Source organism: Emydura macquarii, unplaced genomic scaffold (assembly GCF_026122565.2).
Source record: "Emydura macquarii macquarii isolate MOO-44397 ecotype Brisbane River unplaced genomic scaffold, CSIRO-AGI_Emac_v2 contig_1451, whole genome shotgun sequence".
Lineage (NCBI taxonomy): Eukaryota > Metazoa > Chordata > Testudines > Chelidae > Emydura > Emydura macquarii.
Genome location: NW_027131588.1, coordinates 24336680 through 24585414, shown reverse-complemented (window position 1 = coordinate 24585414; position 248735 = coordinate 24336680). Strand labels below are relative to the sequence as shown.

At 43.8% G+C, this 248735-nt stretch overlaps 5 protein-coding genes across 12 annotated transcripts; 4 read left to right on the top strand and 1 right to left on the bottom strand.

Moving 5' to 3' along the window:
- The first annotated feature begins 19129 nt into the window (after positions 1-19129).
- LOC137156500 (purpurin) lies at positions 19130-30435 on the top strand. The gene is made up of 5 exons (XM_067553392.1): positions 19130-19530; positions 21837-21973; positions 24200-24312; positions 27648-27860; positions 29771-30435. The coding sequence occupies exons 1-5, from the start codon at positions 19414-19416 to the stop codon at positions 29779-29781; spliced, it is 591 nt and encodes a 196-aa protein (XP_067409493.1). The 5' UTR covers positions 19130-19413; the 3' UTR covers positions 29782-30435.
- IDUA (alpha-L-iduronidase) lies at positions 29752-92312 on the bottom strand. Of its 5 annotated transcripts, none has more exons than XM_067553388.1 (14): positions 92065-92312; positions 88717-88857; positions 56573-56655; positions 55822-55929; positions 54531-54626; positions 53697-53899; positions 52170-52349; positions 48122-48338; positions 47135-47347; positions 46342-46463; positions 43010-43135; positions 41799-41875; positions 40811-40911; positions 29752-29884 (listed from the first exon to the last, which is right to left on the bottom strand). In XM_067553388.1, exons 1-14 carry the CDS (start codon positions 92217-92219, stop codon positions 29850-29852), a joined length of 1857 nt encoding a protein of 618 aa, XP_067409489.1. In that variant the 5' UTR covers positions 92220-92312; the 3' UTR covers positions 29752-29849. The 5 variants fall into 5 exon arrangements, with proteins under 5 accessions (XP_067409489.1, XP_067409488.1, XP_067409492.1 ...); XM_067553387.1 differs by lacking the exon at positions 29752-29884 and adding an exon at positions 34846-36745; XM_067553391.1 differs by lacking the exons at positions 29752-29884; positions 92065-92312 and adding exons at positions 34846-36745; positions 91765-91859.
- SLC26A1 (solute carrier family 26 member 1) lies at positions 74015-85573 on the top strand. 2 transcript variants are annotated; one of them, XM_067553385.1, is made up of 3 exons: positions 74015-74180; positions 78848-79494; positions 82338-85573. In XM_067553385.1, the coding sequence occupies exons 2-3, from the start codon at positions 78877-78879 to the stop codon at positions 83862-83864; spliced, it is 2145 nt and encodes a 714-aa protein (XP_067409486.1). In that variant the 5' UTR covers positions 74015-74180; positions 78848-78876; the 3' UTR covers positions 83865-85573. The 2 variants fall into 2 exon arrangements, with proteins under 2 accessions (XP_067409486.1, XP_067409487.1); XM_067553386.1 differs by lacking the exon at positions 74015-74180 and having other exon boundaries at positions 78574-79494.
- Positions 92313-103266: 10954 nt separating the features above from the next.
- On the top strand, positions 103267-127732 carry LOC137156592 (protein regulator of cytokinesis 1-like). 3 transcript variants are annotated; one of them, XM_067553473.1, is made up of 6 exons: positions 103267-103367; positions 105935-106070; positions 112608-112721; positions 119896-119978; positions 120807-120904; positions 127428-127732. In XM_067553473.1, the coding sequence occupies exons 1-4, from the start codon at positions 103356-103358 to the stop codon at positions 119934-119936; spliced, it is 303 nt and encodes a 100-aa protein (XP_067409574.1). In that variant the 5' UTR covers positions 103267-103355; the 3' UTR covers positions 119937-119978; positions 120807-120904; positions 127428-127732. The 3 variants fall into 3 exon arrangements, 1 of the variants encoding a protein (XP_067409574.1); XR_010920834.1 differs by lacking the exons at positions 119896-119978; positions 120807-120904; positions 127428-127732 and adding an exon at positions 114355-114973; XR_010920835.1 differs by lacking the exons at positions 103267-103367; positions 119896-119978; positions 120807-120904; positions 127428-127732 and adding exons at positions 104753-104789; positions 114355-114973.
- Positions 127733-131466: 3734 nt separating this feature from the next.
- Positions 131467-243651, top strand: DGKQ (diacylglycerol kinase theta). Its single transcript, XM_067553384.1, has 23 exons — positions 131467-131709; positions 160847-160926; positions 172623-172722; positions 176881-176966; positions 178918-179043; positions 180593-180746; positions 187846-187914; positions 199116-199216; positions 200706-200929; positions 201765-201855; positions 205951-206005; positions 208031-208092; positions 208403-208553; positions 209513-209551; positions 211344-211459; positions 219700-219851; positions 221383-221531; positions 223587-223768; positions 225534-225634; positions 229983-230129; positions 231677-231788; positions 233284-233436; positions 234975-243651. Exons 1-23 carry the CDS (start codon positions 131499-131501, stop codon positions 235071-235073), a joined length of 2760 nt encoding a protein of 919 aa, XP_067409485.1. The 5' UTR covers positions 131467-131498; the 3' UTR covers positions 235074-243651.
- Positions 243652-248735: the final 5084 nt, after the last annotated feature.

The following is a 248735-nucleotide window of genomic DNA, read 5'->3' as shown; positions in this document are numbered from 1 at the left end:
AATATTTAAGAACACCCTCACCTTTCCCTGGATAGCACAAATGTATCCATCTTTCTGAAACGGTTATGTTGGTTTTTCTCTTTCTGGCGGACCTCTCTAACACTGAAATAAGCTCTTTAGATTCTAATTAAATAGACACTGCTCAGGTCTAATCCCTAGCTAACAAGAGGTACCTATCTTATTATTCCTGTGCTCTTAGGAGATCTCAGAAAAACAGACTTTCGTGAACATTAAATCTGTCAGTCAGTTTGTTTAGCTTGAATATAAAAGGCTTGGCATAACATGTCAGCAAGGCCCCACGTTTACTGCCCACTGTCTTTCTCTTTTTCTACTAAGGCTAGTGGTAGGTGAGCCTAGAAATGACTGGAGGTTTGGTTCTGATCAGAGAAGCACCCAAAGGGTCTGGCTGCCCTCGCAGATTGGATCCCAACTACGCCAGCCATTTGTCACTGAAAGGGGCTGGCAAATCGGGCCAACTCTCTTCGTAAGAAACGCAGACTATTCTGCTGCTGGCTGAGACGGAAATGACTCCATGGACCGCCTTTCTTGCAGTGCCCTGGCACTTGCCCTTCTATTCCTGGCCACACACAACTGACACTCTCCAACGTTCACAAGTGCTCCAGTCCAGTTTCGGCTCCAGTTCTATAGTGCCGTTCTGACACAGTTCAATTACGCAAACTTATGCTATGTCCATTCCTCGTTAGTACTCGGTCCAGGCAAAATGGGCATCTTTGCATATGTTTTATGGGGGCCGTAGCCAAACTTTCTGGGCACCATAATTGGGAATTTAGGGTTGCTTGCGGAGGGGAGGGGGGAATCACAAGGATCCTTTCTTTAGATCATAATATAAACTTTGTAGGGCTATACTTTTCTCAAAGAAATAGTCAATAAATTTCACAGCAGAGGTGTGGAGGGAAAAATCAGTAATGGAAAGGGGAGAGGTGGGGGGGCTGTGGGGTGGGGGGGCTGGAGAATGAGCTCACCCCACACTCACCCCGCAGCAGTGTCTCCTATCCCATGGGGCTGGGGCCAGCTTCCCTCTCCGGGTGCTGTGAGCTGGCAAATGGGGTTGCAGAGCCGCTCAGGTTTGGTGCCTCTGCCCTTACACAGATGGAGCTGGAGGGGCAGATGGGCCAAAGCTGAGTGGTCCTGTGGCCCCGAGTACCAGTCACAATGCCCCGAGAGGGGAACCAGCCACACAGGACTGGAGCTGCCGCTGCCGGGTCACATGCTCTATTTTCATTATTGCCATGAACACAGTGACCTCTGTGCGAGAATCGTGGCCTTAAATATGGGGACCAGGCTTTCCAGCGTAGAGCAGAGCTGTCTGAGACCAGGGGAACATTAGAGATGATGCAGAACTGTCGTCCTCCACCGAGAGAGAATGGGAGTACGACTTTACGCCAGTTACTGCTCAGTGCACAGGCAGTGGATTCAGCTTGTAAATCATGGATGCAGAATAGCAGGCAGCATCATTTCACCTCGCTAGCTGCTTCCAGGACCCCTCACGGTAGCAAGCGTTAAAGTGTCATTCTCTCCGCCTTCCCGTCCGGCTGGAGAACGACACCCGGCTGGAGGCATCTGAAGGGGTTTATAACAGCACGACCAATAAAGGAGTTCTGAACGGAGGTTAGAAAGGAGCAAGGCCTAGGATCCCTTGTCAAAGATCCACCGGCGAAGTCCAGCTCCTCTGAGAGTTTAGCGTCTGAGCCCAGGCTTGTCCCTATTGTTTGATAGTTTCACTGCTTCAAAAGGGTGCAGCTGTCAGGGGAAGTCAGGGTTTTGCACTAGGGCCCGTCCCCTGGGTTGCTTTCAACATCAGGACAGATCTTGAACTGGATCCGATATTAAATGGGGAGCCACTACAGAGAGCGGGGAACCAGTGTGACGTGTTCATGGTGACATCTGGCTGAACAGGAGTACCCCCATGATTTGGAGCAGATGGAGCATTTCAGGTTGCGCGGTATTGTTTTTGTAGGAGTTGAACTGTGCAAACCTGGATGCCATGACTGCATGGTCACTCCAGCTAGGTGTCGGTCAGATGGAGCCAAATCTTTCAGCCAATTAGAAAGGGAAACTGGCCCTTTTTTATTGGCTGCCCTGACTATTTGCATACAGTGGTACCAAGGAATCAAAAAGACCCAAAGGCTGCAGACCAGCTTAATCTGAGGTCAGATGCTCTCCTTAGTGGGGAATGTCACAGAGGGCCAGTTAACCACAGCACTCCTCTCTTCCTACCAACATCAACTCCGTTTTGCCTGGGTTCACCTTCAGCCAGATGCCAGTTTTCGCTGGACATTGAGAAGCTGTGAGACGCTAGCGCTGGTTTGGTGAAGTGGGCTGTTGTTTCACTACCCCTCCCAAGGGTTTCACTTAACTATTTGACCAGCTGTCTTTGGATGCCAGCGGGTAAATAAGGCGGTAGGCCGAGTGGTGAGTGTCAGCAAGACACGTGCACAAATGGAAATATTTTATCCAGCAAATCTCTGTTACTTACTAAACCAATTATATCGATCTTGACTCATTTAAGACTTCAGATTTTCTTCTCTTCAAAGATCATAAAATCAAACGCGAAGGAGAAACCCTTGCAGTAAATAACGGTTTTGATATTAGAATTGTCCGCTTGCATATACTGAGAACACATTTCGCAATGGAATTGATTCTGTTGTGTTTCCACAACGCCTGCTCCCTGACTGAGGCTTCTGGGTCTGACTGCAGTACCACTAATAAGAGGGAAGTAAGGGTACTGAAATTTCCACATAGTAACTTGATCCGCTTGGTATTCCAGTAGGTTTTCACTAAGGACTCCATGGCTTAGATGAGTCTGGGCCAGACACAATGTAAACTGTTTTGTCTTCTGTGTGGCTTCTCTAATACTTTATATTGGCTACCATGTGTTAAACTAGTGTATGTGGCTTGTTCTTAAAGAAAACAAACAAAAAACCTATGCTGTGTGAGGAGAGATGAAAGGAACCCCATTACAGAAATGGTGAAGTACAAGAACGTGCAGAAACAAGTGAATTAAGATGAGCGAGGCCTCTAGAAAGGAATTATTAACAGCCGCAAACACTCTGGAGCAGACATTGGTAGAACTGAGAGGCGGGGTGAGTGGACGGCTGGAGAGGAAGCAGAGAGGCTGCATGAGCAAACCCGTTGGTGGTAGCATGAGAAGGAATGAGAGATTCACACGCAAGACACTTTGGGCATGGAGTTCAGGTGGCAGACAGAGCTGCACATTCTGCAGCAAACAGCAAATTCACAAAAAATGCACTTTTCAGGCCACGGAAATTATGTGTGAATTTGGGTTAAATTTTGCTGGGGAAAAAAAACGTCAGGAGTCCATGTTTTGTTTTGGCCATCTCAAATTTTTTTTTAAGTTAAAAGGTTTTGGCAAAAAATGAAAAAACACAAACTAAACTGAATGTTTTTCAGATTTTTTTGGTTTGGCCCCTTAACCAAAAAATCAATCATTCACTCAGTTCTAGTTGCAAGTGCTTCTCATGCCCTTCCAGGAAATGAATGGCAGAAATTCTAACGTTAGAAACCAGGGTCCGGGGAACTGGATACATGCTAGAACACCCACATTCGCATCAGAAGTGTTACACTGAATTGCTACAAACCGATCTCTTGGAGAGTGGGCCTGTAGCCTGGGACCCTCTTAAACAAATGTCACATTTGTGTCACCAACTCTAGCCTGGGACCTCACCTAACACAGCAATATTTGAACAGATCCAATTCCACACATCTACTTTAAGTGCCTTGAAAATGAACTAAAATGCCTGGGAACTGTAGCCCCACTGGATCCGAGCACTGTGTCCCTCCGGTTCTAACATGTCAAAGACTGTCATTTTCCCCTGCCCCCAAGGCAAACCTGTAGCACTGCAAGGTGACAATGCAGATAATGCCACGGGGAGATGCATTTTCAGGTCACTCTGTTGGCCTTGGTCCCAAGAGAAGCTACAAATCCACCCCCCTTTCTACAGGAAGGGTTATGGCAGTGCAGGTACTTGCGCCAACCTCTGCCAGCTCTGAATTTGCTTTTGCTTCCCCTCTGTCACAGCAGCAGCGCCTTCCCAGTCCTTTTCTTAACCGATAGATTGAGGCAACCAACCTGATTAGCCAGAGTCTTCAAACTTCGCTGTACTGACTCCCACATTTGCACTCCTCCCGCTCAGACATACACTAGCTATTGACATGGCAGAGCTGCAGCTTATCCACCACTGAAAAGTTCCAGAGGGGTAGCCGTGTTATACAGCTTGCCTTATCCAAGCATAATACTGCTAGGTGCTCAAGTGTCATGTGGACCTGTAAGCCCTGCCAGTTTTATACCTCCTGACTCCAAGATCTCCTAATTACTGATAACTCAGTACATTCTTCTGTAGCCTTCTGCGTTGTTTGTTGTTGTTTTCAGTGGAGGATCAGTAATTACAAGTTAGGTTCTTCATTCAGCAGCCGCAGACAGTACTACACAGCCTGATGTTCACTCCATTTCTTCATGAAAACCTTTAGATGGCACTGTGACACAAATCTCTTCAGATCCTGTCAATCTCATTTGCTAAGGAACTTTCACTCTCAAAGTTCCTGAGCCCTGCAGCCTTAGGCTCTCCAGCATTGTTTTTGCAACTCACAAAGGCTGCAGCCATCCTGAATGCTACTCGCTGAAGGTGGCAGGGTGACACTCCCGATAACATCACAACTGCAGAGATCAGATGAGGATTCTTGGCTCTGACAGTCCCTGCTTGTGCACACTAAACACCTGGAAAGGGTAAATTTCCAGTGGAAAGTCCTTAGCTGTAGGAATTGATCGCTCAGGACTTCCAGACTCCAGGTTCACTGATGTTCAGAGTACAATGCAGAGAATAGCGCTTTTGGCAATCCATCTCCTCTCCCCTCCCCCCCCCCACACACACACACAAACACACACGCACTACAGATAATTGCTGGGGAGATTTATCTGCTGAGGGATTGGCTATATTAGATGACAGGTTGTCTACTGTGGGTGTTGTAATATAATATTTGTTATGCACCCAATTGCCAGAAACTTGTCATATTGTGGATCTCTTCCGAAGAGACCCTCCCAGACGAGTGCACCTCCGAATCCATGCTATACACCTTCCTCACAGCAACCAGCTTGTTAAGTTGTATGCAGGGCCCAATGTGTTTTGCCATGAGGCAGTCATGGAATTTGCTGAAACAAGCAGAATACTCCTTGGAGTTGATGATCAGGTCAGACGAGACCCCATGCTGAGGGTCTGCCTCAGGGTGAGGTTTTCCAAGTTAAAAACAACTCAATAAAAGGCCTTTATAATGGGAAGTGTCAGGCAACCCTAACCATAGGCATCGCTACCAGCTCTGCCTAGAATACAGGCTGCTGCCAACATCCTGCAGGGTACAATGGGTGCCAGAGTTGGGGCCTTTCACAGTTAAAATCAGGACGGCAAATGCTCAGGCTGAATGAATGCGAAGGGGTAGTTGGTGTCGGACCAAGCTCTAGGATGCTGCTGACCTCCCAGCAAACGGGTGTTGTCTGCCTGGTATTTTGAGGTGCTTGTCATAGTGCCCAGGGCCAAAACCAGCAACTAAAAATAGCAGCCACACGAGCTTTTAGTATGTGGAGAACAACTGCTGGCTTCTGGGAGCTGGGCAGGCTTTTGCCAAAAGCCATGCTCTGAACTCGCCCTGGGCCGGTCTTTTGCGTCTCTCCGAGGCATTCCTCCACTGAAGGTCTTCTGCTGAGAGTGCCTCATGTTTCCCTGCAGGGTGCTTTGCGCAGCGGAGCTTAACTGGTACAGTGGGTCATGAAAAAATGTCAGGCCTGTTTTGTGTTGTTCCCTCCCTTCCCCACACACACACACACTGCACTTTGTGTGGTCACTTGCACTTGTACAACGAGTGTAAAAACGCCACCCAGTCAAGGGGTGAGGCAGCGCCAAACCAGGTGCATGAGGTTTGAGGTCAGTGGAGAACCCTGAAGATTCAAAGGCAGCCCTGGCAGTGGAAGCCAATAGAAGGCAGGACACACTAGAACGATGCACCCTGGGCCTTCCTTCTCAGTGGGCATGTCGTCCCTGCTGCCTTTTGTCCAAGCAGTCATTTCTTTGTCACGTCCCACGGTGCAGCGCTACACCTCCCTTCACGGCAGACTTTAGGCTGCCCGGAGCTCCCGGCACGGCTTCGCCTAGAAGGAACCAACGAGAAGATACGGCTCATGAAACAGCCAGGCTTGTCTGAGTCAGACTGCTAATTGCTAGCTACGCTGACAGAATTTGGGAGCAGCTGCATGGGCTGAGTGTGCAGTCACTGTAAGTGAGGCAGCATTAATGGAAGCCCTATTGCTTTATGGCGACTGAGTCACTTAGAATGAAAGTCTGATAGCAGATTAGGTTACAGAGAATGAGACTATTTGCATGGCAGTTAACTGGAAATCAATACAAGATACTCACACATCTGGCATGTGAAGTGCTTACTGTAACGTGTACTTTAACACCAGCCCAGGGATGGACATGAGTTGCTGATGGGGGAGTGGTTGGGGCACCCCCCATCCCAGTTAGGAGAAGGCTAACCAACTCCTCTGGGCTCAGCTGCAGCCCAACAGCACACCTGCAGAGCTGTCGCCAGCAGGTTTAAAGGGAGATCTTGTCACAGGAAGGGGCTTTGAGAAGGACAAAATCTGCTGGGCCTCAACAGCAGCTGACTGGCGGCAGAGCAGGTGAGAGAGAAACAGCCACCAAGCCACGACCCATAAGGACTTACTAGACCCGGAGAAGCTGAGCACCATGGGGCAGAGGTTGAAGGTGACCCTGGCCCGGGGTCTGCCTGTGTCAGACCACCGTATACAAACCAGGCCCTTTAGAAGGAAACTCAGAGACTGAATGTCCGAAGCAGGAGACCCCACAGCAGAGAACCCAGAAAAGCTGGAGTAAAATTCTCACACAGGCTAAGAAGATGGAAGGAGAAGGAACGGTCTTCAGCTTCCCACTCCTCCCCGTGGGTCACCCTGCTTTATACCTGGTCCATGCCGGTCTGGGACAGCGAGGCCTGCAGCTGTCCCCCTCTTGGTGGCTCTGTCTCCGTGGCCTGCTCTCTCTGAGCTGCAGCAATCTTCTTCCTGTGCTGGCGCGTTCCTTTTTGAAGCTCCCTGCCTCCAAGCAGGGCAAGCCTTACTTGTGCTTGGTTAGCGCGGGCTGAGCCCCGAAGAGCTCGTGAGCCCCCTCTCTACCAGCGCGGAGGCGTGGCCCCTTCACACCGACCGACCCTCCCTGTGGAAAGTGCGGGCAGACGTGAAGCCAGTGTTAAAAAGAGGGGTAGGCGAAGAATCCAGGAGTGAGTGGAGGATCCCCACAGCACGGTTTGATTGGGTTGTGCCCTCATGTCCATGCAGTTAATGCCATTTTGAAGTGTCATGCTTATCTGATGCTCTGGGGACTGGTGCTGATGGGGGATATTTCAGCACCCTGGATCTCGCAAAGCGATACTGGCAAATCCTCTGGTTCCCCCGCCTCCCCGTTATGAGAGAAGACTGCCTTCTCAACCCCCTGTTGGGCACTTTCATTTCAAAGCCATGCCATTTGGACTGCCTGGGGCCGTAGCAACCTTTCAGCACCTCAGGAATAAAGTTCAGCTCCCATTACCCATACGCCGCTGCCTGCCCGGATGATCCCCTTATCTCTAGCCCCAAGCAGGGGGCCACCTACAGCGTAAGAGGGCAGTATGAGTTGATCTGCAGCAGGTGAAGGCTAAAGACTGACTGAAGACAAAATGGACGATGTGGTGCAGCTGCCTTTTACGTCCCTTGGCCTTTGCCATGCTGCAGTGTGCAGAGATGTACAGAAATTAGATGGAGTCCAGGGTCACGTGAGTGAGTCCTGGGGACTCGGAAGGGGCAGCCCTGGGGTTCTCTCCCAGGGCTTATTGTAACTTTGAGTTCCCTCAATGGCCACTGAGCAGCTAGTGCGGCAGACATCCTGTCTGGGGTGTCACCCAGAAACACAGCATAAGCTGAAATACGGATACAGCCAACACAGCCACAACTTCCAATAGAAATGTAACACATGCACATAAACTGTATCATCATCCTTAGCAAATTATAACCTTGCTAACGGTACCTGACGTGGCCTAGCTCTGATGAATTACTGTCATTCTGACATAGGGATGTTAAATAATATCATCAATGGTCCCCCCAAGCCAGCCAGCGTCACGGGGGGGCTGAAGCCTGCCCCCAGAGCCCCGTGGCTGAAGCCTTCCCGGGAGCCTCTGGTCTCTGCAGGGAGGGGCACTGCTTTTCCGCCTCGCCGATCTCTGCCCAGGAGGCTGTCATGGCTGCAGGAAAACCCCCTGGTGGCCGCGTTTGAGAAACGCTGCTGTAGAGTCATCTTCAGCAAGTAAATGTCCCAAGTGGGGAAAGGACGCTGGAAGGGGAAGAGACTCTGAAGCTGCTAGTGTGACCCTAGAGAGAGGCCCGGCCTGTCACAGGGTGGCCTAAAGGCGTCGCTGGATAGCAACAGCTGCTGAAAAACCCTCCAAGACCTTGGGAATAAATGAAGGGAGGAATGAGCGAGCTCTGTGTCAAGACACACTGAAGCAGATCTTTGGGAACACGCGCACACCACTGCATATCTCCAGGCCTGTCTTGCCGATGGAATCGCTATTGGCACACACAGGAATTCAGTCGTGTTGGCTCTCCCTAGACGCTTGCCATGGTCCTGCACTTGATCATTACCTGCTCAGGCCTGAACTACTCCTTTTATCCTGAAAGACTCGGGGTGTGAGGTCATATTAGTTACATATATCGAGTGAGAATTAAGGCTATGCCTGAACCTTTTTACCATTAAGACCAAGGGCCAATGGCTATTTTAAGGCCTATCATTCAGTGAACCAAACCCCTGGCAAGCCCCCAGAATAATAGGCTGTGTAACCTTTATTAAAAGTGGAAAACGAAGTTGCCTAATGTTTAGCATAATATTTGTCAGAACAAATGTCCTAAACTGTCAGAGCGTGTCTGAACTAGCAGCTAAGGAAAACAGGTGTTTGCGAAATATCAAATACCAGGAAGCTTGACAAGAACAAAGTGCCAAAATGTCAGGGACAAGAACAAGATACAGAAGTTGCATGTGATCTGCGTGTGATCGATATGAAGGAACCAATTAGCCAGCATGTACATAGCATGAAATGTACCGAGCATGGACCATGCGAATAAGTGATTACACATAGGCATGCACAAATATACGGGTTATGTATAAAGTTATGAAAGGTTTTGAACTATTAAGAATAATCGGAGCAACAGAGGATTCTTTCCTGCCCCCCGCCCCCAACATCAAACCAGGATAGACCTGGTGATGACAGAAACCGCCTCCCTGCACGCCAGGACTGGGTAACTGATTGCTCTCCTTTCCTTAAGATGATGATATACTGTCCTAAAATTGTCTTAATAAAGCTTTTAAATGGATTAAGCTTGCTAAATTGGTGTGGACGTCGTTTTTTCACCCTACAGGAATGCTAAAGAGACTTTGACATTAGAGACTTCCTCATTCAATCGACCAGGTCCTGGCAGCATGAAGTGAGTTTTAATCTAACTGTTGATGATCGCTAGAAGCGTATAGTGCTGTGAAGGATGTGGGGCTGCTCTGTGTTTTATGAATTCCATATAATTGCCCAGTTGCTATAGCAATGTTCTCTCTGTAAAGAATTAAGTCAAAAGGCATCTCTAGGGGAAAAAAAAACAAGTAAGAAACAAAACAATGACTAGAGAGAAGATGCCTCTGGGTAAAACACTTCAGAGTCATTAAGAGAATAATGATTGGGCTATTAACTGAGAAGAGTCTACCTGCCTTGCTTCCAGCAAGGTTAAGATTTAAGGTATGTCTCTGCTACTGTTGCACAGGTCCAGCACTGCAGCTGTGCTGCTGTAGCATAGATACTTCATCGATGCAAGGGCTTTTTCTGTCGCTGTAGTTAATCCACCTCTCAGAGACGCGGTATCTAGGTTGACAAAAGAATTCTTCTGTCATGTTTACAGTGGGCATTAGGTTGACTAATGACGTCTCACAGCGTGTGGAAATTTTTCACAGCCCTAACGCTGTAGCTAAGTCAACTTAGAGGTCTGAATGGGAGAATCTCGGGGTGGAATTTTGTGAGGGGTTAAAACTTGGTGCCTATGGCCTGTTGGGGTGCACTCAGACCCACGGAGGGGCAGCAGTTCAGCTAGCCCTGTGGTAATGCACATAACCAGCCTTTGCCTGTATACATCAATATTACCCTTCTCTGCCGCCTTGTATTCTGTGCTCTTCTTCTTCTGCCACTTCTTTGTTACATCCGCGTCACACAGGATGTCGTAAACTAAATGGAAAACTCTCTGGGTCACGAACACCCTTGCTGTGAGTTCGTACAGCATTTAGCACAGTGGGACTCACAGAAATGACAGTTGCCACAGGGCATTAATGTAACACCAATAAACTTGCAGGCTGAATTCTTGAACTTGGAGGAAAAGATGGCTTTGAAAAAGACCAGAGCTTTCCACCTCTTCACTGGAAGCCGAGGAAGGTTACTACCCACATCTCATGTCCAAGGTTAAAGAAAAAAAAAGATCTTTTATAGGGTAACAAGTACCTGCATCTAATCTGTCTTTTCAGGTACTCATCAAAATCAAAGCTATGCAGTAACCCCCTGAAATGCATTCATTTCAACATGCTCTCTGTTTGTGTGACTTGTTAATTAGTCAAATATCTCCTCATATTTAAAATTGCTGTCTGCTTGTAGTGCACTGAGACTGACCCAACGTGACTTGTTTGCTCCTGCCTTCCGCTGCAGGTTGAAGTGGAGTTCATTAACGCTTATCTGAATAAGATGCCTGGCTAAGGGCATTTAGATGATAGACGCGCATGAGGGTGTGGAATTCCTTTGCCTCTGACATGGTTTTAGCTCTTTAAATCCAACCTCAAGACATGTGTGTGCATCCTGGCTTATCCATAATTATGCAAGCTGCTAAAAATATCATTTTGTAAAGCACCTTGAGGTACAAGGAGCAATATAGGTCATACTGAAATAGCTCCGAGGAAGCAGTAAAGGTAGACCATGAGTTGATACCATCATATAGTGCAGACATTCCTCACTTTTCCAGCATGTTTCACAGTAATTTAAATGCCTGTGGCTTTATTCCTGCCTGTAAAATAATTAACAGAAAAGGAACTAACCACGAAATATATTAACAGAGCCTCAAGAGTACTGAACATATGGCCCACCCAGAATACCTTCTGGAGGCTTCATGTGGTAAATGCAGAGAATTTAACACTACCGTAGGCAGCGCTGTCCATCCCACACCAACAAAAACTCAGCCACACCTTAAGGCATCTGGAGATTGGCTTTAATAATGAAACTAAAAACATAAAAAATAAGTTGGTTCCCTCTTTATATTTGCCTTCAGGTTTTGTGGCTTTCAGGAGTCCTACTTTCCAGCTTCTCAGCAACTATGAGGGATAGAATCTTACTTTTTAAAATGAGATTCTCACATAATCATTGCCTCAGTTCACTTAAAAAAAAATACCCTGAAAGAAATTACTTCCTGCATGCTGTTTGACCACCCCTGTTCCCGGAGTGTTGTTTGTGTGGCTAAAACAAATTATATGTAATATACCCAGAACCTAATGACACTTGTCCTAGCAGTGTGGTCTCCAGTGTTTTGGAAATGTCTCCATCAACTTTTCCATCAAGGAGGTGCCTGACAATTTTTTTCTCATCTATTCTCAGTAAACTGGAAGTGTTAAGTTCTCCATTTTCTGCATATTAAAAATGTAGTATTGTAAACCCCAGAACAGAAGGCTTACAGAGATGGAGCTATCTGCTCCTGGTATAGGGGAGAAGGTGAAAAGCCAGCTCTGTCCAGCTAAATCTACATGAATTATGTTTCTTACCCATACTTCAAACTCCTGAGTTTGGGTTGCTTTTGTTGGAGTGTGTGTACGTTTGTGTAAAATGACAATATATTTTGATTCCTGTACGCAGGAAGGGCCATAAGAATTGTGTAGGACATGCCCTGAAGTCACCCTGAGTTCTCATGTAGTGGAAATTGACTTGGTGACGAAACTCAAGCTCATCAGGAGGTGGGGGGAAGGGCTTTGTTCTAGAGACCAAGGAGCTGGTTCCTAACAGTCCGGTTTTGCTCTGGGTTTTCTCCTTGGACTCTCTGTGCCCTGTGCAGGGCAAGTTTGCAGAACAGGACTACAGCAGCAGGAGCAGCAGAGTTGACTTTTCAGCAAGCCCTGACCAGGCCATTGGCAGAGGAGCGGTCTCTCTGGATTGGAGCAGACAGACCAGTGGATGAGAGCCAGCCCTTGACTTCCACAGACTTTGAGGGTCTGTCCACACTGCAGTTAGACACCCATGGCTGGCCCGTGCAGTCTCGCAGGGCTCAGGCTAAGGGGCTGTTTAAATGTGGTGTCGACGTTCGAGTTCGGGTAGCGACCTCGAGGACCCTCTGACCTCACAAGGTCCTAGAGCCTAGCCTCTAGCCCGAGACCAAATGTCTACCCTGCCATTAAACAGCCCCTTAGCCGGATCCCCGGGATCCTGAGTGAGCCAGCCGTGGGTTTTTAATTGCCGTGTAGACAGACCCTACGTGAACATGAGGGTGGAGTCTGTGGTGGGGGCTGCAAGATCTGGGTCAGCCTGAGTCTGACAACTCCTACTTGGAAGCATAGGTTTGATTTCTGCGAGTTGGTCGTTTTCTTATGTAAATATACATAGGAAGGAGTTTGATGTTTCCTTCTGATCACTTTTCATTTCCCCAAATAAGGGGAGCAGAGGGGTCAGGATGGAAACCACCTGCAGCAGTGGCTTGGTGGACTTTATTTCCCAAAACAGGGTGGAAAACAAAAAACATTTTTTTTTAGTTTAAATGAAATACATTTTTCTTCTTGATAAACCTATTTAAAATTGACAACTCATCTTACGGCCCAAATTTACTATTATGTTAATTTAATTTAAATGATTTTAAGCAGTACATGTTTGCCACTGCATTTTTAAAGAAAACCAACCCACTGAACTGTTGGAAGTCATTGATGTAGCAGCTGGAACCAGAAATAGTTGAAGGGCTACACCAGTTTTTGACAGTGCAGGGGGAATATTTTCTTCATTTCTGTTTGTTCAGCTAGCTCAGTTCAATGACTAGCTCATTGAAAGTTAAGGGACTGATTAGGAGCTGAAACATCAGGAAATGTTGTCGTCCTCTTCCAATCTATGAACTAACCTAAGTGTGAGAAGATGAGAGCTGCTAGTCCTAAAATCATGACCAGAAACTTTGATTCATTAACTACAAAAGAAAACTAAAAGAAATCAGTTCGTTTTAAATGCAAATCATGTTTTTAGCCACTTTCTGTATGATGGATGTATTTTTTATTGTCTTAACGGTGGGTTAACTTTAGCTTCTTCCAAGATTTTGAATCAGTTTTAATCCAGGTCATCATGAAATACTGAGTAGGCTCATAGAATCAACAAAGTGCCCTGCACTCTGCTCATTGCCAGCAGTTGAAATTCCTCTTCAAAATAAGGAACAAGTTGCAGTAGTTGCTTTGAAGTTTAGGAATGTGCTTTGGAAATCCTAAGTACATACCGGCCTGCAACAACAGTGGAGACAAAGCAGGAAAGGGAAGCTAAAATGAAGCACAGTGAGCAAGTATATTGTGCTCTCTGGCCTCTTCCTCACCTTGAAACCTATATCGCTTGGCTGAACATTGTTTACACTTCAATACACCTTTTACCAATCTAAACCCATTTGCCGGTTTCAAAAGCAGTAAAGCCTTCTCAGAAAAAGGAAATGAAAGACACTGGCACTCACCTGTATGGTGGCTTTGCAGTGTCTGACCCTGTCTTGAGTGAGGAGTACAAGGGGGCTTATTACCTGTGAGGGGACGAGGTACTGCAGAGGAGGGGTTATGGGCTGTAGAACCTTTCACTTCACTATCTCAAGTCGAGGGCAGGGCAGCCATGCTTGCAAGTCCTTCCTTAGCTGTTACAGGGCAGAGGGGTCCATAAATAGACAGCCACTGCACAAAAGGGAGCACAATAATTGGCAGTGTTGGCAGGGAAGCTGTAGATGAATGGAGGAGAGACAGAGACATTGTCTGCACACCAGCAGTGTCCCTCCAGACATGTAGGTAGGTTACAGCTGAGGAACTGGCACTGGCTGTATCTGTGTCTGTTCTTTGGGCCAGTGCAGGGATTTTGCCATCAGCACTGGCAATCAGCATACTTCACAAGAGTTGCATTAATGTACTGGGGACGGGAGAACATTTCAGTTCACGTAACTCAAGTTGTAATGTATTAAATGTCTCCTTCCGACTGACAGGGCAGCGCACTGCGCATGTCAGCTAAATGCCTAACGACTCCACGCATTCTACTCAGGAGCCAAATGTCAACAAATTTCTAACGACTTCCTGTGTTAATCGCATCACTTCTCTCACTGGGAAAACTGAGTAACCGAGCTGTACGCAAAATATTCAACACTCCTCCTCCCACGATCTCCACGCACTTCCCGGGGGGTGAGCAGTATTGTCCCCGTTTCATGGGGGAGTGGAGCACAGCACACACGTGTGCCAGACCTTGCCACAGAACCCAGGTCTCCTGGTGCCCACGCCTGATGTCTTATCTGCAGACTTTATTCCAGCCTCATTAAGAATATGAATTAGATCTAGGTAAACTCAAGCTGTGGTGGGAAATCCTCTCATCCCAATGTACGATAACCACCACAATATTTGTCAAGGGCAACTGACGGTGCTTTTCTCTTTAGTGGCTCTCACAGCCCCGTGCAGACAAGCGCACCGCTTGATGACGAGCTGGGTGACAGGGAGTTCAATGCCTGGTGGAGGAGACGGTTTAGGCATCCCATGCTGTGCCTCCCACTGCTGAGCTAGCACATGTTGCTAAATCTGAGCTGGCAGAACAATCCCCGTAAATCCTAGAGCAGTTTATCTCATACTTGTTCCCTTAAATAAAGGCATGTGCAGGGGTCTACTCGAAGTAGAAGCATTATCCCCCTCGCCCCCACATGCTCTGTGTTCTGCAGCCCTGTCCTTCATTCAGCTCCTTTCGCACATAATGCTTTTGCCAGGCCTATTTCGTCGTGCCCCTCTTCAAGCGTAAATGGAAGAGCAGTTGTCGGTGCAGTGGTGATTTAGAACCATTGAGCGTGACACTTTTCTGGATTCTTTTCTTTTTCTAAACCAAAGATGAACCAACTTGATGCTGTTGAAAGAAAATATGCTGCCGATACACACGTCCTTGCTACAAACAGTACGCAATGCAGTGACAGATGCTGCTGCAACAAACCAAAAATCTTGTGTTGTAATTAGCTATTAGTAGCATGTCTGTAATCCCAATGGGATTACATGTCATGTAAGTATGGCTTCACGTGTCACTTGTGTCTGGCAGGGACCTGCTAATCTGTTCAGTTAAAAACACAGACTAAAAAACACAGACTAAGTGGTAAATGTTTACTAATGTTTCTAATTTACAGAAACAGGCTACACTCCCTTGTCCTTAAATAGCCACTGTATTTGTAACAGGGAACACATCACTACTGGGTGTTACATTTGTTTCAGGTGACAGTCTTTTTACTGGTAAGTAACAGACGAGCTACCTATTAACGGCTTTTTGCAACACTGCGGTAACCAATTGACTAAAGCTTTTTTTTAAAAAAGGAAGCACCATGTTAAAAGATAAACATTGACATTAGTTGACTAAACGTTTCCTTTCCACTACCTACAAACGTGTCGCATCCCCCAGGAAGTTCACCAAATAGCTGGGAGCATGGACGTTCATGGTGTGGTAGATAACGTGTGGTGGCGGAATTAACAGAGCTTGTTATCTTGACACTCTGTGTGGGGTGGAAGAAGTAGCCCTGGGTGTTCTCTCTAGGGTCACTGCTGATCTCCAAGAGCTGGTACACAGGGTGACCTTTTATCCCTGAGAGTAATGGTGGAAGGATTAACGCTTGAGAACATTTAGTCTCTTTCTAGACAAACAGGCAAAGGTTTAGCACAGTGCTTGAATTAAAGTGGCGCTTTTAAGGGCCTGAGCGAGGTGAGGCCGGGACGTGTTTCACTGTGGGAGGTGCTGTACAAATAGCAAGGCTGTCCTTGCCCAACAGAGATTGCAAAGGGAAACGCAGGCACAGAAATGAAGTACCTTGTCCAAGGTCACCGAGCACCTCTGTGTCACGGCCAGCTCTCCTGACTCCTACTCTAGTGCACTGTCCGTTAGATCCCCCCGTCTACTGCCAACCAGGCCCGAGCGAAGATGCAGCATGTCACTGCTTAGATGCAAATGGGGATGGCGTGGCGGGCACAGGAATCTTACACAGCAGCTGGGCACGGCTAGTATCTATGCACCCCGGATTCAGGGGCTACTCCTCTGTAGTGCCCCAGGGGCAAAAGCCCTGCTGAAGAGTGAGGGGAAGCAGGACTGTAGAGCTAAGGGGCATTGCGAGGTGGAAGTAGGCATTTGTGAAGGTGTTGGAGACGTTGCACCTCCCCGAACTCTTCGACGTGGGCCAGTCTTTAAGTGCCACCATCCCTCCCAGGGCGACTTGTCACCAGTGCTTGCAGAGCTCCGTGGAAATGGAGGGAAAAGCGGTGGCCGTGGCGCTCCCACCTGCAGTGGCAGCTGCATTTCTGCACAGAGCTGTTCTGGGCTGAGCTGGACTGCCGCAAGGGCGGAGAAGAAGGCCCCAGCATGCAGCTCACTGAATCCTGGCTTAGGGTGTACGCTGGGCCCAGACCGTGAGGTGCCCTTGTTGCGCTCTGGTTCAGCACAGCATTAATGAGCCCAAGAAATATCTCATACAGATGACAGGGGTCACTTCCTGCTAAATACAGGGGTGTGAATAATGTGGGGAGGGAGGAACACATGAGGCAGTAGGATAAAAGGGCCTATTGCCCTCATTTTTCCTCAACGATCATCTCCTTTCATCCATAAAGCCCCTTTTGATCATTTGCATCACCTAGGTGCCCCTAACAAACGACACCAGCCAAAGCCCGCCACCCACAGAACACACAGCTCCCTCCCTCACAGCTCTGCGCACCCGGACAGCTCATCTCTGCAGCGGCCCATGAAAATGCGGAGTGGCCCACCACAGAGTTGACCCATGGGAGGGCTAATATCTTCCACATGGAATCAGCCTCTATAAGCAAGGTGGGTGGAAAACAGCAGGTCACCCAGGATCTGCAGATGGGCATTGTAAATGGCTACAAAAGAGAATAAGGAAGAGGAGGACACAGATCAGCACAAAACATTTTTTTAAGTGTCTTCTAACTTCATCTGAGTTTGAGTTGCTGTAAAGCATCACGCCAACAGGTGAAAGGTTTTACCAGGGACACTTGGAGAGGGGAGAAAAGAGACATGGAATTGGCTCTGTTGGAAATGAACTTGGGTCTTGGGGTGACAACCTGGCAATAGCGTGTGGCTGGGATGTTTCCATCTGGAGGAAAAGTGGGGGACTCCAGGGCTCTGACACAGACACGATGGGTCTCCTGGGACAAAGTCCTCTTTTTATACTCGTCATTTTGGATCTTAGCCGATGTATAATGTCTATTGGAAAAAACAGATGCTATTGTATTAGCCCCCAGGTGAGTGAGTGAGTATAATCAGGGGCATGTGCATATTCTCATGTCTGCTGATGCATGAGTTTCCATGTTTTCCCCCCAACACATGTTAAAGAGGCAGGCAGAGTTGAATGTGACAAAGGTGTCCTCCTGTTGTGTCACCAGATCTATGAGCCTGCTGGACTGCTTTTTCCATTTTGGAAAAGCTGTGTTTGTATAAGGATAGTGGGCAGACACACCACTGTGAGGATTACTGCTGGGTTTTTCATAATGGATTATCCAAGATTAAGTGTCTTATTCTGGCACACCAGCGAAAATAACCAATTAGTGACTCAGTATTTAAAGGCAGCCAGAGGGCAGTTCAGACAACACTCTCCAGCTGACCACGGAGTAGAGGACTGACTTGGAGTAAGCTTGAGGATCTCCAGCGACAACATACCAGCAGGTAGGTCTCTCATTAAAGAAGCAGGTTAGCATCTCAAGAAACAGCATCTCCTGCCACGCATTTCAGCCCACTGTACTTTGCATCTTATGTTAAATATTCCTCAGAAAACTGTAAGTAGCATTTGCTAAAATGGTAACTGTGCATGTCTTTGGGACCATCTGGATGGTAGCTCAGGCTCTGTATGGATAAGATCATGAAGTTTAAATTATCTAAATGACTCGCTATTGGATGTGATGACGGAATATAGGGTTGAATATCCTGCAAAAAGTTGTAATAGTAATAATAATAATAATAATAATAAAGGATAATCACTAAAGACATTTTTTTCCTGCAAGCTTTTCAGGTTAATGTGGTTGTGTGGATGAAATGGGATTTGCTAGGCAGTCAGTACAGATGGGGATTGCATGGCAGGTTTGTGGTAATATTCTAAAGGCAGGTCAATAATCCAACATGTGAATATTGTCTCTCAGACCTGAGATGGCGAGACTATGAGAGGGATTAATATAAAAGTTAAATGCATTTCATGTTTTTTGATTTTTTGATTAGGTCATGACAAACCTGATGTGAAAAGCAATAATCCTGCTGGATATAGAGAGGTCCCAGGGATCAATGCTGCTAAAAACTTAAAAACAATTCAATTCTGACAAACGAGGCTTCACTAGAGCTCCTTGGAACACGTTTATCAAAACAATATTGTCATGGAAAAACAGAAAATGTTATCAACGCTATCCATTTTCCAGCTAGATTTATATCAATACAACATAGGTGGCATAAATGCCAGTACTTGTGGCAAGCAAAATACTAATTTTGCAAACCAAAATTATTGTAGGTGCTCTGATGTGCTGCTCAGACTTGTTTTAGGTGTTTTAACTTGGCCAGGTTTCTTAAAGAAGGATTCATTCAATACTGTATTTAGAGTAACATGAAAGGAAACAAGTTACAAAATGTGAGGCCTGTAATCTATATTTATAGCACTAGCTATCCCAATTGCTACATGCAGATGCAGGCATTTTACTTTAAACTCGATCTTAGAATTAATAACGACCATTGTTTCTATCTTAGTGGATATCTTAACGCAAGCAGAGAACTTCCATGGTATGAGGATAAAAGTGAGATTGATTGTGTGTGTGTGTGTGTGTCCCCCATCCCCACACCAAATACAATGGACAAGAATGTGGTTGGTAGGACCATTAACCACACAAAGGTAGAAACTGGTCAGTTGCTGAAAGTAAAACAAACCGTTGACTAGGCTCCCCCCAAAAGTTGGTATATTTCAAAGGCTACCTGGATTATTTCTGGCCTTCCATCGAAAACCTTCTTCAGATTTGTGAATCTGCATCAGTATGAAACTCTTTGTGTTTGCATTTCTCTTACAGAATGAAATATGCACAGTACGTCTTCCTGGCAACACTCCTATCCAGTATTGAACACTGCCTGGCTCAAAGTTGTACAGTGGATTCTTTCTCCGTGAAAGACAACTTCGACCAAAAGAGGGTAACTATCACTACTTCATCTGCAGTACACAGCTACACAACTTACAGAAGCTCTTTAATTTACATAATGTGCTAATGTAAAGGGGCCCCTCAATGCAACATGAGCTGGGAAATTAACCTCTTCTGCTTTTCAGTTAAAGACATTCTCTCAAACACTGTTTCCATAGTTTGCTGTTAACTTGCCAGATTAATCCCCGGTTGCCTTCTGCTCAGTAAGAACTTCAGCCCAAAAAATCCAGTATGTCAGGAACCATGCTGGCTAATTTTCTCTCACAAGGAAACTTGTTTGACCTACTAACATCTGCTGAACTGCGGAAGAGCCAAAAGCCCTTCACAAATATGCTGTCATTAATGTCCCTGAATGTAATGCTGACTCTAACTACATGGGACAGTCATTCCCCAGAATGAATGAACTAACTGTATTGCCGTGCAAATCCTCACGCAGGAGTGGCCCTGGGGAGCCAGGTGCACCTCACGTTGTCTCAAAGGGAGATGAACTGGGCCTAGCAACTAGGTCTATCTCTGTATAACCATTAATTGTGACAGGAAACAAACAGAATATGGGATTGGAAGTGGCCAGGGCACCACAGGGCTCCCCCACAGACTTCCTGCGTGAACTCTGTGCCTCAGTTCCCCCTCTGTAAAATGGGGGATAATCGCAGGGGTGGCAGAGGTGAGAGCAGGCCATGGAGGGGTTGGGGAGTGGCTGCCGTGAGGCCTGGAACTGCTGGGACCCTCCTTCCCAGCCTGGTGCTGGCTCCTCCCCATTCCCTGCCAAATCTAAGTACCTCCCCTCATTGCCCTGCCTCACTCTGCCCCCACATTCGCAGGGAGCTTCCACCCCCCTGGGGAATGGCACTGCCCTGCCTCACACGGCGGAGAGAGAAGAGATGCCCTGAAGGGAGTGAGGTGCTATGAGAAGTGGGGCCAGAGAAGTACCCCAAACTGTGGGCTAGTACGGGGGATGATAATTCTGCGGCTCTGCTCCAGTTCGCATGGCTCTCGGTTCCAGTCAGTCTGAACTGCTGATGTTTGGGCTCCCTAGTGCAGTGAAGGATTAAGGCAGGATCAAAGAAACGGGCTAATCCGCCCTCCCCTACTCCAAAGCGTCTTTGCAGCCTTCCTAGGTAGGACCTCATCCAGAATGGGCTTTGGCTGGCCCAGGTAAGCTCAGGCAGGGCTGAGCAGAAGCGGCTCCCTCCCTGCTTCACTGCTAGACCCACACCCTGGCTGGGGGGGACCCGTGTTTTGGTTAAAGGCTGAGCATCCCCCTGATTTATCGGTTCATGAGCTACCGGCCCCATTTCTGTCCTGAAGAGGCATATGACTTCCTAGACTAGATCACCTTCTCTCTTAACTGAAAACCATACCTTTCTTTACAGCCAAAAATCCCCCAGACATGCCCCAGCTTTCCTGAACGCCACAGCAGGGGTGCAAGACGTTAAGGTGGAGGCAGATATTCGCTGTCTGCTTGTGCTCAGCCTCGTGCATCGCTCCTGTTAGTCCTCTCCGGTTAGCTCTCTGTCAGTCTGACCGTGCTGGGTTAGCTTCCGTGGGGCCCCTTTCCTTTTCAACACCGACAGTTCTAGGTCTTCGGTGATGCTTTTTCTGGGCATTTTCTTCTCTCTCAATCAAATGTACGCACACTCTGTTGCCATTACACCACCGGCCCCACCAAACTGGCTTCCTTTCCTCTGGTTCTGCTGCGTAGGCTTAATGTTTTCTGCTTCTCTGCATAGGAACTTTACTCCACCGAGGGTTGTGAACTCTGGCAAAGGATCAAATTCAGTCCCTGTCAGTAGAGACAGGTGTCACCATCTAATGGGTATTCAGTGAAAAGAGACGGCAGTTCCGGCCAATTGATGAATGGCAAAGTGGCCCCGAAAGTCCTCGTGCAATTTGCTCTCTCTGGTTCACTTGTTGTAAAGAGGCCAGGGACTGAAGGGGGGCAGAGAATGACCTGCTGTTTGATTGGCAGCCATGGTTCTCTTGGGATATGGTGGAGGCACGTAAGCAGGGCAGTGCAGGGAAGCTTACGTTGCTGCTAGCTGCACGGTAAATGACCGGGATTTCAGCATCCCGGGTTACCAAGCCAGTGCAAATGCTGGCGCAGATGCATAGCAGGACCATTCCTCCAGGCACCCAACCAATGAGCACGCCGGCCTTTCCCAGTGTTAATAGCAGAACCTGTGTAGCACCCACCTACCAAAACACAAGCTTGCTGCAGTTTAGGAAAGTCTAAGGCTGGGTGCATGATGCTCATGGCATGCAATGAAAATTAATTCAGATATTTTCCTTTCATTTCAGTATTCAGGGAAATGGTACGCCCTCGCCAAGAAGGACCCAGAAGGCCTCTTCCTTCAGGATAACATCTCTGCTGAGTACACCATTGAGGAGGACGGCACAATGATTGCATCTTCCAAAGGCAGAGTGAAGCTCTTTGGGTAAGTGCTTGGCGAAGACGCCACTCGAGTCTCTGATCGACTGCACCAGTTTGCGCTGTGACCAGTAACGTCTCTGAGGCAAACGGCGTGACATGGCTACCTGGCTCAAGAAGGAAAACCCAATCAAGCTCAGTATGTTAGTATGTCAAATCTTCTGCTTTGAGGGTCCTGGCTTTATTTTCTATTTTGGCCACCAGTGACAATGCGTTCAATGTCAGCCTGGCCTCTTTCGTGCCTGTCACGAAATCACCACGTACCTGACCGTCTGTGTTCAGAGGGCCCGGACTTGAAAAGCTCAGCTGTCAATAATAGGAACAAGTCAATAGGCCCAGATGGAGTGTCTGAGTTTTAAGGAATCTAAAGAACAAAATAGCTGAGCCATTAACAAAAAAACCTAAAAACAATTACTGTATTGAAGGTTTGACGTTGTTAGACCTGTCTGTACAGAAGGAGGTCCTAGGAATTATCCCTCAGAGTTAGCTTCTGTGCAGAGAAGCACGGCTAAGAAAATCATTAGATGTAGAGTGGCAAAGCAATCAGGAGAGGGTAAAGTCAAATAAAGGCAAACTGCTTCTCATTGGTTAGATTTCCCTGAGAGATTTGGTGGTTGAAAGGGCAAGTGGGTTTTACGTTAATGGATTTTTCCACCTGGCACGGGGTAGTCTTCTGTGGAAGACTCAAAAGGCCCTCGGATAATGTGGGTGGGCACTGGGTAGACAGATGGAAACACATCTAAAAAATGTGCCCCTCACCCATGGCTACTGTAAGGGATTACAGCTTGGTTGAGAGAGTAAACGGAGCAGGAATAGACAGCATTCTCAGTGTGGAAAGGAAAAACCCTGAGACCTCCCACAGATAAATACTAGCTGTAGTGCTGTTGAACATTAGCTAGCAATAGGGGAAAGGATAAAACTGGCTGACACAAACCTTAGGTTGTCAAGATAGAAGAATGTGCAGCAGTACAGGACATTTGAGAAGAAGGCCAGGTGAAGCTCAGCAGATATGTTCTGTGTAATGCATGTGGGAAGGAACAAGTTCAGCTACTCAGAGTGGTAAATTCTGGGTAGCTTCTCAAGAAAATGGGGAAATCATCATCCAATACCATGTAGGTATCTGCTTCACGTACAGCAGCAGTAGACCAGACCTTCCTAGAGGCTCTGCGGCTGGGCTATTCCCAAACGCTCATTCTACACGTGGCCAGTCCCTCCTCCGACCCCATATCCTGCTGCTTTTCTCTCTCACTTGCAGAATCTGACTGTCCTCACATCTAAAACTCAGATCCTCCCCTGATTAAAGCAGCTATCTGCTCCCCCCAGGCTCTGCGAAGCGTAGCTGACACGAGCTCTTCCTCTGGTCAGTTCTCCCCCCGCATCTGAGCTCAGGGTGGAAAATGGGATGCCAGTGGAGAAATTCAGCTTTCCATCTTCATCTTCAGTGCCCCTCTCTACCTATCAGATCACATTTCTAGTGCCTGCTCTGCCAGGCATGTCCAGTCATCCATTGCTCCTGCAGCTGACGGGGATCGTTTTCATGGTGTTCCTTATGTGGGGAATGCCTGCCTTAAACTAGCCCCTAGGGCTGCTACCCTCCCCACCTTCAAATTCCTCCTTGTGGAGGAACTGCTTATGACACTCAACAGAAATCAGCCAACTAGTGATATCCCCTTAAATGATTCAGAGCCTTTCAGAGTTACATGCAGTCTAAATAAATGGCATGGTACATTGCCATGCTCCCTTGTCTTCTCCCTGCTTGAATCCGGTGTGAACAACAGCAGTGCAGCATCTTGTCTAAAGTCAGATGTTAAGCTCTTTGAGCAGAGACACGTCCTCCTATTTTTCTGGGTGGCCCCTAGCACAGTGGGAGCCTGATCTTGTCTGAGCAAGACTCCAACACACTGACTACATTGACTGTCATTTCTGGATGCGCACAGCTTACTGTATGGGGTGGCGGTGGGATACCAGAAACATCATCTCTCTGCACTCACAAAATCTGTGCAGCCCACAACTCTTTCCCGCCGTGTGATTGTGAAAGGAGCTCCGCACCATGATGTGGTATGGCTTTGACTGAACGATGATCCGTTTTGAAATGGGAAGGGTGTCCAATGGCCCTGCTCCAGCAGTCAGAATTAAGTCAGGGACCTAGATGAGCCCTGAACACAACTGTTATTTTGTGCATTGAAACACGCGCTGTAGATTCTGACCCTCCGTATCTCTGCTCCTGTTTCAGATTCTGGGTGATCTGTGCTGATATGGCGGCTCAGTACACAGTCCCAGACCCCACCACTCCTGCAAAGATGTACATGACTTACCAAGGGCTGGCTAGCTACTTGTCCAGTGGAGGTGAGTGAATTTCCTCCCGTGTGGTTAGGTGTGTTGGTTTGCAGCTCGTGGGTGTAGAAGCAAACGTGTTTCCGTGTATGAGCTGCCAAGACAGTTGCGCTCACCTGGGACGCTGCAGATCACACAGGTTAGAGTGAAGTGTGTGAGAGCTGGGGTCCAAGCATTCTTGGCTGGGGGGGATCTGGCTGTGGAATCTACTTTGGGAGACAACGCCAGAGGCTCATCTTTGGAAAACACTGCTAAACCTTGCTCCCATAGCTTCTCTACCACAGCCAACCCCTCTTTCCCCAAAACGTAGCGGGGAAGCCTACTCCAAGAAAAACAGAGCTCTCTGCCTCCCAAAAAGGGACGAGCCAGAGACTCCCCTAAGGACCTAGCTATTACCAATCTATTTGACAGAGGTGGGTCGCGCACAAAACTTTAAAGTAGATGGATATCCACATAGGTCTGGGCTGTCTGAACTTGGGAAATGATGGCCTTCAGAAGCCTGAGGTGTGCTTGCTCATGTTAGCCTCAGCAGCTCTTCCCCATGCACAGCCTGATATCTTGAGCTATGCAGGGGGGAGGCATTCAACACTTACCCCCAGATCCTCATGCTAGTGGTTGGCCAAAGTGGCTGGGTGCATACACGTGTGGGTGGTGGTGGGAGGAAAATCCTATGGTTCTCCCTAGATGCCCTCAGTGTTGAAGCCGCGCTCGAGAGGAGTTCTGTGTGCCACCCAAGGTGTATAACCTCCCTCATTCCTGCATGCCCCTACCATATCCTTGCAGCTGCCAGAGGACTCTCTGCAGCTGTGGGGGCAGGACAGGATCCCCCTGTTAGCGAGTGCGGAAGGAATATCTTTCTAGTGCATTGGCCCATAAAGTACATTAAAATAGACTGGATTGAAGAACAAAGCTGTAAAAACATGTGCAGCGTCTTAGGAGAACTAAAAACATAGAAAGTGTAGGCAACATGAATATTATAGGCATTACTGCTGGTCTACCTGTGATATATTCCCAGACACACACACCATGATGAAATGGAGTGAAGGCCAGAGGATATATCACTAATTTAGGGTAAGCTAAATTGCAGGGAGATTGTAATTATCTCAAGACTAAATGTTGTCAACTTAGGAAATTCAGATAAGGTTGAGTTGATAAGAAATCCAGATGTGTATTTCCATATCTGTACTGCATGCGCACCCAGACAGCCTGTACTCTACCAACAGACCCTTCAACCTTCCCATAGAGTTAAAGCTGACTTCATTTCCTACCTTTTTCTTTTCTTTTTTTCTTGTCTTTTCTTGCTAGGATTAATTGTCCCTTTTCCCTCTGTTACTCTCCATAATGGAAAGTTTTTTCTTCAGCAGAAATGCTCATTCTGTGCTGTACTGACCCCAGGCCAAACTATTCTGCCTTAATTGGGTTGTGGGCTGAGATTAAACTGATTATTTTTTCGAGACAATTTACTCTTCTTCATTATTTCCCCCTCATGGTGTCACGATCAGGCAGGGATAAGGTTGTTTGAGTTTCCTAACAGTGCACTTACATACCCAAACGTGTTTGGGTTTCGATCTTGAGTGTTCATTTGTGGGCTGATAACACTTGGTTTGGGGATAAGAACAACCCTGCAATGCAGTTTTCCTAAACGGGTGATAAGTACTAAACCTTAACTCCATTTTTATATAGCTCATCTGGGAATTTCCTTCCTTTTTAAATTGAAAATGTCACCACTTGCACTTCACTCCTTGTATTATTCTATACACACAGTCTAGTCAGCCTCTCCCCCATGCATCTGTGGAGTTGATCTGGTGCAATGGGTAACTTTGGGGGAGATTTTTTTAGGCTTAATGGCAATATTTGCCATTTCTCATCACTGAATATTTGTCAAATTGCCCCTTTGAAAATAGCCACCATTTCCCATTGTTCTCAACATGACTGAAGCCATAGCTGCCCGAAGGGAAGATGGTGCCCCTATTCTGTAAGGGGGCAGAGACACTGTCTCATTGACATACAGAAAACTGATATTTTGCATTTGATTTTATGACTTCGTCTGAACTCATTGAAATCTTGTGCCATTTAAACTCCTCTTTTAGTCTTAAGGAAAGATGCTGGTTTGGTCTGAGATTAACGAGATTAGAGGCAAAGTCTGACACTGGGTGCAAAATTTCATAAAGGAACCATTTTTAATTTGAATTGCTAAACTAACAGATTTACTAGTACAAACATAATTTTTCTGGGTCATTGGTAAATGCTGTAATTTGAGAGGATACTAGATCAACCAGATCCGCACCACTATATTTTTCATACATAAATGAGTTTTGCATTTAACGCAGAGGTTCAACCTCTTAATTATAGAGTATCAACCAATGTCTCCATAACATATGGAAGAAACTCACTAATTTCAAGTGCATAGCCACAGTGAATTACTGGATTCACAAGTTATCAATTAAGGGCTCAATCCTGCATTCCTTGTACGCACAAAGTTCCTACTGAAGTCAGTTCTGTGTGTGCTAAACATGGAGAATCAGGACCGAAATAATTTAAAAAATACTAATTGTAAAAAAGCCCATTACTTAGACCATTATTTTTTGTTTTAAATACTTGATATCTAGCCAAGTCAATGAAAACATAGGCACAAAACTTCATTACAGCATACACTACTGTAATAAACCCCTTTCTTGGCATGAACAATAAAGTGAGTGGCTGAGGAAAGCTCAGTGGTGTTTCACCAAACAAAGCTACCGTTCAATTACCCCACAGTCCAGGAATCGGCCTGTGACTTATTAGTGCAAAAAAAAAAAAATAGTTTCATGAGGCTTCAGTGAATCTTCTACACACTAAGCCCAAGTTTTGCTCCCATTGGTGTTTTGGACAGTGGGGTTTGGAGCAGGTCCATAAAAGGACCAAGAAAAAGGGCTTGGTGGTGAAAGGTTGAAATTCTGCAGCTTCCAGATAGAAGTTAAAAAGGGATTTTGCAGTCGAAGGTCAGAAGGGATCATGATCATCTAGTCTGACCTGCTGTGCAACAGCTAATCAGGGGGTGGAACGCATCAAGCTCAACTCACAGCGGAATCGGAGTGTTTCTCACAGAAAGACATTATGTGCTGATGTCGGGACTCTGAGTGGTGTAGAACTTTTCATCCCTGGGGAATCTGTTCCAGCAGTTTCACTCGCACTCACACACGTGTGTGCGTGCACACACACACACCCACACCCACACACTTTGAAATTTGCTGACTTACCTTCCCACCATTGTTTCTTGTAAAGCCTGCGTCTGCTAGATTTCTGAGTCATCTTCACCTATGTAGCTACCTAAAGACCATGACTGACAAACTGTTCTAATATTTCAGGTGACAACTACTGGGTGATTGACACAGATTATGATAATTATGCCATTACTTATGCCTGCCGCAGCCTGAAAGAGGATGGCACTTGTGATGATGGATACTCCCTTATCTTCTCACGCAACCCTCGTGGTCTCCCACCAGCCATTCAGCGCGTTGTGCGACAGAAGCAGGAAGAGATTTGTATGTCTGGCCAATTCCAGCCAGTGCTGCAGACAGGTAAGTTAAGATACTCAACAGACTTAGCCTCTTACGGCAAGAGTCGGCTGCATATTTCCTAACAGAGGAGCTCTGATGGTAACTTTTTCGGAGGGCTGCACTCACTGTAAATACAACAGAGTCATTGCAAGCTAATGAACATTCTTTTGACGTAGTGCTTTTGTATGCAATATTAAGTCAGGGTGTGGCTGCAAAATAAAATACTTAGTGGTTCAAAATGCCAGATTTACGGTTGATGTGCAGCCTTAATTCTGCCCCTCATCTCTGTCCTATGCAGTAATGAGGCTGACATCATGTGGGAAAATAGGATGCCATGTAAGCAGACCATCCTAATAGATATATACAAAAGGGCAAATTTAAGGTTGCACGGGGCAATGGTAAGTCTGGCAATTCCTAACTTTCAAGTGCTTGACCTGGCAACCTAAATAAACTATCTGTGACTCCCTGCCTTTTCAAAGGAAAAAGGCAAAACCAGATTCCAGTACATCACAACCTCTCTTCATCCGGAGGTGCCAACAGGTCTGAAGCCTGAACCTTCAGCACAGACAGCTATAACCAGAGCTGCGCTTCTAACTGCATTAGCTGGCAGGAGAAGGATGTTTCTCCCGATGTGTTCTCTATCAGGCCATGTGCTGGATCTTGAGGGTGTCTGGACAGCAGCCTAGCCTAGTTCTCTATCCTTAGAGCTGGGGAAGTTTTAGCCCCACATAGTGCCATGGGGCAGGGGAACTGGCCCTCTGGTGCCATGTGCTGGAGGCAGGGGGGCTTCTTGGTAGGGAACCAGAGGTGTGGGACTCATTTACCAACCCATGTGTGGTAACTAGAGAGGGCTACGGAGGCAGTGTGCTGCGTCCAGGGTGCGGAGGAAGCCAGTTCTGTGCGTGTCCCTCCTCCCAACCCCCCCAAATCCTGCTCTTGCAGCTGTCAGGCCTCCCCAGCACCTGTGCTGCAGACCGGCTCTGCAGAATATCGTGTCGCGTTATTTCGGCTTGCTCTCAAACTCTTCCTGAAAGTGCAAATGAGAGGGAAGGGTGGCGAGCAGTTTCTCTCACCAAAAGCTGAATGGGATGAAGACAAGACACTTAAGTAGCCAGAGGGTTCTTCTCCTCTGCTTTTCAAAGGTCTGCTGCACACAGTGAAGCAGGTGAGAGCTTTACAATGGGCAGGGTGCAAGAATCTCTTAAAATGGGAAGTGCTAGATACCCTTAAATATAGGGGGACCAACCAGCTCCCCCTTAAAAACAGGTGCCCCATTGAGACTACAGGTCCCAGCATGCACTGCTTCATTAACTGACGGTCACAGGACTGACTCAGTCACAAATAAGATGCTATCTTTGGGCCTGACCCTGCAGCCCTTTCTCAGAGAAAGCTCTAATTGAGGTCAATGGGAATTTTGTCTGGGTAAAGTCTGCAGGTTCAAACTTTCGAACAGTGTTACATGGCACAGCTGTCAGTCGAAAAACATACAGGAACAACCTGGGGTACACAGCTAGAAAGCAGGGATGCATACACTGAGTTCACCCAAAGAGTAATCCTGTAGTGGCATACAGCTGACTCGTTGCTGGCTCTAGCTGAGAAAGGGGCACTGGGGACGGGGCAGGACATTTAGTGCTAAGTCGATGCCAGGCTGAGGTTATGGCTGAAGTAATTAGAGCAGCGCAAGGACTGCTCCAGCACATGATGTGGTAGAGTCATGCACAGAGCAGGATCAAGGCAGTACAAGTCGGAGTTTTGGACACTAACCCTGAACCCTATTTTGTGAGTACCCCCACATTTCTGCAGTTGTTGCTGAATTGAGGATTAGAAATGTCGCAGAACACTGCAATGACTCTACGCATTCATTTGCATAGAATGGAAAAAACGAACTCAAGTTTTTTTTCTTTTTTCTCTTTTATTTATTTTTTTTGCAGGGGCCTGCTAAGGAGTACACTTGTCATTCCGTTTCTAAGAGCAGAAACTAGACCTCTTGGTCTTGACGCTGTCATTCACTTAAAAAATCAAATCGTTTGGACCAGTGTTTCTTCCTGAAAAACATGTTAAAATGTTGTTTTTTTGTAACCGGAGTGCAATATGGTATTGGGTGTGTGAATTTGCAAAGGAATAACATTGATGTGATATTTATCAAATGTTTTTTAAAAGCCTCTAAATACAAATTTTGCTATGTACTACCTGCCTCATTTAACCTAGCTTCATCTTTTAGTTCCTAAATAACAAAGCCTGCTGGGACAAGAAATCTGATGTGAGACTGATAAAGTCTGATCCTCTCACTCCAAGTTAATATTGCAGAACATCTTCCACTAGCAACTATTAGGGCTGAAATGCCCCAGTTGGGGACCATTGTACTGGGTATATCTAGTCAGACAACTGGTGTCAAACTAACACAAATTCAAACCAATAACACAATAGGGGATCACACAAGAGACTGGCTTTCTAAAACTCAGAATGCATACACTAAATCCCTGGCTCCTCTGCGGCGTTGAACAAGCTCAGCCTCATCAAAGCCCTGTGCAACTGCTTGATCCAAGCTCCTGGCTGCAAGTTGTAAGACTAGGTACCAAAATACTTCCCACCACCTTCCTCCAGCCTCCTACATCATCATCTGGGGAACAACAGCTGTCGTGTCCAGGAGTTGCTTTTGTCTGTGCAGCGAATTGGAGATCTCATGGGTAGACTGTTCCTCTTAGGAAGATGGGGGAACCTACAATGGCATTTCTCAGTCACACAGTTCCCTTTCCACAGGACATGACTGGTTCTCAGATGTTCGTGGTTTTCTGTGCAGAAAGCTGAGCCCCTTGCCTTGATACACCACCACATTATGCTGACTCATGCAAGCCTGTAGCAAGGAAATGTTTTTGTGACTAGTAATTACTTGGGTTGAGATTGGCAAAACCAAAGTGCATGGTCAGATACGAGCGCTGTCTAGAGCAGGGCAAATAAATGACTTTGCAGTTTGCTGGCAGTTAGGAACAACTGGAGAAAAGCTTGGTTGCAAATAGCATATACATTCTGGCGAAAGGCTCTTCTGCTGCTAACTTGCGTGTGGATAGTGCACCAGGGATGTGATGAGCTCTCCCTAAAGTGTAAGTTGTTTGTTTTCCCCAAACCCCTAGTTTCTGCATTGTCTCCCTGATCCTTAGTTGTACTAGAAGTATGCTAGTTGAGATAGCACAGGCTGCTCACTGCCCTCCAAAGTCTTCAATTGTCAGAAAGGGGAGAAAAAATACTAAAGCTAATGTTTAAAGCTATGGGCAGAAACAAAACGGGAGTAGGAAAAACGTAGATACTACTGAACGCAAAACAATTTAGATACACACTAGTAACCTGTATGTAAACTACTGTCATATGTTCTGAATAAACGTACACAGTCCATCTGGTCTTGCTGGACTAATGCAGTACAGTGGAATGATTTAATGCCTTACTAATCGCCTCTCTCTGCTTCAAGGTAGTATCGGGGATGAGTAAGGGGTAAACTTAGGGCGCCATCTCAATTAATTAGACAAGCTAAAGTCTAATTGGCAAAGACTCTTGGACCAATATACCACCTTCTGGAAAACTGGGATCTTTAATGCTCATAAATAATCAGGACCTAGGTGTAGCCCAAGTGATGACTTGATTAATTTCTTAGACTCCAGGGCTTGGTAAGAGTTTGGTCTAAACCGCTACAGCACCTGAAAAATTCTTAGCGGTCGTATCAGAAGAAGAGACCCAAGGAGCACAGGAGAAACAACTGCAATTTATCACAAATCTGATAAGCAATCCCACAAACACTGAAATACCTCACTAGACAGAGAGTACAAAGTGTTTAGCCCTGTAACCCACATCTCCTGCTGCAGAACACTGGAGTGTCAGTCACTGTCTTCCTCCTCCTCATCACCATCTACTAGAATTCTTTGAGGGGGCCAACAGGCTTGTAGACAGGGTGATCCAGTGGATGTAGTGTACTTAGATTCTCAGAAAGCCTTTGACAAGGTGCCTCACCAAAGGCTCTTAAGCAAAGTAAGAGGTCCTGGGATAAGAGGGAAGGTCCTCACTTGGATCACTAAGTGGTTAAAAGATAGGAAACAAACGGTAGGAATAAACGGTCAGTTTTCAGAATGGAGAGAAGTAAATAATGGTCTCCCCCCAGGGGTCTGTGCTGGGACCAGCACTGTTCAACATATTCATAAATGAGCTGGAAAAAGGAGTAAATTGTCAGGTGGCAAAATCTGCAGATAATACAAAATTACTCAAAATAGTTAAGTCCAAAGCAGACTGTGAAGAGTTACAAAGGGATTTCATAAAACTGGGTGACTGGGTAACAAAATGGCAGATGAAATTAAATGTTGATAATGCACATGGGAAAACATAATCCCAACTATCCGTATAAAATGATAGGGTCTAAATTAGCTGTTGCCACTCAAGGAAGAGATCTCGGAGTCCTTGTGGATCGCTCTCTGAAAATATCCACTCAATGTGCAGTGACAAAAGCTAACAGAATGTTGGGAATTATGAGGAAAGGGATAGATAATAAGAAAGAAAATAGCGTATTGTCTCTTTATAAATCCATGGTACACCCTCATCTTGAATACTGCCTGCAGATCTGGTCACCCCAGCTCATAAAGATATATTGGAATTGGAAAAAGTTCAGAAAAGGGCAACTAAAATGATTTAAGGGTATGGAAAATTTTCCATATGAGGAGTGATTAATAAAACTGGGACTTTTCAGCTTGGAAAAGATAAGACTAAGGGAGGATATGATAGAGGTCTATAAAATCGTGCCTAGTGCAGAGAAAGTAAATAAGGAAGTGTTATTTACTACTTCTCACAACAAAAAGTAGGGGGTCACCACATGAAATTAATAGGCAGCAGTTTTAAAATGAACAAAAGGAAGTACTTCTTCACAGAACGCACAGTCAACCTGTGGAATTCCTTGCCAGAGGATGTTGTGAAGTCCAGGACTGTAACAGGGTTCAAAAAAGAACTAGATCAGTTCATAGAGGATATATTAGCCAGGATAGGCAGGGATTGCTGTTTGCCAGTGGCTGGGAATGGGTGGTGGGATGGATCACTTGATGATGACCTGTTCTGTTCAGTCCCTCAGAAGCACCTGGCATTGGCTACTGTCAGAAGACAGGATACTGCAGGGATGGCCCATTGGTCTGACCCAGTGTAGCCGTTCTTATGTATCACCCACAAACTTTCTAAGCGTACTCCCGATCTCATTAGCTAACTCATTTATGAAGCTATTGAATGGATATTCACTAGACTAGAATTGAATACTGAATAGACCTTGTGTGGGAGTCATACACTTACTGCTTAGTTTCTAGCTAATGTGGTCCAGTGTAAGTCTCAGCTGTCATTTTGTACTGGAAGCTTTATTTCAGAGTGTTTATACTCTGTGACCGTGGCAGTCGTGAACAGGTTTGTGATGTGGTGTCCAGCCTGCACAAGACTGACAGGGGCTGTTATGACTAGGCAGGCCAATTAACTCCACAGGCTGCACCTGGAGGGGGAAGCAGGGGGCAGGGAACTAACTGAGAGTAGGTTCAGCTGGGCAGGAAAAGGTGGGCCTATAAAGCCAGGCAGCTGGCAACAGAAATGGGGCTGCTGCTAAGAAAGGGCAGTCATGCTTAGGGAGGAGTGTTTGGGGGCTGTTACACCCCAAGAGAAGAGGGGAACCAGGAGTGGTAGGAAGCAGTCCAGGGAAGGAGCAGCGAGGGCTGGGAGAGTAAATCCCAGAACTGCTGAGCTGAGGGTCCCTGGCCTGGAACCTGGAGAGGAGGATTGGCCAAGGTTCCCTGACCGGCCACTGAGGGAGTGGCCCAGTACTTACGCAGTGAAGACTGCCTAGGCCTGCTGCCGGACTGTACCCTGGAAGGAGAGGGGGATGCTGTGTGACCCAGCCAGAGGGCTGAGTGAGTCACAAAGAGGACGCTGTGGGTCCTGGCGTGAGAGGAGCTGCAGACCACTGAGAGTCCAAGTGACGGTGTGCAAACTGCAGCAGGGTGCGGCAGCTTTGAGAGCGAATTCCCAGCGTGAGCAGGAGGCGGCACCAGCGCAGCGGTGAGCGGTGCACCCCGTGACAAGGTACCAGAGGGTGATAGCCAGCGTCCCTTTCCTTATGGCTAGCTCAGAGTCCCGCAACTATTCCTATTTAATCTCCAGAAACATGGTGTGAGCAGAATTTCTACCAACCATAGGCGCTGGGAGCTGAAGGGGCGTCCCCCATCATGCCATGGGGGTAGGGGGGACCCCTGAAATTATGGTTGTGTACATTGTTACGACTCAGACACCACCCGACCCTTCTGGCATTCACTTGCCCACAGAACTACACATGGTCCCTGACTGTGAAACCCCTCGGCCCGAGAGAGAGGAGCTGCCGCTGTCACCTCTTGGAAAGGCCTCGAGGTAGGTGAAGTTGGGGGGGAGGTGTCTCTTGATAATTGCCCTTTGGGCCATGGGCACAGAGAGGGCGGTTGCCATTGACTGAGCCGCCCAGCGCAGGTCAGGCCAGCGGGACAGGCGGCTATTGACTGGGGCCTTGGACCTGAGGGCAGAGGCAGGCAAGTGGGGCCTTCTGAGCCAAGAGCAACCGGCCGGGTCTTGTCCGAGAGACGGAGCGCCTGGCACGTGGCAGCCAGAGCCGGCGGGTGGAGGGGGCGGCGGGGCGCCCAGCCGGACTGCGGGGCCTCCTCCCCCCCACCGTCCTCGGCCAGACAGGGGGCTGTGCCGCGCTTCTGGGTCTCGCTGGGTGTCCGGCTCATCCTCCGGGCAGGGCTGGGCCCGGCTGGCGCGAGAGGCTGGGTGGCGCTGATTGGACCCGGGCGCTGGAGGGGTTCTAGTAGAGCCGGCACACGGGCCATGCCCCCCCCGCCCCTGACACCGGCTCATCCCCTCAGGGCTGGGGTGGCTTGAAGTTGGTGCCGGCAGGGTGTCTGGGAGCCTCGCTGCCCCCGACAGCTAGGCCTTGCGCCCGGGGCTCTGCCAAGGGCCCCGGGTACCCTCAAGCCTGGCGTAGGGAGGTCTACAGGCCCAGTCGGTTTGCGCAGGCGCAGAGGAGTGCTGGGTCTCTTATCACAGAGCTGGGGGCTCCGGCTCAGTCTCAAGCCCTCTGGCTCAGGCAGACAAGGCCGTCTTCCTTCCTGCTACAGGGAGTCACGGAGGGTGGCCTGCCCTCCCGCTACCGTAACCCAATGCCCTGCAGCCCGTGCCCTCACACCAGCCTGTCCCAGCCGCCGGCACACTCTGGGGCCTGCAGGCTGACCCCCCACCAGCCGCGTCCGCCCCCACAGGCTGCGTGTGGCTCACGCATGGACTAGGCCGTCTCCCTGTCACTGCCACGACGTCTGCCGCTGGCCACGGGCCTGGGGACTGCGTGTCACTCGCTGGTGCTGGCAGAGAACACACAAGCACCCCCGTGCGAGGCACACAATGCAATGTTTTGTTCAACACACACATTTTTGGTGGGAAAATGTAATCGGTCAAATATTGCCCCGCTCTGGTGCGTTCAGTGTTCATTTCTCCTCCGTTTCGTGGGAGGCAATAATCTGCTGTAAAATACACCAACCCACGTGCCGTCAGTGAAGATTTGCTAGTTATCCCGTGTCCGTTACCAGCTGTCTGTCATGTACAAAAACACGTTTATGCCAAAAGCTGATCAACTTATCACAGCCTCTAAAGGGATCCTCTTCTCACACTTCGCCGGCTGGCCAGGCCGGCAGCCATGGCCCAGGACTTTTGCCACAGGGGCTTGGCTCGTTTAAGGCCAGGCACATGGGGTGTTTGTAGTCAGCAGCAGCTGCACCTGACTGAGGGGAAGCAAGGCCTGCTGCGAAGAGGGAAGCAGGATTTAAAAATGCAGTGGAAAGGCAGGCCGGGTGAGAACAGCAGCAGTGGTCTGGGGAGACTCTCCGGAGACCAAAGCCTGAGCTGGCGCCGTGGGGCTCCCAGAGATGGGCCTGGGACGGCCCAGTGGGGTGAAGGCCCAGCGAGGGAAGGTGGCGTGTATCCGAGCGGAAGGGAGAATGAAAGGGGCAAGGGTGCGTGCTGGCGATGCCCTGCTGGGAGCGGGGAAGGTAGCCGCAGCCCCCTGAGGCGGAAGGACTTTGCTCATGTAGGCAAGGGCCCAAGAGTGAGCAAATAAATGGCGGCCTGGAGGCTTCCGCGCTAAGCGGTGAGGAACTCTGTATTCCCGGCTGCGGCGGGACAACAGACTGCCGTGAAATCCCTGAATCCTCTGGGCAAAGGGACTGCAATAATCCCTGGGAGCCAAGGTGAAGAACTTCAGCTCTGGAAGGGCAGAAAGGCTGCTCTGGTCCCTGGCTGGACTGCAGTCACCCCAGCAGCAGCAGTGCCTTCCACTACCCCACATCAGGCCAGGACTGCAGATCTGGCGAGGAGTTTGTCACAGCCACACCTCCCCTCACGGGAAAACGCTCTGCCCCAGGCCTGGGGTGTGACTGGAGGTGGGACGTTGGCTCTGACTCCACGGGACACTGGTACCAGGCGCCTGTGACCCACAGCGTCAGGGCGGTCTGGGTCTAGTGCAGCCACCGGAGTTTCACCAGCATATAAGGGCAAGGTCCGGGCACAGTTATTCCCTCTTCACTTTCAAACACCACATCCCTCTTTGGGATGATGTGTGTCTCTAAGCACCAAAGGGTTCGCAGGAGGTGAACTCTCTCATCCCCTCGCTAGTGAGGCTGGAGTTTCATCAGAGGGTTGTAGTTTGCAGCAGCATACCCCACTCTGCTGCACGCTGAGGGCTGACGTGGATTTCCCTTCGTGCTAGGGGGCAGTTCTGCGCTCATCCGAGGCTTCGGTGTACTTCACAGGGATGGAGAAGAGGCCTGGCTTGCTCCAGTAGTCGACAGCACGCACTCTGTAAAAGCCGGAGACTGCGCTTCCTGCCGACAGAAGAGGTAAAGCATGGTCAGTGCAAACAACCAACGCCTGTCGCGCTCCGAGGGGCTGGGACCATCCCTAGCCCTGCGAAACACACATTGGTGGGACGGCGTGGGGGTGTGACTGACGGGCTGGGTTCTAACAGGCGCTCTACCTAGCGTGTGTGTGTGTGGGGGGGGGGGTACTCTCCTCTGCTGCTCCATTATCTCCCCTGTCCTAAGACAGAGATGCGGGAGGCTTCTTGGTATACTAGTTGTTCTGGAGCAACTGTGGTAGCCAAAGCTACGGCGTTTTCCATTGTCATCACCTTGAAAGAATGTTTCTAGTCCTGGGCTCTATCTGAAGCTAATTTTTTTTCTTAGTCTGAGAGGGGAATAATTTCCATTTTCCTGCTCTGATACTGGGCATGCTTCCTTTTGAAACTGGAGAGCTAAGGTGGGTGAGACAATATCTTTTATTGACCAGTTCCTTTTGAGAGTGTAACTTTGGTTAAGTGCCGGAAGTTTAAAACCTGGTGGCGATTAGCAGGGGGTTACTTCTGTGGTTTGTTTTTATTTGCTATGCTTCAAACAAATGGATTGTCATTTAGTTGTGAGGTGATGGTACAGAGTGTTCACAGCAGGATAGGTCTAGAGGGGCACTGTAGATAAGCCCATTGCCTTTGTCTGCTGGCCAGGTTTGTCCCCCCAGCTGTAGTCTCCCTCGAGCAGTACGTGAAGGTGCAGTTCTGCGGTTCCTAAGCCCTGCAGCCCTTCTGCTGTTGAAAGAACTCGGGCTTCCTTGGCAAAGGTGTTACACGTGATGACATGAACAGCTGAGGATTTTCTTTAAAATATGCCAGAGATGTTAAATGCCACAAGCTGGCAGTGATCAGCCGGGTCAGGCATACGCCAGCATCCCAGCAACAGAGGTGGCCAGACGGCTCATTTATTTCTGGCAAAATGCAGTTTAATGGATTAAGCCACACTTCCTGTGTGCAACAGTACATGCAACCGTTTATATTGCCCTGGGGGTCTTGATTAGGGCACTTGTGCTTATCCCTGCAGCTTGACGCTAACACGGCCTTTTGACTTACAAAAAGCACCTGATTGTAGTGTGTCGTACTCAGTAGTGTGCTGTGACCTTTTCAGAGAGGCAGGCGATTCTACCCTCGCATGCAAGGCGTGATCACTTGCATGCATGTTCCAGGGGCCAGACCGAACGGCCCCAACAAACACCGCTGGTTCTGGGGCATGCCGTGCGTGCCCTGCCTACATAGACAGCGTGCACTGGTGGTACTAGATGATGCTGTTTTCAGTGAAGGTGGATTTTTGTTTCCAGCTGATGGCTCTGTATCTCATTAGAGCATGTCATTCAGAAGCCAGGTTCTCCTCTGTTCCATACAAACCTGATCAGTGTTCATTAATGTAACGAATAACATGCAACTGAGTCAAGAAACTTGGGCTGGAGCTCTCAGTATTATAGATACCCATCCTACGTTGTTTTCAGCTTCTTTCTCTGAGCCAATTGCTGTAGCACTTAGCCCTTACTTTGGCAGAATGCTTACTGACTTCAACGGCTGTTCCCTGACTGGCAGGGAGCAGCCCTGAAGTCGTTAGGGCCGTATGTGGTCTCGCGTTTAGCCATAGGAAGGCTGAGGCTATATTGTGTCCAGCCCTCTGCCAGTCACTGGCAGAACTGAGCCCACACCCAGGAAAAAACCAGGAAAGTGGTGGCTTGCTGTTGGATGTGAGCACAGAATCCTGGATGGGGAGACCTGCAATCCCGTTGTGATTACTCTGTGGCCTGCGCTGCTCCGGTCGTGCCAGCTGTGTAGCACAAAGGGAAGGCGTCTGGGTGAAAGGCTCCTGCTGGAGGACACCCCCAGCGTAGGTGAGTGGATAGCAGGAGTACAGCTGGCGTAGCTGGATCCGTGCCAACAGAGGGGCGTTGTGCTCTGGCTATCCCCAGCTGGCGGGCAGCTCTTCAAGAACCATTGCCAGCTGGTGCACATAAAGAGCAGCTCCCAGGATGCTCTAACTTGAACCACCGCAGAAAATCAGGGACCAGCTCCTGAGAGGCGTCTTCCCTTCACCCCTGCTGCAGCACCCCTTGTGACTTTAAGAATCTCTGTCAGCTGGCAAAGGGGTCCCCTATTCTGTAACAGCAATTCCTCTCAGGCCTGACAAACCCACTATGCCTGACTCTCTCCTTTCATAGGACTTACCCCAAAAGAGTTGTGTGAGGCGTCTACATCACACTGATCCTCATAACCGTTGGGTGATGCATGTAGGGTGATGTTTAAGAAGTTGTGTGTATGTATTGACCATTCATGGATTTAGGCTGTGTTTTTAGGTCTGGCATACACTACAGACCTATGCTGCTATTACTTCATCGCTCAGAGGTGTGAAAAATCCACATCCCTGAGCGACGTAGTAATACCGACCTAGCCCTGTGTAGACAGCGCTATGTTGGCGGGAGAGCTTCTCCCATCAGCGTAGAGCGTCTTCATTACAGCGCTACAGGGGGCACAGCTGCAGCAGTGCAGCATTTGAAGTGTAGACTTGCCCTAACACTGTCCCAGGCAGGGGCTGGTAAGCTGGTTTTGCCAGACAAAAGGATGTAAAGTCTCCTGCCTTCGTTTCCTGTGTGAATCAAGCATCGCAAAGGCTACACAAAGGAGGCCCCAATTACACATGAAAGTCAACAGGAAAGATAGGTCGACAGGGGGATGTGAAAGAAAGGGGAGAACAGGCAGACCCTTGCAGCCCGCACCCCAGGAAGGAATCCACGGGGCAGTCATCCTGAGTCTGGGGACAAAAACAGCAGACTTTGGGGGTGTCAGAGGAAAGCACCAGGACCCTCTTTTATCCTGCACCTGGGGGGGTGGCTGGGCAGCACACTTATACCCATGAACACAGGATCTCGGCCAATCTTGGTGGAATCGCTGCGAGACACGGCTTAGCTGAGCAATCGCTTTAGACTAGGTTAGCCTGTTGAAGTTTGAGTCTAGTACAAGCGTGTTATGTTTCTGTTTTGTTTGTACCTGCTGTTGCTGTGACCCGCACTCACTGCCTCCTAAATCGTTCCCTTAGTGGGGAAAAAAGTGTGTGTTTATTAACGAGCAGTAGATTACAGCACCGTGGTGTTATGCTGGAGCTGATGCTGTATGTGCTGTTCCCTTGGGTGCTGAGAGTGTCCAGAAATGGGCTGCACACCCCAGGGGGCTGCTTTTGGAGTGACTTGGGGGCTGGGGTGCACCTATTAATATGCAAAGTAGGGTCTGGCAAAACCTCCAGGCGAGAGGCTGGAGGGCAGGCAGGGTCTGGGAGCAGACATCCCGCTACCCCAAGAAAAACTCCCTCATGCTGGAGATGGGGGGGGGTAACAAGGTGATTCACAGGCCTCAGCATCCTGAGGGTGTCCCACACCTACATCTAGAACTTAAACACAGCAGATGATCTGGCCCCGGGTGGCGTCTGTAGGGCCTGTCTAAAACTCCCATTGACTGTAGCAGGATCAGGATCAGGCCTTGCTGTGTGAGCGCCTGGGGCAGCGCTGCGAAGACCTACCTGCACACATGGCATAGTGAAAGGAGTATTATTACTGCGCGTAACTGCGTGGAGAACTCAATACAGCAACATCTGGGGTGAGCTTTCCTTCCTGTCGCTTCTTCCCACATGCTCTGGCAATGGGGTACCGGGGCCCAGGATGGAAGTGCTTCTAGTCTTCGAGCAAACGCCCGTTGACTTCAGTGGGAGTTTGCCACAATGAAAATGGAGCATGGACTTCAGGATCGTAAGCTTAGGGATAGATGGTGCAACCATTTTCCAGGGTGACCAGGACTTACTCACATAAATAGTCCCGTGGGCTTCAACAGGAAGCCATGCTCCTCACCATTAGTAAGGGCAGCACCCTGTAGCCCTATGGGTCTGTTCTGTGGGGGAGAGACCTGGTCTCATTTCTGGTAACGAAGCACTGTGAACACGCTTGGCTCTGTGTTCCTAAACTTAATGACCAGTATAATTTAGTACACTTCCCATGGATGCTGAGGGAACAGATTAAACTGAGTGCGACTGCGGGTTTACCTGGACTGTAGATCCAGAGCGTGAATACCGTGTCTCTGACATTAATCCGTTGGTACGTTCTTCCATCCTGGGAAAACTCAACTTCGAATGTTTTCAGACATCTAGGAAAGAAACCAAACACCTCAACTGGCTGCTGGGGACCATGGGATGGCCATCCCCTCCCTCTCCCAGCCAAGTCTGTGCAGTGGGGCAGAGAAGAGAAGAGAAATGCATGGGACTGCACACAACTGGACAGGGAAATCTGGTGCTGCAGCAGGGGTCGGGGCCTGAAAAGGCCACCACAGAGCACGAGGACTGACTGAGCTGCCTCGGACAAAGTGGTGAACCCCTTCAGCTTCCACAGACTCCAGGGGGTGAGACAAGGCTAAGCTCCCCTGGGGAGAGATTCAGCATCTCACCGGCTGAAGCCAGCACGTACCGAGGTACACTGAGCAACCCCAAAGGATGCGCTGAGCTGGGTGTCCTGTATCTGCAATGAGTATGTTGGTCTGCATAGGTTGGTTTCCGCGCTAGCATGTGTACAGATCGCTGGCTACGTCTTCTGACCTGGCCACCCCGTGTGTGCCCATCACCCCTGCAGTGATCGTTACTGATGTCTTGCAGGGGGCAGCTTTGACAGGATTTGATGAAGTGGCATCTTTCAGTACAGTGGAGCCTCTTATCTCCTTCAGGGGAGCAAGACACCCTGAACTGCCATCAGGTGTTAGTGAGGGTGCAGGCTTGCCTCCCCTGGAGCTGGCAGAGTAGCCTGAAATTGCTCCGTATTCTCTCCTGCTGATATCGTAGGTGGGTTCTAACCATCAGCTGGTGATTTAAAGCTACTGTGCAGGCCAAGTGCTCTAGAAATGTTTTTGACCGTGTGCCAGGGATAATGCCTAGCACTTGGCTGAGAGAGTAAACCTTGCGTAGTTATTTAATACCTAGCTCTGATCAGATTGCCCCTATGTCCCTGGTCTTACCTTTATATCTGTCTTACAAATGCACTTACTTTGAATCCAGGCAGTTATCGTCCCAACGTACTGCAACCTGCCCCTTTGTGAGAGGGATCAAGCGAACGCCTGTCACCTGCGTGCAAAGACAGGCCCACGTTAACAGAGAAGGAAGAGATGTGTTGCTACAATACCAAGCTGATGATGCAGCAGCATCAGATCATATTTAACCCCTTTAAAAAGAAGTTTTGGCTTAACTGTTCTGAAGTAAATGGCTATTTAAACCTTGGGTGCCTAAATATGGACTTCACACGAAGTAGCCTGGCTTTCCCCAGTGGGGAGCACCGATGAGGTCCCCTTGACTTCAGTGGGAACTGCTGAAAAAACTCATTCCACTTACGTTGGTGCCTCAGTCGGGATTGAAACTACATTTCAGGCCCTTTTTCTCCAACTTCTTGGCCCTACGGTTCTGTAGCCCAATGCTCTCCGCACCCAGTTCTGTCCCCTGGCAGCTAAGGGCACTCGGCACCTCCCAGGACATGCTAATCACTCAAACCCAGCTCTCTGCTGACGCTGACCAGGTGTCACCACATCTATGATTGCATCTTGTGTGTAGGTCTGAAAGATTTAAACAGGCCATTAGCTGAAATGTTACTTTGAAGGCTTGGCTTTTAGGCCTTGGAGCATCTGACCCATTGTCAAGGGTGTGAAATGCTGTACTTCCCGTCATTTCAGTAAAGATTCTTTCCCAGCCCTGCTTGGTTTGGTTTTCAGCTCAGGGGGTTGCCCACCCCGCCTGCTGTCGGGATGTTCATGCTGGAACACGAGTCATGGAATCCCTGTGTCCCAGGAGAATTTGGCTCCTTGCTTTACATAATTCTCCTATGCAACCTTTTAACAATGAGCAGCCTGACGCTGTTGCCTTCATTAACTGAAGTCTGATAGCCCGTAGGCTACATCTACACTGCACTTAGACACCTGGGGCTGGTCTGTGGGCTGGGGCTAAGGGGCTGTTTAATTGTGGTGTAGAAGTGAGGGCTTTGGTTGCAGCCCAAGTTCTGGGCCCTTCCCACCTCCCAGGGTCCCAGAGCTCAGGCTCTAGCCAGGCCTGAATGTCTACATGGCGATTACTCAGCTCCTTAGCCTGAGTCAGCTGGCTTGGGCCAGATGCGGGTTTTTAACTGCAGGGTAGACATGCCCCTAGGGTTCAAAAGGGCCATCTGGGAACAATTCCACTCTCAGCCCCCTGCCACTCAATCATGGTACATACTTGATTGGGAACAGCCTGAGGTCTTGCGCAGACATGGATGAGGAAGACGGATGGAACTGGGAGTTCCTGTTTCAAGATCAGGTGGCCGTCCCCAGGAACTGGGAAGGGTCCTGTCACCACCGGGTCCTGCAAAACCGAAGCCAAAGGGAGGCGTTGCATAAAGAAATCATTATTTACCACTACTTCTACAGTCATTTTATAGCTGACCTGATTAAGCCCTGTAAAGTTACTGTACATCTAACTTAGCACTGCCATTTTTAATGTAATTTAACAAGTGCACAGCTTGCTCGATCCTAACTAGCAGCATTTCTCAGGGAAACAGCAGACTACTATCTGTTCCTCTGCTTAGCTAACTGTTTAGTGACTGTAGGATCTGTTTGCCTGACTAATTAGGATACCGATGCCCAAACTTTGGATTGTGACCTCTGGGGAGAAGGGGTCAAAGAAGGTCATACACAATGCCAAGGTTTGCACATTTAGTAATGTTGAAAATGGAAAAAAAGGACACACCAGAGCCTTGTAATGCGTCACTTATGGCCAACACAGAAAAAGACAAGCCTAGGAAGAATCCAGGCAGGGCAAGAAGACCTGCACGATCCCCATTGCGGGACTGGAGAGGCGGACCAGTTGGCCAAGCCTGAGAGCACTGAGTCTCTCACATGGGCTGGCCGTTGTTCGGTCTTCGCTGGAGCTCGGTTCTGGTTGAGGGTTGACGGGTGGAAAGGGCAGTGTCAGGCTGTCAATTGTCATTTTTAGAAGCCAAACCTCCATCTCTGAAAGGAACCTGAGTTTTATGGAGGAAGCCTGAAGACCAAGGCCACGAGCAGTAATGACACAGTAACACCCTTCAGGCTTCTGAGTGGCTATCTGTGGAAAGCTCACCACAGTGCATGGTGCGCATTGTGTTGCAAGAGTGGCGCCTTCGCCACGCAATGGAAATGATCGAGTTATAGGAACAGCTACTCTTGAACCAGCGTCAGACACTTTTGTGCCAGGGAGGGTGTTTACAAGCTGCCGACTGGGTAGGGGAGGCATGGGGTAAGCCTGTAGTTGGCTCAGCCCCGCAACAGCTGCCAGGTGGTTCAAGCCTAGAGGGTGTCCCCTGCAGCTGGAGGGAATAAGTGGGAGAAAGCAGGTTTTGGAGAGCGGGGCCCTGGTAGAGCAAGGATCTCTTGGGTGTCTGAGCCATAGGTAAAGTAGATGGGGAGGAGGTGGTGGAAGAGCGCTGGATACCCAAGCCAGGGGGAAGTTCGTGTCCACTTCAGACTGAGAAGGGGGAGCTGCATTTCCATCCCCATCACCCTTCACTTACACCCTAGGCCTGAGTGTACAGAGGGAGGCACGCAGGGTTTCCCAGAGGGGAAGGAAAGTGGGTTACAGCCTGTTCATCCTCACCATCAGTGTGCAGATGGGGCCAGCTGTCCTCGGTCCCCCACCCCTCGGAATCTAAGTCACCAGCTCTTTAAAAGCCCAGGGAATGAGGGCAGCTCCGGAGGGGGACGGGGGAAGGCTGGGAGAGACCTACAGGTGCATTGATTTGGGTGGCTCTGGATCTGACCACAGCTGACATCCAGTAGAAGGTAGTGTTTGTGTCATGGACCGGTTCTCGCGACCTCTCCAGGAGGGGCTTTTACTTCTAGTTCCTGCTGTGGCCATCCAGCTCTCTCCCACCAGCTCCTTGGTAAAGCTGGCCTGGGACACACACAATGTTTATTTGAGTCTTTCCAGGAAGCTGCCTCGGACTTCTGCTTTCAGGGGGACAGAGCCAAGGTGATGAGAGTTAATAGCAGTGGTCCTTCATGGCGCTCTGAACCAGTGACCTTTCCAGAAAGCTGTCCCGGGAACGTAGAACTCTGCATTGGCCTGCTAAGCCCTGGTTTCTTTTCACCAGTAGCTCCTCTCACCCTAGAGAGGTGGCTCTCAGGAGGCAGAGTTCCAGTTCTCCTCTTGATTTTAAGGACAGAGGGGCAGGTTTTCCTGCATGATCAACATTCTCCCCTGGCTGATGCCTTCACCAATTCATCTTGGGGGGGGCACTTCATTTAACTTACTGATGTACGTGGGCACTTCAACCAGCTCAGCCCTTCTCCCCAGCAGTAATAGTGATGTTCTGTCCATGCATAACCAGGCAGACGCACTCATCCTAGAAAACCCCTGAGAGCTGATAGGCAGAGTGGAGTAGTTTCCTCTTATTGCAAGACTCTGTTGAAGAAACTGAGCAGCTGAGAGTTAGCAGCTCACAGCTCAGCATTTGGAGGGAATGTGAGGCCCAGCGATGTTTCCCTGATCTCCCACAGAGAAAGAGGGGGTCTTACCAACCCCTGATCCCCCTTTTAAGATGCTGTTGACAAGTCAGGTTTCTCAGATGGTGGCAGTAAGTTAGAACTGCAGTAGACTGTCATTCAAGTTCCTTTAAGTCTATTCAGCCAATCCAGTCTGCATCGTCCTTCAGCAGACCAGACAGTAAAATGTATCTCCTTCATGCGTCTTGCTTTTCGAAACGTCATACATTGGCCTGGACATGGTTAGGGATCCGAAGTCCTGAGGGAGGGTTTGCGGATATTCTTTAATCCATAAATTATTACCAGAAACCTGAGAAACTCTGTAGTCAGACATTTAAAAAAACCCACAAAGGTGAGACCCTGGCCCTGTGAAAGTCCATGAGACTTTTGCTACTGGTCAATGGTGCCAGGATTTCACCCAAAATGTCCAGTTTACTTTCTGGTTTGGATTTATCGTCAGAGAAATGAGCGAGGAGATTAATTGTTTAAACATCTGTTGCTGCTGGACCTAGGTAGGGCAGTCACTTCTGAAACTGCGGGACCCTTGGTAAGGCAGATTGGTGATCTGCATCCAGTCCTTTTGGTGTATGTGGGCTGAATGTTCAGTGAAAGCTGCTACGATGCCGAATGTGTTTTAATTGCTCATCTCTAGTGGTTGGAGGGCTGCACGTGGTAAGCTGACTTATATTCACCTCTCTGAGACTTGTCCTACATTTTATTTTTCCCTGGTCAATACTACTATGGACCTAGCTTTAAAATCTAATGCAAAAAGCAAAGAGCAGACACTTTAACAAGAGCGTTCCCACCCACCGCTGCAGTTGTCCGGGTGCGCAGGCTAACCTGCATTACAGCTTTCTCAAAAGCTTTAATACTGCTATCTGTCTAGGCTTATCATGGTAATCAAGGAGGAAAGCCATGACCCAGGTCATACTAAACTTAGTGTCTAATAATCCTCTAGAACATAAGCCAGTCGTCAGACTCCTTAGCGGTAAGTATCAGTTCATGAACAGTGTGTCGACACTGACCATTTTTACAGCACATGCTTCATACCTCGGCATCCCTTATTTGTTGGAATTGCTGTACGGTGGGAAAGTCAGGGCTTCCTACTTTCTTCCACTCCGAATAGGGATTGGTCAGGTTGTTGTCCAGGTAGTATGTCACATACACGAGCTCTTTGGAAACACAACAGACATGTGTAAAGCTTCTGATCTTGATTTAAAGACCAAGGTTAAAACTTTCAAAAGTGCTTAAATGACTTCTGAGCCAAAGTCCCATTTTCAAAAGTGACTTAGGAGTCTGAGTCTCACCGAAAGTCAGTGGGACCTGGGGTAAAATTTTCACAAGTGCCTGACACTAAATATTGTCAAGCCTGGGTGCTTAATGTTATTCTCTTAAATCCCTACCTAGGCTCCTAAATCGAAGTGTTCTGAGTTCCACAGGTGCTGAACACCTGTTGAAGACAACACCAGCAAATTCCACATGTTGTGCAATGTAGAACATCTGGATTACATGGTGATCAATCCCAGAGGGTGCTCAGCAAGACCTGACACAGGGGCAGCTGGGCTGAATGGTTTCTGAAAGGCTAGAATTCACAGCGTTGCTTAAAAGCTGAAGGCAGGCTCAACTCCAGCATCAGGGTCCACAATCTTCCCTAATACAGTGCTACTAGACCCCAGACAGCCTGGCACTGCCAGGTAAGAAGAGATTTCTAGTCACAAATGGAAGTTGCTTGGTAATATGCAAATTCGAGATGTGACCTCGCTTATGAACACTTTGGAAATGTTTCATGTGAACCTTTTCCTGGGGCTCCATTACCCAAATCACCATGCACAGCCTGTTTTACCTGCATGTTTGGGGAACTGGGTAACATTCACTGTTATTGCATTGATGTCCACCGATGTCTGGTTATCATCACTAGCATAAATCAGTATGGTGGCCTGCCAGCTGTCGGAGGGCTGGAGCTCTGCAGGCGTATGCACAGCGGCGAGAACTCCAACAGTCTTGTTCTTGGCACTGTTGTCTTTGCTGATGATACCCGCAGAAACTTGTTCTTCCCCTAAAGAGTAAAAATGCATTTTTATCACAAAAGGTAACTAGACCAGCTTTGGATCTGTGACGAGGTGAAACACAGAACGGTCTATACATAGTGCTGAGCGATCGATTACTCAGTTACACCTCCCTGAATCTGGAGTAGCACTGGGGAAGCCACTGTACTTAGCCTGGTATAACTGAAACTGCCCATGGTGTTCAGTCCTGGAAGGACAAATTCCCCAATTCTGCAAAGCACTTCGGCATGTGCATAAATCTCATGCACTATGTTTGTACAGCACCTAGCACAGTAGGCCCCCAATCGGTTTGGCCTTTAGGTACTACCTGCCGAATAACAGTTATGTCAATGAGACTTAAGCATGTGACTAAGTGGATCAGGGCCTAGATTCCCACCTTGGTGGGAGCACAGAAGAATCGAGAGGCTGGAAAGGTTATTAAAGAGAAATATAGCTGGAATGGACTAGGCGCAGGAGGTACTAGTCCCCACACACATAAAAGGAAAGATATTGACCGAAGTGGCATACCTGGGCATAAACAGAAGCAATAGGATCAATTTATAGGGATAAAGGACTGTCACGAAAACAGCCTGATAGCCAGATTGTTAATCTCCTAGGGTAGGGGTGGAAACTCCATTCTTTGTGACCCATCCCAAAGTACTACTAAATGTGGAGGCGGGAATAGCCCTGTGTCGGCAGGAAGATGGACTAGATAACCTAGCATTTACCTTGTGTATATGACTGGGGACAGGCATTTAGTGACTTAAAACCGTTCTTTATCATACCTAGCAGTGCCAGCAATCCCATTACAGTCAGCACAGGCTTCCTCACCATCTGGACGTGAGGTGGCTTTGTGTTGTTCATCTGGAACCGTGCAGTCAGTGTTCTCTGGGTGAAGTAATGGGGATAATAGTTCATGAAGGCATTGTCATTACTCAGCAAAGTGTAGTTGACCGTATTGTTGGCTTTGGCAATAAGCAGGTTTTGATGTTGGGTGATTACCTGTAAAGTAATGGAGAAAACTGACAGTCATGCTGGGGAAAAACTAGTTCTTGCCCATACTCCAACGGATATATTCCTATTTTAAAACCAATCGGTCTTATTGCTGTTGAACTACATATCCAGCATACATGAGCCTGCAGCAGTTACACATGACGCGTTGCTTCTTTCGGGGGCCACTTTAACTCATTTCCATGCATCGCCTTACACAGTGAAAACAGCAGAGTAGAACACCCTTGCTTCTTTGCGATATTGTAGTGAAGCTGATGAAGTAGTTTAATCCATATTTACAGCACGAATGCGTGCAGGATGAAGAGCTGTACATACAATGAACGCAATAGCATACAATGTGATGGCTTCAAAATTCATGAAGAGTGTCTCCGACTAGCTTAGGTTACTTAAGATCTCAGGTTTGCTAAAATTAGGAACTGTGGCAGCACATTTAATCCGATGTGAAGGGTTAATCCGACACGCACGGATGCATATGGGGCAGAGGGTTCTTTGTAAGAATGCCAAGTGTGGCACCAAGGCAGAGTTCTATAGACACGCTGGGGAAGCGGGAGGTGGAGGGGCTCAGACCGTGTTAGCTGGACATTGGGATTACAGTCAGTGGAGATGGTTCTAGCAAATGTATGAAAATCTGGAGACTTCACACCGTTGCTGAGAAACTCTCTTATTAACAGTGAAGGTTGACACACACTTTATTGGGAAGTCTTACGTGTCCAGAGGATGGAATTATTAGCATGGTTAGTACTTACGTAAAGAGCTCTAAATAGAGGTGTGATTTCCACATTTTCTGTCAAAATAATGTTTCATGAGTGACCTCCTTGTACTTCATAGATAAGAACGTAGCAGTGTTTTGCCCTTACTGTTTCGCCAGTTCTGAGAAGTGTAACAGTGATCAGGATCATTCATTAATGGACCACATTTGCTATAAATTACAATACAGGAGGTTGCCCTGTGGTCGAAGTATTGGACTAGCAGTCTGGACTTACACTCAAACAATACTAAATAATTCCATTGACCCTGATGGAGGTGATTTGGATTTACTCCAGTGTAACAAAGTGCAGGCTCTGGCCCTGGTTCCTATTCTTTGCTGAGTGACCGAGGCTGTGCTCCTTTCTTCCTCTGTAAAATGACCCTCCGTGCACCAAGGAGACCGATCAAAAGTGCAGGCCAGAGCGAAGAGATGAAGGGTTCTCCAGTGAAGGGGCTGAGAGGAGACTCGCTTTTATTAAAGAGCCAGCTACAATTGTGTGACGTAAGCAGTGATGATGACATCACAAGTAAACAGTATTTGTAGCCCTGGTGGTCCGAGGATATTAGAGGGGCATGATAACATCTTTCATTGCACCAACTTCTGAGAGTGAGAGACACAAGCTTTCGAGCTTACCCAGAGCTCTTCTTGTGTCACGCAGTCAAAGTGCCGTCCCAGACCTGAAGAAGAGCTCTGTGTGAGCTCGAAAGCTTGTCTCTGTCCATCACCAGCATACCACGGAAGGGAAGCGTTTGAGAAATTAGGTGTGCCAGCTCACACTGAGGCTTGTGCACACCCAAGTGTGCAAACCCATTAGATTTTTTTTTGGTCAATACTCCACGGGTTTTGCATGGACTTAGAAAGATTCATTGAGTTGCTCATGTCTCCCCTCCAAATGTGAGGGTATAGTTCAGGAGATACCTCAGGGGCTATTCACTAAGCGTTGGTATGACTGCCGTGCTCCCAGGAGGAGGTGCAGTCTCTTCCCCAGCATTGGAGTTGCCTCCATGATTATGTAGATTTACACTGCCCCCCTAACTCAGGGCCATCTGCCCACTGTACGGTCTGCCCCTTGATGCGGGCAGTAATGATGAGGTCATGTCACCCCTCTGTGCAGAGACCTCACCCAAAGCCCAAGAACTACTGGCATTAAAGCAGTCAAGGAGGACGTCAGTGGTCTTAGGATCTTCTGGCTAAGGGTGAATTTGTACAGTGGCAGGCGTATAATGCACCACGAGAAGGGGGGGCCAGCCTGTTACAGGGAACGCAGGAAACTGAGTTTAGCCAATCATGTAGTAGGGTTCATTTGCGGGATCACAGTAGCAATGTCCCCAGTGCATTCTCCAGGTCTCATAGGAGGAGGAGTTTTCATACAGGGACACTCGGGAAAGGTAAGATGAACGAACTAAAGCTGTGAAGTTAAAGCGCCTCACGCCCTTGTCTCGTGTGGTTAGGTCACTGTAACTTAATTCTATGACAAACTAAGGCCAATTTACTTCTCAATGAGAGTGTCCACACAGGACTGAAAGCATCTTAACTTCATAGGTGAAGGTAGTTCATCGTTCCTTTCCAGAGTGCCCCCATGTAGACAAGTCCGCCATGTCGAAGAGAACCAGAACAGATGACTCATCTTACACTGCTCCCTCTGCACCTCTGGCAATGACCACTTTTTGCTACTCCCACATGTATAATCCAAGCACCTGACCCCTGCAGGAAATGTGATAACCAGGCTGAATTACCTACACCTCAGCTTCTCCCCTTTGGGGTAGATGAGGCCTCATGGGCACAGCCTGCCTGCACGCGAGGCTGTGTTTCACTTCTTTCTGATGCAAGTCTGCATGTTCTGGAGGGGAGGGTAAACCCACCCTAGGACTGCTAATTTAAAAAAAAAAAAACTTCCATATTTCTCCTTCGATAAAGTACACATGAAGATGACATCTTGACTGCCTTTCTACATGGTGATCTCTGTAACCTGACCATAGACACCATTCCATTATATTGATTTTAAATACTACAAAGATGCTATAGCTGCTGGCTAATTGCCCCCAAAAATCACTTGGGGAAGCACAGAAAGCAGAAGTCTGCCCTACTGAGGCAATATCCATATTGGCTTGTAAAAATAGCTTGGGAAATCCACAATCAGTATTAACGCCAACCGCTGTGTACAGCTGTTCCCTGGGGGGCAGCTGGGTACTGAAATGAATCGCGATTGAGTGTCACATGAAAATGAGCACGAAGGCTTCATCTTAATCTCCAGTGGTCATGTGGTCACATTTCAAAACAACCACTAAACGAATAAAGAGTGCTAGCTACATTTCACATTCTTACAAGCAAGCCATTTTTAAAAAATGAAAAGCCAGACTGACTGCCTTTCCCTGATCACATTCCGGGGTTTCTCTCTCCACAGTCCTTGTTGCAAATAGTCTGAGAAGCATGATGACACTTACCATTGGCTATGAAAGAATACCAAGAAAAAGCTCTTTATCTCCCCTTTTAAATGTAGTTGATTCTTTTGGAATCGCATGCTCTAATGAAATAGTACAACATGCATGAATACATTATCGGACATTTATGTTATGGTTGTGAAAAGTAAGATCATTTGGAGGCAGTAGGTGGTATGCAGTGGAGAGCTAACTCACTCTGATAACCAAGCCTACACAGTAAACAAACCTGCCCTCTGTGCACTTCTGAGCACGCTGTGGAAGGCAGCCTGTCACGTGAGAGTACGAGACTGCAGGAAATGAGTTCTGATGGCATGAAACTGTGAAATTCTGACTGCAACTCTCAATGTTCGCTGAAGTGCAAACTTCATCCTTACTACTTCAGCCTTCATTCATGTGGCCAGATCCTGATGACATTTTTCAGTCCTTGTTTAAATTCCCACCCACTTCAAACTCAGTTTGCCTGAATAAACCAAGAATGGGACCTGAGCAAGAACTTGAGGATTTGGCCGGTAACATTTGCCTGAAGTCCATTCCTGAAATTCATTCAGAAACCTAATAAAACATTCTTTTGGCAACACGCTTGCTCTGCAGATTAGGTTCTTAGGTGAAGACACTAAGTGAGCGTTGCGTTACCTTCACCACCATGGCTGCGTACGTCACATCAGCTCTCCATGTTTGTGGAACTGACCATCCAACCAGTGGGTCAGCCTCATCATTGTATACAGGAACCGAGGTGAAATTGGGGAACAACTTCTGAATTTGTTCGATTGCTTCTGTTTCTTGTTCTAAGATGTGAAGAGAACTTCCAGCTCCCTGTAACAACAGGAATCCCATTTCATGCAAAGCGAGGAAGCAAAGTGTCATGTACGGCAGTGGTTCTCAACCAGGGCTATGCATACCTTTGGGGGTATGCAGAGGTCTTCCGGGGATACTCAACTCATCTAGATCAGTGTTTCTCAACCCAGGCGCTGTAACTGTCAGCGGGGTTAAGGGATGAGTTTAGGGGAGTCACAAGTGCACGGCAAATGCCTGAGGTCCCATGCCATTGGGGGCCCGGCAAAGCTAAGTTACATGCTTCAGCCCAGGCTCACAAGTGAAAAACAAGCTCAAATATCACACTGAAAGGGAAGTACAATATTTATATTCCAGTCCATGTATTTTATAACGAGAGGGTGAAAAGGAGAAAGTCAGCAATTTGTCGGTAACAGGTGCTGTGACACTTGTATTTTTATGTTTGATTTTGTAAGCAAGTAGTTTTAAAGTGAGGTGAAAGTTGGGGTATGTGAGACAAGTCAGACTCCTGAAAGGGGTACGAGGCTGAAAACCCACAGGTCTATGGCGCTCTGTAAGACAGCAGAAGTCCATGGGTAGCATAAGTATGTATGTCCCTGTCAGCTGTGTACGCAGTGGTGGTGTTGAGAGCGTACGCGTCCCTGTCAGCTGTGTACGCAGTGGGGTTGTTGTGTTGAGTGGTGGTGTTGAGCGTACGCGTCCCTGTCAGCTGTGTACGCAGTGGGGTTGTTGAGAGCGTACGCGTCCCTGTCAGCTGTGTACGCAGTGGGGTTGTTGAGAGCGTATGCGTCCCTGTCAGCTGTGTACGCAGTGGTGGTGTTGAGAGCGTACGCGTCCGTCAGATGTGTACGCAGTGGGGTTGTTGAGACACAAGGTGGGGGAGGTAGTATCTTTTACTGGACCAACTTCTGTTGGGGAGAGAGACAACTTTCGAGTGAGGCAGAGCTCTGCCAGACCTGAAGCAGAGCTCCGTATAGCTGGGAAGCGTGTCTCTCTCACCAACAGATGTTGGTCCAATAGAAGATATCACTTCACCTGCCTTCCCTGTCACATTTACAATTTCTACCCCATCTGCTGAGGCACTAGAACTGTTGACAGGGGGTCTGTATATTTTCCTCCACTCTCCGTATGTGAAAGTGGTTGAAAAGTCATTTTCAAGTGGAGGCCAGACATGGAAGCGTTCAGCCTGGAAGGAAGTTTATCTATTAGAATAACTTTAAAAGGCCCTCCAGCAGAGGCAGAGCAGTCTTCTAAAAGTGAACTTCATAAACCAGAGGTGCTGCCCAGTCAACCTTAGCAATAAATGGGATTAAGAAATACTCTCATATATACTTGACTTTATTAAGCAGTTAGAAGCCTTGGACTGACCTTCTTATGCAGGGCTATGTAGTCCAATCTCACACCAGTCTCCCCAGTAAAGAAGTTGGTTCCATTGTAGCAGTGATGTAGAAGACTCCAGCAGATGGGTGACTTTGGGAATGGATGGAAAGAATCTCCTGGGCCTCCAAATTTCAGTAGAGAACTAGCTTCTCTTAACCCTTCTGAGCAAGCATCATAATAATTGAGAAACCCTAGAGTCAGAAAAATGATGTATACAGTAGGTGGATACAACTTAAAATGATAACGGTGTCTTGATTAAAATTACCCAAGAGTACCGTCAGTCCTCATATTACTGCCTCCGGATGTGAGTCATCAGAAAATATGCACAACTAACAGTATAAGATGTGTTTGAAGCCACCTTTTCCCACTTCTTCTCTCCATATTGGTCACAACAGGGATCTAGAAGTCTCCTCCCTTGGTTTCATACAGTCTCTACAACAGAAAGCTCTTCCAAAGGTTTTTGCCTGGGCAAGCTACCTAGGCACACATCTATTAAAACGTCGCTTTAAAGCAGAAAACAACAGACCTCATAGCACAATTTCAGTTTATAACCAAATGGAAAAAAACGTGATTGTATTGGTGTCACTCTTATTCCCCATTTCCCTTTCCGCACCCTCATTTCTGTTTTCTCTCATGTTAAAGTCTAACTTGAGATTCCGGGCAGGAATGCTATCAATGGAAGTTACATGGATCACATGCAGGGCCAATGCCTTGTAAAACAAAATAGAAATGTATATTCCCTATTATTTATCATCCCAACCTGCCCCTACCCTACTCCACTCCCACATGAATTAAATCAAGATCAGAAAAAAACCAACTTACCTTTGACACTCATTGAGACATTATCGAAGTCATGATGATCTGGTTCATTCCAAGTTTCAAAATTCCATTTGGCAACATGTTCCAATCCATATCTAGCTGCAGATGAAACCACCGTTGGTGACGACAGTTATTTACTGCACAATATGCTTCTATGGGCAGTGTATAATTCATTCTTCAGGGATAGAGTTCAGGACCAACCCACTGTCTTCCAAACAGAGTGGATTAAATTCTGCCCTTTGAGGTGTCTCTGCAGCGCCTATGGATTTCAATGGCTATGGTATGCCTGGCTCAGATGGCTGAATTTGAGCCTCTGTGACTAAAAAAATTAGCTTATCTTGCTCTCATTTTCTGAGGCTATCACCACCAGCCTTCTTCCTGTCAACCACTTTTATCTCTCTTGCCCTTTACACAACCAACGTAAGGGCATGGTGGGATCCAAATGACCATGTTCACTACATATATACCACATGCAAACCCTACCTACATATAAACAAACGGCTGCCCTGGCGACTTCTGAAGCAAAGACAGAGGAGACTACTAGACACCTCAAACTATTCAAAGGCTTACTATCTAATTGCTATAAACTATAACCATGCCTGAAATCTTGTTATCTTCAATGCCCCTCTTCTTCTCATGACCAGGACTTTGCAAAATCATGTCACTTTTTGGTAAGTATTCAAAATCCATCCCTTCTTCTATTCTCATTTCTGACATTCCCATTGACGTCTTGTGTGACTTTGTGGCATGTCACTTAACTTGTCTGTACCTCAGTTTACCCATCTGCAAAATGGGGGTAATGGTATTTAATTTATCTACTTCCCAGGGACATGAGAAACTTAAGAGGTTAATTATTTGTACAGCACTTTTAGTGAAAGTGCTAATCATCATGATTTCAGCCTACACAGTTTGGCTTAGCCTAGTATTTTTTGGCCTACACATTGTATTTGTTGTTTTTAGTATTGTCTAATGTGGAGTGGTGAAAATGAAACTAAAAAAAGTAAGAAGTGGAACTGGGCAAATAATTCTCAGCCTCAATTAGAAATCCTCACTCAATCAGCAAGAAAGTTAAAGATACTGAGATCCATGAGTTCTTTCCAGTTGTCTGAGTCACTCACCCTTCTAAGAAGCTTTTTCCAAGACTGAGTTCAAGAATTAGCATTGTTTAAATAAACCCACTCAGACCTCTCCCATTCACCCAATTGCTGCTATGCATCCTGAAATCAAGGATAAACCGCGGAACTTTGGAAGAGTAAAGGTCTGATTATTAAACAATGATTATTTAGTAACTCACCTATGTATCTCTTGGCCAGAAGTGCAATTAGGTGCCTCCATTTTATAACCTGTTTTTTGTCTTCAAAATCTGTAAAGTATCCTGAAGGGCTTCCCATCAATTCAAAGCCTTAAATAAGAACAAGAAGTCTAACTCCCCATTTCCATTAACTGTTTTACTTTTGATTAGCTAAGGAACTCACTGAGTCTTATTTGACACTTAAGAATCTGAAACTGCATAAGACACATGGAATTAGCTGCATTAAATGGACTACCTTTCCTGATGCCACATGCAAATTCCACACAAATAGTTACTTTTGACTTGAGATTGTTCAAACTCATTGCTTGTCAATGAAATCAACAGTATTAGGATTTACCACCCCATCTTATAAACTGGAGTGTGACTTACAGGCATTGGATGTATTGTTGTATATGGGTAGTGAAAGCAAGATACATTTAGGAATTTGTCCTCTTTGGTCCCTTCTTGGGCATTTTTTTAGTGAGGAGAGGGTGATCACATCTTCCAGTTCAGCAGTCTCAGATTAATGCCAAAGCCCTTATAAGCAAAACAGCAATGTGTTGCTCTACATTATTTCCCATGTTCTGTGTGCAGAATTTCCAGTTACATTAATGGGAGTCAAATGTAAGCAGAAGAACTAATTTTGAACCAAAATCTGCTTTGGCCAAAATTCACTCTGAAGTCAGCTGTTTAGTCTGACGAGTGTCTAATTTAATCCAACGTGTTTAACTGAGTAGAAAAAAGCTGTTCTGACCTGGAATGAGTTTGTTTTTCCAGAGAAGATCCATCAAGTTATCCAGACTGGTAAAGTTGTAGTGAAGTTTTCCATTTGTCACTCTAAAGAATAAAGGCAATTAAAGGTACAAAACAAAGGAAATATCTAAAGTAAGCAAGAGAGATTGAAATATGAACATGACAAAGCAGGTCCCTAACTAACTCAATTTTGACTGTAAGTTCTTTTGGGCAGCAACTGCGTTAGGATTAGTAGTATACAATTTAGGTTTGCGTAAGTATTTAGGCCTGTGTATCTGCCTGAGATGATATTGTGGGCCTACTTCTGGGCCTGCTCGAAAGCTATTCTTCAAGATACATATGTAAACACAGATGCAGTGTGTTACTCTTGCCTACCCACAACCCGATGGGTTTTCTTTATTACTCTAAGAAGAGATAAGGGATGTAGTTAAAATATTTCAAGGTGGAGTGGGGGTTTGATATATGAAGGAAAGCTCTGACTCCTCTTCAAGACAGATGCCAGAGCTTGTTTAGCCCCAATAAACATTGCATTGCCTGCAGTTTGTACTCTGGCCTGCTGCTTCTGTCTGCGAACATGTCTGGGAACTGAGAGAGACTAGGAAGGGGAACCCTAACAAACCATATTACTGTTCATATAGTATGTAGCATAATGGTGCCGGGCCCTGTTTTTGGTTGGCCCCTAGGTGCTACTGTAAAACAAATAATAGCATTTTCTTAAATAATGAAACTGTATCAATTTTATATTTAATATAAACAAAACCTTTGTCTCAAATAGATCAACTGCTTTAGTTACATTTAACAGTAACTTTTCAGTTGTTTAGAAATACTTATATTATTCTGATTTTAAAACAGAATAATCACATTATAGCAAAACTAACAAAGCCAGCATTTGAAGGCTGTATTACAAGATGTCCATTCTCTTCTGGCACACAGGACTGGTATAGTGCTCCTAAAGGATTTACATATGAGATTTTTTTCTTTTAAAGTGATGTCCATAACATCTAGCCCAACCCATGGCATTTTCCTCTTCCAGAGGCAGGAACATAAGCAACATAGCAGATCTAGTTAGAGATCATGGGCTTCTTCCGATGCCTGTGTTATTTGAATCTCCAACGTCTTATCCACATACAAAGTGCAGCTTTACCAAGATTTTCTCCACTTCATTTGCTTTCTCGCAGCCCCCAACTGGTTGGCTGGTATACCCCTGATCCCAAAAGAAAATAGGCCTGACTCTTTAATTCTCACAATTTTAATTCTTATTGTGATTACATAGCTGGATTCTTCACTGCTTTTGGTACAGCTGAAGATAAATACAAATATTTGCTGGGTAAATGAGAAGGTCTTTCCTGCCCCTATGGAAGCACACACCAACAGTAACTGTGTTCCAATTTTAAAAGTCTTTAATATTTTCCACCTGCAGCATAGGTGTCAGAGTGCCATAAAAGCCATTCCCAACTTACATTGAATGCCAACATTTTTGGATGAGTCTTCTTCTAACCTCCTTGTATGTACATAACACTCTCCAAGCATCTGCAGGTCCAAACCTGTAGCAGCACCCTTATCTGAACGCTTGCACATAAGGAGCATAATTTGCCCCACAAAACCCATTTGTCCCAATTAATTTTGCTTGTGTAAATTAACACTCACTAACACCAGGTGTATCTGCAAAATGGGCCCATGTGTATGTGTGCATTGGTTTTGGGTTTTGGTTTTTTTGCCTGGAGGCTGAAAATTTTGTCCTGAAATGTCTTTGGTAAATTTGAAACTTGATTTTTAAATCTGTGGAGGTTTTTAATAACAATATCTCCACTTGGTTGTACTGGCACATACCAATTGTCTAAAAAGAATAACTGAAATTTCTATGTAACAATATTCTGAAAATGTAATATACTGTTGCCTTAGGATAAGAGCTGTGCATGTGTACAAATTTAGTCATACCAAATTCAGAGTAACTAGTTAATTAACCATTGAGGGACTGATCATAGTGAAGCGATGAGTGTAGTGCATAGAAACGCAAGGCAAAAAGTGGTAAACATGACAGGGAATCCAGTCTTGTACACTTTAAATCATATAACAGTGGAAACTGACAGAAAGAACGTCTGCCTCTTTTCTTTAACTGCTGTTCTTTAGGGGGCAGACTTGGATGGACAACCTGTACGTGCAATGATCCTGGAGCAGCGCATGAACTAGGAGAGTTTATAAAACCGCCCAGAGAATGTTGGTGACCCGAGGAGGAACCGGGACTGTCAGGAGAGGGATCATAGAAATGTCATGCTAGAAAGGACCTTGAGAAGTCCAAGCCTCCCTATGCAGAGGCAGGACCAATCCCTGCCAGCTGTTTGTCTAAGCTGTTCTTAACCGCCCTCCCCCTGCCCAGGACAGGATTCTACAACCTCACTTGGAAGCCTATTCCTGTACTTAATGACCCTTACACTTCAAGTTGTTTCTGAGATCTAACCTCAGTCTCCCATGCTACATATTAAGCCCATTACTACTTACCCTACCTTCAATGGACAGGGAGAACAACCGATTATTGTCCTCTTTCTACCAGTTCTTAACATATTTGGTGATTGTCACGTCCCCCCTCAAACTGGTGGAAACTATAGTAAAGAACAGAATGATCAGACACACACGAACACGGTTTGTTGGGAAAGAGCCAACACGTCTCTTGTAAAAGGAAGTCCTGCCTCACCAATCTATCAGAGTTCTTTGAGTCTCACAAAAGGCTCTTACACAAAGTAAGCAGTCATTGGATAAGAGGGAAGGTCCTCTTGTGGATCAGTAACTGGTTGAAAGATAGGAAACAAAGGATAAATGGTCAGCTTCCTAATGGAGAAAGGTGAACAGCCGGGGTCCCCTAGGATCTGTACTGGAACCTGTGCTGTTCAAAATATTCATTAATGATTTGGAAAAGGAGGTGAACAGTGAAGTGGCAAAGTTTGCTGATGATAGAAAATTATTCAAGATCGTTAAGTCCAAAGCTGACTGCGAGGCGTTACAGGGGATCTCTCAAAACTGGGTGACTCAGCAACAAAATGGCAGATGAAATTCAATGGTGATAAGTGTAAAGCAATGCACACAGGAAAAAATAGTCCCAACTATATCTATACTGCGATGGGTTCTAAATTAGCTATTACCACCTAAGAAAGAGCTCCTGGAGTCGTCATAAATAATTATCTGAAAACTTCAGTTCAGATGCACAGCAGTGGTCAAAAAGGCTAACAGAATGTTAGCAACTATTAGGAAAGGGATAGAAAATAAGACAGAAAATATCATGATGTCCCTATATAAATCCATGGTGTGCCAACACCTGGAATAGTATGTCCCATTCTGGTCACCCCCTCTGACAAAGGATACAGTGGAACTGGACAAGTTTCAGAGACGGGCAATGAAAATGATAAAAGGCATGGAACAACTTCTGTATGAGGAGAGACTAAAAAGATGAGGGCTGCTCAGCTTAGAAAAGAGATGAATAAGAGAGGATGACAGAGGTCTATAAAATCATGAATGGTGTTGAAAAAGTGAATAGAGAAGTGTTATTTACCCTTTCACACAATTAAAAAAAAACCAGGGGGTCACCTGATGAAATTAATAATCAGCAGGCTTAATACAAACTTTTTCACACAACGCCCAAGTAACCTGTGGAATTCATTGCCATGGCATCTTGTGATAGCCAAGAGTATAACTGGGTTCAAAAATGAACTGGACAAATTCATGGTGGATAGGTCTATTGATGGCTATTGGCCAAGATGGTCAGGGACACAAGCCCATGCTTGGGACGCCCCTAAACCTCTGACTGCCTGAAGCTGGGGATGGATCACTCCACAATTGCCCTGTTCTGTACAATCACCCTGAAGCTCTGGCATGGACCACTGCTGTAGATAGGATACTCAACAAGAACGACCATGGTCTGACCCAGCATGGCAGCTCTTATGTGTTCTTACATTCTCAGTCATCTTTTCTCAAGACTAATTATGCCGAGTTTTTAAAAACCTTTCCTCATAGGTCAGGTTTCCTAATCCTTTTGTAGTTTTTGTTGCTCTCCTCTGGACTCTCTCCAATCTGTCCACATCTTTCCTAAAGAATGGTGCCCAAACCAGCCACAGTACTCCAGCTGAGGGCTCATCAGTGCTGGATCCCCTCTGACTGGCATTCAAGTAAAAAATGAAGTCTGACAGTCAAAGTCCAAAGCTGAATTCGATGTTGCAAACTGCAGTTCTGCTCACTCAGATCCATTAACTCTATTTCTAGTTACACCTTGTATCCTATTGAAATATTTGCTTACACACAGTCAGCAAGTGTAACAATGATTAACTCTACTTTCATGCAAAAACCTGACGACACAGTTCAAACGGTAAAACAGAAATGTGTCCTCCTGACTTCAGGGATCTAATTCAATCAGTATATATTGTAAAAACCAAGGTCCTGTTTCCTTTGCAGGCACATTAGAGATTCCAGAGATATGAATGTGTTGCCAAAACATCACCTTGTCTTCCCTCTTCAGCAGGTTGCCTGCTGCCATCCACTAGAGAAGTGATTGCATTTCAGTGACACTGCATGTGCCTTTCTGATTTATTTCTGCTGGTCAACCACATTAACAGAACCTTGACTTATTTGAAGGCAGATTAGGGCAACCTTATTCCCATTAATAAGCAGTTATTTGATGAAGTGCTCTCATTGAGCTCACAATCTGGCCCTTTAAGTATCCACACGTGCTGTGTGGTTGTGCAGAAATGACACTGGCTTCTCCCCTTTTATGTCCCATTTACCATGGTACTATGGCCTAAGTTGTATCTTCCTAACCCGCAATGAAATAAGATTACTGTTCTCCAACGGGGGACGCTTTGCAATGGCTGTCGTTTTGATAACATATAAATATGTAGGTTAATAAATGCACTGCTGCGGTAGATGGTTTTGAGGCACATCACTGTAACTGCCCCCCAAGGAATTACTCAGCTCTTTGTAAAGTCACGATGCATTTGTGGAAACAACCGGAATCCCAAAGAGGTGTATTTTCCACTGGTGGTGAGCTGCCTCATATTGTACCTCCAGGTAAGCTGGAGATGAGCAGAAGGTAACAGGCTATGAGTCCAGGTCTTTGCGGATTTGTTGGAGAGGGTGAACTGCTGCTGCTGCTTGGAGTGTTCGCTGAAAGGATTTTGAGAGCATAGTTTCCCATGCCTGCTAAACCTCTTCTGCTGCTGAGTTTGCCAGGCCCAGCGGTCAGCAGGGAAGGCATGTTATCCAAGGGTGGAGGGAGTTGCAGGAGGCTCTGGGCGCTTGGTCTTGCTGAGTTTCAGGATGAAGGTCAAGAGCTCTGCAGAGACTGAGTCACTATGTTTATTTTTTCCATTAGGGCCGCTGATTGCCTTCCAGTCCCTCACTTTACTTTTGGTAGCTATTAGGAGTGAACTTGGGCAGGTTTAAAGTTCAGGCAGTTACTAATCACTTGCTGGCTCCAAGAGGGCCCCGTTCTGCTGAACGCTCAAAGCTCCCGTTGAACTGAATGGTAAATCCCAAGGAACTCTGCGCCATGCAGGACTCGGCGCCAGCGCCTGGAGTGGGCGCAGCAGCTTATCAACGCCCACTCTTTGGAGATCTGTTTCTTTAGCCCGCGCTGGGCGGGTTTCATTCCACGTCTCTCGTAAGTCGACAACTCCCTTCGGCTGTGGGTGGGCAGGAAAAACTGCTGAAGAGTAGATTTAAGGAAGAGATGGTATTAATGAATAACAGTAGGCAATGAAAGGGGCAAAGGGTTTATTTAATGGATAAAGGCTCCATTCTAAACTGCTAACAGCAAGTGCAGCTCCCCTGAAGTCCAGGGCGTTGCACTCACTGGCACCAGGCTGGCTGCGCACACTGCGTGTCATCTCGGCTGCTACATGCACTGTTTGAGCAGTAGTAAATCCGCAGACCTTGCCTCTCCTCCAAAATCCCCATGAATCATGGCCCCTGGGATTGCCTGTGGAGTAGTGCAGGAACTGCAGAGCCCCTCTGTGCATTCCTGAATCCTGCCCCTTCCTCAGCGCACAGTGGAACTTTTGTAAAGGGACCACTCAGTGCAGCAAAAATAACACTCTCCTCAGATTGCATGGCCAGAAGGGACTGCTGCGACCATCCAGCCTGGCCTCCTGTACTTCCTCAACAGAATTCCTAGAGCAGATCTTCTAGAAAAACACCCACTCTTGATTGAAAAATGGTCATGAAGATGAAGAACAGAACAGGTAGATGAAGAATCTGCCACCATCCTTGGTAAACTGTTCCAGTGGTTAACTACTCCCAAGGTTAAACGTTGACTTTTATTTCCAGTCTGAATTTGTCTAGCTTCAACTTCCAGTCACGAGGGTCATGTTATACCTGTCTGCTCAGATGAGCCCGTTATTAAATGTGTGTCCCTGTGGAGATTCTATGAACTGTGATCAAGTCACCACTTCACCTTCTCTTTGTTAAGGTAAAGAGAACGCGCTCTTTGAGTCTGTCACTACCAGGCGTGTTTTCTAATCCTTCAGTCATTCCTGTGGCTCTTCTCTGAACCCGTCCACGTCATCCACTCGCAGGACTGCAGGCTGGGAACTTGCTGCGTTAGTCAGCTGCATCACAAGCTGAGTCTGTGGGGGTGGGAATTCCCACTGACAAACCTGAAGTAAGGAGGGGTCAGAGCATGGGTCCATCCCCTGGTACTCTGGTAACTCAATCTACTCCCATGACGACCACTTTGCTACAGGAATTGCACAGGTTGTGCTGTTTCTAGGTTCTTCTGCAGATAGGATTTGCCCTTACCCTGGAGTCTTAAATGTAACTGCAAGCCTCAGTAGTAGTGAACTTGTACTGAAAACAACCCTGCTCAGCCGGCCGCCTCCTCTTTTTCCCATTAACACTAAGTATGGCTCAGGTTCCCAGGAAGTCATTTCAGCTGTCAGCCGAAGAGTTAATGCCTTCATTCTCTTGAAATTGGAAGAAAACGTTAGACATTTAACCCCCAGCAGAGCCTTTCGTGCTCAGATATACAGGCACACTGCCACAGACTTCGGTGTGAGCAGTGCCGGTATCGGAGGGCAGAATGGTATAATTAGGCCTCCGTTGCTGACCGAATGAGCGAACGCCGCGATGAAGAAGGGACATGATGCGGATAGTAGGGCGCAACACATGCTGTACGGCGCTCCCCTGTCCGGCCTCACAGCTGTGATGGCTTGTCACAGTGCAGCTAGGCATACAAATGACCAGCATGATACGTGCAAAACAAAAGAGCGGAAGAAATCTTTTGCATTTTAGAAACAAGTGAGGGTGCCTCTTAAAAAGCGTAACTACTACTCCTTATTCCAAACGACTGCCTTTTCCATAAGCCATCTGAGAGCTGGGCATTCAGCCAAAGTGCTTTTTAGTAAGCTAAAACAGAAGCCAACATTAATTTACATATCGCATGTCACCCAGTTTTTCCCTGTTCTGATCAGCATTACTGACCTTTATAATGCCCGTCAAGTCACAAATCACCATGATATGGCTACGTTTAGCAGGGTACAGGAGAGATACAGAAATGAGAGCAAACAACGCAAGCTTTCAAGCAGATAAGACACGGCCTGTAATTCACCACTTCTCACTCAGCCTGCTTCCGGGATGTATCCTCCATTCTTCCCTCAGCAATGTGTGTGCTGCACCAGGAGGGAGGCAAAGACAAAGCATCACTAGCTCTTTGTGCTGAGGTGAGTTTCTTTGCCAGAAAAATGTTGTTCGTCATTTTATACAGAGACTGGACAAAGCAAACTCAAGATTTGGGAGGGGAAACAAGCTGAGAAAACCAAGTACTTTAGTCTAGAGTATAAGGTCTTTTAACATCCATTCACATTTCGGGAGCCCCAGATCAGACCATCTAAGCGTTGACAATTTGAATACACACGTCACAAAGAAATGAATGATTTCTCCCCTCTTTTACAAAGACGTATTATCAAATGATAGCAGGAGCCATCTCACTGAAACAAATGCTTCTGACCGTTTCTCACTACAAATCTAGGGTAGCATTTCAAGCTAGGCATATTTACTTAGCTCTTGCTGCATTTACTGAACTGACTCTTTTCTCGTATCAAATTTGATTTAGGGAATATGATGCCTAACTACAACATGTCTACAATGCACGATTACAAGCAAATGCTAAATGTGATTTTATGCCGTCCTTGCCAATAGCTTTCTGATGTTACATATGCCTTCTGCATGAATGCACTCTCTAGAAAAAATAAATCCTTGACAAAGGATTAAGAGGGAGATTTTTTTTCAAAGGCACAAATGGTAGCCAGGGTGTTCAATTATGGCTGCCAGACTGAGCGAGATGCCTACCTGCCTTTGTGCCATTGAACTTCTCCTCCTTAGTTAGACATTTTTAAACATGCCCATGAAAATTGTTATTGAGATTCTCTTCTGAAGCGCCGACTGAACTCAGTGTGCAGCATTCATCTCATTTTCTGAGTAATGACTCTGCATGGTATTGTATCAACTTATTTTGTTTTATTAACATATGAGAATATGTAGTATTGCATTTAATAACTTCTATATGTTTCATATAATTTTTGCCGTTTGTGACTGATAATTTTATTTTTATAATTACTTTACCTGTTAATTTTAGCTGAGATCAATCAGTAATTCCAAAACTTATGATTAACATTTCGTTAACAGAAATAGCTGAGTAACTATTCTGCCTCAGACAGTTAGAAACCTAGAGATCTCTTTAAAAGGTGCTTTTGCCACATACCATGGAACAGCCTAATTCTGGAAACATCTACTTAGGCAGACCCTCATACTCAACAGGACACCACACAGATGTAAGGTTTTTCTCCTGTAGAACCCTTTGAAAGATCAGATCTTACGTTTTTTGTTAATTCACTGATTGTTTCATTTTTAATTGGAGATTATTAACTATTTTTGCATCTTATTTTTTCAAAGTGTGCAGAGAAACAAACTTTTCACTGAGAAACATACTTAGGAATCTTTCAAGGGGCAACTGACAGTCTAACGATACTATGAAATACTAACAGCCTAGCTCACAACTGAATGAGTAAAGACTTATGGTAACATGGCTCAGTTTTCCAGCTCTACTGTTTCCATAATGCCTACTTTGCACATACCTATCAACTTGACCTTCTTGCACCAGTCTGCAGTCATTTTTATACCTTCAACTTTTTCCTTTTGCCATGAAGCCTACATGCCTACAGGTAATCTTTACATGGCCTCTCACTTTTGCATTGCCAGTTTGTACCCTGTTTGAAAAACAAACAAAACAATACAACAGAATCTCACTAATTCACATTAATGCCTGAGATCCACTGCAACTTACTGAAGTTTGGTAACTAGCAATAACAAAAGGATAAGGAATAAATGCGTTAGGTTAATTTGTAAAGTGTGTGCCTTAGTGATATAGCAGCTCAGTATAGCCTGTTAGTTCTTTGAGAGGTGAGGAGTCTGTTTTTGTGCTGATTATGAAGTTTAGTGAGGTTCTCACATAAATGTAAAAACAGCAGAAACCTCTTAAAAATCAGGGCTATGATACAAATCTGCTGCATTATGTTCCACATTGGCTGAAATACAGATTTGAAGTGAGAGGACTTCAATTCAAACCAAACCTTCAACAACTGTCTGTCAGAGAGCCATTATTTTCATTCTGAATCAATTCTTGGTATTCCTGTCCTACAGATTAGGCTAGTGACTCTGTCATTACTGTGGAGATAGCACTTTCACTCCAAGCTTTGGTTCCCATGTAGTTTTTCACAGCAGCTACCCTGGGTGCTAAAAAGGGTCTCAAGTCTTCTCAATCAAAAATAAAAACAAACATGACCATATTTCCCAAAGGGAAAATGGGACACTGTGTAGGGGCTCCCCCGACCCCTGTGCAGGGCTGGCCGGAGCTGTTTGCCTGAGTGCCCCCGCTCCCATGAGGGGCTGGCCCAAGCTGTTCGTCCAAGGCCCCCCCATCCCACACAGGGCTGATGTGTTGCTCACCCAAGCACTGCCTGTCCCAACGTGAGGCTGGGGCTGGCATGGCTGCTTGCCAAGCCCTGTGCGGGGCTGGCATCGCCATTCACCCCACCCTGCACATTCCTCCAGACCCCATTTTTTGACAAGAGCGAGGCAAAGGGGACAAATGCCCACTTTTGGCAAAAAAGTCAGGACGGCCAGGACGGAGCTTAAAAAAGGGACTGTCCCGACGTGATGTATGGTCACCCTATATATGCATGTGTGTAATTTGCCTTTGTCATTTACTAAGGTAATGAGAGACCTAATTTATTAGCTGATGAACGAAATATTCAGATAATTTTCTTGCACTCAGCTCAAAAAGGGGTGTCAGATGTTGCAGCTTAGTGTGTTCGTAGATCAGAGAGAGGAATGGGTGCTTAGCTACGTTTTTAAAAGGTTGAACGTTTTATATATAAGTGAAAACAGATTCCCGTGCATTCACAAAGGTCTTCGTAATTGACGAATACCGCAAGTGTTGCTCATGCTACATATGCACACTGTCCTGCCCCCACTGAAGGTAACAGGAGCAGGCTCACACCAACCGAAGCCCATCAGAGAGGCTGCCAGGCCAACTAGCATACGCTCTCTCAGTCCTTCTGATCCCCATCGCGTTAGTATCTGAGCGCCTCTCAAGTATGTAAAAATGTTAAGCAATACCATTCTTTGCCTGACTGTAAGAAAAACAGCTTTAAGTTTTGTGGCTTTGGTCCCATTCATGGCTGGTTGTGTTGTGTTGTGTGAGTGTCTTTGTGTGTGAGGAAGTTGCAGAAAGGAGTTTTGCCATTAGTTCGAATGGCAGCGAGCCCAATGGTTATCGTCATCTCTTGCGGGAGTGAATTCCCTAATCTAGGCCCAGTTCTTGGGAAAGTATTGTCGCCGGTACTCAGAAGCCTCCCCCTTTTGGAAGATAAGTTCCTCAGACGATTGAACTAACTGTCAGGAGAGGTTGTGGGGCTGGCACGAGAGGTGGTCTCTGAGAACCAGGCTTTGTGCATTAGTACAGACTCTGACTGATACTCCATTCCTTGGGAAGGCGGTGCAGAGAGCAGGGCCACAGGCCATGGGATCACAGCCGACCGTGCTGCTAAGCAGACAGGCTGCTGCATTTCTCACCAGTTGGAGCCTTCAAGCGTGTAGTTCCCTTTCTACATGTGTAACCCCATCGGTGAGCCACCAAAGTCCATATTAACCAATGTCTCTTTTAAAGGGCTGTCCGACCCCACTTACCATGGCTAGCCCACGATTTGTGTGCAGAGGTGGTTCCACACATACCATTTCAGGGTATGCCCAGATACATGCAATACCTTTGTTTTGTTTTGAATAAAGCCAGGCTATCAAATCCCCAAATCTGTTACACCAAGTTGATACTGTGGTTTTTTTAATTCTAGCACAAGGTTTCGGACAGAAGTAGAGTCAGTGAAACAGAATACAATGCTACGAAAGAAGGGGAGGCGGAGTTATGGGCCCTTGGGGAAACTTAAACCTCAATTTCCCGCTTTGTGCAGCCTCGGCTTTACTGAGGTATTCAGACTACACCTGATGGCCTTAATGGCTGCACAGATTTTCGGGTCACTTACAGGTGCACAAAGGCTTGTGAAAGCCTGGGTGTCCGAGAGCCCAACTATCCCATGATCCACTACAGCAGCTGAGCCCAAATTCCCTGGACTTAAACACGGTGGTGGGATGGTGTCAGCAGCTGGCCCTCAACACTGAAATGTGCTCCTTCGGCTGGACAAACAGCTGCCCTTTAGGGTGTAGTGAAGGCCCATCTATTTTTCAGAGGCTGGTGGGATGGGAGACTTTATTTTCTTAAGGAAGCTTGTCCTCCAAAGGAGGCAGATTGGCACATTGTTAACTTATGATCGTGTACCCTAAAGCCTTGTGGGAAGGTGCATATGGACAAATAAACATAGCCGTTATTTCTAGTTTTGTAGAAAGAGTAACATCCTTCAAGTCTTGTCAGGTCAGCGTAAGAGTGGTTTGCAAACTTCAATGAGTTTGGATCACGCATGTTTTGTGGGCAAGTATCACATTATGTACATTTTACAAGGCTTTAAGAAGGTTGTTCTAAATACGACATTGAAGCTAGAATGTAAGACGTTTAAGGAACTGGTGTTCTCCTTTTAGTTTGTTTTATTTTAGAACATGCTGCAACTGTCCGAGATCCTCCAAAACAGGTGTTAATACATTAGAAGCTATAGAGTAAAGATGTTAGATTTGCCTTAAAATAGATATGGGTGAATCTGTAACCCATATTCACTGTGAACTGAACTAGTCTTTATGAACAACAGATAAAGTTTGATAATATTTATTAAAACTAATAGCAATAAATTGGAATGTCTCATGTCTCCATATATAACATCATTTTCAATTAAAATCTGTGGTTGTCAGACCAAAGATTTAATGAGTTCAGTTGTGTATAAACACTTAATCAATGCAACATGAAGCTACCCTGTAAATTATGCAACTGGTATTTGGTTTCACGCTTTGATTCATGCTGATCCAATATCTTGGTACTGGTATTGTGTATTAAACAACTGGTTTATGTATTCTTGTGGGCTGGGATTATATGTAACCTCTCCGGGGGGAGGGAAAGTGGTGAAGTGTGACAGATGTGAGACCTGGGGGTTCAGAGGACTACACTGAACAATGTGTTAGACAAAAATAGACGTGTGGAACAAAAAGTGTTAAGTGGTTTTTCTGGGGAATACCTACGGGGGAGATGAATGCAAATTCCCTGTCAGGGACCCACAGCTGAACCCAGATGCAGCTCACGGCCCTCAGTGGATTCAGCTAATGAACCTGACCCTCTGAGTGGCTGAAGACAGCACCTACATTCTTAAACGCTGCACGAGACCTGGATCCCTGGCTGCTCCGTAGTGTCCCATGCCACATCTGTGTCTCTGCTCCTGCTCCCTGCTCTCAGCTCCTTCCTGGCCCCTGGTTTCCTCCCTCTGACTCCCAGTTCCTACTTTCTGCTCCTGGTGCCTGCCCCTGCTCTGGCTGATACTCTAGCTCTCCTGATTCCTGGTGCACTCCCTGGACTTGGTCACTTGGCTCCTGATTTGGGCTCTGGCCAGTAGGCCTAGTCACCTCTGCTCCAACCAGTAGGCCAGCCTCCTGCCCTGACTATTAAGCAAGACCATCTATGGCCTGGTCCTTAACTTCTCCCTCCTCTGGTTATGCAAAACCCGTCTTTTGAAGCTACGCCCTGAGGAGAGTGCCATTACCTGCAGATCACCTGTTACATGAGGCCAAGAGCAAAGGCCTGAGCTGTATAAACAGAAGACTAACCTATTCTAGACTTCAGATTCTGTGAATCTGTTTGGCTCAATTACTGTCTGGAACCTTTACCCATGAGGATACATATATCAGAGCACTGTATCTTGGTATGTTGTGAACAGGATAGTGGCAAGCTGTGTACTGCCCACGGACTGTAAGCTGGTAACACCCCTTTGTGCAGAGAGCCAGCAAGAGGCTAATCACTGCTGAAATCCTTCTTGCTCCACCAAAGGTGTGCCTGCACTAGTGCCTAGACCTGCACTGTCCTTTTGCACAAGGAGAAATCTTGCCTCAAGTCACTAACAAGCACCTTAGTTATTGTCCCGTTTAGGCATTTAACATTTCAGCCAGTTCTCTGAAGGCTGTATGCTCACCAGGTTAGAATTGTTAAAAATTAAGCAGGTTTTGAAATACTAGATTGCAAAGGAAAAGTTGGAGCACTTTTCTGTGTGCAGGAACCCTTTCTTCATGCTCTGATAATTCAAATATGGATGAACAGACTTTTCCCCTCCTCCAGTAAGAAATGCCTTTTGGGGCTCAGAACAATGAGAAATTTCAGAGCAGTGAAAGCTTCAGGTGAAAGACAATTCATCTCTCCCTCCCAACTCAACTAATCTTGGAACTAGATTTTCCCATGTTTGTTTTTCTTTGCCCTCCTTCAACTCTTCTCTTCCATATTTTCCTGTGATAGTGACCTGGGATAGTCACGGAGGACTGGACATTCCTGCCCCTGGAGCCACTTGGCATCCTTCTGAAATGACCCGAGCTGATTCTTCCACAGCACTGCCAGACCTTGCTACCTAGTCACTGACGACTTGAGTTAGTCTCAGATGACACATGGATGTTTAGTCTAACTGATCGTGTGTGCTTGGTCATAGACAGCGTGCGAATTTTGATCACATTCATCTCACTTTCAAAATCCAAAGCGGTCCTCACCCAAAGCAGTGTACAGCTCAAATTCAAATTGGGGCAGTGATTCTGAACTCAGTAATATTCTGACTATCGCTCAATATAACTTGCCAGCAGTTGATGTCTAGCTCTTATTTATACCAAGACCACACCGAGGTACAGCAGGCAGTAATGTCTATCCTCAAGGCTGCCTCGTATTTTCCATCATCAGACTGTTTTCAGGTGCTAACTTTTCCATACTTTAACCGTTTGGGTTGAACTTTTCCCTGCTCGCTCTTTGCCTCGGGCTGAATTTTGGCATATTTCAGCAAAAACAGCCAAGCTGTTTTCAAGGATAAGGCTTCATCACACACATGCTGGGTGCGGGGTAGCTTCCCCGTAAAGGGTCAAACTAAAAGGCAAATGAAACCAAGTTTGTTTTAGAATCATGTTTACAGAATCATAGTGTTCTGGGACCAGACTCCTGAGTTTTGAATGCTTAAGGCTGGCAATGCCAGGCAGACACCTAGCACACCACACAGTACCCAGGCAGACACCCTCCCCTGACTCCAGTCTGTGCACTTCACAACCTCTGTTATTCAGCAAGGCCTCCTACTGCAAGCTCTTAGGGGCAGGGACCATCTTTGTTCTGTTTGTACAGTGCCTAGCATAGTGGGTCCCGATCCATGATCGGGGCTCCTAGGTACTAGTACAAATTGTAATAAAATACAATATAATTTATTATTTATTAACATCCCTACCTATGGGAGGCAAGCAAGTGCAATTTCTACCCCCACCTTCCGCATCTCGGATGGGATATATTACAAATTACATCAGGACAGGTCTGCTAGATCTGGGAAAAGATCTACATCTTTAATATGGAAGATTCACGTCTCATCCACCTAGCTCCACTGCCTTTCAGGCAGCACGTCAAATCTGTGTGCTTGGCTGTACTAACCACTAGTTTACATTCTCGTCCTCAATCGGGACTAGAATTTAGGAGTCCAGATTCCCAGCACTGCTGTCTAGCAAATGGTTGGGTAAGCCACTGCAAGCATACATTGCATCCTCCTCTAGTGGTTGGTATGCATGGAAGCCAATGGCCTACCATTACCACCAATACTCCTGTTGCTGAAGTGGTAGAGTTTTGTTGTAGAACTAAAGGTTGTGGTTGTAAAGCCTTGATGATGACCCATGAGCAGGTCACTGATTCCATGAATTTGTTCTCAGTTTGCTTTTTGAAAAAAAGTAGGAAGTTACATACACAGGAGTTGAGAATGTTACGATTAAAAAAGATCAAATATTCAGACATTCGGAGATACCAGAATTAAGGCTGTTCTGCGACCTTAATCTGCTCTCCTTGTGCATATGCTTAATGCAATCCTCAACTACGTGACGACATACTATTTGTTGTACCCCTGCTCCATTCAGTACACAAGATGGACAGTGAATGAGGTGGATTACTGTAGGAAGAAAAGGGATGTTCCTTTGTGTTCGAGACACTGGACTGGAACCCAGGAGTGCTTTGGCTCTGCCACAGACTGACCTGGTCCAGATTACCCATATATATGCTTAAAGGGGCAAATTAAGGATTTATGGGTAACCTTAATTCTGGCACTTCCTATTCGTGAGTGCTTGGCTTTGCACTCTTATCTTTTAATGTCATTTTTAATGTAACATGCTTGTGTTTTCTGAAGCTAAACAATTATTTGTAGCCCAAAAAAGCAGAAATCTGAACATTCTGTTACAATTAACTATAAAATATTACTATAAAAACAAAGTAAAACTTCACTGACATTTATTTCAATACACATCAACTACAGTCAATACGGTGAGCACTCAGTTCCGGTTGAAACAACCTGCAGGTGAGAATTAGTGTTCTGAGTTAAACTTTTTTTTAAATCAGTGTACTCATTTCATTTTAAATGTTCATTGTATTCTTCCAGTCTGGAAACTGGATGAAGGCATTTGGAAAATACGGTTAGTGGTCTGATGTCTGTAAGCAAATGATTTATACCACAATAAAACAGTCCTCAGATAAGTACCTTTGGTTAGCAGTTATTGGTCAAATAGGCCTGACCTGATGGACTTGAAAAACTATTGCTGAGTCAGAGGTGCATTGTTAGTAAAAGCTGGGAAGAACCCAGGCTATCATAAAGGTTAGGAATTTATTATCTACTATAAATAGGAACTTCAGTACAGCAAAGAAAGTAAATACCTAAATTGAAGTACTTCCACTCCCAAGCCGCCCAAGTGCACTTATCAGAGTAAAACTAAGTGATAATACAGAATATATGGGCATTGGCACAGCAATAAATCAGTACTATGAGAGTGATGTAAGTATACAGTCACATGCAGTTTAAAAGTGAAATCAATATTCACAATGAATGTTTGAGAGAACCAGGCAGTTTTACTAGGAACAATTCAGAGAAGTTCCATTTGCAGATTAAAATGGTCTGTTGCAGGTTAGTCCACACGAGCCGGATTTGAGCGAGCCGTCCCAGTACAGAGGATGGGCTCTACGTGGCAGAAGTGCCCTAAGGGCTGTGTGCAAAAGACACACCATCAACTGAAATGAAGATCTTTATATGATTCTGCCCTATAGAGAGGCACACTGGAGACCCAGTGCAGGCGCAGGTCTGCAGCTCTCACCCAGCGTACCTTTTCATCTCTCCACTCTTCACCTGGTGGCAGAGGATCTTACTGAGTAAGCCAGACCAGACCGCTGTTGGCCAGTGGTGGCCGTTTGCTGCATGGGCTCCCTGTGTGCACATTTGAATCCATTTAGCTGGAACAATTTTCTAAATTCTAAACCCCTCCTGGCCACTTATGTGACCCAGTTGAAGAGCTTTCCTCCCAGCCTCCAAGTCTGTGTCAAACTAAAATGGCAGTAGTTAATATTCTGAACTTCTGTAGCTCATCCAAGGATCTCCAAGATCTTTACAAACCAGCCTCCAAACAGCGCTGTGCTAGAGGTGGCATTCCCATTGTCAGAAAGTCATCCTGACCCCCCTCTAAATGCTAGCAAGACATGCTTGCTCTTGGACAAGACGAGCATTTCATTCCCATTTATCTAATATACAAAACCCAAAGCCATCTTTTAGCTAAGGATGCACAAAGCACACCAAATCTGAACTAGGAAGTGGAAGCAAAGTTCAGTGATATTCTGACTTATGCTCAGCATAATTTTCAAATCACCAGCAGTTAATCAATAATCTTAGCCATTATTTAAACTCCACTGCTTCGAGTGCACAGCACTTATCCCTAAGCTCTCACAAAGGTAAACATGACTGTTTATAGCCTGAGAAGGAGGAGAGATTTATGATTCAAGAATGCATAATTACTCCATTTAATCACTAAAGCTCTACTGAAGACTTTTCATTCGGATAGGTACAAGTTTTACGCAGCGTGCTGAAAACGCTCCTCATGATACAAGTCAGGTAAGAGTTCATCTTTTCTGAATGAAAGTGTAGATACTTCAAGAGGTAGTTTTCAAGGGAGCACTTCTGCTCCCATCAACTTCTATGGAAGCTGGGGTGCTTGTTACTTTGGGGGAAAAAAAGCCATTCATCTGTGTAACTTTATAAATGTTCCTTGTAATCACCAATAAAGCATGGCTGGAAACTGGATAATAGTCATAGTAAAATATTGTTAATGGGTTGGGATCTGTAGATAAGCCATCTGTACCACAAAACCACATTGGCTGGTAGGTATCCTTTAAAAGTAGCCTGTAGTAACAGACCAGTGAGATTCATGCTGCAGCGTGCAAGTGCTCTTTACTGAGTCTCCTGAGGCTCTTCGCAGCACCTGATATTAAAACACCGCGTGATTGAATTATTAACCAGTCTAAGTTATTGATCAGTCAAGATGCTTTTGCTATGTTAACCAATTAAGTTGTCAGCTTGCACTAAGTTATTAACTTATTTGCCATAATAATATATATACACTAAAGATATCCCATCATACTGTTTAAATATGAATATATCGCACTGAAGTAAATAAAACAATTCATTCACGTTTCTGCGGCCCTTTTTGATTGCTGATTTGGCTTCTGAGCCCTGAGGTCTGAGTATCACTGCAATAGACTCACCAGTCTCTCAAATGTGTCTCATGAAAGCTGAGTGTTTGATGCAGTGATGTGCTAACACTATTCATAAGGACCTCCTTAAAAATATTCCTCAAAGCTGTTTTTGGAGTGCCTGAGTTTAATGAGAAGAGGGGTAATAAGGGAAAATTTCCTTTGTTTTCCCACGACTGTTTAAGGGGGCAGCACGACCATGCAAACAAATCCCTAATGAGTGTATTTATTAGGAAACTATACACAGCACGTTGATCAATTTGAGAGATTTGGAATAAAGACCTTGTAAACCACTGGGATTTTTTTTTTTTTTTAAATCCCTGACATTTGGGACAACCTGGTCTTTTCAGAAGTCAAAATGTTTGTTCGCAGGAATGTTTTTATGAGCACAATAGAGACCTCTTTGGCAGGGTTGGTTTAAACACTATCCTGAGAGGACTGCGTGTCCAAAGCAAAGAAGACACCCCAACCTGGCCTTCACTTACAGGGGGAACTTTTAACATGCTTCCTGGGAGCTAGTCACGGCACTTCATGCACTTCCACAGGGAGCTCAGATAGTAACAGAAATTCAGACTGGAAATAAGGTGGAAATTCTCAACAGTGAGAGTAACTAACCATTGGAACAACTTACTAAGGGCTTTGGTGGATTCTCCCTCACTGGAAATGTTTAAAACAAGATTGGATGTTTCTCTAAAATATATGCTCTAGTCAAACAGGAATTAATTCAGGCAAGTCCTGTCTATGGCCTGCGTTATACACAAGGTCAGACTAGGTGATCACAAAAGTGCCTTCTGGCCTTATAAATCTATGAATACCATGGTGACAGGCGTGAGACAGTAACCAGAACAGCTAATGGGAGAGTTAACTGGATTCTGTTCTGGCTCACCCATCATCCCTGTAGTTGTTACAGAACTGCCAATGCAGAATCTGTACACCAAAGTGTACGCTTCAACTAGACTAACTACACTTTTAGTAAAATATCAGTTGAGTCATTAATGATCTGGAGGATTAATAATCAATTAATGATCTGGAGGATGGGGTGGATTGCACCCTCAGCAAGTTTGCAGATGACACTAAGCTGGGGGGAGTGGTAGATACGCTGGAGGACAAGGATAGGATACAGAGTGACCTAGACACACTGGAGGATTGGGCCAAAAGAAATCTGATGAGGTTCAACAAGGACAAGTGCAGAGTCCTCCACTTAGGACGGAAGAATCCCATGCACTGCTACAGACTGGGGACCGACGAGCTAGGCAGCAGTTCTGCAGAAAAGAACCTGGGGGTTACCGTGGATAGGAAGCTGGATAGGAGTCAGCAGTGTGCCCTGGTTGCCAAGAAGGCTAACACCACCTTGGGCTGCATTAGTAGGAGCATTGCCAGCAGATGGAGGGAAGTGATTATTCCCCTCTATTCAGTATTGGTGAGGCCGCATTTGGAGTATTGTGTTCAGTTTTGGGCCCCCCACTACAGAAAGGATGTGGTCAAGTTGGAGAGAGTCCAAGTTGCAGAGGGCAACAAAAATGATGAGGGGGCTGGAGCACAGGACTTATGAGGAGAAGCTGAGAGAACTAGGCTTGTTTAGTCTGCAGAAGAGAAGAGTGAGGGGGGATTTGATAGCAGCCTTTAACTACCTGAAAGGGGGTTCCAGGGAGGATGGGGCTAGGCTGTTTTCAGTGGTGGCAGATGACAGAACAAGGAGCAATGGTCTCAAGTTGCAGTGGGGGAGGTCTAGGTTGGATATTAGGAAAAGGTTTTTCTCTAGGAGGGTGGTGAAGCACTGGAATGGGTTACCTAGGGAGGTGGTGGAATCTCCATCTTTAGAGGTTTTTAAGCTGCGGCTTGACAAAGCCCTGGCTGGGATGATTTAGCTGAGGTTAGTCCCGCTTTAAGCACTGGGTTGGACTAGATGACCTCCTGAGGTCCCTTCCAGCCCTCATCTTCTATGATTCTATGAGTCAGGGCTACTGGTGATGACATGCATGCCAGAAATATCCAACTTGACTTCCACATCCTAGGCTAAGTGTTTTAGAGTCAGCATTAAAAAAGAGCACGACTGTTTTACTTGTAAATAGGATAATTAGAGTGACACACAGACCATGGCATTCTCGCTTTATTCTGAAAATGATTCTGGATTAATAATGTGTGGTTTTAGTGTGTAGGGGTTTATATCAGCATTGGTCCCTGTAGGCTTACGATCTGAGTTTCACTTTGACTTCAAAATTCAAATTATCCTGAAACTCAAAGCAAAATTCATTGAAGCTACCAGGTTTCGCTTGAATGGGAATAAAAAATGAGCGAACCCACCAAATATTGTACGATGCCCAACAAAAAACCAAGTCAGTCTAGGTTCATTCTAAACCCTGCTTGCACTCATTCACAGCTTTACTCAGTCAACATTCTGACAAGTGGTTTGCTCACAGAAGCTTTCCTCAATGCCAGTTCCAAATGCATTTTGATCCTGAAGGTCCAGTTGATCACAAAATAGTGTTTGCAAGGCGCATAAGGTCATTAATTTAAGAGATGTTATTTCTGACAGATGCTTCCAAAACCTCACAGAGAACAGAGGAGCGCTCTTGTATGGAGATAACAATAGCAAAGTTGAAAGAGAGTTAATGTGATAGAACAACTAATCACCATGACTCAGCAAAGCACTTAAACATGTGCTTCAAATTAAGGACCTGCTTCAGTACTTGGCTGAACTGCAGCAAGGATCGCTGTTGTGTCTCTTTCTCTTTACAGGACAAAAATACGAGAAAACCACATGGTCTTAGTTGGGTCCCAAATCACAGCATTTGCTAAATGTCAAACCCAGGCCAGGTCTAGCTACACTCTGCTGCTCTGGTTGCTTTCTGGCTAAAACGCAGAACATGGCGAGCACCACGAGAGGGCTCAAATTCTTTAAAAGGATTCTACCTTATTCCTTTCAACTACAATCACTGTCACCCAATCAGCAAGAAGGATGCTGTAGATGTAGACCAAATTCAGCGGCTGGTGCAGAGAGGTGTAAATTGTCTGCCTAGCACCCCAGGTGGAAAAGCAGCACTCATTGCTGTTGCCTTCTCTGGGTTGCCCACCAGGAGGAGGCAGTTTTAGTTCACATCCTGGAAGCCATTGAAGGGTTGTGCTGGTTGCTCAAGGGATCCCAGGCAGAGAGGTGATTGCTCTTGTTTTGCACAGCCACAGCCCCCGCCCCCCTTTCCAGCAGACTTTCCACCGCAGGGATTGTCTGTCAGTTTTTCAGTTAGTGGAAACCCAGCTGAAACTGGCCTTGAGAATGTCTGCCCTTTTCCAAAGTGTTTGTGTCACTTCAGCGGCTTGCTATAAAGACCGGAAGGAAGGTGGGATCAAGGCCAGTTAGAAGGTGGCCCGGCTTGTTGGCCTGAATGGTCTTGTCTTGCTACCGAAGTGCCAAACCATTTCCTTATCCCACCGCATAAAGCAGCCTAGTCACTGCAATTAAAATGCGAAATGAGCAATGTAAGGCTCATGGTGTTTGGAGTCTTCCTTAGTCACTGCTCCTGACTGAACCCTCTCGCTGTAGAGAGAGCATATCTGGCACTTACGGAGCACCGCAAGGTGCGTTGTTTCCACAAGAAGGGTCAAATGCTTTCTTAGGAACTGAATGCCCCTCCCACTCAACTGGGATCATTCAGTATATCAAATTGTATATTTATTTTGAATTACAGCATTCAAGTAAGTGGCTGTTCTGGGGTGAGGCACGTACTATGCTGCATTATTCAGACGAGCAGTCTGAATGATTTATTATCAATAATGATTATTAATCTTTACGAGTCTTGTGCGGTTGATCACCTAATACGTCTGATTGTAATGTTTCTATTAGCGGATTGAATTCAACTTTATTAAAAGCATAATGCATGGTAAGCAATGAACTTCCACACTGAATTTTTAGAGTTAGAAATATCTGTACTGAAATACTTAACTTCTGGGACTCTTGACCTGTAATGCACAAATCCTGTCATCAACAACATGCTGAAACTGACCCTAACGAGTGCTTTCTGTACATCTTAGGAACTGAGTGTTAAGTGAACACACAGAAAATGGAAAGGCAAACAGAAGCTATCAAGATGGATATCGGCCCCTCTCCACAATCTCTAATGGAAAGGAAGGTTCACATCCAGATAAGCAGGAGACAAATCATCAAAACCAAACTGAGGAAGAACTGTTCCTGCACCACTGAGAGACTGAAGAACATAGCCATGGACTTCTTCCCTGTGTTACGCTGGCTTCCCAAGTACCAGTACAGAGAATACATATGTGGGGATGTTATGTCCGGGTTGGTGATCGGGATCATTTTGGTACCCCAAGCAATAGCGTACTCTCTGCTGGCCGGCCTGCAGCCTATTTATAGCCTTTACACATCATTCTTTGCCAACATCATTTATTTCCTGATGGGCACCTCTCGACATGTGTCTGTTGGCATTTTCAGCCTCATAAGTTTAATGGTAGGACAAATTGTGGACAGAGAGCTACTTCTGGCAGGGTTTGACCTGAATGATGATGCTGAAACCTTCAGCAACAGCAAGTTGTGGAACAGCAACAGTTCTAATAGAACTGCTGTCAGTCTCGCTGTTGGGGGGTTGAGCGTGGAGTGTGGGAAAGAGTGCTATGCTATTGGCGTTGCTACAGCCTTGACTTTTCTGGCTGGCGTTTATCAGGTAAGTTGCTGCCTCGCCTGTGGTAAGGATATGAAGTTCTCAGAGTGCATTTGCATGCTTTTGACCTCCACTGTGAGGAATTTTATCCCATCATTTCAGTCAGATGGTGATTGAAATTTATCTTCCACCCAGAATCCTGGCAGCACATTATAAAGTTTAGTTAAAAAAAGGTGTTGGACAAATAGGTTTTATTAGCTACTTACTGGGAACACAATCATCAGGCCCCAACATAGGTAAAACTCCTATTGGCTTCAGTGAAAGTGCTACTTCCATGGGGTGCAATTCTCCATTGCATTGTGGCCCCTTTAAGCTGCCTTGTGGGCACAGAGGCCTGAGACTCAGATCTGGTCATGGGGGAACTTCCAGGTAACAGCTCTAACAACTTCACTTCACTGTCCCTCAGGTGGCTGGGGCACTTCTGCGCTCTGGCTCTTCCTGGACAGTCCATTTGGGCCAGAGGTAGGCAAGTGCCAATTAGAGCTAGTCTGATGCTGCTCTAACATGGAACTTGTTGTGCCAGTGATACCCTGAATATTGCTTCTGACTTGAGTTCCAGGCACAGGCATGTGGGGAAGGAAGGACTTTTAAAGGAGAAGGAAATAGTTCAAAGTCGTGTAACACCCTTCATCAATAATTTTAACGTTGCTGGTCTAAAACGGGTTAATTTTTGTTTCAGGCAGCGCTTGTGGATAGGCAGCAGAGAATAGGGAAATAGGAACTTGAAAAGTCTTAGGAATTCTGATTCCATTAGGTTGCAACAATGTATAATTCTTCAAGCTTTAGGGCTCAACTGTGTCCTCAGACTGCATGACCGACCGCTCGATATTGGGGTCTGAAAAACTTGCCCCTGCTGCTTCTTGGCCTGGCTCGTCTTCCCTCTACTACTCCCACTAGAGGCACTATTCCTGCCCCCACACCCCTGGAGACAGAGTCCGCGTCCGCAGCGGGAGGGAGACAGACAGTTTTACTTGGCACTTCAAACTGGGATGAGCTGTGACACAAGGCGTGTTACAAAACGGGTCTTCGGCAGTGGGCCCAGCATGGTTCAACCTACTCCGCACTGGTCAGGGCCTTGGCGTGAGCACCTCGCTAGACCGAACTGGCTGTGAACACAGAGCTGGCGAGCCGCCTGCCAACGGGAGTGGCGCAGAACGGACACAGGAGCCGGTGGACAGACTAACCAACTTTTCCGGCAGCAGCTGTGCAGGACGGTGACTGCAGTGTTAGGAGCCTGTTAACCCGCTTGCTCTCTCAGATCCCCCTGACCTAAGGATGTGAGGAGAACATCAGGGGAAAGTCTTAAGAAAACACAGAACAGCCTTCCAGGCTGTCTCTGCCCTGGGAGGGAATTAGCCTCCCAAAGATCCTTTCATGGCTGGGGAGGAGTTACCTGAGACAGACAGCGAACACCGCCGATACCCCACCCAGCAAGGGGCCCACACAATCCCAGTCTTTCCCTGCTCCCCGCTCCACTTCCCAGCCCGCTCGGCACCCCACAACCCCCTGGCTTTCACTCTCCCAGCCCCCCACCCCGCCTGCCACCCCAGTTGGCTGGGAAGGCCCCGGGAGTTGGAGAACAAGCCCCGCCCTACACTCACCCTGCAGCAGGCGGCTTCTGTCCCACGGGGCTGGGCCTGGCTCCCTGCTCCAGCCATTGCATCCTGGTGCATGGCGTCACAGTATCAGTCAGGTCTGGCCCAGCTGCCCCTTCATCATGATAGGGGGCAGCCAGGCCAAACCTGAGTGGGGCTGCAGCCTCATGCCACCAGGTCACAATGCCACTTGGTTAGGGGACCCTCTCAAATGGGGAGCCCAGGGCAAACTTCCCCCCATGGGCAGGCCTGGCCGGGGGAGTGCTTGCAGGGTATGCACGCGGTGAGGAGTGATATGGGGGGAGGCAGCAAGAGACAACCCATCTAGACCCACTGGTGGGTCAGGATCCATGGTTTGGGAAACACTGGGTGAGGCCACTCGCCTAGAACTTGGGAGACCTGGGTTCAAATCCCTCCTCTGCCACTTAGTCTCTCTGTGCCTCAGTCATCCATCGGCACAATGAGGATAACACCACTACCTCAGGGAAGTGCTGATGATAAGTGCACTGGAGACTGAGAGGCGCTCGGCTGCTATGGTGATGGGGCGTGGATGGAGAGTTATTTTGGGTGCCCAGTGCAGGTCACCTTAAAGGGCCTTGATGTGCAGAGGGAAGATGCTCAGCACTTTCTGGAGGTCAGAGTCCTTTACATCTCAAATTGGCCACCCAAGCCTGGAGGCGCCCCAAGTTGTTACTGACGACCGAACAGGTCGGACATGGTGCCAGGGTTGTAAACCAATCGCTTTTTAGATTGAAACGGGCCCGAACTCAAGAAACAAGCTCGTTATTTACAAACAAAACAAAGAAGGAGCTATATTTTCCCGTTACTACTGAAGCAGAAATCTCCACTGTCTTCACTGGGAGTGCTGCTGAGAAAGGAATGGCACAGTAGGGCCCAGAGCTTTTCTATTCCCTGTAGCTGAGGTGAAATAAAGATTCAGCTATGAGTACCATACAAGCGCTCTGGGCTAAATTCTCCACTGACTTACACCAGCACAGACGCAGTCCAGAGGCAGATCACTTCGGGGGAGTTAATTTGGATTGATGCTGGGGTCCCAGTCCGCTTCAAAAACTCCTCATGTATCTCTAGTGCCCATGAGAGAGCAAAACAAACCAGTCACTTGTAAAAGCAGGCCTGGAATCACAAGTGACCTGCTCTGTTAAGAATTACAGCTTTCAAGTATTTGCCTACAACTCATGCTCTCTTCGTTTGCAGTGCCCTTTAGTGCTCATCTTTTTACTTCTCTTTCAGGTTCTGATGGGAGTCTTTCGCCTGGGCTTCGTCTCTATGTATCTGTCAGAGTCTGTGCTGGATGGATTTGCAACTGGTGCTTCTTTAACCATTTTGACAGCCCAAGTTAAGTACCTTATTGGAATAAAAATCCCACGCAGCCAAGGGCCTGGGATCTTCCTAACTACCTGGATTAATATTTTTCGAAACATTTCTCAGGCTAACCTGTGTGATGTAATCACGAGCGTGGTTTGCATTGCTGTGCTAGTCGCCGCGAAAGAACTGGGAGATCGATACAAGCATAAACTGAAAATCCCCCTGCCAACAGAGCTGGTGGTTATTGCTGTGGCTACGATAGTTTCCCATTACGGGAAACTGAATGAAGTTTACGCATCCAGTGTGTCAGGTACAATTCCAACTGGATTTATTCCCCCTCAGCTGCCAAATTTTAACCTGATGCATCGAGTGGCTGCAGATGCTGTGCCTTTAGCCATAGTTGGCTTTGCATTTACAATCTCCCTCTCAGAAATGTTTGCAAAGAAATACACCTACACTGTCAGAGCCAATCAGGAAATGTTTGCGATAGGATTCTGTAACATTATCCCATCCTTTTTCCACTGCTTTGCAACCAGTGCAGCTCTTGCAAAAACGCTGGTGAAAGCTTCGACGGGCTGCCAGACGCAGGTCTCTAGTGTTATCAGCGCGGCGGTCGTGCTGCTGGTGCTGCTGTTCCTCGCGCCACTATTTTATTCTTTGCAAAAATGTGTTCTGGCTTGCATCATAATAGTTAGTCTGCGAGGAGCCCTTCGGAAGTTCAGAGACGTGCCGCAGCGATATCACCTGAACAAGGTGGACACTCTGGTGTGGTGTGTTACCGCGTTCTCATCTGCTCTGATCAGCACAGAAATGGGGCTTTTGGTTGGGGTTGTCTTTTCTATGCTGTGCGTCATTGTCCGTACGCAGCGGCCTCGTACTGCCCTGCTTGGCCAGATCCAGAACACTGCCTTCTATGAAGACGACTGGGAATATGAAGGTCTCTCTCCAGTTCCAAAAGCCAAGATATTCCGTTTTGAGGCCCCACTTTACTATGCAAATAAAGACTTTTTTCTGAAGTCTCTCTACAGAATGACTGGGTTAGATCCTACTCTGGATCCTGCTAGAAGGAAAAAGGCTGAGAAGAAGGAAAAAGGGCATCTGAAAGAGGGAAACAGAGGCACGATGGTTAAGGGATTGGATCAGGCAGACACAGCCTTACACCTGGTCCCTAAACAAGCAGATTTCCAGACCATCATCATAGATTGTTCCTCGGTCACGTTTCTGGACACAGCTGGAATAACCACATTAAAGGAAATACTGAAAGACTACAGCAAGCTAAAAATCACTGTGCTTCTGGCCTGCTGCAACCCCTCAGTGATCGACTCTCTGAAAAGAGGAGACTACTTTGGGAAGAATTACAAAAAGATGCACGAACTGCTGTTCTATAGCATACATAACGCTGTGCAGTTTGCAAGAGACAGCTCGCTTTTGGCAGATGGCGCTACTGTTTAGTTTCAAAGGCCCATATGTTTTCCTCTGCTATGTAGCACAAAGGGGAGCAGGGTGCAGTAACTAAAAAGCCAGGCAGACACCTCACTTGCAACGCAGGAGCAATCTGCCTCCAGGACATTCTCCCATGAGAAGGTCTGCAGTATGCCAGGTAGCGCTGGACAACCACATCCCGTCTACAGCCTTCACAAATAGGAGTGTGGTGAAGGACCAGATGGGAGGAATCAGGAGTGCCCCCAGTTACCACCTGTACAGCTACTTCAAAATGCAGATGTACGGCAAAATAGCTTGTGACTGACTTACTTCTCCACTGTGCTGTAGAAACTTATGCGCATCAAATTTATGTACCATGGGTCTGATGTATTTGCAAGTCTGTCTAGTGCCTGAGCATATGAGGCTCGCTGTCTCCCTTGAATGTGCTGGCTTCTGTCTACAGGAGAGCAGTTTCCAAGAAACTACTTGTAGTCTAGGTCCTTGGCCACACCGCAGTGCTATCTTTTAAGCTCGGTCCTGTAAGGCCTTTGCCCTTTCATATCACCACCACAGGCACGCTCTTGTTTCAATGGGCTTTTAGAGAACCCCGTTATTTGCTACCCACTTACGTTATGAGCATCAGGTGAGATCATGTAGCACCTCCTTCCTCTGGCCTTTAATTATGTACCTTCTGTTGCGTCTCTGCTTCCTTTAGGCAACATACTCTCCGAGAGGAACCCATGATCCATAACAAACGTGTTCCACTCAGTCCATTGTTCCTTAGCAACACCTCCCTCAAACAATCATCCACATGAAAAAAAAGTCTCCTATTTCTGCCCTTAAAGATGCAGGGAGAAGTGTCATCATTAAACTCAGATCTGCTGTGTCTAGTGAAATTACTTGAAGTCATTAGGAAAAGGGAAGCAGTTTGATTGGAAATCTTATAGCTACACCGGTGCAATCCTACTAATTTAAAGGGAATAACAGTGCAATCCTACTCATTTAAAGGGAACACTAGTGGAGCTAGTTTCATCCGATGAAGTGGGTTTCTGCCCACGACAGCTTATTCCCAAATACATTTGTTAGTCTTTAAGGTGCCACAGAACTCTGGCTGTTTTGCTGAAAACAGACTAACATGGCTCCCCCTCTGCAACTAGCGTAGCTGAGCAGCAAATCTGACTTTCTCGAACATAGCCCCTCAAGTTTAAACCCTAGAATACACACCGAGCACCTCCTGTTTGTGCTGTAACTGTCAGACTGGGTGCAGGGGAGGGGGAGAAATGGGAGTAAAAGAGACGGGGAGGGGAAAAGAGGCAAAAAGAGAAGTCCGAGATATGGATGGGAATGGGGGAAATGGGCCAATTCCGAATGAGGTGTGAATCTGGAGTAACACCACTGAAGTTTTACACTGCTGTATCTGGGATCAGAAGGTAGCCTAAGGGCTGAGAGAGAACTTTTTTAAACAATGCATTTCAGTCTGTTGTAAGAATACCCCCACTACTTGTGTACATTACAGGCCGTCATTTTAACCTGTCATTCGGTGTTTCTAATGACAGCGAATCCCTCGTACTGTAGCTGGACATGCTGTCATGCAGAGTTGGGCTGCATTCTTTTTACATTAATTTCTATTCATATTATTTATAACTCACAATATCAAATGGCAATACACTGTAAATCAAACGCATTAGTGTATGTCACATCTATTTGTGCAGTATTTGGTCCTGGTTGCTTTTTTCCTTTCTCGTTTTGGCCATTTTGTGTGACCTTCCAGCCCCGTTTCAGTAGCCGAACCTTTCATGAATGAAACGTGGGGAAGATGCAGGTTTGAGGAGTACTTCCAAGGCTAAATGTAGCCTGACCCCACTGAAGCCAATAGAGCTGAACTCATTTAAACACACTCAATGCTAGAACTGTGTTCTGTAGCCTCTAAAGAGGCTAGCGGTCTCCTACTTCCAAAGCTGGCCATTGGCCACGATCTATAACATTTTGTTTCAGAGCATGACATAACAGCACCCTGCAACTTCTCTCCACTGCCTAGGTCAACAAGGGCACGGACATTCAAAGAGGAGGTCTCCAGATTTCCCACAGTCCCTTCCCTTTTTAGGAACACTGGCAAAAAATAATCCTTTCATAAAGGAAGGGGAATTCGTTTCCAAATAGAGATTTTCTGGTGATTAACTCTGTAAGCAGTCACAGCAACACTGGGATAGATCCCTCGCTGACGGGAGGCCCCGCCCCTCCAGCCTTGTATCAATCATGTATAAAAGGGAGAAAACTGCCGTCAGCTGAGTGGGGAGGAGTAAGACTGCCCAAAGCAGGAGACTACTGGAGTCACAGCGGGAATGCCCAGCCAGGAGATCATCACCCTGACCCTGTTGGGAGTGCACTCAACTCCCAGGGACAGACTTACGAAGGCCTGCCAGGCGTAGGGCCCCGGTAAGAGGTAAGGAGCTGAGGCCTCTGCTGGAACCACCCAGTGCAAGTAAAAGGCTGGGGTCAGGTTCTTCCACCCCTTGAGAGAAAAACCTGTGAGGGTCCCTTTGCAAGCACATATCTAATGATTAGTGGCTAGACACTGAAATTCCCATGCTCTACTCATTTATCCAAAAGCAGAGGTGATCACTCAGTGCTTTTATCACAACACAGGAGGCCCACAGCACAGTCCCAAAACAATGCTGGAAAAGCAAGGTCTGACTGACATGTCTGGTGAGAGATCAGAACTGACCAACTCTTTTTAGTACTTGTGTTTTTCTGCATGAAAGTCAATTGAACATGCGACTCCATCATCCATTGAAGAGTTGGTGGTCCAGGACCACAGCTTACCATCTTCTCATGGTTACCTTGCGTTCTCCTCAAGTGTTTGTAGTAGCCACTTAGTTTGTATGCTCTGCGGGGCAGGGACCATCTCTGTCCCTATGTATGTCCCAGGTAGGTATGTACATATGTCCCATGTGTAAAGTGCCTAGCACAAAGGGACTGGGGCCAACACATCTGGCAGTATGATGCAACAGGCTATAGGTGGGATTAGCTTCCCTTAATGTTATGAGACTAATCTGGTTTCAAAAAGCAGGGGGTGAGGGGAGCTGACAAAATTAAGATTTATCCTGACTTGAAGAAAAGAGTTCGGGTTCTAACCAATTCTCTCCCCTCCCATGAAAAGGGAGATGGGAAGAGAAGCTGGTCTGTCAATCTTGGTTGTTAGCAAAGCACTCTGGGAAGGGGCAGCGTTAGATGGCTCTTTACAAGGTAGGCTCTTCAAGTGGCTTTTAGTTTAGGAGACTGGCTTATATGTAAGTGACTGTTTGTGGATGTAAAACACACTCTGTGGTTAAAAACGGCTTCATGTTTGTTCTCTTACTGTCAGAGGTCAGGTAAGGTGCGGCTGGTGATGGGCTTTTAATTCCTCTTTGATTGATTATTATTCTCAATGCCTTGGGGCTTAGTAAACACTAGAATGAGATACTTAATATGAGACGCTCTCTCTTCTTGTGTCGCTGGCATACAGGTTTTGTCAAGCGCGATGTCTGACATAAACTACATATTTAACAAACTATAGATACTGATCAGTAGGAAGGAAGGGTTCTCCCAACCTCCAACTTACAGGGTATGTGGGTCCTGTATGATTTGGAGAAGGGTCTGGGTCTATGTTGAAGCTCTGCCCCTTGTAGAGTGGACAGAGGTCATGTTCATTGCTGTAAAAATGGCTACTATTGGTGAGTAACAGACCAGAAAATGTCCAGTTGGAAAAAGGAACCCAAGGCTTTCAACATAACCGTGACTGTTCCCATGCTGGAGAACTGTGTCCAGTGCTGGGCACCACACTGTAGGAAAGATTTGAACAGACTGGAGAGTGTCTAGAGGAGAGCTACCAAAATGATACAAGGTTTAGAAAACCTGACCGAAGAGGAAAGGCTAAAAACCAAGCATGTTTAGTCTTGAGAAAAGAAGGCTGAAAACCCCTGACCAAGAGATCTAGCTGGACTGTCAACTGGCTGATGACTTCTACTGGTAAGATGTGTCACCAAGAAACAATGCTAATGCTATATTTCGTTAGTCACTGAAAGAATACAGCAGCATGGCTGGTACTAGCTTTGTAATACCATCTGAATTACTACTACCTTGAACCAAACGGCAATTTACCTCTCAACACTAGCGGTTGTAAACTCGCAGGATAAAGAGAACTTATTTGCACTGTTTCCATTAGATAAATAGCAAAGGGTTTAATATACTTATATTTCATTGAACTTAAGGGACAACTATGTTATCCTAAATAATGTCTTTTAGAAATTATTAACTGAGTTGAAAATCCTGTCGTATAACCTTAATGTACAATGTGTAACCGTTCATTAACTAGCTCCACCCTAAAGACCCCAGAAATAATTAAACTCCTGAAGACTCCAATCGGGCAGTGAGCTAAGATCATTTCAGGGGGTCTCTGTGTAAGCACAAGGAGCTCATTTCAGGACAGAGACCACGATGTCTGAGTGGATGTGGGAAAGAAAGTTACATTAGTTTAACCTGGAAGTAAAAAGGTGCCCTTACATACAGCCTAGCCGTAAGAGTTCAGAGATAAGTATAGTAACTCCCCTATGACTTGTCCTTATGCACTCCCAGGACTCTTACATCACAAGAGGCATTTCCATGACTTCTAGGGAAGAGTAACCCTACCAAGTGTACACAGGAGCATACAACTTACCTCAGCCTCTGTGTTTTAGGCACATAAAGAGGTTAAGCCCCTGTCACAGGTATGAACAGGTCTTTTTGGACAATGTACATGAGCCAAAGCAAATCTCATTGTAGAGCAGTAAACGTGATTCCCCTCTACCCCCTCCCCCACCAACACATTCCATTTTTATTTTGAGTTTCAGAAACGTTCACTCACCCAACAGTAATTAGTTCCAGTAACCAGTGAATTCGAACTTGTTCAATGCCACCATGCGGTACCGAAGAAATGTATGCAAGGTTAATCGCTTGGTCTTTACTGAGGTCAAACAGATCCGCTCTGCTGTGTGGTAGAGGAGGACTGGGGGGGAAAAACAATAGTTTATTATGTAACAGTAGCACCTAAAAGCCCCAAAGGAGATCATGGCCTCATTGTGCTCGACATGTACATAGACATATTGAGATGATTCCTGCCCTGTAGCGTTTACATGCTAAGGCAAGACAGAGAGCAAAAGGAGAAACCCAGAGGTGAAGGGACTTGCCCAGTCACAGAGCAGCAGATCAGTGCTAGAGCCAGGAATAAAACCCAGCCTCTTGAGTCCCAGTCCAGGGCCCTGTCCTTTGGGATACACTGCTTTTGCTGGAGTAGTAAGTGCAGCTCAGCGAAGTGCAGTGAGGAAGCTGAAGCATGACTTATCTTCTTGTTAGCTCACAAGTTAGCATCTGCGCCAGGGCCTTGAATCATTCAACGGGCAGCAGGGCAGGAAGAATTTGCCTCCAATTACTTAAACTCAACAAACATGCATAAGGAAACTAGGCAACAAGATAATAATTCCCTGTGAGTAATTAACACTGTTCTAAGCATAGCGTCTGCCTGCCCGACTCCCACCTCTTCCGAAACCAACCAAAATCTGCCAGGAGTCAGATAGGGGCTTGATCTGTCCATTGGCTTCAGCCGACTTGGGTAAGGCCTCAAGAAAGCACGTGCTGCTGTGGAAGGTCTGCCATGCAGCTAAGGCAGTGGCTAGCCATGTCAACACGGCTGGTTGCCATGGGACGAAGCAGGCTGAGAAACCCTGAGCCATGTTGAACTGTTCATCGTTGTACAGTGATCTGGTCATGTTAACACTCTTGACTCTCTGGGCCCACTTATTCCATTGAAACTAAACACAACGGGACAGACTTCGTGTGCCCTTTTCCCGCCTCTGGAATCCACACACAATAACTACCATTCGGAGGGGAAGCGTTTTCCCTAACGGTCAGAACATGCTCTGAGTTTGTTGGGTGAAGTGCTAGATGTTAGCGTTGCAGCAGGGGATTGGATGCAATGACCCAGGAGGGCCTTTCCAGTCCTATGTTCCTAAATTCCCATCTCCGGTTAATGCCCTCGCTCTCGTAATTCCACTTCATTTTCACAGGAAAGAGAGAACAAGCAACATCGCTCCAAGACTTTGGGAGAATATATCCTTATACATGTCACAATTTTATACATGTATGACACTTAATAGAGCTGAATATTGTGCTGGTTTATTTTGCTATGGGAGCATAGCTTTATTACAGTGCTGAAGAACCTACTGTAACCATGCCAACTCGTTGTGGGTAGCTGTCTCCCTCGAGTGGCCAGACCCAAGGGGGGTTTGAATCTTCTACTGCTTCCGAGCCAAGGGACCTGTAGTTCAAGCACTGCTTTACATGACTAAACCCGTTTATCTAGTCACACCACTAGAAGGAGACAAAGACCCCCACTGGACTTAGCATGGCCCGTTATGCTAGGTCAGCAACGGCTTTTGTCATCTGTGGCTTGTCCTGGTGTCTGTCCTTGCCCTTCACTTTTCTATTCTATTCTATTTTACACAGATCAAGTATATAGAAAATCAGATCTTGCTGTTTCTAAGGTTTCATCAATGTTCTCTGGTCTCTGCCAGATCAGCTGATATTCCTGTGATATGGAAAGAGGAAACTACATTCAACAACTGGAGCCTGCTTCTGATTTCCAGTTCAGCCTGATGATTTGGTGGACCGGGGTTCCTGTCTGGCTAAGAGAGGTGACCTGTGGCTTGTGTTTTTACCTTTTCGACTTTGCTTTTAATCCGTTTTTCTTTCCTTTTGGAGAAACTGAAATCATAGCTTTGTAAATTGTTACCAAGAAGTTTTCAGCCAATCTTGATAATAACATCATAGTTTAAGAAAAGGTATAAGAAAGCTGGTTTTAACTTTCATTTCCTGTGCACTTAGAACTAGGAAATGTTTTTATAGCATGGTGTGGTGGAGAAGTTCAGCCTTAAACTGGGGGAAAATATCTCGGGGTTCGCGCTAACTATTTGGTATCTTTGACAATGTCTAAATAATCTGTGACAAGGACTGTGTATATCAGACACACGACAGTCACAGTCAACACTGCCCTCAGTCTTGGCAGAGGCCAAGCACTGGAGAGGCACAGAATCTGAACTAGTCTCTCACTCCTGGAAGTAGTCACTCCTAGGCTGGGCTTGAGGCACGTTGGCAAATCAGAGACGCTTGCATTTTTTTTGCTGTCTATGCATCAGTTGTGCAGGGTCAACATTTGATAAACCTCGTTCCACTTCCAGCGGTGTTAATGTGTCACTCTTTCTGAGCAGTAAAAACACCTTTAAAGAGGACGTGCAAAACAAAAAATGGGGCTGTGTACCCATTTTGCTATTTTATGACGGATAAAGACCTGTTAACTTTATATATTTTATAGGTCAGTGTGATGCTTCTACAGTTCTGGCATTTCTAAAAGCACAAGTGTTGACTCCAGCTTTCCCTATTCTTGTTGGAGAATGTCTTGGAGTTCTTAAGTGTAGTAGTGTGAACTTCTTTAGCCATTAATTTAAAGGGAAGGAGGGAAGTGTGTAAAAGCTTTAAGACACTTTCTTACAGGTATTCCCTTGATTGGAGTTGAACACCGCATATAAATAAAAAGGGATTATTTGAACAGTTGAAGTAAAAACCACTTTCAGTTTTCATCAGGTTTCACTTCCAAGGTTTTTCTAATCTCCTAACACTGCCCGTTCGCAGAGATTCAGGTATTTCTGTCTTGTTGTACCTAATGTAACAGACAAGGAGGGAGCCTCACCCTCAAACTGGAATCGTCCCCTGAAAAAGGGGACACTCGCTTTCCCCAACACACACTCTGCTGATTCCACCTCTCTTAAACACTCGGTGGGTGGGGGATGTATAACTACTCCCCAATCTGGCCGAGGGGGAGTCAGTCCTGTCTCAGGGTGCTGAGACCTGGTCCGCTCACCTAGGCAGTGCTGTTGTAGCCCTCTGGGTCCTAGGAGACCAGGAGACCAAGAGGGTGAGATGACACCTTTTATGGGACCACCCTGTGCTGCCGGTGAGACGAGCCTGCCGCTGCACGGAGCTCCTGCGGCTACAGTCCGGCTCCCTGCCCGCGGGCACGTCCAGGCCCGGTTTAGCTGACCCGAGGGGCGCTTTGGGCCATCCGGAGCAGCCCGGCCGGACGAGCGGGCAGGGCGCGGCTGCCCCGTGCGCAGGGGGAGCGGGCAGCGGGCCGGCCGGTGCGCACGGCAGAGGGGCTCACCAGAAGCCGGTGCTGCTCCAGAAGTGCCGCAGGGGCCTTTCCCGGCGCGAAACGTCCACGGCGATGGTGCGAGCGCCGCAGAGCGCGGGGGGGAGCGCCTGCAGCCAGAGCCAGAGCCGGAGCCGGAGCCGGAGCAGCGCCCGCGCCCAGCCCATGGCGCCTGCCGGGCAGCGGGACCGGGACCGGTAGTGCTAGTGCTAGTGCCAGGGCCAGGGACCGGGCCCCAGTCACACCCCCCCGCCCCGAGTAACTTCCTGCGGCGAGTGCAAAACACACCCCGCCCTCCTGCTGCTGCTCCTGCTGCTGGTGTCACCGCTCTGCCGGCCCCGCCCTGCCGCCGCTTGCAGGAGACCCGCCGCCGCTGCAAACCGGGCCGGGACTGGGACTGGGACTGGGACTCGGAGCGGAGCCGGCACTGCGGACGGAGGCAGTCTAGCGCCACTCGGCTTTCATCACCACGCAGAAAGAAGGGGTGCGCTCCGCCCACGACTTGCCGTGGCTGCCTGGTGCCTGTGACCACTTTTCTCTTCCATACTCTGCAGCTGTGCTAGATGATGTCTCTGTTTGCAGCGTGTCTGCCTTTCCACGTCTGCCCCACCGCCCACTCTGGGAAGAGGGATGCATTCTCGGTTGTGCAGTTTTTGCTTTCTCTTCCAATCTGTTTTGGCTTGATTTACTTTTCCTTTTAACTTTGCTTTTTTTCATTTAGTTCCCCAGTGTAGTTCCTAGTTCCTTGACTTCCTTCCAGTACTTGTCACCTCTGCTGCTTTTGTTTTTGTTTCTCCCCTCCCTCTTTTTACATCCTTCCTGTCCTGTCTAGTCCAGTAATTCCCATTCTAGGAAATAAACTCACCTAAGGTGAGGGACTGATAGTTACCCACCTGATGTCCCCAATTGGGTCCCAGTTACCTATAATTCTACAAGAACTTGGTGTACCTGTACTTCTATTGTTTGAGAACTATTATTAGCAGAAATAAAGAATAAACTTAAAATGTTGTTTTTACACTAAAAAGGAAGCTCACCACACTTCAGTTTTGCCCCATGAATATTTTCTTCTTACTCATTTGGTGTATTTGTTCTACGTTTGGGCTGGGCGTGCAGAGAGAAAGCTAGAACAGTTTAGGTGTATAACCATTCAAGGGGTAGCTAACCACTCCTTTTGGGTGAGCGCCGCTGACAGGCCTGTCCTTTGCAGCTTCAACTCCTGCCCGCGTACATTATGACTGAACTGAATGTACATTTACAGACGGCACAAAGGAGCTTTCAGGGCAGACAGGCAATTACCTAGTACTTCTCTTGGCTTTTGTCAGGAAGGAAAGAACAGAGTCACTCAAGCAACACTGTATTGCCCTGACAGGACTGCAATGCCAGTGTGTTGTGCTTCGTGGTGTAACACCTCATACACAAGAACCAGGCACTGGGGAAATAATGGGAGCTCCCAAGGTGCAAAGCCTAGGCAAATGCATTACAGGTTTCCCCCAGCATGCAAGAATAAACCTTGATCCACTATTCCTGAGGGCTGGTCTGCACTTAAAACACTAGAGCAGCACAGCTGAGCCAGGATAGTGCTTCCCTATAGATACTGCCTGCGCTGGCCTATAGGTAATCCACCTCCCCAAGAGGCAGTGGCAAGTTAGACCAAAGAATTCTTCGACTGAGCTAGCATTGCCTCAACGGGGGTTAGGTCGGTTTACCTGTGCCACTCAGGGGCATGGATTTTCCACTCAAGCAAAGCAGCTATGCCCATCTAATCTTCTAGTGTAGACCAGGCCTCAAATTCACTTCACCCTCAGCCCTTCTGGATGCAGCCCTGGCCCCTCTCCTACTTCAACAAACAGAAGAGCATTTGGGGCCAGATGCTGTACATAAATATTTGTTGGAGGGTCAGATGGGAAGTTTAAGTGGCTCTGAAGGGAACTCCCGGTGTTTACATGATTGTACCCATCTCCACAAAGAATTCCTTTCCCTGCACTCCACTCTGCAACACTCCCCTCTGGCCCACGGGCACCCTCCCCTGTACGTACTGTGTGTGTCCCCAACAAGACCTCATATCCCTATACACCCACTGTCCCACCCAGAGACCCCATAACCCCTGCATGCCCCCAGAGACCCTATACACACCCACTATCCTCCCAGAGACCCTATACACCCACTGTCCCCCCCAGAGACCCCCTATATACACCCACTGTCCCCCCCAGAGACCCCCTATATACACCCACTGTCCCCCCCAGAGACCCCATAACCCCTGCATGCCCCCAGAGACCCCTATATACTCTCCCCTATTCCTCCAGAGACCCCCTATAGACCCACTATGCCCCCAGAGACCTATAGCCACCCCTCTACCCCAGAGACCCCCTATACACACACACCCACTGTCCCCCCCAGACACCCCCCATAACCCCCGCATGCCCCAGAGGCTCTGTACAGACCCCTGATGTCCCAGACTCTGGGCCCCTACATACACCCATCCCCCACGTAGACAGGCTGTGCCCCTCCGAGACCCCGTGATCCGTCTCCCCAGACCGAGCATCATCCCGGCGGGCCTCGGCTCGGAGATTTCCGGCCCCCCGGTCCCCTGCTGGTCACGTGACGCGACCTTCCGCCCGCGTGGCTCCTCCCCAGGAGCGATACAAGGGGCGCGCGATGCCCATTGGGCCCTGCCCCGAGCGGCCCCGCCCCCGCCTGACGTCACGCAGTCCCGAGGGTCATAAATAGGGCGCCCTCCCCCGCGCTGCGCCTCAGCGGTGCGCGAGACGGGTGGGCGGGGCTAACTGCCTTGGGCGATAACCGCTCTCCGGCCCCGCGCCTCAGCCTCCGCCCTTCCCCCGCCCCCGCAGAGGGGCCCAGCCCGCGCGGCAGGGAGCGCGCGCGCGCGCGTCCCTCGGTGCCCGGCCCTGCCTCTCCGTGTCCGGCGGGACCTGCCTGGAGTTTATTTCTCCTCAGTGGGGTCCGGGCTCTCCCCCTCCGCCCCCAGCGGAGCAGCGTCAGCGCCGCCCCGGGGGAGCGGCTTCCCCGCGGAGAGCCGGCGGGCGGCCGGGGCGGTGAGGGGCTGGGCCCCGCCGGGGCTGTGTGTGAGGGGGTCTCCTCAGCCCGACCTCGGTCTATCGCCCTGCCCCCCCCCGCCCGTCCTCCTCAGCGCGGCCTGCTCCGTCCCACCTCTGCTGCCGCCGGCCCTCTGCCGTTCGCGGGCCCTGCTCCGCCTGCCGGCCGTGGGGCTGCCGCTGGGCCCCATCTTCTGCCCGGCCTGGGGGGCCTCGTAGGGCGGAGCGGCGCCAGGCGCGGGCTCGGCCTCCGGCCTGGCCAGCTGGTGTCTCCGCTCCGCGAGGTGGGCACCGGGGGGAAGCAGCCCATGGGGGCGGGGAGAGTCCCCCCGAGCTGGTACTAAAGCCCTGTGCCCCGCAGTGAGCTGGCTCCCTTCCCAGACACGTTCTTGCCGGGGCAGCCCGGCTCGCTGTAAGCAGTGCTGCTGCCCGGCTGCTGGATGTGCTTTCCCTGCCTGGCAGCTCGCTGCCCCCCTGGTGCATCCAGCACGCGATCCAGGGCCGGCCAGAGCTGCAGCTGGGCCTGTAGCATCCACTCTCCCCCCGTGCAAAGGCCGCAGGAGAAGTGTAAGGCGTTAGTCTCACACCTGGGAGCACTGGGTTTAATTCCCTGCTCAAGGTGTCCTTTCTAGTGTTGTGTGCCTGGAAAACTCCAGCTTGAAACGTAAAGGCTTCAGAAAACCAGGCAACTGTGAACGGAGTTAAATGGTAACTCCTGCAGGTGCCTTTAAAACTACTTTTTGTTGGCTTTATTGTTAGTACAGGGTTCCACCATGATACCAGTTCAATCATAAATTCCTTTATTCAAGCCAAAGACCAAATTATATTTATGCAATTGCTGTAAATGTGTATAAAAAGCCTACATAATAAGCAGTTACTACATCCGAACAGTAACCGATCTTAAGCATCTAATTAGGGTACAAATGGACTACATTCAGGGGTGTTTAGACCCAGGTTGCTTGGCTCCATTGTGATCAGGCAGATATTTGTAATGAGCCCCCTAAGACTTCACACTTTTATATCCTTTAATAAACAAAGTGGGTCATTGCCAATACCTGACTTCAGCTGAAAACAGTTTGGGGCTGGGAGCTCTTAGGGTTGTAGTAGACAAGAGTTGTAGCTGAGCCCTGGTCTGTAAGGTAACACTGCTATGTCAGGGATCACTATAAGTTTATTACATTACAACTTTTCTTCATCTATTAAAACCAGCTCATAATTAGTAGCTTCTTTTCTTTTATCAGTTACATTGAGTTCAGCATTTTTACAGCTTTTCTTGGCAGTTAAATTTTTTTTCATTACAGCCTTCCCACAACTGCTAACAGATGTGTTTTGTAGTATAAGTAAAACAAAATTTTTCCTTCATTCCTACACTTTTGTACACTGTAGTTAGTGATGTGCTAAAGCTGAATTGTGCCAAGCACCTACATTTTTGCCTGCACAAGTTAGTATCGAGTTTTGAGCAGGCACCAAGCTTACAACAAAACAGACTGATGTATGGTTATACTAGCTTTCCAGAATGAGACTTTAGACACTATTGGTTGGAAAGGGAAGGGAAGCTTGGCATACCCCATATGGGTGACCATTCTCAATGTACGAAGTGGTGCAACAAGTGCCAAATCAAAAATGGGCTCAAAGTCTTATGAGCTAGAGAAGTTGAATTGAGCAGTCCCACAGCCCAAGGAGGGGTCAGCCAGATCTGCCCCCTGGAGTACCTTAGAGGTTAGAGATAGAAACAGTGTGTGGAAACTGCCTGGATCCAGCTTTGGAATCACGTGGGATCCAAAGGTGGGGTCCAGTTATAACAGATTGTCCCCTAGGGGGATTCAGCTAGGTCTGTACCATGGAATTAAGTCTCCAAAGTACACTTGCTCTGCAGTGATGGATGGAGCAATAAACTAATTGGTGATCAATACAATTAATCTAAATACAGACAGGGAGCTGAGTGAGAAATGGTCAGTTTTTCTGATCATGACGACAGGTCAACAAAGGGTTTGTCCAGACTAACTCATTTGTACTAGTCGAACTACACATATGTACAGATTTCTTCACGCAATTTCTTAATGTAGATTAAAATTTTGGTGCAAGATTTGGTTCATACAAACTTATTACTTGAAGACTAATCATGTCCAGAGCCTAAAGGCATTGGCCTTTAAAATGTATAAAAATACAACAGAAGGGAAAGATTTAGGTCTGTGCAATGTCTAGAGAGGTGCTTAGGTGAAGTGGCCAATGTTAGAGACCCCAGGCCTGCAAACAAATTTAAATAAGCAAAAAGATAGGTGCAGGGCAGATGTTCCAATATCTTCTTTTGGCGTCAACCATGGGCCAAGTAGAGCAGGATCATTCCATTTGAGAACAGGGGCTCATAAACTGGATGTAGATATGTTAGGGAATTGGCCACATACAGTTACTGAGGCTGTCTTGTGCCAAAGCTACCCTGAAGCATGACAGCAGGGAGTTTTGACTTATAATATTCAAGGACATGCATACTAAAATAAAGGACCCACAGAGTGAAACGTCTTATTGTCATATGGTGGCTACCTGTAATCTAAGTGAATGTTCATAATGCTTAACATGATGACAATTGGATTGCTTGTCAAAGCAAACAAACCAGATATTTCTGGCTAGACTTAAGGTAAAGAGCTCAAAGAGATTGGGAAGGATTAGAGTGAAAGGGTAGGTCACTAATGATTAGATTGAGAGCCCTTCATAAAAAGCTGGTATACTTCTGAATTAGACATGCAATTTAATGTTGATGATTTTCTTAGCTGACTGTGTCTGAACAGATTATCCCCAGAACAGATGGTAAAGCTTGAGGACCAGAAGATGCTAAAGGTCAAAGTGTGAATACAGCATCTGAAACCTAATGCTGCAAGTGCCTCATTCTGTTGGCTTTGGTATAACTTTGGTCAAAGTAATGTCTCCTTTAAAGGAGAGTTCTAGTGTATTGAGTACAGAAGTTCTGCCAGCTTGTAGCTATATTGTGTCTCCATGGACTGAAATCAGAGCAAACACCTCATGACTGTCTCTGAGCTTATCTGACTACACTGAAATTTTATCAAGTCTATTGGTAACCAGGATGGACAGTTGTATATCACTTACAAGCTCACTGAATATCAGCTTAACCCAGTCTGAAGTTAGTTACTAGACCGGGCTGAAGTAAATAGCTCTTGCAACTATGCAAGGTGAGGAGATGAGCATAAGCCCTAAAGCTTTCCCTTTCTCTATTTGTTAGCTCTAGAGATGTCTTCAGGACACTGTCTCCTTGTCTGGGGTGCAGTTAGTCTTCAACTATTGAGCAAGCATGTACTTGGTATAGTGGAGGGAAGGAACAAACTAGTTTGGAATATATAGGCAGTGTAGAAGGAGTGTGTTTGTCTGTGTATACACACCATTAATTTCTCTCTCATTTAAAAGTGAATTAAAATAACTACCTTTGAGATAAGCAAGAGAACATTACACTTGCTCTAAATCTTTTACATTTCAAACGATCCATTGGGTGTCTGCTTTCACATTGCTCTTCTTCCAGGCAATGACTTCTGAAAAGTAGTAGTGAAACTGATTAGGATCCAATAGGGGGAGGAGAAGGTTCATGGTATCAGAAATTGATCTTATTATCAGCATTATTGATTTGATTTACACTTCCATAGATGATGTAGTTTGTGACCCAACAGGTCTGTTGTATCTTGCAGCTCATGGAAGACAAAAATACCATGCCTCTGATGAGCCTTGGGCAGGGTTTACTGGAGTTCAGTGGCAAGACCGAATTCCTAACACTGAAGTATTAGCAAGAGCTGAAATGTCTAGTGTAGAAGCAATAGTTAATTCCTTACAACTGAGATGGTCAGGACCTGTCATCCATATGCCAGAACATCGACTTCCGAAAAACCACTTTTATGGTGAACTGAAGGAAAGCAAATGAGCTAGGCATGGTCAGAAGTTATGCTACAAAGACGTCCTTAAGAGACATCTCAAGACAGTAGACATCAATGTGGACACATGGGAGATGTTGGCAGAAACCATGTACAATGGAGAAATGCTGTATCTGAGGCCGTTGAAAAGGTAGTCGAAAAATGATTAGCAACTTATCAGCATCAACATCAGCTAAGACACAACAGCGAGACATCTCCTGCCCTTGATGTGGCCGATGAAGAGCCAAGAGCTCTCCGTTCAAGAGCTTTCCATTCTAGAGCTGGACTTGCATCTCATCAGCATGCAGGAAAGTGTTAGCTGATCTCTACAGTCCTTGTCATTTGCAATGGACAGCCAAAGAAGAAGAAACAGCACCACGTTGGTGCAGAGCGCCACACCAGCACCAGAACCGCCGTGTCACAGGTCTTCTTCCTCACCATCGAAGAAGAGGCAGAAGAAACGGCACTCTGATAGGGACCGCTCCCCCGCACCGAAGAAGAACTAGGGATGCAGGGTTGAGCACAGGGTCTCTATCGGACCAGCCGGTCAAACCAAGTCAGCAGGAGAGGAGCTTGCCGGCCAGGGCCTGGAGCCTGCCTTGAGAGCCACCCCCAACTCCTGGGAGTGGAAGGGGGCCTCTCCAGCTCATGGTGTTGTCGATGCTGGAGGTGCTGCAAGCGGCAAGGGACTTGATAGCCCTTCCTTTGCCTTCTATGCCTAAGCCCCTGCTGGTACCAGGAAAGGAGAAGGCACCGGCATCTACGGGGAAGCCCGCAATGGGACACCCCCAATGGCTACACCACTTTCCTGAGTCCCAGTGTGCTTCCCCACGGGCCAGGTCACCGCGGAGAAAGTCCCTGCTGTCATGGCACCGGTCCCCAAGGGTGTGTTCTTGGTCCCCGTCACTGAGGAGATCCCCGGCAGCCGAACATCACCAAAGGCAGTTTTTAACGTCAGAGCGGTACCGCTCTTGATCACCGGCACTGAGGGCTTCGCACTTGGGTGGGTGGCACCAATCTCATTCTGTGTCTTGGAGATGCTCGCTGGCAGGGTATTGGCATCGATCGCGATTCCTGGCACCAAAGAGTCCATCCATGCCTGCACGGCGCAGAACCCAGTCGCTGGCATCTGGACTTTCACCAAGGGATATTCGGCACCATCATTGATCCCCGGCACTGGGACACACATTTTCAGTGCAGCACCGATCCCGCTCCTCTTCCCGGCAAAGGTCCTCATTGGCTTGGCACCGGTCCAGGGAGCAGCACCGCCAGTCTCCGATGTCACGCTCCCTGATGCCGAAGCAGTGTTCATCGAAGCATCGTGGGGCTTGAGGGTTGAGACATCGGTCCCCCTCTCCGTGGCACCACCCTGCAAGAAGGGAGTCAGCCGTAGCCCCTCCGTGGTTGTCAAGAAGCAATTCCTTTTCCTCAGGGGAGGACAGACCCACTACCACCCACTCTGGTCAGCACCGTCTGCCAAGGGTGCCAGAGCAAGGTCCTGGCCCTTCAGCTCCAGGTTGGCTTCAGGGCCAGTGGCCGGCACAGTGGCTGTACTGGAATCCCTGCGGGTTCCCCGTGGCCCCAGGGCTGTACTCCTATAGGTCATCAGGGAAGCAATCTGCAATGCCTGTAGCCCCAGAAGAGGCTCACGGCTTGGTATCGGCAGTGGACTCCAAGCCCCTGGAAGGGACATCTACATTAGTCCCCCTGCAACAGGTGGAGATGCTGCCACCTCCTGTGCCAGCGCAGTCGTCGTCCTCATCCCCAGACAAGGCAGTCATGACTGGGCCATCAGTTCCACTAGATGACTTTCGGGACCACCAAGAGCACCTTAAGAGGGTAGCCTCAAACTTAGGCTTAGAGGCAGAGGAGCTTAAGGAGACCTCGGACAATCTCTTTGATATGCTGGCAGCTGCGGCGCCAGCCTGGGTCACCCTGCCCGTACACGAAGAGGTGCTCAATGTGGTTAAGGTCCTGTGGCAAACACCATCGTCCTTGCCACAGACTTCAAAAAGAGTGGAAAAGAAGTATTATGTCCCCGCATTGAAGTTTGAGTATTTGTTCACACACCCTCCCTCAAGTTCCCTAGTAGTGGTGGCCACCAATGAACGGGACAGGCAGGGTCAACCCAGCTCAACTCCCAAAAATAAAGACAATAAAAAGTTGGACTTATTTGGGAGGAAAGTGCTATCCAGGCTCACGGGCCCCCTTTTGAGGCTTTGGCTACCTGTCCCTTGTTGTTGCTCTCCTGGAAGGTGTCCTTCCTAATGGTAATTACCTCAGTGAGAAGGATATCTGAGATCAGAGCACTTTTCTCAGGGCTACCGTACATGATCTTCTATAAGGAAAAGGTCCAGTTGCAGCCTCACCCTGCCTTCTTACCCAAGGTAATGTCTCAATTGCATAACAACCAGGACATATTTTTTCCAGTGTTCTTTCCAAAACCACATGGCTCAGAAGAAGAACGGAGGTGGCACATGCTTGATGTTAGGCATTGCCTTAGCATTCTACATAGAATGGACGAAATCCTTCTGCAAGACCACACAACCTTTCATTGTGGTGGTGGATAGGATGAAAGGCTTACTTGTCTCCTCCCAGCGAATTTCCTCTTGGATAACTTCCTGCATCAATTTTTGCTAGGAGCAGCGAATGTTCCTCCGCCGGGAATCGTCACAGCCCATTCCACCAGAGCACAGGCTTCTTTGGCGGCCTTTTGGGTGCAGGTACCCATACAGGACATTTATAAAGCTGCTATCTGGTTGTCAGTCCACACCTTCACTTCCCACTACGCCATCGTTCAGCAGGCACGGGACGACACAAGGTTCGGTAGAGCGGTGCTGCAAACAGCTCATCGGTAAACTCTGAACCCACCTCCAAGGTACTGCTTGCGAGTCACCTAGAATGGAATTGACATGAACAAGCACTTGAAGAAGAAAAGATGGTTACTCACCTTGTAACTGTTGTTCTTTGAGAAGTGTTGCTCCCGCTGTCGGAGTTGACGGCAAGAAGGAACTGAGGGGGTCCAGGGCCGGCAGCGCTTCATATACAATAGAATGTGTGTATGGGGTTCCAGAGGGCACCAGAGCCGGCCCTACAGATACTGCTAAGGGAAAAAAATTCTGGTAACAGTGCACGAGAACGTGCACACACCTAGAATGGAATGGACATGAGCAACAATCTCGAAGAACAAGTTACAAGGTGAGTAACTTTTATCTACCCTCAGCCTTTGTTTCATTAGGCTAAACAAGCCAAGATCTTTAAGTTTCCACTTGTAAGGTAGGTTCTCCTTTCCTCTCATCATACTAGTAGCTCTTCTCTGCACCTATTCCAGTTTGAATTAATCTTTTTAAACATGGGAGACGAGGACTACACACACTATTCCAGATGAAGTCTCACCAGTGCCTGGTTCAATGGTAATAACACTCCTCATCTGTACTGGAAATACCTTGCCTATGATTGCATTAGCCTTTTTCACAACCACATCACATTGGCAGCTCGTAGTCACTGTGTGATAGACCAATACACCCAGGTCTTTCTCATCCTCCTTTGTCATTTCCAACTGATGCGTCCCCCCAACTTATAGCAAAAATTCTTTTTGCTAGTCTCTAAGTGTATGACCTTGCACTAGTAAATTTCATTTATTCCAGATTTGCCTAGGATAGTGGTAGTGTACCATTAGCAATTTTATGAGCCAATTTCCCTCTTTTTTTTCCCTAAACATGAAAGAAATGTTCAGTGATGGCTGTTTATTATATAGTGCATTTCCCCCAAATCAACCTGAATAAGTGTCTTCATACTCTATTCTTATAAGCTCTATTACTTCAGAGTTCACTATAACAAGCAGATGGGGTGCTAGGGATCATATGCTTATTGGCCAGTTGGAAAACAGCAAAAAACAAAGCAGGATAGTCCTGAAACAATTGACTTTTGGAATTAAAACATCTTATTTACTGGGGAGGGAGGAGTTATTTGAAACTGGGCCCAGATTCACAGATGGTGGCAGGATTTTTGGATTGGCAACAAAACCAGGAAAGTTATGCTAGGTAAATCCTTAAAGGGCTCACTTAAATGCATTACTAAATTACTTAATTTACTAGAGCTTTGATGTCCACTGTGCAACTTGTATTGAAAATCTCAAGTCACATCTATTCTGTATGAGAGTAATTTTGCAGAAATATGTCATAATGAATAAGCTAAATTTTTTCAACTCTAGATAACTTTACAGAAGATTTGTTGCACCAACATGATGAGGAACTTATGAAAATGAAACTCCTTTATGAGGAAAAACAAGGCTTTATGTGATGCCATTGCTAAATGAGAATCTACCTGGGGACAGGTCATGGAGTTGGAGGTACCAGTTACTGGAAACTAGTTTACATTAAGGCCTTGTTTGCTTGAGCAAGGTAGTGATGCCACTAAGTGGAAGAATTGTGTACTGCAACTTAAAGAGATGGGGCACAATTTCTAAAGAGCTGTGGGCCTCATGATGATAAACAACATCAGCAGAAAAAGGCTGTTGGTTGGGGGAGGTGCAATCAAGATATAGTTAACTGTCCTGTAGGAAATTGGGTTAAGTAAATTTACAAAGTCTGACGAACTATAAAAGTTACTGTTCACAATAATTTTCAGAGAATGTAAGTTGAATTCCCGTTAACGATGAGCAATCTTGGTGGTAGCACTTTTACTTAGTGAGATTTAGCTTTTGGCTTCTTGTTATCACAATAATCCCAGCAGTGTGTCAGTTGTAGGCCCTATTTATCCATGTTAAATTTAAGGGAAGTTGGATGAAATGTCAGTGTTCGACACATGTCAACTTTTGTTCTAGTCTAGATTTTGGGTTGACCTGTTCAGAAGTGTTGCCAGCACATGTTCTTGGCAAATAACTAATCTAGGAAATCTTAATTGTTTCACGGTGCACTTAAGAATTGTTCTTCATTACGCTAAATATATGTTAATTTCTCTTTGGCCCAGAGAGGGTAACTGCTGTCAATTAGTATTGCTGTTAAAAGATCTTTTCTCCTTTAATTTTTTTCTTATGACTCAGTGATGCAGCCTGCTGCCACTTACAGACATCTGGGCTTGAACAATTTTCAGCCATCCTTGTCTCATGTTGATGTAAATACTGTGTTTGAGTGCTGAGGAAATAGCTAAATGTTGACGCTCACAAGTGACCATTGAGATCTCTTCAGAGGAAGGAGTTACTGTGCTGATCAGTCCTGAAATAGTGGATTGAATAAGTGAAACTTCCCTGAACATTAAGTACAGTATAGCCAGGCGTGGCCAAACTTACTGATCCTCCAAGCTGCATAGGACATTCTTCAGCAGTTCGAGAGCTGGGACACACCTGCAAGAGTTCAGGGCTTCAGCAGGGTGGTGGGGCTCAGGGCTTTAGCCCCACAGGGCAGAAGCCCCTAGCCCCACCATTGTGCTGCAGGGCAGAAGCCTCACGCTTCTCCCCCCTCCCTGTAGGTGGAGATGGGAGGGCATGGGGGGCTCCTTGAGCCACACTCTAATTGTAAAAGAGCCACATGTGGCAAACCCCTGGTTTAGCCTATTCTGTGGGAAACGTAGTGAGTTACATTATGAGGTGGTGCTGCTCCCGATGACCCTTCGCTGTTCTGGGAAAAAAAGAAGGCTTCAATGTTTGTTCACATTTCAATGAATCTCTTTTGTTCAGAAAAAATCCACAAATCCAAACAGATTAGTTAACAGAGGTGGCACTCTATTGAAAGAAGAGAGAGAATGCTCAAAGTTCCGCAAGCTATTAACAAAGGTAAACCATACCACAACTAGCATGTATGCACTCGTGAAATTAAGAGTTAAAATTCAGTGGTTCCAAACTTGTCTGGGGTGATGAAACATAATATGCTATTCTTATAGCTCTCTCTAAATAGGCTGAATGCTGAGTTAGTTCATTTGCCATGTAGTATAGCTCATTTCCTTAACACTCCAGAAATTCTGATGCATATAGGATAGAAATTGAACTAGATACAGTTTCTTCTAATGATGTTAATCCACTTCTGTGTTGATGCGCACCCTTAAGTATGTTTAAGTGTGAACACATTTTAAATCAATGCTTAGTATTTAACACTTAGACCCCGTTTTTAAATGCTAAAAAACCCCATCAGCAGCTTACAAGAGAGTGGCAGCCTTCAATCTGTTAAACTGCCTGTACAATGTTGAACCCCTGCTCAAGGAGTTAAGATGGGTGCCAGTTAAATGTCACTTTGCTGGGTAACACTGTAAAACATCCATCCTGGACTTCTGGAACGTCTGATTCTCATCTTCAGTCTGCCTGATATGGAGCAGCTAAATTCATGCTCTGGCAACGTCAATTCTTTCATTTACCTTGAATAGCTGCATGTCTCTCTTCACCTCAAACTTCTTGACATTTCTTTTTTAGATAGCACAACAAAAGGCAAGTGCCAAGGCCTGGAACTATGCTTTTAGCTCATGTGAGGCAAGATTTGAAATACTTTAAAAGGATATATTCAGTACGTTTTTGAACAAGACGGAGCTAATGTTAATATAATTAAAATACTTGAGAAAAATATCTGTTCAGTTTTGTTCAAATGCTTTGCTTTTGACTCCGCTATATATAGTGCAGTAAAACACAAAGCATTTGAACAAAACTGAACAGTACTACACTTGCTTAAATCTCTGTCACTTTGTAGTTTTACAATCACTTTGTTTTAGAAGTACTGCCCTACAGCAGGAAAAAGAGAAATACTTCTAAAACAATAAAGTGATTGTAAAACTACAAATTGACAGAGATTTAAGCAAGTGTGGTACCTGATGAAACCTGTTTCTACCTCTCTAACACTAACCAGGCCACAAGCTGACTGTCCTAAATTAGTCAAATCGATAATGAAATACACAGAAACTACCTTTTTTTTTCCCCCCCTCTTGCAAACTTAGTTGGGAGAAGAACTGAAAAGGAGCATTGAAAGTTGGAAAACAGAACAAGACTGTAACTTCCTGATCAAGGGTCAGAGGTTCCTGGACTACAAGGCAAATCAGTGGGAACAGCAGAGACTGAAAAAGGAACAAGAGAGTGAGTTTGTGTTTTTTCTTAAAAATAGAAATGGGATTGGTATTACACTACTTTGAATTAATTTTAACATAATTCTTCATACTTGCTATCTCAAAGGCCTTCACAAAGTAATGGGTGATGGAGGGGCTTTGGTGGGGTAATACCTAGCCAAATACAGTGACACACAAATATCTGTATGAATAGCTTGTTGGTAGTGGTGCTGTTGGAAAAAAAATATGCACTCGCACCCTTGAATGTTTAATTTAGTTCTATTGATGGGAAGTGTGGGCCCCAGGATACTGAGAACTTCTGCTGCCACCCTATTGGCTTCAGACCAACAGGTTATTTGAAAAGGCCCTTGTTTAACCGTGCAGCACCTTTGTAGTCAATTGCTGTTAAGGGGTTCAAATCATTTACTAACGTGATACAGTTGTTAAGTAAAGAATTAGGATAGGATTTTCAAGAGCTTGTCTCTTGTTAAAGTCAATGGGACACAATTGGGCAGCTACTCGGTGGTTCTGCAAATCTCACCCTTCTACATAAAAATATTTTATTTTCTGTAAGGAGTGATGATATTTGTGAGGCAAAGTGTTACTTTAAAAAATTCTTAACTAATCCTAGAGCCAGGCAGCTCAGTAGGTTTAATTTCTCTATACTCCACAAAGAAATAATCCAAAACTATGCAAGTATCCCAAGAGCACTAGTTGGTTTTTACTAACATTCAGATAGAGTGCGTCTACACTGCAATGTAAACTCAGCCTCAGATTTGGGCACAAATAGTGCTTTGTTGACACACAAATGTCTGACTCAGACCCGTAAGCCATCAGGAGCAAAGCCATAGGACCTGGCAAGGGGGTGTGTGAATCTGAGCCAGAGTCCCCCTGGCACTATTGTCCAAATTTCATCATTTTGCAGTATGGATGCGGCTTGCGCTCAGGCCCCCGGACTTGTGCCCTGAGAGTTTGCCAATGCCGTCCCACAATTCCATGGGGCAATGTTTCTTGGCTTTTCTATCCCAAGACTAGCCAATTAATTCTCAGCAAATGGAACCTCCTGGTTCAGTTATGGCTGCTTGGCATCTAAGCCCCTTGCATTTTATTCCGACTGAACTGTGAACAGTCTCCCGCATTAGCTATGGCCAACGAGAAGAAATACTATGCCAGGCGTGCTGCAGCTTGGTCACAAGGCCAGTCATATTTGGGCAAATCTCTGGTAAGAGTATCAAATGGCCACTTGTACCAAGAAATAGCAGAGAAGCTGGAAGCATTAGGGATTCAGTGGGCCAATGACCAATGCAGAGAGCAGATCAAGTGACTCAAGGGAGACTATGGGAAGACCAGGGATGAGAACTGCACCTCTGGGAACTCCTTTTCATCTTGCCTATTTTATGAGGACTTTGACCAGGTGCTGGAAACTGCATCAGAGCCCCCAGTGATTCGCAATAGCCTGCTCAGCTGGGATTTTGACCTTCTGACCTCCAAATCTAATATAGCACTGGATGGAAGCCAGCAGCCTGGAGGCTGGCAAGTGACTCTGGTTCTTGCACTAACCCCTGAGGAGGCTTTGCATCCAAAGCAGCTATGGCACATCCTGGGTCCATACTTGGAGGAGCCGTTTGATCCTTGGAGCAGCAGCCTGAGGCAGAGGTAGCCCCGGAGTCTGGTAAGTTTCTGGCTCCAAGTTAATATATGAACGAGAGGGATTTCCAGCTTATGAACTAATGCTATTATTATTACAAGCAACGGGTTAACAGCAGCATATAGCTGCTAATGGTGAAATGCACACCTAGCTCATGCTATCACTCCCCTCACAATGGCCACTTCTCCCCTCACAATGGCCATACTTGCCTTCAGCTCTGCATCACGTGGTGGCGTGCACATATGTGATGTGGCAAGTGCACCTAAGGCTCAGGCCACTACAGTCGTGGCTGACCTAGGTGTATCCTTGAGCAGGCACACGTTGGACTGAGTGGTTACGGTACCCCACACGTTGTCAACACTGAACTGGTGTCCAACCCACAATCAGGTGGGGAGGGAGCTCACTCTTCAGACTTCTGTCAGGAGGTTATGCGTTTGTGGGACCTCGCCGTTCAGAACAACTTCCACATCATGGTGCCCCACCTGCCAGGGGCCAGGAACACCATGACAGATCTGCTTAGCAGGTCCTTCTTACCTCACCACGAGTGGTCACTCCACCTTCAGGTGGCCAGTATGATCTTTCAGAGGTGGGGAGTTCCTTAAGTGGACCTTTTCGCTTCCAATCTGAACAAGAAATGCAATCAGTTGCTTGATCTGCAGGCTCATGAGGGATCATTGTCTGATGCCTTCCTCCTGTCATGGGCAAGGACACTTACATGTGCCTTCCCACCAGTACCTCTGATCCACAGCGTTCCTGTTGAAGATCAAGAGGGACAAGGCAGATGTGATTCTAGTAGCTCCTATGTGGCCGCAACAGTATTGGTTCCGCACATTGCTGGAACTCTCAACTGCTTCCCCGCACTGGAACGATGACCAACTCCTACACCCAGACATACACTTGACGGCCTGGCTTCCTTCATATGGGTGTCCTGACTATGGAGGGATGGACCAAGCTCTAGAAGCGTCACTTTCTTCACATGAAAGTTCTGCACCCGCTGCTTGTCATCTGAAGTCTGTGATTCCCAGCAGTCTGTTCTTGTGGCTGTACTCAAGAACCGCAGTTTATAGCGGGGGCATCAATGGCTATATTGAGAGTCCTGAGCAGCACCAGCCAGTTGGATTCTGCCATGTCTGTATCATCGTCCTCTGCCAGGTGCCTTTGGAGGGTCTGAAAATGCAGTCAAAATATCCACCCACATCTCATGGATGCTTTGCCTGATTCCTGACGGGAGTGAAAGCGCAAGCAGGACAAGTTCTTCAAACAGTGCCTCAATTTCATGCTGTTGGGTCTGGTTGCCGAGAGCATGCAGAACCAAAAGAATGCTCAGCTGGATGTGTTAGTGGGCAGCAACAATTTCTGGTAGTGCCATTTGGGATGGACAGTCAAGTTTTCCCATAGTGCACCGTGAACCAAGGGCAGGAGCAGCCACATCTGGGGAAGGTGCCAGGAAGCCTGAATTAGGCTGGCTTGACTTGAGTCTGCATAGTGCATTGTGGGTATGTGAGCATGCATACAAGACCCAGATGCTCAGAAATTGTAAACCAAGGGTGGATAATCAATGTGGGTGCTCCAGCTTAGGCTTAGAAACATGGAGCCTATAGGGTCAAGTCCCCTAGATACAGGCTGACATTGCTTTGTAGACGTACTCCTAGTCAAGTCATAACTGGACAATTTCAATGAGTTAGTGCACTCCTTCAGTATGCCCAGTGGAGAGATGATAAAATTCAAATCTTTTGTGTTGCCATTAATGAAGAAGGAAGATTGTGCATTTCTAAAAACACCCATAAAAAGGCATGCTGGCTCAAACCCTGAAACTTCCAAGTATATGGTTTTTTGAAGCATACAGACAAGAACAGATATGCATAGGGAAAAGGGTATTATGGGTTTCCCTTTTCCTGGCTTCTGCTCTTAATATTTCATGCTAATAACTTGTAGGTCAGTTCTAAGTCAAATCACCTTACTTCAGCTGGTGCTCTCAGCCAATTATGTTACTTGTCTCCTTGTGTATTCTGAAAGATGAAGGAAAAAGGCAGTGGCTCAAACTGATTTTTACAGTTGTTGTTAAAATTAGTATATATTGTAGTAATTATAGATACCTTGTAATCAATTCAATTTAAAAAACTGCAAAAGTATTTGAAAATGTTAATAGGGTTGCATTGTTCTTGGGAGGAAATCATAAAAATTCATTCCTCCTTCATTAGGAGATAAAAATGAGTTTGAAAGTCTAAAACTGAGACCCTACACTTAGGAGAGAATTGGAGTTTAGTCTTAGCAACTTTGAGCCAGCCTATATTACTGTTTTTTCCTGATAGCACTGCAAAGCTGGCACAGCTATGGGACAGTGAGGTTCATTATTTGCTGGGGATGAGTAAGCTAGAAAAGGGACAGATTTACTGGAGACTTTCAAGTTGTTGGCAGGATTAAAGAAGCAAAACTACACAAACTTAATATAGTCTAGGTTTGAAATGGCAGGAAGCCAATAATGGATGGAGCATCAGGCATAGCTTCTCTGGAGAAAAGCTGTACAGGAGTTCTGTATTAAAACAAAATTTGGCACACCTTCTAGAAACTAGTCTGAAATGTTTTGTCATCTCATAGATGCTGCAGGAATTAAAGATCAGCATGCCCTTTACCAACCTAACTTTTGTATACATAATGTTTGAAATCTGAAGCTTCTCATTTTTAACCTTTAGTTAAATAGAGTGATAAATTTAACTGAGCTGCAGGTAGCCATCTGCATCTGTCTGACCAGCTCAGGTATGTGTCCCGCAACTGTTGCCAAAATAGCCATTCAAATTTGTAAGGTGAGTAAAACTCTTGGATTGATTCTAATGTTGAAGCATTTTCACTAATAAAAGCCTTTCTCGTGGGCCCAGAAGAAGTGATACTATCCCTATTTTTATGCAGGGCTCAAGCTCGGAAAATTTGTGAATGTACACATACATAAAACTTAAATATGAACTACAAAGGTTCGAGTGAACTTATTTTTCCACGTTAACAGCCACACAACTTTCCTAAAATTGCTAAAGTTCTGGCAAGGGTGTTCAGTGGTTATGAAGACATACTAAAAACAAACTGCTATTCAGTTAAACTTCAGATTTCATTCTGTCAAAGTGGTGACTGCAAATGTTATGGTAAATGGTTATGAAAACCTCCAGTTCACCTTTAAGTTGACTTCTGTTTACGTTCCAATGTTACTCTGTCTTATCCTACCCTTTCTTTCCTTGTCTTGTAACTTGTACCCAACAAAGATTTAATCTGTGCTGTCAAAGGATAGCAATCTCTGACTAGTGAGAGAAATAATTCTGGGGGAAAATGTTTTGTGGTGTGAGTTGTCACAGAATCAACTTGGTCAGTTGTCACCCATCCAGTAATTAGACAAATGACTTTACATCCCATTTCAAAGGACCTCTTCAGGGTAAGATCGGTTGCAAGTAACCATCAATCTTCCATTTGTAAGTTCTTTGGAAGGTACAAATGAACATGCTTTCCCTCAGCCAAGCACACTAGTTGTAATATTGCATAGAAGTATCGGGCTTAGTTATCTTATATAGAAGTTAATGTCTATGAGAGGAGCAATAAGTGATGCATCCATTTTTTTTCAACAAGTCAGGGAGCAGTAGTTCAAATTTCAGTCCGCTCAAACTTGACAGTACTTGTTCAAATAGAATGGCTCAGTTTTTTAGTTTCATTACCTTTACTTATTGAACTGGCATCTAGTGCTCTAGGATGCTATCAGTGTGACTGTCAGCACATATTACAGGTTGCGGAGTTCTTTATTCCCCTCTCCAGTCTTCTGGGACTTGAGGTAATAAAAATATTGATGTTGGGGATATAGAAGTGGCTTGCATTAGTTGCTTGTAACCTCATCCATTCATCGACAGGACAAGTGGATGTTTCTTCCAATTTTCTTAACTTTCCCAACTGGAGTTAAATCTTCTAATGGAAACTTTCAGACCACGAAGCCTGAATCAACGTGCATTCCTTACAGAATGATAAACTTTAAGAAAACTTATTTCTGTATTATTACCTTTCAACAGACAAAATACAGAGTTGGAAAAGACTAGTGATGAATGACTTGTGATGAATGAGTTGAGTGGAAATTTTTTTCCTTTTGGAGTTAAAACTTGACCACCTCCTTTTTCATCTTAAGCCAGCACTGTTGAAGATTCCTGGGAAAAAATATGAATTCTTATTTACACTACAATTTAACTGTCAAGTTTACAGATAAGGAAACTAGCTCTTAATGCAAACATTAATACAGGCTTTGTGTTTAAATATTGATGACTTTCAGGCAGCTGCTCTTGGTCATGAAATGGTTTGGTGTTCAAGAAGGTGTCTGAATAAGTTGACTGAACTTTCTACCACTTGCTACTTATAGTGGTATTAATGGGAGAAGCATGGTTAAAGCTTTTCCAGTAGATAAGAATTGATAGAAGTCAAACCCTTACTGCTGCAAAAGGGAGTGTAACACCAAAGATCTGAGTCACACATGCCACTTCATAGATGCCTTCATGTTTTATGAGGTTCATTATGAATGAATATAAAAGGATAGAGAAAGGATGGCCTTATGGTTAAAATACCAAAATGTCTCAACCTGGGTTGAATTCCTAGATCTGTTGTAGACTTCTTCGGAGACCTTGGGCAAGTTACTTAATCACTCTACCTCCACTGTCATCTGTAAAATGGGAATGTTTGCTAAAATAGGGATATTGGTGACACAAAGGCCAAGTTACGAAAGCTTAAATTAGGCTAGTTTTTGCTCCTAATTGTTAATGTGTTTAATGATAAGTAACTGAGCTGATTCTCCACCTGATGGTTCTACATCTTCTTGGTCAGAGATTTGGTCTTTTTAAATCAAAGTTGTATCTAGTCTGTAGTATAAAAGCTCACTAGACCTAATGATGTTAAATTTTGCAGACATCATCCAAAAGCACACCACCAGATTCCCCACAGTGAACTCCATTACAAGAGTGCAAAGAAAACAAACAAACCAGCTAATCAAACAATCAGTTCAGCCATCTAGACTTCATGGTATGTCTTTTTGTCTTACTACTTTAAAATATAGTCTCATTTTAGAGAGATTAGTAGAAAATTGACTAGATTTGGATGAGATTAGGTGATGGGCATATAGTAAACTGCACTCTTGGTTGTTTTAAATTTAGGGAAAGAACAGGAAACTAGATCCTGAAGTTCTATACCACATTGAGGAATCTAACAAATTCTATTTTAAAGATTGTCCAGAGAACTCTCAAAAAGCAGTTCATGGTTATCCAAAACATATTGAGAGTATGGGGATCAAGATTCCACACTTGATCAAGGATTAACCAATGAGTAGAGAGTAAAGGGTGCTGGTCAAAAAGGGAGCTTTGACAGCATGGAACCCCTGCATGGAGCATGGGGTTTATGGGTTTATTTTATTACCTCCCTTCATATCTCAAACAAGGGTTTTCTAAGTTGCTTTTCTGGTGAAAACTAGAATCTGAGCAGCATGAGGGAAATGTAATGACTTCAAAGGTTTTGGCTTATTTAGGGGATAACAAATGCACTTCAGTTCAGAAACTGTAAACCTGAGTCCTGGGAGCAAGGAAGCAACAACTGAGCATGCTAATTAGAAAAATGGGTTGGTGGAGGGAAGTTATTGTGGTGAGCTCTAATGAACAAATTGGGCTGTTTAGTAGTGGGATGGAAAAGAAGCAGTAATGTTGTGCAAGACAGTTAAATCTTCTTTGGAATATATGGTGTTGGTCACCATATTGCAAATGTATTACTGCATCCTCAACTGCAGAGTTGGATAAGGAAGTCCAGATCAGAAAAAACTAAAGAAGGGATAAAAAAGAGGGTACTTTGAAACTGGATAAGCCAGCAACAGGTGATTTAACACTTGTATTAAATCATAAATGAATAAGTTCTTAAATAAGGGTACAACTCAAAAGAAATTAAAAAACAAAACAGGTAGGATCTACTTTATTTAAACAGCAAAAATACATTCAGTAAAACCTTGGGGAAGGGAAGTGAGGCAGGCTAAGTTTGAAAGATGCCTAGACTTGCTTTTGCAAGAGACATCTGAGAGGTATGGTAAAGCAGGAAGATGTGGTTATGTTATGCCTATTTGCAAGCCAGGAAGATGAGCGGGCATCAGCACGCCCACCGCTCAAGGCCCCTCCCCCAGCCTAAGGGGAGGAGCCACCGGACCTAGGATGCAACTAATTCCGGGGGACAACAAATGAAAAAACAGGAAAGGGCGTGAGGGTCAGAGGTATAAAAGAAGGGAACCGGAAGGGGACACCGAGCAGAGAATCCCAGACAGCGCCCACCGCTCCCGAAAGGTGTCGACGGAGCCGGTGGACGCTGCCCAGAAGAACTCTGCCCGGAGACGTGAACGGAGAAGGGAACAGAAATAGGCCCCACCGTCGCAGGACACTTCCCTAGCCAACCTCCCCACCCTGGTATTGAAGATGGCGACTTTGGCCAGGGCCAGGAGGAGGTTGACGAGGAGGTCCCGCGACTTCGTGGGGCCACGGACGGGGTGTTATGTTATGAAAGGGCAGGTATGTTGTCCTAGATCACTTTGAATTGGATGTACCACTAATTGTGCTGTGTTTATATAGTAATGTTGTCTTGTTGCTGCTTAAAATCTTCCTAACAGTTTCTTAAATATTTTCAGAAAACTTTCAAATAAAACTAGCAAAACCAATGGGATATTCAGCTCTACAGTGAAAGAGAACACACATTAATGAACCTGGTACTGCACCCTCTGAAATGCCCAGGATAACTAGTCCTTTTCTGGATGTTGAGGTCTTTTAACTATTTTCATATAGTTGGAAGGGAAGAAGTCTTGCACTGTGCTCTTTGTGTTTGTAAGTGTTTAGAATCACACTATTTACTAAGAAATATTTTGAAAGCAGCTGAAAAATATTTGTATTAGTGTTGTGCTGGCAAGCAGTTAAATTCCTTAAATAAAAAGTTGTACTAGTCAAGATATATGTTTCAATGGGATATCTCTTCCTGATGCTGAAGAAAATCTCCTCCGTCTACAGTATTTGCAAAACACATTTTGTTATTTTGTATGCTGTTTTGTAACTAAAAGGGAACAGCTGGCATTCATAGATTAAAAATAGTAATTTCTGTCTGAGAGGAATGTGACATTTCATTGTTCATTAGTAAACTTTAAAACAAAGATTTGGAAATTGATCAACATTTAATTTTACTCCAAAATGCTATGAATTTTTTTTCTTGAAGTAGAATACTTCACTGTCTCATCTGTCTTTTCATGGTACAACTTAAAGTTCATAGTACTGGTAGAGCAATAGCTTGTGGATTCCTCCTGCAATAGTTGGGAGTGATACCTGCATTAGAGGAAATGATTCCTCACTACTGCGTAAGTGAACATGAATCAAGCTCAGTAATTTGTGTTTGAAATAGAACATACTTTTTACAAAACATTAAATCTCCATAAAGTCACCCAGTGACTGATTAAGCTCTATTGTTTGGTGATATGTTCCAATGCTTACCATTAAGAATTTTTTTTTTTGGAGATTGATTTTTGTCAACTTCTACTTCTAGCCACTGGATTTTGTTATGCTTTAATCTGTTTTATCAGAGATCTCCCTGCGTAAGTACTTGTAAACCATGATCAAGTTGTCCCTCAAGGAGCTTGGTGCTTAGTGTGTCTCGCTGTTAAAGTATACTTTTCAGACCACAGATAATTTGGGCAGCTCTTCTTTGAATCCTCTCCAGTTTTTCCACACTCTTTTTTTAGAATGTTGACACCAACACTGGATATTTCTGTACTGGTCTCCTCAGTGCCATTATAGAGGTAATGTTACTGCCTTTCTCCTAATCAGCGTTGCTCTTTATACATCAAAAGATCACACTAGCCCTTTTGGCCACAGCATTGCACTAAGAGATTATGTTCAACAGGTGAGCTACCATGTTGCCAAGTATTCTTCAGAGTGGCTGTTTTCTGGGATATAGGCTCCTATCTTGTCTGTAAAGCCTGGTAAATGCGGATGGAGTGCGGGGTGTAAATACCACATATATGAGTAGAAGCTTCCAAGGAGTAGGTGCAGTTTTGTTTGTCTGAGATGCCTTCTATGTACCAGCCTGGCTCTATCTTGATGTGTTCCTGGATGTTGACAACTAGAAACAAATGCAGTTCCGTAATTATAGCAATATCCTATGGCTACTCTGGTCGATAGCAACAGCAGATGCTCTGTTCAAGATTTTATCCCTTTTTATGGGGACTTGAGGCTACAGCATTTTCCCATTTCCTTAGCTATGCTTTCATCAGAAGGGCAGAATGATGTCTGAGGGCTATTTACAGATGTCAGCTCGTAGTCAGGATGCTATTTGGCTGCATAATTGTGCTCTAAAAATCCAAGTTTTCACTTTTTAAGAAGTCTAATTGTAGTTGTGAAGAGAATTCAGAATGTGACTCAGTAACCTTGATACTGTGCCTGAAACAATCCCTCTGAGAGCCCTAATTCATATAATGGTGTTTTAATTGCAATTATAATAGATTAAATGTTGACTAAAATACTACACTGCTGATCACTCTAGCAGAAACAACAAGCTAATTGTGCTTGTTCATGATGTTTGGATGGAATGGCAGGGAGCAATGTAAGATTAATTGAATGTATAATGAAAACCATTACAAAGAATACTGTACTGATTGGATGGGGTTAAAGGGAGGGGAAGCAATGAATGGGGCAAAGCAGCAGCGTCTCCTAAATCCAGTGCAAAATACACTGTAGGAACTGAGACCCTGCCATAGGATTGTGATCTTGCAGTGAGGATTAGGCTGACCTTCAAGAGGCTTCAGTTTTAATATGGGAAATCATGATACATTACTTTAAATTGAGACAAGGTGATATTTTGATAGTAGACATGGTGCAGGCATACCAATTGCTGCATTGTGCAGCCCTCACAGGAGACAAGTATATATACCTGTGTGCTATGTAGATTGTTTGCACCATGAGTAACACTGGTGCAGGGAAAAATGCTTACAATTTTGTCAGGGTGGACAAATATGTTAAACATGAATGAAGGTTTCCTTCCAAAGAAAGAGAAGCATTAATTATTGGGTTTTGCATATTTGCTACTACAGACCAAACCAGGGACCAAGTCTTTAATGTCAGTATTTAATACTGATTTTGCCTAAAAGGCTACAGTTCCTATTTGCTTGTATGCTACATTTCCCACCATTGCAGTCACAAGTTCAGCTTCTGTTGAGAGAGCATTAGTCTAGCCAGGGCTCTGGGTGACCACTGAGTTGGTAAGCGCCATATCTAATCTTGCTCAGAACAGGTCTGTTTGACGTTGCTTAAAAGCCAGCAGCCACTGACTACTTAGTCTATTCTGGTGCTTGCACCACTGAAGCTGCAAAAGTGCTGATAAAGATGAGGAACTTTCTAGGGTAAAGAAGGCCTAGGTGCGTAAGCAAGCAAGGCAAATGTATCCTTGGTTTTTTTTGGCACGTTCAGCCACTATTGCAGCAGTTACATGACATGAGCTTCAGTAGCTGATGCATGCAAGTTACCTTAGTGCAACAAAGAATTGCCTTTAAAGAAAGATTTGTCTAATCCGTGGGTGACTAATTGCTGTCTAAATCAAGTCCACTTCTTTGCTCACTGCTTTTGTAAATCTCTATCAGTGTAACGATGTGCACCATTTAAAGTGAAAGGAGAAAGATTGCTTGTAACAAATGAGAAAATCAAATATATGTGTAGAAGTAAGTGTGGTATAAAGGCTTCCTTGTTAAGTATTAGAATTCACTACATCAAAAGAACCAACCCTTAGAATATTAAAATAATAGTTTATTTTGATTATTTAATACCTGTTTCTTACTTGGAAATGACTTAAATTGGAAATTGAGACACTTCTACTGATAAGAAATATACTTAATGAGACATTACAGTATGTACCTCTTTTTATACATCTGTCTGTTCCAATGGGCTTCAGAGGTGGTCTCAGAAAAGAGATGTCCGAATGCAAGGGCTGCTTCTTTCCTATTCCCAGTACTAACTCCCCAAGTCTTTTCAAACAAAAATTTTTGACCTGTGTTAAGATTGTATACAATAATTGCACAGTGGCTGGTGCGCTTTCACATTAATTTTTGACAAGTTAGATAGACTACTCTGTGAGCTACTCCCACTAGGGCCCCCACATGGGGAGCGGGGAAGGGTACACTTTACCGTGCAACCCCCATTACGGGAGGGGGCCCGTGTTAAAGGTTTGTACTGGGTCCGAAAACATTATGCTTGGGCCCTGACTCCCACAGTACACCTATGAATTTCTCATGTTCTCTAGTCAATAATTTGATTAGTTTGAATGTTCCTATGTGCAGGTAAAAACCAAGTTAAATAAACTCACAAATAGTCCTAGGTCATATTTCAGAGGAAGAAAAAGGCCATTGGGATTTTTGTTCTGAGTAGTGATCATTAATCCTTAATTCCCAGAGGGTGGAGGAGAAAAGATTTGTGGTCTTTCCTCAATGTATTTTAACATGGGCTAATAAGTCTTTTAGAATGTAATGCTGTCAGGGTGCAGTTGACTTCGTCTTCTGATGTTTCAGATCTGTAGGAAAGTGCCTAGGGCTCACAATCCTGCCTTCTATTTTAAGAGCAATGTGGACTTCAGTTTGTCTCCATTTTGCTTTCTATCGAAGAGGCCTTTAGTTGCCATCCCCTCTGCTAGGTGTACAAAGGAGCTGAGTTTACCAGCCACAGAACTCAACTGCACAATTTTAAACCTGTTACTAGGTTTCATTCCTGAATCTTTCAGAAAGTAAATCAAATTACTTTCCTCTCCTTGCAACTCACTAACTCTTGTGCACAGGAATATTTGCAGTATAATTAAGAGGACGATCTAATTTTATTTACCCCCAGACAAAGCTTTTTTTAAAGTCCAAATCTACTGTGTTCTAAATGAGAAACAAGGGCTTAAGAGCTTCTAAATCATGTGATGTGTTTAAAAAAAACTGTCAATATGTCCAACAAAGGTAAAGCAAGTTTTTTCCTGTAAACATCTGCTCACAGATCCTGAGGCATAGCTATTTCCTGGGCAAAGAGGACTTGGTGGTGGGATTAACTGATTTATGTAAAGTGTTATCTCTTATAATTAAACAGCTTCATCTATGTTAGGAAAATACCTGTTGCTCACGAAGGGTTGGCATCGGATGCAGTTGAAGTTTTTGAAATGATGCTTAACAGTTGGTACTTGCAGTTAGTATCAACACCCGTTTATGCCCATCAGCACAATGGGCAGCATTCCTAGTGTATGCAAGTAGATGTATCATGCTCCAACAAGGCTGCTTCTTGATTATGGAGATCTCCTCCAGGCTTCAGAGAAGCCCACTGCAAGTCGTGACAGTGAAGCCACTTAAGCTATGGAATCTTGCTCTGTAGGATGGCAGAAGAGAACTTGTACAAAAAGGGAAATAACATAACTGGGTGGTCTTTGGTCCTCCATATTCTCCTTCCCTCACACTGAACAATGCCTCTTTTTCTACATACAACTTTTGGCCTGTGGGGTGGGTGTTCATGAGCACCGCAGGGCTATCTTACACTTGCTGGAGGCTGTAAGGATCTTACACCTCTAATGTGCTGGGGCACAGGGCCAGGCATAATCCTTCTGTGTGGTGGGGGCTGGGGCAGCTAGCAGAATCTGCAGTGCTGACTCTCCCCTGAGTGGCAAGGTGCCAGGCAGGGCAAGCTGAAGTCCCGTTTCCTGGGAGGTATACATGCTACAGCTTGGGGCCGTGCTCCTTTGCCCTCAGAAGGCATTGTGCTTTTTGAAGGTATACAGCTTTAACTGCACTGCTGCTGAGCCCTTGCAACTTCCATGAACTTGAACTGGACAGAGCTATGGCTGCTCATCGCCTTGAAAAGTCAGGCCCATGATGTTTCCAAACACCAGAGCTGAGGCAGTGTTCCACCTCGTCCACCCCAGTGTTGTTCAGGATTAGGAGCCGTAAATGAGCCAGAAATGTTCAACTTCCTCTTTACAAGACTGAAACCAAGATGTTGGGGGAGCGTGATTTTCACTCTCTCCTGAAACTGACAATTTGTTTATCTCCCACTTCCTGGTAGCTGCCACTGTTGCACTTTGTGTTTCGGATCTCCTCTGGGATGAGGAAAAGGGCAGGAGTACAATCAAACTATTTATTATGTAAATTTCTTATCTTCTGCTTTGTTCTCGCATTTAGCAATCAATTCAATTAGGAAGAAGCACAAGTTTTCACATTGACTTTAAACATTAAAATGGGATTCCATGACTACTGCATCAAAGGTAAAAATCAAATCTACTGGAGATACCTTATTCCTTGGGAGATGGGGAGAGGGAGGCAGAATGAAGTGGTTGTGCTAATTTGGCCTAGAAATGTACTGTATGTTCATTCAGTATCTTTCACTTGCCCCTTCTAAGTGGTCTCATGCATTTTCAATCAAGATTTGCCTCGTCCCTAAGGGATCTGTTTTATTGCTAAAATTAGCAATGCTGACACACAAAACTGAGGTTGTAGGAAGGGCAATGTTAAAAAAAACAAAAAAAAACCTAACCATACATTGTCCTCTATATTAGGATCTTGTTACTGTTTGTCACGGTATAGGAATCTGCCTCCACATTAGCCCCTAGTATACTGAAGGTTATTAGGATAAAAACATTTAGAAGTTGAAGTACATGAATTGATTATCTGTATTGCTTTTATTTCTACCTTTTTTCCAAAAGAAACCTATTTTCCTTTTTAAATTACTGGAATTTCTCCTTTTTTAAATCATGCTGTACTTGGATTACACCAAAATATGTAGACGTAGCATTTTTTCCTATCTATTAATTCATCTGACGTGTGTCCAGCAATCAAATAAATTATGATTCTATCTGAAAAAGGATAAACCATTTTTAATTTCCTGTTTTTACTTTTAAGCTTTTGCAGTGAAAAAGATTCAGATTTGTAAATACTATATATTAAAACATAGTAAATTAATCTTGTGTATAAAGTACCAAACTGAAGGCTGGAAGATGTATCTGGGATATAACTGGCATATTTCAAAACAAGGCCACAATCTGTTTTGTATATCAGATTGCTGTGCCTCTTCTGAATGTCTTTTCCCCCTCCAGGTACAGCAGTCATTGGTGCTTTCTCATGAGACTGCCTTTGGTTTGTTTCCGATGTGATCATTATGGTGGCCTTAAAGGTGTCCTCCTCAGGATATGAGGTAGGTGTTGCAGAAGATGAAAGCTACCATAAAACAAAAGGAAAAGTAACTGAAATATAGCTATTTATTCATACCAGGTATCAAATACAGAAATGAAAATAGGTTTACTTTCTATAGTGCCTTCCATCATAGGATCTCAAAGTACGTTGCACAAATGTATGATGTCATACTTCCTCTGCCTGTTGAAATGGGAAGCATTTTACAGAGATGACAACTGAGGCACAGACCTGTAAGGTGACTTAGTCCAAATCACCCAGCACATCTGTGACAGGGACAGCAAGAGACCCCAAGCTTTTTGACTTCCAGCCCTTGATGGCAGGATAGTGCAGTGACAAAGTTACTTTGGAAGGAAATACAAATGTCATGCATTTACTGAACAGACGTTACACTCTAGTGCAGCTAATGCTGGTGCCTGTGTAAGGCACTATGACTAGCAAACTAAATTTAAACCCTACTTCATGAAATGTTGTTTTAACCTGGCAGCATCTCCAACTTAATGTTGCCAAAAACATCCTAAAATATGTAATGCACAGGCACAGCAGGCAGAAAACGTCTACATGAAATTAAGTCAAAGAACTGCTCAGAGGGGTGAGCAAGCATGACAATCAGCAGCTGTAGTTTCTGTAGACTGGAGGTAGATGACACGTGCAAGTAAGAGAGGAGGTCCTAGGACAGTGTTTGGTGGTTCTTCTTTTTGGATGGTCGCTTCTAATTTTATCACAGTGTTTTCCCATACTATTTCAAATTACAGTGGGCTTGCGTGAAAGTCTAAGAACGGCAAATAAAGTGAGTAATTTTAAAATTTACTTTGGGAAATGGATGGAACAATAGCATTGCTACAGATCTGTATTTCACTCTGAAACATAGGCCTTGTGCAGTATCTTTGCACAAAGGTGAATTTTTCTACATCAGTGTATGTGATCTAGAACCACTGAAGTCAGTGGCAAAATTTCTATTGCTTTTAATAGGTGCAAGATTAGGCTCCTTAAGAAGAGGGAGTCTTTGTCAAGAATCCTGGAGTCTTGAGGTGGAGATAAAAAAAGGGATTTTGAAACCTCAGTTACTAGTGCCTGAAATATTATACCTGATTGGTACCAGTTCTGCTTATTTTGCATATGGTGGTACATCCCTCCACGCCACTGTATCGGTTGATATGAACAATGCAGAATTTTTAGATCCTGTTCAAGCCAAATCACCTACTGAAGGAATATCTAGTCTGTTTTGTTTTTCTTGTGTATGATCAGACTTTACCAAAACCAGTGAAAAAAGGACTGAATGAAATAGGAAGGCACTTCTGGGAAGAAAATTCCTTTGTCTGGTTGTAATACTTTGCTTTAACTGTTGGCAGCATTAACCAACATTACCAAATGTGCAGTGAAGCACTTTGGGAGGGATGAATAACTATTTACTGGAAGACATTTAAAAGATAGCCTCTAAAAATGTGAATTATTGCAGCTACATTAAGCATTTCAGGGAAGGGGGGTGTCTTTAGATAGGAAAGCTAAGGAAGTCCGAGGAGCTTCTCACGTAGTGTTCTCCTGCAAAAGGTGCTATAGGTCATGCTATCTCCATGGCTGCTTCCACTGTGTGGGGTATTTGGCCAATTTTGAACTTTCCAGTCCCACTAGTTCTATCATTCTGTTTAAATATTTCAAGTCCTGACCCTCCAGTCTCCACTGTTACAACAGTGCTGTTGTTGCTGCATCTCTGCTGCCCTGCCAGGCAGGTAGAAAGTCTCGTTTGTGCTGGGAGGGTCTTGGCAGCCCTGCTTTGGGGTGGCTGGTGGGCTCGGGGGGGGGGGAGTGGCATCGGGCTAATATGGGTGGCAGGCACTCCTGTTGGCTTGGCGTCAACAACTGGTGCTTCACTTTTAGGGTTTGGCAATTCATGTAAGGAAAGACTATATCCCGTCCAAGACCTATGCATGTTCCTGGGGCAGCTACCCCATCCCACTACCCATCCCACTATGGCTACTCTGTTATTGGCAGTGCACTAATGCTGTCCAAGTTTGATGTGAATACATCTACCAGAGCTGGAAATGACACTTCCAGCTCCAGTGTAGTCATATCCTAAGGAGCTAATGCAGTTGAGCTCCATTTTGTACTCCTTAATCAGGTGTATATGTGGATGTCAATGAAAGTTATAGCCTGAATAAGAATACCTGGAAGAGACTTTCTGGGAGACAATGGCTGTTCATCTATAGAATGTGACACTACGAGCACATGTACCAAGAACTATATTGTATTATCTGAAACACATGTACTGGATATTATGCTTAATACATAACATATACCATTCAAAGTAGTCCTGTTCAGCACTTGTCCAGTGTAGTGGCTTAGGTCTGGCTGCCCAAAAGTCCTGTTGAAGGAATACTTGGGAACAGTGAGGCCTCCTTTTGTGCCTCCTGGATCCTTGACTGCCCATGTGCACAAGTGAGCAGCCGCCGTGTTGCATTGCCATATGTTTCTCCAAGTACACTTTGAAGGTTGGGATGAAGCCTGTCCATCTGAAAAAGAAGCCTCAGTCTGTTACGACTGTTAAGCCAGAAGAACTGTTAAAATCATAGAATGAGAGAAATAAATGAAAAGCTCCATACCACTAAACTGATTAACTGAGATATATTGGGAAATGCAAACTTTTAGAGAATATTTTTAAGCTTGTAGGTTTTTAACGTGAATCCTGTAAAAGGTGCCAGACAGCTGGCAGTGAAACTTAAAATCACACATTTAACCAAATATAGCTGCCACTCTGCTTCACACCAATTATAGAGGCCCCACCTTTATGGGTTTGTCCACACTGGAGCTGGAGGTGTAATTTCCAGCTTGAGGACACACACCTGCGCTAATATACTCCAAATAGCTGTGTAGCCATGGACGCACTGATGGAATGAGCTAGCTGCCCCAAGTACGTACCTAGGGTCTCCGATGGAACCAAACTTGAGGGAGCTAGTCCATCCTGCCACCCATGCAGCTGTGACTACACTGCTATGTTTAGCACACTAGCTCCATCAAAGCTAGCACAGGAATTCACACCGACAGCTCCAGTATAGACGTGATCGTGAGCATGTAGTTCACTTGCCATGACTAGTCAACCCGTGACTTCTCTGTTGGAGCAGTAGGAGAGAGGAGGAAAGTGTCAGAAGGGGAAATATGGATAGCAGTGGTAATGGCATGTTGAAAAAGATTTTTTTTTAAAGCAGTATAAAAATTAGAGTAATGGAAAGCAGAATAGGAGAGGAGAAAAATATTACCAAAATGGAATGTGGTGTTTTGTCCCTTTGTATGGCAGCTTCTAAACTGAGATGAAAAATAGTTATTCTCCAATTTCATCTGTATCCCAGCATGGCTATGGTGACAACACAGCTTATTTACTCCTTTTTTATTAGTAAATAACACCTCTGGTGTGGATTACCTGTTCATTTGGGCCATACGCAGTTACTACGTAACTGTGGTATGACACTTAAATAAAGTGAGCAGTTTCAGAAATTAGTAGGCAACTGGGGCATATCCTGAAATCTGATAGGCAATGAGAGTTTGCTGTTCTCTAGGGTAACTACTGGCAACCCCTATGTTTAAGGTGACTAACATGTCATCAAAAAAACTTCTTGTTACTTTTCTTTGAAGGGCTCTCACACCTATTTGTAGTAGGCCCTTGATATTTGGCAGAGAGAAAGATCTTAAGCTAGAAGTGTCTTATCTTTGTTCCGTGAAATTCCATTGTGCTTTTGCTGACAGAGAAACTGTTAAATCATCATTTCCCTTAGGAAAATGTTGGAAATTGGCCAATACTTACCATTCTGAAGCAGCAGAGCAAACACGGGATGGGGAAACAGCTGGGCCAGGGCTACAGTAAGAGAAGGGAAGCAAGGGGAGAGGGCTGGTCTCATCTGCCCCCTGCTAGCACACAGCCTAGGTGGCCTATTCTTTCTTTTTAGGGGTGCCAGGTAGGGCCAGAGTTTTGCAAGTTCCTGTTCATAGAAGATCAAGGTGAGCCAGGTTCTTCTCAACCACTCCATGGGCCCAGCACATTCTCCTGTAGTTAGATTCCAAGATGAGGAGGGACCATGGTGATCATCATCTAGTCTGACTTCCTGCATAGCACATAGACCTTGCCCAAAATAATTCCTACAGCATCTCTCCTAGAACTGACTTCAGGGAATATGAAAGATTGACAGCTGGAAGCAAGGTTTGAAGAAGGGGACAGGTGACAAAATTGAAAAGGGGATGGGAGTGGGGTTTAGCTTGCGTCATTGGCGATTAGAGATTTGGGAGGAGTGGGTGATACTTCTAAAAAGGGGATCTTAGAAGGTTTGTCATTGGGATGTGGCATGTGACTAAGGAAGGAAGCTTGAAGAGATGCTGCAGAAAATCTGGGAAGGTTGGGCAGGTGCCTTTTACACCACTTCACTGTGAGAGCAACCGCTCCTGGTCTGCCCACATCCAGCCTCCAGCACATAAATCACTCCTAGGTATCTGTAGGAGTGCAATAGCCAGCCATCCAGGAATTACACTGCAGAGACCACCAGCAAACTCCCAGTCTCAGACTTCCATCCTGCAATGTGCGTCTTGAATTGCCCAGCTCTCTCCTGGACAACACAAGCTCATATAAAGTCTGTCATTTCATTAATTGAAAATTATATTCACAGACCTTGGTATCTCAAATGGAGTTTCCCAAACACTGGTTTAGATAAAACCAGTTTATTAACTACAGAAAGTAGATTAAGTGATTGCAAGTAATGAGGCATAAAAGTCAGAATTGGTTTCCAAGAAAGAAAAGGTAAAATGAAAACGATACCTAACTTAACAAGCTAAAGTGAATTCAAACCAAAGGGTTCTCTCACCACATGCTTTAACAGTCTTACTGACTGGAAGCCTTTCAGCCAGGACCCCTACCCACAGTTCAGTGTTAATTTCCTTGTATACCAGGTGTTGTGGATGCTGTGAGTAGGGCCTCTGTTCTCCTTTCTTATAGCTCGCTTTTTCTTTGAAAATCATCTCTGGCTGAGGTTCAGGAGAGCATGGAGACTGGAACCCCGAGCTGTTTGTTCTCGCCCTCAATCTTTTTCCTGCCAATGAATGGCCACTTAACCACGTGATAGCCCATCAGATTTAATTGTCACCTGGCTGAGGTGTTGAATTGCCTTTTGTCTCTGAGGAACTGGTTTGTGTCTGTTTCCCGAGATTTAAAATATGCCTTAGTAATATCTTACAGTAGAATCTTATAACTTTAACAGTGTTGCCACAGACATTTTACCAGGACAATACTGATCAGCACATTGAGTTTTCCAATGATACTTCACAAGGCGTACTTTGTACAAAATCCTTTTTTTTTTTTTTTTTTTTTTTTAAAAAGAGTGAACATAGGAATACAGATGGTCACACACAGACCTGATGTTTTTAGGATGGTGATAAGATGCTTTTATTGTTGCTAATACTCAATCGTCTGGAGTCAGTCCCAGAGGGCAAAACTGGCCACTAAAGCAATTTTTTCCCCAGGGTCTGGAATTTCTGGAGTGTGTCCTCCTCCAATGGCATGACCCAACCCATCATCTTAAATTCAGTTTTGCTAATGAATTATCAGCCAGGAACTGTCTCAGCATGTTTCTAGAGCAAGCCTCGCTTTGCAGCATGGTTGATCCTTGGACCCAAAACAGCAAGCACACTCATTAACACTAATGAATAAAAGGCCAATTGGTGCATAGCACTGCCTCTTACGGGTCAGGGGGCACAGTGGGAAGGATTTAGATAGCTTTCTTTGCTTGTTAGCTGGCAAGATGAGCAAGCACTGTATCCTTCTCAGTGAGTGGGATCTCTGTTCTGGGGAGCTCTAGGACGTGCACAGTGTTTGGCTGATTTCCATAGGGAGGTTGTGGCTTCACACTGCTGCCAGTGCAGAATTGTACCTATAATAAGGTATGTCTGGTCCAAAGATAGCCATCACTTACGCTTTGTGATAAGCTCATCATTCAAGATGAGGCATCTCCATGGTCTGGCAAGGCTTCCATCTGTACTGGTGCTTGTTATACAGATTATTTCCTTGCATTTCTTCCTGCAGTTTGCAGCTGCCTGTCTTTCTAGGAGTTTAGCCACAGCTGGCAGGTTAGAGATCATTCAGTCTTTGGCTCAGATTAAGAGTGAGGGCTCTTTGGGGGGATGGAGGAGGAGACGGGTTAATTGCCATTATTTTAAATCTAAGAATATTTCCTTGTAAAGGAAAACTTCCCTTTATTAAAGAAGACAGGCATTATTTCCCCCTCCACTGTTCTAGAATACTTTGTTTTGGGTAAGAATCTAACCTGCAGCTGCAGAGCTGGCCAGCTCTGAATTTGAAACTGGTGTCAGATCCTTTTAGCTTACTATCAGATGTGTGGCGCTGCAGCTGGTGATAGTCCTTTCACAGAGATTTTCTCAAAGGTCTTTGATTTTGTCCTTGAAATACAGGTGAAATTAATCACACTTCAACTGCTGCCATCTCTGGTAGTTGCTGACAGTGACAACTGACTATTGCTGGTTAATTTCACCAGGAAGCTGCCATCCTGTTCGCTTAAGCTGGTTTCCCAGAGAGAGGAAGAGAAGTGTTTGGGATTCTGGAGGACCTCTACAATCAAAGCAAATATATGCAGCAACTATATCTGAACTATGTAAATCGGAGTGGAACTCCAGACTTTAAAAAATAATCTATAGCCCCACAGCATTTTCTTTATATTTAATTAACAAAATATTTAATCCTACAAGAGACTTGCACTAAGAGAACTCGGTGCTTACTCTGAATTCATGTGTAATGTGCTCTAACTGCAGCATGAGGATTTAATTAAAATAAACTTGACAAACATTGAGACTTAGAAAACAGGATGCATTTTTAGCTTCCTTCCCCCTGCTAGTAAGTGAGTCATGGTTATCTCTTGACGACCCTGTTAAGCAGTATGGTGTGACCTGCTTTTGAATGCATGGATGAGTTTTTCAGTGTGGCTTCAGTGGCACCATTTTTGTCCTAGGGGGTATGTTGGTTTATGAGGCAAAAGAAGGATTAGTAGATCCTAAATTAACTGTAAACTCAAAGAAAACAGCTGGGTATCCTAATGGACAGATCAGTTTCTATCTCTAGTCAATGTGCAGTTGAGGTCCAGAAAACAGAGAAAGTTAGGATGTCTAAGGATTGAGAAAATGTGAAAGAAATTATGCTATTATATTAATCAAAGGTATACCCCTGTCTGCAATGATACCGTGTTCAACTCTGATCATTCTTCTCAATAAGGACGGATGAGAAACAGAGGGTGTTTCAGTGGCAGATAGTGAATATGATGAGGGACCTGGAAACACTCATATTTGAAGAGCAATTTTACAAATTGGGACAGGTTAGCAGAAGGCAATAAATATGAGGGAATGATCACAGTGTACGAATTCAAAAATGCTATGGAGAAGATAGAGCAGGAGCTTCTATTCTCCCTTTTTTGATAACACCAGAGTAAGGTGACTTTCCATGAAACTGAAAGATTGTCAATTCAAGACCGAAAAGAAAATACCTTTTCATACAATGCACAATTTACTTGAATTCATTGGTGCAAGGTAGTATTAATGCCAAGAGCTTAGTAGGATTAAAAATGGATTAGATTTGTATATGGGTAATACAAATATCCAAAGTTATAATTGACAACAAGATGAAATCTTATGCTGTAGGGCATATGCCAAAGTAACTATTTGAGATTAGGTGGAAATTCTTTCTGGGACCAAGTTATCTACAATTGCCTGCTTCAGGGTTTCTTCTTTTAAAGTAGCTGGTATTGGCCATTGTCAAAGGATGCTGGACTACATAGTCTGTTGATATGATTCAGTATGGTTCAAGTTAGACAAATGTCACCAAAGTGTAAACCCCCACCCATCCCCAAGAGAGATACCACTTAAGTATTTTAAAGGTAGGTCAAAGATCAGGGATTTTCTCTTACTATATGTATATTTGGTTCTTAACAGTGTGCCGGCTTTTGATCCTGTTTGGGGCCTTTTTGTGTTACAAATAGCTGAAAAATATTGATATGCCATATTCTTACCTATGGCAATTATAGACAACGCTGCCCTGCACTTACCTCCTTAATGTGGGGATATTGCAGTATGATATTAACATTAGACAGGACATGGTGCTAGTGGCTTTCACATATTGGCATAAATGCAGACATGTGTCACTTTACGAGCGATGGCTTTTCCAGTTAAGGATGTTGGCAGACAGGGAATGATTGCACTGCCATCAGATTTAGCAAACTACACTTCTTACCATTCTTCTGACTTTATCACAGTCTTAATACCACAGTTTCACCACTAGGTGGCTTTTTAAGTAGCCAGGCCCCGGCAGCTCCTTTTCTTTCTTGGTTCATCAGACACTTAGTAGTGGGTGGGATCTGTATTTGGTCAGCTCTGTGATTATTACATGTTCAGGCTGCTCCAAAAGGATTTCACTTTGAAGAACCTCCTAAACTATATGCACGGTAATAGAAATTGAGCAAGGAAGACCTGGTAGAGTGGGGGATTTCATCTGTGCCCATAGCCACTCTAGGTTTCTTGCAATTTCTAGTGCACTGGGAACTGTCCATTTTTTAAAGACAGCCCAGTTGCTGGGGCTTCCATGTTTTTCTCATGGGAAATTATTTTGTAACATAATTGCTCTCACCACCAGTTTATTTTCTTGATATTCATTTTTAATTAGGCAATTTAAATCTGACAAGAATTTCTCCACAAGGAAATAGATGGTCTCTTTAGCAATGGTCTCTTGTGAAAATGTCTCGCCAACACTTACAATGCAAAGGCTTAAAATTTATTTAATATATTAACACTCAAAGTAGGCTAAACCTTAAGGCTTTTTAAACCAACGTGACCTGTCCACAAAACACCAATTAGCTCCTTTTTTCCCAGGAGGAGGGGGAAGAAATGAATGGAACCAATGACGAATCAAAATGGTGTGAGATTAGCATCATAGAGCTGCAAATCCTGAGGGGCAGGTCCTTACCTGTACCTGCACTGGTGTTGTAGCAGTGTTGGTTCCAGGATAGAAGAGAGACAAGACGATTGAGGTGATATCTTTTATGGGACCAACTTCTGATGGTGACAGAGACAAGCTGTTGAGCGCACACAGCGCTCTTCTTCCCAGACCCGAAGAAGACAGACCAAGACAGACCCGAAGAAGACAGACCAAGATGGCGGGTGCACAGAAAACCGGGGGTGTTGAAAAATACCAAAAACGCAGTCAGAAACCCATGGAATGACAGGACAGAAAAAACTGCATCATGGGACATTGAGCCTGCTCGCATGATGCACTGCGAGCCTCTCCGCCAGAACCCACAACTCCTAGCCGCAGAGAGTGAGGACAAGTTGCGTAGTGGGATATAGCTACTCACCGTGCACTGCTGTCATGGTTGATGCTGGAGCACCAACTGTGGATGCGCTCCATCGACAGAAGCAGTGTTGTGTGACTAAGCGCAAGCACTGGAATTCTAGCGCTTTCGGATCGTTGTTGTACCTTGTGCCAACCAAACTATTCTGGCTGCAGAAGGGAGCCACTGCCTGGGGACCCAGGTGGAGCGCACAGGGCTCCAGGACGTGTGGGTTTCCAGTCTGCGGCCAGGGGGACGGGAGATCAGAGAGGAGGCAGCATCTTGGCTGAACTCCTTCCATCTAGCTGCAAGGGGCAGCATGGAGGGGGCTGCTGGCAAAGCAGCCAGGACCCACCAGGCTTGAGCAGGGGCAGGATTATTAAAAAAAAGTGTGTTTTCTGGTTTGGCCTGCACTTAGCAGGCCACCAGCCACTGTGACTCAGCTGTCAGGCCATGTGCTTCGGTGTGTGGGGACAGTCACTGGTCTACAGGAGTGCTTGATCCGGAACGTGTGACATCCGGCCCGTGAGCTGTGGTGTAACAGAGTGAGTGTGAACACCAGCGGGGCCGCACTCAGTGTTCACCCGAGCGAGGGGGAGCTGTGCTCCCTCCCGGGGTGTGCACCGCACTGCGGGGCGGACCGTTCGGCGGCGCGGACCACCCGACAACACGCTGTTTGTGGCCTCGGGCCAAGGTGGGGAAGGGCTGGCCTCGCCTCGCCTCAGCCAGGCCCACGCCGACTTCCCCCTGCCCCTGCTGGGCCAGGGAAGCAGGGCCTGCTCCACCTGTGCCCGCCCGGCCCGGCCCGGCCCCACGGCCCGGCAGGAACAACACCCCGCACCGCGGGCCAGTATCGCCGCCTGGCTGAGCGGTGACACCCTGCCGGGCCGGGCCGGGGGCCGGGCCGCTCCGTGCGGCGGCTGTCTCTCCCCGGCAGGGGGGCGCAGGCTGCCCCCGCTTCTCCCGCCCAGCGGCTGGGCTGACAGCCCCGGCTCCAGGAGAAACGGCGGCCGCGGCCGCCTCTCCGCGCGCCCCTCGGCCGGTTCTGCGGCGCCGGGCGGAAGCGAGGGAGGAGCCGCCTCAGGGCGGGGGCCCGGCGGAGCGGGGGGCGGCGAGAGGGAGGCGCCGCGCCCGCCCCCGCACCGCGCCGCTTCCAGCCCCGCCCCGCCCCGGCCCGGCCCGCGGGAGGAGGAGGGAGCGGAGCGGAGCGGACCCGGCCGGCCGGGCTGCGGGGCCATGGCGGACGGAGCCCGCGCCTTGCTCGGCAGCCGCGGGGGCAGCCCGGCCTCCAGCCCGCAGCTGGGCGGCAAGAGCCGCTCCTCGCCGCCGCCGCCGGCTCCGCTCTGCGCGCCCGGGCACGGCTTCCGCCGGGTGACCCTCAGCAAGCCCAGCTTCTGCCACGGCTGCAGCGACTTCATCTGGGGGCTGGCGGGCTACCAGTGCGAGGGTAGGCGAGACACCCCTCCCGGCCCCCCCTCTGCCCCCCCGGGACCCCCCTGTGCGGCTGGCGGGCTACCAGTGCGAGGGTAGGCGAGACACCCCCGGGACCCCCATCCTACCCCCCCTCTGCCCCCCCGGGACCCCCCTGTGCGGCTGGCGGGCTACCAGTGCCAGGGTAGGCGAGACACCCCCGGGACCCCCATCCTACTGCCCCACTGCCCCCCCCGGGACCCCCTTGTGCTGCTGGCAGGCTACCAGTGCGAGGGTAGGCGAGACACCCCTCCCGGCCCCCCTCTGCCCCCCGAGACCCCCCTGTGCGGCTGGCGGGCTACCAGTGCCAGGGTAGGCGAGACACCCCTCCCGGGACCCCCATCCTACCCCCCTCTGCCCCCCGGGACCCCCTTGTGCGGCTGGCGGGCTACCAGTGCGAGGGTAGGCGAGACACCGGCCCCCCTCTGCCCCCCGGGACCCCCTTGTGCTGCTGGCGGGCTACCAGTGTGAGGGTAGGCGAGACACCTCTCCCGGGACCCCCTGTGCGGCTGGCAGGCTACCAGTGCCAGGGTAGGCGAGAGACCCCCCCCCCGCCCCTGACACCTTCCCTTCCCCCCCTCTCTCCCCCCGTGCGCCCTGCCCCGGGACACTGCCCGGACACCCCCCTGTCCCCCCCACACCCTGCCTGGGGTTCACAGCATACCAGGGCAATGCAGGAGACCTGCCAAGGCTGCCTCTTGCCTGGGGCTGCTGTCCATGTACCCTCAGCGCAGGGCTGGTGGGCTGCCCTTGTACGGTAAGAGACCCTTCCCTGCGGCACCCCCATGTCCCTGCTTGGGCTACCCCTGTACACCCTGCCCAAGGCTGATGAGCTACTAGTGCGATTGTAAGAGACTCGCTGGGCCCAGCCCCTGTGCGCCCTGCCCAGGGCACCTCCTACACGCCTTCCCTGGGGCACCCCTGCCTCGCTTGAGTCCCCGGTGCATCTTCCGTGGGGCTAGCAGGCTGCCAGTGCCAGGGTAAGAGACCTGCAAGGGCTACCCCTGTATTCCTGTCCTAGGTTACCAGTGCCAGGGTCAGAGTTCTTCTCTGAGTGTGTCTGTGTCACAAACCGTTCTTGGAGCCTGCCTCTTTGCCCGCTTGCCATAAGTCCCATCTCTCCTCAGCTGTCTGTTGTATCTCATGAGGGCAGAGGGCTGCTCCCTCTCACCCTTCCCAGGGCTTTCCTTCAGCCTCTCTGTTTCAAACTGGGGTCTGCCCTGTTTTTCTCACACACTCTTGCCTTCTTGCAGCATCTCCTCCAAGAGGATGACCAGGCGTCCCTATTTTATAGGGACAGTCCCGATATTCGAGGCTTTGTCTTATTTAGGTGCCTGTTATCCCCCACCCCCTGTCCCGATTTTTCACACTTGTTGGCTGGTCACCCTGCTCTTTATACACCTGATTTGGGACTGGGCATCTCTACAGGATACCTGAAATCCTTGCTTTTTTGGTGGCTTCTTGTATCAGTTATAACTTGGTGAGATTCAGATGTCTAGTCTTTAAAATGTGTGAGAGCCCCAACTGGATTGATGATGCAGAGGAGTGGGGGGGACAAGTTGGGATATGCGCCGGCTCAGCCAGAAGTTACTGACTTGATGCCGGGGATCACTGTGTGAAATTCTCTGGCATGTGCCCTGCAGGAGGTCAGACTGCGTGATCGTCACAACTCCTGACTTTAAAAATTAGTTCTACCACATTAAATGCTGTAGCAACATTGTCATGATTCAGTACGGCTTATTTCCAGCTTCAGTAACAATGAGTGTGTCAGACTGGGACGGGAGAAAGCTGAATTTCTCTCTGCAATCAATGATGTATTCCAAAATCTGATTTAGTTGAGCAAACTTGTAACTGGGAGTTTGGTATTCAGGATTTGCCTTTTCCTGAGCATGGATGTATGGCTCTACTACAGAAAAGATTCCCAAATTTTGTGGCACTGTGGGGGCAACTTTCTAGGAACCTGACAGCTGCACATAATGTACATAGAAATGTGTATAGAACTTGTGTGGCTTTAAAAAAAAAAAAAAAAAAGGTCCTAAAACTAGAGCGGGAACAGCTAGTCAGATTCCTTGGTAAGCTGTCCATGACGAACATAGATAAGATATTCTTTCATAATTGGAAGGCGGAAAAGGAGATAAAACCCAGCTTATTTTAATGCAATATACTACAAAGACTTGCATGGTTAAAAACAAATATGGGACGCTCTTCTCTGTTCCATCCTCTTTCAAAAAATATCTTCTGTCTGTTAGTAGCAGCCTTTGAGTTTTAACTTCTCTCTTTTTTTCTCCTCTCATTCCCCAGTGGGTCTCTTTCTGGTCAGTAGCTATATTGCTCTATAAAACCAGCTAAGAGGGCTTTCTAGATTTCCCCTCCCGTGCATTAAGGTAAAGAGAACTGAGAATTGTGGCTTTGGGTTGTTATAGTGTGTGTGTGGGGGGGAAGTAATTGACATGTAGCCTCATAGCCTCGTGAGCTGAACCTCTGCATTTGAGAGATGGCAAATCAAGGGGGCTGTGGGCTTTGTTATATCGAGGGTGGCACTTTGAGTGTCTTTGTTTTAATTTGTGAACTATAAATAAAAATGTAGTTTTTCAAAAAGTAAAGCAGGCCTAGGATAAAAATTGCGTAGCCTTAGTATTTAAGACAGCTAGCATATTTTGTTGGGCACTCTGGGGTGAATGAAGGAGCAAGTAAAATTCAGCAGAAGTGTCTGTTCTTTTGCCTGGTTAGGGACATTCTTGTAAGAATGGGAATGAAGTTGTCTTAAAGTTGTGAACTTCCATATGATTAAAACTTTTATTTTAAAAACATACTTTGATTTAGAAATAACACAGTACAGAAAAGGTTGTATTTTGCCAGGAAAATATAATTATAAGAAAGCAAGTTTATTATTTAATTTTTACAACAAGAGGAAGGCTATAAATTTTCTAGAATTTGATTTCCACTGTCTCGTATTGGAAGGTTTTGCTAGCTAGCTTAAAAAAAAAGAGAAGATAATCATCTTAAATCAGTCTTTCTCTTGGAATTATGGAAATATTTAGCTGCCTGTTTTGCACTTCTAAGATTCAAACAGCTTTGATGTGTCAATGTGTGAGAAGAACTGGAAGGCTTTTAGTTCATATTTGTTGATTTCATTCTACACCCAAAAAAAAAAAAAGAGAGAGAGAGAGAGAGAATCTGTTATGAAGGCTTGAAAGTGAACTACTGTTCAAAGATCTGGTACACGTGTGAGACAGTATACTGAATGTATGTTCTTTAATTTGAAAACTGCACTAATAATCTGACATTATGATCATCTGTGGTGCTAGTCAGGTTAGAAATCCGGAATAGTATTTATCAATTCCACTGTGTAATTGACCTGTGGCATATAGGAGTTCCCTCGCTTTGTGCCATTAAGGCATGTTTTTTAATCTTTTTTTTTTTTTTTTTAAAGTAACAAAGTCAAGCACGACTTGAAAACGGCACTTGACACATATCTGAAGACTTAGCCTCTGCTAGTCAAGGGGAAAAAATGTGTGCTGTCATATCCTACATGCCTGCTTTCTTCAGTTTAAAAAAATAATATAGTAATTTGTTGTTCATATGCACTGAGTTAACAGTAACATCGATTCTCTATTAGATTTTTCCAAGTAATTTGTTACTGAGCAAATAATAAGAGAAATAATTATCAGATATATTATTAGACGTGTTTTAGTGGCATTTGACTACTACACTTACAGCTCTCTAGCTAGTCAAATAACACAAAAAATGTCAAATTACTCAATGATTACTGGTGAAATTTTTTGAATGTTCTTAGGTGACTAATACTCAGCAATCTTTTCCTTAGTACATTGATTTTGCTTTTGCCAGTGTATGGAGAGGGAGCTTGATCAACTCATCTCTTGATCAGTTTAACCCAAACAAACCCTGTAAGGATAAAACTGCAAACTTCAGGACAATCAGCCTGATAGTCAGCGTGAGCGTATAAAAACCGTTGTTGGATGAATTCAGTGTATTCCTAGCCAAATGAAGGGTTAGGTAGATGCAGTTCCCTCTTTTCTCTGAGGAGATAAACTTGGGCGTAGGGGCAGGCTACAGCTCAGCTGATCTTTTTGTTGTTTTGACACCTTTAATAAATATGTACAAGCTTAAAAATCAGAAGCAGTTTCCTAACTTGAATGAGTTTACTGTGCTTAAGATTGTGTAGTGGTTTCTTTTCTAACTCCCCATTTTCAGCTGCTCACAGTTTTCTGAAACTTTCACCCTCTGAGATGAAGTTCTGTATATTTGGTTTCTGCTCAAAAGTAATTAAAAATAAAAAAATAAAAATTGAGCAAAACTGATGGTGGTGTATTTGAGTATTTAAAAAGAATACACTTTTCCTTTTATAAATCCAAACACAGTTCTTGCACCTTTTGTGTTTGGGACATCTTTATAGTCTATAAGACTGAGGCTTGAAATTCAATTATGTGACCCAGGTATAACTCTTTGAAATCACACGCTCCACATACATTGTGTACTGGGTTTCTCACTAAATGTGTAGCTTTTGCAGCTAAGGGAGGTTGCACATGCATGGAGAAGTGTAGTGAAAAAGACAGGTGTTGAGGGAAGCTGCTGTGCACTTTGCACATATATAAGGGCAGTGTCCCTCCCCTTCCTTTTCCTGTGGACCTTGGCTTAGACTAGAGGATCTTCATTGCACTTTAGGAGACAGAAGGTGGCATGGGTCTCCTCTCCCTTTAAAGAATGTAAGGTAAGAAGTGGCTGCGCTCTTGAGTTTAGGGGCAGCAGAGCTGTTTCCAGAGCCCTACATGGGACAGAGTTGTCTTCAGTTGAAAGTCTTCTTAGGCCACAGCTCTCCAACTAGTTGAATGAGGGCAGACCTATGTGATGCCCTGATGACTTCAGTGAGGCTGTTCATGGCTGCTGGGGTTCATCATAATCCTGATCCACGAGGCTTGAGCTTTTTTTCTGCTCTTGGATTCCTCTGTTGAGCCATTTGCAGATGACTTGTTTCTTTAGCTTATTTTTAAGTTAGCCTCCACCTCTGCCAAGCATACAAAAATATTCAGACCTTTACGTACAGGATTTATTGACCCATACTCCCGAAAGCCTGGACAGTTGTTAAATTTTGTGACAATTAAACTCCTTTGCTGACTTTATTGAGAGTTAAACCTTATCCGAAGTGGTAAGGAAGTGCTAGTTTAAATAATGTCTACTATTTTTTCATTTTGTTCCCTTAAAAAAAAAATCAAGAATGTTTCTTAATATGTAAAGTCTAGCATATGTAAGAAACAGGGCCGGAGTCCCAGTATGTGCAGTTTACATTAGCATTGCACAGTACAGCGGATTACATGTTTACTAGTTATTGTTTATATTTTATAGTTAGGAGTTTGAAGATTTCTTCCTACCTCTCATATTTTCCTCTGTAGTGCCTTCTTTTTGTGATAGCACTAAAATCTCTTCTATTGGCTTGAAAATAATCAAATTTAGAGGTAGAGAAACTATTGGTTTGTGTGATAAGCTGGATCTCAGATACTTCCATTGCTGCAAATTCTGTAATGCTAACTTTAGTTCCAATTTGGCTTATTTTAACCAAATTTGAAAATGAAATCTTTTTAGGTTAAAGAATATGATAAATGAGCTTTGTAGGGGAAAAAAAGTGTTGGCCTAAAAATAAAATGTAATATAATGGTTGTATTTTTGGGTGCATAAGCATGTCACTAAAATTTTTGGTGATAGCTTACGGTGTGTTACGATTTTTTATATGAATGTGGATATCATGGTTAAAATCTGTGCCCTTTTTTGGGCAAATACTATATTCATTTTATTTGGAAAGCAGCAAGTTAAGTGATACAGTAGAAATTAGTCTAGTTTTTGTGTATTCAGATTTTGAATTCTAAGTAGATCTCCCAAAATGACTCTAAGAAAACATAGAAGTGCAACTCCTGTAGCATTTGTTTTTCTTTTGATCTCTGTTTAAGTTGTCTGAAAACATGAGATTCTTCCAAAATAAGATGTAAACGTTGGATTGAAAATGGAAATTTATAGAATAAACAAAGCCAAGCAACACAGCTGTGAAAGGCTTTCCCTTGAGAACCTGTTGTGATTCCGATGACTTGATCTGATCATACGTTTGTGGTGTGTGTTCTGGTGGTACACTTGAACTTGGAGATGTTTCCATGGCATCTGTATAGCAACCCAGAGATGCACATTCCACGAATCTTTTGGTTGGAGGCTGACTACTTCCAAGCTTCTCTCTGTAACTGGAACCCACACAGGAAGGGTGTGTGGTTGTTTTGATTCTTTGGTTTAGTTTAGACCTGGGAGCTAGAACAACAGGGTGTTTGTTTCCTCAGATATGCAGAGGTGGTGGTGGTAGGAAAAAGGAAAAAAGCTAAGACATCCTGAACAGCCTAATCAGACATCAAGTCTCTAGCTAATTTTCTCCGGGGACAAGCACTGGAAATTCCCCCAAGTGGGGGCATAGCTTAGTTGTGAGAAAAACAAATGTGCTGAGAGAGCTCCACAAAGGAAGGTCTAACATTCACAATTACAGAGCACTAAAAGTTCTCCCTTTGGCCAGCAAGCTTTGGCACACTTTTAGTGCATGTTAAAACTAACAATTAAAGCTACAAATGGGCAAAACCAAAGTAAAAGCTGAAAAATGACTTTTTTGAAGCCACCTGCTTCCATCCCACAGGCAGGTTGAATTTTCCAGACCCATTTCAGCAGCTAAAACCATATGGCTTCCACCCAAGATGGAAGCCGTTCAAATCTGCTGGACCCAAAGTTCCACACATTGGATTCAAAGATAGAAACTGTAAATATTAAGTTGTTGGATATGTATAATACATTGCGAAAAGTAGAAACACAGCTTGCAATGCCATGGAGTAGCAGACATTACAGTTGGGAGAAAAATAATGAAGCTTGGAACTTAAATGAATAGACACATGAAACTACTTGGAACTCCTGTCAGATCTAAAAGTGTCTGTCGTGGGAGACCCTGAGGGGAAATATTTGGAGCAACCGATTGACATTGTGAAAGACATAATTCCGTATTTCTTGGGCCTGCATCTGAAGGAAGATCTAATTTATCCTGAAGGGAATTTACAACTTTCCTTGCACTACCTACATACAGTCTAGTAATACTGTATTTGTCACACTGAACAATGCAAAAGAAAGGAGAAGAATTTTGCAAACAAACAGAAAGAAAGGAGGAGTTGTAACTGGATGATACACTATAAATTGTTGGATTCTTTCTTCAAATGTAAGTCAAGCAGCTCAACAGCATGGAAAACAATTTGTTATAGAGGGCATTTGTACAGCAGGGCTATACAAAGTGTTACATTTTGCACTCAGATAAAACCACCTTTGTTTTGCACCTCAGATAAAACTAAAGAGATTGAGCTTTTTACCTGCTGTTCAGAACTCTACTCCGTATTTTATTATCTGTTTCATGAATGCTGTGTACATAGGTGAAATTGCCTCCCTAGACCTCTCATTGCTCCCCTCGTTTATACATCTAAGGACTGTAGTAGCCATTTTAGCCAGAGCACAACATTGGGAGCTCATGTTCAGTTGCTTGTCCACTGTGAATTTGAAAAGGACGTAGGAGTTCCTGCTTTGCAGAGTATAGCCCCCCATTCTGTAGGTATGGCCTGCATTCCTTGCTTCTAGACATACAACCTTACATCCGGCTGTGTTAAGGCACGTTACCAACCCATCCACATTGATCTATGTGACTGCCTGTCCTCATCGTTATTTACCGCTTGGCCAATTTTTGTGTGATTTCCCTTCCCCCCACCCCCCTGCGCTATTTTATCAGCAGTGATTTTATATTTACTTCCAGATGATAGATGAAGATGTTGAATAGTGTTGGGCATGGTACTACAGACCCTTGTGGAACCCACAAGAAGTGCATCCATGCAGGAAGATTCCCCATTGACAGCTACTAAATAATGGAGAAATCTGTCTTTGCATCTTGGTTGTATTAGTTACCCAGCAGCAAATGCCATCTGGGTACAGTGTCTTGTTATGTAGAGTTCTCAACAGTTGATTCAGGGCCTTTTTTTGTTCATGTTCTTCTCTAGTCCTGGTAGTGTGTAGCAGATGCCTGTGGAGATTTCTACTTTTGTGCTTAATTCCTTATCGTTAGACATGGATCCTTGTTTTCCCATTGGTCCGTTTTTGGACAGCATCACCCCACGTTCAACCTTTTTTCTTCTCTTGCTCTCTCTTTGGTTATTCCATTTCAAAATGATGAGCCATTCATAACGTTTTCATCTATTGCTCCAGCCATTTCCATGCACTCTCAGAAATCAAGATCCTCTTTGGAAATGATCTCTGGAGTCATTCCATCTTATGGTAGCTTCTTTCTCTCTCACCCCTAGCCTTGAATTGTCCCTATATGGCCATGGTGAGCCTTACATAACTCTGTCCCTCACTGCTTCTTTGCCTTTGTGACTCATTGTGTCATCCTCAGTGTTGCCTCCTTCATCACACTATGGTCTTTCATGCTGTCCTCTACTCATGACATGGCCTTCCTGAGCTGGTTCGCAAAGCCACACTCCCCTCCCTCCCGCAAACCTACTTTCACAACACCTTCAACAGGGGTAGTCAGTTATTTTTTGTTGTGGTCCAAATTTCCTGTTGAAGGTCTAGTCAAGTTCCAGACTCCAGAGAAAATAATGATGATTAAAAAATGATTAGTAGTAAATAAAAAGATTTCGGGGTCCATTCAAAAGTGTCTGGCAGTCCGGATTTGGCCTGCAGTCTTCCTGTTGACTACCCCTGGCCTACAGGAAAGTATATCACTGAGTTATGTACTTCTCAGTTTATGTATATTTTCTAAATAACCTCAGCTATGCAGAGGGAGAGGGGAGGATGTTGAGAGGGCACTTTGTGTGTTTAGCTTAAATACATTATTTACTAGCTTGTGGTTTCAGTGTTTCTATGTATGTTGCCATCTCCTTGATCACTTTGGTTTTTTTTATTATATGCTTTTGTCCCATCTTTTGTCTCTTGTCGTTTTAGATTGTATGTTGAGGGAGGGGCTGTGTCTGAAAATAATCTCTCAGTTACAGTGACGCTCACTAGCTCATATTTTCGCTTCTAGTTCTTTCTTTTTTTTTCCCCCCTTGACTCTAGTGAAATAATTTCTCTCTATTGGAACTTGGTATATGAGTGATCCATTTGTATTTATCTTCAGGATTATAAATGCCTTTTATGCTGAAATTACTCATCTTGTTTGTTCCATTCTAAATAACACTTGTATGGTATTAGTTAATGTTAAACACACCACTTGCTGTATAAAAATAACTTTGACATTTAAAGCCACAAAAATTGAGAGAACTTTGACTTAAGGCCGCAGCGTCTTCATTTAACTAATACCTGAATTGCTTGCTTATTGTAGATTGTGCGAGGCATTCAGAACGTCCGACGACAGTGGGTTGATCGATAGCCCTAATGTGTGTGGCTAAATGAAGATGTACAGGCCAGGGACAGGTTGACATTGCTTAATGTTTTTGTCATGGTGGTGGGGTAAGGTGGGAGAAATTCTATAAGGTTTTAGGTCCTATAAATAGCTGTATTTAACTGGAATGGTGAGATCTAGAAATAAAACCTCTCCCTAAAATATAGCACTCATCCCCTTATGTTTGTAAGTATTTGTGGAGCGAGCTTTCCCATGTGCATACATATAAATGAAATAATTCCTGCTCTGGTTTCCCTGCCATTAACTTACATAACTGTAACCTCTCTTGTTAATGGTGATGAAAGGGCGTTAACCATTGCCTCAAATTCCCCATCATAGCTGACACTATACAACCACCCCAGCAAAATCCTGCTCCTTTTGCAAAAGGAGGCAGGAGCATAAGGTTAAAAATACCCGTCAGTACATTGAAGTGTCTTGGTGTACTTGCTGCCTTCGTCCTCTGTCATTCTGTTTCTCTTCTCTTCACTCCAAAATAACTCCTACATTGGCAAATGCTTTGAGCTTTGTGGGATACGAAATTGGTGCTTTCCTATATTTTTATTAAAAGCTTAGGTCGGAGCAAATATTTTCTTTATGTGAAAAATAGGATTTCAGATCTAGAAAGATCATTTGAAACATTTCCCTCCTCTTGAGTCATTTTCACAAATGTAATTTTGATTCTGAATATATTTTCTGGTGGGGCAGTCCCAAAATCTTCACTCCGAGTCTAGTTTTCAGCCAACTCCGGTTTTTAGTATAATAAGAATATTTTAATAACTGATACTTTATTAACAACCCCCCCCCACCCCAAAAAACAAAACAAAACAAAAACCCCCCACACCAAACCCCAAAAAACCTGTTTTCTGTTCCTAGCAGCCAGCTCCTGCACGTGAGCTTGCATTTCTGCTGCCTCCTGGGCCGGGTCCTCTCGAACATTCATTAGCTGTTGTGGATTCTCCTTAGAACTGACCTGTAATTGGCTTGAGCTAGCGTTCAGATGGGATCAGTTTATGTACTGAGCTGTCAGGCTGGGAGCAGCCGGTGTACTCAGTCCTGGCAGGAGAGTATTGCCTTTGAAGACTTAGGCTACAGTCCTGCAAAGGGTTATGTGCGTCCTTAAGTTCACGCACTGTGAATAGTCTCATTGACTTGAATGGGACGACTTCCATGCAGAGTTAAGTGTGTGCTTCCATCTTATTATTTACTGGGTTCCTCCCCCCGCCTCCCCAGCTATTTCTGGCTCTTTCCCTTCAAAATATTAGTCTGAGATTTGCATTAATATAACCTTACATTTCAGAATGCTAGTTTGCAAGAACTAGGGCTGGGACTTCTCTCTCCCTATTCATTACTGGACAATCACATCCCACCCTGTTCATGATCATGTAACGTCCCTGTGGTAATTATAGTAATCAGTGACATGGGAAAGTGTTGAACGTGTTTGTAAACGTCACAGTAAACATTTTGTTCTTTTTGTAAAGAGTTAATTGCATTGTTTACTTTTGTTCTTAATTTCATCTCCCTCTCCTAACTTCTGTTTTCCTGCATGCACTTCTGTCTCTTGGGTCCCTTCTCTTCTCCTCTTGAACATGCTCTTCTGTTGTCTGGTCCTTCTCCGTCCCTCCATATGGAGAAGGAGTTGAAAAAGAGAGCCTTGCGTGACCAGCCACTTTTTCATAGGCCATCAGTGAATGTTTGCACATCCTTGATCCACGGTTCTAATTTGGGAACAGAACAACTTAGAAGCTAAAGTAAAGGTTGCTATGGCAACCTTTCATCTACGCCTTTATGAAACAAAAGAACACACAGTCGTGTAGTTGGGTGGCGTGACATACTAGTTAATGTTTTTTTAAAAAATTGAGTAGCTATAATAATGGCGAATAGCTTGGGTGATTAAGAAATAATTCTGCACATGCTAAAATGCTGATGCATTTATTTCTTGTAAAGCCGTAACATTACAATGGTTGCATGGTAGCTATTACTGTAGTTAAGGTTAAACAGTTTCCATTCTACCCCCTTTCCAGTCACATTGTTTCTTTTGTGCTTAGTGCTCATCTGTTTTTGAGTGAGAGCAGCCTGGAAGAAAATACTTCTCTGCAGTATTTGGAAAACGTGTTACTCTTTTTGAAATGACTGAGGTTCTAAAGTTGCAATTTTGCACTGAATCCCCACTGAGACGCAACGCACGGCCTTATTCCTCAAGAAATTTCTTTTTATTCACCTATTTGTATGTTAAAATTACATTACTGCACACGTTCAGTAGACCTTTGTGCTACATGTAATAAGTACATGCCGAAGTATGCACTGTACATGTGTGCATTGCTAAGGATGCTTTGAATGCTTTACATTTTGGAATGGCTCTAAAATGGACACAGTTTGACTATTAGGGGCGATTCTGGATCTCATTAAAAGGATGTTGATTGCTGCTATTGCAACATTCTGCTCCATGATGGCCTATGGGAAATAGTCAGGTCCTAAATTCTGTTCTTAACTTTCTCCTGTAACTGGCTTTAATAATTCTCTGCACTTCATGGATCTTGTTTTGTGAACCCTGTGGGTCTTAAATATTTCCATTTTACAGCTAGGAGAACCATGGTACAGACTTGCTCAAAGTCACTGAGCAGCGAACAAAACCTTGCTTTCTAGTGGACCCATGGTGTGGTCTGTCTGACCGCATAACGGCACTGAGCGCAGACCTGTGCATTGTGATATGTGAAAGTGTGGAGGCCCTGCTTCATTTGTAGGATTTGTTAGTAGCCACAGGGACTCTCGCCTCACAGTGTGACACTTGCCCAGGACAAAGTGTCCTCCTTATAATAGAGTTCCTTGTGGTGGGATTTTTATTCGTTGTTGTTTTTTGTTTTTTTTTAAAGTTCAGGCTAAAAAATGTATTAAAAATATCAAGGCTGCCAAGAGAAGCACTCAGAAGTTTGATTGTCTGAACAGCCATAACAGTGTGCCCCCGTGCATAGTCTTTCATGATCACATACAGTTTCTTTCCGCAAACAGCATGACTGATCGGATTGTGTGCGGTGAATGAGGCAAGGGGCCATACACTGAGTATAGAGGATAGAAATTTAAAAAGGAAAGAGCCACATTCACTGTGTAGCATCTGTTGTAGGAACACATGCAGCCAATGTCAAATTATTTAAAATCCGATGTTTTCTGGACTGGAGATTGTATAGTACTTGTCAAATTAATCTGCTTTGATTACTGAGGCCTATAGTCCTTTGTTTTGGCAAAATAACTGAGATTCAGCTCAGGAACAAAAGTAGGCAATTGACACACTGTCACAGGGTGCTGGGTGGTGACCCCCAGCCAGCCCCCTGTCACTCCAGCCTAAATAGTGGAGGGGCAGCAGAGCTGGTTAGCGGGGCTGTGGACTGATTGCTGAGGGGAGGTGGCTGTGAGCCTATGCAGGGTAAGCAGTTGCCCAGGCTTGATCAGGCAAGGGGCAGCAGCTGCCCAGCTGACCCAGCAGGGTTTATGTGCCGGCCCAGAAGGGAAGAGGAAGCAGAGAGAGAGGGGAAAGGAGTGCGGAGGCTTTGCCTGTCTCCCTGAACAGCCCCAGAGACTGCTGGCGGAAGCAAGGCACTATAAGGTTGTGGGAATTCACATACACCTTGTAAATAAAAGCCCTGGTGACTGCAAACCGAAGGGTCTTCGATGTCCTTTGTTGGTCAGAGGGGAACCGAAGCAGAGGGGCTGCAGCAGAGGAACCCCTTAGACACACAATTAATCTTCATGGGAATTGTATTGTTTTCAGTAGACTACAAAAGCTGTTGTGGGCAACAGTGGAGCTCTGTCCTAGGAATGCCACAGGTTTTATTTTAAACCATTAGCATGCTAATGTGAAACACAGTGCTGCAAAAGGTGTTTCTGTGATCTGTCCATCTCCCTTGTGGACTGAATGGGCTGAGTTCTCAGCTGTCAGGCAGGCAGCTAATCCGAATGCAGGAGTTTTGCATGCTTTTCCTCCTCCGTCTGCAGACGTTGTTTCCCTGCTTTACCAGAAAGAGTTGCTGCCAGTTCTTCTCTATTAAAGTGCAATCCGTCCTTCTCTGCGGTATCCTTGGAGCTCTTGGCCAACACAGAGGTCAACAAAGGAAATTGCCTCCTAGTAAAAGCTGGGAAAAAGGGCCAAAACTTGCCCCTTGTGTCTATCTGCTCTGCAATCTTTAGAAGCAGGTTTCTTCAGCCAATCTCGTTGCCCCAATGGCCTTACACTGAAATGCCACAGCTGGCCTGAGCAGGGGTGGGAGACCATCTTATATTACATCCCTTTAGGAACCAATGGGACAACATCCAAGTTCCCCCAGACACCCGAGAAGTGGACCTTCAGGAACATCAGGACACTGATGTTCCTTGAATCCCCTGAAGCAGGAGTACTTCAGACTCCGGGGAGATTTCTGCTGAACATGGAGGGATATGGCAGAGTTCCTTCTCACCAGCGCTCCTTTACCCTGCTTCCCTAGAAGCCACTAGAAAAGGGCCATATGTTCGAGGGAAACACAGTGTATCCACAGGTACTTCGTAGTCCTCAAAAGCTCAGGAGATGAGAGGCTGATTCTAGATTTCAGATGTCTGAATCGGTTTGACAAATGCCAAAATTTAACAATAGCATCTTCGTTCGTTGTTTGTGGCCATGGATGTGTGAGACTGTTAGGATCCATTGATTTGTAGGACACTTAACTTCACATCCCCCTGTGTTTTAAGCCCATCAGAGATTCATCAGATTTTCTGCTGGACAGCCGCATTTTTAGTTCAGCACTCTGCCCTCGGGCCTGTGGATCTACATGTTTGTTGTTGCAATGGTCAGGTTAGGTGTCTGCCTAATTCTCTCTCTGGATGATGATGGGCTGGGCTGGATGCAAGTGCTCCAGGAAGTCTTTGTAGAGGACTCTGATAATGCTCCATGATTTTGGCATGGTGGTAAATTGTGAAAAGAGACAAGTCTTCCTTCAGATTTTGTTTGTTTGATCTGAGAGTGATTGTAAACATGCCAGGTAAGTCAGTCTCTTCCCCCCTGACAATCCTTGTGCTAGAGGCCCTCATTAATCTGTTCCAGTCCAGGCACTCTGCATCCATCCAGTTATGTGTAACCCTGCATTGCACCAGGACGCTGTCCCATGGGCTGGGTTCTCAGCCATTCCAACATCTGTTATCTTGTCTCTGTGGAAGAGGATCTGAAGCACCAAGCTCTCTTCTCAACCAGCAGCTGGGCAGATTTCACATTAACAGAGAGGATTTTTTTTCCAGGGGTCTCCCACCAGTCTCTCTCTCTCGGATTATTCTCACCCATGAATAGCGTCAGTGACAGCCTTTTGTGCTGCTCAGCACTTTCTCAAGCAGCTGACAAATGTAATTGGCCCGGCTATGCTCCATTTCTGTGCTGTCCACCGGGTTCTGAGCAGCCGCAATAAAAAAGTGACAAGACTGTTCATTTTTTTCTGTGCTGCAGCTTGGAAAAACCTCTGAACAGAAGCAGAGGCACTGGAGCTGTCTGTGGACTTAAGAAGACCACACGTCATGAGGTTACACTCCGTTCCTATTGTGTATTGTTCACAGTCATAATTGCTGTTAACTTAGACTGGTTTTTGCTGTTTTAATAAAGGCCTGATTTCCACCGAAGATGCTGACACTCAGCTGAAGAGGCTTTGAAAAAAACTAGTGACTGAGCATTTTTAAAGGGACTGCTTGCAGACTGGTGGCAAAAGCTGAAATCGAATGTAGAGGTACTTCCCTAAACTGGAAAATTGACAACTGCGAAGGCCTGCGTGATTATTCAGGGTTATAAAATCCGAAGTGACTCAAGTCCAGGGACAATGGAGGGAATGCTACTGGTGGGAGGAGAACACTCCTTGTTAGCCCACATAGTTGCTAAAACACAGGTTAGGTAGAGAAACCTAGAGGCTAGACCCATTGCCATGCTGAAGGAAGCCCAGTGCAGTGTCTGAAATTAGAGCATTCTGTTTTATCCAGAGTGGACAATGAGAACTTCAGTAAGCTTGGGAACTATGGATTTGATCTCCAGGACCCTTCTCTAACTTCAAAGATGTACCTGCCCATCAAACAAGCTTTGCACAAAAAACTAGTTCTGACGGATGTATCCTTATGCTAAGAAGTGTCCTGCCACTGCCTGTAAGTGCACCCTACACATGCCTTCCCATTTTCTTTTGAGCTAGAAAAGAAGATCCGCTGACAGTCCTTTGAATGCTTATTCACAATTCTCTGATCATAAGGTCACTGTTCTGAATGTAATGTGCACTGGCAAGGCTAGTACAATATACAGAGATCAGAGCTGTATAACAAATGTAAAAGTTAATCCCCCACACACCCAATGGAAAAAAACATTACTTTGTGAAGCTATCCATAGATATTTCCTCTCATCCATTAGCCTGAAAGCTCCAGCCCATATATGGCCATCTGTTGGCAGTATATTACTATATTAAAAAAGCTGAATAACTCATGGTTTAAGAAGATCTACCTGTTTCTCCAGTTCTAGCTGATCTGGTCCCCAGCTTCTCATCAAAGTAGTTAGGTTCCAGTTATCTCCTCAGCGCTCCAAAGCCAGTTCCCACAGGAAGAGAAAATCCTAGAGTAGAGAGAAACCAACACTCAAAAAATAAAGTTGTAAAACCCACTGAATTGTAAAATTAACGTATGACACAGTCCATAGTTTGGACTAGATCATTAACTCCTAACAATGAAACATCTAAACACTCGAACAGTGGGAACATGCGAGGATGGGGTAGGGGGAGGAGACAGCCCACGCCAAATACTGCTGGCTGAAATGTGGGGATCATCCTTTTCTTTGCTTTCTTTCGTCTGATCGAGGTGCTGCTCTGCCTCACTTCTCCTGGCGCACCCGTTTTATTCTGTCGTGCTTTCTGCTGATTAAAGAACAAGATTATCCGTTGTTGATGGTGTGCAAGGTGACACCACGACAACAGCATGGAAGTTTGTTTGCTCAGGAACGTTGCTGGATTTTTCTGTTTTGCTGAATCCATCTACAGATTTTTGTCCTTTTACATCCCTCTTCCCTTCTGTCAGAGGGTAAGCCCACACCGTCTTCCTCCAGGTGGGAGGTTGGGGGGGGACGAAAGAGGGGAGTAGAGCTTCCTCGTAGGTGCAGTCTACCAGACAGGTCCCCCTCCCGGCCATATGTCTCAAGGGTCCGAGGCAAGGTGACCATCTTTAGGGCCGGGGCAGCGCAGCCTAGTGGTCAGTCAATGGTCACCCTCAGGTCAGGGCCATGCGACCTAGCAGCCAGAGTCAACGGTCGCCCTCTGGTCAGGGCTAGGCAAGTAAACAGTCTGTAGCCCAAGCCCTCAGGCAGGGCGGGGCTGCGAGCAGTCTGTAACTATGGCAGGAGTTCACGCACCTCTGCAGTCTGAAGTTCTGGTGGGGGTTGCTGTCACCCCAAGGGGAATGGCAGTGGGGTAGGGAGACGCGGGCCTGCCAGACTCCACCGCATCCCGGCCCAGGGCCCTGTTCGTGATGGGGGTGGTCACCAGCCTGGCCAGTGGGGATCCCACCGCAGCATGCTGACCTATCGCAGGCGGGAGATACCACTTACACTGCCCCCCGGGCCACTTCCTGCCGTGCCTCCTGATGCTGTCGACTGGGTCTCATCAGGGCCTTCGGGTTCTCTGGCGTCAGTAGCTCCCTGGACGCCTGGCTTCAGGCAGTCAGCCATGGGCAGCGGGTCTCCGAAGTCTCTGGTTCCCTCAGCTGGGGGCTGAAGTGGCTCCCTGCTTGGAGCCTCTACCAAGCATCCTTCCTCCTCAGTGGTCAGCCTGGAATGAGCTGGCCTGCTCCCTTTTATACTGGGGCAGCAGTTGGAGCATGCCCCGCTCAGCTTGCGGGGCGGGACTTCCGCTGCTGATAGCGTGGGTTTAACTTTCAGTGCAGGGTAAACTCACCCTGTCACACCTTCCTTTACTAAGTATTCTGCAGCTATTAAATGTTGGCTGATGCCAGTTGCTATCATTTCTCTTTTTGTTTCATGTCAGTTGCTATCATTTGTCTTTTTGTTTCATAGAATCATAGATTAGAAGGGATCGCAAGGGTCATCTAGTCTAACTAGGATGCAGGATTTGTTGTATCTAAACCATCTAAGACAGATGGCTATCCAGACTTCATTTCCATGTATTATTCTGTCTCTTAAGCAACCCCTTGTTTTCTGTCAAATCCTTTCCTGGATTCCCTCTCCAGTGCCTGCTATGAACTGGTACAGCTGTATGGAGATTTAGTTTCTTTCTTCAGTTCTAGGAGAGGTCCCAGTGCGATCTCTCTTCATATACTGAGAATTTTTATTGTTCATGTGAGCTCCAGAAACCTTTCAGTCTTCTTTATTCTTCTGGATCATAAAATGTGCTGTATTGGATCACAGCAACATTGCTGGCCAAGGACTGCTACATTGTAGTGAGGAACCTTCCTAATCGCTCTGGCAATTGGCTAATGCCCTGAAGAAAGACTTTTACCTTTATTCACACCTTGCATAACAGTTCTTTTAGAGGGGTGGACAAATAAAGCGCACCTTTCCAACTACTTAAAAATGCAGAAGCGCCCTATCCTTCTCCAGGTGCCTGCCATTTGTCCCCTGTTAAAACAAGTGCCATGTGAAAAACTATTCAGGATGTTAAAATGGCAATCCTCCTGCCCCGTGAAAACTACTGTCCTTCTTAATTGTTTTGCTGATCTTGGCTAGACTTCAGCAGTTAAATTCATATTTAAACTTTCAGAGTTAGACAGTGGGGCATATTGTATTATTATTTATTGGCTAAAGAGATACTGCTCAGTTTGGGTGGTGATTTCACAGTGTTGAAGGTGTAGAAATAGAAAATGTGGGGAACTATATCAGAAGATTGGTAACAAAGTGCTGGGTCAGATGATATAGAGAAATTCCTTTTTTAAAACAGGACTGAAGATCTGTACCAAATTCTGTAGTGGGTTTTTCATGAGGAGAGGGCAAGCAATCTTGTCAGACGGTATTCATGATAGTAAGTCACTCATGCAACTGATTTTTTCTTGTTACGGTGAGCTATGTTTTCTTTTAAATTTAACACTAAGCATATGTTTGAGGGGAAGCTGACACTTATTTCATCAGAGGATATATTTAATGCTGTTACAAACACCCTTAAAATATTTGGTTCTCATATGCATGCGAGGTAGAAGTAACTTAGATATTTCTTTTATACAAATACTAATTATTCTATGTGCCACATTCTCTTATTATCAAAGGTAAAAGGTAAAATATAGTAAAATATAAGAACATGTTAACATTAAACCCACGAAACCAGGGAAGCTGCCCTTCTTCTTCAATCACTTTGTGCTTTGGTTCATTCCTGGTTTGTCAGGGTGAGTCAGAAATGGGTTTGAGTCCTACCTTTGAGTTTTCTTATTTCGTATATTTGTAATGCATCCCTTCTTTTCCACTGACAGGGTGCCCATCATTTCCCTTCACGTTAGCCTTCTCCTCAGAGGTGCCCCAGGTGGGATTCTCTTTGGATCCTTCAGTGCCACAGTTCATTTACGCCAGCGGGTTTGTTACTGTATGATGTTTGCTGAGTTTGCAACATTCCCAGGCTTGGCTGTTCGGACCAGGAGGGTATTTTATTATTTTTAAAGAAATATTTTTAGTTAATACTTTAAAAAAAAAAGTCTGTTATCATAAAGGCACTAGGATTAGGAACAGCTGCAGTAGTATGGTGCAGAATTAAATGTATTTCACTTGCCCTGCAATCTTAATGGTTTATTTGGGCTGGTGATACACAAAACACAAGAGTGGACATAATTATCTCTCAGTAAAAGAAATGTTTCTGTCTTTGGAAGTACTGTTAGAATTTCCTCTCAACGTTTGTCAAGCAAGCTTGGCAGGAAGTACTGGAAGTGTTTGCTGGTGCATGCTCTTTATTTCAATCGTTTATCACCTTGATAAATAAGAATATAGAAGAGCTGCAGTGACATGATGCTACTTACCATGTATTGTGTTGACTCCGAATAGAAACACTGCGTCAGATCCTCAGCTGGTGTAGATTGTTATAGCTTCACTGATGTTAATGGAGATTCGTGGATTTATACAGTCCGAGGAGCTATCCCTTCATCTGTAGATTATTTTAGGTTTGCTCTTAAAGTTTATAATGTTTTAGTATACACAGACTCCATCTACTAGTATGTGGTGTTGTAGCTGAATTTCTTAAGTTCATTATGCTGTAACAGAATATTTTGGAAGAGATTAATATAGTGGCTATGAGTTCTTGAGAAGTTCTATGGTTTTTTTGCTAATTTGCTCTCAGATTTGATGATCTACTGTATCAGATTTAAGGCTATGTTGATGCACTTAAAAAATTAATTCCTACTGCTAAAGCCAAAGGGCACATCTCCGTGCTATGCTCGTGTACGTCTGTTTTTTAAAAGCTCAGGCCCCAGTCCTTCATTGTCATCCTGCTGCACCTATACAAATGACAGCGCGGGACTGGGCCTTAGTACACGTCCTGAATATGTCCAAAACAGTGGCAGTGGTACAAACGTTCAGCATTTATGCATTATTCCTCTGAAGGTTTTATTCCATGCTTTATCACTTTGCTTCTCTCCTGGACCCAGATTTCGGAGAACTCTGCCTCTTCTCCCCACCTTCTCTACGTGTCCTATGGTTACTGAATGTCGGGAGCTTCTGTCTGTCCCACGTCTGCTGCGCTCACCCTAGAAGAGGCATATTTCCTTTGCTTTGGGAGCCTGCTCCTATCCTCTGGCCATTAGCACATTGTCTCAGTAAACTGTTACCCTTCACAGTTGACGGGGTTGATGCAGATGGAAAAGAAAGGGCTTGATCAGAGCAGAAGGTGTTCAAAAGCAAACTGGACTGTGCTTATCTCTGCTTCCTGTCAGGAGTGTGCAGGGGTGGGTAGTAGATTGCCATATGATGAAGAAATGAGGACTGTCTTATATGGAAGCATGTGGATTTATGGATTTGTTGCAGTAGGAGATGGGCTTTTAAAGGTTGAAATTATTTGAATAGCGTTAAAGCGAAAACGAAGCTAAAGCTTGAAATTAATTTATGCAATTGAAATATGCAAAGGTTAAATATAAATAGTAAAGGTTTAAAATAGTTTGCATAGAAAAGGTGAAGGTTAGATTAAAATAAATGTGAGCGTAGTGTTACGTTTCACAGCAAGGGACAAAAAGCTAGATTTAGGCAGAGAAACTAAAATAACCTAAACAAAACAGGCAGTGTTTAAACGTGGAGGCAAGCATCAAAAAGTGAGATTTAAATCTGGATTAATTTTCTTAAAATACAATAAATAACCCTGTCCCCTGATCCCCTTCACTGTAAGTTGTCTTAATAAGAATGTAAAGTTCCTCCGGACAGAGAGGGGGTATTTTTACATTTAGATGGTACCTAAAACACTTTCAGGCAGCCACTGAATCAAAAAATAATTCAAGTTTTATTCTTCTGTTTTGTGAGTGTAATGTAAATGTCATTGGTCTTTTGCAATTGACAGTCGTCATTGGCTTGCTGAGTTTTGTGACTTTGGGAGATGCTATGGCAGGAACGTACCCCTGCTCACCAAAATTAGGGTGCATTGTCAAATGTATATACTAGCCAGAAACTTAGCCTTTTCCTTGTGTTGTTTTTTGTTGATTGTAATTTAAGCAAAATGAATCCGAGTCCACTCTATAAGGGGTTATTTTTTGACCGTTTCTAGTGATCATATGTGAAATGCCAAAGTAAAACCATGGGTCTTGATTCTGTGATGCTCTGCATCTTCTGTAGTTCTTTACGCTGGTGCATGTGGGTGGAAAATGCTGCCATTCTGATTTTAGTGCTATATTATATCCACTTTCACAGCCGTAAATGACTGCACACTGTGCAAGGCAACTGAGAATCGGGCACTCTGGGCTTTCATACGTCGTCAGAACTTGAAAAAGACCTTAAATGTTTAAATTGTGTGCTAGGAATACACTGTGCCAGGGGCCTTGATGAATCCTTCGATGTTGTGATCCACATAAACGTTGCAGGTCTTCCCACCTTTGTGAATGTTTGATATCTGAACTGTGGAGAGAGGTTTCATGTTGTGTATGGTGCCCAGAACCGGAGTGCTAGGCACTAATAGATTTGTGAGAAGTTCTTGCCTCCAGAAGCTTACAGTCCTTGGCTTTTACAGCATTTGCTAGTACAGGGGTGGCCAACCAGTCCGAGATGAAGAGCCCAAAAATAGCTATAGATACCACAAAGAGCCACATTTACCTTACCCTCTGCCGAAAATTCGCTCTCATCCGTCAGTTTCGGCAGCAGCTTGTCAGTTTCACATTTGAATGTAAAACATTTTTGGCACCCCATACAATGCACGGAGCCGCATTTGATAGAACAAACAGCCGCATGCGGCTTGCGAGAGCCGCATTTGTATGAGCAAAGAGCCGCATGCGGCTCCCGAGCCGCGGGTTGGCCACTCCTATGCTAGTATATTGATTTAAATGAAACTCAACTAAAATTTCCAGAATACATGAACAAAGTACATTCTGTGATGCATTATAGTTAAATTCTTGATTCATTTACAGACGAGCCTTTCTAATTTGCACTAACGACTGAGGGAGCTTTTGTTAGTGACTGAATTTTGCAAATTAGTAGTAAAAGCAAGAATGGTGCATCACAGAATTAGCTTCGTCAATCTGTCATTCTATAATTTTGAAAAGTGGCTGGAAGAGACCTGTTTGTTTTTTAATATGAAATTTATGGGGTATGCAAATGAGCAAAGCTCAAGTTAACGAGGGCTATGGTACATGCTAAAAAAAATCCAATAACTCCCAACAGGTGGCCCAGTTGTTCATGAAAATGAATGGATTCTACTGGAATTGTTTCATGCTGGAGATGGAGTTCTTTGGTGCCGTGTCTGTGGCAAGCACTGAAATGGCCATTTCTAATGAGTTTATGTGCTCCGCTAGTGAGCGTGTTACAGGTCCCCCTGTGTGCCAGTCCATTGAGTATAAGTTGTTACAGGCCCCCATTCCAAAGTCTGGTCTCTAGTTCATGCACTAGGAGCTCATACTGTTAGCTCTAGAGGACCATAGTTCAGTCTATGGTGTGTCAGCCAAGTTGGTGAGCATCAGAACTGCCATACTGGGTCAGACCAATGGTCCATCATCTGGCCCGGTATCCTGTCTTCTGACGGCGCCCGCACCAGAGCTTCAGGGGAGTGAGTAGAACTCGGGGGAGTGGACAGAACTTGCAGCGATCACATCGATGTTGGGCCATGATTCAGGAAAGCACTTGAGCCTGTGCTTAAACCTGCTCGAGCATTGCTCAGTGGGGACCACAGGGTCTGAGCCAAAACTCATTGTGAAGTCCACAGAAGGAAGTACTTCCGTTTACTTCAGTGGGAGTTAGCAAGGCTCATAAAGCTCACTCCAGCTCCCACAGAAATCAGGGGCAAACCTCCCGTTTTCTTAAATGGGGCTGGGGCTGGGCCATAGGGCCTTGGCTCCATCTCACAAATTAATCGTGTTTGAATTAGAAAATAAACCCAAAGATCTCTTAGCTTTTCTGCTGCCGTTTGCTGAGTCTGCACATCCAGCATTCCTAGAGAACAGTTGTGGTGGGTGATTGCCAAATGCAAAAAAACCCCAAAAAGACGTTGAACTGTGTTGACTACCTCAGGTATGGTCCGAAGGCAATTCTGCATGTGACTGAAGAAAACAGTTTGTTAGTAGTTATTGTAGCAGTCAGAGGCTCTAGTCATGGTTGAGACCGCATTGTGCTACGTGCTTTCAAATGGGGAGGTAGAGACAGGCCTTGTCTACACTAGCTCTTATGCTGGCAAAACTATTGTCTCTTGGGGTGTGAAAAAACACACCCCGGAGTGACATTAGTTTTGCCAGCATAAGCGCTTGTGTAGCTGCACTATGTTGAGGGGAGGGAGCTCTCCTGCCAGCATAATACAACCACCTAAACGAGCGGTGGCAGCTAGGCCAGTGAGAGAATATCACCCTCCATCATAGTGCTGCCCGCACAAGCACTTACGCTGACAAAACTGATGTTGCTCAGGGGGAGGGGAGGGTGTTTTTTCACACCCTGAGTGACAAAAGCTTCGCCGGCATAAGTGCTTGTGTAAACAAGGCCCCGGTCCCTTCCCCAAAGAGCTTAAGGAAAAGGCTTTGGTTGCCAAAGAGGGGCATAGGTGGTGAAAAGGTTTTGCTTGATTTCTTGTAGTTTCACAATCGGCTCTGACCCAGCCTTCTATTTTGCATATGAATCAGATACAATGCTTGCATCACACAGGATGGGTCTCTGTCATCTGCCTTGCTGGGTTTCCTTTTTGGAACCAGCCTTGAACTCTGCCTTCAGGGCTGGGAGGAAATGCAATAGGACGTGAGCAAGCGTGGCACAATCGAGCTTATAAATAGTTTTAGTTTCATTAGAATGCTTGCCACATTTCATGAACAACACGCAACAGTTCCCACCCTTATCTCCCTCCTTCCTGACTCAGGCGCAAACACCAGCGTAATGTTGGTTTCTTGGCAAACACAGAGTACTGAAGAGCCACTGATAACACAGTTATATGGCCAATCCCCCGTTTTCTCCTTTCCCCGGGTCCATCCCAGGGTTGGAATGGTGCCCAGTGTGATACGAGGGAGTGGAGCAGGGACATTAGAGGTACATAGATGGAGAGCAGAGACTAAGGCACACATCTGCCTCCCTGTTCCCGTCAGTGGTAAGTTACAAATCATAAGTCTCCCAGCTTCTGAGAGCCACCTGTCCTTTTGTCATACTGAGCCATGCTGGTACTTACACAAACTAGCCAACATTTTCAAATGTGGTTGCTGTGACACCTAAATCTATATTTAGGTGCTTGGAGAGGCTGTTGAATTTTTTTCCACAGGTAGTAAATGCCCACAGATTCCCAGTCACGTCAGTGGAACTTATGGGTGCTCGGCATCTCTGTATGTCAGGCCCCTTGTTGAAGCGTAAGCATGGATGTAGGTGTCTAGCTTCAGGCATTTGAAAAATTTGGCAAAATTTTATGCATTATGGTAAGAAAACACAAATATTTCATAGTCTTTTTTTCCCTGTCGGAGCTTGAAGTAATAGTTAAAATACTGTTTTAATAGGCTATGCCACTGAAAATTCCTGCCTCCCAAACATAATCCATTACACATATAATACATAAAAACTGTGTGTTTGAGACTGGCAGGTTTTGGTTTAGAAAAATAAGACAATTCCATTGCACTCCCTGCTGTTTCCCTCCCAGTAGTCCATCCTGATTAATTTTAATGTTCAGCAATAAGCACCTCTATAAATGGTCTCAAATTGCCAGGACAGTGTGTCCTTTTTCCTAACAGTTTCTCAATGAGCTTTCCTTAAAACTTTGTATTCAAAATAATGACTCCTGATTTGGTCCCATAGCTGACAATCATTCATCACTGAACTTGTTCCAGAGATTCCTACTCCACCCGGCCTGGAGATTCTTCACTGTACCAGACTGCGTGGTTTGATGCATTAGACAGCCAGCTAGCACATGCTGTTTTAATGGAAACACAAAACCTCTTCCCTTCTTGTCTTGTTTTTAACTCCTGCTTCTTGGGTCTTGAAGCTGCCCCTGCCTGGCCAGATTTATATTTCTCTCTCTCTCTCTCTCTCTCTTTCTCTGTGTAGGCTGTAGTTTAGAATTTAATTGTATACAAGTGTTCAAGTTTTTTTCTTACTCTGATCTCGGTTGGGACCTCTGGGTGCTGCTGTAAGGCAAATAACAAGTAATGACTTACCCAAGAACCAAGTTAAAAGAAAGTGCTTTGAGGGCTGCTGCACGTTCCCGCTCCTGGGATACGCCAGAAGTACAGATCTGGGCCACTCGATTGGCACGTCCCTTGAGTGGGAACATGCAGTCCATCTCAAAGGACTTTGATTATAGGTGAGAAACTTTTACTTATTCCGGTTGCAATTCAGGCACCCAGATTTGGGAAATTCCAACTTTATGGCTGCTGTGCAACCTTAATTCTTTCCCTTGTGCCTGTGTGTTATGATTGATTGCATCCTGTGGAAGAAATAGTATGTTATTGTGTCATTTTTCCCGCCCCTCACAGTAGAGTCCTGCAGCAGGACTGGGATCCCACGGATCCCGCAGGATCCACTTCTGTAATAGTGGGAGTGGGATAAAAATTCAAGAAACGATGTGGGGTGGGTATTGCGGCGTGGAACGGAAGAAGGATTAAAAAAATAGTCGTCCTGTGCAGGGCTCTATCCCACGGGGTGCGATCATGTAATTAGACCGTCACAATTAGATATGCACAAGGGAACAGAATTAAGGCTGTGTGGACGACTGTAAATCTAGCATATCCTATTTCTGCAGAGTCAAGCACTTGCATTTCAAGTTCTAAAGTATTTTTTGTTTGTCATTTCCTAGGTTTATTTTAAAAGGGAAAAGTTAAAAATGAATTCTGGCATGCACAGCTGGTACAATTCTCACTTCATGCAAGGTCAGCCTGGCTTGAACCTTCAACACTGCAGCCTAGAGGCCTGTCACGTGAGCTAGCGAGCTAGCTGCATTAGGTGGCAACAGGACAGAGCTGGGCTCCCGGGGAGGAAGGAGAATGCACTGTTGGCGCCATGTGCCGGGTCCAGAAGGTGTGTTACAAGGGGGAGCACAGCCTGGATCATCTAGCTCCTCTCCTTGCCCTGGCAGCTCCCAGGAATTCTTGTGGCGCTGCTGCTGCTGCTGTGTTGGGAGCCTGGACCCAGTGTTTCAGGATATTCGGAGGGTTGGCCGCTGTTGTTTTGCCAGGCTGCCAGAATTTTCCCAAGGCGCAGGAGAGGGAAGGGAAATGGTGACTTTTAGCTGTGTACGCCTTGGCTGAACCTGAATGGACAAAGCAAAGGCACTGTTGCAGTCAGGGAGCTTTCTCCCCGCTGAATTCCAAGGCTGGCTGCAAACAATGGAGATGGGAGAGCGTTACAAAAAAGGTTAAAAGAACCTTTTATTATGGAACATGCAGGGCAACCTAAGTATAGTGATTGCTACCAGCTCCCCGGATAGTCTCTGCTTATAGCTCTTGCAGTCCCTGGGGTCCCTTAATTTGAGTCCTAGTAAAACCAGTAATCCTCTTTCTGCTATTTTAAACTGGTTAACTCTGGTTCCTGAAACTGGCCTCTTTTGCTTGTACTCACCTGAGCCAGATAAGTGAACTGCAGGTGCTTGTTTCTTGTTCACCGTTTACCATTATGGAAAAAAGGATAACATTGAACTTAGGCAGGTGCAAAGATTTCTGTTGTTGGAGTTCTTCTTCCTTGATGACGACTCTGGGCTTTCCCCTATGCTCCATGATACTCCCTACCCAGCTCTGGTATGCAGTAGCCGTGGTTCCCAACCTTTTGGAGTGAAAGCCCCCCTAGTTAACACTAAGTAAAACACGCGCCCTCCCTCCTCCCGCTCACCGGCCACAAACGCACATACCTCCTATAAACACACACAATAATAATAACAACACTACATTACATTAACAGTAATAGATTACTTTTACCTGAGTAAGAAGCTAAGCCTTCCCTGGCACAACCGCCCCGTGTGGCCCCGCCTTTCACGGACTGAGGGTAATGAATGGATGCAGGCCTGGCAGGATGTCCAGGGCTGCTCCTCTGCAGCTGGTCACCTGGCCGGTGCGGGGTTGGGGCGGGAGGAGAGTGGCTGCTCCTCCACTCCAGCTAGTGCGGTGCTCGAGACTGCTGTACCCGGTGCAGAGCTCTGGGGATCTAAATGGCCTCAATATTACTGAAGCTTCATGGACCCCCTGGAATTCCCCCCCGCCCTCCCCAGGGGTCTGTCTCCCCGCGTTGGAAACCATTGCAATAGGATACTCACTTTTTAGGTGAAAATGATTCCAGTAAAAATCTTTTTGAAAGCCATTTTGCCACTTTCTGTTGCCCATGAGCTGAGAAGAAATCTCTCTGCGTAGATTGTCTAGGGGAATTGAGAGTGGTGAGACTCTTGTACAAATACTAGACGGTCTCAAGGCTTATCCTACCAGAGCTAGGGCTTCTCCCATGGCTTGCCTCAGTGAAGACATCTGTAGAGTAACGCATGGAGCTCCGTAAATCACGCGTTCAGCTTTGGTGTGTAGATTGGAAATGGTGCGTTGAGTTGGGATGTTGGTTTTGCAGTCTGTCTTCTGTGAATTGCAACTTTCTCACTGTGCAGGGGTGTCTGGCGGCTCACTGGTCTTCTGGCGGCGGCTTGTGATGCAACATTCTGCCCTTGCTCAGACAAGCTGAAGAATTGAATGGGAAGACAGACCTACATCGTGCCAGTCGTATAAGTAGATTTAATGGCAAATGACATACGTGTAGAATTGTACAGACTGTTTTACTTGATTTATATCAGTTGTGGGGTCAGTCCCACACTAGCTACCATGTGGTGTGACCCACAGTTCCAAAAGCAGGGGTCTGGGAAGGCATTCTGTCTAGACAGCTCAAGTTTTGGATATTGTGAGCAACCTACTTCTGCTGTTACCCTCTCTCAAAGTCATCCACACTCTGAAATGTCTGCGCCTTTATGTGGTTTGTCAAGTTCTGGAAACTTCCAGAAGTACGTTCATCATTCATGGTCCAACTGGCACTGTGTGATCTTGAATACAGTGAGCTCTGTGTAACATTAACTGCCTGGCACGTTAATTGCTAAGTAATCCTGGCTGGTGACACTATACAGATAATGAATGGCAGGGAGTTTATTTCTTATTTGGCTGTGTCCCTCCTAGTAGATAATGATTAATTTTTAATGTTCATCAATCAGCATCTCTATAAATAGTCTCTCAAATTGTCAGGACAATGTGTCCTTTTCCCCAAACAGTTGCTCAGTGAGCTTTCCTGAAAACCTTGTACTTCTGAGACTTTGTGTTCACAACACGGGCTCCTGATTTGGTCCCATAGCCAATGATCAGCCATCAGAGAAATCCTTCCAGAGACTCCTACTCCAGGAGTTGAGATGCGCACCATTGCTTGAACCCATATCAACTAAACACTTCACCCTGTGTGGTTTTAATGTTTTTTCTTAGCATTAAAAGCAAGACAGTGAAACATTTTCCCAGCCCTATGTAGGCATTAAACATGTATTTATTAATTGTAGCAAAATTTATGGGGAAGTGTAACTCATGACTTCAGCAATAAAAATTGCTATTCATTTTCAAGGCTGTAAGTCGTCTTTCTCCACTGCTCCAGCGGGTTTGATGCCATGTTTATTCACCAGATATTCCCTCCCTGTGTCATGAATTGTAGGGGGAAGTACTTCCCACTGAGCCCGTGTCCCAGGGTCAGTTCTGGCCATAGGCAGCTCCCTGTAGTTAAAGCTGCGTGGGGTAGGAGGCCTTTGTTTTGGTGAGGGAGATGGCTCCTTTGACAGCTGGGAAGGGGAGAATGGGCAATACAGGAACAGGGTGAACTCTGCTCCTCTTCCTCAGTTTCAGACTGAGGCATTAGTAACAGTGCAGTTTAGAAAGACTATATACGTCAATCAGTTCCCAAGATAAAAAAAATTGAGGCTCTGTAGAGCCTCTGAAGGTAGGGAAAACGTACCCTGACTTTTAACCCTTGAATTCACAGTGACACTTGAATATATTTGCTCTGCTTTGGGGAAAAAAAGTCTCGTGTTTTTGAAACATGCATATTTTATTTCCACAGTTTGCAACTTTCTGTCTCATGAAAAGTGCCTCAAGCATATGAAGATACCATGCTCGTGTATTGCTCCAAGTCTCGTAAGGGTGAGTCAGCATGTGTTGATATACTTTACCTAGCCAGTGACTCAAGTTTATTTGCTATATCTTTCTCATTAGTAAATTAATTTTAAAAAATATACTGGCTTGTTAATGTAGTAATTTTAATATAAGCTAAATATATTATTCATTGTTTCAAACTCTTACACCTTTTCCAGGACAAAAGTTTTAAATCTAAGTCCTTCGAAACCTGCCTGGTGGTTAACAGGTGGTTATGCACAGACTGCCTTGAAAAATGATTTGCATTCCGTAAAGATTACTGAAGTGGTTTAATGGTGTGCCATTGCCTGGAAGAATTGCCGTACTTGAATGTGGTAACTGATTCAAATAAGGCATATAAGTACAGTTCACTCTCATACGTGGTTTTCTGAGCAAGGTTTTTGGACGTTACCACATTTTTTTTTTACAGTAATTGCACTTCAGCCAAGGCTCATCACTCCCTCACTGTTGAATGAAGGAGCCGTTTTTGACTTCTGTAGATTGATGCATCTTAAAATTTTTGCTTGTATGCGCCCCTTTTTCAGTCTTAATTGTAGCAGTGGGCACACTCACCTTCTGATTTTTCTTGTTTTGTATTTTTAGAGTTTAACTTGCTGTTAATATTTCTAAATCCTTGTGTGAAGGCATATACCTCTTTGGAACCCTAGCTGGGTGCTTTATAATTTTGGTACTGCAGCATGATTGTTTCACACATGACTTCTCTCTCAGGAACATGTTCCTGCAGAACATAAGGATGAATAAACATTTTTTAAAATGGATTCAAATTAAATACTAATGAAGAAAGTCATGAAAAGGTATTGTGAAGTTGGAGGATGATGGAAATGTGAAGATGGGAGCAGTAACATGCCTGGTGAAGTGTAAAGTGGTACAAAACCTTTAAATAAGGAAAACCTGGCAGAGTTAGAGATGTCTGTCGTTAAATCAATCTCAGTGAATCAAAGCGATGTTGATACAGGTGTAAGAGACATAATGTAATACTTACTGAGAAGATAATCAGATACTTTTGGGAACCTTTAGAGGGAGAGCCAGCATCATCTTATATTAATATCTTGGGTGCGTTCTGCAAGTTCTTATATAATGTCATTACAACCCACCTATTCTGCCTGATTTGAACTTTTCCTTAGGTAAGTTTTTACACCTCATGCAACCTAGACCATGCTCACAGGAATTGAGCAGGATGCTGAGACTGGGGTCATGGCAGAGCCCGTGGCTGTTTTTGGTGGGGGATGTGTGGATGTGGTTCTTGGTAGGAGTGGCTGGCACTGGGTAGGGAGGGAGAGGCAACAAGAAAAGGATGCCAAGAAGAACTCACTTGTCTCCTTCATTCACTCTTGGATCCTAGTGTCCATCGGCTACTTTTGCTACTTTCCCCTCCAACTCCTGGGCTATGACTTACCGGGCACTTACGGTGAACCTGCTTGTGGATCGTGGCCTCTGGGCTGGAAAGTACTGCTCCAGATCCTGTTTGTTTAGATGCGTTGACCTGTGGCTGCAACAACAGACACTTTTACAAAGGCTACACGCTTTCTTTATTTTGCTGTTCATGTCATCCGCTGCAAAGAGTCAGATATTACAGCATTGTAAATCAACAGCTGCGTCAGCTGCATCATGGTAGACGGATAAGTTTGTGAGCGAGCTTGGAGCGGGTCACAGATCAATGAAATAACGTTTAACTAGTTCCGGTTCTGAGAGGGAGAGACATGATCATCTTGCTTGGAAATGCATGTGCCACATGCCTCTTACCAACTGGCTGCTCTCCCACTCTCTCAATTGTCCCCATGTCCGTGTTGCCTGTCCCTAGCCGTAAAGGGTCAAAGAGCCTTCTTGTCAAAAGGTACTATATAAAATGTAAGATGGCCTGGAAGTAACTGGAGCAGGCTTGTTTTCTTGGTGTGGTTGTCCAAGTTATGTTAATCCTGGGCCGCTGTGCACTTGAAGGCTGCCATGTGGGGGATCTTGTTTTGTGTCCCATCTACGTGAAGTAAATATTGAATTTGGCTCTCAATTAAAAAACATAACAAAGCAAGATAACTAATGATGGTTTAGAGTATATGTGGAAAATTTATTTTTGCATCCTTCACTGTCCTTTCAGATTATTTACATGGGGTTCTTTATGGAAAGCTCTGATGTTATGAGGCGGTATTAGGAGGAGATTTTTCCTGTCAGTTTCTCTTCATGTATTAAATTTATGACATAAATTACATTTTTAATCTCTTGGATTTTATCTGGAACAGACAACAGCCTTTAAAGTCCATCTGTGACAGTGTTCCATTTGATGTTAAATCAAATCGTCAGAGAACCATTTTTCAATGATTGTCTCATGAAAATTTTCATACCTGACCAGAATTTGCTTTTTTCTGTTAGAAATGCTTGCTTTTAGAGAATTTGGGTACATGTAGTACTTTGTTTTCTGAACGTAGTTGTGTTTAATGGAATTATTACCCAAAATATCTATTTCTGGAGTTGTATGTGGACTGAAAACTGCTATAATCCAACAATATTGTATTAATTTTGTATAAAACTAGGGTAGCTATGCAAAACCATGCAGCAATAGACCCCTGTCTACAGTTTTTGATGGTACATATACTGATTTAGAACTGCAAGTCTATCTTAAGGCTTCAAGTTTTCTGTCTAGTAATTAGTTTAGAATTTATTAGTTATTGGTTGCTTGCATATGGGATATTGGTCTTAATTTTCTTCTTGCTGATTCAGATACTGAGAAATAAAGACTATAGTTCCCATAAAATGTTGCACAGAGACCAGAATTTGCTGTTGACTGTTTTATGGAAGAGATGTCACTATTATTACTTCAGATTACTAGTGTCTTGCGTGGATGTTTAACAACCAATCATTTTCCATTTAAGCTGGTGAATATAGCCTCTCCTTCTTTCCTTCCCATGAGTTTTGCTTGGCTGAGCACCATTTGGTCGTCCTAGTAAGTAGAAATCTAACTTTCCTTCCAGAGACCATGTCCCTTTGAACACTGGGAAAGCTTACATTATTTAGGTTTCTTTTTCACAAATGATAGATTTATTGCCCTGATTACAGGTTAAGGTGATGGAGTGGGGAAAGGAGTCAATACTGCTTTCCAGGGGCCTGTGACTTCATAAGGAGGTAGTTGGCCTTGTCTCTTGACCTGATTTTTTTCCCCATTGGCTCCAACAATGCACAATTGATTTGATTCTGTTTGTCAGCTGTTGTATTTCTCAGAAGATGCTGGAAGAAATGAAAAGGAGGTGGTTCAATTACAACTCAGGGAGACGAATAGTACATGTTGAATCATCAAAATCACTCCTTGCAATGCTACAGGCTTTCCTTGGAGGTGTCCCATCCAAGTATTACCCAGCCTGCCTCTGCTTAGCTCTGAAGATTAGACTGGTTAGTATGGTGGCAAGGCACTAAAATAATTGTGTTTGTTCTAAATATCAGTGGACATCAGATATTATTCTTGTGAGATACAGATGTGATTTTAGAGGTGGAAATGAGTGCACTTCCTTTTATTTTTTTAGGTGGTGAATTTTTTGTATATATTCATTTTTGCCTTTTAAAAGGTAGGGAAATAGATGGACAGGGGAGTTCAATCTCTGTATGAATCACAGCTATTGACCCTGGTTATAAAACTCTTCTCTCCCTCTCACATAAACATTTTGGGAGTATGAGATGGGTGGCTTACAGATTTTAAAAAGGACAGTTATACGGTCTCACTTTATTTTAATTCTGACTTCCACAAAAGCCGGGCAGGTTTTCAGTTAGGAGATTTTCCATTTGTGTCAGTTTTAGCAAGAAGTGTCGGTAGGGGGTAGTGTGTTGCAGGTTGTAACAACAGTCAAAACTGCTGTTGTGGGTTTATGATTGTGAATTTAATTATCCTGCAACAAATAAAAAGTTAGTTTTTAATTAAAAAATAAATTCTCAACTGATTAATTTTATTACTTATTAATTTATTTAATTAAAAATTGAATTAAAAGTTAAATGTGTAATTTTAGTCAAATGTTTGAAGGTTAGCAAATATGCAGGTTAAAATATCAACATGAATCTTTTATTTTTTAACTACTATTTTCTTGGCATAACGTGTACACACAATGTACATGTTCAAGATGCATCTGTCTGAGGACTTTCTCTAGTGCCAATGGTCGTACTGGCTGAGTATTTCTCCAGTAAATTAGGTCTGTAAGGTGAGGTCCCTAGTGGACTTCATGAGATTTTTGCTCTTCTCTTTTCCTGTTGGAATAAATTTGCTTCTGATACAGTGAAGTAATGTACAGTTTTATACTGTTTCCTTTGCATCAGCCACAATAGAGATTCTAGGTACTGGTTATATTAACTAATTTGATATTTATTCATCCATTTCCTCTCTGATGATATGTTCCCACCCCTTTGTAATGTTAATTCCAGCAGAGATTCTTGTTTGATTTCAAAATTTTATGTGAAAAGCATTGGACTTTTTACCAGAAATAGCTTTTAACTCATTCTTTTTGTCCCAAGAAATGTGGTGAAATTAACGTCCTTATTCAGCATGGACACTACTTGTGTTCTTTAGACCAAATTTTATTTATATATATTTTAAAAAAGCAGTCACAGAAGGTGCATTGGAGGATTGGACCAAAAGAAATCTGATGAGGTTCAAGTGCAGAGTCTTGCACTTAGGACGAAAGAATCCCAGGCACTGCTACAGACTGGGAACCGACGGGCTAGGCAGCAGTTCGGCAGAAAAGAATCTGGGGGTTACAGTAGACAAGAAGCTGGATACGAGTCAACAGTGTACCTTCTTTGCCAAGAAGACTAATGGCATATTGGGCTGCATTAGTAAGAGCAGTGCCAGCAGATTGCGGGAAGTGATTATTCCCCTCTGTTCGGCACTGGTGAGGCCACATTTGGAGTATTGTGTCCAGTTTTGGGCCCCCCACTACAGGAAGGTTGTGGACAAATTGGAGAGAGTCCAGCGGAGGGCAACAAAAATGATTAGGGGGCTGGAGCACATGACTTTTGAGGAGAGGCTGAGGGAACTGGGCATGTTTAGTCTGCAGAAGAGAAGAATGACGGGGGATTTGATAGTGACTTTCAACTACATAAACAGGGGTTGCATGGAGCTAGATTGTTCTCAGTGGTGGTAGATGACAGAACTAGGAGCAATGGTCTCAAGTTGCAGTGGGGGAGGTCTAGGTTGGATATAAGGAAAATCTTTTTCCCTAGGAGGGTGGTGAAACACTGGAATGGGTTACCTAGGGAGGTGGTGAAATCTCCATCCTTAGAGGATTTTAAGGCCTGGCTTGACAAAGCCCTGGCTGGGATGATTTAGTTGGGGTTGGTCTTTCTTTGAGCAGGGGGTTGGACTTGATGACCTCTGGAGGTCCCTTCCAACCCTCATCTTCTATGATTCTATGTATTCCTAGCCAAAAAAAGAAAGCAGGAAGGCAAGGCAAAATTAAATATATTTAAAATACAGGATTAGAGGATATTCAAACCAAATATACCCTTCAAAATAAATTAAAAAATCCAGACCAGGTGAAGGCAATAGAAAACAACAGCAGTGCCTGGTAAAATGTAAGATGGAAACTAGGAAAGCAAAGAAAATTTGAAGCGAGAACTGACACACAAAAAATGAAAACTCAGGAATTCTTTAGCTATATTAGAAGCAGGATGGTGTCTCCTGTACTACCACTGAGTCAAGGGAGCAATCATTGCAGATATGAACGTTGTACAGAAGCTAACTGATTTGTGTGCAGTTGTCTCCCACACGTGGGATGTGGTCCTGACATCTACTCCAGACTTTATTAATCTTTGCAGGTGAGGCACTGTCAGAGTGAAATGTCAAAATAAGAAATACTGGAATAAAATGATAAATTGAATAGCAAAAAGACAATGTGGGCAAGGTAATATCTTTTATTAAACCAATTTCTGCTGGTGAAAGAGACAAGCTTTTTTATGACACACAGCTCTTGTTCAGGTAGTCACCAGGACCAGACGCATTCATCCAAGAGTTCTGAAGGAACTGGGGTGTGGGTGCTATGATTTTCAAAACAGTCGTGGAGACTTAGACATGTCTTCCATTTCTGTGGCTAATCTGTTTAAAAAATGTAAGCTATCATGTATTACAGTCAGCTTCTAGATAGGAGGATAGCAAACATCTATTTTTTGACAAGGGCACTAGAGGGTTATTCTGGGAATTAGACCAGTGAGTGTTACTTCACTATCAGGTATATTGGTTGAAGTATTAATTAAAGACCTTTATAAAACACTTAGATGAGCGTGATGTGATAGAGATCTTGTTAAGATATTTTGTACCCTTCCAGTAAACTAGAATTTTATTGAGCATCTCAACAAAATAGGGGATAAAGGAGAACCAATAGCTGTGACTTATCTGGCTGTTCAAAAGACCTTCATATCTTTCACAAGGGGCTGTTAAGGTAACCAAGTGATCTTGGGGTGAAAAATAAAATGCTATAATAGATTAGAAATTGTCTGAAAGAGAAAAGTGCACGGTGGTGGAAAAGTGGGAAGAAGTAGACTTCTACTGGTGGTTGGGTTTTTTGTTTTCGTTATGAGATCAAGCCCTTTAAAAGTTGGGAAAATCCTCAAGAGTGAGGTTATTTCAGGTAATGTTAATTCATCCATTCTGCATATGTGTAATATTTGCTAATCCTTTTCCTCTGTTAAAGACATGTATTGATAATAATCTTAAAGGCCTAAAGAGTTAAAGGTGCTTATGAACTCTTTCACTGTCCAACATTAAACAGTAATAGGTAGGTTCAGGGTTATTTTTAAACAGAGCCATTGGTTTTTCTCAGTCACTTGGCAAACATCCAAAAGCATTCATGAAAGAACGTGAAATTAAAACTAGTATTTATATTGAAACTGTGGTTGAGTGATTATGTAAAACAGACTTAGTTAGACCTTATCAAAGTCTCTCTCCTTTTAGTGTCAAAATATCAGTCTTCTGTTTTGAGAAAAGCCTTTCTTTGATGAAAAAGAAAAGGTTAATTTTACTCTGTCGTGATGTGAAAGGCATCCACTAATCCTGTTCTTAACAAACAGGCAGACACAAGGTGGAGGAGAGACAGGATAGAAAAGGTGGGTGAAATATGGCTTTTGTTGATGTTTTTGGAACACTGGATCGCTGGTTAGTTACGAGTGGAAGAATCCTGTAGTTACGAGTGGATTCTACTTCAGGATTCAATGAAAATTTCAGGCATGAGGGAGGCTAGGAAGAAAGGAGGAGTGGGGCAGAAGATAACACGACAAGGCAAGGGAATACAGTACAGTATTTTACATGCCTTTACGGTTCTGGTAATTGGATATCCCCGCTGGCATACTGAGGACTGACTGTCATGATGATGTGATGACTTTCAGCACTCGCAGGCGAAAACCAAGTTTCTTAAACAAAAGTGAGGCCAGCTGGCCTTCCCTTCAGGAAGAAAGTCCCTTCATATCACTCAAGAAAATTCCATACTTGTGGAATAAATATATATAGTAAGGCAGAGTTAACGTTCTTCATGTGGCTACTAACGGAAGTCTGTTTTGAAAGCAGATAGTGGTTGTTACGGCAGCAATGTTAAGTCGTTGTTAGAATCTAGCTGAGGATTTCTGAGCATACTTTTTTTTCATTATTTAATATTGTATTCTAGCAGCTCCCAATGGCACCAAACAAGATTAGGGCCCCATTCTGCCAAGCGCTTTGCAAACAACTGAAAGACATGGGGTTTGATTTCTCCTGTCACCAGTTTCACAGCACTGTAATGCCGTTGACTTCAGTGGAGTTTACTCCTTGGGGTAAGGAAATGGAGAGCCAAGTCCATGGGCCCTACACTGAAGAGCCTACAATCTAATTTAATGTTAATTTTTAAAACATTAACATTCCAGTAACACCTTGTTCTCCCCAGAAGAAAGCTTTCACAGCCTTAACTCTTTGACTGGGTATATACGTTTATAAGTGTTTTGGAGGCCAGAAGCAGTTATGCCTGGGAACTTATCTGTAGAGCAAAGGTTAAGAGAATTGGAAAATCTGTAGCAGAACTAGAAATGGCAGGTACAACTGCTATAGATAGCTGAAAACAGAACAGTCATCCTCGTACCATAAATACTGGTTAATGTTTCTATCTACTCATTACTTTCCATTTCACTTTCAGTGAACAGTAGTCTGCATCTAAGCCACGTGAGAGGAAGAATTTTTAACATAATTTAGAAGTGCCATAGTCAGTAAACCATAGGAATGTAGAAGAAAATAAGGTTAATCATGGAAAGGATAGTGTTTATAGTAGTGGCAACAAATGACCTTTGAAGATTAATTGAAAGCAGAGCCATTTGATGATGCTAAAAGCGGTTTGTTTATACTGTATGCAGCATTTCTATATTATATACTAAGTAATACAGCAAGACAATAGCCAGTTACACAGCAAGACAGTATCCAAAGGGCAATACTCAGGTGTCTTGATCAGTTATGGCTGGAAGCAAAATGTTGAAATGAAGAATTAGGGAAATAATAAATAAGTTCATAAGTAAACTGTGTATTCAAGGGCATTTCAGCCTTTAAGTTGAAATAAGTATAAACACTGTACTTGGTGTCAATAGATGTTTGGTCAGTACTATATAGGCACTTAGACATTTTTAATGGCATTTATTGGATAAAGTTTCTATATCATTCTGTACAAATTGATTTTAGTGTCATCATACTGGAAAAGGAGCTCAGTAATTAATGAGAACCAAAAAAATGTAACTCTCCTTGTGACCATATAAGCTATCTCGTGTGCCTTTAATGCACAATATTAATATAGCTAATTTGTATAAGATGTGTTGCAATTATATAACAGTGGTAGCAACAATGATATGCATGGTCATATTTTAATCATACAGTGTCACATTTTAATGACACAGTGTCACCTGCTCTTTAAATAGCGTGACCTTTTTGTTTTAAAAGGGAGAGGGTTTTCCTGCTTTCTCTTCGTGTTTAGGTGGATGTTTTGGGTGTGCTCAAGAGAAACACCACAGACATAATCAGGCCTGTCTCATCTCCCCCTTCACTTTCTCTTGATGCACATGCCTGCCTTTTAGCGTAGGCTTTGCTGCTGCTGTGGCGTCACCTGAGGAAGGAGGCGCACTGTCAGCAAAACAGTGAATTAACTAAACACGAAAGATTGGATTTTAACGTCCGATCTGCTCAGAGGGAGGGGTGGCGGGTATGTTGCTGCAAAGGCCAGAAACAGACCAAAGAACAAATGGTGACTCTGGGTCACAATTTCTTCCTGGCTCCCCTCATGCTGTGGCCAGGGGAAGGCTGCTACACCCCCTTTTGTGGAGCAGCTTACTCCCCTCTGAGCTCAGCCAGCTACTCCAGCGGGTGAGTGAGGGGTAGTTGTGGTGGAACGGGAGATCTCCTACTCCCTGCCCATTTCCATCCCCGCCCCATCTTCTTGTGGGAATAGTAATCGAGCAGCTCTTGCACTGCCCCCGTCGGCTGGAGTTGCAAATTAAGCATGGGAGTAACGGGGCCTTACTGCTATTCCTGACCAGGTAAGGGGGATGCAGTCTGGCCCAAAGTGCTCTTGATGCATCAATCTTCCTAATTTTAGCGTTACTGTTTCCCTGTTTTAATATAATATGTTTAAGTACAGCGTTTCAGTTGTGGTTTTGCCTTTAGGGAGGGAATCCTTTTGCCATTTTCTTCTTTCCCTCTTAGATCCAACTGAATTCATTCAGATTAGGAGATCAACAATTCATGTTAGGGTTTTCAAAAAATGTTTGTTACTTTTGGTTTGTTTCATTTCCCTATCCCATTTTTCATTTTTGTATCAGTCTCTGTCTCATCATTCTGCACCCATCCAACCACCTGGGCTCTCTTTCCCCATTCTATGCCTGACAAACCTTTGTTTCACTTCCTTTGTCATGAACATTTCCGGAACAGAATTGCTTAGCATAATCATGCCTGTCTTCTGGTATATTAGAACTTCCCAGTGAGAGCCCTTTAGAAGCTGATTAGAATTATGTGATTCCAATCAATTTGAGAATGCTGCTAGCAAATACAGGAAAATCCTAATACTCAAGGAGCACAGTCAGATTCTGCTAAATAATTCTGTGCACCTCTCTGCTGGAGTGAGTTTGAAAATGTGGTATTTGTGTGATCTCATGTATCATCTAAAAGTTTCTGTTAATAAATTTTTACTGGAAATTATTTTTATTGTGCAATTTCCTTATAAAATGTTACTCCAAATGTCCTTCAGATAGTTTTAATCAGAAATGTGACATGGTTAATTGTCATGGAGCAATAGAAGATGATAAATGATGTGATGTGGTAGTTTGTCATTAAGGGTATGTGGATTACTCAATGCAAGAAGCAGATTATGCATACAATAAAATTGCAAATTTAAAATGTAATTAACCTAAATTATACCAGAACTTTGCGAAACCAGTAATTTGAATTCTAAAGTCTAAAAGACGCATTGGTGCTTCTATCTTATTGTGTGGGTGTACTGATGTGACAGGAATATGCTACTTCAAATATTAGTTGTTTTCAGAGTGTGGATCAACGACATAAATAAGAATCCTTTTTAATTTTTCATTTCTACTGTTTTTACCTTTCATTCCTGTCTGTTTTTAGTGACTTATATTTGTTTGGTCGCATCGTTGCACCTAAAGAAGAGATAGCCATAAGATTCAGTGGTAGTTATTGTTAGCAGAGTCAAGCTGTGTCATGAAAAGGGAGATGTCCTATTAAATGACTGTTCAAGTTGGAGCATTTTTTTTAGTGTACTGGAAGACCAAATTCCACCCGTGCTTTTGTCCAGTGGTCCAGCACTTCTTGATCTCAGCAGCATTCGTCAATGTGTGAGAGAAAAAAATTGATTTTTGTCGCATTACTTTATAAGAAGAGTACAGTGGCAATAAAAATGTTTTGATAAAACCGTTAATGCTGCTCTTAGCAACAGGATCTTGAGATACATCACTGTTGAGCAATTCCTCTTTGAGCCAAGCCACAGATTTGGCTTCCAGTATCGCAATAATACTAATACATCTTTCCTTGTGATTCAGCAGAGTAATTTCCACAGTCTGGTCGTCTTCCACCTCGCTGCACTAAGGGATATTTACGCTGTTGTTGTCACTGTTGGCATGGATGGCTTTGCTGTCCAGGCTTTGCAACGCTAAGTTGGTCGTTTGGTAATTGTCAGTTTGTGCCTTGGGAGAGCCATGTGGAGGAGGGTCCGTTGGTTGCTGTTGGGACTGTGACGGAATAAGAGACGTGGGGCGGAGGAAAACCTTAAATTTGTTACAAAATTATTAATGGGAAATATATGCATCTTTCGGCATTTTTCTTGTATGTTTGAATTTGTCTTGTCTGTTCAAGGGCTCTTCAGGGCAAGACCATGTCTGTGCATGTGCACAGTTGGGATCCTGATAATAATTGGAGACTTTGGATGCTGTTGCAGTAATAAAAATAATAAGAGAACCTCCCTAGAGCCACCCTTTTCTAGTTTCGCTTTTTAAATTTTGAGATGCCTGTGTATTTATAATAAAACTAGAGTGTTTGTTTTAAATTTGTGTTCCTTCAAGTTTTAAGTTTGTGCACGTAGGATAAAGACATGTATTGCAGCGTATAGTATAAAAACGAAATTTCAATGACTTAGAATCCTTCTTAATAGTCATTGGTCTGACAGTGATTGTTAAAGATGTACCTTGTATATTTTCATTGGCAGATTCCAGTTGCACATTGTTTTGGACCTCCAGGACATTACAAAAGAAAGTTTTGCACTGTGTGCAGAAAGCAGTTAGAGTCCCCTGCGTTTCGATGTGAAGGTAATTTAAAATGTGTATATGCACAGTCGTGTATTGTGCAAAAATAGATATATGTGTATTTCTAAAGATATAGAATGTATGCTAATAATAACCCTGGGATAAATTCCTTTATTTTTTGCATTCATGAGATAAGCTTGCTTAATTTGTACTCTTGACTGCTTCACTTGCGTTCTGTCCCATAATCTCTGTGTCTGAACTAACATTGCAAACTAGTTTAAAAACAAGGAACAAAAATACATGCAAACATAAATCTCTTTGCCAAGCGAAGATTGCATCCCCTGATTTTACTCTGGTCCTTGAATCAGGGCTGTTGACACTGCTACGGGTCAGTGACTGGTCCAAAAGCACGCTTCCTCCCTTTGGAGAAGTGTGATTCTGAGCTTTCTGTTGGTGCAATAACAACACCTACCCTGCAGGCTTTTCAGATACTGTGATTTAAGTAAACACCAACACATTCTACAGGACAGCTCTTTGGGGGTTTTTCAACATATTCTCAGTTTGCTGCCACTCTCTGTTGATAGTGGTTAGGGCACTTGAAGGGATATGAAAATAATATCCGTAAAACAATTCTACACTAAAAATATACCCAGGTAGCTTTTCTCTAAAAAGTGCTGTTAACATGTTGGTCTGAAAGCTTCCCTGGCTGTTACTGGGGGCAACCTGCCTAACTCATGCATGGCTGTGCTGTTCATGACTTGGTGACATGCCCATTTCAGGAATAAAAGTCGGGGAGTTAAGCTTGCGAGTTGGTAAGGCACTTCTGTTCCCCAGTATGCGTGGCAAGGGAGCTGAAACTGAAGAGACAAGAGGTAGGAGTGAGCATGCATGGAGGGAAGAGGACGAGTGACTAGGAATGAACCTGAAAGTCTCATTGGATAGTCTTGGACCCTTGTAAGCAGCATCAGGGAGCAGAAAAAACCTTTATAAAGTTAGTTTTAAATATTTTTTTTAAGTGGGTGATGAAACTTGTGTTCTCTTTCGATAGCCTTCATTTTGATTAATTCAAAAAAATGGAATTGACGACAACTGAAGAGGCACTTACCGCACTGGCTTGAGATGAGATTTGATTAGATGACTTTTTCCTTTGTATTTGACAAACAAATTCCTCTGCCTTTCTGCAGATACTGTCCTTCAGCTGTGAACTAAACAATCAAAGTGTGCATTGTAAGAGAGCCCCTGAAGTCTGCTCAGTACTGACCCTAAGCTCCCGTGCTGAAATTGGCACATGAACAGTTCTCCTTGTCATTTCAAAATCTTGGTTTTTAAAGACTGTTTCTCCTATGAAAGTGGCTCTCTCTAAACTGTCCCCTGCTTACTCAACAAATCTGCTCTTTTCGGTATTTGGAGGCATATCTACCAATTATAATGCAGCTTCCTATTAGTACTGCAGAGCCAACAGAGCTTTGCTGAGTAAGCTGCAGATTCTACTCTACCAACAGAATTATAGCTATGTTCCAATCAGCTACGCCTGTGTCAGCTCACTAGAGTCATTATTTGATTTGCAGAAACTTTATTACTGGTGATGTGTGGGATAGAAAGAACCCAGCTTTCCAAACTGAATTTACAAAACTGACAACATTTTCCGTATCAAATGTGCATTTAAAAAAAAATCCATTGACAAATAACTGTGGAACTGAACAATATCTTTTTTTACCAAGTAATTTTGGGGGTAGAATTGTACTTCAGAATTTGTAGTCCAGTTAGGAAGTATTTCATCTATTTAATTTCTAGAGGGGTAGCCGTGTTAGTCTGTATACAGCAAAAACAACGAGAGTCCTGTAGCACTTTAAAAACTAACAAATTTAATTTCTGCAGGCATGAGCTTTCATGGGCTGCAACCCACTTTGTCAGAACTTCTTTATTTATCTGACGAAGTGGGTTGCAGCCCAGGAAAGCTGATGCCTGCAGAAATTAAATTTGTTAGTCTTTAAAGTGCTACAGGACTCTCGTGGTTTTTCATCTATTTAGGGAATCTCATACTTACTACCTTGTTGTTGCAGTTTTCAGAAGGATTCTTTTCAGAAAAGAAAAAAATGCTGCTTCTCATGTAGATTTAAACATAAAGCAGTCTTTGCTTATGTGCAGTGGTGAAATACATCCAGAGAGTTGTGTAGGACTACAGTTTGATAGCATGCTTTTATTGATTTTATTTCTTGTAGCTTATAGAACACATTTTAAATTAAGCATACAGAATGGTAACTTGATGATTCTTACGGAAAACACGGCTATCATTGTTAATGTCTGTCACAATGACTGACTCCAGTGTCAGATCTAGAATACTCCTCAGAGCTGTGTGAGGTTGTTGGAACAATGGATTCCTTGAGTTGGAACAATGGATTTCCTATGGAAAGAAGTGGTTTGCAGGCTTGGTTGAATCCTGAGATTCAGGTTCTTGATTTATTTAAAAAGACAAATGTTGCTGTCTACCCAGAATGCCCACTTTTAGAGAACAGTTCTATTTACAACTTCCATTGTAGCTAATTTTCTTTTCTTTCTTCCAACTAGGTTCAGGGCCATTTATCGCTCTGTAATTTTCATTCAGGAGTGTGTCTTCTAGCATTTTTATCACTTTTGTTACATTAACATGTGTGCTGTTAAGGAGGTCCTTACAGAGCTTTGTCATTCCAGTTCGTGCATGTTGTGTTGTACTTTGGTGATACTATTATCTTGGCATTCCATTTTTTGCTAATGTGCGGTGGGTTCTTCTTTATAGCTGAAACTTCAGGTCAGCCTTTAGGAAATCAAAATATTATTTTTTGTCCGAAAGGAAAAGTGTTCTAAATCTTCATAGGCCACCGTAAGACTTCTTCCAATGGAAATCTAGCAGCTTAACATATCTGACTTCTAAAATGTCTGGCCTAACCCCCCTTTTCTCTTCCCCCCTGCTCCCCTCCCCCCTGCTCTTTTCTGTCTCTTGTCATTGAGATTAGGATATAGCATGCAAGGGGGTTTGGACCAAGTCTCCTGCATGGGGTGGATGTGCCATTTTCTTGTAGAATACATTCAGGTTGAAATAAGTAACCAGAGTTGCATCTGACAGCAAAATGGTTGATTTTAGGTGTTAGTCCCTGGGTAAAATTCTGCTTTCTGGTTGTTAGTCCACTCATGAATCTGGATAGTCTGCTGTGATCTGTGTATGTTCAGTGGAAAGGTGATCTAGCTTTCCTGAGTGACTTAACAAGCAAGAGAGAGGTACGTGGAAAAATATTTCCTTTTGGTGCTACAAGAATCCTTTGACCCTCCTGATGAACTTTTCCAAGTCGTTTAGGCTTGATGATCAGTCTCTGGTTACCAAAGAACAGGCACAACATGCTGTAGGCAGTGGCAGTGCAAACTCCTCCACACTCCATCAATTTGTGTGTGTATGTACATACGCACCCTGCGCATGCATGCACAGAGGTATTTGCTTCCAGTGACTGTTTTTTGGTCTGCTCCTAGTCCAGCTAAGGACATGGCAAGGAAGAAGCCTGTCCCTTAGTCAGGCAGCAGGTTACAAGAGTGCAGTACAACACTATTAACGGTTCAGTGTCCCAATCCTCTACTACACACCCCCTGCTTTGGAGGCAGACTTTGTCAGACTCCATGTCTGTTCATTCTCTGGTACCTCTACCGAGACTCGCTGAGTCAGGCAGAGTGGAGGACTTGGAATGTCTGAGTATTTGGGCATAATGACTTGTTAGTGAGCTGTCGTCACAGGTAGGCCACTCTTCTGAGTTTAGCACTTCATTATTTTTCAGCTACAGAAAATAGAGAAAGTTGTCCTTCCTATTAAGAGGGGTCTTCTGTACTCCACTTTCTCATTTTGTTGAAGCAAAATGTCCAGTGTAAGGTGAGAGAGAGGATTCTATTAGAGAAGAGGTCTGGTTTATTTGAATCTGACTGTAGACATCCTAATAAGCTAGCCAATTGTTGTACTTAACTTACTTTATTGGAAGAAATAATTAAATCACTTAAGAGCAAAATTAGCTTTGCCTTCGCACTTACTAGCTTTTTCAGTTGCATCAATTAAATGCAAAGTAAACTGAATAACACACCATAATACAGATCAACATCTTTCATTGCCTGTCTTTGCTGAGAAATGCTATGTGGGGGGAGACAGGAAACAAATAAAGGAAACGTGGGTGTTAAAGACATTTTCTGTTTGTTTTTTGGTTTCAGTGTGTGAACTACACGTGCATGCAGATTGTCTCCCGTTTGCTTGCAGTGATTGTCGTCAGTGCCATCAAGATGGGCATCAGGATCATGTGAGTGTTCCCTTGTGTGGCTAGAACAGAATATGAAATATACTCAGCTACTTTAAATTTAAAACAAACCAGAATTCTCCCCCTCCCCAACCCAGAAATAACATCCCCCTCCGGTTTCTGTTGTGTGGCTTAGTGCTTGAGTGACATTGTTTTGGTATCTATGCTCCTTATATATAAAGAACAGAAAAATACGTCCTGTGTGTTGCTGCATTTTGTTGTCAGCTGATGCTAGTCTTTGTTTTCCAGTGTGTTACTAACATTTGTTCAGTGGAAAGCAGATTGTTGCTGCTGAATTCTAGACATGCTTGCTGGAGCTCAGGTTGAGCATACCAAGGGGCATTCAAAAAACCTCTATTCTTATTTTAAAAACAAACAAAACCGTCCTCTGATGGTGGGGAAATGGACATTCCTCTTCTCTCTGATGCTGCTTCTGCCTCGTATTTTTTGCTGTTCATGATGTGAACCTTTTTTTAGAGAAACTGTAATGCTAAAGACTAACAAATTTAATTTTAGCAGGCATATGCTTTCGTGAGGCTCAGCCTGCTAAAATTAAATTTGTTAGTCTTTAAAGTGCCACAGAACTCTTGTTGTTTTTGCTGTATACAGACTAAGATTGCTACCCCTCTGGAACTCTTCTATAATGCTAAACAGTTCAAACTCACTGGTGAGACATATATAATTATCATCAAAATGCAGTGTGCCCTTCATACTGATGGATCGTTTCTAAATTGTGGTGTCCTTGTGAATGGGAAAATGATTGTACTTCTCCCCGTTGTACTTCAGTTAATTTAGCTTTCTTAAAATTCATGGCCAAAACTTTAAGAGATGGGTGCTGAAAATTCGGGTAATTTGATGGATATTGAGGCCTGATTTTCAAAAATACTGAGCAGCCAGCAACTTCTGTGGAAGTCAATAGTTACTGCTGGATGTTGAGCACTTCTGAAAATCAGGTTTAAATGTGGATTAGTACTGTAGCTTTTCACACTGTGGGGTTTTTTTTTTTTTTTAAGTTGGCCTTTTCTCTCTCTCCCTGAAGAAAATCTAGGCTTTTTAAAGGTCCATTATTGTAGTAGCTATAGGGGCTAAGGATCAAATGCAAACTAATTTGCAGTGTATAGCTTTAGCATGAGAATAATACATTGTGGAATATTTATAGAACTTTACAGAGAAATTCACATTTCTGTTTGTAGTTTTGTTGTAGCTGTGTTAGTCTCAGGATATTAGAGAGACAAGTGGGGCGAGATATTATCTTTTATTGGACCAACTTCTGTTTAGTGAGTGAGACAAGCTTTTGAGCCACATAAAGCTCGTCTTCAGGACTGGGAAATGTACCCAGAGTGTCAGTGGAACAGGTTGTTTACCATCCGTAGTTAACACACACATTTCAAGGGACCATTCGAGGTGAAGTGGCCTGATAACACCCTGCCATTGAAGGGGAAGAAAGGAAGAGTTATTACAGAAGCCACATATTTCTGAGGGTTGTATCCATTCCTCAGACTAGCTGTGCTTCCACCTCAGGCAAGATGTTTAACCTTTGCTCCTCTAATGTTTTAATTTGTAAAATGCTAATTCTAATCTCCTTGAATTTTTTAAGAACTAATATTTGTATTGGGCTGTGAATATGGAAAGTACTATGCAAGTGCCAACTATTATTCTCTAAATTGATGCATTTATTACAGAACTTACCATTACAATGCTCAGGAAAACGGGACAGTGAGACTTCTTTATCCTTGATTTACTGTGGGATTTTAATGGCATGCTGCAAACCTGTTTATTCCATATTTCAATAAGAAAATACTTAAAATATTTCATGCATTAATTACATTAAATATGCACAACATTCTGTGATGTTTTTCCTAAAGCCATTAGGGTTAATTTTAAATTAAATAATTTATAGACATGATTGTATTTGCCCTTGGGTATAATACAGTCTATTGATCCATTTGTCCAGGATACATACCATCATCACTGGAGGGAGGGAAATCTTTCTTCAAGTGCTCGCTGTGAGATCTGCAAGAAAACCTGTGGCTCTTCTGAGGTGCTGTCTGGCATGCGGTGTGAGTGGTGTGGCATTCTGGTATGTAAACGTCATTAGACAGGTTTGTGGAAATAATAAAAGCCTTGTTAATTTTATGTATTTAAAACTGGCCACGAATAAGTCAGTCATTTGTTAGACGACGCTCAATAAATGAAAGAGAAAGTAAGTTTGGGGTTTGTTTCCTTTACTCTCCAAAGTGGAGAAATTTTAAAACAAGTGGATAAAATTCATAAATTCGGAATGCTATGTCTGTACAGGATTATTTGGGGTTACACTGCATAGATAACTGATGCTTCTTCATTCATAATTGATGCTATTCCATTTCTTGTCTTGTGATTCTCTCACACTGGGTATATTACAAGTTAATCTTTTTATTATTAATGTGAATTGTAAAAAGAAACAAAGATTTATGCTGATTACATAAAGTCTTTCATTCGAACATGAGCATGTTCAATTCACTTTCAGCGTCGAATGTTGTTGAACCCTGGAGATTGTTACCAACGTTTCCTAATGTGTATTTGATTTTATGGTTATCCCTTTGTACTTCCAATGTTTGATTCCCAAACAACATAAGTATCCGATCTTATATGCTCTCTTTCATCCAGAAGAGAGCCAAAACACTTTACCGACTTAAAACTGATACGCAGCCTAGTGTTTAGATAGAGATCACTTCATCCATCATTAGTCACCTAGGGAGTGAAAACCAGAAACAGTGCATAGAAATAACACGCAAACAGGTGATGTGAACAATATATTTAATAATTAAAAACAAAACTATATTTCAATTACCACACTAAGTTTTAAAAGTTACAGGAGGAAACTTATCTATATCTTAAGGCTAAACAATTTATTCAGTTTTTCAGGCATGTTTTATTTGAATTATTTAGATATGCAAAAATACTTTTAATAAAGAATCATTTTTATCTGTGATATTTCAGTTTTTAAGGACAGAAAACAGTGGCTTTTTTGCAAACTTCTTTTATTGGATCTGTTTATGACCTTATCATATGTATTTACCATAATCTGATTCCGAGAATAATAGATGGCCTAGAATAAATAAATATAAGGCAGAAATTTACTCCAGGGTCTGGGCTGATGACATAAGCTCCAGAAACGACAATTCCTGTGTTTATCAATAGAAGTAAAACCCTAAGAGGAAATTGCAGCCATTGACTCCATACTGGAAAACCTATTAATTATAACGTGTCCATATTTTGATCATCTTCCCTCTTGTAAATACCACTAGAATGTAAAAGCCAATGGATCAGATGCACAACATCTTCCTGTTGTTCCTTTGTGTTGATGTATGTAAAACTTTTAGATTTCAGTAGAATGTTTTTAATATTTTTAAAGTGTTTTCACATATTAAGAATTCTCAGTGTCATGTCAATAAAAATATAGTGAGTTAAATCAAACCTCGTGCATGCATATACAATTCCATTCACTGCACTGGAGATGGACCAACTTACAATCATTATTAATTTGTTCCAGCATGGTTTGTAAAGCCTATTTTGTTATAGTGAGTTCACTTTTTTACAAGTTTAATGTCTGAGGTTTGACGAATGTTTAATTATGTTTTTATTTATAGGCTCATGCTTCTTGCTACATTATTGTACCACCGGAATGTACTTTTGGAAGATTAAGGAACATGATTCTTCCGCCAAATTGTGTGCGTTTAGTTTCTCGCAATTTCAGCAAAATGCACTGTTTTCGAATATCAGAGAGCCTGCAAACAGAACCAGGTAAAGACTTTGAAAATGATATCCAATAAAGTGCTGAATATGTGGAGTTACTAAGATTTACATCAATATTTAAGTGAATCTTTTAAAGTGGCTGATCATGTAGTACATTGGGGTTTTTTGAGGATGTAATATTAATTTGTTACTAGCTAAGGCTATTACTTTTGATACGTGATAGGGATTCTAAATACAGAGCCTGTCGTAAAGAATACCCAATCTGAATTCTTGTTTCTGCTTGACTATTTGGCAGCAATTCTTCTGAGTTTTACAATAAATATGTAAGTGCCTATTCTTGTTATAACACATTCTAAAGAGAGTTTAGCCCCAACTTGCTGCAGGTAACTCGGTTGTATGTTTACCAACACAGGACCTTTTTATGAAGGAGATGACCAGTTTTTTTGTGAGCAAAATCATGTCTTAGCCTGTAGCCTTGATTATTCCAGAGCTGAAGCAGCAGTATATTACTTCTGCATTTATAGGAAAAATAAATCTCCGGGTACATGGGAGGGGAGGAGGAGAATTTTAAGCACCTTTTTCAATTGAACATTTCTTTCCCCCCACCTTGCATACATTAGTAACTTACCATATAAGTAACAGATGCAGTATGTATTGTAGAAACTATAGACTGGAATCTTGTTTGACAGACTAGGATGATGATTATGATGATGATAACATAATCAGTCATGGATATAAATACTACTATTATTTAGCAGCACATGTTAATAAATATTTTGCTTTCGAGGTTTGTAATTAAGCATTCGCCCTTTCCATACGGAAGGGATTTAATTTGTAAGATAACATTTTGCTGCCACCTAGAGTGCATATTATTATTTCGTTTAGTTTTCAGGAGCAAAGCTTTTCTCATGCCATTGCCTTGTTTCTTTTTATACTTTCAATTTCAAACATCCCAAATATAAATTTACCTTTTTTTTTCCCATAAAAATTATTTTTGTACTTAAAGAATGAAAGGGAAGCTAAATACACCAAGCTTTGCTAGTCTTGGGAGCTGAAATGTTAGAAACTTGTTTCCTTCAGAGCTTCCTGAGAAGTTGGACGTGAGATTTTTATTGTGGTGTTGAACATTTGAGTGCATCTTGGTACTCATGAAAATAGATTATTAAATAGATTCAACTAGCAAGAGTCATCTGTAATATGTGCACAAGCTGTAAGGTTACCCCAACATCTTTGGTAATGGACCTCAATCCTGATCAATGCTATCCCAGCTATTGTGGCCTCTCTTGAGCAGAGATAACCTAAGTTTTTAGTGGACATTTATCTATATTACAAAAACCACACAGTGAAGCACAAATAGCAAGGACCGCCCAACCTAGATTCACTTATGACTTAAAGTGACCTGCAAATATATGTTTTTTAATTACTGGTTTTGTAATCTCTGTTGCTTTTTATGATGTGCATAAATTGCTGGAAATTTGGGTGGCTTTAACGTTTTTTTTCCTGCTTGTATTTTATTTTTAGAAATGTCAGGAATGTTTACTGTGGACCTCCCTGGTTTTGCTAGAGCACTTGTTCAGGGTCTTAGAGGATGTATGTTGTTAGGTGTTGAATCATTAACAGAGTCTTCCATTCTCAAAAATTTTAGTCATTAAATTGGAATTAGCAAAAACCAGACTTTAGAACCCTCTGATTAAAAATCCTCTAATTTGCTCAATCATCCCTAATTTTCCTCTTGATGTCATCCTTTCAGACTGCCTTCATACATCTTTTTAAAAAAAACCAAAAAGCAAACATGAGCTTAATGTTTGTTCTTTATTTGCAGGTCATCTTTAGGTGAAATTTGAACCCAGATCTCTTTGGGAGAAAGACTAGTATGTAAACAATTAAAGTTAGTGACTAGCAGCAGCATTATGTTAAGTGACAGAAAAAGATCTTCTCCATTTTAATACCAGTGATGATATATGTTTACTATATGAAGTTGATTACCCAAAGTCAGGTTGCCTCAGTACATTGTAACAGGGTACATTTTGATGTAATTAACTCTGCATATTCAAAGAGCAGAAAGCAGGACATACAACAACCAACAATAAAGTCCACAGCAAAACACCAGGCCTGAAAACCCCTATACTTTGGCGGGGGCCAGGTGTTAGTAGCAACTGAGCTTGGATATGAACTCTCTAGATGATTCCCACAACTCTCTAATAGGGAAACCAAAATACAAATTTTGGGGTGTTTGAAATTCAGATCCATGTTTTGCAGAATAATGTATAGTCATGCTCTGAAAAGTCTCCTTTGTAGAGATACCACCCGCCTGCCAGGATTCTCACTCCCAGGTCTCAGCTGCCTAGCAGGAGATGGGTAAAGCTCCCCGGGCTTTGAATGACTTTTCATCACCGAGGCAGCAGTTGTGCAGTTGAGAGCAAGCCAGTTGCCCTTACCCCATCAAGTTGCACACCCCTGGCTAACCACAACAGCTGCCTTGGAACTCACTAGACGCTTTCTTCTTGGCTGGTCAGCAGAGGAGCTATGCTTCTGCTCTTGCTGCTTCCGCTCTTCTCCCCAGGCGGGTGTAACTGTTCCAGCAGAGAGCCTGCCGCTCAGTCCGGCCCGCTTCTCCGGAACGATGGCGATGTGAGGTCTTTTGCCATGAGCACGTTGACCTGCGCATCGGCCCCTGTTTTTCTCTGAACACTTGGATGCCTCGATGGTACTTTCCTGTCAGAGTTTGGGACTCAGTGCATTGTCTTGGTGCTCCCCACCCCCAAATTGCAGCATTCTGTTGCCTGCCTTCCTGGTTTGGCTCCACCCTGGTCAGAGCTCGTCCCAGAGCCATGAGCAGGACTCCCAGGTCCGACCCGACAGGTCGGTGAGCAGGTGGGAGTGTCATTGCTGGATGGCAAGGAGACAATTGCTGTTCTGTGCTTTTAGATCTGTAACTCACCTTTCAGATCCCTTCTTCCAGGAAGGCTCAGGAATCTGCTTTGGAAACTGGCTTTTGCATCAACTCAGTGTCCCACTGATCAGGGCTCTCTGTCTCAACAGCAGTAATGGTCCCAAGCTCCCATTCAATGAGCACCAAAGACTAAAGGATTTGTGACAGGATCCAGAGTGCGTACAGACAGGATGTCTTGTCAGGGCCTTCCTGACTGGGGAGGCTGGGAGCTGCTTATTTGGTTAAAGAAAAATTCAAGATAGTCACTCCACGAGCTGCCTTTTCTAGAGAAGGGGGATTAGCTCTGTGTTGTGGACCTTGCTGATGCTTGTGTCCATATAATGGGCACGTCTCAAGCACTGGTGGTGTCTGTTTTGTTACAGGAGAACCACACTGTTAGTTCCATGTTTAGTCTTCAGGGAAGCATTTTCCATTGAGTGTTTCCATTGAATGCTTGGCAGTAGTGGTGGCCTGTCTGCCAAATTGGCCGGGAGGCAGGCGTTCCTCCATTTGTCTGATTGGCTGATGGAGGGCATCATTCAGTTGTGTGTTGGATCAGCTGGTGTCACCCCTGGAGTGTCGTAATTCACCCAAACCCCCAAACTCGTCCCAGTCGGACAACTGGAACGTGTGCGAGGCCTGCCTCCTGCCAAGGGGCGGGTTCCGTCCGTCAGCAAGCTGATGGGGAGGAACAGTCAGTATCCGGAGGCAGCAACTCATGCCATGTTGCCAGTGCTGGCTGTTCTAGCCCACACCCATAGTGCGTCTCCACACTGAGTTAAACCTCTCTGGAGCTGAGACACCAGAGGAAGTGTGCCTGAATTACAGAAAATCTCTGGGCAATTCAGAATTAGTGGCTGTCCAGGGACAGTTTGCAATGAGGAATTCCAAACACCAGCTCTCTAACTTGTAGTGGCTGTGGCTATCTCCAGCCTGATCTGGGGGGGCTCACTCAATCTCTCCAGCAGTAGCCATTCATCAGTTATTCTGATATGATCAGTCATGTATCTGCTGAAGACCTTCAGAGACCTAGGAGTCCAAAAGGAGGTCTGGAGTCAAATGGACAATCTGCCTATTGGGAAGCCTTCAGGAGTTGGGAGAGCACTTTCTCACAAGGTATTCTTCAGCATCGTATACCTAGCAAGGAAAGCCACATGATCACAGTGTGCTTGAGCTGATCTGTGTCACATCCTGAGGATCGTTTGCATGGGGGTGCGGCGGATCAGATCACACCTTCCTCCGGTGTGGGATACCGGAGGTGAGTTGTCACCTCCTGCCTAAACAAGAATCTGTCAGTCTTGGACCTGTTCCTTCAGCACTGCAGGATGTTCACCTCCTTCCCATTCTGTGCCGTCCAGTGCAGTAATCTGGGAGCTGACCTTGTCTGTGAAGACAGAGGCAAAAAAGGCATTGAGTACCTCAGCTTTCTCCAAATCCTCTGTAACTAGGTTTCTTCCCCCATTCTGTAAGGGGCCCACACTTTCCCTAATCTTCCTCTTGTTGGTAACATGCCTGTAGAAACCCTTCTTGTTCCCCTTCACGTCCCTTGCTAGCTGCAACTCTTAATTGTGCTTTGGCCATCCTGATTTCATTCCTGCATGTTCGAGCAGTATTTTTATAATCCTCCCTAGTCATCTGACCAAGCTTCCACTACTTGTAAGCTTCTTTTTTGTGTTTAAGTTCACCAAAGACTTCTTTGTTAAGCCAAGCTGGGCACCTACCATATTTGCTATTCTTTCTGCACATCGGGATGGTTTGTTCCTGTGCCCTCAACAAGGTTTCTTGAAAATACAGCCAGCTCTCTTGGATTCCTTTCCCCCTCATATTAGCCTCCCAGGGGGTCCTGCCCATCAGCTCCCTGAGGGAGTCAGTCTGCTTTTCTGAAGTCCAGGGTCCGTATCCTGCTGTTCTCCTTTCTTCCTTTTGTCAGGATCCTGAACTCGACCATCTCATGGTCGCTGCTGCCTATCTTATAAAGACATACCGCATTAGGGGGAGGGACGGGATTACAGTAATGAAATTTCTTATGTGGAAGGCCACTTCTGTGGTGGCAGTGACTGTATCTGAGTGCGAGAGCTTCAGGCCCTAAAAGCATTCGTTCCTCCAAGATTTCTAAGGATAAGCTGGTGCTACGGACTCGTTTGAGCATCCTCTCTAGCGGTGGGAGAGTTCCACATTAGTGACCCTGTTCTCCTGACAATCTGTTTCCCATACCTGAATGCCCATCTTCTCTAAATGCTTGAGGTTCAGAGGTCCTTGGACCTTTAACTGCAGCTGACTAACGCCTTAGAAGGACCATCAAGCTTTTTTACTTTGGATCAACCGGGTAAGCAGCCATTTCTAGGTGGCTGTCTGTTTGCTTTTTGCATGGCTGTGATTTGGCTGTCCTACCAAGACTTGATCGCAGCAAAGCCTATTTCCATCAGACATACATAAGGCAGGCTCATTGCTCACTCTGTGTCTTCACAAAGCATTTCTGCTTGGAGTCAAGAGGGAATCCTGTTCTGAGTCTCCATGTTCCAGAATTCCTTTCCAGGGGAGGGAAGTCTACGGTCTGTGTTTTGTTTCTTTGGTGTTGCCCTTTATTGATGCTATGGAATTGTCTGAGTTTTGGTTCTAATCAATCGTGCAGGCTGCTATTGTTACCGATGTCTGATCCCTCCTTTATTTAAAAACCAAAATCTCCAAAACACCATTGCTGGTGACATTGCTGGCATTGCCTTTGCTTTGATGATTAATTTTGTATTGATTGTTTTTTTAATAGAAACAAAAAAAAATGAAAAGGACAAAAAGGCGAATGACTTAAATCTTTTATATGTTCCTGAATACCATGCGCTTCATCGGATCTCAAAGAGAATTATGTAGTTTTACAATTTGTTAAAGCTGTAAGACCAGCCAATCCTATAAAGACATAACGCATTGGGGGGCGGGGCGGGATTACAGTAATGAAATAGTAAAAGACCTACATAAACATAAATAGGAAAAGAATGGAAAGAGGAACCAGGGAGAGGTTAGATGGATGGAACTTGTTTTTCTATCTGTTGCAACTTTGCTGTCACTCTTCATTGAGATATCCGTCAAGTTGCTCACTCTCCAGGAGTGAGAAACCTGGTGAATGGTATTTTTAAAGAAGGGGAAATTACTGACCTGTAATTCTGCTTCTTTGAAGATTTAATTACATCAGGATTCTCCCTCATTCACCCATCTTTCCTCTAAATCTGGAGGTTTATCTTTGTTGAAGCCGTGTTTGTTGGTTTTTTTGTTTGTTTGTTTTTTGTGCCTTGATTTTTTTCATCTCCTCTTGCATCAGATTTTAATACTTTTTTATTGGCTGGTTTATATCTTTTGGGAGCTTTGCTGATCACACAACCAGCAATTGACTGGGGGTTTCCAAGGGCAGCAGTTAAGCTGTGTGGATGCTACATGACCATCAGTACGGTGGGCTGGCTCATGTTCCATCTTGCTACTGCTGCCCTTGGAGAACAAAGTCGGTCAAGAGTTTGAGGCGTTCCATCAGTCTTGCAATAGAAAACTGAGACCTAGGAGTGGGATTCCAGTCAGGATGATACCTTCACAGAAGCAAAATCACAGGTTAGTAATTTCCTCTGTATTATTTTATAAGTATTGAACATTTGAATATATAAACTATAAATACCATCTAATACATCGACTCCCAATTTTACATAACAAATCAACCTCCGTTTCCTCTTCTAGAGCCGGACAAGAAAATCTTGTGTTATCTGCAACTATTCAGCTATAGAATTAATTTTATTAAATGTGTAGATCTGATCGGAAGTAATTTAATACTCTGATTCCTGTTACAATTTGGTAGTTTAAAACTTATTATCAGAAAGTATATTTTTAATTCCTAGGCAAACATGACAGGTTGAGAAAGGGATGAAATTTGCAAGTAGTAATATTGAGACAATCAGTGAGAGACAATTTGAGGCTATGACCCACACACTTGTTACATGTTAATCCTTATTGTTTGTGTGTGTTTCATTGATACATCCATTGGTATGTTGTGGTGGTGATTTTAATTTTTAAAAAGCTAAGTACTGGAAGAGGAAATGTGACTGCTGTCATGTATGTTGACCCTGTCACTTTTCTTGTCTTTGTTGCTTCCATTAAACCATTTTTAAATGAGACTAAATTATTGGTTTGTGCAACTCGAATTGAAAGGTAACCACCTCCTTGAAACTTTTCTTTCTACAGATGAAGATGAGGATGTTGATGGCTTAACACTAGGGTCAGTGAAAGATGCCCAAATTTCAACAGATTCAAGTAAGTAGAATTTTAGTAAGTTGGGAATATTGGTTCAGTGCAGCCTTTATTATATTAACTTAACCTGATTTTCCGTATGAAGAATAGTACTCCTAAACAAAGCTTCACTTTGGCCAGACAATTGCATTCTAATGGTAAGTACAGATCATCTTGTGTATTCAGTGTTGGGTCAATACATCTGTATGTTTATGAAATGATAATGGATTGGCCTTTCCGTGAAATCCAGTGGAGCATTTTAATGAAAAGGGATGATGGTATTAATTAACGTATTAAATAAACTATTGCGGTCAGCCTTCTCTAGAGATGTTTTCCACAGGTCAGTATCTCTGGAATTAATCGCTTTCTATAAGTAGTATTCTCTGTAAATTGCAGTAACAATTGAGAAATCATGTGTTTATATTTAATGATCCAGTAATGTTAAGTGATAGATTTGGAGGTGAGGCAGCACATTTCTTTAAAGCACTAGCCTTTCTTCTGTGGATGCTTGGGTTCAAATCTTACCAGGGTCATAAGTAAAATGAGTTCTACCCTCTGCTCAGATGAGGCCTAATAAGACTAAATATAGTGGTGTTGGTATGTCAGGATTGAAGTCCATCAGCAAATGTGCAGTGCAATTTTTGTACCCATTCACTGTGCTGGGTTTGATATTAGCTCTTATTAATCTCTTTCCATTTTCTTGAATAGTGCAGTCGACCACAGTTTATTAAAACAAAATAAAATGAAGTGGGACAGGGTACTAAAACCTGCAAATGCGTCATATTTTTCATGATTTGTTTGCTTAAATGGCTGTAGTACAAAAAAGTAGATTTAAAAAAAGAAACAGCCTTCTGTGCCCTCTTAATGTTCTTTCCAGATCAATAATGTGCATCGTTCTGACAATGTGCTCACGTGCATTATGTCCCCTTTATTTTAAAAAAGGGTTTTAAACTTCAATCTCTCTTGATGAGCATGAGGAATTTATGACACACCACATATTTCCTTATTGTGGGATCAGATTGTGGCCAGCTGTGGTTTGTCAAATACACTTGCACTTTTTCCAGTGGGCTGCTTTTCAAATAGCAAAGCGAAATAATCCTTTATATACCAGCACTTGTTTTAGTTCTGTATCTTACTGACTGAGGCTGGTATTTCTCCATCAGTGGTTGTCAAAGGCAGTGAGACCTATCCTGTTATCTTAGACTTGGTTGACACTTCTAGTCCTGTATGTCTTATTTTATACAGACTGACCAAGAAGATGAAGACACTGCACTCAAAAATAAATTCTAAACTTTGCTTTTCCTTACATGTTTCTCTATAGTGTCAATCAGTAAAACAAGGGACTGGAGAGAAAGGAACACACTGTACATTTTCAAAGACTAATGCAAAGAATCTTGACTCGTATGGTTTAAATAAAATGGTTGTATTAAAATGAATTGCTTCCCTTTACTATATTTTAACACAACATAAATTGATACAGATGCTTCAGTATAACTTGCACTCTTTCATGCCCTGATTTTTGATGATCACTGTATTAGGAGGAGAGCAATTCTACTGCTTCTATTTAAAACGAAGACATTGGGTTCAGTGGGAAGTATTGATTAGTTATTGGGTTGACACTTTTAAATATTAATATAATTGACACCAAGTCATAACGCTTTACTCCTCCTATAGCTGATCCTGCCCGCTGATGTATGTATCTTAAGGGATCGAGAGAGATCCACTTGCAGGAGAGGTCTCTAAATTTGTTGCATCAGTGTTTCAAGTCAAGAGTACACAGACTTTTACTGTGTAAGGGAACACAATGCTAGAAATGTCAGTAACCTTTACCGTTATGGTAGCAGACCTGCTGTTTATCTTCCAAAAAAGATTTAGCTGCTGTTTTTTCTCAGTTTCATATACCTCACAGATATAGCTCCATAAAAAAGATATTTTGTGGGATGTGAAATAATAGATTCCTGGCCAACTTTGGTTTGTAAGACAGGTTATTTACATTAGAGAGGGAACAAATGAGAACCATGATAGAAGTATACAAAGTAAAGAATGGTTTATAAACAAAGTTACATTAGGATCTTCTGTTCATCCTTTCTCATAATATAAGAACAAGGGGACATTAAATGAAATTGATGGGGGAGGAGGGAATTAAAACTGATAGAGGCTTTTTAACACAGTGGCGCTTACTGTAACAAGGTATCATTGAGGCCAAGAATCTGTCAGGAGTAACTAGGATATTTTAAATGGATAGCAAAGCTGTCCAGAGTTATAGTACATTTTCTTTAAATGAGTTTTGGAAGGGATCTGAAACTTCATACTTCAAGACCTAAGGCAATTTCTAAGCGCTTGTCTACACAGGAAAGTTATACAAGTGTAAGCTAAGGTGTGAAGTTTAACCAATATAATGTAATCCCTTTGTGGGCATTCTTATTCCAGCTTGAAAGCTTTTTATTCTGGTGTGAGGGCCTTTTTTCTATTTAGCTTATGTCTCTTGGGAAAGGGGTTTAAGCTAACCTGGAAAGAGTGTTCACACAGGGGGTTATACTGGTTTAACTGCACTGGTATAACTGTGGTGCTGGGCACTGCTGGAGATGAGAGACCCTGGATGGCAATTCCTGTGTTCCTAGAGACAGAGCACATTATTCTTAGCGGAGGCCATATTTGAAAATGATGCTGAACATGAAGAATCAGTCATTGTCTGGCAAAAAACAAATAAAGAAATCTCTCTTTAATTTCCCATCAGTGCTAATATTTCTTCATAACTGGAGATTTACAGGGTAGAAATACTGTTTGGATGATATTGTGTAGATGTAACAAATCCCAGAAGCGAGATCTCCATAATTCTCCAAATAAAAATGATTTATTACGAGCTCTTAGTAATAAATCTGCAGAGATCCAGGAACATCAAGACATTCAACTCTCCGCCACTTTCCTTCTCTGAGTATCTTAGGTGTACTCACTCTCCCAATCTTCCACTGAATATTTTTCCTCAGACTACTTCTTTTAGAAGGTTTAATAATTCATGATACCTCAGGCAGCATTGTTCTCCCTCCCCACTGCCTGTGCTGTTCTCTACTTTCTTCCTCCACCATTTCAAGCTCTTCCTCTTCTTCATTTCCTCTGTCTCTCACTGCATGCTTCTCTCTGCTGCAATCTGCTTCCTGCCTTCTCCTGCTCACTGTCCCACCTCCCTCCCCTTTGCAATCCTTTATCCCCTTCATCCGGTCAGCTGGGTTGTTCTTGCACGCAGACAAACCAACCAGCAGTTGATTTTGGTTCCTCAGATGGCCCTACCTTTCAGGAAGACAGGCAGTGAATTTTCTGTTTAGCACTGAAAAATTAAGTTGGTTTACAGGCAAAATAACTACAATGGAAGAGGAAGGAGTGAAAAACCCTTTCTGTAGTTCTGAGTCAATGTACTCCAAGATCACCTGCAGTGAGGTGGAATATTAGCTGCTAGTGTGGTGTAGTGTAGTGCATTGTGCAGTGCAGCACAGTACAGTACAGTCTGCCATGCCTTTCTAGGCCTTAGGGGTTTTATGATTTGGTTTCATGAATTAATAAATTAACCATAAGGATGAGTGGAAGTGTTATTGCAAGCTGTCCTGTTCAGGTTTTTCCTCTGTTTGCAGAGTCTCTTTGATCCTCTCTGCCAGCCCAGATGCTTAGTTACGATTTGTCCCTGGCAGTAGATTGGGATAGCATGCAAAACCTGTTTGGAGAAGTCATCCCCTGTATGCTGGGGGATTGCTAGCTCTGTGAGCTCATTGGTATTTCCAGCAGGTGGAGAGAGCAGGGCTTTTGCTGGCAGATGCAGAGAACTGAAGGGGAAAGAAGGGCCTGTGACCCCAGAAATCCTCCTAGCACTAGGACACCGATACTTTATGGCTGTCCTCAGGAAGCGACTTACTGCTTGCTGGGGGACTCAGCATCTCTGATGTCCACAGATTCCCCAGGGAGTAACCAAGAGGACAACATTGGGGCAGCTGCATGTCATGAACATAGGCAGCTGCCAAGGAATATTCCCCCTCTCTGTTGCCCTGTTTGTCCAGAGGTCCCCAACCTCCAGGTCATGGGGCAGGGACCTGTGATCTGAGAGTGGACATGCCCAGGTAAGTTGGTGCTGCACTCTGCTTGTGCCAGTCCTGAATCTGCTGATAAGAAATTAAGATCTTTACTAAGGATCTGCGCATGGATGTGCCGCGCTTTCCAGAGCGGCAAGGCAGAGAATAGTTCTCAAAGGTGGGATTTCACTTAAAGAGCTGCTTGACAGAGAAGTCAGGTCTCTTTTGAAGAAGACATTTGATCTTCGTTATAGCACTTGACAATTAGCCATGGATGCAGCTTATTCCTCTGGGACACTGCTTAGTTGGATTCACAGCCTGTGATCCTTATCCCTGGAAGCCAGAGATGAACAGATGGGAGTGGATCAGAGGCTATTGTGGTTGGAATCTGCAGTGTTGCTTGTGGCAGATGTGTGCAAAGATTCCGCGAGCAGCTGTTATGGACCATGGCTGGCATGCAGCCACCACTGTGAAAGGACGGCAGCGCTCTCAGCTTTGTGATCCGAAAACCCCTTAGAGCTGGAGTTTCAGCCAGTCTCATCGTAAGAAGTTGAGACCCAGTAGTGATGAAACTAAAAGTGATGTCATCAGAGAACCAGGATGACCTGGGGAAGGAGGATGGTTTTTCGAAGGAACAATAGCACAAAATTGACAGGATGCTTGTCAGTTTCATAGCTGCCAACTGGGTTTTGAATGGTAGCAATGAAACAGACCAGGGGCTTGCTAATTTCTCTTTGCTGCTGCCCTGTATAGCTGAAAGCAGTAGAAGTATGGGGGTACAGGAGCAGTCTGGGTTTAGGGTAACAAAGACAGCACTGCAGGTGGTTTGCACTCCGTTCATATATGGAAGGTTTTCTTATTTTTCAAAAGCTTAAATTCTGCTGATACTGTTAGATTAGATCCTGTGCTTGCTCATCACTGATTGGCTGATATTTTTTCAAGCTGTGCTTAGATTTTTGAAAAGAATAAAAAAATCTCTCCCTATCCACGAGACTCTCAAAATATCAGGAAATCTGTTTTGGTTTTACCAAATGCTACATATCCTGTTCCCAAAGAAACTCAGTGTGTAGTCTTTCTGAATCAGGCTTCATGGTTTGGCAAACAGTACCTAAAGTTGAACATGCAGTAGACTCTTGCTTAAAAAACAACAAAACCAAATGAGTTTTGCTCTTCAAATTTAACAACTCTGAAAGAATCCATTGATAGAAAAGATAGAAGCAGCTTTCAGAAGGCAAAACTATGATTTAGTTGTAAGAAAAGACTTGAGGATGGAGAAAAATTTTTTGTTGCGAGGAGCTATTTGTATTGTACATCAGCTGATAACTCTTCTTTTTAATCAGAAATGATCTTATAAAGTTGTTACATAGTAGAAAGAAGAATTGATCTCCCTAACCTTTTCCTTTAACAATGAGAATTGGAGGGGGGACTAAGTGCATCCTTATCTAACATGAATGACAAATATTTCAATATATTTTTCAAAAAAAAAAAAAGTCAGACAAGTTGTATATAAATTACTTATATAATGCCCCTTTTGTGGTGGGTTTCCACATAGATCGAAATAGAAATATTTGTACAAATGAGTAGATGTGGTAACAAGATGCTAACAAAAGAGATGTGCTGTTTAGATGACTGATATTAATAACGGCTGCATTTTTTTTTAGCATTAGTATCCGAATAAAAAGTGTGGGATTCATTTCAGAATGTGGATCCTATGGTCGGTCTAGGGGAAGAGTTCTGTAATCACATACACATCTTTCTCTAGAACACAGTCATTCCCGCCCCTCCCCGCAAATATATGTATGCCCCACTTTAAAAAGTGTAACATGGAAAAAAAGTCCTGTTGAGAGAGAGTATTACTGTTCTGATTGGAATCTGGTGAGACAGTCTAGTTATTATTAGATCACAAGGCATTCTGCATACTCATAGTTAAGCGGTCTTGCATGAATTGATTCCCAGCAGCTGAAGTGAAGTAAAGCAGACAGTCTTTCATCAGATTGTAATCGCAGAATCAATCAACATACCTTTTAGGATGGACTATGCCAAATAAATATATAAAAAAGGATTTTCATTGACCTATTTTTTATGATAGATAACGTCATTCTCTTAAGGCACACATCACTCTAACCAGTAAACATAGACCCAGCTAGGGAAGGAGGAAATATAAATGTCCTTGAGCTCAAGGTATTGTTTACACATCTTTACATCTGAAATCTTATCTTTCTTGTAAACCTGTTCTCATAAGAACAGACTGCATTCTGCTGTATCATATCTCAGGAAGCAGCGCGCGCGGGAGCGCTCTCTGGTGAGAATTGCTGAGGATTCTCTCAAGCAGAGAAGTACCTGAAAATTGTAGCAAATAAGGGCATTTCAAACAAAAACAGGTAGGCACTAACATCAGATAATTCACCCAGCAGATGAGTACTCTGTGTCCAAATCGTTTGTTCACTATCTGTGCTTCTTAGGGAAATTTGTAGAGGTCTTGCTTACGTCATGAAATAATGACATGCTCAGAGCAATAATTGAGATTTCAATTTCATAGCCTAGAGGTTTAATTTGTGCATTTGTTGCATTTTTTCCAGTTCTTTGAGTCCAAAGGAAGGTCCACCAGGAAAGAGTCATTAGTCTGTTTGTAGTGGCAGACTGGCCTGGTACATTTGTGATTTTAGATGCTTGGTTAACATCCAAGACTCCGTTTGTCATCATACTTACCTTTGCACAGGTGTACACAATATGACTGCCCCAGATACAAGTCAGGTCCATGGACTCTAAAGTTGAAGGACTGTGCAGTGAAAGATAAAAGATAGATTCACAAACCATTTCTTTTAACATCTTCACGTTGCTAAAGCCTCAGATATGTTCAACTTCAAAAATAGAGTGAATCTACTGACACTTTTCATCCAGATGATGGATTGCCAGAAATCAGTCTTCTCTAAGTACTCCAGTCACTCCGACTTGTAACTGGACTGGATTTAAACTACCCGATTACTTTTGACTATTCCAAAATTGTAAAACTCTGCTACTAAGTTTCTCTCCTTGAAAGTTGAGCTTCAAGTGTAACTTAAAGTGAGGAAGAATGACTGTCATTACATTTTCCTTATTCCCACATGAAAAAATGGTCATAAGAGCCTCAGTAAGATCTCTATCAAAATGTATATTTGTTCCATTTACATCAGAACATTTCCAGTCGTTACCAGCTATCATTATATTCCAAAGCCGAAGCCAACTTCTGGAAAAAGAATTTGGGCTCTCGTAATGTTGCCAGTCACTACACTGTGTCTAGATTGTACGTAAGAGTATTTCTTAAACAGATCTAAGGTGCTATGAGGCTTCTAAAATATTGCCAGATACCCATTTTGAAAGCATTCTTATAGGAAAGAAGAAACTTGAGATCTGCTTCCGAGCGTCATTCCACTATGGCAAGAGATGGAAATGAAACCTTCAGCAGAATCAGGAAAGGTGCAGGGCAGTAAGATGTAGCTGTCACCGCTCTTTCTCTAAGCATTACGGTTGTGATGCAGATTGCAGAGCTGGAAGGTTGGTTCTTGTTATCTTTGAGTTTAGAGTTCTTGTCATTCTTTTTTCCTACCTTAACCACCCGCCTTTTCACACCTTGTTTGCTGTTAACTTGTACCTATTTCCTCCCTTGCAGTGGCTTTAACGTAGCTGTAACCTTTTTGTATTAGATCACAATAACCCTTTCCCTTACATAACATTTGGATGCCGTGCAAAGGGTTGAAGCTAAAAGCACTATAGGGTGACAGCACTTAACAGAAGTGTCCACGAATACAACCTTTCGCTGTAGAATTTTCCGTGCTGTGATTCCTAAAAGATCTTCTTCTCCTTTTTCTTTCCTTTTCTCCCCAGGGAGAGACTCCTTCAGGTTTATGGTGAATAGTGGGACTCCTTTAGTCCAAGGAGGCATTGCCTAACCTGACATCTTTACCCTTTATCTGTCTTACTACAGCCTTAAGCCATGCAGAGCCATCTATCCATGCCCTGCCCACCCTGCTTCAGAACAGGACCAATCTCCATGGCATCCAAAAAAAGAAGTTAAATAAATTTCTCCCTTGTTATAGAAGATCAAAACCCAGTGCTGATAAAGTCTGGTGTGTGGTAGTATAGGGTGTTGTAAAACATCCATGAAAAGAGGCAAAATTTGAACACTTATTGTAGTGATCCTTAACTACTCCTGACAGCTACTCTGACCAAGTTCCAAGCTTCTGCCAAGTAATGAAAGGTTCCTTTCTGAGGTGATGCATATACTATGTCCAGAGGCCTGTATCTTAGGAGCAGACACCCAAAAGTCCAACTCTCCGGTAGAAGTCTGTTCCTTTGCTCAGAATACTTGTACGTGCTGCAGAGTTTTGCAGGAGAAGTCGTTGAGAACTCGTCTTTGTGAGAGTTTGGGGCTTTGTTTTGAAATGCGCCTTTTCCCCCTAAGCTGCTGATCCGGTGATAGGATTGCGGTGGGTCACAGTTCAGATCCTTAGGTCACAAGCTCCTCGTGTTCACCAAGCTTTGCAGATGTGCTGTGCTCAGCTCCTGAAGGACAAATGCTGAGAACAACATTGCTGGGCTGTGGAAGGAGCAGCATCCATTGCCCTCTGGAAGGAGGGAAGATTCTCATGATGGAAGGAGGGGGGAAGTGGTCGGGTGCGTCTGAAGAAGAAAGTGTCTAAAAGACCAATTGAAATAAATGAATGGCTTTTCAACAAATTAAGGCATCTCACTCTACCCCGTGGAAAGGCTAGTATCCCAGCCTTTTAATGCAGCCCAGCTCTCCTTGCTCGTCATCACACCCAGCTGGGGAATTTTTATCCCTACATCTGGTTTCTTTCAGAGCGGTAGCAGCTGCTGTTGTAATGAGGAGAATAAGCAGGACACCGCAGCACTTGTGCATAAAATCTCATGTTCACAGTACAGACCTTGTAAAAATGTAATGTAGACAAGATCTTGGCTCTTGCACCCATTTTAGCAATATTGACATCATTAATACTAGCACAGATTGAGCTGCTGGACCTGAGAACCAGACTTAACTCAACTCTGTGGTGCTTTCCCTTCCATGGGGCTCGTTCACAGTGCTGCCTGCAGACCTTCACCCGCAGGTTGTAAGTTATACATCTTGTTGTTCACAGAGCCGGCAATAACTATTGTATTATGGTGGGGGTAGGAGAGGCAAGATGTCTTTTGAGGCAAAGAGGAAAAACCTTAGAGGAGGGAAAAAACCTAACTAATAAATACCCCCTCCTCCTAAATCTCTGCCAGTATCCTTACAATGTGTAGTAGGCGTTACCACTCACAAAAAACTGGAAAGGAACTATCAGTTTTGAACCTCAACAAGAAAGTTGCAGGACATAGACTAAGCGTGAGGGCCATAGAAATATAGGACTTCTGTTTGAAAAGATTCTGCCCCGTACGATCATAATTTGGTATGGCTATTTGTTCCAAACCACCCCTGTTAATTGTGGTGACAGAACATACAATAGACCAGGACCCACAGAATATGCTGTCTCCAGGTCTCGTATGGCTCTGAAAGCTCACAGCAAGATATTGAAGTGCCCTGGCTGCGTATTTATTGTAGGCATTGATGCCCATCATTGTAGTGTCTGGGTGCCTGATTAAAGAGATGAGTTGGGCTGGATTTCTCTTGAGGGTTCTGCTCCTCTGTACCTTGCTTTTCCAGTAGCTAGTTTTTCATTTTACTCCTCCACGTCCACCCATCTCATCCGCTGTCTTATTTCATCCTTCTGTGGGGAATTCTGATCGGTTAGCATCATTAATGGAACATAGATATCAAGATTATTTGCAGACAGAAACCCTTGCGTCCTTTCTGCCATACTCGGAACTAATTCCAGTCTGTAAGTGAGGGAAGAAGTTGGATACCAGCATTATTAAGTGCAGATACAGTTATTTCTGTTGAGCTGAGGATTCATTCTCCACATGCCTTGTACCGAGATACAAAAAGGACTATTCTTCAGGCTTTTGTTACTTCAATGGTAAAAGCTATTTGCCCACATTCCTGAAGGGTTGTACTGGGTTTGTGACTGAGTGTGTGATGTGTGCATGAGGACTGGTTAGTTACAAGAGCGGATCTTTTGTCAGCATTGCTTGAGTTCAAACTCTGTTACATCTCTAAAGCCAAAACTGTCCGTGTGTTTTGTGCAGGAAACTACTCTCAGCTGTGATATGTTGTCTGATACCTCTGTTCATAGGGGTCTAAATATAACTACCCCCTTATTCCCCATACCTCTTATGTAGAAATGGGATCAGAAGAGTGTTCCTCAGATCGTAGCCCCTTATTTGTTGAAATAAATTTGACTCCAACATTGGAAGTGGCAGGAACTGACTCTTGTGATTGGTGGTTTCACCCCAGCGTTCTGTAAGATTTGTATGGAGAGTTAGTTTGTTTAAAATTTGTGTAATTAATTTAAAAAAATGAAAGCATTATTGTGCAGTGGAATGTATCAGATTCCACGATTGCCTCCATTTTGAGGAGAGCTGAAGCCAAAAGCCTTGCTTCTTCACCAGCTGGGAGCTGTCAGTGTGCTGTCTGTGTAAACGGTTCGATTTATTGCAGCTTTTATTGCAGATTTTAGATTTAAATATAATGTAGATAAGGAAAACATTTCATTTTAAAAAATGCATGGGACAATTTAAAAAAGGTAACATCATTTTTAAAAACTTTTCCTTTTACATTTAATCGGCTGTTAGGTACTGGTTATTTTAAGCAATGTTTTGTTCTCCAAATCACAGTCATCAGACTTGCCACAACTGATCTGAAGGCATCAGTCAGTTATTTTGGGTTCCCTGTTGCTGAATTGGTAAAAATTAGGCTAATGAGATTTGAAATTAAGGGGAGAATAATTAGAAAACCATAGATCAAATGCTTGGATGAAAACCAAAGGTGAAATTGACATTTGAAGGAAATTTTTAGTTCATTTTTCCGTAGTTAAGTTACATTTTAGCCTAACAGCAGGAAAATAAAAGTAATGGAAGGGGAGTCTCAAAACTTATGAAGAAAATGCAAATAAACATTACTCTTTAAAACTGATTAAAAGCAGATTTTTGTAAGTTACATTGTCCGTTCATGGCTTGCATACACACTTCTTATTGTGACATGCCTCTATTAAATGTGTTTGTTCAAATAGAAACATTTGATTTTTTTAGGTAAACAAACATTGAAGATATTTGATGGCAATGATGCAGTCAAACGCAATCAATTTCGACTGATTTCTGTTCCACGGATCGCAAAAAGCGAAGAGGTTGTGGTAAGAGAACCTCCAACAGATAATGTTTTTGTTGGATTATGTTGGCCTCCACCTTTCCCCATATACAATGATTTACACATATAGTTCATCTCACAATGACGACAAAACCTGCTTGCACTCTAGCCAGAATATTAGAACATAACTTTGTTCTGGATAGCACTGTTCATATTCCTGGTATTTCAGACTATTTTATGAGGTATGGATTTAGATATGCAGACAGCAGAGACTCCACAGAAGTACGTAGCAATCATTATGTTTTCAGCAGTAACTCACCTATTGTGTCGAACGTTCAAATGTGGTTTTAGTGATAGGTGAGCTATTGGCTGGAATACCAGGGATGCTCTTCTCTCTAAATATATAGTATTTAATTATTTTGAATCCAGTCTGGACAATCACTGGAAGCTTACACGTACATGAACCTATCTTTTAAGACTGATGCATATGTCCATTTTTCTGTTTACCGTATTAGACATACTAAAACTGCTTTTGAATAAAAACCAAACTGTCTGTGGAATGAGGGAGAAGAGAGTGGTGATAACTCTAATAAGCACTCTGGTAGATGCAGTGTAGGAATCTATATAGAATATTACCAAAAAAAATGTCAACTTCAGTCAGTAAATAACTCCGTTATCATTATGTACCGCCTCCTAAATTGATAATGTACTCAAAATTAACTGACATTTTGAAAATTACTGTTGATGATCCACATCCAAATAGTTAAGAAAGATAATGTACAGTGCAAAAAAATTTATCATTGCTTGGTATTTTTCAAGCATAATTATTTTGGCTGTTGTATTCTCCCAAAACATAAAAAATTACTAGTCCACAAAAATGACCTACTGGGGCACATTCAGTGCGGGGTTGGTGGTGACTGAAGGTGATGCAGGCTCTGACAGAGGTCTCTAGTGGTGGAACAGAGCTGTAATGGCAGGTTGGCTACAAAGTTCAGTCTGCTGCAGGTGGGAATGATCTTTACTTGGCCAGGACAGCCCCAAAGAGGGTGATGTTGGCCTGGGGAACAGAGTGGCTATGAAGTAGGAGATCCAGAGCTTAGAGTGGCTCTCTTTGATGGAAACCTGGAGCAAAGGCAGGCAGCTGTACATCCCTCCGTGTGTCCAGCGGGTGCAGAGAAGTACAATTTACCTCTCCGTACAAGAGTGAATCCTGAAGCTGAGTGTCCATTGCATCTCACTACATTTATATTAAAATGATAAATCAAGCAAAATTGCCATAGCTTGACAAAAATACTCCAGGCACCATCAAAATCTATATATTGGGATTCTGGTGAAAAGAGTGAAGCTTTCCTCTTGTGTTTTACATCACTAAACTTTGTTGTGAAAGCATATTCTTATTTTCTATAGTGGTCTATTTATTGTTTTTATGTTCCTTTAAAAGAGCCTATTAAAGTGCATGAACTAACTGAATTTCATAATTGTGTCCAAGCAATATATCAGGAGTGTGAATTACTCTATTTTATGTGGTGGTGTAGGAGGCCGCGCTGAGGGCATACTACATAAATGATGATCAACAGCACTATGAGCTCCAGACATTTACTCAGCAGACCTTGTTCCCTGATGACATCATCAACAGGAATGATGCCACAGAAGAAATCAACCCAGCACCAGTGTTCAGAGAGGCTGTTCCTGAAGCCTGGATCATCAGAGCCAAATCTAAGGATCATGAAGTAATAAGAATTTATCCCGGTTGGCTGAAGTGAGTGCTTTCCTTTTTTTTGCAAGGTGACTCTGCTCAGCCAATTTTGCCTTTTGTTCTGACCGGGAAAATATGTTGCAGTTGTTAAAGTTGCACAAGTGTAATGGACAACAAAATCCACACCACTATATTTAAGTGATGTGTTGGCATAGCAGTTATTTAAGCTTTCATTTTTTCTTCATTTCTAAACTCTTAAATAAACTCTTACATAGATTTAGCCCCCAGTAATGCATGTTTGAGTCAATGGGTGCCTTCTCATGGTTGGGGAGATCCTGCATCTTTGTTTAGTTGTAGAACTGTGTGTTAATCCAAGGTGATGTAACTTTTTAAGCAAATTGTATCCATGTACAAATGATGAGTAGAAGCTTTATTGTGACAGCTTCATGATTTAAAGAGAACATTAAGATCAAGTAATGTATATTAGAGTCTTTCCCATGTTAGTAACAGGGTAGATGATTACAACACTGCTGAGATTGCCAGCTCAGTCCCAGCTGGATTGACAAAAACTGTAGATCGCAGTCCGGCAAGTGACTCCGCCTGGACAGAGGCCCATGGGTTTCAGTGGGCCGAGATGTATGCCTACATAGGTGAAGTTGCATGCAGCATTGGGGTGTCAGTGACTGGCTTCAAGGGTAGTGGTTCCCACCTCTCCAATGAGAGTGGAACTGAGGCTTGTGAACAGCTTAATTTTGTCAGCTGGTAACAAGTTTTTTACTGATTGGGGCTGAACTGCAGCTGGGATCTTTGTACCGGGATTGAGAGCGTCCCTTCTCTATCTCCTGAGCTAATCCTCCCTATGTAAGTGATTTTAATTTTAAATATTTTTTTTGTCTAGAGTTGGAATGGCATATATCTCGCTACGAATCGATAAGGAAAGCACCACCCAGACAGTAATTAAAGAAGTTCTCCCGCTACTAGGACGGAAGGTAAGCAACATAAAGTGCGTAGGCATTTCTTTGTGCTTCGTGTGAACTAACCTAACAGTTCATTCAAAAGAAAAAGCATAGTTTACAAAAATTGATATATTGCTTTCCCTGTACTGAACAGCAGTCGTCTTTTAATGCTCAGCAAATGATAGCTTCTGACTTGCATAGTGCCAAAACTGGGGGGAAAACATCTGAGCATAATACAACAGACACAAGGTGGGTGAGGCAGTATCTTTTACTGGACCACCTTTTATTGTAGAGAGCAGCTTTCCAACATGGCATAATACAACAGACCTAATAGCTCCGTACTGAAAGCCTCCCCCCATTTCTGATGGGCCAAGCAAATTTACTCTTACAACAGGAGACTTCTCAATCCTGAGCAAACATCTTTTGTGCATGTAATCTCTTGAATACTTAAACCAGACTGATATGCAAATCCGCTTTCAAACCTCGTGCTGGAACTGGAGAAAACCTTGCATTCTTTCTTGAGTGTCATCTGCAGATTCCTACTTGTGGGCTGTGCTGGCTGGTGCAGCTCAGAAGATGGGACCTTCTCATAGCAGGGCCTATTGGAGCATTCATGCATCTCTCCTGTCCCTGCCTTCTGCATTGCTGAATGTTCCGAGGGAAGATTGTAAAATGGGACATGCCTTAACATCTTCCATCCACAGCACCGATGGATATGCACCAATTTGGTTCCTTTGGAGCCAGATCCTTCATTTAGAAGATTGTGGTGCCTTGGTTTACTGTGTTATAGTTAGTGTTCATCTTAATAAATTAGTTGTTTAGTCAAGTTTATTCTTAGTGTAGTTTAGAGAGCTTTTTGATTCCAACTACTGGTCCCATGGCAGATCTGAAGGTGAAGAGACCAGGCTTTCAAAGGTGCAGCTCTTGTCCAGCTGTTTTCCTGGCACTGGATGCTCATAATAGATGTTTGTTGAGTGCTGCTGTCCTTCGAGTGGCTCTATTTGCATCACATGCATCCCGAGAGCATGCAGGGAGTTCCAGAACAAGCTGAAAGCCCTATTGTTTCAAGAAGATTTGGATGCGAAGCCCCTTAGAGATGGTAACTCTGTCGGTTCTGATCATAAGGTGAAAAGCCCAATGTCTGTTCTGGACACCTTCTGGTCTCAGAAAAAGGCCACAATGCAGAAAGATCCATCCTTGTAATTTTATTAGGAAAGTTGTCTTCAAAGATTGATATAAGTTAGTTATAATTCTTTTGTTTCCTGATTGATCAGTTGCGATCACTGCTACTAAAGTTAGCTTTCTGTATAAATCAAGTTTTCTAGAAAGTTAAGAAACATAACGCCTGACTTGAAAGTACTGGTATCAGTGGAGAGGGTCCAGTTAAAATTAGTTTTGGTCTCTAAATAAATTAGAAAAGTTTTTTCACCAAATAGCCGGCCAATCATTGTATTCTATGGCTCTTGATCTTTGAAGCTGTCTGTTTGCTATTTGGATTAAGATCTGGATTATTTGCAATGAGTGATGTTAGCGAGGGAGAATAACTTATTTAACCTCTAGTTCTATTCCAGTCCCATTGAGTAGTCTTTGCTAAAGGATGTGTGTAAATTTTTGGTGGGTGTGATCTTTTATTAATCCATGGTAGCCTGGTGATGTTTACACGGCCACAGTTTTCTTGTTCCATGAAGACCCCATGTTTGGCTGGGTTAGAATGCCCCCAGTCCATTACTGCTTTGAGCTGGCTGACTTGATAGACATCCCTGGCTAGTCCCTCTCTGTAATTAAAAGGGGAGATTTAACCCCATTAACTTGCAAAATTGCTTTTGGGCTGGTGTGAACAGCAGTTATCCATTGAAGGAACCAGAGGCCAAAGTCCTTATGAGACAAGACTTGAAACAAAAGCTTCCACTGTATTTCCATGGTTAAGGAGAACCACCACAGTAGCTTCTTTCATAGGTTGTGGAAGTACCTCCCCTAGCAGGATAACATTGAAGGTACCTCCCAAGAGACCCACTAATACCTGCTTAAATACCATGTGATATTCAGCTGGAGAGCCATCAGGTCCTAGAGTTTTAGCGCTTTTCTTATTTGCTGTTGTCTCTAGATTGGTTCTTCTGTTATTTTTTATCTAAAGTTTCTTTATCAATTTTGCTTATCTTTGGCAAGCCTGCCCTTCCAGATATTTCTGAATAACTTCAGAGCCTGGAGTATCTGAGGAATAGAGTTTTTATAATCAGCAGCAGAAGTAGCCCGTATTTCTTTTGCTGATGGTCCATCCCAGCCATCAAATATTACTGCCACTAATTTATGGCCTGACCATGTAACGAGCTTGTCTGCTTTATTATGGATTTAGAGATTAATGTTACGTCTCTTCTAGTCTATAACTGATGGTTTGAACAAAATGTGTCATCTCTTTTTCCCCTGAGAGATTGAATTGTTGGCCCAGAGGCATGAGTGCTACCCCTGCTTCCCTGTCCCCTTATCTCTTTTAACCAGTCTGTCCGAGTAAGGAATCGGGGTGCGATTAAAGTCTCCTCCAAGTATAATCCCCCTTTTCCCCAAAACGTTGACATGTTTTAAAGATGTCGCTGGATATTTTTAAGAACGGGTTAGACAAACACCTGTCAGGGGTGGTCTAGATTTATTTGGTCCTGTCTCTGTGCACGGGGGTGGACTAGATAACTTCCCAAAGTCCTTTCCTGCCCTACATTTCTATGATTATTTGGTGGAAATGTGCAGTCATGGAGCTACAGTGAAAGTTCACTAGTTTCCCAAAGCCCAAGTCCTTCACGGTAGTGTGTAGCTCTTTGGTTAGCACCTGCTGTCACATCCTCTCGCATTCATAACCCCTAGAGAATTCATGCTCCCGGTTAGCCTTTTCCATGGTACGTTCAGATGCTTGATGCCAATGTGCTTACTTGGTGCCTGTGAAGAGCAGTGTGGACCATATATTGCCATTCATGTTCTCATGGGCGGGAATTCTTATCATCTTAGCAGGGGGAATTCTGTCTCATGCGAAAGCTCTTGTACAATGTTTCCCAGACCCCGCAGGGCAGATGCATTTGAACATCCACTGGTGATAGATGATTATCCGAAGTTTGTGGATGTTAAAGTCCTCCTTTGAGAGATTCCAAACACCCTTAGCCTAAATTAATACATAAAGTGAACCTCGGATGTATGCTTTCACCAGTCCCGGGTAGTAGATAGACCTAGTGTAGTGGTGGACAATCAGATTATTAGATTCTTTAATAGTAAGGATACCAGCCATTTTAATCTGATATTCAGGTGTTTAGCTGCCCATTCTTGTGTGTGTGTGTGTGTGTGTCCCCGATGTGAGCAGTACTGGGCGTTGCTGTGGCTCTTCCTCTTATATTCTGATTGAATGACTCTAGGCAAGGACCAAGGGGTACGTAGGTAAGATTCCCCCTCCCTGCCCCTGTCATAATGTGTCAAGACTTTAAACAGTTCCATGTCCATGCAGTAGTGTTTTGCTCCAAGAGTATGACTCTGTTGTGTCAATAGCTGTAGATAATTAATATAACTTGTAAGTGAAATCCACATCCACAGTTTGGCCTGATGGGCTGGTATTTTTCACTGCCATTTGTAAGGTCTGTGATCCATTCCCCATTCTGCTCCCTTTGACTAGATCATCAGTGTGGAAATGTTTCAATAGCACACTCAGCTGCTGAGGGAAGAGAGTTAACTGTGCTGCTGAACAGCTGTCTCTCCAGTTGATGTATGGGTTGCATTGGTAGCTAAGAAATCGGGCTGTTTGAGGCTTTGTGTGGGAGGGACAACTGAAATGGAAAGAAAAGGAAAAGGACAATTCTATATCTTCCATTGTGGTTTACTTTGTTGGTGAAAAGGCAAGCTTTTGAGCTCACGGCGCTCTTTTTGAGGTTTTGACCTGAAGAAGAGCTCTGCCTATCTCGAAAGCTTTCCTCTTTCACCAACAGAAGTGGTCCAGTAAAAAGATATTACATCACCCACCCTGAGTCTCAAGTTAATTTAAGGTATTTCATTTTCTTTTGCCTGTTAATGTTGTAATGTAACCATTAAAAGAACACAAAACTATGGCAAATGTATTACCTATGAAAATGTGCGTCTAAATGTGTCGTCTCTTGGCAGACGGAATGCCTCCAGAATTTCAAACTGGTAGAAGTACTTATGAGCAGTAAGCAAGGTAAGTCAAGATATGTTTGCTATTCCATCCCAATGAATTACTGTAGTTGAGTCCTATGGTATGCATTTATGTATTTTAATTTTAATACATCCCTATTTAATTTTCACAGGTGATCCTCCAATAACTGACAGACACTTATTTATACTACTATGGTGAAAAACGTTGAAATACTGAATCAGAAATGCTTTTTTTAAATTGTCACCATAGATTGTGTGTTTAGTACTTTACTCTCCCTTCTTTGTACTAGCAAGGTTGTGTTTTCTGTAGAGATGTGCAAATACGAGATTTTTTGGTTTAGTGGACAAACCGAAAAATCATGGGGAAAAAAGTCAATTCAAGTCAAACCAAAACAGAGTTTTGTTTTGTGTTTTTACTCCCCTCAGCAAAAAGCAAAAGTAAAAAAAAAAAAAAAAATAGTTTTGGGTTGAAAGAAAGTTTTGTTTATTTTTTTTAAGGCTTTTTAATCTTTTTAATTTGTTAAAGAAAATAGTGAAATTCCAAAACACAAAGTTGAAGCAAAACAAACTGTTTTGAAGTTAACTCAAATTTTTGTTTGACCGAAACAATTTGCCAAAATTGACCTGAATTTGTTAATTGTTTTGGTGGACACGAATCTGCATTTTTCCATGAAAAAGTATTTGCATGAGAAATTTCACCCCGCTTTCTGGTTTTCCGATGCATACTTATCCACTGGTGAAAAGGACTGGTTTTGGAAGATGCTATTTAGTGGCAGCTGTTAGTTAATTAGTTCAGTAACTTGGCTGTTAAAGCAGACCACCAGTGCAGAGAAGCTTTTCTGTGCTGCTGTTTGGCTGTATCTGTTGTTAATGTGGGTTAAGGTAGCAGTGAAGACACAGCACCAGGTTAGCTGCTCGAGTTAAAGCCTCTAGGGTGAGGTCTTCATGGCAAAAGCTGCGCCTGGCCTCGCCTACCCAGGCCAGCGTGAATCCCGCTAGTGCGGGCAGCAGTGGTAGTGAAGACAGCACAGTGCTGGCTTCAGTGCAGATAGTACCAGCCCGGCATGGCGCCTGGCAATGTACCTGCTTCACTAGCCTGAACCGAAGCTGGTGATGCACTAGCTGGATTCAAGCTAGCGTGGGTGGGCTGGCCCATGCGTAGTTTTGGCTGCAAAAGACGTATACCCTCAGGGAGCCTGGGGTTGAACTCATGCTGCCGTGTCTTCACTGCGGATTTAGCCGGAGTTAGCGAACCTGAGTTAAAAACACACCTTTTCTTTTCAGGGTAGATGTGCCCTGATGGATTTGCCCCAGTCTTTCACTCTCTCTTTCCGTTCCCAATCTGTAAAATGGGAGGATAAATTAAATCTTGGGAAGCACTCGAATACTATTCTGATAGAGGCCATAGAAATATCTACGTTGCCTTGTAACGTGATTGTAACCTTACCTGGTTTCCTTCATAAACAGAATAAATTATCTAATAATAAACCCAGTCAAATTGTTTCATCTCAGAGGCCTGTGAATGGGGTTTGTTTACTGGATGGTTCTTTCGCTGATCGTTTGGTTTTGCAGCAGTTGAGCAAAAGTGCCATTGTTCAGGGTCACGCATAAACCATGCACCTGCTTGCCACCATGGTAATGCATTAAAATGTTGTGGTTAGTGTTGTCTTTCTGTCCATCAGGATGAGTCATGTGTTTCCTAGTCATTTGCTTTCCAACAGTTAGTTTGTTACCAGAGTGGTGTTTGGTTGTGATTAGCTGCAAAACGTCACTATTCTTTAAAATAAATAAATCAAGGGTAGGGGACCAGAAGGGAACTTAAAAGCTTTGTGCAAATTAACAGTTGTGCAGTTTAAAGCATCTTCAGAGTGTGGATGTTGAATGTGGCTTGTAGCTTGTGTTTTCATATTTTTTCTTGTGTTCAGTATTAAAGAAAGTGATAAGCCATAGCTCAAGGCGTTAATTTCCCTAATCCAGTGATTTTTATTTGTTGTTGCTTTTTAATTGATTTGTGTAATAATTTAGACTTTTTTAAAGAAATATGTAGTAATTGCTTTTATTTCTTTAGTTCAGCGAATGGTGCTGGATGACCAGGAGATGGTCTTTAGCAGACTTAAGGACATAAGAAAGGTAAACAAATAAAGAAATAATCAATATGACTTGTGCTTTCTGATTGGTTGTGTGAAATAGTTTTTTTCTCGATTTCTGAGTAATTTTAATTTTCATGCCACTGAGCATCTGCACTACTTATAGGCTAATCAACAGAGCAGTCTGGTTTTGAAGCGTAAATTCTTGTAATATGTAATTCCTTCAGAATACCAAGTTTTGGTTGCCAGTGGCATTGCTTCAGACCTACATAGTTCTTTTTAAATGCTATTATGGGTTTCCCCCTGCTATATACCATGTTGTAGTATGACTAATTCTGATTCTTTTTTTCTAGACTTCAATACGTCAGATGAATCAAACAAGATTTTACATTGTAGAAAATAATAAATCTGTTGTGCGGGTAAATTTGTTTGTGGGTGGTTTGCCACCTCAACTCTCTGCTGAAGAATACACGAACATCCTCAAGGATGATTTAGCTGTCAGAAGTAAGTCAAATAGTGTTATCTTTGAGACTACCAGGACTTGCTTTAACTCTCTGTTCATATGTATAGAAGAACATGCTGGAGGAAAATTCTGTTTCTTCTCTACCAATTTTGCTTATGTATGTTTACGATCTCTTTATAGGCTAATGTTATCTTGCAAAAATCACTATTTTTTTCTTGTTATGTTTTATCTGAAAAGTGAAAAATTTCCTTTGCTTTTATCTTAACATGCTGGCGGTTTTGTGTAAGAAATAAAAATGTGTGTGATAGCATGCTGTTTGTCTGAGGGGATGTTTCTTTAGGCACTTGAGTCGCTTTATATAAGTTTGATTACACTGACCTTTTTAGGGTTTTTTCTCAAAAGAAGTTGCTCTCAGTTTAAATGACTCACATGAATTCTAAATGAGTGCATTCTCTTTAAAACCTAAGGAGCTAAAAGTCAGTATTTTATCAAAGAATACATACGATTATATTGATCCTTCTCCAGGAATATAACTTCCTTTAAGAAGGTAAATGTAGTGATGTTAACAGATATATTAATGCTACCTGTCATCTGACATGTGTGCTATTGGAGTTCGAATTGTGGCAACACAATTTAATTCAGAAGTGGAAGGGGAGCATAAAGTACATTTTATAATTTTGTTTTATTACAACTAATACATTCTGTCAACAGTACTGGGAATTCACATTGTACCTTTCTACAGTAAACAAATTTACCTTTTCACAGTCTCATGTAGCTTTTAGTTTTCAAAGTTCAACACCATGGTGAATTTGTCTTCTACTTGTACAGAGTTTAAAAAACAATAACCAACTTTTACGGTAACTTGGGAAGAGGGAAAGTGTTAGTTGGGGAAACCGTCTGGTTTTTATGATTTAAAATGTTTTTATTTGAAATAAGTGCTTTTAATGTTCACTGTTCATGTACTCAAAATCTGAAGTATGTGCTCTTTTAATCTTTGCAGCAAATCTCGTTTCTGTGAGTCATGTTTACTCAGAGCAAGGTAAGCCTCTAACATTTCAAACTGAGTTCCGTGTTGTAAAAACGTACTAACTTCAGAAATGCAGTCAAATGCTAAAAGCGCTAAGATGAAAGAATATATTAAAGATCTTATCACCTAAGTTAAAAGTCTTCAAAAATCAGATGTGAAGCATGTTAGCATGTTTATATAAGGGACAATATGTTTTATTAGAACCTTGTTTTTCATCAAATGGCTTCATGCCTTATGTGGTAAGGCTGGGATAAAGTTCTGTTACAAGTGAGTTTGGAAGGTGAATTTCACACAACTAGACCAGTCAGCTGTTGCAGGCAATACCATCTACCCCTTTTTGTCCTTTTTAAAAAATAAGATGATAGAATTCATTTCTGTGGTTAAACTTCAAAAAATGGAATTTCAAGATCAGTGTTTCACAGATTCCACATTATGGTTTTAATGAGTACACTGGGTCTGATGTGAGGAGGTTAATACGTTATTTTTGGAAGATTCTTACTGTGGTTTGATACCCTTCCACTGAAAACACACAAGTTTTCTTTGAGACATTGCTTTGCTACTGATGATTAAAGAATGAGGTTTATTTCATCCTGGGATGAAAGAAATGGGGAGATAAGAAACATTTCCAAAACCATTAGAGCATTCGGCCTTAAGAGTGCTGCAACCTGACAAGATTGCGTTTGTATTCTGAATGTCGTAAAAAAAATGATAGAAAAGACCTTCTTTAGCTTTTATCTGTCTATCAACAAACGATGATTCATTCAACTTACTTTCGAATTGTCCAGTCTTAATTTCAAATGACTGCATTAGTGAGGCTTCAGTGACTTAATTTGGAAGATTAAGGCCTGTAATGCTGTGGAATAATCTTCAGAATTTTTTCCCCTGATATCTGGTTTAAATACTCTTTGCCCAGTCTACTGCCTATGTACCAGTTATGCCCCTGTGTGGCTGGTAAATATTGATGTTTTCCTTATAAAGACCATTGCAAATCCCTGGGATGCTTTTGAACAATTCCTTTTCCTTTTTTGCATTTACAGCATGGAAAATAATTGTAGATTATTATAATCCTCCTCTTACCTCCCAGTTTATTTATGGGTGATTTACAGAGATCTCTGCTCATGAATTAATCCATGTAATCATTTTTATTGCTATTTGAATTATGTTCAGTTCCTTAATATTTTTCTATTGCTGAGACTCTCAGAATGGTGTTAAGTGCTCTAGCTGGGAATCACACCTTCCTGGACCATGATATGATGGCTCTTAGTAAACAGCCAAAATTGCATAGTTGTTTTTCTTTTGGCTGCAATTCATATTGCAAGCTCATATCTAATCTGCTGTCCATCATTCTTCTTAGTTTTTATTTGGCATTATTGTTTCCAGTATTTCCTTCATACTAAATATCTGATTTCTTTTGCCTGTTTTTTTTTTTTTTTCCTACTAGGCTGACTTTTTTTCCCAACCTGCTTGGATATCTGAGCTCTCTTTATATTATTTCTCTGGCCTCTCTAAGTTTTGAAACACCTCCTCAATTTCACACAGTGCTACGTAATGGATCTTTCTCAACAAGGTTTCCAGTTTTTGTTTTTTCCTTTTAGTTTTCTGTGTTTATGATGGGTTTTTAAATTAAATACTAATAGGACTTCGCATTATTAGTAATCAATTTATTGCAGGGATGACTTTCTTATATTTTCTTAAGTACTGTAAAATAATTTTCTTTCATAGTAATCTTTTTTCCCCTTACCTTAATTTCATATCAAGGTAGTTTATTTGCAACTAAAACATTATTTAAATATATTTGTTACAGGTGCTGTTGTACTTGAAATTTCTTGTTTTTCTGAAGCTGAAAGAATATATATGCTAGCTAAAGATACAACTGTCAGTGACAAACAGCTTACTGCCCTTGTGATTCCTGAAGTTCTGGTAAGACCTTTAGGTTACATACTGTGTTTAAAAAAAAAAAAAAAAAGGCAGGCTCTCTTCTCAGAGAAAGGAATGAAAATTGTTTGATATTTGAAGGGAAGGGAAGACAAAAATAGACATAAGATGACTGCGCTTTGGTAATCATTATGATAAAGAATACAGAAAGAACCTGCATTTTATGTCCCTGAACATCTATGTATGAACGGCTGCTTGTACTGATGGTGAGGTGTAGTTACAAAGCCATAAAGGAGAGAAAAGCCATTTTAATTTTTTCCCCTAAATTCTTTTAACCATCACTAAAATTAGATGGAATCCCTTTACTTTTAATAGCAGTTTGCTGTAACATCTACATCGAAGTTGCTTCAGTGTTTCACCTTGGTTGCTAGGTAGTTCTGGGATAGACATGTCTACTCTTGGATGATCCCACCCTTGTTGAGTGGATGAATTTCCTTGTTTGGGGGAGAAGAGGGAATTGCACATGCATGTTTACCGATTTATATTCTGCATACTATATTGTGCTGCATCCCAGGATGTTGTCACCCTCTTCCTCCTGAGGGTGGAACTGGAGGGCCAAGGAATCTTAGGGATTGTCTACACTGCAATTAGAGACCTGTGGCTGGTCTGTGCTGGCTGATTTGGTCTGAGGGGCCTGTTTAATTGCAGTGTAGACATTTGGATCCTGCGAGGTGGGAGGGGTCCCAGAGCTAAACGTCTACTCTGCAATTAGACAGCCACTTAGCCCAAGTCTCTCTCACACAGGCCAGGCGTGGGTATCAAATTGCAGTGTAGGCATACCTTTTGTTTCTTCTCTGAGTGACCTCTACGTGTTCTTACTCCTGGGATGGCTGACAGTGTGGCCTGGCTGTGGCTGTAAATGTGTAGGGTTCATTATGAGCTCTGATGGCAGGTGAAATCACCTTCTTTTTTATATATGGAACTAATAACATGCACAAATATTTCAACTACAATTGCCTACTAATTTAATCTGTAGTCATGAACGGATCTCTGTAGCATTCCAGTAAACAGTACGAAAAGTAATTTAAGATGAAGCTGTCCTTTTTCTCTAAAGCCATTGAAATATGTCACCGTGCAGAGAGAATCTTTTTTAGTTCCTCCCGTGCCAAGCAGGAAAGGCTGGCAACGCAGAAGGCTAGACGCTTTCCCGAAGAGGAAGGTGCATCATGTGCTGTTCTGCGGCACCTCCTCTGACGGGCACTTATGACAGGCTCTGGAGAGCTTTTTTTAAAGCCCCTGCCTGAAAGAGAAATGAAAGCATGTTAATTAAATGCTGTGCTTTTTAACCCAGGCAAAGTGAGAGTTCTGTAGTGCAGTTACGAAATAAGTCATTTACTTTGTTACAGTTTAATATCCATAACTCAATCAACTTCAATGAAATCCGCTTAATTTAAGTGATGTGGTGAATTCTTCACCACTTGAAGACTTGAAATGAGGATTGGTTGTCTTTCTAGAAGAGATGCTGTAACTCAAGCAGAAGTTATGGGCTAGGTGGAGGAATCATTTGGTGAAATTCCCAGGCCTGTGTTGTGCAGAAGGTCAGAATACGTTATCCTAAAAGGCCCTTTTTGGTCTTAAAATCTGAGTGTCTATGGAAGTGCTTTATTCCTAAACCCTACTTAGTGACTAATAACTTTTCTGATCCAAACTCCAAGTCAGCTCAGAAAATAGAAATTACCTTGAAAAGTCACAGACAGCATGTCATCCTCTGTATGCTGCCAAAGAAATATTCCTAAAAACGTTTTTAATTGGGAATGGCTTTCAGATTCTGAAGAGCTAGAGGGGTGGGATGGAGGGAAAGCCGTGAATTAAGGTTGTTTTAAAACAGCGTAGTTGATGTAGGACCTAGATTTAAAAAAAAAAAAATTCTGGCCTCAAAGGGCTCATCACTAGTGTGGATAATGCAGGGACCCTGAGATGCAGCTTTTCTGGCCAGGTAAATATTTCCTGGCACTATACAGTTATATAAACTGCCCAGCACTTACCTGTTTAACCCGTGAAAGCGGATAACCAAAAATGATGAACTTTGTTTTTCTCTCTTTTTAGACCAATACAGATTTAGAACCCAAGCAAATTTCTTTTTCTCTGGAAAAATACCCAGTGATTTCAAGGGCACATTGCTTGTGTAAGGAGATGACTGAGTAGAAGCAATACATTTTATACCATTTAATAATAATAGATCCTGATACTTATCCTAAGATGCAAGTTATATCTAGAAACCCTGGGCTCATTAGCACCATGAGGCTGGACTTTCAATATATAGGAAGATGTACAACAAATTATTAAATGATATAAAATTTATTGCTTCTACTCAGTAATCTCTAAAATGAAACTTATTTTAGTAGTTAACGTTGAGATAGTCAGGCCATCTAACATGGAAAGTAGCTTACGTTGCTCATTGCTTACCTAGAATAAACTAACAAGAGCTGCAAGCAAGAGTTTGTTCTTTTTTTATAATTGTATGTGATCTTTTACCCTTCACACAGCTGTGGGAAATACTTGTATTTTAAAACTTAGTACTATACTAAACTATATTGTATTTGTTTTTCCTTTGTCACTGTTGGGGAGTGGAAGAATTGACTAAAGTGAGAATGGACCAAAATTTAGTCCCAGAAAAGGAATGTGTGGTTCAAAACAAGAAACTGTCACATTTTCAATTTTAGCATAAAAGTCATGAACTGTTTTTGTAAATTGTAACTTTAATAATAATAATAAAAAGCTGCAACTTCTCCAGTCTTGAAGGCTAGGTATCATTTGGCACAAAAGTAAGCAGTAAAACTTAGGGTCTGCTCTCAGATCAATTGTTTGCACATTTATAAAAACAAAAGAATTCGTTTACTCCATTTGAGATGCCTTTTAAAATTAAAGCTCTGTCCAGAATCACAGCTCTGGTGAGCTCTTCATGGAAGTCCGCCTGAGATATATTTTACCCTGATTTAGCTTGATTAAAAGTAAAGTTTAAATACAAAATTCACTGGAGTGGTTCTCATTGCTTCTCACGCAGACAGACAGGTAGGATTTGCCTACCTTTTGTGTGTTTTCCTTGCCATCTCGCTGTATTTGACTGACAGCTATTCAGGATTTTGTAAAATAAAATTTATTTCAGAATATTTAAGTAAAAAGAAAATATTTTGACTTTTTAATTAATGTGTGAACAACAATGCAGAGCAAAATGTCCTTGTATTGCCCATGATGGCCACCTACAGAGCGTCATTTTCTGGCACAAAATATTAGGTTGGAAGATGACTGGACAGTGACAATTCTAAATTGAAAGCTACTTTACAAGGTAATTTTTGCACATTTCTTCCTGTAAATAAAACCATCCAGATACTTATAATAGCCCAATTCAACTGCAAAAGCCACATGCTTCTGCAGATTTGTCCTTAATCCCACTTGGAATCACAGAACCAGAGGGTGAGAAGGGACCGCTAGGGTCATCCAATCCAACCCCCTGCCAAGATGCAGGATTTGATGTGTCTAAACCATCCAAGACAGATGGCTATTCAGTCCCCTCTTGAAAAGCTCCAGTGACGGAGCTTCCACAACTTCCTTAGGCAGTTTGTTCCATTCTCCGACTGCTCTCACAGGTAGGAAGTTTTTTCTTGAGATTTAATCTAAATCTGCCATGCTGGAGTTGGAATCCGTTGCCTCTTGTCCTGCCCTTTGTGGCAAGAGAGAACAACTTTTCTCCACCTTTTTTATGACAGCCTTTCAAGTATTTAGCAATGGAGCGCTTGTATCCCGTTACATCTAGGGCTCCTTTCATAGGGAAGAGTAGAGATGGCAGATAGATGAGAGAATCTCTGGTCAAACTGATCACATTGCAGCATTACACAAATATATGCAAACCTCTATGCAGCCTCTTGTCAGACCCCCATTGTTACTGATCTGGGTGTATACAAAATTATGTGAACGTTACAATATGCTGAAACTACCCTTCTTACACGGACCCAGGGATATGGAGATCCAAACTCTGGGAATCCTAAGAATGTTTCACATTGAGCAGCTGTAGAGAATTAAAGTGTAAATACCTAGGTTGATTTCAGTTAGTTCTCTGGTCTGCATCTTCTGGGGAAAAACTGCTCCCACAAGAAAAAATTTGCAGCACAGAACACTTTGTATTCATTCGTTCCGTTCTGCCACCACCATCCGCGGCTATATGGATATGCTGCAGAAATGGGATTAGCATGAATAACAAATCTGTCACAGCCCAAAACCACAGCCTACTAATCCTGACAAATACAACAACTTGTGGTGACTGCACAGCATGTAAATCATAGTCTTCCAGCTATCTCTGGAAGATAAGCAATACATTTCTGACTAAAAACTAGTCAGTGCAAAACCCCTCTGCAAATTTCCCTTTTCAAGCATTATACCAAAGTCAGGATAAAGAGAAAAAAAAAAAACCTGCACAAGACTGAGAGTCATATATTCCATTCTACAAAGTAACAAACAGTAATTCATATTTTCCCATTGGCCTTCACTAAGAGATTAAAAAAAACCCTGTAATGTCAGGATGAGAACTGCCCAGTCACCTGCACCAATAATAAAAAGAAATGTGTACCTCTTAGAACCCTGTGAAGCTGTGCTTCCTAATACAGATCAGAGTAACCAGTTTGCACATAACTATTTAATTCCCACTCAAAGGAAAACATTCTTCTAGTTGAAGCTGCTTTGTCTCTGACAATAGAAGTTCAGCACTATACTGCTTACCTTTACTGCAGATTGTAGGATTAGTAACAAATAAAGCATTATGCTGAACACACGTAAGAAAGTTTCTTCCCCTACAGGATTCTGCTATTTAAGCATTTCTGCAGAATTGAACCCCAAATTAGTATCCGATAAAGAATTCCATGTGTTAATGAGGAATCCATTTTAGCAAGGAACTTGAGCAAGGTACAGTTGCATCCAGTGACAGGTGACAGGTACAGTGACAGGTGACAAGGTACAGTGACAGGACTACTGAAAAAAAGAATTCACTCTCTAGCTGTCCTACTACCATTCATGATGCCTTTTTGTAGTACAGCCACAATCCCTGCCACTTCCTGTGGTGCAGAATTTTTCACCCCAGGATGTGCAAATGCAGTATATGTAGTTTGTCATTATTGTCTTCTTATTGAATGTATTGTACTGTTGATTTTACTGTTTGTAAAGCACTTTATGTATAAGTAAAAAACATTAAAGAAAAGTTCTTTAAGGGGTACGTGCTTGTATTATATTTGCTTAAGCAAGATTGCAAGGTCCTTTCCAAACTCTAAATGTGTTTTGATTAAGCATCTAGGACCTGATCTAAAACTCACAGAAATCAGTGCTAAGACACCGATTTTGGTGGGCTTTTGATCGGGCTTTCGGTACATTTTTGAATGAGTGCATTTAAAAGAAAATTCTGTATTTATCTCTAAAACTAAGAAAAATATATGCTTCATATGCTGTTTTTGAATGTCCACAGTATATTTTAAAACCAGATTTCCTGAGAAGAAAAATTAAAAGCAAAAGTTTCATCTTTGTTCTAGTTAAGATACTTGCTTAGTTTGCAGTGTTTAAAAGTTTTGAGCTATAAATCAGAGAAAGTGTCTGAAATATTCTTCTAACAACTGACCAAGATTTCACTCACATTTCGATAACTCAAGCAGTGAAATACATTTTTAAGATTATTTTTAATTGCTTCTGGGCTTGAGACCAAGCATGAAAAATATCAGCCCTCTCAAAAAAAAAAAAAAAAAAAAAAAAAAATCGCGGAGAAAGTTTTAAATGACTGAAAATGAAACTTAAATGATGCATCCCTCAATTGCAGTATTGATAAGATCTGACATATTTACATATGATCCTTTTACATCTATTCTCTCTTCCTCCTCAAAGCATTTCTTAGTCAGCATCATTGTTGCTATATAAAGTGGGAAGCTTGCTTAGTCTGCTCCTCTTTCATTCAGAGCTAACCAATTTTCCTGATGTACCCAATAGTGTTGTCGTACATGACTTCTGGGATAAAAAGAAATAGTAATTCCACCTTTTGCTGCCCTAGATAAGCAGCTGGGTGTGTTTAAAAGGCCTTCATAGCACTCCCAGACTCTTAAGTCTTGTATCTGTCTTTAAACTTTGAGAGCCTAAATTGCCCTTATTTGCATATTTTTTTTAGAATAAACTCTCAAATTGTTGAAGCTGAAGTTGGCAGTTTTGTCTAATTACTCTGTAGAATCAAAGAAGCTGAAGGTAGAAAATACCTCTCCCTTCTAGTGCAGAATTGTTACCTGCAGAGGTTTTTCCATTGTTCGTCCATTCTACTTTTACAAGTCCAAATTAGAAGGGGCTATTGCTCAGTTTCTTAATCTGCTAAACAAAAAATTTCTCAGTGATAAGTGATTTGAGATATCTCTTTTAATTTTAAGGGGGCAGGCGTGCCACACTTTCTGAAAACCAGGCACCTACAAGATATCTCAAGTTGGGAACTAAAAAACTGGGACACCCAAAGTCATTATTCACTTGTGAAAATCTTGACAAACATATCTGTGTGTCAAAAGTATTTCCTTATATTCAGCTGTCATCTTCCATATCTTGGTTTTACCTCGTTACTCTTAGTTATGCTCCCTTGTAACTAGTTTTAGCCAACAACCCTCATATTATGTAGGCACTAGTTCCTCTTCTCCCTAGGTGTAGATACCCTTCAAATGTTTGTATTCTGTTTTCATGATCCCTTTAATCATTGCTTAGCCAAACAACTGACATTTTATATCTTTTCATCTCTCCACATAAATCATTCCTTCCAGCCTCATGTCAAATTGATGTTCTCTGAATGCTCTCCAGTTTGTGAATGCGAATCACCATGAATAAGGGACCATAGCAAACATTTTGGTTTGGAAACTCTCAGTTGAAAATGCCTTAGAGAGAAACAAAGAAACGGCTTTTCTTTACGTCTGCCATCTTTGTATTTTTATGGAAGTTATTTTTCTGGCTGCATGAAATTAATACAAGGTAGCTTTGATGTTTGTACAATCTATTCCTTACCCAATTGTGACCTCCAGCGAGGCCATGGGCATTGTTTCTGCTCAGTATCGTTGCCTTATTCTAGAAACCACCTCCTGTGTTATGCAACCATGTTGCCATGAACTATTCTTCTTTCGAGGTGGCTTCTGGAAGGAGATCCTCCCTCCGCCCCAGCACCTCTGAGCTTTGAGAGGTCTGGTGAAAGTAGTGCCAGATGAGGGGACATAAGAGCACTCTCTTAGCACTGAACACTCGGGGCCACGGTTATAAGAGAGAGATGGCCCCAGCTACTCCAGTCCCTTCTTTTCAGTGGTTAGCAGCAGGGGTAGCAAAAAACTCAGTCAGGTCAGTGCTTATTTAAAACTTCCCCCATTTTTATGATTAAATTCCATTGTAAGCAGAAATTAGATAGATTGTGCCGCAGCACTTGGTTTTTGCAGGGATCAGGATCATTGGACCTTTTTGATCATGACTTAGGCTTTCAAGGGTCCGAATAAGAAGGGTAGATTTTAGTGGCACACGTCATGCCTCCTCTGTTTTCCTGGATTGCTTTTTGATGTGAAAGGCCGTCACGTTTCAAGCCTACATTGACAAGCAACCTAATGTAACAGTGACATAATTAAGGGGAAAAAACAAAAAAATCCCCCCAATTTGTATGTGATAATACATCACCTGCTTCATGTCATGAGCCAAACTGTCACTGAAGGGGTTGGGGAAAAATATTTCCTGTTGGCAGGTCATTCCCTAGCCCCACCCAGTTCAGATTCCTTGCCCCTTCCTCTGACGCCTCTGGCACTGGCCACTCTTGGAGACAGGATGCTGTATTAGTTGGATCATGAGTGTGTTCCAGTCTGGCTGTTGCTGCCTTCCTAGACAGCACATCAGGCTCTGTACAGGACCATTTATGACTGTTTTTTTGTGAAAGCGTTTATAACCCCAGGAATAGTCTTTGCTGCTTGAATCAAATTATTTAAATGGTTCTTTCTAAAGTGAATAGAAACTGAACCTGGTGTGCGTATGTTGGAAATGTTGTGCCATGTAATGTCTTCATTTTTCCCACATGGCTAAGCTAATGACACTTCTTTGCTTTTCCAAAAAAGCAAAATCAAATATGCACCCAATCTACATTATTATCTGTTAATGGTGGGTTTTTTACTGAAGGACTGTGAGGGGATACTCTTAGAATACTGTAATAATCTAACATGTACACATTTTTTCTAACACATTCTCTCTGCATCTTCCAGCATACCAAGCTGCCGCAGAACTGCTGTCCATTACTTGTGTTTGTGAATCCCAAAAGCGGAGGCCTGAAAGGCCGAGATCTCCTCTACAGTTTTAGAAAACTGCTAAATCCTCATCAGGTCTTTGAACTCACCAATGGAGGACCGCTGCCCGGGTAAATCTTTTGTCATAATAGTTAGTTCTTCGGTTAATGGAATAGTATCATTAAAAATAGTAATTTACTGATACTGGTTGGATCGCTCGCTCTTGCGCGCGTGCATGCCTGAGAATTTATACTGCAGAAATTGTGGTCCTTGTTTTAAAAACAAATTTAAAACTTTCAAGTTCTATGAAGAGGAGAGGACAGGATTGTTCAGATGTGTTTGTCAGTGTCTAGCACAGTAGGGTCCTGATCCTGATAAGAACATATGGACACCATCACAATGCAAATAACTACTGGTGGTTAACACAATTGGTTGGGAAGGAAGGGAGGAAAGAGAGGGATTTAAGTAACACTGCTGTCAAGTAGTAATTTTAGCCACTATTTCCAACCATTCTTAATGTCAGGTAACAGGAAGGTGTAATAAATGTTTCTATTTTTACTCTTGGAATTTGTCTACAGTTGCCGAAATTTAACAGGAGCTGATTATTCAGAAATAGTAACTCCATTTCTAAGTGCCAAGAAATAATGTGATGGGGAAAAAAATGCAATGTGTTACTGGCTTTAAAAAACACTTTTACTCATTGGTAACTAAACTGCATTGCCGGCTTCTTGTAATGGAGAAATGTGGATTTTGTATCCTACTACATTATTCTTTATTTCTGTACTACCTGAGTTGACTACTGTGCCTTGAAATAAAACTCTCAGTAGGTTAACTTTATTATTTTATCTTCATCCAGTGCAATTGGTTTCAACAATCCATAACGAAGAGGCAGTAAAAAATAAGCAATACTGGCTTCTAACTTCGTCAGGACCATGGGATTCTGTGGTTCTTTTAGGCTAGTTCCTATAGCATGATTGTCAGTGTTATGACCATAGAACCTATTGTATACGTCACCTCTCTGTGCTTCAGTTTTCCACCTGTAAAATGGAAATAAGGATAAACTCCTTTGTGAAGTGCCTTGATTGGTAGGGCTGAAAAGTGTTGTTTGAATAGTATCCTATTTAGAATCCCAGTTTTTACAAATTCATAGTCCCACAGAAATACTCCCTTCTAGTTTTGACAGCCGTAGCAGTATATGCTGGCAGACAAGGAAATGCGCCCTATTTAATAACAAAATACTGCATTGAATATGAATGGCAATGGATGTTGTGAGCTCTGATTTAAAAATGGTTAAAAATCCCAAACAGTGAACACAATTACAGAGGTGTAAATCAAAACACAAATGACACATTTTAAGAATTTAGAACTTATTGTGTGTGTCTTGTTAATTCCCTGATAGAACTCAACAACTTTGTCTGTGGGGAAACATGGTGAGAAATATAACTTCAAGTTTGTTAAGCAGAAAACTCCTCTTATAGTTCTAAATTTTATTGTCGATTTTATTAGCTTTTCTTAATCTAAAGTAGAAAGTGAGGGGAGGAAAAAGCAGTAATTACTAAGAACTCAGTTGCGTTGTTTTAAAGAGAATGATATGAGAGTCCTAATTAATTTTCTGCATCTCAGTGTAATATTCTTTCGTATACATTTTATTTTTAAATGAAGATTTCATACGTTCTCTCGAGTTCCGTATTTCCGAGTGCTGGTGTGTGGAGGTGATGGCACGGTTGGTTGGGTCCTTGGTGCACTGGAGGAAATCAGACACAAACTCGTCTGTTCAGAACCATCTGTAGCCATCTTACCTTTAGGAACAGGTGAGAAATAACAGAATAGAACTGGGTTTATTTGAGGTGTGCTAATGGGAAGCTATTAAGCATGCTCAAAACCCAGTAATTTTTCTTTTTGTACTGATTTCTCATAACATGGCACCTGTTACTGGCTTTGTAGCCTGAATGGCACTTTGTTTTAGTTCCTTACGTTACATTCAAACCATCAGTGTGCATCCAGGAGAGAGACAGCTACGGCCATTTCATGATTACTGTTCTTTTACTCTTCTGTCCTTCCCTCAAAGGGCTCTAAAGTTGCAGCAATCTTCTGGTCAGAGCCCATCAATGATACTTCTTGCATTGGCCAAAGGGTCACCAGAGAGCCACGCAAGTAGATGTGGTACGAACCCCGGGCCGTGGAAGTTCAGATAAACCTGACGATTTCGTTATTTGTGTTCAGGTTTCCAGAAACACACAGGGCCATACCAGGGTCAGCAGTACACCAGTTGCTCTGCAAACCCACAGCTATTCTCTCTCTCTAGTAGACTCCCCTTTACTGTGTCTAGCCACTAGCGGTGAGTGCCAGCCACTGTCCTTCCCTTGCTGCTGCTATCCTCTGGCTTCTTCACCCAGGCTAGGGCCCTGCTTCCCTCCCTCCCCATAGGTCACAGCCCCCCCTCCGACAAGTGACCAGTCCCACTCCCACTGCCCTCTTGCCTGCTGCTGCTGCTTACCACAGTGACTGCCCGGTTCTCCAGTCCTCCCCGCCTGCCGGTGGTGTCAGACCTCCGCCATGATGATGATTGTAGAATTACATCCAAGAAAAGAACAGAGTGTTTCTCCCCACCTATCAAATACACCTGAGAGTTATTGCCCACTGGTGTAGGTGCTGTCTCACCACAGTCATAGGCATTCTTATTCTTCTGTAGTCAAATTATACATGAACGTTTTTGTGCATCCTTAACGAATTGAAACGTGATTAATTTGATATAAAACCTGTGACGCTAGAAATGTATTGAGGCTAATTAGTTTATAATGAAGTCTCTAGATCACTGTCAGAAGCATTGGTTGGGGGGAAATGTATTAGCATTAACATAAACTTAAAGGAAGAAATTAGAAGAAATCTGAATTGAGGAAAGTAGTGTAAACTCATCTTCTCACAGCATTGCGGCAACTTATCAGGTGCAAGTGATGAACTTTTATTTTTTTCCACACTCATTGTGTGGCTTATCAGCTCCGCATGAGTTGACAGGCTTATTAAGAAAGAAGGAGCAAAACTGAGGATCTTCAACCTATTGCATGCAGAAAATAATTAACATCTAAAACATGGATTAAAGGACAACATGAGAAACTACTGGAGATAATGGGAGATACATGCAGGGTCTCTGCTGTAAAAAAGCCCATCCTAGTGGATCTGGAGACATTAGCATCCCAGAGAATAGGATAATTTATCTGATTTTACTTTAAAATTCCCTTTCTTCAGTTAATAAAGTCCACGGCCCTGGCCCATCGTGGAAACAAAGGGGACATCTGGATTATAGACAGAAATTGATATCCAAAATTTTGGGATTATTTTATCTGGGGAAACTGTTCCCATGTCTTTCATCAGGAGAAACTTTTCCTTTTCAAAATTTTATCTGCTAATGTAGGAAACTAAGATGTCATGAACATTGGTGTGGAAGTTGTCTCAATCAGTAGAAACTTCAGAGGGAGGAGTACACTCCTTTTTGAGTGTAAAAGCGGTCTGATTCTGCTCACAAGCAGACTGAAATATAAGTGCTCTGTGGACTCTTTGTAACAGATCTCTCGACCTTGTTATCCTGAGGGGGAATTTTCAGATGACTTATAAATATTCCTATTTTGTGTGTGTATCTTCCATAAATCAGTACATATGTTTAATAACTTACCCCCAGGACAGCAAAGAGCAACATTTACTTACAGGCTTTTCCTGTATGTTAAAGTTAGATTTTCAGTATAGTTTTACTACTGGGAGGTTGTGATCACAGGCTGACTAGTACCTTTGTGGTCTGAGCAATTACATGGAATTTCTTTCACTCCGTCAATTGGTTAAAGAAGTTAACCTTTTGCTTTTTCCTTGTCCAGGTAATGATTTAGGGAGGGTGCTGCGCTGGGGAGCTGGTTATAGCGGGGAAGATCCCTATTGCATTCTGATATCTGTAGATGAAGCTGATGATGTACTTATGGATCGTTGGACCATCCTTTTAGATGCTCAGGAGACTGTTGAAAGTGCAGAGAATGGTATTTTGGAATCTGAACCTCCAAAGGTATTTCACCGTTTTGTTTTCTAAAAACTATTGATTTATGAGAAGATGAATGAGATTATAGAAGGCCAGACCATGTTCTTATTTGTATTCTATTTCAAGACACCTTTGTGTGTTACTGTTACTGTAATATTTCTGTATGGCTCAGCCCACTCACTAAACCTGTGCGTGAAGAAAGGTAAACCTGACATGCTGCTTTGATTACAGTTCTACAACCCTGGAAGTGAGAGATTAGTTACACAATATATTCCTTATAGATTCTTTAGATAATAATTATTTCTCTGGCACAAAGCATGTCTCAGTGGGACAGTGACTGATTACAAGTGTTCAGTTAACAGTAGTAATGTCTGCTTTCTGAAGTTTGGAAGGAATGGGTTCCCAGCTCAGGTGAGAATACATTCAGTTAAGAAAAAGCTCTTTGAAGGAAGATCAAAGCTACATTTCATAACTCTATAGTAGACTGGAATCCTTATATTTATTAAACAATCAAGAAAGTTGATTATTGAAGTTCTGCTAGACATTCCTAGGGTGAGGTTAGGTAAAACTTTAATTTAACAACCTTCCTTATTTCTTTCCCTGTTTGCATAGAATGTCGTTTAAGTGAAAATCCTGCCTGACAGGCTCTCTTGACATCCGATCTCCTGGTTTGGGGGAGAGACCAGCTCATTTGTAGATGTAAACTGGGGGTTTGTTGTTTAAAGTCTGGTTCTGTTTTAAGACAAAACAAGACACAAATAAGATGAAGGAAAAAAACAGAAGAATAGCAAATGATTACCAAAAAATGGAACTTCTCTCTCTGTGGTTCAGTTGCTGGAAAACCACAGGCACAGTACATGACTTGTGACTTTATTAGCTACTCGGGTCTGGTTAACTTTTAAGCAGAATCAGGCTGTGAAGTCATTGCGTTCAGCTTACCACTCTGGTCACAAGAGTGCGTTGCAAGGGTAGAGTTGTCCTGGCTGTGTCAATTGTCTAAAGCTGGAAGGCAAAGAGAGAGAGAGCGCAGGTGCCAGGAGGAAAAATGCTGTGGATGAAACTGACACGCAGGGGAAGAGCTAATAATAGAAACATTAGGTTCACACCACAAGAGTTGCTCAGGACACAGAACCACCATTTTCACATCTTTCTTCTGGTCAGGCATGATTAGAACAACTTTCAGGCTAAAGAAAAGGCCCCAAGATGTGATGGTAAATCCGTGGGTGACAGCCATAATGTGATACTGTTTAATGCTCCCTTCCACACACAAACAAGTTGCCAAGTTCTCCCCTATAGTGACATCATGAAGGTAAATATGAAAAAAACTAATGTCATTAAAAATTGGTTTAATCTCAGCTACGAACACTAGAATTTCTCAGCTATGGTCAGATGGTTATTAAATGGTATCACTAGGCAGCGTTAAGATGGTTTAGGTGCCTTAACTCTGTGTTTCTGTAGCCAAACACATTTGGATTTCTTTTAAATGTAAGCTGCATTGCACATTTCCTGGGTTGTAGTGCTTGATTCAGGGATAATTCCAATGTCCCGGCAGCGTTTCTCACACAGATGTTACTGATCAATATTCGCAACGTCATCTTCATTTTAATGTCGTGTTCTGTACTGGGGCTGTCTGTGTGGAAAAAATGTACTCCCTCGTTGCTTTGTATGTGAGTGACTTGAAAAATCTACAAATGTCTGTCTCACTGAAAATGGAATACCAGTACCAGGAACCTCTGCGCCTGCTGTGCGTTTGAGTCTCAATGCACACTGCTGTGTTTGTTCTTTTTTTCAGATTGTGCAAATGAACAATTATTGTGGCCTTGGAATTGATGCAGAATTGAGCTTGGGCTTTCACCATGCTAGAGAAGAAGAACCAGGCAAATTTAACAGCAGGTAATCGCAGGGAAAATCTTTGAGGGTGGAATGTACAGAGTACCAGCTGTGCAAAGTCCATGTATAATAAACGCCTCTACAGGCATTCACAAATAGTGCTTTGTGACTTGGCATACAAACCCCACAGCAAGACAGGAAGGAGTTAATGGCCCGTTTGTGTGTGTGTAGGGGGGGAGGGAACAGCCCTGCCTGAAACAAGTCTGAGGCTTTGAAGGAGGTGCTAAAAAGGGAGAGCCCAGCTCAGGTGGACCCTGGCTGAGAGGTCTTCAGTTTTCAGTGCTTGTTTTTTGCATGGCATGGAGAATTGCAGTAGCTTTCTAGTGACTTATAATTAGTCAGCGGAGTTTATAGAGCATGATATGTAATCATAGTGACGTTCTAAATAGCTTGTGTGTATCTTGAAATGGTGCTTTTTCTCTTCATATAGCTAAAAGCACACAGCAATTCATGAGCTGTGTTCTAAGGAAAGACGTGAATAAGCTCCAAGCATTTTTGCAGTGGGCATACTGAATTCATATTCAGAGCAGCTGCTAATGTCTAATTTATTAATTTGCTTCAGATGAAATGTAGCCACATGTAAATTTACAATACTGTCTCTTCCAGTAATTTTTATTATGCGGCACCAAATTACGAATGTTTAGTAATGCGTGACATGAGAGGGGCTTCCAATGTCATGTGTTTAAGAGTTCTGTATGAGAGGAAGAAGGACAAATTCCCAAACAGAATGAGATTTGTGTGTAAAACAGCCCTCCAACCAGTTTGAGAGTGTTTTTTACCTTGGTTTTATCTTTGTTTATTTTGTACTGTAGATATTTGCTTAAGTATGTCACTAGGCTTCAACACCACACTCTCACAGACACATGTTAGCAGCAGGGAAACCAAGTTTCTCTGCAGTAGATCTATACACTGGTCCCTGGGGATTTGTACCAGCTCACCCCTACGAAGTCTTTCATTTATTTCCTCACACGTTGTTTTATCCCACCTGTTTGCATGGCATGTTCTTCACTTTATTATAATGCTGGTTCTTTAGAGAGCTGTTTGAAAATCTGACTTCCCGCGGAAAAATTTGAGATTTCAAAATCTTGTTTTGTCCCCAGAAAAGTCAAATTTGTTCACGAAACAAAATTTTGAAGAGAAAAAAAATCTCACATCAATTGAAATGTCATTTAGATTTCAGTTGTTTTTAATTTTAATTATTTTTGTGTTAAATAAATTTCAAAATGAAAAGTCATTTTGAAATGAAAAATTGAAACTTTTCATTCCAAAAATGGCCTTTTTTGACATCTTCAAAACTGTGGTTGAAATAGACACGTTTTCATGAAAAATTGCAGTTGCAAACGTAGTTATGCAAATGAAGTTATGGAATCATCTCCACTGAGCAAAAGCACTTGATTATTGCTGCCTTTCAGACACAGATTTGTCACTACATCACCTTCAGAAATAACGAACAATAGTTAATGGGTATATAATGACTAATCAAGGACCTGATTAAGCCAAAATTAATTTCTGTGGCTGCTGATCCATGGATGTTTTCTAGCCTTCCTGAAGATGCAGCTGACTGCGCTAATTGTACTTGTTTCTGGTACGTGTAATGTGCTCCCCAGGGGTTCCATTTACCATAGGCCACAGTGTTGCCTCACCAAGGGAGAACTTTGCCCCAGTTTAAACTGTGCATCAGCTCCCTGCCACACCAGTTTTGTTAGTCTCACCAGCCAACTCCCTGAGACTCTGCCAGTCTTAACCTTGCCTTGCAGGTAACATTTGGTGCTCCCGAGGTCTCCAGAGATGTCTCTCTGCAGTGTCCAGTCCCTCTCACTGGCGACGCCCAGAATGTATTAAGGCTGCTGTCTCCCAAGAGACAGAGCACACACTGGCTTCGTGGCTTCCTGGGGACGTGCTCTTTACCTTTACATGCAGCATGGGATGGTTTTATAGTAAAACAGGAAGTTTATTAATAAAGAACATAGATTTAAGTGACACTAAGCAAGAGAAAAAGGGACAGGTATGGGTACAAACCAAAGTAAAAACATGCTTTCTGCTGTCTAAAACTTAGCAGTTTACATGCCTGCGCTACAGTCAGTGCCCAGAGGCTTTGATCCACATCGTTGAAGGATCAGTCCAGGTTTCCCAGATGCCAAGAGCTCTGGCCTCTTTTGTCCCTTAGGCGATGGGTCACAGAGGGGCTCTTCTGTTCTTTTCAGAGTCTAGAAAACCTTTGAAATGTATTCTTCTCAAATGTATCCCCAGATCAAGTTCTTCTCCCTTGCGGTGCGACTCTTCCTGTTGACTTGTATGTCAATAGAATTCCGTTGTCTCTGGCATCTCCTTGCTCAGTTTACTTTGGAGATGCAGGCAAAACACAATTCCATTGCCTAGAGCAAACTTGTTTGTCAAGTCTGCCCCCAAACCATGTTTGAGGAGAGTACCCCCCCCCCATCCAACACAGACACACTTTCCAGTTGGCATAAAAGGGCTTTAGAGGTCACAGACTCAGTACGCCGGTCTCCATGGTATGAAGGTACCAAACTAAGGATGTAAAAGTGTGGGGAAGGTTACCAACCACCCCATTATTGATTGAGCTTCCATGAACCGAAGTGCCTCCACCTGGTCTGTGATCATGGCCACTCCCACGTCAAGCTGCAGTTGTTCTGTTTACAGTCTCTCTCTGACGTACAGCGCCGTACACGCTGCTACTCCTCCTTATAGCGCCTGTGACGAGTGTTTCAGTCATTGCTTTGGCGTTTGTCAATCAAAGTGGAGATTGAAACAGTGCTTGGAGAGAAGCACGATCCGAGCAGGCCAGCATGTTCATGAGTCACAAGTGAGTGCTTCTGGGGCTGAGTTTCAGTGCAAGAATCCTGAGCAGTACACGATTATGATTGTCTTGGCGCTGTGTGTTACTGCACCACAGTGCTGGCAACCGGCTCCCTATCCATTGTCACTTATCAGCTGCTTTTATTGTGTCTGGTCCTCTCTAAAGAGACCTGAAATGCGTGAGAAGGAGAATTAAGGTGGTGGCATACCAGCCCTGGTGCTCCCAGTGGGGGTAGGGCCCCACTGAATTGTGCTGCAGAACCCAGCTTCTGTTTGAAAATAAAACGTTTCTAGCCCTCATTCTTGTGACGAGAGCCTGGAAAATGTGAACTGATGCAATGAGGTCTTCCTGAGTCTGCAAGGAGCGTGACATAACGCACAGGTGTGACGTGCCCTTCATCAGGGCCTGCTGACACCGCTATTCCATGGCAGAAAGTCCTAGAAAGACTTCAGTGGCAGAATTTACCCTCTGCTGCAGCCCAATGTCGAAGGTTTTGTTTTCTTTGTGTGCTGTGATATTAACGATGATATTAGGGTAACTTTGCCCTGTCTACATTAGGGTACTTTATAACATGTTATTTACTGCATGTCAAACAACCTAAACCACTTTTAAGCCTGGTCTAAACTAGGAAACAGTATTTTCTCTGTGATATTTGCATGGCATGGTAGATCTGTTAAAACTTCCTAAATAAATAAATAGTTCGCTAATGGCGGGGGCGGGTTTAACATGATTTAATTAAGGGCTGTTTGCATGTCAGACCCAGCTAACCTTGGTAAAAGTGCTAAGCACTGTCTGCCCTAAGTGCTGATGTAATCCATGCTGATGTCGTGTGGTTATTTGCACCTACTTGCTAAACTGTTCTTAAACAGCACTTAATTAAAATGTATTCGCTAAAATTACATTTAATAAATATTCTAAGCAAAGCATTAAACTCTCTTCCTCCGTTTTCTTCTCTGTAAAACTGGAATCCGTGCAGGTGGCTACATCACAGAACTATTGAGGGTTATCGGTATAATAAGTATTTAGGAGTTTTTCTCACTACAGCTTGGGCAGTTTATATTTTCAGATGACTTATTTATCTCTCTCTTTATCCCGACTCTTGAGGGTTTATGCACATTGCCCATTTTAATTATTCTGTGTTTTCACAATCAGTTTTTAAAGTAGTTTTCATTAAGATTCTTGATTTTGATTAAAATAAAATAATTTTCAAACAGAAAGCCTTCTGCAAGGCCGATCTGAATTGAAGTAATGTGCTTGAAGTGTGGAAAATCTTTACTTGTGGGTGTTCTGTGCCTAATGTCTAACGTGTCTTTCTGACTATTCATTCAAGTCTATGTGAAGTAACAGTTTATCACCTGAAATAGCTTGATTTGTTGATTCAAACTAGGAGACTCAAGTGTTATTTTAGTTAAAGAAAACTTCAAATGAACATGTTTCAAAATTAAAGGGCAAATGTTAGTTTAAATAAGCATAATTTAACCAGCGCCACAATATAATGTCCAGCCTGGCAGTAAAAGAGTAACCTGTTCCTAGGTTTCACAACAAAGGAGTGTATGTAAAAGTTGGACTGCAGAAGATAAGTCACACCAGAAGCCTTCATAAAGATCTAAAACTTCAAGTGGACCAGCATGAAGTTGAGCTACCAAGTATCGAGGGACTCATTTTCATTAATATCCCCAGGTAAAAATGGCAGAAATTAGTCTGTGTTTGTGCACATTTGTATGTGTGTAGAGCAGTGTTTCTCAATTGGTGTTCCGCGGAACCCTGGGGTTCCGTGGGAACACTGTTAGGGTTCCGTGAGCAGCTGTTCTCCGCGCCGCCGAAAAAGGGAAGATGTCCCGGATTTTCTGGCGGAGGGTATCCAGTGTAAGTGTAATTTAAGTGTAATTTAATTGAGAAATGCTGACCTTTGCTTATTTCGACATTTGAAGACAGTTAAGAGTTTGGGGGGTTCCGCAATTATTTATGGAGTTCAAAAGGGTTCCGTGGCCAAATTTAATTGAGAAACACTGGTGTAGAGGAATCCAAGTGAATGGTTGTATTGGGACTGGCACCTTGGTACTCAAGCACCCTATTGTACTCACCGAAACCTCTGGTCAATAGCACTTGATGGAAGGTGGCTTCTTTCCCTTTTCTGGCTGGGATTTTCAAAGGTGCATAAGGGAGCTAGATGCTCATCTGTCATGAGATTTGGATTGCTTAACTCTCTTCGATTCTACTGAAAGTCCTGGCTTGAGTTCATAGAAACTAACCGTAGTTTTTCCTAGTATAATGAGAACTGTGTTGCTATCTCTGCCCTTATTTCCTAACATTTATTTCTAGTAACTTTTACCAGCGCCTGTACATTGCACACAAACTTTCTTTTTGGTTGCACAAATGCATATTACTTAGTTCCTAAAAGTACTGCCATAGTATTTAACTGTGGTAACTTTCTTAAAAGGCATGACTAATTGGGGCATACATTAAGAAGTTGATCTGCTTTACCTTTTCTTCTTATGCAGGGCATGTCTTCAAGAGTGAGAGTGTTCTCTTTTTAAGTCTATTTTTTTATTCCTGAGAAACTACAAAGGGGGGCGGGGGGAGAGACTCCTATCCAGTGTTCAGCAATAGCTGTGCACTGGAGATGCAAACAAGCCTTTCCAATAAAAACAGTAAGTATTTTCTAGGAAGTAAAATTATATTAATTTCCCAGTGGCATCAGGATTTAAATGGAATGATTTAAAGTACTTAATTCTACAAAGCTATTTGATGCCCACATGTAATTCTTTGATAGAGTGGTTTCTTGGTATTTAGTTTCCCCCCAAGATATCATGTCTCTTGAAAGAGAAAATGCATTGATATTACCAAGAACTGTGGTAACCTTCTGAGTAGTAATCATAAAAGTTAAGGCTTCATAGGTTTATCCTGTGCTTTCCAACAACCCAAAGTGATATGAGACTGTTTTCCTCTTATCAACTTTTCCCCAATTGGAAACCTACCTAGCCTTCTTGCCCGCTCCCTCCCTCCCCATCAGTGTTATAAAGAGGTTACCAAATTTTAGGAAGGCAAATACCGTTTTGTAAAGTGGAAAAGGAAAACTACACAATCCCACTTCTTCACTCGAGGAGAATCTGTGGAAGAGCAGAATGTCATCCTACATTTTTAGCAAATCAGATATTTTATAAGTGCTTGAGTATTGTCAGATTCCAACATACTCTCAACGGTCATGCTTGTGTGTTCTTCCACAGTTGGGGATCTGGAGCTGATCTCTGGGGATCTGATAACGATAATCGATTTGAGAAACCAAGAATCGATGATGGCTTACTGGAAGTTGTGGGGGTGACTGGTGTTGTTCACATGGTAAGTCAGTGCTCTGCTTGTTTGTATGTTTTGGGAATACTGAGTGAGAACGGCGAGTACTCACTCAACCTGAGCTAAGCATCTCTCTGAATTTGATCTGTGGCAAATATTTTGTTCAAAACACCTTAAAAAAAGGATTTAGGTTGTAAAATGAAGTGCTGAGAAGTCAGGGTACAAATCCCAAGAATCTTGAGAATGCAAAGTATATTAGTCAAGTTATGCTACTGACTTGATCTGGGAAAGCATATCGGGTGCACGGTATGGAGGGGAAGCAGCGTGTAAAAAGCAGCATGCACAGGTGACTTCAACCACCCACACACACAGAGTAGTCCAATGTCACCGTGTGGGATGTTTGGCTGTAACTGGAGTGGAGAGTGGGCTTTGACAGCCTGAGAAGCCTGCTCGGGAAATCCTTATTCAGCTGCCCAGTTTCAGTAAGATGCAGAAGAGAGCTGGAGCTGGAAGGGAAGAAGTTTTGGAGACCTTGAGGGTCTGATCTACAGCCTGTTGGAGAAAATGGAAATACTCCCAGTGATTTCAGAGGGCTTTGAATCAAGCCCTGAATGGGACTGTTTAATTTGGAGAGAAGATGTTAGCCACACAAAACAATGAAAGGTATAGATTAGGTCAGTTGGGTGCTTTTGTTTACCTCCTCACAAAATACAAGGAGACAGTGAATGAAATTTCAAAGGCTGAGATCTAATCAAATGAAGTGAGAATGGGTAGAGTTGACTTCATTTTTGCTTCCTTGGTTGCTTTATTAGGTTCTGGATAATTAGTATATTAATACAGCATATGTTGTTTCATCTGAACAATTTGAAATCAACTTATTTGAGATTTGCTTTTGCATCCACTTTCTTCCAAATTTACTACATGGGTGTAATGTGGTGGAAGCCACTTGTCATCTTATTCTACGTTGTTCATAAGCTTCTCATTAAAATATAAGGAGAAAAATTATAAAAGTAATTACTTCACAATGCGCAAATAACCTGTGGAATTTATTACCTTAAGATAGCAAGAGCATATGATGGCAGAGCACTTAATAGGATGAAAAACTAGCCTTTATTTGAATGTATTCTCATATATTTGGTTCTAGATATGATTTTTAAAATTCTTTATTTTAACGTAAGAATGACTTGGAATCCCTTACAAATTTAGACCCTAATCCTACAAATGAGTTTACAGCAATGGGGAGCCCCTTGCATGTCAGTGAAGCTCCGCCTAAGCTGAGGTCCCTTGGCCTGGAGCCATTTTCTGGATCAGGGCTTTACTGCAGTATGTGGGCTAGTACAGCTGTTACTTTTTAAACATTCAGGTCATGATTTTGGAAGCGTCTAGGTGTTAGACAGCTCAAGAGGCCAGGATGCACTCCAGTGCTGCAAAAGTCTTAAGTCACAACATGATCTGCACCTGTCCTTGCGTTGATCAGGTTTATTTCGACCAATAAATACTAGTTTTAAAAAAGAATGGCCGTTCTGATGCACTGTTCCGATAGGGTCAAGTACAGAGCGGTCTGCGATCAGGGATCCGCATAGCTCAAGGATCGTACTTCCGTGTTACGCTTCAGAAACCAATCCCCGTGCAAGTAGATGGAGAGCCCTGGATCCAGCCACCCGGCCAGATTATCATTTCAGCGGCAGGACCAAAGGTAAGCTTGCTTTGCCAGTTTGCTTTTTTGCATTAGCAAAATGTAAATAGTTGCAGTTCAGGTTTTTTCCTTTTTATTTTTGTTCCTTAGACTCAGTTGTGCTGTTTGTTTAACTCATCTCATGTTATTTTTCTGGCTCCTCATCCTGTTAGTGCATTTAATTTTTAAGGTACTAGTCGACATAATGTGATCACTGTTCGACGAATATACACGATAGAATCTACACTATGAAATTCAAAGAAGTTCAAATAAATTAGTTTAGGAGCCTGTCTACACTAGCAAAACTACAATATCAAGGGACTGAACAGAATAGACCTCTGGGTGTTTTGTAATGTGGCTTAGCCATGCAGTAGACAGCAGCGAGCCATGTTCGAATTACATTTTGTTTGTGTTGCAGCAGGTCAGGGATATTTGTACAATCCAGTAACATGGCGCATGAGGGACGGTAAACTCCCTGTTCAGTGGCCAAGGGATCCATGACAGAATCCAGTTGGCAAGAAAGTGGAGAAATGAGAAGCATAAGCAATGGGAGAGGAAGGAGAAAGGGGAAAAGGAAAGGTGGAGCTGGGGGGTTGTACAGGAGTAAAGTTTCCCCCTTATTGTGAGATTTAAATTCGATTAAAAATATGTCATTGGGATTATCAAAGCTCCCAGTTAACTGACTACGGAGCTGTGGATGTATAAGCCAAGGGCCAGTCCAGGTTGACTTTTAATGAATATTATTATTTTAATGTGTAAGGCTCTGTCTGTGTAGCTAGCCCCTGTATTTACAGCTTGCTTTGCAGAGACCAGTGTACCTGCAGCCAAGGAGTTAACGGTTCTGCTGGCACTGAAGCAGCAAAATGATTTTTTTCCACTACCTGTCAGTGCATTTGATGACTCTTTCACACACACACAAGTTCCTTGAAAGATAGCGCTGGAATGACTGCAGAAATCTGTCACTGCAGAAAGAGCCCCAGAAATCTCCTACAACGCCAAGCTTTTTCATTAGAAAAAAGGATAGGAGTTTCCAGAATGTGTCTCTCTACATGAAAAATATTTGCAGCCACACACGGCTCCTCTTCTGGTCGCCTGAATATTGAAGCAGAGCACTGTGTAGCTTGAAAGCTTCTCTCTCTCTCTCTCTCTCTCCAACGGAAGTTGCTCCAATAAAAGCTATTACCTCATCCACCTTGTCTCTTGAAAACAATTAACTTTTTTGGTAAAGAGGGACAGCGTCTAAAAACTCTTGCCTTCTTGCACAAGAGACACACATTTGCATTTTGTAATTTAGAGTCACTGTACAGAAAGTGCTCTTAAATGCACTAAGTAAACAATCAAAACCTAGACTTTTCTCAACTCAGGGGTGATAAAATCATAAGAGGAATAAAAACAGACAAGTGTGAGTTAATAGTATCTCTATTTAAATTGCTTTTCTGCTGCGGCATTAATGTATATTTTATTAATTACTAAGCACAAATTTCTTAATTTTGTTTATGCCTGAATAAAGAGAGGTTTTGTTGCTCTCATTAACTGTCTCTACAAATGTTTTATTTAAGGTCCGTATGTTGAAAAAATCCAAACAGAAGCAGAAGAAAACTGGAAGCTTGAAAGAGACAAGAATGGATAGTGTCTCCGTCACTGAAGTGGGACATTAAATTTGGTAGACCTTTATAGAAGGAAAGCAGCACAACTGCTGTCAATGAAACAAGCCTGCACTGTACAGCTGTGTGCGGGGGTTTGGTAAAGAAGGCTTTCTCCTGAGCCTGCCGTTTATTCCATTTTCGTAGTACTGTGTTCTGCTGGTTTTGTTCAATGATTGTGCCTCATTAGGTGGCTAACACACACCTACTTATAGACCACTAATTTCATTCGAAATGTTTGCCTTTGATAGCCTTCTCATAAACCATTACCCAGTTCTTGGTGCATACAAATAGATAACACAGATCCACCATGTGGAACACTTCACACTGATTTTTGCAAAATTTGCATTTTGTTAAGGAATTTCTAGCCTTTTCGTTACATCATCTTCCATCGACAAGTCATTGCAAGGTTCTGCTCAACTAACCCTGACCACTAGTCTTCCAGCAAACAAACCAACAGTAGTTCATCTCTGGGCTGTTGTGCTAGGACCTTCTTGGGTAAGACCAAACAGCACCATCTGAGACATTACTGTTCTAGATCACGTTACTCAAGATGAATAACTGCAGTGATAAGGATCCATACGTTAAGAGCGCCATGGACAGAGGAGAAAAGTCAAAATGGCTAAGACAGTGTGGTTTCAGCATGGTTTAGTTGGACGGAGTGAATGGGGGCAAATGTATCTTTTAAACAGTTACGAAATGGTCTAGCCTCTTCCGGACTCATCAGTCAAATGCCCTTGAAGGGCTGTTACATTTCAGCGGTTCTCTCTCGAGTAAATGGGAGCAAAGATTACCTCAGTAATATATGTAGACAAGAGACTTCTTGGGCTCTTATTTTTCTTCCCTAGTGAGTGTTCTACTTTGATGACTCCGTGCTCCTCCACATGTCCTTATTTATCTTATTTCAAATTCATTTTCTAAAAAAAAAAAAAGTCCTCCATGTAATGTATTGTGACTGTGACTTTCCCTACAGGAAAGAATGGTTCCCTAAGAGAAGAATGGTGACTCATTCTGGTAAAAAGTTGCTGAAAACTCCCGTTTCATTGCTCGACTACCAGTTCACTAAGGCTGTGTCTGTGCTATGAGCTGGGGTGTGATTCCCCTGCTCACAGACACGTATGGTACCTTGGTAAGAGCTAGCGTGAGTATACACTTCAGTGTAGCCAGGACAGTACAGGCAGTGGAGACATGGTTGAACTGTACCACACACAAACCAACCTGAAATCTGTGCGCATGTACTCGGCACAGCGAAGCCATGGCTCTGCTGACTGTGCTCCCATGGCTACTCTGCTAATGAGACGTGCGCTGGCTCTCATCGAGCTGCCGTGAGCACGTGTACGCGAGCAGGGGATTCACACCCCCAGCTTACGGGGTAGACATAGCCAACCCCTATGTGCATGTGTTGTGGGCTAACATGAAATGGAAATACACATGAGTTTAATTCCTTAAGTGTATGAAGAGGCACAGTTCATGTTCAGTGAGACTATGTGTGGCAGCGTGCACCCAGTGTGCTGTAGAAATGATGTGGCTTCAGATGATTGAGAATTTAGCAATGAAGTAATGAAAGGCCTATTGACCAGTATTCTCCTCCAAACAGCGTTCCCCAGAACTGTTCAGATACTGCTCTCTCTTGCAGGCTACCCGTATGGCGTAGCATTTGGAGGCGTGGAGAAGGGGTGTATGCCCAGATCCTCCAAGGTATTTAGGCACATGACTCGCATTGATTTCAGTGGACATTAGGCGCTTGAATACATTTGAGGATCTGGGCCATAGTGACTGTACTGTTACGTAGCTGGACCACTGTGTGTTGTAAGCCCAGGTTAGGTGATCTGACTGGTGGGTCAGAGGAGTTCCAAAACTCTGCGTTTGGGAATGCTGCCCAGCGCCAGGGCTACTGGGCTGATAGAACACGAAATCTGTCATCCACAGCCATTGTGGCATGGCCCTTTCTAAACACCCCTTCTTTCTGCGTCAGCATGCTTCTCCAGAGACCTAAGTCAGGGTGAAAGGAATGGAACTGAGTAGCTGTGTGGAAAGGTACAGAACAATTGTGGTGGAAGGAATTTGTTCAGTCCTACCCCACACAGTTAAAGAGGATGAATATCTTTCAGCGTTGTGTCCAGTAAGTCTTGACGAATGGAACTGCTCCCAGCCCTGTCCTCATGAACCTGAGTCCTGTTAGCGGGCTCCTAGGCACACTTCTGCTGTGCTGTAGAGAGAACTGATGAAATACGTTACAGCCACCTCTGCTCTGGGAGCAGCAAATCCAAGAAAAACAGTGACCACCCCACCAGCCCTGGTAGCATGGCTCGGCCATTCAAGCAGAGGCTCTGAAAAGACTCTTCTTGCGCCTACTTGTGCAATAGACCACTGACGCCATGCCCCACGGGAGTGCTGCCGCCAGACGGCATTCGATAGACCTGGGAATGTGCAACAGCCCAGCCTTTGTTTAGCAAGCAGTTACCTGATGCCAGTGTTCTTGCCAGCCATCCCCTTTTCACTGTCTCCTCAGTGAGTGCTTGCAAGCCAACAGCAGCAGCATCTGTTTTCTACTAGTGCTACAGACACCTTCTAGTCATGCTTCAGATGTGGATGAGGCACGGCTGTGGCTCTGGTTGCTTTGATAGTCCCCTTAATGCCATGGGCAGAGCTGAAACTTCAGGGCAAATGCTGCTTGGTCGAACTGCAGTTTCTGCCGTCCGTCATCAAGAGATGCTCTTTACTCCCTTAGGAGACAGCAGCTCCTTTTCCCCAAGTGGCCTCACCTGAAGAGTGCCACAGAACTGCATCCCATGCCCATCTGATTCACCTTCAGAACAAGACTTCTGCTGAGAGTGAGTTAACCATATACTGATGGCACTGACCTTTCTTCCCTCTTCGAACACAGTCTCTGCTTCACTTCAGCGCTTGGAAATTGGTACGTGCATGAAAAGCAGGTGGCTTGAGCTCAACTGGAGCGTGGGTGCCTCTGGTGCTAGTGGGAGGAGGAAAGCATTGTATTTCAGGGTGTCGGCTCTCGCGGGGTGAGTTTGACAGACTCAGGAAATACATCACTGCTCATGGGTACCCGAGGAGCAGCAGTGGCCAGGAGAAAGCTGCTCTTTGACTTCACGTAGCTGAGAGACCGATTCTGTTCTCTCGGATGCAGACCTGGCCATGGAGATGAATGTTTTTGTCATCTGACTCTACCTGACTTGACTGCAAAAACCATGGTGTAACTGAAGCACAGATCACACCAGAGAGCCCATCGCACCAGTGCGCCATTCCTACGCTGGCTCCAGTTGACATGCTGGATCTGTTTCATGCTGCTGGTCTGACTGTCACAGATCTTAATGCGCTCAGTCCCAGCTCCCTCCCCTGTTATCCCACTGCTATCTGAAATAGCATGGTTCACGATCCCTATGGTGAAACTCTTGGGACAGTGTATTTGAAGTGGAAGGGTTTTGACTGTGGAATGTCCTACCACCTGGTTGGTATAAACGCCAGAGTCTTTCCACTTTTAGAGCACAGTGTAAGCTCCCTCTCTTTGTGTACACCTCCCATAGTCCGGGGCAATAGCGCTTTCAGGGCAGACAGCCTACAGAGATGACCCTGATAGGGATAGTGTGTTCATAGAAGTAGTGGTGGAAAGTTTTTGCTTTTTGTCATGCAGAAATGAAGTCTTATATACGTGGTATCTAGACCGTTTGGTGATTAGCACATTGGAATTGAAAATGGAATAGATTTTTTTTAAGCTTAATGTTTATGGCCTTTCTGTCCCTTACTTTGATTTTTAAATATCATCTGTGTTTTCAAGACACAGAAGGTTTTTGGGCATATGGAATGGAAAAGTTATTATACACAGAGTAAGCAAACGACCTTAAAAACTGAGAAGAATTGTCTGAACGAACTATTTTTAAGGTATTTCAATTTCAGGTATTTAAAAAGGCTGAGATGCTAAGGGACACAGAGCTATATTTTTGTTTTCATCAAAATTACACATGCTGTGTGTGGAGATAGGATTAATCATGTACAGCGTTTGCATTCATATTAATTACTTTGAGGCTTCCCTGCAGAAAGATGGCATTGCTTATAAGTTACGTTCAATATGTATAGCAGCTGATAATTAGGTTTTATGTAAATCCAGTGAGATAATGCAATATAATTACACTTCGATGTTCTAATGCATGGTTCGTACCATCCTTGGCTCTTAGCGGGTAAAGTTGTAAAATGTGATGATTGTATAAACTTACAATGGCCCGTGGCCACTGCTTAAAATAGCATCAACAAATCTGAAGCTAGAGTGGGTTAGAACATGGGGCGTAGATAGCTCAGAAACAGTATTGGGAGTGAGGTTAAATCATAGTGAGGCTGGGCCATGCTCGCTGGTGGTCCTTGTGGGCTCATAGGGAGACGTATACGCTGTGCTCTCCCAAGCATACGCCTTGCTCCCTGGATTACCTCCTCTGCAAGCCCTGGGGCACCCTTGTATTGCCTGTCTGCTTCCTTGCATTTGGCCTCCTGGCTTTCCAGACCCTCTCCGTAGGGGAGGAGGAGAAGGTGGGTCACTAAAAGTGCCGCTTCAATGTCTCAAATTTCCAAACCCCTTTTCTCCTCCCCCCCCAATTAAGGGAGCAGAACTTAGTCACCCAGTTAAAATCCATGTTTAAGGCATAAAGTCATAGATAAGTGCGTGTATCTGTATGTTATTGACTAGTACAGGGCAAGGACACAATATCTACTCTGGGTTTTAGTCATAACTTCAGAATTTCTGGCTTTTATGATTGTAACTTATGCCCTCAACACTCAGTCTGGTTTAGTGCAGTATAAACTTCTACTTAGTGATACTTAAACTAAATTGATCTTAGTGAATCTGCAACATTTTGCCAAAAAACTATTAAGTAGTCTGGGCTAATTGACCCTCTGTTCACGGTATAACCTTGCATGGATTTAGCTGGGTGACCGCATTCAGACATCATTGGCTTCAGGCCCTTATCAATAGCACACACGTTCTCGGACTGTCATTGGAAAATGTGCAGAGTCCCGTCTTGCTGGTCCATGAGATACACGGTCATCAAGATTCTCAACACAAACCACATGGATCTAAGGCACCTGCATGTTTCGACAAGACACACTGGTTATAAAGTCCTAGCACAACAATTTGGAGTTTAGAGTTCAACATCAGCGTATATTCTAGCTTTACCTCTGTATATCTTCTTGTAGATTTAAATCAGGCCCTGGATATTAAAATAAACCACAACTCTTTAATGTGTAATACAGTTAATACAAATCTAGGAACACACCGTAGTAATATAGTAGATCTGACTGTAAATAATGAATGAAATTCTTAAGAATGGATATTTACTCCTTAATACTTCCTATCCTTTACAAGCTATTGTGTAAGTGGCATTTTTTAAGAGTACCTTATCTACTCAATCCAGATCTTAACCTTTGAATGGATGTTTGAACGGTGAATGTGTTTGTGTCTGTATGTTGTTCACGCAGTGGCCCAGGCCACTGTTGTGCAAGTACAGATATTGCTAAACAATGCCGACTAGATAGCCAAATTAAACCGTTGTAGCGAGTGTGTATACTTGGGGTAAATTGTTGAAACTGGTAAGGTTTAATAATGATAAAACTGTAGCAGTGCAAATGCTTTAAAATGTACCATAGCCTGATGCTTTGTGTATTTGTCCAGTCTATTTATCATTCAGCTGTGTAATTTTTGAACAAGGCAGCATTGTGACCTGGAAATAGACATTCTTTCAGTCTATAGCACACCCAGCTTTCCCACCACTGCGGTGATGGTTTGCCTCACCCATCCTCTGCGGGTGCCACCTTCATGTCCTTTGTTCTCAGCCCTTCTGCTGAAACTGATGATGAGTGTGCTAACTAGTGCCAATTCTGATCATGCTAATTGATCTGAACGCTTTTCCACTAGCAGTTGGTCTGAGACTACCCACTCATTTCCATCTAAGTCCTTTAACAGCCACAAAATGCAAAGACTTTCAGTTACCTTCAGTTGTTCAGATTCATATTGGGAACTTTGGCTTTTTTTCAAACGTAGATCCTGTAGTGTGTGTTGTCATTATTTTACATACATTTTGCACTTAACAGGTAAATGCAGAAGACATTGTTTAGTGTATGGCAAAACTGCCTTTTTTGTTTTTGTATTATAAATGAGGAAAACCTTTTTGCAGACTTAAGATGCACTTTCAGGTTAAAATACAAATAAGTCTGTAGAATGCCATTTAAAATGTTAGTTACTCTTGTGATTGTAACATTCACTAGCATCCATTTCGTTGAAATTACTGTACTCTTTAAATGTCCCGTTAGGGAAGGAGAGGAGATTGTAACATTTTTGCAATACGTATTTATATCTAACTGACTGAAAGTTCATTTAAACTTTAAACAATTATAAATTGGCTGCTATTCTATGAATTAGGTTTGATAGACTAATTTTGATAACGCATGAGATTCATTTTAAATGTATTCATAATGTTGACAGTTAGTTAATTTGACACACAGTACGTGTGATAAGAAGTCCAACTGAAAGGCCTTCACTCCTGTGACCTCTGTGTGCTTTTGCACTGACCAGTGTAAAGGCATTACATGGAATGCAATGGTTTCAACACAACTTATTACAATTGTTTCTAAATGTATGATTAGACCAGCAGTTTTGATGTTTACAGAATGGCGGTATTGATTGTACGCACCTGATTAGCTTTTGACACAGTGCACTGGTTGATGTTTTGAAGCATTGTTTCTGCTTCCCATGAATGGAATAGTTGCCTTTTTACTTTGGGCTCTTAAGTGACCCTTCAGAAAGATGTAAGTGTGGATCTTGTCTTTCCTGCTATGAACTGATAGAACCGACTTTGTACTGATACAAGTGTTAGATTGAACATTTCTTCATAAAGGGCGAGTTTATTTTTATGATAATTTATAAGATGGTTTTATAAACAATTGAGTAGGGTGTTGAAAAAGTTGGTCTGAGCTCTTGAAACAAATGTATATAGTGATTTTAAAATGTATTCCAAAACAGATATGCATTTTTTTATAGGGCAATGAAAATAACACTTTCACTCGCCCTAGTTATATGTTATGTTTAGCAACACCTTAACATGTGTAAGACATAATGCACTTAGCTTACCTATTAAGAGGAAACTTGTTCTCAGACGATGTGGCTTCATTTATGTTCAATTTATGCCGTTTTGTACTAATCCCCATGACTTTCGACACTTCTCTGGTAGCAGTTCAGAATATAAACATCTGTTTAAAAGGCTTAACTTTCCATATACGAATTCCTACAGATGACAACATTTCAAGGAGGACAAACACTCCTTGTGTTTGGGCACAAAATTGTGACGATTTTGGTTATTACCCGGTTCCTGGACTCTGTCTGCCTAAAGTGAATGTGCCATGCAACCATCCTTCGCTTCCAAAGGCAGCTGTTTCTTGGGCCAAATGTACACCAGTAAGGGATGCAGAATCCTCTATAGGGCAGGAGGCTGCAGCTCTGGCCATTGATCTCTTCCTTTTATGCTTTTAAATTTGCCAAATAGGGAGTAGCAAGAGTTGCCTAAGAAATTAGTGAGTAAGTATTAAAAGCGAGCAAATATAGATGCTTGGAAAATTGAAACGGAACTCTTTTAAATCAAAATGTTGAGGTCTGTGTCATAGAAGTAGTTGGCTCATTTCAGCTTTTCAAAAGTGCTAAGAGAAAATTTTAGATCAGAAATAGCTTAGAGATTAACAGTAATATACCTTGGTGAAGCTGTAGATTGAGATAAATTTGGGGGGACGACCAGATATCTTGATATCAAAATCAGAGAAGCACAGATTGCTTTGTTAGCCATCAAAAAGTTTGATTATCATCCTATAAACAAAAGTTCCATAGATGTGATAAATTAGCATTTGAAAGCAGATATCTGAGTAATTGTATTATTTTCCATTTCCGTCTATTCTAAGCAGCCAGTTTCATTGGACCAGCTCTTTGAACAAGATGAACAAGTTTTTAAAAAGAAGGAACTTCATGATGTCTCACAGCATTTCTTGTGAATGTTGTAACGTGTTGGTCCAAGTGGATTACACTGACAAGCTAAGCTAAACTGACCACTGAATAGTTCAGCTATTGTGTAGTGCTTTTCTTTGTGCTTCAGCCTAATAATCTTGGAAACAATTTGTAGAAAGTATAACCATTAACGTGGTTGAATACTATTTCCATGTCGCGTGCCTCACACTAATAAAGCACATCACATATGTTTATTTGTGGTTTGATCTTAAAAACAGGGGTTTCATGGTATAACTAGTTTCTAGTTTTCTGCCTTGCAAACCACTATGCAGGTAATCTGTCTATATGAATTAATGTTCTTAAAATGTAGTGACTAAAAAAAAAGAGGTGGACTTTTCTTTTATATTTAAACATTAGCTTGTCCTCAGATTATGTTCTTAGAATAATTCTGTATATATTTTGCAATATGGTTGTGTGTGTAATTTTGACTGTACATTTTGCACTGATTGAAATTCTGTATTCTTAAGTATAATTTGTGAGTATCAGAGATCTATAACTAGAATTTATGTCTGTGACAAATATAATTGGTAATTTCTGTTACACTTTGGATGTGTCTTTTTGTGTGTGTTGGTTAAAATTCCATTGTTACAAATGGTGAAATGTGTTTCTGCAAAGAGCAAACAAACTTGCTTTGTTTTACTCATTCTGCAGACACTGCTTGATTGAGCATTTTACAGTTCAGCTGTGTCCAAAAGCACACAGTGCTCAACATAACAAAACATCAGACCGGCAATAGAGGGTCAGTATTCTGTATCCTGTCTTCTGACAGTGGCCTATACCAGGTGTTCAGAGGGAATGAACAGAACAGGGCCATCATTGAGTGATCCATCCCCTGTCAGCCACTCCCAGCTTCTGGCAGTCAGAGGTTAGGGGCACCCAGAGCGTGGGGTTGCATCCCTGGCCATACAGGCTAATAACCATTGATGGACCTATCCTCCATGAACTTAACTAATGTGCCATCATTATGGCTACTGTTTTCTGATGCTGCACTATTGGCTTCTTTCCTGAATTTCTGTAGTGACACCTACATACTGCTGTGGTGGGTGTCATACAAGTAATTACTCTTTTTTCTGTGTTGCAGATCATGGTGTTTAATAGTTGATACACCTGAGTATTTAACTACTTTCAAATTTTTCTTCTGCAACTTTCAGGCTATTTGCTATTTTGCTGTATTTTTATCCTACACCATGTCTTTCGTGCCAGCTTTTTAAAAAGGTTTAGCTGCTTTTGTCTTTATTTCTTAGCACATTGTGATGGTATTTGGGGTTTTTTAAGCTTATGTTTTTCCCTCGTGGATAATTTTAACAATGGTCCAGATTTTCAAAGTTAGGTTCACGCAATTGCTTCAGGTATTTACACTCAGCTTGAAATATTTTGTACAGTACTTTCTAACTCATCCCTCTTGTTGACAAGATTAAGTGATGCGTTTTTCCTGGAAGGAGTTTTGATACGCCCATTATGTTGTGTCCCCAGCTTTGATCGTATCTTTATGCTTAAGAAAATGTGTGCCCAGAACTTTATTGCATCTGAATCTCAGTGAGATAATTGGTGGTTGTAGCAGATCAGTTAATTTTAAAATCTGAATTATTTGACAGATGACTCCCAAGTCGGAGAATGAAGTTTGATACTCCAGGTTGGGGTGGAGGGACGGAGTGTCATGACAGCATCACTGTAGTTGTAATATGGCTTTGATTGGTTATTGATTTATTTGCAAGGTAAAAGATTTATCACCTAGAATATGTTGATGGACTTCGCCATCTAGTTTCTTTGACCATTTAGGATTGCTGCCCTCTTGCCTACAGACTTAATTAGAGCAATACCTCAATATATAGATCCTTTACAGAACTGGAGCTCACAGCGCTAGAGATGCTGCTGCTGTGCATTTTGCATCTTCAGAAGTTTCCATTGTTTTACCATCTTTGATTTTGTAACAGGGAAATCCTTCATTGTTTTAAAGGTCTTGAATTTCAAAAGAACAAGAGCCTTAAAACCTTGGGTTGACAATGTTTCCTGTAGATACTTCCTCAGGAACAAAAGCTTTCCACCCATGATTTCTGGAGGGAGAGCTGTTGGTGCAGTGCACCCTACGTTTAGAATTTGTCTCCAGCATAGTTCATTGTATAAATGCTAGCTGGTGCCCGGTTTGTCTATAAGCACTTAAGATGCCAATTTTGAGTGAAATTCTGCTGAAATGAAGCCAGAATGGTTCCATTCCTTTGAGTGGAGTATTTGGTTTTCCATCAGTGGGACTGACTGCGGATTTTGGCCCTTGAATTTCATAACCTCCCTGTGATCTTGGCATGTAAGAAGCTGTAACAAGACAGTTTTGTTTTGTTTTTAAATGTAGAAATGATTAGCCTCAACTTAAAACTTCTTGAAGCTTCAGGGGGGTTCACAGAAGAGCAGAAACTACCCATAAGCACCTTGCTAGAGAACCTCTCTGCTTGCAGTGGGCCTTAACTGGCACAGTGCTGGTTACATAGCACTTCCCTATCCTTCCCTCCCCACAGCCCCAGGTGGGCAGGCAGGTTGGGTGAGGACAGACAAAATAAAGTCACATACAATATACAGAAATCCTCTGGCCAGGGCTTACCCAAACTGTATATAGTAACAGATGGGAAGTTTACCATAACAGATCAGCTGTAATAAACATAGAGGCTATGCAGATGAGGACTACAAAATATGGCTTCTCCTAGATGTAATGCCCCTGGGTAAAGAGAACATTGATTAAGTGAAGGGTTAACCCCAGTGGAAAAGAGAAGTCACGGGTGTATTATAAAACCAAAAAGGTGTTTTCTGACAAACCTGGCCTCATTCAGCACACGAACACCCAGGAGGCATACCCAGCAACTAGCCGGGCGTGCAGGGCTCCAGGGGCAACAAGGGAACGGATCCAGGGGCAGATGCAAAGCATGCTAGATGTGGGCATTCTAATGGCGTGACGGTCCCGGAGCTTCCCCGGGTGTCCTAGTCCCAATCAAAGACTGTAGAGTAAAGTGGTGCATGAATTATAGAAAACTGAGTGCTGTGACAGTCCCAGATGCATACTCTGTCCTCGTGTGGGTGATCTGTTAGATGTGCTTAGCAAAACCAAAGATGTGACTACTTCGGATTTAACGAAGGATTATTGGCAAATTCCCTTGGAAACGGAGTCACCGGAAAAGTCTGCATTCGTTACTGATTTGGGGCTGTTTTGGAGCGGAAGGTACTGCCCTTTGGCTTCTTTAGTGCAGGAGCCACATTCCAGAGGCGATTTACTCAGGCACTGCCTGGGTTCCGGGGCTTTGCAACATTGAGTGTCTCCTGAGGGGAGCGCACAGCACAGGTGGGGAAGGGATTGAAAAGCCCCAGGGAGGCAGGCCTCACAGGCAAGGTGTCAGGCTACGTCTACACAGGGACAAAGCTGACTTGGGCTGCAGGGCTCGAATTTGCTGTGTAGACATTTGGACTCAGACTGAAGCCTGAGCTCTGGGACCCTCTCCCCTACACACCTCTTCTTCAGCCCCGGAGCCCAAGCCCCACAAGCGCGAGTGAGCTGACTCGGGCCAGACACAGATGTTGTTATCCTCGTGTAGACACACTCACAGTGTATGATAGGGGCAGCAAAGATCCCTTCCCTGGGTGACTGGGTGGGTGGAGGTCAAATCCACTCAGATCCCCTGAAAGTGGAAGCTATCGTGAATTGTCCTGTCCCCAAAACGAAGAAACAGGTTCAATCGTTTATAGGTCTGACTATTATGGGAAACGTGTGGGAGGGTTCAGCGACGCCGTTGCTCCTATCACAAGCCTGTGCTAGAAAACAAAACCAGAAAAAGCAGTTTGGTCAGATGCCAGCCAGGAGGGTTTGGATGCAGTGGAAGAGATTTTATCAGAGACGCCCATTCTGGCCAGTCCAGATTTTCAGCAGCTGTTTGAATTGTGCGCTGCTGCATCCAGTGCAGGTCTCAGAGCCATACTAATGCAGGCAGGGGAAGATACACAACGGGGCGTTGCTTGTTGTCTGAACAGACCTACTCTGTGATTTAAAAGGAGTGTTATGCCATAGTATGGGCTGTGAAACAGCTCACACCTTACCTGGTCAATAAGCAGTTCAGGTATTATTAGACCATAGACCAGTGGTTCCCAACCTGTGGCCTGAGGGCCAAAAGTGGCCTGTGGGGGCTTTCAAAGTGGCCCACTGCTCCCCTCCCACTGGCTGCAGAAAGGAGCCACTGCCCAGGGACCCAAGTGGCGCGCACGGGGCTACAGGACATGGGGTTTCCCTGCTGCAGCCAGGGGGCCGGGAGATCAGTGAGGAGGGAGGTAGTCTCCTCGCTGAGCTCCTTCCATCTGGCTGCAGTAGCTTTGGGCGGAGGTTGGGGGGGGGCTGCTGGTGGAGACTGGTGGCCCTTCTGGGTAGTAAAAATTATATCTGTGGCCCTCGAGCCAAAAAGGTTGGGAACCCCTGGCTTAGACCATTAATAGACCATGGCTCCATAGAACAAAAGGAGCCGACTCCCGCTTGCTACTCTGCAGCAGAGCTTTGCAGTGGGATGATACAGAAATTAAATGTTGAGGGGCTGGAGAACAAGATAGCGGACACTGTGTCCAGGGAGGAGGGGGCAGAGGGGAATCTTCCCTCGTGGCCAGTGGCCAAAACTCCAGCATCAACTCACAAGGCAGCTGTGCCAATCAAGGTCCAGACAACTCAAGGGGAAAATGAGGGGGGTGGGTGTGTGTGTGTGTGTGTGTGGTGAGAGAGAGAACCCCCCAAAATAAGCAGCTGAATCACACTATGTCGAGTCAGGTCTGGTATGAAAGCTTGTAATGTCTTTGGCAGATCTGTACCGGTGCTGGCCATGCAGGGATAGATCGATGTGTAGGAGGTTGTAATTGTAACTAGCGTGCAACCGCAGCAGCACCTCTCGGCAGTGTAGTGAGACAATCCGGCGGGGTGTTTTCCCCAGCACCTCGCAGTCTCCAGCCAGGCAGAGGCAACGTTGGACCATTACAGTTACTGTGAAAACACTGAAACAACTTGAAATTGAAAACCAAGCCCCTGTCTGGGAAATGCCCTACTCTGTGTAACCATGAATGAGCACAGGCTGAGAAAAAGGGGGGACCCCTGTTAGAAGGGAAGGAATTGGAAGCGAAGACTATCCAGAAACTGAGGGCCAACATCTTCGTAGAAGGTCGTCCATGAAACACTGGATCCCCTGTAGGGCAGCGGGCACGCTGAGAAACTGTTCAGCGGCGACAGGGAATGTAGACAGTTCAGGAGCGCAAAGCCTGAGCTTGCGCCTGTTTGTTTTCTGTGCACCTGGCCTGTGTTTTCTGTCCCTTGTTTCCTCTTTGAATCGATGGTTTTTCTATTAAATAAACGTCTTGTCCATTTGTAGTCAAGCAGCTCTTTGTCGTGCAAACGGCGGTGTGTGCGCACCCAGGTGAACTGCTAAGCGGGGGCAGTGTCGCCTTCGGCGGTGACAAACCACAGGGGAAAGCTCGAGTGGCTGGTAGGTAGGAATGTGGGAAGGTGGATTTGGGGGCACTCGGCACCAGGAGGCATCGTTGAGGAGACCCTGCAAGAAGTAACGAGGCTGGTGGAAGCCAGGGTGAGACCTCATGCTTGTTGGCTTGCCACGGTG

Coding starts and splice junctions, on each gene's coding strand:
- LOC137156500 (XM_067553392.1), top strand. CDS start 19,414: ATGAAATATGCACAGTACGTCTTCCTGGCAACACTCCTATCCAGTATT. Junction 19,531..21,836: donor ACAACTTCGACCAAAAGAGG/GTAACTATCACT, acceptor CTTTCATTTCAG/TATTCAGGGAAATGGTACGC. Junction 24,313..27,647: donor TAGCTACTTGTCCAGTGGAG/GTGAGTGAATTT, acceptor CTAATATTTCAG/GTGACAACTACTGGGTGATT.
- SLC26A1 (XM_067553385.1), top strand. CDS start 78,877: ATGGAAAGGCAAACAGAAGCTATCAAGATGGATATCGGCCCCTCTCCA. Junction 79,495..82,337: donor TTCTGGCTGGCGTTTATCAG/GTAAGTTGCTGC, acceptor CTTCTCTTTCAG/GTTCTGATGGGAGTCTTTCG.
- IDUA (XM_067553387.1), bottom strand. CDS start 92,219: ATGGGCTGGGCGCGGGCGCTGCTCCGGCTCCGGCTCCGGCTCTGGCTC. Junction 56,656..88,716: donor CTGGAACTAATTACTGTTGG/GTGAGTGAACGT, acceptor TTTATTCTTTAG/AGTGACAAATGGAAAACTTC. Junction 52,350..53,696: donor ACATAGCCCTGCATAAGAAG/GTCAGTCCAAGG, acceptor CTGTTGTTACAG/GGAGCTGGAAGTTCTCTTCA.
- LOC137156592 (XM_067553473.1), top strand. Junction 106,071..112,607: donor ACTGAAAAAGGAACAAGAGA/GTGAGTTTGTGT, acceptor TAAATTTTGCAG/ACATCATCCAAAAGCACACC. Junction 112,722..119,895: donor TCAGCCATCTAGACTTCATG/GTATGTCTTTTT, acceptor TCTCGCATTTAG/CAATCAATTCAATTAGGAAG.
- DGKQ (XM_067553384.1), top strand. CDS start 131,499: ATGGCGGACGGAGCCCGCGCCTTGCTCGGCAGCCGCGGGGGCAGCCCG. Junction 172,723..176,880: donor CCCTGCGTTTCGATGTGAAG/GTAATTTAAAAT, acceptor TTTTGGTTTCAG/TGTGTGAACTACACGTGCAT. Junction 219,852..221,382: donor AATGGAGGACCGCTGCCCGG/GTAAATCTTTTG, acceptor TTTTAAATGAAG/ATTTCATACGTTCTCTCGAG.